General features: G+C 43.6%; 3 protein-coding genes across 11 annotated transcripts in view; 2 read left to right on the forward strand and 1 right to left on the reverse strand.

Annotated features, from left to right (window-relative positions):
• LOC118402882 (heparan sulfate glucosamine 3-O-sulfotransferase 3A1) overlaps positions 1 to 7,047 on the reverse strand; it is a 52,762-nt gene extending 45,715 nt beyond the window's left edge. The window contains exon 1 of the mRNA XM_035801241.2: positions 5,944 to 7,047. Within this exon, the coding sequence (XP_035657134.1) occupies positions 5,944 to 6,590 (647 nt within the window). The 5' untranslated portion in view covers positions 6,591 to 7,047. The remainder of the gene's footprint in view (positions 1 to 5,943) is intronic.
• A 77,743-nt stretch (positions 7,048 to 84,790) lies between these two features.
• Positions 84,791 to 163,526, forward strand: LOC118402883 (protoheme IX farnesyltransferase, mitochondrial). Its single transcript, XM_035801242.2, has 7 exons — positions 84,791 to 84,956; positions 94,935 to 95,074; positions 95,502 to 95,943; positions 96,888 to 97,012; positions 154,114 to 154,184; positions 159,610 to 159,842; positions 162,188 to 163,526. The coding sequence occupies exons 1-7, from the start codon at positions 84,797 to 84,799 to the stop codon at positions 162,628 to 162,630; spliced, it is 1,614 nt and encodes a 537-aa protein (XP_035657135.2). The 5' UTR covers positions 84,791 to 84,796; the 3' UTR covers positions 162,631 to 163,526.
• A 4,694-nt stretch (positions 163,527 to 168,220) lies between these two features.
• Positions 168,221 to 197,088, forward strand: hs3st3b1b (heparan sulfate (glucosamine) 3-O-sulfotransferase 3B1b). 9 transcript variants are annotated; one of them, XM_052478010.1, is made up of 3 exons: positions 168,221 to 169,111; positions 191,839 to 193,316; positions 193,666 to 197,088. In XM_052478010.1, the coding sequence occupies exons 1-2, from the start codon at positions 168,528 to 168,530 to the stop codon at positions 192,455 to 192,457; spliced, it is 1,203 nt and encodes a 400-aa protein (XP_052333970.1). In that variant the 5' UTR covers positions 168,221 to 168,527; the 3' UTR covers positions 192,458 to 193,316; positions 193,666 to 197,088. The 9 variants fall into 9 exon arrangements, with proteins under 9 accessions (XP_052333970.1, XP_052333971.1, XP_052333972.1 ...); XM_052478011.1 differs by having other exon boundaries at positions 193,730 to 197,088; XM_052478012.1 differs by having other exon boundaries at positions 193,794 to 197,088.
• Positions 197,089 to 242,500: the final 45,412 nt, after the last annotated feature.

The raw sequence follows: 242,500 nt of genomic DNA on the forward strand, positions 1-242,500 counted from the left end.
CTTGGCTTAACAAGACAATAACATGGGTTTCTGGAAATATACTATGTATAGGATGGATGATGTGTTGGCAGGCAGGGACCTCAGACTGCTAGTCTGGTACAGGTCACATGTGTTTTTATGAAGGGCAATTAACTCATTAGATGGTTTGGTCTGGCCTAATCCAGCCAGTCTGGAGATGTCAGACCCCCTCGAACCCCTGCAGACCCCGCTCAACCCCCACTCACCCGTCAAAATCCCCTGGCCTTGACAGGTGAAGGCTGGGTTAGAGGGTAGAAGGCTGAGCTAGAGGGTAACCCTAGTAGGTCCCGGACATAACGCTAAACTACCATCAACATGGACCTTTCATTACATCAGAGTGTTGTCGGTGACCTTGTTCACTTGGAGTACATCACATTTACACAACAATAGCTTGTCGGGTCAAGCATGATTGTCTCAGTACAAGGTAGAGAGATGGGTAGTGAAATGTAACACTGAGCCGCTGGTTTCCTGTTTAATGGCTAACAATGTAGACCTAGAACTACTTCCTGTTTAATGGCTAACAATGTAAACCTACTGTACAACTAATTACATTGTACACAGAGAGGCAGATACACACACACATGTAAATGCATAAAACCTACATTTTACCCAACGTACTACAAGACTAAAAGATAATAGTTTGTTGTACAAATTGCATTAGTACAACTTTGGTGTGGATCAGATTTCACTTTGTTAGGGAAAGGGAGATACACTGGGTATGCTGAATTCGACACTCCAAAAACTTGGTGAAAGTTATTTACAACTGTCCAGTGGCGACCCGTTAATCAGGGCAGGTGGGGCAGAGACAACAGTTTTCAGCTGTGCTAACATAATTGCAAAATGGTTTTCTAATGATCAATTAGCCTTTTAAAATGATCAACTTGGATTAGCTAACACATCGTGCCATTGAAACACAGGAGTGATGGTTGCTGATAATGGGCCTCTGTACGTATATGTAGATATTCCATTAAAAAATGTACCGTTTCCAGCTACAATAGTCATTTACAACATTAACAATGTCTACACTGTATTTCTGATCAATTTGATGTTATTTTAATGGACAAAAAATGTGCTTTTCTTTCAAAAACGATGACATTTTTAAGTGACCCCAAACTTTTGAACGGTAGTTTACATATCATTGAGTTAAACAATAAAGCTGCATACAAACATGGTCTCTTTATTGTTTTCTTGAGTAAGGCAGCTTCAAAATGCAGGTGTTTCAGCCTAGCTCAGTGCTTTCTTCTGGTGGTGGGGTGAGCCAGCCAAACATAGGAGCATTGCGTCGTGATTGGCTCAGTGTTCTGTCACTCATGGGGACACTACATCATCCCAAAGTTTATATCCTTAGTAAGGGTAGACTTCCAAAATTTCAGCCCTTTGGGTCCTGCCATAGAGTTATATTACAAGGCTCAAGGTCATTGACCACAGATAAAACCTTTGATTGGACTGATCATGTCAACATCTTATTATCAAAGTCTTTATTTATCCTACGGTTCTGACTTGGTGTACAGGGGAAAATACTGTATGAGCAGCCCATGCTCTGCATTCTGTCGCTGTACATTTCAAAAGTGCTGAACACATATATTGACTACTTCCGTCGTCGCTCGCTCATTAAAGTAATAAATAATAATAATAAATTACGTAATGCCTCTTATCCGCTCATCGTTCCCTTTATGCCATAGTTTGATCATCTCAATTGTCACATTTTTTAACCATATCAGCTTTGTTTTTTAAAAAGGCAGTAAACGAGGCTGAATTAATTGTTTCACTGCCAGACAAGGCTCCGCTGATAGCCAGGTGTAGTGGTGGTAAGGATTCAACCCATTGTGATGGAAAGAAAGCTCTGCTGTTGGGACAGCATTATGTAGGCCCTAACAATTTGTGGGCACTGCTTATCGCCGTTATACTGCAATTAATATATTGTTTAGTGTTGTGCAGTGTCTTTTTGAGATTGCCCCACCAAGATTTACATACTAAAATCGCCACTGCAACTGTTGGATATATTACATAGAAAATAATATGAAAAATATTATGCAAATAATGATGATATATCTTGGTAACTTCTACAAAAACAGTGATAATTTTCCATAGGGACTTTGGGGCAACAATATGTCTGTCTATGTTTCCACTGGGAAAGCAGGAAAACACAGACGGATGTTGTTGATGCCACGTCACATTAGGACTTAGAAGTGTTAAACTATGTCCCCCACACACACATTCCCATGGACACACACAAACACCCCGGAAACACACACACGTATGTACATACGTACGTACGTACGCTCACACACACACACACACACACACACACACACACACACACACACACACACACACACACACACACACACACACACACACACACACACACACACACACACACACACACACACACACACACACACACACACACACACACACACACACACACATTCCCACAGGGACAGACAGACAGGCCATAGTGATTCATGTTCAGTCCACATATCGGCCATTACTCTAAACAAAGACTAAGTCCCATGAGACGGATGCCTCTGCTCTCTCTGCCTTTAACTATTCACAGACACACACACACACACACACCACACACACACACACACACACACACACACACACACACACACACACACACACACACACACACACACACACACACACACACACACACACACACACACACACACACACTAATGAAAAGAATCACGTAATTCCAGGAAATTGGATGCAGTGATTAGCTATAGAAACCATGGCCTTGTTTCCCTCTACCACCGAGACCGCCTTTCTAGAACCAAAACCGTTTTCTAGAATTGTGAAACAATACACAAAAATGACAAGTAGCATGAATGAATAGCGCCGGACCGTTCTCTTGTTTGTTTTCTTAATGCTTAGCCATTTGCACAAATCCATCACATTGTCATGTGTGTTGTATAATCTGCAGATTTTTTTGACATTCCATGCAGCAGTACAAAAGACCAAAAAAGAGAATGAAAAAAAATGTCCAGAGCTTGACAGCTGAAGCCCAGATTTAGAGGGTTTTGACATCAAGTGAATGAACTCCGAGTGCACTGCAGTTCAGAAACACCATTTCGCTTCCATTAGCGTTTGACACTTCTTGAATAGAGGGAAAAAGAAACTTCACATACTTCAATCAAACTAAGGCCTAGATTCAATCAGATCAAGCATTTACTGACGACAGCAAACAGCCGCAGAGCAGTTCTGGAGGTTGAACTGCGTTGGAGCCGTCAAATTGGTGAGCAGCTGCTCTTGCGATCATTGTCATGAAGCCACACCCACCCTACTCGCATTAGAAGCTCAGAAGGAGAAAGCGTAGGCTATAAAGAAATGGCGGTCAACTTGAAAAATCATTCAACTAAATAATGAGGGTTTTTATCATCATAATGGAGGTGTAGATTACATCTCACATTCAACTGTTTTAACTTGTAAACAAGGCTGCATGGGATTTCTCTTAATGCAACTCCATGCAACCAATGGTAATGTCCGCTTTAGATATAATACCAGGAGCCGCTTGTGGATTTGACAGCGCTAACACAGTTCCACCTCTACCACCGCCAAAACAACCAACTAAGACACCTCCAAAACAACCGCTAGGCGGATGTCGGCTGATTGAATCAAGCCCTATGTCTAAATGAGAGGGCTACTTCCTATCAAAAGCATACACACACAGAGGTTATTAACGGTTCAGCAACAGCATTCCACTTCCGTTTGCGTGTTCGACACTTCTTGAGTAAAACAACAAAGTTTCACACACTTCAATCACGTTCAGGTCTAAGTGACTGCGTTAAAGTGTCCACACACAAAGACTATTAATAAAGGGAGTCTCTCTCAGACTTCCTGGAACAGAGTTGACAGGAGTGGACCTCTACACACAGATGCACTCCTTCAGACTGACTAGTCAGTCACGTTGTTGTAACCCTTCTTGATTTCTTCTGCTCCGGCCATTTTAATTTAAGGGCCCATTCCCCATTTTAATGGAAGGCATTAAGTGTAACAGGCCCTGAGGTTGAGTTTGTTCGGCTAGTCCTTGGAGCTCATGGACCAAATTCCACGTAGAAGAATCTTGGCAACTCCTCAGGATAGATGGAACCCTCATGGATATACACTCCCACAATGGATGAATAGGTAAACAGAAGGGTGTGAAAGAGAGAGTGTTCACGCTCACAGAGGCACAAAGAAGGAGGTGTCTGTGTGTGGGGAGAGGGTATGAGAGCTAGGGTATGAGAGGGGGCCGAGGCTGGATGGGGGCTTTGAGGGAGTTAGAAGGAGGGGGCCCGGGTGAGAGGAGCAGTTTCTCCAGGCTTTTAGAGTGAACTGCATAGTGTTAACTCAATCAAAAGGTGAATCAAACCTCCTGAGACACTCAGGTAACCCTTTGTTATAACCCTAATCCTTCTTAAAAACAGAGCTGCAGTGTCGGCAATGCCCCATTACACACAGACCCACTGAGAGGGAGAGACATGAACCCCCGAAGAGAGAACACACACACGCATGGCGTACGCACAACCACACACACACAAACACATGGGCATGCATACAACCACACACAGATATGGACGCACGCACAACCACACACACGCACATGGGCGTGTGCACAACCACACACACAAACGTATGCACACACAACAACGTGAACCTACTGATCACAAATTCATATGCTTGAACATAAAGAGAGAGAAAAGTGGGATAAAATATGGTAACTCCCAAAGAGGAGAGGGGATTGAGGGGGAGAGAGTGTATGTCTGTATTTATGTGTATTTAGAGTTTGTTGAGAATATTTATTTTAGGTCAGACATTGACCCGACTCCCGACGCATTTAAAGTGCTTTGCTTGGCGGGACTTTGCTTGTTATCTAAATCTGGGCCTTTTCCCTATAATACTTATTTGTATCTCCCCACTCAACTATTGGTGATGTTGAATAGGCCTATGAAGAACAATTCGATTTTGTATATATGTTTTATATTTGATCATTAATAATTACAAGACAGCAATTACGTTTATTTTTTACGTAAAAAGTACTCACTTTATTTTAAATGCAATGGAAAGTGTCATAAATAACGTTACTACACTAATATATTTCTTTAGGATTTTGGGGAGATACATTTTATAAGGTGACATTGTGGTCTGCCATGAAACCTAGAGAGAAGCCGATTTGCCAAGATACATTATGAGTAAATAAAATATGAACTTATTGATAAGGTTATTGAGAAGGTTGGCTACTTAATCATGTAAACTATCGTTACAAATGAATCCCCATCGTTGGTCTTTGAAAAAGACAATAGCCTATATAATTGGGTAGGGAAAACATGTCGTTAGTCTAATTAATAGGTCATAATTACGCAGTGTTAATTGTAGGCTAAAGAATTACCTTTTTTAATCTTAAATGCGTATTTTCTTAATATCAAAAATACTCTAAATATCCAATTAATCTGTAGTGAATTATAGGATATATTTAGGTGTTATGAGAGCTCTCCCACAACTTTGACACTGGTTAAACAGTTGAATAAAGTAGCCTATAGGGCACCAAGTTGTCCATGATTTACATGTAAATATCTTTGTTTATATCCTGTATATTGTAATGAAAAAATGACAATATTCTGTAATTAAAGCCCCTTCCAAGACAAAAATGCAACAAAGTAATAGAAAAGAAGTGTGCTATAAAACTTGGTCCGTTGAACAAGTGTTGCCAGTGAGAGGCACTGGCGGTGCACAACTTTGAAATCAACACAACAGCACAACTTTTAAAACGTGTCACCAAACAATATTTCACTCTGCACTGATGAATTTGGGAAAGTAGAGGCATAGGTTTATCATAATCTAATAATACTACTACTAACAATAAGCCCACTACTAATAAAAAATTACAATAATAATAACATCACTTATATTTAATGTATTTATTTAAACATTCACCTGTACCACTCCAGTCCATTCTCGTAGTTGCGGTCGAAGAAGTGCGGTTCGGCTCCCACAGCTCGGATGTCTGGATGCACGCGGAGGAACTCGAGCAGCGCGCGCGTCCCTCCTTTCTTTACACCGATGATCATCGCCTGGGGAAGCTTCTTGGTCCCGTCTCCAAGCGGACTGAGTTTACCTGTACTCCCCGTCTTCACCATAAACCGAGGTGCTAATCTCTTCGAATAAACTATATCACCCAAAGAAGGCTGCGTATAATGCGACAGTTCTCGGTTCTTTTCGTTATCACTGTCCACCTGATGTCCCGGTTCGTACAAAACCTCTCCGGTATCAGCATCGTTGAACCGGGAATACTCGGAGGCGCGTTTAGTGTCGTCGGCGCTCTCGTAGCTCAAACCCGGCTTGGATCCTGTGGTCCATTTCTGTAACAGTCTTTTCCTCCTCAGCGACCTCAAGTCGTGTAGTTCCGAGGCGAAGAAGCCCACGACTTGGTTGGATGCTTTCACCGGCGTGGGCATGCTGCTGCAGCGGTCCGTGAGGCAGTGGAGGAAGTACAGGGAGGTGAGGAGAGAACACAGCATGACCACGAATTTCTTGAAAATGCCTCGGGACAGGGGGTCCGAATAGACTCGGCTAAAAGCCATAACGGTCCTTGGGTCTCCGGTTCAGAAGCCACAGCCATGCTAGGCAGACATTGTCGGGTCTTGCCATTAAGAAATAGAGGGGACAGCTCGTAGGCTACCGGAGCTTGCTCCGCATCCACCAGTGGATTAGACCTTGCTCGCGGCTCACTCAAAAATAACGCTCACATGTGTCCCAGCGCTCGAGTCCTTATAATAAATAATATTGTAAGTCTACTTCAACGTCAGAAAACAGTTGAATACGCAGTGCAGTTCTAAATGTCAATGGATGGCTCTCCCGCATTAAACCAATAATTTATTGTCAGTATTGTCAGTACTCTAGCCACGATGACAATACAACATGTAGACTGTTTGTTGTTTAAAATGATGTTGCATAAATTCAGCACCTTTATTTCATTTTAAACACGTGGTAGTTGTATCAAACTTCTGTATGACTTCAGAGAGGAAGATGGGCATGTCTTCATCAAATTAGAGTGTGTAGACGTTTTGCAAAGGTATGTGAGAGGCATGTCAGGATCCAATGAAATGGCAGTAGGGAGGGAACTTAGTCCCAAACCTGCCTTGCCTGTTGATGGCTGTCACACACGCACGCACACACACACACACACACACACACACACACACACACACACACACACACACACACACACACACACACACACACACACACACACACACACGCACACGCACACGCACACACACACACACTCACCTGTTTGATTAACTCATTGTTCAAATGTTTCTTAGTAGGATTATATTAGTGTAGTTTACCCTTATTCTGAAGCTAAAATGCTTTTTCACTGAGTCAACCTCAGAGCCATCACTCTCCTTAGATATTCCGTTTCCCAACAGTCACACGTAAAGTCAACCCTCTCTCTGCCTCAGGCCACCTAAGAAGATGGCCTCCATTGTAAACATTCTTTCTCTCTGTTTTATAACACAGAGCGGAACAGCAGAAAGTAAAATAATGATAACGGGCACATTATTTCTTTACAAGTGAACAAGAACAGAACCAAATGTTTCACATCTGCTGTCATCCTTTCTGTGTATTAGCATGAGAATGTCAGGGCAGTGCTTCAATGCTGCACAGCTCACTGGTTGAGAAAGAGGACAGAGACCACAGAGGCTTTTATCACATGGCCGTATTGCTACTGCCAGATGTCCCCATGTTCGGGACACAATACAGGGGGCACCCCACATTTAACAAATCACACCCAATGCCTTTCTACCTCCCTAAAAGACTAGAGGCGATAGGAGGGTTCTCTCCAGCCCTCTGTGCTGCCCAGCAGACTCCCAAGGGTCAAATATTTCACATCGATGGAGGAATGCAACGAGAAAGAGAGTAGAAAGATATGGGTCTCTCAGCTGCATGTCTCTTAGTTGTTCCTTCCTTAGTCAGGAGTTGAGTCAAGAGTTAGACACACATATTTTGTAGTGATTCATCAGAACAAGCAATCTAGTAGCTTTTCTGAAGTATTAGCGTCTTAGTCTATGTGATCCGGGGTGTGTCTGTGTAACAGCCATTTGGAGAATGTTAAATGTTTGTGCAAGGAGTGCAGGGATACACATTTTCTTCAAACACAAAAAACAGCATTTAGAGTTTAATTATACACCCAGACTTTGGTGCTTTAGCAAAAATGTGCAAACAGTCTAGAAGGCATGTAAAAACGAACTCCCACTTTCATCTTCGCCATTTATCCAAATGACTGTACTATGGTTACATCGACGCAGCCTTGTTGGAATCTTGGATGCAGAGTTTAAAGGTAATGCAAAACACAAAGCCGTTTATTACCCTCAGAACAGAATTACACTTTACTTTGCATACTGAATCAATTCTAAGGGCACGGTGAGGCATAGTTAACACTGTCCACAGAGAAGACAAATACCAAAATCATAGAATAATCTGTCCTTGATTGTTGTTATAAAGTTATATTGAAATATTTTTTCTAGCGCTGTAGATTTGGACAATGTTCCACTCAAATGTACTACGTATTAACAATGAAACCTTGGTTGCTCCAACATTTCCTTGTTCGAATGATTGAATTGGTCAAGTTGTCTGGGTACATAAGGAGACTAGGCTTGTGTCCAAAATGGCACCCTATAGTGCACTACTTTTGGACAAGGGACCATAGGGCTCATGGTCAAAGGTGGTGCACTTAATGGGCCTTGGTCAACAGTAGTGCACTATATAGTGAATAGGGTGCCATTTCGGATGCAGTCTGGGCGTCTCAGTACTGCACTTCATTGTCAGACAGCTTTATGCTCTGAGGTTTAGGAACTGTTATTGCTGCAGTTTTCTGGACTTGGAATCTCAAGGCTGTAAAACAGAAATACTAATTTCATCAAAATGTTGGGACTCCCGGGTGAGATTCGGATGTGGTCAGAAGAAGTTTCCCACTATTAGAGGTTATGTTGTGAACTTGTGATACAATATTATTGACACACAGCATCATTTAGTCTGAGGCCAACACAGTACACACATTGTTATATGAATATACTACCATTCAAAACTATTACAAATGGACAAAGTTGAATTCTGATTTATAATATGTTCCCTGGGGTGAGTTATGATTAACATAAAAAAAACGTTCCCCGCCAGCTCCTTTTTCTCTCTCTCTGGCTGAAACAGAGCAACTCTTTAAAAAACAGAGCAAGCCCTAAAAATGTCACATTTTTATGTGAATTGAAATGGCATCAGCCACTTAAGAGCTCAATTAAGAGAGTAAGTAAGAGCGAAATAAAAGACAGAGTTAAATGCCACCCAGTGTGCAATGATGTCATACCCTCCTCAGCACCCAGTAAGGAACTACTTTAGATTCTCTGAGTGGTGGTTGAAGCAGACGTGGGTTAAAATACGAGTTGAAATCCAGAGCGATTTACAGTAGTGAGTGCATACAGCTTGTTTTGTACTGGTCCCCCATGGGAATCGAATACACAACTCTGGCATTGCAAGCGCCTTGTTCTACCAACTAAGCCACACGGGACGTCGCAAGCACTGTCAAGCCCAGCTAAAGTATTCAAAATGATTAATAAATAGTACTGGAACCCAGGTCTGAATTAAAATAATGTGCTTCAGGGAATAATGAAATCCATCATTCCTGATACACAACATATTTATGACGTGATATACTACCTGTGTGTCCTCGTGGGCAGGCCTGAAGCGTTGCATAGCTGAATATTGTAGGATTAATTCAATGCTTTTTCTGTAGAGACAGGGAGAAAACGTATTTGGTTGTATATACACAGCTGTGGGCCAGTCATTGAGGTGGTGTTTTTAATATCATCATCCTGGCCTGTAGAGGAGGAAGGGTTCCGTTTAAGTAACCACAGAAACACAAATAAATCCAACTCTTAATCAGATTAATGCTCAAGTGAAGTTGGTTGTTCTGCCGTGGATTTCTCTAATGTCTAAACAAACATTTGTATCCGTGAACATTTGAACAATACATCAAAAACAATATTATTAATCTTTAAGTGAGTTATCTTGAAAGTTTGTTAATGTTTGCTGTGTGTGTGTGTGTGTGTGGGCGGTCAGCACTAGGCAAGGGAGTATAGAGAGGCTACTTGATCAGGAACATTCATCTTTAGATTGGAAGGATATGATGGAGTTCCGTGTCACTACGGCTGTGTGTTTATATAATGGGATCCACCCCTTTTTTTTTATCACCTAAAATGACATACCTAAATCTAACTGCCTGCAGCTCAGGCCCCAAAGAAAGGGTATGCATATTCTTGATACCATTTGAAAGGAGACACTTTGACGTTTGTGGAAATGTGAAAGGAATGTATGAGAACATAACACATTAGATCTGGTAAAAGATAAAACAAAGAAAAAAACAACCGTTGTTTTGTATTTTTTTTGTACCATCATCTTTGAAATGCAAGAGAAAGTCCAAAATGTTGTGTCAAGGTTATTCCAGCCCAGGTGCAATTTAGATTTTGGCCACTAGATGGCAGCAGTGTGTGTGCAAAGTGTTAGACTGATCCAATGAACCATTGTATTTCTGTTCAAAATGTTGTGTCAAGGTTACCCAAATGTGCCTAATTGGTTTATTAATAACTTTTCAAGTTCAAAATGATGCACTCTCCTCAAACAATAGCATGGTATTCTTTCACTGTAATAGCTACTGTAAATTGGACAGTGCAGTTAGATTAACAAGAATTTAAGCTTTCTACCAATATTAGATATGTCTATGTCCTAAGAAGTTTTCTTGTTACTTACAACCTCATGCTAATCGCATTAGCCTACGTTAGTTCAACCGTCCCGTGGGTGGGACACCGATCTGTAGAGAGCCTTAAGAGGTTTTAAACAAGCAGCCAATTTCTGATATTTCACTAATTGGTCTTTTGACCAATCAGTTTAGCTCTAAGAAAGATCTGATGTAGAAAGATCTGATGTGGTAAGATCTGATGTGATTGATAAAAAGACCAATAGTGGTAAAACACATCAGAATTGGGCTGTCTGTGTAAACACAACCTACTTCCCATGGATACTAAAGGTCCATAGTTCATCAATATTAAGGAGACATTGATAAAGATCTAGAATGTGCAATTTACATGTGTTTGCATGACCTGTATCACAGTGTCACGAATGCCATGAGGAATGAAAATAAATATTTTATGAAGCAAAGTACCCAGCAAACTCAGATGAATAAGGTTCATTAATTATTCCCAGTGTTCTGATTGGACAATATCTGGATAATATCTAACTCACTCTTGCTTTTACAAAAACACGCTTTTTCAAATCTAACATTCAAATCTCAGTGTGTCTGGAGTGTGTGCGTGTGTGTCACATTCCTTCCTCTAAGAGGCAGCAGGATGCAGAGAGAGAGAGAGAGAGAGAGAGAGAGAGAGAGAGGAGGGTGCGGCTTAGGTAGTCTTTGCAGTACGGAGGGCCTCCATATTTCCAGGAAGCAGGACACGGTTGAAAGACAGGCTTGGTTTGAGTCGCAGAAGGTTAACAACACATATGCTATATTATATATCAACACAGGACAACAATCGTCAAAACCAATCTCCAAATGCACATCCAAACGTCACTGTGACTTTGACTTTTTACTGTCTCTCTCTGCAAAGTGCGAAACATAAACACATGAACTTCTAACGTTCTACGTGGGAGTTCCTAGAATACCACTGAAGCTGAATTACAATATTCTAAACAACTAGCCAATACTTAGAATGACAACCTATTACTTAGCCTAATAGCATTGCCCCCAAAACATTCGTGATCGAAATGGTATATGCACAAACCAGGGTGACCCGCCTACGTTTGGCCCCTTGTCAAAAGTAGTGTACTATATAGGGAATAGGGTGCCATTTGGGATGCATAATAGGTCGCTGCCCTGCTTGGCCCAACTCAGCAGGGCTAAAGATAGAGATGCAGAGATGACTTGTATCATTAGATAGATTGCACTCCTACTTAAACAAATACATCAATATAAAATGTCCACTCTAAGACCGCTAAATAGCTAATCTGCTGCTACTGGGTTTTATCTGTCCCGTTGCCTCGTCACTTTAACCCTACAGTATATGTACATAGCTACCTCAGTTACCTCGTACCCCTGCACAACAACCCGGTAATGGTACTCCCTTTATATTGCCATGTTTTTCTTTATTCGTCATTGTTATACGTTCACTGCATATTTATTCCTCCTGTCACTATTTCTTTATATATATGGTTTTAATCATGAGCTCTCTCATTGTTGAAAAGGACCCGTAAGTAAGCTTTTCACTGTTAGTCCCCGCCTGTTGTTTACGAAGCATATGACAAATAACATTTGATTTGATTTTGACCCCGCTACTTTATCTGGTAGAGAGAGCCAGAACAGAACATGGCGACACTGGAGGTGATGAGGTGTGGTGGTGGTGAGTGCTATCAGATGGATCCTGACGCCTAAATGGCGCTCATTTGATGGCGCTCTCTGATGATGCGTCACATGCTACAGTACTTCATTATAGTGAAGCTGGACAGCGCTCGTGGTTCATTAAAAAGCAATATGTGGAGGTGTGATTGGCCATTTCCTGCAGATAAGTATCTCCTCATACATTTAAAGAAGACAGCCGGGCTAGACTGGGTCGTGCATTCTCTTCAGCTGCAATGTTGGGGTAATAATCTAGTTGCTGCCAAACTGAATGTGAATTAAGAATGTTTTTATCGGAGACAGGATTTCTGTGGTATTTCAACAGCTAGGGACTGACTGAAAACTAGCATATTTTCACGCTGTTTTGTCTCATAGGTAATGAATGAAGCCCAAAAAGGATCAATTTAGGCAGCAATTTGTTGAATCAGGTGTTTGTCTTCCTAAATGAAATGACTGCATAGCGTCACAGTGGCTCAAGAGTAGTGTTGAATATCGCTGGTCCGGTGGATAACATACAGCTACACTATTCATGCTGGGTGAAGATCGTGATGTATGTAAGGTCATTTATGAAATATCATACAATATGTATGGAAATTGTATTCGTGTTAAGACAGCTGTCTTTCCCAACCAGAACAAAAGTCTAACCCACCGTGGACGACATCTTGTGATTAAGCCCCATTACAATAACATTACATTTTGATAAACATGATCTTTCCTTAGTTGGACATGGTCTTTTCTCTCTTAACTGTTTTCCTATGACCTGCAACAGTGGCCTGAGGTGTTCAGGTGAAGTGTAGCTTTCACTGGTAGGCCTAAACCGAGGTGATAGACCAGTCAATCCCAACCTCTCTGTTGATGACGGATACCTGAGAGTCCAGACAGGCGCCAAGACAAACACACTTCTCAGTCTGTGTGATTATTGGGCCACAGTAAGAATAATTCCCTGTGAAAACAAAGACGGGAGACTGAGGGAGAAGGGCCGGCCGCTGTCAAGCTGAAGGACTTGAACGTGTCAGATATGATATATGGGCAGAGGAGAGACCGGGGTCTGGTGCTGCTTTTTTTTTTGCAGGCTCACCCACCATCCCCATCCTCCCCCTCTCTCCTCCTTAATGAACTATGTGAGCAGCATGTTGCCTGTGATAGAGATCTGTTGCTGGACATGGAGGATATTGCCTTACCTCTGGTGAGTGGTCCATTCTGAATCAAATCAATCAAAATCTCCATTTCCAATATAAGAAAAAGGAAAGAAACAGTTATTGCTCTATAAGTGAGAGTATAGGATCAGAAGTCAGTCAGAGGTGTATGGGAAGAGTTTACTTCCCTATACTGTTGCTTTCTTGTATGTCTCCCCAACTTCTGTTAGTCAGAACTGTGTAGAAAGTCTATGAAAATACATTATACTCACTTATTTTTTCTACCAGACCTTTTTCCTTTTCCTGTCTCACACTCTGGAGTTGCCTGTGAAATGTAGTAGCTCCTCGGTCAGTCATTCATTCAAGGAGGGCAGGTCTCCAGTTTGAGGGAGAACCTGGAACGCTGGAACAGAAACCCCACTCTGCGAAAACACCTGAGCTCTCTCTGTCTCTGTGGACACACTGAGGTCATGAGAACAGGGTTGATTGGCAGTGTGTGTGTGTGTGTCTGGGGTGACGTCTGGTGGGATAGCGTTACAACTGGTGTCGTCAGGCATAAGTCAACTGCTGACTGCTGTAGAGTTCCCTTGTTGCATCCATTCCATATATCGCATGGGAATTTGCCTCCAAGTCCTGTCTAATTCAAACTTATAAAATTGTTTTGGTTTAAAGGACCTTAAACGGATAGACACATATCTAATGAAATAACGTGAGGTGTTTCTAAATATTTTCAAACGGCATGGTTGTATAACTGAAAAAAAACCTAGAACTCCATTACTTAATTACATTAGTGAATGATGTGGCCGTTGATATGTTAGAAGCTGATGTGAAAGAAATTATGTTCCCGGAGGTCATTTTTCATCATCGTCAATTGGGCAATAAACTCACTATCTCTTACTGGCTGATAAGGTTCCCCTCACCATCTTTCATGTTTAAGTGTGAAGCCCGCAAACCCCTTGCCTCTTGAATCCCACTCACAATATTTACACCCCGGAGGATCCGGCCTGGTCATTCGGAAACTATGTAATGAAGACTATTTGTTAACGTCATCATCTGTGGTCTGGACATAAGCTTAGCCTTCATTTATTTACGTACTGCTAGAGACACCAGAAGTCTAATGAAATCTCTGCCTTCAATGAATGACTTGTTAATATCATACGGAGTGTGAAAGATACCTTGTTAGCCACAGTGCATAATCAAAGGGCAGTGACAGATTATTCCAGCTATATGTCTGTGAGGCTGAATGGGGCTGCAAAGGGTAGAATATCTGTAGCCTTGTTGATTGTCTCTGTGGCCAAGATACTGTCCAATATACTGTCCAAGATACTGTCCAAGATGTCCCACTCCAACCAGGCTTTGAACAATGAACACATTATCACCTGTCAAAGACAAATCCCTAAGCAAATACTTACATTGTATGCTAGAAGGAAGTGTGTAAATTCATTTTTATAGCATCCACTCTACTGTACGTGTACATCTTACAGGTATATAAATCTCCTCTGTAATTGCTGCTCAGACACCAATAGGGGTAATTTCGACAAGTGCAACTGTCTCAACTAGTAATCCTGATTATATAACAAGTAGTTTGAGTTATACTGTAGACTAGATACTGTACCTCCAGTAGGCTGGGATAAGAAAGAGGCATAATTTACCCTGCCAGCCTCAACTTGCGTGTCATTACAGGAGATGAAAGCCACTTGACACTGCATTGTCATTTACAGTACATTCCCCAGTACAGTGCTGATGGGTCTCCTAGTGACTCATAGGCCACAAGGGGAAACTGTTTGGTAAATGCATAAACATTTAGACAGGGCTGTCTCCATTGAAATGTGGTGGTTGGCAGACTGATTTCAAATAATGTGTTCTTATTGTTCTTTTATGTAATTTCACATTCTGATCATACTGCATTAGTTTTGGAACTTTGTTTGTTTGCTGAATGTAAGATAAATGCTGTGGATGTGTATTTGATTGTTTTAATTGAATGTTAATCCCTTATTTGCTTTGAATTGATCATAAAGAAACAGTTTCTTGAAGTTCAAGAAAGCAAAAAAAGTATTAATGGCCGGCATCCAAACCACTAATAAATTAATCCAAATAAAACCAAGCTTTCAATCCAACTGCGAGGCCATTTGAATGGTTTCATTTGAGTGGTAAGACTACTGCTTCTCTTTGTGTCTGTAATAATTTTTTCCATAGAGAAGTAATCACAATACAAAGTAAATAATGACAGTCTTACTTGACACTTAAAAACTCAACATTGTAATTCTGCCCACCTTCTAAACTCCATGGAATTCTGCCCACCTTCTAAACTCCATGGAATTCTGCCCACCTTCTAAACTCCATGGAATTCTAACCACCTTCTAAACTCCATAGAATTCTGCCCACCTTCTAAACTCCATGGAATTCTGCCCACCTTCTAAACTCCATGCAATTCTGCCCACCTTCTAAACTCCATGGAATTCTGCCCACCTTCTAAACTCCATGGAATTCTACCCACCTTCTAAACTCCATGGAATTCTGCCCACCTTCTAAACTCAATGGAATTCTACCCACCTTCTAAACTCCATGGAATTCTGCCCACCTTCTAAACTCCATGGAATTCTAACCACCTTCTAAACTCCATGGAATTCTACCCACTTTCTAAACTCCATGGAATTCTGCCCACCTTCTAAACTCCATGGAATTCTGCCCACCTTCTAAACTCCATGGAAATCTAACCATCTTCTAAACTCCATGGAATTCTGAACACCTTCTAAACTCCATGGAATTCTGCCCACCTTCTAAACTCCATGGAATTCTGCCCACCTTCTAAACTCCATGGAATTCTAACCACCTTCTAAACCTTGGAATTCTGCCCACCTTCTAAACTCCATGGAATTCTGCCCACCTTCCTTCTGTTCAGGAGACCTTGCAGAGAGTCAGGTGGACCTCGTAGAGGGTCGGGGTGTGACTGCTAAACCTATTAACGGATGGTATTCCCTGTGTCTGCAGAGCATGAAGTGACGACACCAGGACATGGAAACACACACACACACTGTACACACACACAGACACACGCACTGCATTACTCAGGCCCTAGTCCACTAGACAGATGTTTCTCCCCTGACTGTAGAAACAGCCTCCACATCTGGACTAGCAGTTAGGTGTGTAGAGGTTTCCCAGGACCCCTCTATGCCCCAACCCTATCGTCCCCTCCACCTCCGCACGCATGCACGCACACACACACACACACACACACACACACACAACACCACACTCATGTGTGCCTGCCCTGCTTTTTCCATTCTCTGCCCGACGTGGCAAACATTATACAGTCCACACACACACCTCACCATAAAGCTCCTCACTGAAACAGATATCCCTTCTCTGTCTGATGAGCTGCCAGGAGTAGAGGCAAATGGGAATACAGCATGGAATCATAACCCACCACCTCACATCAGTGCTACCTCCCACGAGACAAGAGGGTGATACAATGTGAGTCTGGCCAAGGTGGTATAACTCTAACTCCCTTCTACATGTAATGAGAATAAGGAATGCAGATCTCCTCTGACGTGATACAGGGTTCCTCTCTCTTGGAGAGTGCTAATTACTGGAATTATTTCGTTTGAGTCCCATATGGCACCCTATTCCGTATATACTGTAGTGTACTAATTTTGTACCAAGACAGTTCCTTCTCTTAATTGGCTTCTCTCTTTGGAGATAACCACCTTGCTACATCAGTTCATGTGCAGGAGTAACCATACTCCTTACAGTCTACAGATGTGGCCCACAAATCTTTTTTTCTGCAGTTGTTAATTGCTACCCAGGAACCCAGGAGGAAGAGAGATTGCATCCCAAACGGCACCGTATCACATATATAGTGCACTACCTTTGACCAAGACCCCATAGGGCTCTGGTCAAAAGTAGTGCACTATAAAGGGAATAGGGTGCCATTTGGGATGCACATCTCTATTTTACATAGAGACCGAAAAGCTATCATTTAATGAGAAAATTTTTTCACTTTCCCTGAGCTGAACCCTATTGGTTCTGTCTGTGACTGTGTTAGTTGAACACCCCCCCACGCCCCCCACCACCCACCATCAACCCAGCACCCTGTCAATGCCACCTCGTTTTGATGTTCAGATAGGTCCTTGCACCTCGGCCGCTGCAATATGACACAACTAATGTAGACCAGGTCTTTAATGACACCCAGGAATATATTACCCAGCCAGGACATAATAATAATGGAGAAGCATCAATCAAAGAGGGCCTGTGCATACATTGTGTAATAAACCTTATCTCTGCCTGACACAGGCAGTCTGTGACTGCCTCAGCCTGCCATGGAAAGGGAGAAGGAGAAGGAGTTCGTCTGAATTCCAAAGGGCACCCTATTCCCTATGTAGTGCACTACTTTTGACCAGAGCCCTAGGAGCCCTATGGGTCCTGGTCAAAAGTAGTGCACTAAATAGAGAGTAGGGTGCCATTTGGGACAGTGGCTCTGTGTGCTGTGGAGGCTCTGCTGCCTGCCTGCCATTGCAGCCCCAGTTAGCAGTGTATAAATATGCTGTTTAAGAGTCAATGACATTTTAATAAGGTAAAGCTGACAGCTAGCTCAGACTAGGGCTCTCACAAACACCCAGGTTTCGGAAAGACCTTGGCTTCGAAAAATAGGCTAGGAATAATACATGTGTGTAGAATGGTGGATTTAAGAACAATGATATTGTTTCTCTTTGAATATCTATGCCCCCTCCAGTGTTCACACACTCAAACATACACATACCCTCCAAACTGTCAGCCATAGACTGTTTACCCCTCACCCCCCCCTACCCCCTCCTAAATATTTTCCAAACAGGCGTTAACTGGGTTCAGCTGCAAAGCTGTTCTGGCTCTCATCTCCACTTTCCATATTATTTAGAGAGAGGCCTTCTTGTTGCATGTTTCTTTTCTTGTTCTGCTGACTGTTCTCACCAGCCACCAGCCACCTCTCAAAGTCCTCATTGTGCTCTTGAATGGCAGGGTGATGTCATTGGCTCCGGAACACCTGGGAAATCCTTGAGCTTATGATGTCAGAGTCTGTTTGGACAAGGCTTTTCATAGACTGTCTCCCAAATGGCACTCCATTCCCTATATACTGCACTACTTTTAACCAGAGGTATATTCCCTATATACTGCACTATTTTTGACCAGAGCCCAATGGACCATATGTACTATACAGGGAATAGGGTGCCATTTGGGACACACATAGGCTGCTTGGCGGGGAGCCTGCGTCAGACAGACTGGTAGAGGACCTGTTTGTTAGCTGTGATTAATGGTGGCACCAGCTGGGCATAGCCTACTGTATGGGTACTAGTGTTAGATTACGTCCCAAATGTCACCCTATTCCCTACATAGTGCACTACTTTTGACCAAAGCTCATAGGGCTTTGGTCAAAAGTAGTGCACTACATAGGGTGTCATTTGGGATGTAAATTTAGGTTAGAGAGCCAGAGCCAGCAATGTTTAAAAGTACTGAAGTTGTTATCCACCCAATGGTTGAGTTAATGGAGCCCTATGTCACTACAGTAGCTGCCACTTTATGGTGTTGTAGACGTTCATCATCTGTATTCCGTGTTGGTTAACTCAATCAGTAACACACCAGTTATTATGACTCTACAATACAATTCAAGTGATCATTAGATTCCACTGTGGACCCCTGTAAATCATCCACACATGTCTGTGTTTCCATTCCATGATGTCAATCAAATGTAATGGCTACTGTCACTGGGTTGGAGGCAGCCAGACAAGGATTAAGTCTTATTTTTTTATTTAACTCGGCAAGCCAGTTAAGAACAAATTCTTATTTTCAATGACAGCCTAGGAACTCCTTGTTCAGGAGCAGAACAATAGATATTTACCTTGTCAGCTCGGGGATTTGATCTTGCAACCTTCCGGTCACAAGTTCAACGCTCTAACCAGTAGGCTACCTGCCACCCCTATGGCTCTGGTGGTGCTGGAAAAACTTGAGATCCATACACACACAAACCCAACCCAGACCATTCAACTTGCAAAGCCAGACAGAACAGCAATACCTCACCAACAACACTGACAGTCAGTTACAGCATCTCTATTTGAGCTCTCCAGAGCCATTGAATCAACCAGGATTTGAATGATTATTAGTAGTATGTTTGTCTGGGTCCCCTGTACCTTCGGAAAGAATGTAGTCCCCACGTCACAGACTGAGTATCAGAGGAAATAGAAATAATTTCTGATAGACTAGTCTCCGTTTTACTCATGGATATGAGTCCCAAATGGCATCCTATTGGGCTCTGGTTATTAGTTGTGCACTATATAGGGAATAGGGTGCCATTTGGGACAACGTATAAGATTTAGCACAGCCTTAGCACAATCAGCTCATGAGCCTGGCGTATTCAGAAATAAAGAGGAGTAAAGATCCCCCTGACTTTAACCTGTGGCTCACTGTCTCTCTGCTGTCTCTCTGCTCTGCTGCATTCTCTACATTAGAGAGATTAGCCCGTTGGCCTGTTGGTGTCATGGGTAGTGTCTCAAATGGCACCCTATTCCCCATAGGTCTCTGATCAAAAGGAGTGCACTGTATGGGGAATATGGGTGCCATTTGGGTCACAGACACGTTCAATTGGCTGTATAGTATTATGTCCTGACTTCATAGTGATGGAGATAGGCTTGGACTCAGACTTGACTTGAATGTCGACTGGAGAGATGTTACGTGAGCCATTGTTTTTGTAACAAAGTTCTTCAGCATGGCATTTCACAGCGCTATGGTGTCAGACAGCTTTGGCTAATACAAAACATTACACAGCTGTAGTGTCATAACTAAAGTACTGTAAGCTCACCTGTCTATACAAAAATAGAAAATCATTGGTTAGACGTATACTTGAAATCGCCCATGATGCTGCTCCTCCTTCGTGCCTGTAACAGTAACAGAAATTCTTCCTGATTTGTAAATGTGTAGTTGCCATATCTCATTGGTAGGTGACAGTCAGTCCCCTGATAAGCCTTGACTAGACAGGATGAATCCCTGCCTAACGCTTCAGACAGACACCACACCCAAACCAGGCACCCAGTCCACACATCCTCATACACAGCTGTCACCTTTCCTGTAATGAATGTACTGTTCTGTCTCTGGGTGTGTCAGCAGCTATAATATAACACATTCAGGAGGTGACCCTCGTGGCATAGAGGCCTTTGATCCACGAAGAGAGTACAATCCTATCTTTAGAAGATTCCGTATAGACAATTAGCACCATCTTTTTACAGGGATGTTGTGTGTTACTGTGAATAGCTGTGACTACCAGCCTATAACAGTAGTAGCATTAGACCAAAAAGGAAAACAAAAACACACTTCCTGTCATACTTGGCAACATATCGTACACATAATCTCAACATGTAAGTCTTTAATAAGTATTGCAATATAAGGTAAATCAAAACAAATCTGTGACGAAATTTCCGCAGAAGACGAGACATGATATGAAATGTCTAATGAGAGGTAATTTTACCAACAATATTGGTAGACAGCAACGGTTGCACGGATACACACTGCTCCATCACTGTTGCTGGTTGGTTGTGACCCATAACCTGGTTAAACCAGACTGAATGCTGTCCTCTGTGGTGAACACAACATTCAGTGTGGTTCAACCAGGCTACATGACCCAGGCAGCTTCACATTAAACGCACGTGACTGCCCGACTGCTGCTATATGCAAACCAAACCCAGCTCATTAAAGGGGACTGGGATAACAGGGACTAATGGAGGAGGGTGTGGTGTCAGATGTGCAACCCTGAATGACCCCAGTGCATTGTGGAGTAAACTCTGTCATTCTGAAGCCCTCAATGTCCATTAAAAGGCTTTTAAGTGTGGCTGTGTTCCGTAAATGCATGTGTATGTGAGCTAATGACAATGTATACACTGTATTTATGTGTGTGCTGTAAGGGCACCACAGTGATTTAGGAGAAGTTTCCATTGTGATCTCTGTCCAAATCTTTTATTGCTTTTCTGAACCACTTTCAACACTTATCGAGCCCTATTGAAAACAGGGATATAGTACAACAGCACACAGCCGGTCCAGCTCAAAGTGTAGTGATATGGCTGTCCTCTACACATGTCAGCTCTCCCTAAACAAACGTGAAAGCTTTCCATGAAGACTGCTGCTTCGTGTCACGTACAGCTCCCACTCATCACTGCCTATCGGCCTACGGTCTTCTGTTGGGTTCTCTACTCTCCTCTTCTCCTCTCCTCTTCTCCTCTCTCCTCTTCTCCTTCTCCTCTCCTCTTCTCCTCTCCTCTTCTCCTCTCTCCTCTTCTCCTTCTCCTCTCCTCTTCTCCTCCTCTCTCCTCTTCTCCTCCTCTCTCCTTCTCCTCTCCTCTTCTCCTCTCTCCTCTTCTCCTTCTCCTCTCCTTTTCTCCTCCTCTCTCCTTCCCCTCTCCTCTTCTCCTCTTCCCCTCTTCTCCTCTCCTTCTCCTCTCCTCTTCTCCTCTCCTCTTCTCCTCTCTCCTCTTCTCCTTCTCCTCTCCTCTTCTCCTCCTCTCTCCTTCCCCTCTCCTCTTCTCCTCTTCCCCTCTTCTCCTCTCCTTCTCCTCTCCTCTTCTCCTCTCCTCTTCTCCTCTCTCCTCTTCTCCTTCTCCTCTCCTCTTCTCCTCCTCTCTCCTTCCCCTCTCCTCTTCTCCTCTTCCCCTCTTCTCCTCTCCTTCTCCTCTCCTCTTCTCCTCCTCTCTCCTTCTCCTCTCCTCTTCTCCTCCTCTCTCCTTCTCCTCTCCTCTTCTCCTCTTCTCCTCTCCTTCTCCTCTCCTCTCTCCTCTTCTCCTCCTCTCTCCTTCTCCTCTCCTCTTCTCCTCCTCTCTCCTTCTCCTCTTTTCCTCCTCTCTCCTTCTCCTCTCCTCTTCTCCTCTTCTCCTCTCCTCTTCTCCTCCTCTCTCCTCTTCTCCTCCTCTCTCCTTCTCCTCTCCTCTTCTCCTCCTCTCTTCTCCTCTTCTCCTCTTCTCCTCTTCTCCTCTTCTCCTCTCCTCCTCCTCTCTCCTTCTCCTCTCCTCTTCTCCTCCTCTCTTCTCCTCTTCTCCTCTCCTCCTCTCTTCTCCTCTTCTCCTCTCCTCTTCTCCTCTCCTCCTCTTCCCCTCTTCTCCTCTCCTTTCAATGCCATACTGGAACCAAGGTAAGCTGGTCCACTCCTCCCATCTGTTAAAAGTAAGGACTCCAATATTAGTCAAGGGAACATCACAAATGGCCTCCTGTTCCCTATACATTGCGCTACTTTTGACCAAAGCCTTGGTCAGTAGTAGTGCACCATGAAGGGGATAAGGTGCAATTTGGGACGCAAACAAAATCTTTGATCAATACGCAGCATATTACATGCCAGCTTTGTGGGTTCAGAGCCAGCTAATCCCTGACATCCTAAATGAGTACCTGCTTTGTTAACCTTTGATCTGCGGCGTTAGGACACGCACCGGCCCAATTACACCCCTGGGTTTATGAGAGGGCAACAACGTGCTCATTGAGACACAGAGGGATTTGGGCTTATTTATTACAATGCAAGGGTTGTTTCGGGAGACTGTCAGCACAGCCGAAACATAAGGGGTTGAGGGATTAGAACGCTTAAGGACAAATAGGGTTGTGTTAATTCATGTATAAAAGCATGTATAGGGTTGAAGGGCCTTAAAAACACACCACCACCACTACCATCACCACCACCATCACCACTACCACCATCACCACTACCATCACCATCACCATCACTACCATCACCACTACTACCATCCCCACTACCATCACCACCACCATCACCACTACCATCACCACCACCACTACCATCACCACCACCACTACCATCACCACCACCATCACCACTACCATCACAACCACCACTACCATCACCACTACCATCACCACCACCATCACCACTACCATCACCACCACCATCACCACTACCACCACCACCACTACCATCACCATCACCACTACCATCACCACTACCATCACCACTACCATCACCACTACCATCACAACCACCACTACCATCACCACTACCATCACCACCATCACCACTACCATCACCACTCACCACCACCATCACCACCACCACTACCATCACCACCACTACCATCACCATCACCACGACCATCACCACTACCATCACCACTACCATCACCACCACCATCACCACCACCATCACCACTACCATCACCACCACTACAATCACCACTACCATCACCACCACCAATACTACCACCAGTACTATTGAGATTTCAGATACAATGTTTGAGGTTTTGGTTGCTGGCAATAGGCAACCGTATGGCCCCTGAAATGAGATGCCCTAGGATAGTACTTTGAGTACATAACAGCGCTTTTGATTGGAGTAAATTCAGATTTATGTAACAGATGGCTGTTAGTGGTCTGCTCTGCACTATGAGTTGGCTTTGTCTTGCGCTTCTTCCTGAGGAGTGGCTAAGTTTCCACCCTGACAGCTAGGCTGCTATGGTACTAGGACACCCAGGGGTACATTGAGGTGTAATGGGCAGAGAAGTGATGAACTCTCCCCTCCCTGACAGACAGCCAGCCAGCCCCAGTGTTGGGGTAGTGGATGTGGGGGAGGGGTAGAGGGTGGTTGGCATGGGGATAAATGTTCACTAGGGGCTCAGTCAGTCAGTTGGAAGGACAAGGCTGTAATAGGAAACCTCTCCAACCCACTGTTAAAAAATGTCAAACCCCCATTTATAACCAGCCACATTTGCGGGGAGATTAAAAAAGGCACAGAAGACCCAAAGCACCAATTTCGTTTCTAAAACTCAATCCACCAGCAGAGGGATTTGCATAGCTAATTAGAGACAGTGCCACTCCGTCTCTCTCCTCCTCTCATCGTCCTCCTCCGTCTCTTCCTTTTCTGATGGAGCTCGGCTTTGTAGTGACAGCAAAGATAGGTTGAGACTTGCATAAAGACCTTCTGAACTTGTTTTTATCTGGCTAAATAAAACACCATGTTTCCAATGTAAAGTATTGCTGTAACCGGTCTTCCTCTGTCAATGTCAGCTTATATGTTCCTGGTGTTATGTTATTGGATATGCAAATACATTTGTGCTGGCCTACATTTGTAGCAGTGCATGTTCATTTTCTATTGTCATGGATTGCTTGTTTGTGTTGTGTCGTAGAGACGTTTTAAATGTCACATTGTGTGGGTTGGAGCAGTGGGATTTGACAATGATGAGGACTGCCGCACCCTTATTGCCTATTAAGTGCATTAATTGTAACCTGGGCCAAAAAGTAGTGCACAATACAGGGAATGGGGTGTCATTTGGGACATGACTAAGGTCCTTCTGTCTTCTGGCCAACTACACATACTGCCTGATTAGCTGTCTTCTGAGATGAGCCTTATGAAGAAATACTGTATGAAAGTCTTTGACTGTTCCTCTATCTCCTACTCACTCACTCACTCACTCACTCACTCACTCACTCACTCACTCACTCACTCACTCACTCACTCACTCACTCACTCACTCACTCACTCACTCACTCACTCACTCACTCACTCTGTCTCTCTCTGTCTCTCTCTGTCTCTCTCTGTCTCTCTGTCTCTCGCTCTGTCTCTCGCTCTGTCTCTCTGTCCCTCTGTCTCTGTCTCTCTGTCTCTGTGTCTCTGTGTCTCTGTGTCTCTGTGTCTCTGTCTCTGTCTCTGTCTCTCTCTCTGTATCTGTCAGACAGACAGCCAGCCACATCCACCAATTGCAAGAGTGAGAAATCAAATGTATATCCCCCTATATATGGAGTTTTCTGCAGACCTTCACCTCCAATTAGACTTAACTGCCATAGAGAATGATGTGAGGTCAGGGTCTCACAATAATAATAATAATAGTAATAGAAACAAAAATAGTTTGAATGCATATGTACAGTAAATGATAAACAAGAAAAATGACATTTGGATAAAATGTGATTCTGGAGAATGGGATAATGTGGGTTCAGAAGTTCAGCCTAAGCATTACAAATAGAAAATGGTTAATACGGCTTCTAATATCAATGCCTATGAACAATATATTTGTTATGGAAATGATATACTGCACACTTATATAATGATTTAGTAACAATTCTTATGATTGGATTAAGATAAATATAATTATACTGATCTATTTCACCATGTTAATTGTGTTAAAGAACGAGAAGTAATTTCATGGACATTACTCCTTGGATTGCACAGAACTTCCTGTGCCTGTAAACTTTCTCTGTAGCCTATTAAGTCCCTTAAACGACCCGGAATGAAACCAACGGCTGCATCTAAGAACTGTTATAGCTCTTTAGGCTTAGTTTGTCGTCTGTTCTGTCAATTCAATTCCATTTCAATTTAAGGGGCTTTATTGGCATGGGAAACATATGTTTAAATTGTCAAGGCAAGTGAAGTAGATAATAAACTAAAGTGAAATAAACAGTAAAAAATTAACAGTAAACGTTACACTCACAAAAGTTCCAAAAGAATAAAAACATTTCAAATGTCATATTATGTCTTTATACCGTGTTGTAATGATCAATAAACATAAATATGGGTTGTATTTACAATGGTGTTTGTTCTTCACTGGTTGCCCTTTTCTTGTGGCAACAGGTCACAAATCGCGCTGCAGTGATGGCACACTGTGGAATTTCACCCAGTAGATATGGGAGTTTATCACAATTGGGATTGTTTTCTAATTCTTTGTGGATCTATGTAATCTGAGGGAAATATGTGTCTCTAATATGGTCATACATTTATCAGGAGGTTAGGAAATGTAGCTCAGTTTCCACCTCATTTTGTGGGCAGTGTGTACATAGCCTGTCTTGTCTTGAGAGCCAGGTCTGTCTTCGGGCGGCTTTTCTCAATAGCAAGGCTATGCTCAGTCTGTACATAGTCAAAGATGTTCTTAATTTTGTGTCAGTCACAGTGATCAGGTTATCTGCCACTGTGTACTCAGTGTTTAGGGACAAAAAGCATTCTTGTTTGCTCGGTTTTTTTGTCAGTTCTTTCCAATGTGTCAAGTAATTATCTTTTTGTATTCTCATGATTTGGTTGGGTCTAATTGTGTTGCTGTCCTGGGGCTCTGTGGGGTCTTTCTCTCGCTGTCTGTCTGTCTGTCTGTCTGTCTGTCTGTCTGTCTGTCTGTCTGTCTGTCTGTCTGTCTGTCTGTCTGTCTGTCTGTCTGTCTGTCTGTCTGTGTCTTCTATAGCCAACTCCAGTACCCTCTCTCTCGCTCTCTCTCTCGCCTCCTCTCAGAATATCTGTGGTGCTGAGAGACTTTGCACTGTGTGTTTTCATAATCATGTGGAAATTAGCCCCTCGTCGCCGATAAAATCCACAAATCCCTTCGCCTTCCCTCCGTCTGTCCAGACAGTAAGAATGAGGATTGTTCAAAAACTCTTGGAAACCACTGCCTCACCGTGTGTCATTTATTTTCATTGCCAGAGAGGAAAATATGCTGCCTTTATGCACTGTTTGTGTTTGTGTATGTTAAAGATCCTCAGTGTTTGGCTTGTAAAACCTAACTCTCTCTAGTCCATTATTTCCAGCAGGCCCAAAATTCATTCTCTGCCTTGAGTTAGTGATCTAGTGTGACTGACCGGGCATAGAACCCCGGTGTCTTGCATGGCACAATACTGTGGTATAGCCCACTGATCCTAAGCCAAGGCTGGGGGCTCTAACTTAGGCCCTTGCAAGGTCACTTATCATACAAGCGTGGTTCATCTCCAGTACACTAGGTTCTACATGGTGTGGCAAAAGTACAGTATTGGTTTCTGTGTGGGCCAGAGCCTCCTTCCTCATCCACTCCCTCTCCATCTGTCCTCTCAATCTCCCCATCCTCTCCATCTCCCTGTCGCTCACCCACTCTCTCTTCACCCTTTGTCTTTCACCACTCCCTCGCTCTCCCTCTCCCAAATCACATCAGAGCCATGCAGCAGCTCCCTCCAGGCAGGCGAGCAGATCCCCGATCCTGAGCCACGCTGAAATAAATCACAGGCTGTTTTAATCAGAGTGAAACAGAGCAGGCCTATAAACGATGGGCGAAACTTAGGTCAACTTCCCCTCCTTGCCCTCTTTTTCTCTCTCCCTCTATCCCTACCTCCGTCTCTCTCTCTCTCCCTATGAGTCTCGCTCTCTCTCTCTCTCGCTTTCCCTCCCTCGATTTGTCCCTCTCGCTCTCTAACTCTTTTCTTCTCTGTCTTTATCTCTTTTTCCGTGTCCTTGACTGTGGGATGGACTCCTACTGTAAACAAGCCAGGAATCACATTTTGGCATTCCTGAAACCACTCTGGATTTGATTTTACAACCCAATTAAAGCATGGCTGTAAATCATGGGTGCAGCGTTCCATTTAGTTTCTCTCTCTCTCTCCTCTCCTTTCGTCCTGTTTTCAGTGGGCACCTCGAGCAGAATTTAGTACTCCCCCGGGCCACAAACCAATATCTGAACAGGTCCCTTTAAAACCAATAAGGCAGAGAATGGGTGGTGCCTGACGAGGCTGTTTACGGGCCAGGGTAGACGCCACCCCGGGTGTCTCGTCTTCTCCCAGCTTGGTATGCCACATGCACACGCACATGCACACACTGTTGTGATAGCCTACCACAGATCCCCCCTCAGTAGATCTACCTGCCAACAAAAAGTAGGCTTTGGATTCATAAGTAAAATCAATAGAGGAATACTCTGCCAGGCCAGCCTCACATTAATCTGAGGGGAGATGAATATGTCACGCAGAGTAGCAGAGGCGGCGACCGCCCGGCAACGGGAGGATTGTTTTTCATACCCATCGTACGTTCCAGACAGTAATTGCATAAGCTAATCAATCAAAAGGGATGGCAACGGTTTTCATTTTTCATTAACGGGACAACATGTTACTGGGGCCTGTCAGATGAGAGAGAAATGTATGTTAATGACTTATCAATAACTGGAGGCTGTATCTATGACGCACGGTAACGTAACAATGAATGACTGAATGCTTGACTCTCAAATGGCACCCTATTCCATATATAGTGCACTACTTTAGTCCGGGGCTCAAAGAGCTCTGGTCTAATATAGTGCACTATATAGGGAGTAAGGTGCCATTTGGGATGCACACAGGGTCTGTCACTAAGCAGAGTTCCAGGCCTATTTTCCCTATAATTTTCCCTCTTTGAAATCAGAGCAAAGACTCCACTCATCTCTATAGGAAAGCTGACACAATGAAGTGACTGGAAATTAGATTTTCTTTTCCAAAGGTATTCAATAGGCCGTCATTGTAAATAAGAATTTGTTCTTAACTGACTTGCCTAGTTAAATAAAGGTTAAATAAAATAAATAAATAAAATGTTTATTGTAACGTTTAGGCAGAAGTCAGAAATGAGTTGAAGGAAGTTGGATAGCTTTTGAAGTGGCAGTAGAAACAGACTTCTGACTCGAAAACTAAGCAGAGATGCAACAACTATTACTAGACTGACAGTGAAATTATGTTTCTGTTTCTCCCTTTGTTGATGGGCAGCATAAACTGCAGTGGGTAGTTAAAGTTATAGCACACACACCCACACACACAGTTTTATATACATACAGTATCTGGGATTCTTTTATTAAGTGATTAATGTGGCAGGCACCTTACAAAGACTGGATGACAAAGTTAATTTGGCCCCGGTAGACGTGTCAGAGAAATGATGTTCCAAATTGTTGCAGTGGCCTCACAAAGGCTCCATTATGCAGAACTACGTCGTTCATCCTCCGGGCTGCTAAACTGAAGGCTCCCAGCTCTCTCTCTCTCTCTCTCTCTCTCTCTCTCTCTCTCTCTCTCTCTCTCTCTCTCTCTCTCTCTCTCTCTCTCTCTCTCTCTCTCTCTCTCTCTCTCTCTCTCTCTCTCTCTCTCTCTCTCTCTCTCTCTCTCTCTCTCTCTCTCTCTCTCTCTCTCTCTCTCTCTCTCTCTCTCTCTCTCTCTCTCTCTCTCTCTCACCACACACACTGTATTTCAAGAATTTCTGTCGTAATGTTGGAGGCGTCACCGACTGAGGCATGAGACTAATCAACCTTCAACTCAACTCTGAATGCCAAACAACTGCCAGGGCACTTTGACAAATAAAGGACACAGCCTTAAAAACCTATGGGTGAATTTGTGCTGTATCCATGTTATTGCTTTGTTTTGGTTTGAAGAGCGAGAGTTACATGGATGAAATTAGAAATGGCAATTAGCAAAACATAGAATGAGGAGGTCTGTAATGCATCAGAATTTCCGCACCCCACATAGCAAATGAGCGAATCACTTAAAATATGAATAGATGTATTTTTTCCCTCATTTTCTAGGGGTTGGAATGCCTTGCTTTAAGGTCAATTAGACCGTTCCAGGGACAAAGTTTTTCAAACAGCCATTATGAAAAGCTTCTCCACCCATCCATCTCCATGGTAGGTCTACCTATCCAGGTCAGAGGGCACGAGAAGATCAGAACACACAACGTACACACTCTGAGACAGACATCTCAACAATGTGCTGCTTTATCCTTTCTCCATCTCATCCATTGACTGATTCAGAATCCTAGGCCTACTCCTCTGAGTTAACATGGAGGGGCATTGTTGTTAACCTGCCCATGTATTGCTGACTCTACAATTCTACTGTTTTCAGTGGGGTGTGAAACACCAGATTGGTTCTGTTTGTGACAAGTTGTTTCAGCAACGTCCTCACCAGAATACAATGTTTCCGTAAAGCGGGGTTTGAGACAAGCAGCCTCATCTGTGCATATATGGAAAGCTCCCTGAATAGTGTTCGATACATACAGTAGTTTCACAATTGTTTCTAACACACTCTCTCATACATAGCAAGGTCAGCACTCTTGGCCTGAGTTGTCATCATTATTTGGCAAGTCTTGATGACCTTTTCAGTGAGTGAGTAATTAAGGTGAGAAGGTCCGTCAGAATGCCACTGGCAGTATGTTTAGCCATTGGTTTGTATTGGTCACATCAGTTCTGCGTGCACACACACACACACACACACACACACACACACACACACACACACACACACACACACACACACACACACACACACACACACACACACACACACACACACACACACACACACACACACACACACACACACACACACACACACACATCCTGCTGTTAACACTTCCTATAACTGCCCTTCGCCCCCCTGTCACACAGATGTCCTGTTAGAATCATCCCCACTCAACAGTCCCGGTGGTTTAGAGAGGAACAGTAAAAACAGATTGGGGGGGGAGACAGACAAAAAAGACAGAGGAGAGGAGAGAGGAGAAAGAAGTGTGTGAGCGAGAGAGAGAGGAGAAAGGAGGAGAGGGATCCCAATAGAAAGCCCTAAAATGAACAGTACACACACCAGACAGTGGGTTGCAGCATGGGCCCTGATTGGATACATATGGTGACTGTGAATTTGTCCTTAGGTCTCCCTGATGCCTTCCCCAGCTGGCTGTGTGGCTCTGCTCTGCCTCTCTACTGTACCTGCTGGGTGATGGGACACTCGCTGCCGGCCCTGCGGCAAGATGATTGGTGTAATGGCAATGGTAACTCATTGCTCAGATGGGCGGCCTGGCCCGTGTTGTCATTATCTATGGGTATTATGGGTAATGAGTCGGTAGTGGTTACAAGGATACGTCCATCGGTGGCACTATAGATCCCCATGTAAGAGACCAGAGCTGGGTTCACATACTCTTCCAAATCTTTCAAATGCTTTGAGGGTTTGGTCTTGCCTGTTTTCAGACTATATTATTGATCGATTAAGCCAGACAAGCTCAATCAATCACATGATTTTCGAATAGTATTTGAAACCAGGTCTGTAAGAGGGGTTGTCTGGTGAAACGTAATGGCCTCCTCTGGGGAAAGCAGCGTTAAACTGTGTGGTAGTATGAGACAAATTCAGTCAAACTGTGTGGTAGAAATACTGTACTGGATGGATGAGGTACAGCCCACAGAGGTAGACTCTGGGGCCTGGATGGGTTTGATGTGGTCTTTCCGGGGTTAAGGACCAGACAGGCTATTTTCGTCATAATGTATGCCCACCTAAACCCTCATCGGCCACGGTATGCGCGCACACACACACACACACACACACACACACACACACACACACACACACACACACACACACACACACACACACACACACACACACACACACACACACACACACACACACACACACACACACACACACACACACACACACACACACATTCCCTTGAACAGACAGACAATCTCTTTTACACTCAAAGATAGTGGAAGTATGGTTGGAGAGCTTTTTGAGGCTACTCTCTCTGCAAACGACCCCTCTGTTTCTCTATTGATTTGAATGTGGGTCCTTGTTTAACTTGTTACATGTTCTAGGGCAAGAGGAGAAGTAAAGGCCCTGTGGCCCTGTGGGGGTTGTTGTGGGTAGGACAGTGAAAGGACTTCTGCTGGACTGTGTTTTACAGTATGGCTAGCATCTGCGTCAGAGACCAGGTCAGTGGCAGACCACATTTTCTCTCTCATCTCATGCCATGTGTTGGTTTATTTACTTGTCAATGAAGCTAATTTGAATGGGATTGGACAGCAATGTAACAGAAGGGTAACTACAGTATATTACTTCTATAGCACCTAAATTGGGTAATTAACACTAGAAAAAAACAACTTTAAAGCCCTTAAGCCCTGTATTAACACGTCACAAATCCCTCTTCTCTCTTTCTATTCTCTAATCCGTTGCTTAGTTTGTGTACGAGACGCCAGTTTAGAAGAACGAGACCAATGGTTAGTTCAACATGGGATTAAAGTAGGTGTGAAGCTGTGCGGCTCTGGATTTGAGAGTTTTACTTGATTGCATTCTCAGTGATTTAAATAGGGGATAATGGGTTTGACTTGTGTAAAAAAAATCTGAGGGGCTAAATGCAAGAATGTATATAACATTAAAGAGAGTATACTGTTGTCCGAGAGAAGCCAACAACACTATAACTCCTCACGTTGTATAATTTGAACTGAATCCTCACTAAGCAATACGTCATGATGACTCTGCAGTCAGTGGATATCTGATCATGGAAATATGTTTTAAATATATACTGTATATTTGCACTCTTTATCTTAAGTAGTAGAACTATTTTGACCTGTCAAAAGGAAGACACAACCCATGTCCTTTTTACGGCAAGATGAAAACATGCAAAGTCTTGGATTCTGTTTTTCACTCCAGAAATAGTTCCATTCATTCATTCTTCAATTGTTTTAACAAACAGATGACATATCTCATACCAGGAATCCCAGTTCATGCCTGGACTGTCATGGAAGACCCCGACGAGGAATTAGGTCAACAATGGAAGATATCTTAAACTCACCATCAAAAGCGTTTGTGGTCTGTAATTATTATTTGGTCAAGCATTGTAGGACATTCTTTCTGTTTCAAGGTCTCACCGCAGAATACTGGCTGTCGCACGACACAGAGACACACGTCATTTTCTGCTGCAGAAATGAGAAGAATGCATGGGAATAGAAAGAAAGGCTGACCTGAGTACTTTCCACAAACAAAATGTGTTACAATGACAACAGAAAAACACGTTGCCTGCCACAGTAAAGAGATGGGGACAGCATTGTAAATATTATGCTATCTGCTAGCGACTCCTCTGTGACATTCTTTCGAAATAGCCGCTATATGGTGTTATGAAAACAATGGTCTCATGTGGGATTATGTTCACTACTAATCCATTATCCTTTACACTGACACGAGACAGTAATACTTGCACTAGTGAGGGGCATTCCACATCATAACCATCAGTTATTTTTAGTTGCCAATAAATATTGCTGCCATCAAATGGTAGGAGAGGTGTATTTTATATACTCTCTTGTTTGCTGTTTGACTTTCTGAACACTTCCATAATTGCCAGACATTATTATGGCTAAGCAGACGAGCATGTACCCAGGGGGGTATTCAAATGATCCTCTATCTACCCCCTACCCGGCCACACTCCAGGGCTGGGCACCATGCCAACCCCCTGGGGTGCCAGAGAGGCATAGTGCACCTTGACCAGGACAGACGCACTTAACACCTCCCCCTAGTAGTAGAAACATCCCCAAACAAAAGAGAAAAAAGGAGACCTCACAACCTCTCCTCCATCTCTAACTACTTCTATCTCCCTGTCTCCTCCTCCGATCTCTCTTTCTCTGTTCTGCTTTTCAAACAGAACAAATTATGATTCATGTTGCTTTAATTAATATACAGCCACTAGATTAGAAAACGGGTGGTACAATTTTGTCCCTGAGTAGAGGTTTGGAGAGGAGTGTGCGTGTGTGCGCGTTCATGTGTATGTGTGTGTGTATGTGTGTGTGTGTGTGTGTGTGTGTGTGTGTGTGTGTGTGTGTGTGTGTGTGTGTGTGTGTGTGTGTGTGTGTGTGCGCATGCGTGTACAGTGAGTGTGTGTCTAGACCGGAGCTGTGTGAGGCAGACAGGTGGTGCTGATGAAGGCTGTGTGATTCACTCTGGTCCTTATTTGCATACATATGACAACCATCTGTGCTAAAAGCCCCCTACGATGTCTCTATTAGGCTAAGCGCCACATGGCATCTCCCTCCCAGCCAGGGACATTACAACAGCGTTGTAGCCACGTAGTAACTGCTACCGTAGCCTACCGGCAGCTTTACGTTATGAGCCAGCTGATGCCATCACCATCTAGTGAGAGGAGCTGGGCCAGGCTAGGGTTTGCTGTGATGGGCTGGGCTGGGCTGGGCTGGGCTAGGCTAGAGTGTGCTGTGCTAGGCTAGGGTGTGCTAGGCCCTGCTAGACTAGGGTGTGCCGGCCTGTGCTAAGCTAGGGTGTGCTGGGCTCTGCTAGGCTAGGGTGTGCCGGCCTGTGCTAGGCTAGGGTGTGCCGGCCTGTGCTAGGCTAGGGTGTGATGGGCTGGGCTAGGATAGGGTGTGCTGGGCTGGGCTAGGCTAGGGTGTGCTGGGCTAGGCTACGGTCTGCTGTGCTGGGCTGTGCTAGGCTAGGGTGTGCTGGGCTGGGCTGTGCTAGGCTAGGGTGTGCTAGGCTAGGGCGTGCTGGGCTAGTCTAGGGTGTACTGAGCTAAGCTAGGCTGTGCTGAGCTAGGCTGTGCTGGGCTGTGCTAGGCTAGGGTGTGCTGGGCTGTGCTGTGCTAGGCTCGGCTGTGCTCGGCTAGGCTGGGCTGGGCTGTGCCAGGCTAGGCTGTGCTGGGCGGGGCTGTGCTAGGCTGTGCTGGGCTGGGCTGTGCTAGGCTAGGCTGTGCTGTGCTGGGCTGGGCTGTGCTAGGCTCGGCTGGGCTGGGCTGGGCTGGGCTGGGCTGTGCTAGGCTCGGCTGTGCTCGGCTAGGCTGGGCTGGGCTGTGCCAGGCTAGGCTGTGCTGGGCGGGGCTGTGCTAGGCTGTGCTGGGCTGGGCTGTGCTAGGCTAGGCTGTGCTGTGCTGGGCTGGGCTGTGCTAGGCTCGGCTGTGCTGGGCTGGGCTGTGCTAGGCTAGGGTGTGCTGGGCTGGGTTGGGCTCCTCTTATAGTTGTGATAGGGCAACACGGGGCTCCATACCAGTTCCGCTGATGTCATACACAGAAACAGAGGCTAATGCATGGTCAGGATTTACAAGGTGAAGGGATGATTTCAGGAAAAGTAGCACACACACACACTTGTATAGAACGTACTGTACTTCAACAGCACACTCAAACTGAAATAAAATCTGGTACTTGACACTGAAAAGCTCATGTACTGCATTTTCCACTACAGACCACCTTTGATAATATGGCACCTGTTAACTCAGTGGTAATCCACTAAGTGGCTGACTGTCAAGCCCCACTGGAGATCTTCTCAGGCACCTGAAAAATCACCCAATCGGCCCTTTTAGGTCCAATCACCAACCTGGTAAAATAGACGTCATAATAAATAAACAGCCAAAACAAAGATGAATTCCACTCAGGGGGAAATTGATGGGAAATGACCCATAATGGTGATTTAGAAAACTCTAGGTGGAATGCCTTAACTGCAATGACAGTTCAATGCATGGGGTTGCATAAAAATGACTGTTGTTTTAAAATGCTCTTTCCCAAAGCAAAATATTATTTTGTGCTTGACAGGGGCCTGGGAAAGGCACTGAGGGGGATGCCCTCAGTCAATAAGGAATAGATTGTTAGGCTCAGGGGGGCAGCAGGTGCTCATAGTCCAGTTTTACATAGGTTAAATCCCAAATAGCACCCCATTCTCTATGTAGGGAACTACTTTTGACCAGGGCCCTTGAGGCTATGGATGAAAGTGGTGCACTATGTAGGGAATAGGATCCCATTTGGGATGCAAACATTGTCCATTCTTACATAGTAAATGTTAGGGAAGAACAGGGCAAAATACCAGGCATTGTCAAAGAGGACTGAGTACTGGAGGTCCAAAACACAAGTATCTGCTGGTCCCCAGTAGTGAAGATAATGATGGCCATTAAGACCAGAGTTGATGTTTTCACCAGGAATTACCCACTCCACTAGCCGCTTGAATGTGCTGTTTTGTCATTGCCTTGTTATTTCATACATTGCACCAGAATCACTTTCAAGGTAGATGATATCTTCTTTGACATCAGTGCCGTCTTTCTCTTCAAGTTGTTGAAGTGTCTTTTGTTGTTGTATGACTTTGAAGTTGTTGTTCAACAGTTGGTGGTCGATTTCGCAAATCAATTGATTTCAAAACTATGGTGGTCGCCAGACCCCTGGTGATAACATCACAACGTCAGACTGTGAGGTTAAGGACAACACTCCACAGAAATATAGCAGTAAGGTGTTAGGCTGGATATGAGGGGGAAACCTACACCTATGGGGAAGGAGGGGTGAACTGATACTATTGAGACACGGAGCATAACCAGACCAGTGAGAGTATCAGACACAGAAAGTTAATGAATGCCTCCTTTAAGGGAAAACTGCCAACATCAGCACTCTCCCTTTACTGCAGAGACCTCACTATTATACTCAAATTTCCCTCAACTATGTATAAAGAAAACAATTTATAACTGTATGTCTTGGAGATACATTAAAGTCCCTAAAGTGATCGAGTCTGAACTGGGATGCGTCCCTAATGGTGATCTATTGCCTATGTACAGTAGTGCTTTTGACCAGGGCCGATAGAATTCTGTTCCAAAGTAGGGCCCTACATATGGAATAAGGTAACATTTGGGACACAACCCTGAACTATGCACCACTGTCTGCTACTAGCCTTATAGCTCTCATGTAACAGACTGGAGGGGCTGATAAAAACACTCTCTCTGTCCTTTATTTCCCTCAGGGATTCCCTTCATTCCCCTCATCACCCAGTCAAAGGGATACGCCAGATACTATGATTGTGTCTCAAATGGCATTCTATTCCTTAGTGCCCTACTGTTGACCAGAGTCTATAGGGCTCTGGTCAAAAGTAGTGGACTAAAGGGGAAATAGGCCAGGGTGACATTTGGGATGCACCTCACCCCTTTCCATTCCTTTGGCCCTCTATTGCGCTCTCACCATAGAACGCATCTGTAAGCCTCACTGTGCATCTTGCCCAAGGTTGTTTTAAATGATGGGCCACGAAGAGCACTTTGAGCCTGAGGAGGTCACTGTGAGTTGTTTTGGTTTGTTTTGGGACCGGGAGAGTGTTGAGGCAGATTAATTATTGGACGGCCATGCAGGTCTTCCCATTCTCCCTCACATCACCTTTACTTGCTAATATCCTGGTGGGGGGCAGGACCCCTTAATAAGCACTGAGCAGAAGAAAGGCTTTTATAGGAGATAGAGACGAGGAGAGAAGGGAGGGAGGGAGGGAACGTTCTGTTCTGTGGAGAGACAGAGAGAGAGAGAGTGATCGAGACAGAATAAAACACAGTTCCAGTGAATGTTCCCACCCTTAAACTTTGTAGATTACCTTTTATTTTCTGTATTAGAAACCTTCTCAGCCATAATGTAAGTATATATATGTTTTATTTTACTAGGCAAGTCAGTTAAGAACAAATTCTTATTTACAATGACGGCCTACCCCGGCCAAACCCGGACGATGCTGGGCCAATTGTGCGCCACCCTATGGGACTCCCAATCACGGCCGGATGTGATACAACCTAGATTCAAACCAGGGAATGTAGTTACGCCTCTTGCACTGAGATGCAGTGCCTCAGACCCCTGCACCACTCAGGAGTCCTAGTATAAAGCATAAAGTATAAAGTTGTGTATAGAACGTACCAAACATTAACTCAACACTACCGTAACATTTCAGTGATAGCCCTAGCCAGGTAGGTTGGTGGAGATTTAATTTAAGGTCTCCCCACCTATAGCACAGTCGCCCCCCAGGCCTCTTGTTGGCCCCCTCCCCAGGCCCGTCATTGGCCCTAATCCCGTTACGTAATGTTTTCTTGATGATGTGCCCAGCTGAAAATCAATTAACAAGTACTGTAATCACCAAGTGCAGGAAGACTTCTGGACGCCATCCAAGCCACTTAATTTGTTCCTGAATGGAGGAGAATTATACTCTCCTTACACTTTCACTCTCCTCTCTGTTGATTTTTCTTGTGAGTCCATTGAAAAGACATACTGTGCTGATACTGGTCAAACATTAAGCTGTTCCAAAAATGTTTTCAAAACCCCCTGACCCTCGTATGATCTAATCATTGATTTTCTCGGGTCTTGGATGTTTTGTCTGGGGTGTCTACGCAATGTGCTGCTAACTCTCAAAACGCCTTCGTACATTCTCCCCTTCCCTACTCCCCCTCGTCAAACTACTTCAAACTACTCCTCCTTTGTCTCTTTCTTTGGCCTACAGGTTTCCAAACGGGTTCTGTGGCTGTCCCCATAGGATAATCTTTTTTGTTCCAGATAGAACCCTTTTCCCTTCCAGGTAGAACTCTTTTGGATTTCATGTAGAACCCTCTGTGGGAAAAGGGTTCTACCCGGAACCAAAAGGGTTCTTTAAAGGGTTCTCCTATGGGGACAGCCAAAGAATCCTTTTTGGTTCTGGATAGCACCTTTCTTTCTAAGAGCATACAGGCAGCTAAAAGCTATTTTCTGTCCAAAATCTGTTCGTCACTTACAGTAAAAGGAAGGAAGGAAGGAAGGACAGACAGATGAGCAGTAGATAAATCACACACATTTAACAGACAGATCCCCCTCGGATTAATCAGCCTGTCTGAATGAAGGAGAGAACAAGCTGTAAGGACATACAGACGTTGTCCTTAAATTTCCTAACATTGGCATCTCAAGAGAGAATACTAATGGTATGTAAATATGACCAATTGAGGATGTGTTTTTTTGCTAATTAACAATTAAGGCAAAGATGAGCAGTAACTAACACATAATACGGAACAGTTAAACCAATCAATATCAAAAAGCCAGAGAAGCCCACACACACACATTAGACATACTGGACAGACACATACAGTACACACAGTGCTGCTGATGAGTTAAATGACCTCGCTGCCTCCAAGGTTGCTGTACTTGGAAGTGTCATTTTTATTGGCCAAGAGATACATTCATTAATAAAGGCTAGTGCCTTTACTCATTACACCGTTCACTCCCAGTGCCAACTACACAGAGTTACAGACAGACTGAGGGTTCACTATCAGTGCCAACTACACAGAGTTAGAGACAGGCTGAGGGTTCACTCCCAGTGCCAAGTACACAGAGTTACAGACAGACTGAGGGTTCACTATCAGTGCCAACTACACAGAGTTAGAGACAGACTGAGGGTTCACTCCCAGTGCCAACTACACAGAGTTAGACAGACTGAGGGTTCACTCCCAGTGCCAACTACACAGAGTTACAGACAGACTGAGGATTCACTATCAGTTCAACTACACAGAGTTACAGACAGACTGAGGGCTCACTCCCAGTGCCAACTACACAGAGTTACAGACAGAGTGAGGGTTCACTCCCAGTGCCAACTACACAGACTGAGTTACAGACAGACTGAGGGTTCGCTATCAGTGCCAACTACAGACTGACTACAGACATTACACCACTGGGGAGTAGGGGGGGGGGGGGGGGGGGGGCAGTCACCTGTGCTAAGCTATGCTTCATCTCTTCTCCGGCCTGGGTCTGGCCACGATACTTCGTCCACATCACAAGATACGTTTTCTCTTGCCAAACATGGAGGGAAGTATCTCCTAGCATGGCGTATCCAACCTTGGACAGAGGCAACCTCTATGTCCTCACATGCATCCTCCATTGCCTGGAGAAGCAGCATGCGGGCATAGGGTTGGCGATCATACACTTTCCAGCGCCAGGCTGAGAAGGATTCCTCTATGGGATTTAGAAAAGGTGAATATGGGTTCTAGGTACAAAACTATACAAAATTGTGGATGGGTGGCAAACCAGTTTTGGACCAGAACAGCCCGGTGAAAACTAACATTTGCCCATAAAACCACAAATCTAGCAGGCTCCTGATCTGGATCAGGGACAAGCATTGTGTAAATTGTATCCAGAAAAGTGAGCATATGGCCGGTGTTGTACAACCCAGTGTGGCATTGTGATGGAGGACCCCGTTTTGAGTGATGGCAGCACACATAGTTATATTACCCCCACGCTGTCCAGGGACATTGGTAATTGCCATCTTTCCTATTACATTTCTTCCGCGGCGCCTGGTTTTGGTGAGGTTGAAGCCAACCTCATCCACATAAATAAATTACATTTTTTTCCAACTGCCTACACAAGTTTTCAAAACTGTCTCCTTTTTTTCAAAACTCTACACACAATTCCCAAAACTGCACACACAAAATGCAAAATGCCTCACATCTCCTTCAAAATGTAACACTGCATTCAAAATGCCATAAACACATGTCAGAATGAAGCATTTGCATCAAATGGCAAACACTGCTTTCATAATAGTACATTTTTGGATATACCCTGTAAACACTGTTGTTCTAAATCTAAAGCTCTTTGGTCTTTCATAGGCTTATATCTACATATCAATACAATGTTCTACAGTGAAAGTAATCTGCTGAGAGGGGTAACAAGTACACTGTAAACACCAATGCAATGTAGAAACAGAAAATATTTATTAGGCCAAACATTACTGTTGTATACAGTAGCATACAACAAAACCATAAACATATGTAAACCAAAAGTATATTCTTTAGAATACACTAAAGAACACAATATGTGTGTGTGTGTGGTCCCGGGGGGGTCAGTCCAGGAATTGGTAGGGGGATGCAGTCATACGTATTTTACAGTACATTGCTGTAATGCTAAAATAGTCATTAGATAGTTCCATACCTGTTGTCAATTCTGAAGGTTGGATTTATGGACGCCGCTGTAAATCAACTCAAGTTGGGCTGGACTCTCAGTCCAGCCTCTCTCATGGTCAAACCGTTGTTGATCACATGATCAACAAGTTTTGCCCTAATCTCATCAGAGATGGCTCTCCTTCCTTCTCTTCTTTGCCCTCGTCCTCTTCCTCTCCCTCCTACTCCTCTTGCTCTCTGTCCATTGTTGTCATCCATTGTTCAAAACAGGTAATCTGACCTTTGACCTATTTATAGGCCTATACTACAGTAAAGCAGTGATTGGTTAGTGATCAGTTAAACTATTAGTGTTTGCACATGTGAGGAGTGTGTGTGTGACCTGGTGAATAAGTGTAGCATTTTGATTGGTTGTGTTTGGAAAAGGAAAGCAAGTCACTTCCTGTTCGATTTTTGTGTTTCAGGTAGATAATTGTGTGTAGTGTTTTTTGAAAAAAGTGTTTTATGCAATTGACAACGGAGTCAAAGGCAGAGAAATAGCTTATGGTTTTGGATATTTGGTGTGTAGTTTTGCACTTTGAGTGAGAGGTTTCAAAAATCGTGTGACATGAAAATATTTTGTATGTAAGCAGTTGGAAAAAGACTGTAATTACAACACATAAAACATTTTACTACAATGGACAAATAACGAATGAGTAATGTTGGTGGTAATTCAATTATTACATTTTTTGTCAAATGTCCCTCCCCAAAATGTTTTAATTCACTCGTTCTTGTATCAGGTAATAAAAAAAAAGAGTTCAAAAATGTAAAAATCTGCAAAACTGTCTACCCTACTTGCTCTGTCTACCTACCTGCCCTGTCTAACCTACCTGCTCTGTCTACCTACCTTCTCTGTCTACCTTACCTGCTCTGTCTACCAACCTGCTCTGTCTACCTACCTGCTCTGTCTACCTACCTTCTCTGTCTACCTTACCTGCTCTGTCTACCTACCTTCTCTGTCTACCTTACCTGCTCTGTCTACCTTACCTTCTCTGTCTACCTTACCTGCGCTGTCTACCCTACCTGCGCTGTCTACCCTACCTGCTCTGTCTACCTACCTGCTCTGTCTACCCTACCTGCTCTGTCTACCTACCTGCTCTGTCTACCTTACCTGCTCTGTCTACCTACCTGCTCTGTCTACCTACCTGCGCTGTCTACCCTACCTGCTCTGCCTACCCTACCTGCTCTGTCTACTCTACCTGTACTGTCTACCCTACTTTCTCTGTCTACCTAGCTGCTCTGTCTACCCTACCTGCTCTGTCTGCCCTATCTGCTCTGTCTACCTACCTGCTCTGTCTACCTTACCTGCGCTGTCTACCCTACCTGCTCTGCCTACCCTACCTGCTCTGTCTACTCTACCTGTACTGTCTACCCTACTTTCTCTGTCTACCTAGCTGCTCTGTCTACCCTACCTGCTCTGTCTGCCCTATCTGCTCGGTCTACCTACATGCTCTGTCTACCTTACCTGTGCTGTCTACCCTACCTGCTCTGTCTAACCTACCTGCTCTGTCTACTCTACCTGTACTGTCTACCCTACTTTCTCTGTCTACCTAGCTGCTCTGTCTACCCTACCTGCTCTGTCTACCTACCTGCTCTGTCTACCCTACCTGCTCTGTCTACCTTACCTGCTCTGTCTACCTACCTGCTCTGTCTACCCTACCTGCTCTGTCTACCCTACCTGCTCTGTCTACCTACCTTCTCTGTCTACCCTACCTGCTCTGTCTACCCTACCTGCTCTGTCTACCTTACCTGCTCTGTCTACCTACCTGCTCTGTCTACCTACCTGCGCTGTCTACCCTACCTGCTCTGTCTACCCTACCTGCTCTGTCTACTCTACCTGTACTGTCTACCCTACTTCCTCTGTCTACCTAGCTGCTCTGTCTACCCTACCTGCTCTGTCTGCCCTATCTGCTCTGTCTACCTACATGCTCTGTCTACCTTACCTGCGCTGTCTACCCTACCTGCTCTGTCTACTCTACCTGTACTGTCTACTCTACTTGTTATGTCTACCTAGCTGCTCTGTCTACCCTACCTGCTCTGTCTGCCCTACCTGCTCTGTCTACCTACCTGCTCTGTCTACCTTACCTAGCTGCTCTGTCTACCCTACCTGCTCTGTCTGCCCTACCTGCTCTGTCTACCTACCTGCTCTGTCTACCTTACCTGCTCTGTCTACCTACCTGCTCTGACTACCCTACCTGCTCTGTCTACCCTACCTGCTCTGTCTACCTACCTGCTCTGTCTACCCTACCTGCTCTGTCTGCTCACCAAAAATTAGCACCCATCAATATAAAGTTCTTTCTTCTCTTTCTTGTGATGTATAGTGCCATCAGAAAGTATTCAGACCAATTGTCTTTTTCCACATTTTGTGACGTTACAGCCTTATTCTAAAATGTATTCAATTGTTTTTTGCCTCATCAATCAACACTCAACACCCCATAATGACAAAGCAAAAACAGATTTCTAGAAATGTTGGCTAATTTATTTAAAAAATTACAACTGAAATATCACATTTACATAAGTATTCAGAACCTTTACTCCCTACTTTGTTGAAGCACCTTTGGCAGCGTTTACAGCTAAGTTTTCTTAGGTATGACGCTACAAGCTTGGCACACCTGTATTTGGGGAGTTTCTCCCATTCTTCTCTGCAAATGCTCTCAAGCTCTGTCAGGTTTGATGGGGAGTGTTGCTGCACAGCTATTTTCAGGTCTCTCCAGAGATGTTCGATTGGATTCAAGTCCGGGCTCTGGCTGGGCCACTCCATCACATTCAGAGACTTGTCCAGAAGCCATTCCTGTGTAGTCTTGGCTGTGTGCTTAGGGTCGTTGTCCTGTTGGAAGATGAACCTGAGGTCCTGAGCGCTCTGGAGCAGGTTTTCATCAAGGATCTCTCTGTGCATTTCTCTGTTAATCTTTGCCTCGATCCTGACTCTTCACCATAGGGATGGTGCCAGGTTTCCTCCAGACGTGACATTCAGGCCAAAGAGTTCAATCTTGGTTTCATCAGACTAGAGAATCTTGTTTCTCATGGTCTGAAAGTCTTTAGGTGTCTTTTGGCAAACTCCAAGCGGGCTGTCATGTGCCTTTTACTGAGAAGTGGCTTCCGTCTGGCAACTCTACCATAAAGGACTGATTGGTGGAGTGCTGCAGAGATGGTTGTCCTTCTGGAAGGTTCTCCTTCCTCTACAGAGGAACTCTAGAGCTCTGACAAAGTGACCATCAGGTTCTTGGTCACCTCCCTGACCAAGGCCCTTCTCCCCAATTGCTCAGTTTGACCGGGCGACCAACTCTAGGAAGAGTCTTGGTTGTTCCAAACATCTTATATTTAAGAAGGATGGAGGCCACTGTGTTCTTAGGGATCTTCAATGTTGCAGACATTTTTTGGTGCCCTTCCCCAGATCTGTGCCTTGACACAATACTTTCTCTGAACTCTACGGACAATTCCGTTGACCTCATGGCTTGGTTTTTGCTCTGACATGCACTATCAACTGTGGGACCTTATATAGACAGGTGTGTGCATTTCCAAATCATGTCCAATCAATTGAATTTACCACAGGTAGAATCCAATCAAGTTGTAGAAACATCTCAAGGATGATCAATGGAAACAGGATGCACCTGAGCTCAATTTCGATTCTCATAGCAAAGGGTCTGAATATTTATGTAAATAAGGTATTTCTGTTTTTTAATAGATTAGCAAAAATGTATAATTTAAGTGTTGAGATGGTGAGTTAAATCCCCTTAGAAGCTTTAGCATTCTTTCAACGGAAAGGCAATGTATTTCATTGAGCCCATTTCAGCCATTACCGGGATCCTTATAAACATTCCTGTGGTCGTAACTGTAACTGGGAAAAACTACAGGCAGAAGCAAGAGTATGAAAGAGTCCTAGGAGTAAAATAGAATCACTCCAGCAAGATTTAAGTGATAAGTGGAAGTTTTGCACCCCTAAAACACAGGCAATAGATGGCTGAAAAAGACCGATCCATAGATGGTCGGGGCATGCGTGTGTACTGTACATGTGGGATTCTCCAACCCAGCTTGCCAAGGCAAATCAAATCAAATGGTATTGGTCACATTCACATATTTAGCAGATGTTTTCGCGGGTGTAGCGAAATGCTTGTGTTCCTAGCTCCAACATTGCAGTAAGTTTTTGTGTTCATTAGGTTTCCTCATCCCCCAGTGTCCTCTAGGAGGAGGCTATCTCTCTTTATTACGTCAGCCCTGTCTGTTTACCAAAGCAGACTAAACCAATCAATGCATAAGAAAAATGCAAGGGATGAATGTTTATCATTCCAGTTTTTATTTTCCTCTCTCTCTCTCTTCTTGATTAAAAGTAATTAATTCATTGCGGAGAGTGAGAGGGGTAAAAATCCGTCTGGGGATTTCGACGGGAATCTCTACAGTAGCTTCAAATTAGTGGAGAGAAAATGGCCAACATGACAGAGGCTTAGACGTCTTACTGCAGAGTGGAGGGAAAGTGGAGGGAAGGCTCTGGGCTGACTACAGCGAAGTAAAAGACTGATAACACAAATAATGCAGTGAGTTTAATACTACTCTCTCACTGTGTGTGTGTGTGTGTGTGTGTGTGTGTGTGTGTGTGTGTGTGTGTGTGTGTGTGTGTGTGTGTGTGTGTGTGTGTGTGTGTGTGTGTGTGTGTGTGTGTGTGTGTGTGTGTGTGTGTGTGTGTGTGTGTGTGTGTGTGTGTGTGTGTGTGTGTGTGTGTGTGTGTGTGTGTGTGTGTGTGACTGACTGGAACAGGGCTGAGGGGAGATGGATGTGCATTAAAGGAGAGGAGAGGTGGAAGAAGAGAGAAAATGTAATTCATGTCTGTGTGATAGCAAAGCTGTGTCCGGAGCCTGTAATGTCTTCCAATTACGACAGGTAATAATGTATATTCCTTATGTTATGATGCCACAACCAGGCCCTTAGGGCTCCACTGTAATTAAACACATTGTGATGTCATATCATTGACTTCGACACATTCACCGCATGTGGCCTCATCATGACCTCATTGTTTCTTGAACATCATGACAGCAGAGCTCAGCAGCACTGATGAATGGCCACACAGATTCCACTACTGTTATATCTAGGAAATGAAACAAACTTCCTGCCACCACCAGTAAAAAAGTCAAATGTCCAATTTAAATGCTCCATATCTGTCAGTATCAAACATGATAGGACCTACCATGAATGTGGAGTCCCATGTAATGTTCATGTTAAACCCACGGTATTGATTCTCTATAGTTTTGCATTTATGGGTATGGAAGGAAGACATGAAAAAGTCCACAGTTTAAGAGCATCTCGTCCTTAATTTTATTACCATTATCCACAATCCACCTCATTTTGCAGTGAATTCAGGGGTCATATAGTAATACATAATCTCATTGACCTTATGGTGTGCACAAAATATCCCAATTTAGAGAAGGAGGGCGGGGGTGCAGTAACAATGGCCACTTTATTATAGCTGACCAATGGTAAATGGGCCTTTAAATGGGCCTCATAAGCCTCTGAGTAAAGCAATAAAAACAATCAGGAATCCCAGAAAGTGATAAAAATAGCCTAAGAAACAAGGTTCATGAAGTCGATAGTAGCCAAATACTGCCAAATACTGGCTATCTCTGAAACTCACTTAGATAATTCCTTTGATGATACAGTGGTAGCAATATATGGTTATAACATCTACATTGCTGTTTATATTCAGAGTAATACAAGTGACTCGTTTCAGGAAACTAGGTATATGTCGCATGTCATTACTTCACAGGAGAGGCATTTGAACATAAACATATGGCAGAAATGCCTTCTGGAACATGTGAACTTTCATGTACCTTAATAACCAACCTGTATGCTGTCTGTAAATACGAATAAAACGGTTAAATTACCAGACTAGTGGGTTTAGCCACTGAAAAAAGTCAGGAACCTTCCCATTAGCCATGATTGGCTGAGATCATGGATGGCCTGGACATCCTGAGAGAAGAGTTTGGATTGGTCTGCCATGTTGCATGCTTCTGTCTATAACATGAGTGGCTGAGGATGTGTTGGTAATCCTTTCTAACACAGCTTTTTTTTTTAAGATATCACAAAGAACTGCAAAATAGTTGCTAATGCTCTCCCCCTTCTGGAGGTGACGATCGTGCCATGCTGACTCTCTCTAACTCTGAAAATGAATCAGACGATGAGGAAATCCTTGATTTAAAAAAAAAAAATTATCATTGAATCAGACAATGGAGAATCTTCTGAAATGGTGCTCAACTGTGTTGTTGTCACGGAAGATATTGACAGAATTTTAAAATCAGTGGAATTCTCGGTGGAAGCAGAGTGTGATAGCTAAGGAGATGGAGAAAATTCTGCCGTTTGATTGCAAATATGAGAAGGGAGTCAAAAAGAGAATACAGAGAAGGCTGTTGTATAAAACACCTGTCTCCAGATTACATCTTCAAACTAAGGGCAACCATGGCATCTGTGACAGAGAGGGAGAAGCGTTCATCCATGTATATGGGTAAGATAGTCTAGCTAGCTACATTTTCAGATATCATACGTTTCTAATTTTGTCAGAAAGTCGTTTTCATTGAAAGTTAAAGCGTAGTAATTTAGCTAGCTAAATGTAGCTGGCTGGCTCGCTAGGCTAACGTTATGTGTATGATCTGTGTAGTAATATTATTTGTATCTCAGAAATCCATTTGCATTGCTAGTTATAGCTTAATTATTACATGATGGCGCTGATGGTTAGGGCTGCCGTCTTATCGGCCCTCAACCAATCATGCAATTTTGTTTGTTCGTAACTTGATTTTCTTCAATGAGTCGGATGCGAGGGATATACTGTTGACACCCGACCAGGCCCCGATCCCCATGATTGATGCCGTTGCCCTCAATTCTGCTAGCTAATGTTAAATTGCTAGAAAATAAATTAGATGAACTGAAAGCACATATATCCTACCAACGGGACATTAAAAACTGTAATATTTTATGCTTCAACGAGTCATGGATGAATGACGACATTAAGAACATAGAGCTGGCAGGTTACACACTCTCTCGGCAAGACAGAACAGCAGCCTCTGGTAAGACATGGGGTGGGGGCCTATGCATTTATGTAAACAACAGTTGGTGCACGATATCTAAGGAAGTCTCAAGGTTTTGCTCGCCTGAGGTGTAGTTTCTATTGATAAGCTGCAGACCTCACTATTTACCCAGAGAGTTTTCATATTTTTTTCGTAGCTGTCTATATACCACCACAGAGTGAGGTTGGAACTAAAACCTCACTAAATGAGCTGTATTCTGCAATAAGCAAACAGGAAAACGCTCATCCAGAGGCGACAATTGTTGGAAATGGCAGGGCTTGCAAACTATTACAGACCACAAAGAGAAGCACAGCCGAGAGCTGCCCAGTGACACGAGCCTACAGGACGAGCTAAATAACTTTGATGCTCGCTTTGAGGCAAGTAACACTGAAACATGCATGAGAGCACCATCTGTTCCGGATGACGGTGTGATCATTCTCTCTGCAGCTGATGTGTGTAAGACCTTCAAACAGGTCAATATTCACAAGGCCGCTGGGCCAGACGGATTACCAGGATGTGTACTCCGAGCATGCGCTGACCAACTGGGAAGTGTCTTCACTGATATTTTCAAGCTCTACCTGTCTGAGTCTGTAATACCAACATGTTACAAGCAGACCACCAGAGTCCCTGTGCCCAAGAACACTAAGGTTACCTGCCTAAATGACTACCGACTCTTAGCACTCACATCTGTAGCCATGGAATGCTTTGAAAGATTGGTCATGGCTCACATCAACACCATTATCCCAGGAAACCCTAGACCCACTCCAATTTGCATACCGCCCAAACAGATGCATAGATCATGCAATCTCTATTGCACTCCACACTGCCCTTTCCCACATTGACAAAAGGAACACCTATGTGAGAATGCTTTTCATTGACTAAAGCTCAGAGTTCAACACCATAGTGCCCTGGGACTACACAGCTCCCTCTGCAACTGGATCCTAGACTTCCTGACGGGCCACCTCCAGGTGGTAAGGGTAGGTAACAACACATCTGCCATGAAGATCCACAACATGGGAACCCCTCAAGGGTGCGTGCTCAGTCCCCTCCTGTGCTCCCTGATCATTCATGACTGCATGGCCAGGCACAACTCCAACACCATCATTAAGTTTGCTGATGACACAACAATGGTAGGCCTGATCACTGACAACGATGAGACAGCCAATAGGGAGGACCTGACCATGTGGTGCAAGGACAACAACTTCTCCCTCAATGTGATCAAGACAAAGGAGATGATTATGGACTGCAGGAAAAAGAGGACAGAGCAGGCCCCCATTCTCATCGACAGGGCTGTAGTGGAGCAGGTTGAAAACTTCAAGTTTATTGGCGTCCACATCAACAACAAACTAACGTGGTCCAAGCACACTAAGACAGTCGTGAAGAGGGCACGACAAAACCTATTCCCCTCAGGACACTGAAAATATTTGCCGTGGGGCCACAGATCCTCAAAATATTTTACAGCTGCACCATCAAGAGCATCCTGACGGGTTGCATCACTGCCTGGTATGGCAACTGCTCGGCCTCCGAATTCAAGGCAATACAGATGGTAGTTTGTACGGCCCATGTACGGTACATCACCGAGGCCAGGCTTCCTGCCATCCAGGACCTCTATACCAGGCGGTGTCAGGGGAAGGCCTTAAAAATCGTCAACGACTCCAGCCACCCTAGTCATAGACTGTTCTCTCTGCTACCGCATGGCAAGTGGTACTGGTGCTCCAAGTCTATGTTCAAGAGGCTTCTAAACTGTTTTTACCCCCAAGCCATAAGACTCCTGAACAGCTAATTAAATGGCTACCCAGACTATTTGCATCCCCCCACGCTGCTACTCTGTTATTATCTATGCATAGCCACTTTAACAACCCTACCTGCATGTACATAATTATCTCAATTACCTCGACACCGGTGCCCCTGCACATTGACACATTGACTCGATACCCGTACCCCCTGTATAGAGCCCCGCTATTGTTTTTCACTGCTGCTCTTTCATGATTTGTTTTTCTTACCTTACTTTTTTCTTGATTACATTTGTTTTTGTATTTTCTTAAAACTGCATCGTTGGTTAAGAGCTTGTAAGTAAGCATTTCACTGTAAGGTCTATCTATATCTGTTGGATTCGGCGAATGTGACAAATAAAATTAGATTTGATGTTCGCTAGCTGGCGAACATTACACCTAGTTGGTTGGCTTTAGATACCTGCAGATTCATGCATGGTAGTAACACTATGAGTTGGGATTATGGTTCATTATTTAGCTAGCTAGCAAATACCTTAACAAAAGACTCCACTATGCCAGTAACCATTTCACTGTAGCGTTTACACTTTGATTTGATTTGATATGGTAAGTTTTTACCAGAGACAATAATGTGAATAACAACATGACCTGCACCTAAGTCTACTTAAGATATACCGTTAGGCTGAGACAGTGTCCCAGTTTTAAAATTCTCTGGTAGAATGCCCTCCTTTCATTTAATCACAATAACAACCGTAAGCTGTTTTATGTAATTAGCTTACCATGAACTTGTAAATAATGATCTTGTTGTGAGTTTATTTTCCTGTAACAATGAATAAAGATGAGCTAAAGTTAAGACGTTGTCAGCTGTGAAATGGTCATTATTTAAACTGGCGAGCCAGCTAACTTAACGCTGCTTAGAAAATTGCTTTTGGTTGCCTGGCTTGCTAGATTGACATATTAAATTCATTTCTATTGTTGTTCAAATACACCAGCCTGTCATTTTTGTGTTTATACTTTTTCATAACGACAATGACAAGTTTGATGCTGGACAACAATAGAATGTTCATGATGTCACTGCAACAGCTGTCTACAGACATGTCGATAGACATAGTATAAACCAGCCTTTAGTCTTGAAATCTGTTGTTTAGTACACTCCTGTACTCACTCTGTATAGAACATGGCCTCACATGTGAAGAGATGGGTGGGGCTAAGGCTTAAGAGGGTGTGAGTGATGCTGAACGGGTGTAGACAAAGAAGTACTCTCTAGTAGGTGTACCAAAACATTCAAGGGCCAACTTTCAAAGCAGAATGACTTTCCACTTGTTCATGTGTGTGATATACTATTTTCTACTTTTATCCAATGTAAAAAAAACACCATTTCAAATGTTGCTACATAAGACCAAATCGAGCTGGTCGGTCACATATTCCTGTAAAGCTTAGAGAAGATCTCATGTCAAATGCTGTTGAAGTAATATGGCTACAGGTTCAACTGCCTCACCTAAAGCTTTTTCTTGTGGAATTTGCTACAGACCACCAAGTGCTAACAGTCAGTATAAGGATAATATGGTTGAAAGGCTTGATAATGTATGTGATATCAACAGAGAGTTATATTTTCTGGGTGACCTAAATATTGATTAGCTTTCATCAAGCTGCCCACTCAAAAAGAATCTTCAATCTGTAACCAGTGCCTGCAACCTGGTTCAGGTTATTAGTCAACCTACCAGGGTATTTTCAAACAGAACAGAACCTAAATCATCCACTTGTATTGACCACATCTTTACTGATGCTGCAGAGATCTGCTCCAATGCAGTATCCACACCCATCAGATGTAATGATCATAATATAATAGCCATATCTAGGAAAACCCAAGTTTTAAAGTCTGGACCTAAAATATTGCATAAGTGATCATACAAGAGGTTTTGCAATGATTCCCATTATTCCCATGCAATGATTCCCAATGATTCCCAAGATGTGAAACATATTTGTTAGTCTGGTGTGTGTAATGAAGAACATCCTGATGCTGCACATTCTTCCAGGTATTGACAGGCATGTGCCCATAAAGAAACTGACTGTTAAAACTGCCAAATCCCCACGGATAGATGAGGAATTAAAAAACTGTATTGCTGAGAGGAATGAAGCTAAGGGAATGGCAAATAAGTCTGGCAACACAGCAGATTGGCAAACATACAGTAAACTGAGAAATCACGTAACTAAACTTAACAAAAAGAAGAAACTATCAAATCACATTTTATTAGTCACATGCGCCAAATACAACAGGTGTAGTAGACTTTACAGTGAAATGCTTACTTACTAGCCCCTAACCAACAGTGCAGTTTAAAAAAATATGGATAAGAATAAGAGAAAAGTAATAAGTAATAAAAGAGCAGCAGTAAAACATAACAATATATACAGGGGGGTGCTGGTACAGAGTTAATGTGCGGGGGCACCGGTTAGTTGAGGTAGTATGTACATGTAGGTAGAGTTAATTATAGTGACTATACATAGATGACAACAGAGAGTGGCAGTGGTGTTGAGAGGGGAGGGGGGGCGGGGGGCAATGCAAGTAGTCTGAGTAGCCATTTGACTAGATGTTCAGGAGTCTTATGGCTTGGGGGTAGAAGCTGTTTATAAGCGTCTTGGAAACAATATACTATGGAACAAAGATAAATGATATAAAGAATGATAGCAAAAATGCTCTGAAGTACATTTAATTAAATTCTAGGCAGAAAATCTAAAAACTCCATCCTTCATTGAGACTGATGGCTCATTCATAACAAACCCTTTGATATTGCCAACCCCTTTAATAACTTTTCTGCTGGCAAGATTAGCAAAGTCAGGCATGACATGAAAACAACAAATGCTGAGCCTCTTATTGATGCCTAACATACCAAATAATGAAAGACAAGCACTGTAGCTTTGAATTCCGCAAAGTTAGTGTGGAAGAGGTGAAACAATAATTGCTATATATAAATAAGGACAACCCACCTGGAACCGACAAACTGGATGGTAAATGACTGAGGTTGGTAGCGGAATACATTGCGACTCCCTATTTGCTGCATCGTCAATCTAAGCCTAGAAGACAGAGACAGAGTGTGTCCTCAGGCCTGGAGGGAGGCACAGGTCATTCAGCTGCCAGAAATAGTCAAGCACACTTTAATGGTTCAAACAGCAGACCAATCAGCTGTTACCGGAGCATTGTAAACTTTTGGGAAAAACTGTGTTCGACCAAATACAATGTTATTTTACAGAAAACAAATTAACAACATATTTTCAGCTTGCTTATAGGGAAGGGCACTCAACATGCTCGGCACTGACACAAATGACTGATGATTGGCTGAAAGAAATTGATAATAAGAAGATTGAGAGCTGGTTTGTTAGACTTTAGTGCAGCCTTTGATATCATTGATCATAACATATTGCTGAAAAAACCTAGGTGTCACGACTCACACCGAAGTTGGCTCCCCTGCCTGTTCGGGGCGGTACTCGGCGGTCGTCGTCGCCGGTCTACTAGCCGCCACCGATCCCTTTTTCTTTTTCTGTTTGTTTAGTTCTATTAGTTGAACCTGTTCCTTTTGAGTTTCTTGATTTTTGGTCTATTTAAGCCTGTTAGGTCCGCCTAGGCATTGTGCAGGATTATTTTGTGTTCTCTGTCGACTGTGGATGTGTTCTTGTTCTCTGGATCGTTTGCCCTGTGTTTTGGGTTGGTCAGTGTGTATGCACCCTGTGTTTGGAATGACCGTTTTCTCTGGAGAAATGATTAATTACTAATCATTGAACCCTCTGCTCTCTGCGCCTGATTCCTACCTTCCACTCCTAGTAACCCGTGACACTAGATGTTATGGATTAACATCCTCTGCCTTATCATATCTGTAAAGTTACCTATCCAATAGAACACAGAGGGTTTTCTTTAATGAAAGCCTCTCTAATGCAAATTTGTTTGAGTGTGGTGTACCGCAGGGCAGCCAGCTTGGACCATTATTGTTTTCGGTGTTTACTAATGACCTTCAACTGACCTTGAATACAGCCTATGTGTCCATGTACTCTGACGACTCAACAGTACACATCGGCTGCAACAGTAAAATAACTGACACCCTTAACATAGAGCCCCAGTCAGTTTAAGAATAGTTAACGATCAATAGGCTGGTGCTAAACATTTCAAAAACTAAAAGCATAATTTTTAGGACAAATCACTCGCTCAACCCTAAACCTCATCTAGATCTACACTGAGTATATAAAATATTAGGAAGCCCTCCCACCTCTTTTGCCTTCAGAACAACCTCAATTTGTTGGGGCATGGACTCTACAAGGTGTCAAAAGCGTTCTACAGGGATGCTGGCCCATGTTGACTCCAATGCTTTCAACAGTTGTGTCAAGTTGGCCACCTAATACCATACCCTGTTAAAAAGGTGCTTAAATATTGTGTCTTGCCTATTCACATCTCTGAATGGCACACATACACAGTCCATGTCTCAATTGTCTCAAGGCTTAAAAAATATTGTTTAAGTTGTCTCCTCCCATTCATCTACATTGATTGAAGTGGATTTAACAAGTGACATCAATAAGAGATGATAGCTTTCACATGTATTCACCTGGTCAGTCCATGTCGTGGAAAGATGAGTTCCTAATGTTTTGTATACTCAAGTGTATTATAGAATAATGTGGCTATTGAGCAAGTTGAAGAACCTAAATTGTTGGGTGTCACCCTAGATAGCAAGCTGTCATGGTCAAAACATATAGACTCAATGCTTGCTTAAATGGGAAGAGGTCTGTCCATGATAAGGCATTGCTTTGCTTTCTTGATATCTCTGTCAACCAGACAGGTCCTACAGGCCAAAGTTTTGTCACGCCTGGACTACTGGCCAGTTGTCTGGTCAAGTGCGACAAAGAAGGACATAGGCAAATTGCAGTTGGTCCAAAACAGAGTAGCATGTATCGCACTTAGATGTACACCGAGGGCAAATGTCAATGACATGCATGTCAATCTATCCTGGCTCAAAGTTGAGGAGAAATGGACTGCATCACTATTGGTCTTTGTGCGAGGTATTGATGGTGTTCAAGCAGTTGGCACACAGTTCGGACACTCATCAGTATCACACAAGACATGCAATCAGACGTCTCTTCACAGTCCCCAGGTCCAGAACAGAGGCTGGGAAACACACAGTATTAAATAGAGCCATGACTACATGGAACTCTCTACCACCCCAGGCAACTCAAGCTAGCAATAAAACCAGATTATAAAAAGAGATAAAAGAGCACCTTTCGGCATGACAGGGACTGTGAAGAGACACACACATGTTTTAAAGCATTTGCATTGTATTTTGCATTGTATTATGTATTGTACTATGTATGTGATACGTGGTTGGGATACGACTGTGATATGTGGTTATCTCGCCTGGTTATCTCCAGATGAATGCACTAGCTGTGGGTCGCTCTGGATGGGAGCGTCTGCTGAATGGCTAAAGTGTAATGTAAATGTAGTGCTGTGTATATTTATGTATATTATGATTGTTATTTGTTATGTTGTTTCCTGTTTGGACCCCAGGAAGAGTATCCCTGCCTTGGCAGAAGATAATTGGGGATCCTAATACATACTAAATACTAAAAGGAACACAGCAATTGTCTAGGATGGCTTGTCTGTGTCTGGGTTCTCCCTGGGGACATATGGCACTCTTCCCTTTTCTTTCCTCCCTCATAATGATATAAGAAAGATATTAAACATGACACCTGTGTCAGGCAAATCCCCTCGCCACCTGAAACGTTTAACTAACGTTTAAACAATGATTTCTGTCCGCTGCAGAAATAATATCCTGAGGTCCCAGCCCACCCAGGCAGAACAATATCTTTACAGTAATTGTACCTCTCCTTGCTGCTGTGACACATTTACACACACACACACACACACACACACACACACACACACACACACACACACACACACACACACACACACACACACACACACACACACACACACACACACACACACACACACACACACACACACACACACACACACACACACACACACACACACACACACACACACACACACACACACACACACACACACACACACACACACACACACACACACACACACACACACACACACACACACACACACACACACACACACTCTTGGATCCAATTGATAATTGGATCCAAGAAGAGGCTACTATGAAAAAGAAGCGTCTAGAGAAGAAACATTAAAATAGTTTAAATGAAGAAGCATCTTCATGCTGACAGAGTTATTTTGTAATAGCTGTGTTGTACTGAAGCTTTATTCTCACTCAGAGAGACAATAAAAGAGTAATAAAAAGCAATGCCCATGGCATCTGGTCTGCTGGCTGGATCCCTGCTAATCGACTCGGTACTGGTACTCCCTGTATATAGCCCTGTTATTTTCTACTCCCTATATATAGCCAGGTTATTTTTACTCATTATTTTGATTTAATATTCACTGTGTATTTATTCCTTGTGTCAATTTTATGTAAAAAAAAAAAGTATGTTATCTTTAACTCTGCATTGTTGGAGAAGGACACGTAAGTAAGCATTTCACTGTTAGTCTACACCTGTTGTTTACGAAGCATGTGCAATTATTTTTTTATTTGGATGGTGTAGCATGTGAGACTCCATGGCTGCGTTTACACATGCAGCCCAATTCTGATCTTTTTTTATTTGGATGGTGTAGCATGAGAGACTCCATGGCTGCGTTTACACATGCAGCATAATTCTGATCTTTTTTTTTCCAGTAATTGGTCTTAGATCCATTGTTATATTACTTGTGAAGCACAGCTGAGTGAGCATACATTTAAATAATTTGCTTTTAATTTTAATGGGCTGATGGTGCCTGCATCTGACGGTCAGTCTCAGCAGAGGGAGAGAGCAGCAGACTGAGGGTCCGCCTCTCAACATCCCTTCACTCCCCCTTTTCTCTGATGACACGGACCAAAAAGGGACACTGTCTTCCAGCTGACGGTGAAACTCGAGTTGTACCGCATTATTTCTGCCTCATGCACAAATTCATGTTGTTACTACTATGACCAGAGAAAGTGAAATATTCCTTGATATTAAAAAAGATCCAACAACACAAGATTATCGATACACTTTCCTACTCACTCATTTTTTATGTTATTTTTTATTTAACTTTTATTTAACCAGGTAGGCTAGTTGAGATCAAGTTCTCATTTACAACTGCGACATGGCCAAGATAAAACAAAGCAGTTCGACACATACAACAACACTGTCAGATGTGTGCATACTGGTAGCGAAGTCAGGTGCAGGAGAGCAGAGATTTGTGAACAGGCGCACACTTTATTTAGGCAAAAGTGCAAAACGCTCAAAACAGTCACAATAATTATGTTTAACAATAAACATCTGCATGAAAAATAACATGGAAAAACCAAGCCTGTCTGGCGCGTCAACAATACACACGTAACACAAACAATCTTTAAAAAAAAAAGACATGATGGGGAACAGAGGAATAAAATACATGTAGATTGATTGGGGAATGAAAACCAGGTGTGCAGGGAACAAGACAAAACAAATGGATACATGAAAAATGAGCGGCGATGGCTAGAAAGCCGGTGATGTCGGCCGCTGAACGCCGTCCGATCAAGGAGAGGAGCCGACTTCGGCGGAAGTCGTGACAAACACAGAGTTACACAAGGAATAAACAAACATACAGTCAATAATACTGTAGAAAAAGTCTATATACAGTGTGTGCAAATGAGGTAGGATAAGGGAGGTAAGGCAATAAATAGGCCATTGGCGAAGTAATTACAATACAGCAATTAAACACTGGAATGGTAGATGTGCAGAAGATGAATGTGCAAGTAGAGAAACTGGGGTGCAAAGGAGCAAGATAAATAAATAAATACAGTATGGGGATGAGGTAGTTGGATGGACTATTTACAGATGGCCTATGTACAGCTGCAGTGTTTGTTGTAGCGCTGATCGGAAATAGGAAGAACGCGCATTTTATGGCTTATAAAAGTGTTGAATAAAAAGTGCTGTCAGTGCTTAAACATTAACTCACTCATAAAATCATCAGCTCTTTGCTGTAGTTGTTGAGTCTGTCTCTAGTCATGTTTTGAAAAGTTTTGAAACGTTTTGAAATCTCACAGTATCAACTTTGACGTAACTTTCTTTTACGCCTGCAACATTACTACAGACACAGTAATCTGAGCCATCCGATTGGCCAGCAGTTGGCAAATAGTGCACTGTATTTGCTCTCTGGGCCCGCCAGGAAGGCAGAGTTTGTACCTTGAGACACATGAAATTGTTCAAAATTGGAACACTTCGTCTACCCGCCTTGCAGAGCAGCTGAATCAGGTGCACCCACCGCCAACTGCATGAGACAAATACAATTAAAAGGAACGCACGGCTTTATCGTTGTTTTTCACAGAAATGTTTGGCGATCGACTTGTAATGCCTCACTGGTTGGTGACCACAGCGCTAGATGGATATAAAGGATATTGGTGGATTTATGATAAATGTGCTGCTCTAGTGAATATATACAGTAGTTCATATAAGAACTAAAATGATATGTAATGCATTTCCTCTACAGGGCAAACAGAGGATGGCTGTGGAGAGGACAACTGGGGATCTTTGTCCGGTACTGCATGAAGAAGGATGAGACACACACTTCCTGGTCATGTAGTCCAGTGAGGGAGAAGTGGAAAACAGAATGTCACGTGTAGAATCTTCAAGTAGCTTTGAAATCAGAGAGCGGTAGTGAGATGTCAAAGAAAGAGGGTAGACTGATCCAACGTGCCATTACATCAAGTGTTTGAGCAGACGCACAAGGCCATCATTGATCCTGTCAAGTTCTCATTTCTCTTGAATAGCTGTCCATTGAACGAAGGCTCTCAGCACTAGTTAGAATAAAACTCTCCAGTGTAGCCTCATAATAGCCCGTCTCCTCTTGAGAGGAGAGATGAAGAGACTTGATTGATGCTAAGAGCCCTAGTCTCAATCATATTGTTGACCTCCATCTCTTAACAGTCTCCCTTACACAGACTCACTCCTTTCTGAGACAAAGCTCTCTCTACCTCCCCAAACCCCAGCCAATTGATTGGCCCGCCAACTCCAGAAGGCCCCATTTGAACGGACTCCAACCCACTGGCACAGCCTCCTGTAATGCCTAATGATGGACTAATTCCGCAACCCCGTGGAATTCCAGAATCCCAATCATGCTCCAAAGAACCATATTGGCCAATTAAAATGTCTAAGCTTGTTCAGAGCCAAAGATAGCCATTCATGGTAAGGGAGAGAATGGCTGCGTTCGGTTGGACCTGTGTCTATGTTCTATTCATGCACCCCATCCATTACTGAGCTCCACCAAACAGATTTGCTTTTGGCACAAATGTCGGTGCTGGATGGATTGATTTTAATTATGTGGTCCTGGTAGTCAATGCTTATATGGGACTGTTTTTGTTTCACTGCGTTTGTGCTCTGTCTGTAGCCTACAACATGCAATCACTCTCAGCTCTGACCTCAGAATTGGAGGTGAGACATTGGGAGTCATTTTTCCATTTAAAGCTTGAAACACTGACAGTAAACATTGTATTTGTGTACAGATATATAAGAAAAAGTTTGACCAACCAGAGTGTCTTATTGAGCAGTTCAAACTGTTTAACATGATTAAGTTATTTTGTTAACAAAGATTAATATAATAATATTGTCATGCCTGGGAGCATCACAGTGAAAACTATGTATGTTTACACATTCACATTTTCAGGAACAAGCCTCACCTTGCCCTTCTGTGAAGGAGGAGGAAAAATGTCCCTAGGTTAAAAACACAATTAGTGATTTCTGATTCCTTTTAGACAGTTGAATAGGTTGAATTGTCCTGAAGAAGAGAGCTGATACTCTATGTGGGTGAGAGTGGTGAGCCACACTTAGACATGGGTGTCGTGAGAACACCATTCCTCCATGCTGATAAATCAATCAGAGAGACAGGCAGTTGATGGAGGCCCCTCACACGGTGGGTGAGCAGAGGTCGAAACGCTACGGTGGCAAAACATGAACAATCCTCTCCAATTCCCTCCTGTCTCCTGAGGCTCTGGCTCCTGGGATTGGTGCAGGCGGCAGAAGAGGGGGTCCATGGAAGGGGGTTTCCCCTACTCCCTGGTGATGTGTCCCAGTAGACCACACAAACAGAGAGCATCTGCGGAGGTCTTGTTCTACTTCTACTGTTGCTATTTCACGTCATCTCAAAAAAGAGCAAACAGTATGAAGAACAACTGAGCACATAACAGTATTATATGCCCAGGCACACACAACCTGTACGGAAAATTCTTCCAGTCAACATTCTTTCCATCTCATAACAAGCTAATAAATAATTAGATTAATTACACAAATGAATCATACAGTAGGAAAATAAAGGAAGGGAAAAATACCCATCTGAAAGCGCCATCTAAAACATTCTTTGTTCATTATAGAACAGAGAGCACTGAAGCAACATGGAGCTGAGGGGAACAGAACACAGGTGTTCCAAACCTGCTAACAATTTCTCCAAATCCAGACTGTAGCCTGATGAGCTGCAAGTGTAACAAAATGGCCAGACTATCAAAGAGCCCTGCTGTATCCTGCTAAAAGCAAAACAGCTGGACATGATGGACCACTGCAGTAAAAAAAACTACAGTGCTCAACCTGGCTACCAGGCCCAGCAAACAGCCGTTTGTAATTCACAGAGGTCACAACAAGTTTCCATTTCAGTTTAAATCAAATTAACCCTCCACTGTTTATAGGAGGCTTCTTGTTGTATGTGCTCACACATGGGCTTCCCTTACAGAAAAATCATATGAATTCACTTGATATTTCACGTGAAATCGTGTTTTTCAAACATTTGACATGTGAGCATGTTTTAAAACATGTGTAGTTTAATGTTACCACGTTGCTTTACATGTTGTCACATGTAATCACATTAACTTCACATAAGATCACGTGATCACATGAAAACATGTGTTTTTGGAACACTCCACAAGTAATCACATGAAATTCATATAGCAAAGTCTCCTCACTTTGCTAGTTTATTTGTGATCATTTAAGACTCTCTGAGTCCAAAGGCCTCCGGGCCTCCCCCTCACATCGATAATCAGCACCACCTTGATAGAAAAATCCAGGGGAGAACACCAGAGATATCCTAGGTCACCTCCTCCTATGACCCAGTGATATAGGTTACATACCAAATGGCACCCTATTCCCTACAGAGTGCACTACTTTTGATCAAGGCTCCGTGAAATATAGAGCATAGGGTACCATTTGTGACACAGACATCATTTGTGAGGCAGTAGTAAGGAACATTTGTGGACATCTTTACCTTCTCAGTTGGGTGTACCCGTGTAGAGAGCCTCCGACCCGATACAGGTATTGACAGATGTAGGGTGTTGCTGATGTTCCAGAGGGGATGGATGGTTAGGTTATAGGGACACTGTCACAGGAGAACCACAGCCCTATAAACTATCCCAGCATTCCTGAGTATATGGAATGTCCGGCGGTATCCCTCTCATTTTCCTCCCTTCCAAATATCTGTCTCGCCGGCTGAGCCTCCACATAATGACAAATCCACCTGGAACCTTTAGTTCTAAACAGAAACAGAATAAAGAACCTATAAAAACCTATAAAACCTATGAAAACAAAATGAATCCAATTTGTTCTGCTGATGTCAACATCCATCTATGCCTTATGAAATCTCCTCACGGGTCTCTCTAGTTCAGCTATGAGAAACTGTTCTTCAGTGAGGAAATTGCAACGCAGTCAGAGAGAGGGTCATTTAGGTAGGAAGGAGAAACACATGACACTGTGACTATTTTCTCTTGAAAGCCGTAGGTGTTTGAGTGACACCTTCATCTATACATACACTCGCACACTATAAATGTCTTCACCCAATACCTACTCACAGAGAGACTTGTTTCATTTTCTTAAGTAGTAGGTAAACACTTTGGCATAAGGAAGCACTTGATTCAGGCTGGACAAGTCAGGCAGGTGTCCCAAATGACAACCCTATTCCCTTTAAAGTGCACTACCTAATTACAATGGAATATGCCATTTAACTGATGCTTTTACTCAAAGCAGCTTACAGTCATATGTGCATACATTTTATGTATGGGCAACCCCGGGAAACAAACCCACTATCCTGGCATTGCAAGCATCATGCTCTATCAACTGAGCTACAGAGGACCCTAAGGGTCCTGGTCAAAAGTAGTGCACTCAATTTGGACAAAGTCTGGAAGGGTACAGGACATGAAAGAGTGCCTTCATAAGGATCTAATTGGCCCCTGCAGCATCACGTTTCAAACAACCACTTCTAACCTCCATCCACATACATGCACAAACACATGCACACACCATGTGTAAAACGAAGTGGACAGCCAGACCATGGTCAGTTTATTGTAATAAGCAGGGGAATTCAGCCTAATGAAACGTTTAAATGAGCTGTAAATGAGGTTAAAAAAACCCAGAGGTCTTCTGAAAGACACTTGGCAAGAGAGATATACACATACATACAGATACATCGGTCACTGGCTAAAATACATTTTGAAACCAGCTCATGAAGTAGGCATAAATAAGCAACTTTTGTGACCAAAAAAATCTTAATGAAATGTTGAACATCTGATGTCAGATCGCCAACCCTTTTTAAATAATTATTAGCTAGTTTGAAAAACAATATGTTGTATGTTGTTTGTCCTGCACTAATTTCTTAGGTGTGCATGTATGGGGATGTATGAAAAACTAGCAAACAAAAAAAACTGTTGGTGCTTCAATCTAACGCCACATTTCAGTTTCATTATAAAACTAATCCCGAACTGTTGGTCCCTGGTCCTCTTCAAAGCACAGAAGCAATGCTGGGCTCGAGCCCACAGCCTTCAATCCATGAATCTGGAGAAAGGACAGGAAACTAACTACAGTGCAGTGCCACTTTGCAATCCATTACCGCAGAAGAAAAGATCAACTAGGTGCAGAGGAAGAGAACACAACATAAAGCTGATTTCAACCACCTGTGCTGTGCTCCCTCCTGGGCAGAGACCTGCACATTCCATCTCAGTGACACGCATGGCACGCAGATAATTCCCTATATGAAAACATTTTCTGTTACAAATAAATGATAGACCATAGTTCAGAAAAAATTAGTGTCACATAGAAAAGAAAGGAAAGGGAGTGAGGAGGAGGGAGGGAAGGAGGCGGAAGACGGGAGGAGGATGGGGTAAAGAGAGAAGTTTAAATGAGAAAAAGTGCAATGAATGAATTATGCGAATTATGCGATACCATTACATATCTACGTTTTCCTCATTATCCCAAACCGTTGGAGGGGTAATTCAATTCGTGCACTGATAGGATCCTCTTGTTTTCTGCCCCTCTGGTGCACTCTGTCTTACTGTCACTTCCTCCTCTGAACGAAGAGGGGGTCGAGGCGACTGGAGGAACTGGAGGAACAAAAGGGGTAGTGGTTATGGAACAGGGTGATGAATGATGTAGCTACAGTACATTCAGTAGACCATCAGTGGATCAGGGGTGAGGGTCGGGGTCATGGTCGAGGTCGTGGTCAGGGTGCCATGTCTGCTCCAACTCTTCCCCCCTGGTGCTCGAGGGCGCCAAGCTGCCCTGCATTACGCACTCCTGCCACCCTCATCACGTGCATCAGCGATACTGGACTCACCTGGACTCAATCACCTGTTTATTACCCCCCTATATTTGTCAGTTCCCCAGCTCTATTCCCCGCTGCTGCATTGATTGTCGTCTGTCTTTATGTTTCCCAGTTCTGATGCTGTTCCTGTCCTGTTGCATTTCCGTTCCAAATGAAATGTCAACTCCCTGTACCTGCTTCTCTTCTGCATCGTCGTTCCTTACACATGGTTGGGTTGGTTACTTTCTAAATGTAATCCTTTACCGTTACTAGTTACCTGTCCAAAATTGTAATCAGTAATGTTACTTTTGGATTACTTACCCCTTAAGAGCCAATATCATTATAGTGGTCTCTGACTTGTGGTCAGACTCACTCAGACTCACTCAAACAAACTTAAACTTCAATGCTGAATTGAATTGAGAAAACAGAAATGTGTCATGATGAATTTTTCCACAAACATCCTTTCTGAATTTAAAAATGAATCCAAGAATAAATCATCTAGTTTTTCAAAATTATCTGTAATCTTATTGCGATATTATTGCTGGTAACATAACCATTTTTTTTTGTAATCAGTTACTCCCCAACCCTGGTATAGGTAAATTAAGTGATGTAGACTACAGTCAGTAGAACACCAGTGGATCAGGGATCAGGCTGGGTGGGGGTCGTGGTAATGTAGAGTACAGCCAGTACACCACCATTGAATCAGGGTGGAGTGGGGGTTGGTGGTACCTGATGTACAATACAGTCAGTCTTACACCATCAGTTCAGGGGGTGCTGTGCAGTCACTCTGAGGCAGAGAGGGAGTTCTGTAATGTAATGTGTGAAACAGCTTGGTCCCTGTTGAATGAGAGCAGAATCCAGGAATGCTCCCTAGCTGTCACACTCCGACAGACAGGACTCCATGGACCACAGCTGCTCAGACTAAACCTTCATAAGGCTAACCATGCACATTGACCTGGGGTCACAGTGGTGTTGACTCCCAAATGACACCCTATTCCCTATGTAGTGCACTACTTGTCTGCAAAATTGTGCACTATAAAGGGAATACGGTGCCATTTGGTACACAGCCACAATGGTGATCTATACAATACTCAAAACTCTTCATTGGAAACGTGCTGGTACAAGACCAGCACAAGGTGGATTGCATCAATACTGAAATCAAGCCCACATATTTGTCCAACTATCAAATAGAGCAGAATCTCACATATCTGTTGTACAAGGGAATGTTCTGCTAACAATATGCTTGATATTGATATTATACAGAAAAGCTTGGTTTCATGTAGCCTAAATCTAGCGTCCCCAAATGAATACATTTTATCATATAAAAGGGACATTTAGTTTACCCAGGGATGTAAAACTGGATTACGGAGACGTCCACAGCTGTTTCTGAAATTCAAACTAAAAACAGCATGGATTAGGTTATGGTTTTATTAATGGGAAATTATCTCACTCTTAAACCAATAAACATCAGACAAACTGGGGACAGATTTCTATAAAAATGACATTTTACTACAGGATCTGTTTTTGTTTTTCGTCGATTGTCCATGTCTGTGAATTCTGTTTGTTTGACCTAAGAAGCATAAAAAAGGGACAAGCAGTAAGACAGATATGTTTTCCATATGTGTGAATGAAAGCTTTAGTTGTTATTAAGTTTACTATTGTGGTAGAGACATTGGTCGAGTCCTATAATCAGAACTATTTAGCTGTGTTTATAGACTAAAACTCATTTCATTTAAAAAAAAGTAAGCTTGAAAATGAAATGTGCAGAATGCAGTAATTGAAAGCATGCATGTTGTTCTCGTGATTTTCTATTGTTGTGATTCCAGCGACAGTACAGGGCCCAAGCTTTGGAATCTGCATTAAATCGCACACCATCATCGCCTCAAAAATCCCATTTTATTTCAGCAGCTAGGAAGAGAATATAGTCATAGTCCATTTTGCTTATTGACTCTTTCTGGAGGAGACTGTGGTCTTGCAATATCCTTGCTTATTCCCGCATCCGTCGGGTCGTTCAGGGGAAATACACAGCAGAGAAAACAGATTCTGTTATAGATGGTTGTGGATTTATGACATGGAGGAGAGTACGAGTGAAGAGAGCTCATTCCCATCTGGGCCGGGAGCCACCGCTGGTCAGACGAGATTTATGACAAGGATGACACAGTTGATTACTCTCGGACAATGAGGAGAATTGGACATGGGACCAGTTTCAGCTTTCTCCTCTTTTTTAACAGGATGAATATACCAGGGGCGACATTGTTGCAGAGACTGCTCTCCACTCGTCCTCTCTATATCCTCACCTCATACTCCAGCGAGAGGTGGCTTCGCCCTTCCCACTCCCCCACCCAATTTCCACCTAATCCCCACCACGCCCCCTGAAGCAGCAAGGCTCCGTTGTTGGACAAATACAAGCCAATTTGAACTTGTTAGGGTAGATAAATAACATGTGTACAGACTGATGGGAAAGCCACATTGAAGCAAGCCAGGGGTTGCAGTGCGCATGCAGGCAATCTCTCTGGATGGATGTGGAGAAATATGGAGACATTGCTGTGACCCCAGCAGAAACCTCATGTGCTGTGGTACTTTTCCCCCTCTTCCTATTGACAAATTTGTGGGCCCTTCGTTGCAACGTTTTCCTGTGCGTGGCCTCAAACCCTGGACTGACAGTGAGAGTTCAGCCAAACCAAATAGACCACCAAAAGAATAGTGGCTCTGGGGTAACCCTTTTAGACCCACCCAGTATGGAGTATGGTTCTGGCTTATGGGCTGGACTCGTTGACCCTAGAGGTCCACAGGCTGTCACCTTCTCCAGCACCACATGGAACTGTCCTCAAGGCCCTCCACCCAGTTACAGCCACAGGTCCAGCTAGCATCCAAACCAAGATAATAAAGTGAAATGAAAGAAAACAGACTCGATCTCACCCAGTTTATAAAACAGAAGGGAAACAATTTCAAGTGAAAACAGCCAAATAAAGGACTAATAGATTGGAGACAGATGGACAATTAATTTTCCTCTGAATGACCATTTCAGGGGCATTACGAAGAGATTCAATCAAGAGATCCAAATCACAGGAGTATGCTAATACAGGAGTAATAGAGGCCTAGTTCCTTAATTTTTTGGGGGGGAATAAATAAAATAAAATATATATACAGTACCAGTCAAAAGTTTTGACACACCTACTCATTCAAGGGATTTTCTTAATTTTTCACTATTATCTACATTGTAGAATACTAGGGAAGACATCAACACTACTAAATAACACATATGTAGTATCCAAAATATTGTTAAACAAATCAAAATATATTTTATATTTGAGATTCTTCGAAGAAGCCAACCATCAGGGGATGACAGCTTTGACAGCTTTGCCCACTCTTGGTATTCTCCAAACCAGCTTTACCTGGAATGCTTTTCCAACAGTTTTGAAGGAGTTCCCGCATATGCTGAGCACTTGTTGGCTGCTTTTCCTTCACCATGCGGTACAACTCATCCAAACCATCCAAATGGGTTGAGGTCGGGTGATTGTGGAGGCCAAGTCGTCTGATGCAGCACTCCATCATCCTTCTTGGTCAAATAGCCCTTACACAATCTGGAGGTGATAGTCCCACTAAATGCAAACCAGATGGGATGGCGTATCGCTGCAGAATGCTGTGGTAGCCATGCTGGTGAAGTGTACCTTGAATTCTAAATAAATGACAGACAGTGTCACGAGCAAAACACCCCCACACCTCCTCCTCCATGATTCACGGTGGGTACCACACGTGGAAATCATCCTTTCACCTACTCTACGTCTCCCAAAGACACAGCGGTTGAAACCAAAAATCTCAAATTTGGACTGATCAGACTAAAGGACAGATTTCCATCCATTTCCAATGTCCATTGCTTGTGGTTCTTGGCCCAAGCAAGTCTCTTCTTATTATTGGTGTCCTTTAGTAGTGGTTTCTTTGCAGCAATTCGACCATGAAGGCCTGATCCACAGTCTCCTCTGAACAGTTGATGTTGAGATGTGTCTGTTATTTGAACTCTGTGAAGCATTTATTTGGGCTGCAATTTTTGAGGCTGGTAACTCAAATGAACTTTAAAAAAAAACTTTATTTAACTAGCCAAATCAGTCAAGAACAAATTCTTATTTATAATGACGGCCTACCCTGGCCAAACCCGGACGACGCTGGGCCAATTGTGCGCCGCCCTATGGGACTCCCAATCACAGCCGTTTGTGATGCAGCCTGGATTCAAACCAGGGTGTCTGTAGTGACACCTCAAGCACTGAGATGCAGTGCCTTAGACCGCTCGTGAACTGCAGCAACGGTAAATCTGGGTCTTCCTTTCCTGTGGCGGTCCTCATGAGAGCCAGTTTCATTATAGCTCTGACGCTTTTTGCAACTATTTTAAGTTCTTGAAATGTTACGGATTGACTGACCTTCATGTCTTTAAGTAATGATGGACTGTCGTTTCTCTTTGCTTATTTGAGCGGTTCTTTCCATAATATTGTCACGCCCTGATCTGTTCACCTGTCCTTGTGAGTGTCTCCACCCCCTCCTTATGTCGCTTATTTCCCTGGTGTATATATCCCTGTGTTTCCTGTCTCTCTGTGCCAGTTCATCTTGTATGTTCAAGTCAACCAGCATGTTTTTCCCATGCTCCTGCTTTTCTATTCTCTTTTACTAGTTTTGACCTTTGCCTGTTTATCTGGAGCTACTTCAGGACCTTCTGGAAGGGCTTCATTCCCTGACGGAATGCCACGACCAGGGGTTTAAGACTATTATGGAGAAAATCAGGGAGTTAGCATGGTACGGCTAAACGTTCATCTAGCGGAACATCTCGACAACATCCGGTGAAATTGCAGAGCGCGGAATTCAAATAAAATTATTAGAAATATTTAATTTTCATAAAATCCCAAGTGCAATACATCAAAATAAAGGTTAACTTATTTTTAATCCAGCCACAGTGTCAGATTTCTGATTATCTGAGGACAGCGCCCCATCATACAAATGCATGACAAACATATTTCAACTTGGGAGGTGCGACACGAAAGTCAGAAATAACAATGTAATTTATGCCTTACCTTTGAAGATCTTCTTCTGTTGACACTCCAAAATGTCCCAGAAACATCATAAATGGTGCTTTTGTTCGATAAATTCCTTCTTTATATCCCCAAAATGTCCATTCATTTGGCACATTTGATTCAGAAATACACAGGTTCCAACTCGCCCAACATGACTACCAGTTATCTAATAAGTTACCTGTAAACTTGGTCCGAACATTTCAAACAACTTTCCTAATCCAACCTTAGGTATCCTAAAACGTAAATAATCGATACAATTTAGGACGGAATATACTGTGTTCAATAGCAGACAAAATCAACATGGAGCGAGCTCTAGGTCGCGCGCAACAAACAATAGAGTCCACTTGGCTTGACACTCACAATGAACAGCCCTACTTCTTAATTTCTCAAAAGAAAAACATCAACCAAATTCTAAAGACTGTTGACATCTAGTGGAAGCCATGGGAACTGCAACCAGGTGCCTCATAGAAAACGAATTGAAAAAACAGTGACCTCAATCTTTTTTTACTGGATGGTTTGACCTCGGGGTTTCACCTGCCAAATAAGCTATGTTATACTCACAGACATTATTTTAACAGTTAGAGTGTTTTCTATCCAAATCTACCAATTATATGCATATCCTAGCTTCTGGGCCTGAGCTACAGGCAGTTTACTATGGGCACGCTTTTAATACGGACGTGAAAATAGTGCCCCCTAGCACAAAGAGGTTAGCCTGTTTGGGATAGGGGGCAGCATTTTCACGTTCGGATGAAAAGCTTGCCCAGAGTAAACTGCCTGCTACTCAGGCCCAGAAGCCAATATATGCATACAGTATTATTAGTATATTTGGATAGAAAACACTCTGAAGTTTCTAAAACTGTTTGAATGATGTCTGTGAGTATAACAAAACTCATATGGTAGGCAAAAACCTGAGAAAAATCCAACCAGGAAGTGGGAAATCTGTGGGAAATGATGGACTTGATCGAACAAAACAAACATTTATTATGGAACTGGGATTCCTGGGAGTGCATTCTGATGAAGATCATCAAAGCTAAGTGAATAATTATAACGCTATTTCTAACTTTTACTGACTCCACAACATGTCGGGTATCTGTATGGCTTGTTTTTGTGTCTGAGCGCCGTACTCAGATTATTGAATGGTTTTGCTTTTTCCGTAAAGCTTCTTTGAAATCTGGCACAGCGGTTGCATTAAGGAGAAGTACATATATAATTCTGTGCATAATACTTGTATCTTTTATCAAAGTTTATGCTGAGTAGTTCTGTAAATTGATGTGGCTCTCTGCAAATTCGCCGAATGTTTTCGAGGCACAACATTACTGAACATAACGCGCCAATTTAAACTAAGATTTTTGGATATAAATATGAACTTTATCAAACAAAACATACATGTATTGTGTAACATGAAGTCCTATGAGTGCCATCTGATGAAGATCATCAAAGGTTAGTGATTCATTTATCTCTATTTCTGCTTTTTGTGACTCCTCTCTTTGCCTGGAAAATGGCTTTATGTGTTTTTGTGACTAGGCTCTGACCAAACATAATCATATGGTGTCCTTTCGCTGTAAAGCCTTTTTGAAATCAGACACGATAGGTAGATAAACATGAAGTTAAGCTTTAATTTGGTGTATTGCACTTGTGAATGTATGACAGTTAAAAATGTCTAAAAAATATTTTACAATTTCGGGCTCTGCCTTTTCAGCGGATGTTGTCGCGGAACCCCTAACAAGTTTTAACCGTACTCCCTCCTTTGTTATACTGCTGTTGGGAGACCAGTCTAAATCTCTACGGGTGCTCATTGACTCTGGGGCAGATGAGAGTTTTATGGATGCTACTCTAGTTTCTGAATTAGGTATTCCCACTCAACTTCTGTTCCCATGGACGCTAGAGCACTGGATGGTCGCTCCATTGGTAGTCACTGTTCCTGTTAATCTACGGGTTTCAGGAAATCACAGTGAGGCTATACAGCTGCTTCTCATTGAGTCTCCACAGGTTCCAGTTGTTTTGGTATTTGTTTGGCTTTAAAAAAACACAATCCCGTTATTGATTGGACCACAAGTTCAATCATGGGTTGGAGTACGTTTTTCCATTCCCATTGCCTCAAAGCAGGTTAGCCTTCCCCGAGACAGCCTCCTCAGGGCTTAAGTCAAATCTCGGATTTCTCCACCATGACCTCCTGGAGGTTTTCAACAAGACATGGGCTACTTCTCTTCCCACGCATCGTCCTTATGATTGTGCCATTGATATCCTCCCAGGCACCACACCACTTTGTGGTAGGTTATATTCTCTACCTGGGCCAGAGACCAAGGCCATGGAGGAGTACATAGAGGAGTCTCTGGCTACTGGGGCTGTCAGTCTGTCTGCTTCTCCTGCCAGTGCAGGGCTTTTCTTTGTGGAGAAGAAGGACAAAACCAAAAACCTTCCGTGAATTGACTACCGGGGTCTTAATGATATTACGATTAAGAATCGTTACCCACTACCACTCCTCTCCTCGGCCTTTGAACCTCTCCAGGGGGCCACCATTTTTTCCAAGCTAGACCTTCGGAATGCCTACCATCTGGTTTGGATACGCGAAGTGAAGGAGATGAGTGTTAGACAACATTCAACACAGCCAGCGGACATTATGAGTACCAGGTCATGCCGTTTGGACTCACCAATGCCCCTGCTGTCTTCCAGGCCCTGGTAAACCATGTGCTCCGGGACATGCTAAACCAGTTTGTGTTTATATACCTTGATGACATCCTGTTTTTCTCCCGGTCTGCCCAAGAACATGCCATGCATGTCAGACAGGTCCTTCAGCGTCTCCTGGAGAACCAATTGTTTTTAAAAGCCGAGAAGTTTGAGTTCCACCGCTCTACCATATCCTTTCTGGGATATGTCATTGCTGAGGAAAATGTCCAGATGAATCCTGGAAAGGTGAAAGCAGTGGTGGATTGGCCTCAACCCACATCCAGGGTGCAGTTGCAACATTTCCCAGGTTTTACTAACTTCTACCGCCGTTTCTTTCGTGGTTACAGCACCCAGGCGGCCCCCCTCTCTGCACTCACATCTCCCAAAGTTCCGTTTACATGGTCTCCAGCTGTCAACAAAGCCTTTGTGGACCTGAAGCATCGGTTCACAACAGAACCCATCCCCATCCATCCAGACCCGTCCTGTCAATTTGTGGCTGAGGTGGATGCTTCTGATGTTGGAGTGGGGGCCATCCTGTCCCAGCTATCTGCCCAGGAACAACCATCTGCGCAGCTAACCATCTGTCTGTGCCCAATGCGGTCCAGTCTAAGGTCCTGGAATGGGCTCACTGCTCCAGGTTTACCGGTCATCCTGGTAATCGTCAGACCCTGGCTTTCCTCCGTCAATGCTTCTGGTGGCCTACCATGGTTCCTGACATCTCAGCCTTCATCGCCGCATGCATGGTGTGTGCACAAAGCAAGACTCCTTCAGCCACATCCTGTCCCTCATCACCCCTGGTCCCATATTTCTCTGGATTTATTATGACGGTGGTGGACAGATTCTCCAAGGCCGCCCATTTCATCCCTCTTCCGAAGTTACCTTCAGCCAAGGAGACGTCCCAGCTTATGGTGCAGCATGTCTTCCATATCCATTGACTCCCGATTGACGTTGTCTTGGATCGGGGTCCACAGATCTCGTCCCAATTCTGGAAGGCATTCTGCACTCTTTTGGGTTGTCAGCCAGCCTGTCCTCTGGGTTTACTGAACTAACCCCATGGAGCATTTGAAAGGGTAATCAGCCCCCGCTCTTCCCAGAGCAAGAAGTTATGGCCAACGTACCTTCAGCCCAGATGTTCGTCCGTCGCTGTCGGCGTCTCTGGAAAAGACCTCTTCTCAAGACCACCTCCAGATATTGTCGACAAGCGGACCGCCACTGGACTCTGGCTCCTCGCTATTGGGTTGCGCAGAGGGTATGGCTGTCCACTGGGCACCTACCCCTCTGGGTAGAATTCCATAAACTTTCCCCCCGTTTCATTTGTCCTTTCCCCATTTCCAGAGTCATTAGTCCCACTGCTGTCTGTCTGCTGTTGTCTGCTGTTGCCCCATACCCTCCGTGTTCACCCTTTTTTGTCCTCTGTCTCCTGCTTCTAGGCCCATCCCTCCCCCCGTGTCATCGATGGCCAGTCAGCATATACGGTGAGACGCCTCCTGAGGGTTCGGCCACGGGGCAGGGGTTTCCAGTATCTGTTTGACTGGGAGGGTTATGGCCCGGAGGAGAGGTGCTGGGTTCCGGCTAAAGACATCCTGGACCCGGCCCTCATCTCCGATTTTCACCACCATCACCCCGGTCAGCCAGTTATGTGCCCAGGTAGGATGGTGGCGTCCCTAGAGGGGGGGTGGGGGGGTCCTGTTACTCCCTGATCTGTTCACCTGTCCTTGTGATTGTCTCCACCCCCTCCAGGTGTCGCTTATTTTCCCTGGTTTATGTATCCCTGTGTATCCTGTCTCTCTGTGCCAGTTCATCTTGTATGTTCAAGTCAACCAGTATGTTTATCCTGTGCTCCTGCTTTTCTATTCTCTTAAACTAATCCTCCCGGTTTTCACCTTTGCCTGTTTTCTGGGCTCCATTCCTGCCTACCTGACCATTCTGCCTGCCTTCGAGCCTGCCTGCCATTCTGTACCTCTGGAACTCTGAACTGGTTTTGACCTTTTGCCTGTCCATGACCATTCTCCTTTCTACCCCTTTTGGAATGTTAATAAACATCTTGGACTCTAACCATCTTCCTCCTTTGTCTGCATCTGTGTATCGCCATGTACCCTTATAAATATGGACTTGGTATTTTACCAAATAGGGTTATCTTCTGTATACCAACCCTACCTTGTCACAACACAACTGATTGGCTCAAACGCATTAAAAAAATAATGATGGTTGGTTTTATCACGGGGTGCTGCAGCACTCTCAGCACCCCTACTTCCTGTTGGTTTTATCACGGGGTGCTGCAGCACTCTCAGCACCCCTACTTCCTGTTGGTTTTATTTGCAGCACTCTCAGCACCCCTACTTCCTGTTGGGGGTGCTGCAGCACTCTCAGCACCCCTACTTCCTGTTGGTTTTATCACGGGGTGCTGCAGCACTCTCAGCACCCCTACTTCCTGCGGATATGTGTTCTTCTGGGATATAAACAGAATTGAGAGACAAGACACACGAGGACACAGGCACACTTAATCACTATGTAAAACAACAGAAGCCCTGTTTGGGAGGTTTCAAATACTTCATTGCCTCAAAATACTTTGGACAAATGTTATCATGCCTCTCTTTTCCCTCCTCCATAAGATGAAACCAAGACAAGAGACAATCCCAGCCTCAGACTAATTCCATGGCTGATCCCGGTATTCCGGAACGGTGCCATCATCTCCAACAGAAGGGAAGGGGGGTGGAGGGTGGGATAGCCGTTCCATTTGACACCCTGTAGTTGACGAGCTCCAACGGCGCCAGCCGGGAGGCTTGTTAGACAAACTCTGACAACAAGACGCTGCCCTTGAAAATCAATTATAAACAGCGGAGCTTCCCTCCCTCCCTGGCCTGACCTGGCTGCATCTGTTTCTGCTTGGGACTTTAGTAGCAGCCAGTCACTGTCTGTCTGTCTCTGTCTTCTAACCCCTTTTTTAAAGATCGGACTCCACATAACAGCAGTTGAAATGGCCATCTCCAAGGGATTAGTGATGGCACTTAAGCCTGTGGGACAGTGCTTGTAAATCAGGCAGGATGAAATGGTGCGATGACAGGTCCAGGAGGCCAATGTTACTTCACTGGGCCATTTATTAGAGGATTTAACATGCACATAGACACGCGGGGGGGGTCCTCCTCATTATCTGTGCTCAGTGCTTTCTCTGCTGCATTGGACGTGTTAAACAAAAAACACCAAATAAGCTGGACTGTTGGGCGTTGTAGAATGCCGTATGGGGTGCTGCTCTGGACTGGAGTTAGACTTAGAGAGGCCCCTAAGTATTGAAGTCTATTAATGGTCCTTCAGCACTTTGCTTACACAACCTGGGGCCAAAGTTACCTTCAATTGATTCAACATGTCACCTTTCCACCGCAGAGCGCCAGGGATCTGTGTTTAAATTAACAAGCTGGGTAAATTCCTCTGCCATTTGAAATTCGCTATAGAGACCCCCTTTTCCCGTTGGCTGCTTGGCCACATCGATTTCACAGCAACCCAGACAACTGAAGAGACCCTAACATAGTCCTGGTCCATCAATCTTCCTAATGGCTGCTTTCCCATGTTTGTTCACCTTTAATCTCAATGGTGCTGCACATTTGGGCAAGGTTAGTCTCCTGCTAGGGAGAAATTAGTCCCCCCCACAAAATAACTCAAACCAAGATATTAGGCTATAGCTGTCTCAGCAAGAGTATAGGGCTACACAACCCTGCCCAGACATATTACTTTGTTTGTCATAAATTAATAGGAGTTCATCAGAGGTTATCCAATGACCAATAGAGGATTATTATTTTTCATTTTTTAAAGATTTTCCAAATGTGCTTATATTTCTTTTCCAACACACACTATCTTAGTGTTCCCATTTGTTTTCATAAGAGCTGAGCGCATAAATATTTCATTCTGAATCTTCTCTGAGAGCTGCAATGTTCCAGTCTTGTTTACCCCAAAGACGCCAACCTGGCAAATGTATCTTGCAAAGAAAATATGTACCGCCTGCACCAGATATATTTTCCGTTTTCAGTGACATAGCCTACAGCACATCTCCTCAGCAAACTGTTAGATTACAGTGGTCTAACACTGATCCTTCACCACTCCGAAATGTCAAAATTTTAATACATGCTGTAACGCTTTACGGACTACTCGTGTTTCATTGTCTTCAAAGAGGATGTTTACAGTCTTTTTCAAGATGCTAAAGTGGCGTGATAAAAGAGCTGCACATTGAGACCACTGTCAGCTGTGGATGAAATCATTGTATAGGCCTTTTGAGAGGTTCCTTGTGTTGAGCAGACCTTTCCAATTCAACCTATTGTTCTTGGGCCTTGTGGGCATTGTTTTTCCACACAGTGCCCATCTGTTCTTGAGGTCCTGGAACTGCCTCGCTGTTGACCAAACCGCTTGAAGAGAAGAGGAGGAGAAGAGGAGACCCCACATGACCCTACATCACAGAGAGGAGAAGAGGAAAAGGGAGGAGAGAGGAGGAGGCGAGGAGACCCTACATCACAGAGAGGAGGAAAGGGGAGGAGAGAGGAGGATGCGAGGAGACCCTACATCACAGAAAGGAGGAAAGGGGAGGAGAGAGGAAGAGGCGAAGAGACCCTACATCACAGAGAGGACGAAAGGGGAAGACAGAGGAGGAGGCGAGGAGACCCTACATCACGGAGAGGAGAGGAGGAAAATTGGAGGAGAGAGGAGGAGGTGAGGAGACCCTACATCAAGGAGAGGAAAGGAGGAAAAGGGAGGAGAGAGGAGGAGGCGTTGAGACCCTACATCACATAGAGGAGGAAAAGGGAGGAGAGAGGAGGAGGCGAGGAGACCCTACATCACGGAGAGGAGAGGAGGAAAATTGGAGGAGAGAGGAGGAGGTGAGGAGACCCTACATCAAGGAGAGGAGAGGAGGAAAAGGGAGGAGAGAGGAGGAGGTGAGGAGACCCTACATAAAGGAGAGGAGAGGAGGAAAAGGGAGGAGAGAGGAGGAGGTGAGGAGACCCTACATAAAGGAGAGGAGAGGAGGAAAAGGGAGGAGAGAGGAGGAGGTGAGGAGACCCTACATAAAGGAGAGGAGAGGAGGAAAAGGGAGGAGAGAGGAGGAGGTGAGGAGACCCTACATAAAGGAGAGGAGAGGAGGAAAAGGGAGGAGAGAGGAGGAGGTGAGGAGACCCTACATAAAGGAGAGGAGAGGAGGAAAAGGGAGGAGAGAGGAGGAGGTGAGGAGACCCTACATAAAGGAGAGGAGAGGAGGAAAAGGGAGGAGAGAGGAGGAGGTGAGGAGACCCTACATAAAGGAGAGGAAAGGAGGAAAAGGGAGGAGAGAGGAGGAGGTGAGGAGACCCTACATAAAGGAGAGGAGAGGAGGAAAAGGGAGGAGAGAGGAGGAGGTGAGGAGACCCTACATCAAGGAGAGGAGAGGAGGAAAAGGGAGGAGAGAGGAGGAGGTGAGGAGACCCTACATAAAGGAGAGGAGAGGAGGAAAAGGGAGGAGAGAGGAGGAGGTGAGGAGACCCTACATAAAGGAGAGGAGAGGAGGAAAAGGGAGGAGAGAGGAGGAGGTGAGGAGACCCTACATCACAGAGAGGAGGAATGGGGAGGAGAGAGGAGGAGTCGAGGAGACCCTATATCACAGAGAGGAGGAAAGGGGAGGAGAGAGGAGGAGGCAAGGAGACCCTACATTGTGGAGAGGAAGAGGAGACCCCACGTCACAGAGGAGAGGATGAGAGGAGGACGAGAGGGTAGGAGAATAGAGTACACGAGGAGGAGAGGAGACCCCACAACACAGATAGGAGAGAAGGAAGGAGGGAGAGGAGGAAGTGGAGGCATGTCTGGGTTTCTGACCTCTACAGAGCTTCTGTCTTCCCTCTGTTGAGCATCTCATGTAATTTTCCAATCTTTGTTGGACAATTGGAGCCATTACTCTTCAACTGTTGAGAAAATAAAGGGTTGCATCTTTATAATGCATAGCTATATAAATCGTCCCTGTGCTCCACATAAGTATGCCATGAAGCCTGACATTATAGCCATATTTGTCACCAAGGGAAGACATTATCACCTTAATACATTAGAATGAAATCTCCACAAAGTACCTTAAATCTAAACCATCCAGGTCAACAACATAGACCACAGTACTTACCTCTCCTTTTGCCCTCATGGCCAGCCAGGGAAATGGGGAGATCTGAATGCTGGAAATCATTTCCCTATGGCTCCTCTCCTCTATCCAAGCCTTCGTATTGCATTGGACCAGTATCAATTATTCCTAAATGATAGAAACAAATATTATTCCCATCATGGGCTGGGGGAGGCAGAACAGCCAGCTCTGCTCCTCGTGGTTATGAATGAGTCTGATTGTTAATGTTAATGTGAGAGGCCGTATAATGTTCTACTGGGGCTGTATGTCACTCATCACATCTGGGGGGGCTGCTATACTGAAACTCCAGGGTCTGAGGTAAGGTTACAGCTCAACACACATCCACAGCATGAAGATATGGTTTAAACTTTGGACCTACCACAACTTTACTCCAGACGTCATTAGAGAGGAAATATGAAACAAGAAAGGAGCCAATATGAATTCCACTGCAAAAAAAAAGATGTGGTGTATAACAACAAAATAAAAAAATTTATCACACATATCAAAATCACACAAAAGAGGTTGACTGGTTCAGAGCCAAATCAAATCTTGTAGTACAGCACACAATCATTATCTCCTGCAATAAAGGTTCTGTGAAGCTGGGTCTAGGATGGGATGTGTTCCAAATGGCACCCTATTCCCTAGGTAGTGCACTACTTTTGACCAGGCCCCATAGAGCTCTGGTCAAAAGTGCCTGGTCAAACGTGGGAATAGGGTGACATTTGGAATTCAACCCTAGTGTGTATTGTTGACATACATCAGTCCCCTGCATCTTGATGGAGCAACCAGATTACATGGTGTAATCTTGCCAGGGAAGAGGAGGGGAGGGGAGGGGCCATACAGCTGGAAGCTGTAATGAATTAGATGAATCAGGGAAAGGGATGGCTGGATTGGGATGGGATGCCCGGATCTGATTGGATTACAGCACAGTGCCTTTTGTGCTCAATGAAACCATCTACAATCATATAAAAGATCCACAGCATGATGATGTAAGATACAAGATGGTAGATACTGTACATTTCTGCAAAACAATTTGATAATGAAATAAACAAATAGGATCTATCATACCTAGGTACATGTATACAAAAAGTAGCCTTCTTACTGTAGGCTTAGCTATACATTGGCTGAAATAAATACATCATTTAGGATAGATTCCAATGGTAACAACTCTGTAGCAACGGTATGCTCAGTTGGAACATATTGATTATTACAACACTTTTCCTTAAAGACTACTTTCACTGAGTCTACTTTCTGTTATCATAATCATGTTGATAACCCAGCCAAATAGGCCATTTCTCATAACAACACATGGAAACATTGCAACGTCAGCAAAGACTGGCCTACACTTTATATACTAGCCTACACTTTATATACTAGCCTACACTTTATATACTAGCCTACACTTTATATACTAGCCTACACTTTATATACTAGCCTACACTTTTTTATACTAGCCTACACGTTATATACTAGCCTACACTTTATATACTAGCCTACACTTTTTATACTAGCCTACACTTTATATACTAGCCTACACTTTATATACTAGCCTACACTTTATATACTAGCCTACACTTTATATACTAGCCTACACGTTATATACTAGCCTACACGTTATATACTAGCCTACACTTTATATACTAGCCTACACTTTATATACTAGCCTACACTTTATATACTAGCCTACACTTTATATACTAGCCTGCACTTTATATACAGTGTCTATCATAAGTATTTACCCTCTTTGGATTTATTCACATTTTATTGCGTTACAAAGTGGGATTAAAATAGATGTAATAATTTACTGATATACCTTGATTATATAAGTATTCACCCCCGAGTCAATACATGTTAGCAACACCTTTGGCAGCCATTACAGCTGTCAGTCTTCTTGGGTAAATCTCTAAGAGCTTTGCAAACTTTGATTGTGAAATATTGGCCTATTATTATTTTCTAAGTTCTTCAAGATCAAGGATCTACTCTTGCCATAGATTCTCAAGATTTAAGTTTAAAGTGCAATTTAGCAACTCCAGTGTAGATTTGGCCTTGTGTTGTGGCTTAATGTCCTGCTGAAAGATGAATTTACCTCTAGGATTTTGCCTGTTCTTAGATCAATCTTGTTTCTTTTTATCTTGAAAAGCTCCCCAGTCTTTGTTGAGGTCAAGCATACCCATACCATGATGCAGCCACCACCATGCTTGAAAATAAGGATGTAGTTACTCAGTGATGTGTTGTGTTGGATTTGCCACAAACATAAGGCTTTGCATTTAGGCCAAAAGGTGTATTCCTTTGCCATTATTTTTTTGCAGTATTGCTTTAGTAATGCTATTTAACTTTATGATGCATGTTTTGGTATATTTTTTATTCTGTATATTTGTATTCGTCTTTTCACTTTCATGTAGGTCATTGTTATGGAGTCACTACAATATTGTTGATCCATCCTCAGTTTTCTCCCGTCAAAGCCATTGAACTCTGTAGCTCTTTTAAAATCCCCATTGGCCTCATGGTAACATCCCTGAGCCGTTTCCTTCCTGTCCTGCAGCTCAGGTCAGAAGGACGACTGTATATTTTATGTGTCTGCGTGGTTTAATACATCGTCCACAGGATAATTATTAACTTGACCATGCTTAAAGAGATATTCAATGTTTGATTTTTTCTTGTTGCCCATCCACCAATCATTGCCCTTCATTGTCTTCATGAGACAAGTTGGTGCCGAAGATGGACGCCCTATTGCTAGCTCCCAGTCAACTTTGCAGTCTTTTGTTTCTTTTAGTGTTATTGTGCACTATTTGAGTAGACAGTTTCTACATTCTTATAAAAAAATTGTGCTATCTAGAACCTAAAAGGGTTATTCGACTGTCCCCATAGGAGAACCCTTTGAAGAACCCTTTTTGGTTCCAGGTAAATCCTTTCCACAGAGAGTTCTACATGTAACCCAAAATAGTTCTACCTGGAACCGTCTTTTTCTAAGAGTGCAGTATTATTTCCTATGACCTACAAGCTTGTTTCTTTTGTATTTTTTGCTTCCATTTAGTTTATTTGTGTACTTTTTTGACGTTTAACTGCATTGTTAGGAGCTAGTAACATAAGAATTCACTGCACGCGCTATAACACCTGCTAAACTGTGTACACAACCAAAAAGAATTTGATGTGAAAAGTACCCTGGTCTTCGTAGTTGAATCTGTGCTTGAAATTCAATACATGAGTGAGGGACCTTACAGATGTATGGGGGACAGAGGAAGGGGCAGCCTTTCAGAAATCATGTCAACCCCTATTATTTCACACAGAGTGAGTCCATGTCATTTATTTTGTGATTTGTAAAGCCAAATTTGACTCCTGAACTAATTTAGGCTTGCCTAAACAAAGGGGGTGAATACTCATGGAACAACTTTATCTTAGTTCATTCATTTGTATTCATTTGATAAAATGTGGAGCAAATGTGGAGCATTCTCTTATAACTTTGACATTATTAAGTATTCTGTGAAAAAATTCCAAAGCGTTTTATGATACCCACTGTCAAGCACTGACCTTAGTTATCTTTGTTTTCTTTATTATTTTGGTTAGGTCAGGGTGTGACGAGGGTGGTATGTGTGTTTTTTATCTTGTCTAGGGTTTTTGTATATCTATGCGGTTTTGGTATGTCTAGGTAAATGTAGGTCTATGGTGGCCTGAATTGGTTCCCAATCAGAGGCAGCTGTTTATCCTTGTCTCTGATTGGGGATCCTATTTAGGTTGCCATTTTCCATTTTGGTTTTGTGGGTTATTGTCTATGTGTAGTTGCATGGCAGCCCTTGGTGTAATTAGCGTCAGGTTATTTTGTTTAGTGTTCTTTGTTTATTAAAGCAGAATGTATTCTTATCACACTGCGCCTATGACGACCGTGACACCCACTGTATTGGATACCCACTGTATGTTGAGGGAGCTCGCAAATATTTATTTATTTCACCTTTATTTAACCAGGTAGGCAAGTTGAGAACAAGTTCTCATTTACAATTGCGACCTGCCCAAGATAAAGCAAAGCAGTTCGACACACAACGACACAGAGTTACACATGGAGTAAAACAAACATACAGTCAATAATTCAGTATAAACAAGTTTATATACGATGTGAGCAAATGAGGTGAGATAAGGGAGGTAAAGGCAAAAAAAGGCCATGGTGGCAAAGTAAATACAATATAGCAAGTAAAACACTGGAATGGTAGATTTGCAATGGAAGAATGTGCAAAGTAGAAATAAAAATAATGGGGTGCAAAGGAGCAAAATAAATAAATAAATTAAATACAGTAGAGAAAGAGGTAGTTGTTTGGGGTAAATTATAGGTGGGCTATGTACAGGTGCAGTAATCTGTGAGCTGCTCTGACAGTTGGTGCTTAAAGCTTAAAATAAGCATTTCATTGCACCATTTTCACTGTATCTTGTGCATATGTCGAATAAACTTGATTTGATTTTCACCTACACAGTATGTTAGGCTTTATTGTTATGTTTTCTGCCCAAAACTTCTGTAGTAACACAGGGGTAACTGAGGCTGCAAAGTCAAGGCAGGAAAGGAGAGAGCTGAGGATATTAATCAGGCAGCCACCATTGGCAGCCCAGGCCATCAGGATGATCACACACATAAATAACAGGCCAAGCAGTGGGGCTACACAGAGGACACGCAAGGGCAGGGAGGCAAAAGGCCAGCCATTGAATTAGAAGGCAATTTAGAGTTAAACGAATCCCATCTGCAACTCAGATTTATTGGACAGTGACAGGGTTTGTCTGGTTGATAAACCACTAGTTCAGTTCCAACAAAATTAAAAACAAACTTATATATCTAAATAAACAGGTGAACTTGCTAAAACAAATATGTTGTTTGATCTGGAACAAACAGAGTATGACGGAAGTTAGAGGTAGTTTCCCAAGCCAATGCTAATTTGGAATTAGGGCAATGACTGGAAGTCTACAGGTACGCTTTTTTAGTTTCCTCTAGGACATCAGGCATCTACATTGGCATGTATTCATGGATGCCAAGGCAAGCCAGGCTTCCCCCAAATGTATATATTTTTTTAAATACATACAATAATTTATCTTTAATCTCTCTGTGTTTCATAATTGTCCTTCAATTCATCAGAGGTTGAATGTATCTCACAGGAGAAAGCATCCGAGCGAGCAAAACAGAGCCCACCTGTCTCTGTATGTACAGCCCATCTATCTGATGCTGTCTGGTCAAAAAGAGTATTACATTGTTCCCGCTGTAATATTGAATGCAAGGGAAGCCAGCGAGCATTTGGCCTCCCTTGATGAAAAATTATATAATAAAAAGTGTCAAGCAAAGCCAATTTGGATTTGGCTTCACATCAATCACATCACATCAAAAGCCAATTTCATTGCCAGAAAAAAATGTGCATTGTTGCATCTCCTTATGTTATTGTCCTCCGGTGGCTAGCTGGCTAAAATTGGCCCTTTCCTGAATTAGCCATTGAGAACCGGATTTAGACTGTGGTTTTACTTAATTATCCGTACTGGACAATGATTATAATGGCGATTCTAATCCAACCATAAATTCATACATTGTGCCTCTGGCCTGAGAGGATGTAAGTTCAATATGTAGCTAGATGTAGTAGACTAATGTTAGCTGGCTAATCGTTGCCCATGAATGGAAGTTAGGCAAGCAAGCATTTTAGCCAGGTAGCCTAGAACAACAAAAAGTTAAAGCATGTACTGTATAATAGAGTCATAGCCCATTTCGGCAACACAAGAGAGATTAGGATGGCATTGGCATTTCTCTACAAGCAGGGTGAGTCAACATGCTTTTTTCTGCCTATATGCTGACCACACTGCTCGCTTCACGTGTGCGAGTGTTGCAAAATAAATGTACACATGCATTTTATTCAATCATTGCACCCACACTGCTCGCGAGCGTCTGCGTAGCCATTCGGTAAAATAGAACTTGGTTCTATTTGTGATGCTTGACGCAATGCAAGTCCCGCCTCTCCCATCTCCTTATTGGTTTTTAGTATCATAGACCCAGGTGCCATCTCCTCATTGGTTTTTAGGAGCATATACCCACGTGGGTGATTGAAAGATGAACTGAGGTCCATACTCCAGTCGGTAGTGGTAATGCACCTTAAAGTTGGTCGCCAACCACCATATCAAGTCCAAAGAAGAAGAATTATCCTGAAGGAGGAGAGAGTACTAGAAACAAACTCGGTTTACCCTTTTATCTGTGAATTAATTGTCGGAGTAGAGGACCTTGCTGTTGCTAGCTAATTTGTCCTGAGATATAAACATTGGGTTGTTATTTTACCTAAAATCACAACCCAATGTTTATTTCCCAGGACAAATTAGCTAGAAACAGCAAGCTAGCTAGCTAAATTTCCATAAATGTTTAATGCATTTTGACCTGTCCCCAAATTAATATAGTAGGTTCAGAGTTGGTTTTGATATTATTCATGCATCCTTTTTAATATCCATCCAACCTTTTAATGAGAGTAAAGTACATGTCAAAATAAAAATGTCATGACAGGCCTGATGAAAGTTTCGTTACACTTTCCAAATGTCGACAAAACAAAATAAACTACACAAGGTGGCATATTTTTGTGTTGGTAAAATGAATTATGCTGGAAATGTCAGTGGAAACACTTATGCAGAAATATTGATATAATAATCATCCTATCTATGTAAACTTGGAGTCACACAATGTCAATGTTGTGTGGTCCTCCCACTACAACATATCAGGAAAGCATGCAGTTTATTAAGCTACAGATTGTATAAATTATGCTGAACTTTACAGGATGGTGAAAGTGCAAGGTGATGAGGTTGATGCTTGACAAATAAAATTAATATCCCTCTAGTGTCCACAATGATAACAGTAATAATAATAATAATAGTAAAGAACAAGAGGCCGCACACTGTTAAAGTTCTCAATTCACAGGTTTATTGACAATGTTACAATGAAGTGGTGAATTGGGAGCTTTAACAGTGTGTGGGCCTTCTCGTTCTTTACTAGTATTCTTTATTATGACCACATACTTTTCATAATAATTATAATAATCTCCTCATGTAGGCTATACATGCACTCTAGCGGACAGATAGCGCTGTTGGCTAGAGCACACGTGACAATACTAAAGTGGGCACACACTGTATTACGCATCACTTTTTGTGAGAAAACCATCAGTGAGTTGAAAATCCAATGGAAACCCATGGGGATTTAAGTGCAAAATGTATTTTTATGTGCACTTCGTCATGACACACAGCCTTTTATCAGCAAAAGGTCAATTTGATGGAAACATCTCTGGTGGGAAAATGTGCATAATGTTTTCATGCAGATTTTTGAATATTTGCATGAAAATCTGTCGCCAATTGGATGGAAACCTACTATGTCTCTTATTGTCTCGGCCGTAGGCCTATATCACAGTGGCAAGGCATATGAACTAACAGGATTTATAGTGCAAACAATGCAATAAGGCTTTTTTTCTGGCTCGGCTTCCCCAGTGATTTTACCCATGCACCGCTACCGGACGCCAGGACTTATAGTAAAAAAGATTTTAAAACTTAAAAAAAAATAAACTTTAGGTTTCCCCTTTTACTTGTGTTGGAATTCCTGTTGCTTGTTGTCAATGGTGTGCTCTTTTTCAGGCAACCATGTGACCTAGTGGGCACATAATTTCAACCTGACATAGGCTAAGGACTAGAAAAGGACTAGATGTGCTACATTAGTTCCATGTTTGTCTCTGTTGAACGTTATAACACCTACCAGTGTCACATACGTGTGCTGTGTGTGTTAAGGTGCACGTATGACTTTAAATGATTATGCGTCCAAATGAGGCGTCTGAAATGCGCTTGCGCAGTCTGTCTCACCGGAAGTGATTCCCACGCTCAGACGAGGTCAAAATGGCGACTTGCTACATGTGAAGAGGACATAAGGGAGCCGGCTTTATGCTACAAAAACATGTACAAATCGACATGTAGCAGACTCACAGGTGAACACATAGATAATGTGCTTATCTTTCTGATGCACCCGAATAAAATGTTTAATTACTGTGCTTGTGCTGGTCGAAAATACCAACGTTTGCTCGGTTAGGTAAGCTTGCTAACATAAAACTGTTAGCTATGTACCGGTATGTTATGTATATGTCTGTCAGTTAGCAATGCTGCATGACCTTCGATTTAATCCAGCCAATGTGTGCCAGTCTACTCTCGATTCATCTAGTCATTTGACATATCGCTATACACATCGTGTGGTGTTGCAGTGCCAGCACCAAATCCGTCAACTATACTTTGCGTTGAAGAGTTATCTAACTGCCTAGCTAGCTAATGCTAGCACTATAACAAGTTGCTGATGTTAGCTAGGCTGTCTGTAACTCGATACCCCATTAACGATAATATCTTCTGCCCATGGGTATTTGTTAAGCGCCCCGACGCTTGGTCTAAACATTAACACGCATCGTTTGCGGTACGGTTTGGGAAACATAAGGAGCGTATCAGCGAGAAAATAATAATTAAAAAAGCAACATTACACACCTTTTAATAATGTTACTGTTCCTACACGGCATATTTCCATTTGCCAGTTTTTGTTTAGGAAACAGTGGCATACAGTACCTGTGCTAACGTTAATTAGTGCCTTCGGAAAGTATTCAGACCCATGAGCTTAAAACATTTTGTTTAGTTACAGCCTTCTAATATAACCGATTAAATAAAGTAATCCTCATCAATCTGCACACAATACCCCATAATGACAAAGCGAAAACAGGTTTTTAGAAATGTTTACTGATTTTGTTAAATAAAAAAGCATACGTATTTTACACAAGAATTCAGACCCTTTGCTATGAGTCTCGAAATAGAGCTCAGGTGCATCCTGTTTTCATTGATCATCCTTGATGTTTCTACAACTTGACTGGATTCCACCTTTGGTAAATTCAATTGGTTGGACATGATTTGGAAAGGCACACACCTGTCCATATAAAAGTCCCACAGTTGACAGTGCATGTCAGAGCAACAACCAAGCCATGAGGTCAGGGAGGTGACCAAAAACCTGATGGTCACTCTGACAGAGCTCTAGAGTTTTTCTGTGGAGATGGGAGATTCTCCCAGAAGGACAACCATCTCTGCAGCACTCCACCAACCAGGCCTTTATGGTAGAGTGGCCAGATGGAAGCCACTCCTCACAATAAAAGAGACATGACCGCCTGCTTGGAGTTTGCCAAAAGTCACCGAAAGACACTGACCATGAAAAACAAGATTCTGTGGTCTGATGAAACCAAGATCGAACTCTTTGGCCTGAATGCAAAGTATCACGTCTGGAGGAAACCTGGCCCCATCTCTACGGTGACGCGTGGTGGCAGTATCATGCTGTGGGGATGTTTTTCAGCGGCAGGGATTGGGAGGCTAGTTGGGATCGAGGGAAAGATGAACGGAGCAAAGTACAGTGAGATCCTTGGTGAAAACCTGCTCAGGACCTCAGACTGGGGTGAAGGTTCACCTTCCAACAGGACAACAACCCTAAGCACACAGGCAAGAGAACGAGAGGCACCTTTTCATTATAATGTTGAAGAAAATGCGTTCCTAGCGTGTAAGGAATGTGTTTGCTGGCCGAATAAATTCTAGCCAGCTAGCTAATGTTTATAATTATAATTATTTTTGGCTACACTTATGCTAACCCGTTTGCGGTCCTTTTAGCGTTGCTTGCTGGTTAGCTGGCTAGTTAGCTACAGTATTTGGCTACTACCGTCAGTGTTTATCATATTTTGCCTATTCCACCATTTGTAGAATGCATACTGGCATTTGAATATAGCGCGGGAGAAGGGAATCTGGACACGGTCAACACATTTTATATGTCGGTGTAGAGGCATTACTCGTTCGGAATTCTATGATCAGAACTTTGTGATCAGAATACTAAAGCTGCATGAACTGTTAAGTCTAGACATGGCTTGAGGTGTGGCTAAGGTGTCTGTGGTTCAGGGCAGGGTTCTGGAATTATTTCAGCCTCCTGAGTTTGAAGAGGCGCTGTTGCGCCTTCATCACACTTTGTAAAGGGACCATTTCAGGTCGTCAGTGATGTGCACACCACGGAACTTTAATCTTCTGACCCACTCGTCTGCGGCCCCATCGATGTGGATGGGGCGTGCTCTGTCTGCTGTCTCCTGTAGTCCGTGATCAGCCACTTTGTTTTGGCACTCACATCCTCCCTGTCATCAGCAAACTTGATGGGGTTGGGGACGTGCTTGGTCATGGAGTCGTGGGCGAACATGGAGTGAAGGAGGGTGCTGAGCACGTACCCCAGGGGGCACCCGTTAGAGAATGACCGAGAATATATTGGGCCGATATTATACTTTTTCTAATCTATGGTCCCTTTATATAGCAAAACTGCTGCTATACCAGCCGCCACTCACCGCCTGTGCCATGTGTACCTCAATGCCTAGGAATGTCTAGCTGCGAAAATCAGCAGAAAGCGTTAAGCTAACTCATTCTCCAACAGAGATGTGATGTATTGAGAAGTGGATGAATTGGCACAGTGACCAAAATCAAATCAAACTCCTTTTGCAAATGATTGGCTTAGTTGATTCACGAATAATAAAGCTTGTGTCGAACAGGTTTGGATATGCATGCAATAAGAAAGCTAGCAAGCTAATGAAATGGCTATGTGACCTGTTAGCAAAGATTACGATAACTATCCCTTTCATCTGTGGCGTTAACTCGCTAGCGTTATTAGCTACTATGCTAGCTAGCTGGTTAGGTGATTGTGGTGCTAAGATATCAGATATGATCTAATAGCTAGGTAATGTTAGCTGGTTAGTATTTTGAACATGCACCATTTCCGGCAACGAGCCATCTGACTTGCAGTGTAACTTTAGCTATTTAATGGTGTACTGATCTGACCAGTAGCAATTGTATCCGTAAATTGACAGTTGATAGTCGGATTAGATTGTCGTAATAGGGACAGAAGTGTCTTTAAAATGCAGAAATAAATATTGATATTGATTTGGCCCCCCTTTGCTGCTATAACAGCCTCTACTCTTCTGGTAAGGCTTTCCGCTAGGTGTTGGAACATTGCTGCAGGGATTTGCTTACATTCAAATATGTGCATTAGTGAGGTCAAGCACTGATGTTGGGCGATTAAGCCTAGCCCGCAGTCAGCATTGCAATTCATCCCAAAGGTGTTAATTCTGTCTGGGTTCTGTGCAGGCCCGTCAAGTTCTTCCACACCGATCTCAACAAACCATTTCTGTATTGACCTTGCTTTGTACACAGAAGGGCAACTGAAACAGGAAAGGGCCTTCCCCAAACTGTTGCTACAATGTTGGAAGCGCCAAATCATCTAGAATGTCATTGTATGCTGTAGCGTTAAGATTTTCCTTCACCGAAACTAAGGGGCCTAGTCCGAACCATGGAAAACAGCCCCAGACTATTATTCATCCACCAAACTTTACAGTTGGCACTATGCATTGGGGCAGCTAGCATTCTCCTGGCATCCGCCAAAACCAGATCTATCTGTCAGACTGCCAGATGGTGAAGCGGGATTCATCACCCCAGAGAACGCGTTTCCACTGCTCCGGAGTCTAATGGCGGCGAGTTTTACATCACTCCAGCCAATGCTTGGCATTGCCCTTAGGCTTGTGTGTGGCTGCCTATTTCATGAAGTTCCTGCCAAAATAATGATTGTGCTGACGTTTCTTCCAGAGGCAGTTTGGATGTCTGTAGTGAGTGTTGCGACCATGGACAGACAATTTTTACATGCTGCTGCACTCGGCAACCCCGTTCTGTGAGTTTGTGTGGCCTATTAGGAATTTATACACTTGTCAAAAACGGGTTTGGTTCAAATAGCCAAATCCAGAAATATGAAGGGGTGTCCACATACTTTTGTATGTGTAGTACCTGTCAAAAGTTTGGACACTTACTCATTCCAGGGTTTTTCTTTTTACTATTTTCTACGTTGTAGAATAATAATGAAGACTTCAAAACTATGAAATAACACATGGAATCATGTAGTAACCAAAAAAGTGTTAAACAAATCAAAACATATTTGAGGTTCTTCAAAGTAGCCACCCTTTGCCTTGCCAGCTTTGCAAACTCGTGGCATTCTCTCAACCAGCTTCATGAGGTAGTCACCTGAAATGCATTTCAATTAACAGGTGTGCCTTGTTAATTTGTGGAATTTATTTAGTTCTTAATGTGTTATGAGCCAATCAGTTGTAAAGATAGCACTATTTGGTACAAGACCAAGTCCATATTATGGAAAGAACAGCTCAAATAACCAAAGAGAAACAACAGTCCATCATTACTTTTAGACATGAAGGTCAGTCAGTCTGGACAATTTCAAGAACTTTTCATTTTTCTTCAAGTGCAGTTGCAAAAACAATCAAGCACTATGATGAAACTGGCTCACATGACGACTGCCACTGAAAAGGAAGACCCAGAGTTAGCAGACACATCTCAACATCAACTTTTCAGAAGAGACTGCGTGAATTAGGCCTTCGTGATCGAATTGCTGCCAAGAAACCACTTCTAGGACACCAATAAGAAGAGACTTGATTGGGCCAAGAAACACGAGCAATGGACATTAGACCGGTGGAAATCTTTCCTTTGGTCTGATGAGTGCAAATTTGCAATTTTTGGTTCCAACTGCCGTGTCTTTGTGAGACGCAGAGTAGGTGAACGGATGATCTCCGCACGTGTGGTTCCCACCGTGAAGCATGGAGGTGGTGGTGTGGGGGTGCTTTGCTGGTGACACTGTCAGTGATTTATTTAGAATTCAAGGCACACTTCACCAGCATAGCTACCACAGCATTCTGCAGCGATCCGCCATCCCATCTAGTTTGGGCTTAGTGGGACTATAATTTGTTTTTCAACAGGACAATGACCCAAAACACACCTCCCAGGCTGTGTAAGGGATATTTGACCCAGGAGAGTGATGGAGTGCTGCATCAGATGACCTGGCCTCCACAATCCCCCGACCTCAACCCAATTGAAATGGTTTGGGATGAGTTGAACTGCAGAGTGAAGGAAAAGCAGCCAACAACTGCTCAGCATATGTGGGAACTCCTTCAAGACTGTTGGAAAAGCATTCCTTATAAATCTGGTTGAGAGGATGCCAAGAGTTTGCAAAGCTGTCAAGGCAAAGGGTGGCTACTTTGAATAATCTCAAATATATGTTGATTTTGACACTTTACCGTTACTACATTATTTCTTAGTTTTGATGTGTTCACTATTCTGCAATGTAAAATAAAGAAAAACTCTTGAATGGGTAGGTGTTTCCAAACATTTGCCGTGTGTGTGTGTGTGTGTGTGTATAGATAGATCTCTCTCACATGTAAAATGTTGGTTTCATGAGCTACACAAAAAGCTTGTTACACTAACATTTTGTGCACAAATTTGATCATCCCTATTAGTGAGCATTTCTCCTTTGCCAAGATAATCCATCCACTTGACAGGTGTGGAATATCAAGAAGCTGATTAAACAGCACGTGCAGTTTTGTCACACAATGCAACAGATGTCTCAGGTTTTGTGGGAGCGTGCATTTGGCATGCTGACTGCAGGAATGTCCACCAGCACTGTTACCAGAGAACTGAATGTTCATCTCTCTACCATAAGCCGCTATCAATGTCGCTTTAGAGAATTTGGCAGAGCGTCCAACCGGCCTCAACTGCATGCCGTTGGGTGTGCGAGTGTTTTGCTGATTTTCAACACTGTGAACAGAGTGCCCCATGGTAGCGTTGGGGTTTGGGATGGAATAAGCTATGGACAACGAACACAATTGCGTTTTAGCGATGGCAAATTGAATTAATAGAAATACCGCGACGAGATCCCGAGGCCCATTTCTTTTAAGGTGTCTGTGACCAACAGATACATATCTGTATTCCCAGTCATGTGAAATCCATAGATTAGGGCCTAATGAATTCATTTATATTGACTATGTTTCCTCATATGCGCTGTAAGTCTGTAAAAACTTTATTGGAGCAGGTTGTGTTTTTGTTCAGTTATTCTATATATTTTTTACTACATCTTTTGGGAAGGTTCAGTGTATTCGGCGCATGTGATAATTTAAACTATGGGCAGATTTGAGTCATTCAGACAATGTTCGTTTTCATTTTTTTCCCCTCCTACCCTCGCTCTTCATGTTTTAGATATTATGCACATTTATGGCTTGGTAGAAAATGTCATCGCCATTGAGCTAGTTCTCATAGTAGCAGGAAACTGCAGCAACTGATATGAGCGACGGCGAGAAATGTGATGAGATACCTCGCTCTATCCAATCGTAGCAGTTACAACCCGCCCATTTCTTGACAGATGGCTGAACTAGCCAATTGATTAGTTTCGAATTTCATTCTGGCAGCTGAGCTGTTTAGAAATGCGTCTTGACAGTGGGGGAATAAGAAAATAAAAATCCGCCATCCCGGAAAATGACCACACGTTATCACAGAGCAATGAGAACATCTTTGACATTATGTTGAACCCTTTTCCATTGAGTAGATATTTTATATTCACAAACTAAACTGAAAATGTTGAAGACAAACATTTCCTAGACAGCCATGTATGCATTAATGCATACATTTTGAAATCAAACAAGACATTAACTCATGGTTTTTTACCAAACTACATAATGGTTATAATTGTATTTGAATGCTAAATCTCTTGATAAACTAGGTCAATTTAGATGGCATAGGCCTACTCACAATACATGTGAAGGAATATTCAATAGGAGTATATATACAGTGCCTTGCGAAAGTATTCGCCCCCCTTGAACTTTACGACCTTTTGCCACATTTCAGGCTTCAAACATAAAGATATAAAACTGTATTTTTGTTGTGAAGAATCAACAACAAGTGGGACACAATCATGAAGTGGAACGACATTTATTGGATATTTCCCAAAAAAATTACTAATCAAAAACTGAAGAATTGGGCGTGCAAAATTATTCAGCCCCCTTAAGTTAATACTTTGTAGCGCCACCTTTTGCTGCGATTACAGCTGTAAGTCGCTTGGGGTATGTCTATCAGTTTTTCACATCGACAGACTGAATTTTTTTCCCATTCCTCCTTGCAAAACAGCTCGAGCTCAGTGAGGTTGGATGGAGAGCATTTGTGAACAGCAGTTTTCAGTTCTTTCCACAGATTCTCGATTGGATTCAGGTCTGGACTTTGACTTGGCCATTCTAACACCTGGATATGTTTATTTTTGAACCATTCCATTGTAGATTTTGCTTTATGTTTTGGATCATTGTCTTGTTGGAAGATAAATCTCCGTCCCAGTCTCAGGTCTTTTGCAGACTCCATCAGGTTTTCTTCCAGAATGGTCCTGTATTTGGCTCCATCCATCTTCCCATCAATTTTAACCATCTTCCCTGTTCCTGCTCAAGAAAAGCAGGCCCAAACCATGATGCTGCCACCACCATGTTTGACAGTGGGGATGGTGTGTTCAGGGTGATGAGCTGTGTTGCTTTTACGCCAAACATAACGTTTTGCATTGTTGCCAAAAAAATCAATTTTGATTTCATCTGACCAGAGCACCTTCTTCCACATGTTTGGTGAGTCTCCCAGGTGGCTTGTGGCAAACTTTAAACAACACTTTTTATGGATATCTTTAAGAAATGGCTTTCTTCTTGCCACTCTTCCATAAAGGCCAGATTTGTGCAATATACGACTGATTGTTGTCCTATGGACAGAGTCTCCCACCTCAGCTGTAGATCTCTGCAGTTCATCCAGAGTGATCATGGGCCTCTTGGCTGCATCTCTGATCAGTCTTCTCCTTGTATGAGCTGAAACTTTAGAGGGACGGCCAGGTCTTGGTAGATTTGCAGTGGTCTGATACTCCTTCCATTTCAATATTATCGCTTGCACAGTGCTCCTTGGGATGTTTAAAGCTTGGGAAATATTTTTGTATACAAATCTGGCTTTAAACTTATTCACAACAGTATCTCGGACCTGCCTGGTGTGTTCCTTGTTCTTCATGATGCTCTCTGCGCTTTTAACGGACCTCTGAGACTATCACAGTGCAGGTGCATTTATACGGAGACTTGATTACACACAGGTGTTGTATTTATCATCATTAGTCATTTAGGTCAACATTGGATCATTCAGAGATCCTCACTGAACTTCTGGAGAGTTTGCTGCACTGAAAGTAAAGGGGCTGAATAATTTTGCACGCCCAATTTTTCAGTTTTTGATTTGTTAAAAAAGTTTGAAATATCCAATAAATGTCGTTCCACTTCATGATTGTGTCCCACTTGTTGTTGATTCTTCACAAAAAAATACAGTTTTATATCTTTATGTTTGAAGCCTGAAATGTGGCAAAAGGTCGCAAAGTTCAAGGGGGCCGAATACTTTCGCAAGGCACTGTAAGTGAAACAACTCAGACCGCTGCACCACTTGGGAGCCCAAGGCACTGCCTCTCGGTGCAAGAGGCGTCACTGCAGTCCCTGGTTCGAATCCAGGCTGCATCACATCCAGCCGTGATTGGGAGTCCCATAAGGCGGGGCACAATTGGCACAGCATCGTCCGGGTTTGGCCGGGGTAGACCATCGTAAATAAGAATTTGTTCTTAACTGACTTGCCTAGTCAACCTTTAATTAATAAAAAAATAAACAAATAACAGCTGTGCATATGTCCTTCCCACAGAGGCGTGACATGCTGGAGTGACGCTTCTCTATGCAAATGTTGATCAGTAGGCTGTACAGAAGGCAAACAGTTTGGCTCTCGGACGGAAGGCAAGCGGTTTGGCTCTCGGACGGAAGGCAAGCGGTTTGGCTCTCGGACGGAAGGCAAGCGGTTTGGCTCTCGGACGGAAGGCAAGCGGTTTGGCTCTCGGACGGAAGGCAAGCGGTTTGGCTCTCGGACGGAAGGCAAGCGGTTTGGCTCTCGGGCGGAAGGCAAGCGGTTTGGCTCTCGGGCGGAAGGCAAGCGGTTTGGCTCTCGGGCGGAAGGCAAGCGGTTTGGCTCTCGGGCGGAAGGCAAGCGGTTTGGCTCTCGGGCGGAAGGCAAGCGGTTTGGCTCTCGGGCGGAAGGCAAGCGGTTTGGCTCTCGGACGGAAGGCAAGCGGTTTGTCATCTGTAGCACCATAGACTCCACTGATCAGCCAAAACAAGCTCAATAACTCAATGCATACACATACTCCTATTGAATATGCATTCGCATGTATTGGGAGTAAGACTATGCCATCTACATTTCCCTAGTTTATCAAGAGATTTACGATTCAAACAAAATTATTACCGTTATGTAATTTTGGTAAAAACAAAGGAAAATGGATTGTTTGATTTGAAAATGTATGCAATGCATACATGGCTGTCTGGGAAATGTTTGTCTTCAACATTGTCAAATGCATACTGCCCTAATTTCGTCCTACAATATTGTCCATCGGTTTCCTAGACCCCCGAGGATCAGCGTGGCGAGGGTGTTGTTGCCTACGTTCACCACATGGGCTTGGCCTGTCAGGAAGTCCAGGATCCAGTTGCACAGGGAGGGGTTTGGGCCCTGAGCTTAGTGATGGGCTTGGATGGCACTATGGTGTTGAAGGCTGAACTGCATTCTTACATGGTATTCCTCTTGTCCAGGTGGGTTAAGGCATTGTGTAGTGCAATGGCGGTTGCATTGTACGTGGACCTGTTGGGGCAGTATGCAAATTGTAGTGGATCTAGGGTGTCAGGTAAGATGATGGTGATATGGTCCTTAACTGGCCTCTCGTCTCGTGTTTGAGCTGTTGAATTGTGACTCCACTTTGTCTCTATACTGACCTTTTGCCTCTTTGATTGCCTCATAGTTCTTCCAGAGCCAATTCGCTTTTAAACAAAACCATGTAAAGTCCTTGGAGTATAAGGACTAATGTTAGGCTCTTTCAGTCCATTGTTGGGCTAGCCTCTGTTATAGCAGAGAAGCATAAATTACTTTTCTAGCAAGCCCAAAACAGTGGACATTTTGGGCAGATGATGCATATTCATGTCATGAACAGGGTTGTTTTGTGTTTTTAGGTCTGGTTGGTGTGAGTGTGAACCAGAAACTATTTGGTAGAAATGCCATTAGAAATCACAAGAGTGCTCGCAGCCTCATCCAGATGTCCAGGAGAGACCCATCACAATGGATTCACCACCTCAACTTCTTGAAGCGCCAGGTAAGTCGCATGCCGCCCATTTTATCAGGCAACAACAACACTGTTTTGTAAGTGATAGACAACATTATGTCCTTAGATTGTGCCCTATCATACCAATTGACTTCTCAGTCCATGCTCATGTAACCGAGTTGGCCTATATGTACCAGGTAATGTCAGGACATATACACAGGATTAGCTGTATTATACTTCTAGCTGTATAGGCTATGTCATGGGCAGCCGCCACTTATTGATAAAAAAAATAAGACAACAACTAGCTCGATGTGTTACATGTTTTTGTCAGCTGCATGTTATGCCAGTGCCACCTAACCGTGTTTTGTGCCAATGTACAAGTATGACTTTCACTGCTTGTACATTCAAAGGAGGAATATGTGCCAATAGAGCGCCTTTATCTTCACACCCACTATCTGCTCTACCCCCCTCTTCCCAGTATGTGATGAGGAGTAACAATGCCCTCTATCAGAGAGCTAAACCTAAGCAAACAGCCATCTTGACTGTCCTCGAGGACCATCGTGATGACGGCATGGACAGTCAGATGCGGCAAGTCCCAACCATCGACCATGTGCCTATGGTCACCGATGTCACACCACAGCCAGAGACCACAACCACAAATATGACTTCAAGTCCTGTCTCGACTGTGGCAGCGCTTGCTGTGTTGAAACCTCCCTCCAGCAAGACTGTGTCGTCACCACAGACAAAGGCTGTGTCCAGTGCAGCTGAGTCTGGGACTGAGATGTTAGAGGTGCCCCATGTGCAGGTGGAGTCTGATGAAGCCAGGGAGGCTCGGCTGGAGAGGCAGTGGAAGGAGCTCAAGGTGGACCTGGCTGAGCTTCCAGATGTGTATGCAAAACTATCCAAAATCAAACTCACAGGTATGTTAAGGACTAGGCTAAGCATGCCAGACTACTTGGTAACCAAAATCAAGTCTTAATTGCTTAGTGATCAAACTTTAGCAAGCATTGGCAGTGTTATGATTTTAGCCTTTTTTTTAATTGTCCGTAAAACCAAAGGAACATTTATGAAAGCATGTCTTATTTTTAATCAAGCATGTACACAATTTGGTCTGGGGTATTGCTTCACCTTTCACAAAGATGGGAACTTGTAGCATTCGCATATACTCGGGGATGCAAACTTGTCACTTTCCAGCGATATCCGCCATTTTGATTTCAAAATGGGTTGTCCACATGAATCGTGTAGATCCTAAGAAAAAAAGGGGGTATGTTTCTCGTATTGAAAATATTGACTGAGCACAGAATGAATTCTCACTCGTCCTTCAATGAGAATATCAGAGTTCAGAGCGGGATGTCCTATCAGAATGAGTGCTTTATCCAATATCTTCAAATTTAGGTGACAGTTGCCGACTCAATATAATTCAATTTTTCTGGTGTTCCTTAAATTCGGTTTGGTGCCTAACTTTTGGGAGCTGTGGGGAGGGGGTGTGAGTGTGTAAAGTTGTCTGAAGAGTAGGCTAGTAATGGAGGTGGGGGGTCTAAATAACAGTTACGTAACGGATATTATTTTTGACGGTGTATCGTTTTGACAACCATAATATAATTTTTTCGCTAGTTAGCTGTACCTGCACCAAAACTCCATTATTTTTCCTTCATAGATTGTTCTCCATCTTCTTTTTAAATAGGAGCCAATTTTTGTTTTCGGCACTTTTTTCCATTACTTTTTTTCTCATGATGCTTTCTTTTACCCAAAGCTGTAGTCATATAATTGACATGGAAATTATGGTGGGTATTCAAGTATGATAAGCATGCATGTTGCTTGTGTGTGTATGTATGATGTTGATATTATTGTCTGGTTGTTTCAGCGTTAGTAGTGTGGACGGCAGCAGCTGGTTTTGCCATGGCTCCAGTGCCCTTTGACCCTGCCACCTTCTTCCTGGCATCCCTCGGGACAGGGCTCGCCTCCTGCACTGCCAACTCCATCAACCAGGTCAGTTGCGTCACAGCTGTGTGCGCGTGTGTCAAAATGGTCATGCAGAGTAGCCTGCCTGGGCATTCTTGGTTTGGTTTCAGACATGGTCTTGTTATTGCAGTGAGATATGTCCATCGGTAAAGCACAATTAGCTGTGTATATAGGCCTGCTGTATTATTAATGCATGTATTATTGTGGACTATATCTCCCCTCCCCGTGATGAACTTTGTTTTACATGGAGAACAAAAGCCAAATCTTTTGTTTCTGGCACTGTATGGGGTGGTTAATAGCTCAAAACTTTAATGATTCTGCATTTAACATCTTCCCCTGGTCAACCCCAGACTTACAAAACATTAAAATCACTGTAATCGGTCCCGAGTGGTCAATTTTTTTTACTTTTATTTCTCCCTCTTAAGTTGTTTCTCTGAAAGATGGATGAGGTCTCATTTCAACGGCTGGCAAGATTACAGTTGGGTTCTGAAACGCGTAATAGATTTTCATTGCACTTTACACAAACATGAACTCACTGGCTGACAGACATGCACACACACAGTACTGTCCCCTCGTCGTGCACTTCATGTTGTTCTACAAAACATTGCGGGAGCCATTGACAGCACCTTTGAACTTTTAGTTAAATTCCTCTCTCGCTGCGTATCTAAAAAATGCATTAACAGGCGACTCAAACTGGAATGCTGTTATTATTTGTCTGCTGAAGGCTTTTTTTGTACCAAACAATAAAGGGATCGCTGCGCCTGGACATTTAAAATGGCTGGAATATTCAGACCTCGCTGAGTGTTGACGCTGTGCGCTGGAATGCGCTCCATGACTTAAGAATATTAGTTTAATGGACAACCTCTCCCTCAGCCCTGGGTTGAACCCCAATTAGCTGCAGCCTTCTGCCTGTAATTTGTCCAGGGCCCTGATTACACTGCAGGTTCCTGCCGTAGGGGCCAGACAGCAGGGTTATGTTCGCTCAGGTAGGCTCCAAACCGAAGAAAACCGACTAAAACTGGGAGGGACTAACCTGACCTAGTCCAATGAGAAATGCTTGTTTTTGTTGCAAAATGTGTTCGGTTGTAAAATCCTCCCTTAGCCCTAACACTAGCCCAGCCTTCAACAGCCAAGTTCCAGGCAGTGTCCTCACTCTTGTTTAGAGCTGGAATTAGGTTATTTTCTCAACCGGGTCACAATGAACGGAACTTATAATTTGTCCAAACAATCCAAAGCTCTTGGACCTGACCTTTCCGTGCAGGCATGTAGTATTTTCTCTAGTCTAGCGTGTCATTGTCAGTGTGACATCTGTATGAATAGCGTCAATCCATCAAACAAACAATAAATGGCATTGTCCCGTCAATGACTTCTTGGAACAAAACTCTGCCTGCCTTTCCCCTTCAATTTACCTCTCCACCCATCTACCTTACACTGGAGCAGGAGTGTAAAATATCCTATAGGTGTGACAATTATGTCTCCTTCTCTAAAAGCAGTGGCAGGTTGGTAGTCTCTAATCCCCAGCTGTAGGGCTCCAGGGCCCCAGCCCTGAGGAGTTTAGTTCTGAGAGATGGGAGAGGCGGTAGCCGCCACATGTCCGTCCCTGTGCGTCCGTCCCTGTGCGTCCGTCCCTGTGTGTATCAAGTCAGCCGCTGTCATTCTTAATTTTCTCTATAGATATTGTTTCCGGGCAAGGAAGGACATGATTCATCTTTCATTTAGAGTACTAGATCTTTCTCCTTTCATCATCTCTTCCCAGCATAGCAGTCACCAGCCAGGCCTAGTCAGAACAGAACCCTGGGGCTTGGGTGAAGGTGAAGTCCAGGGAGCCACCCACCAAGACTGGGTTCAGGTGACGGGTCTCGGGCCCTACAAAATCAGTTAAATTAGTCTGATTTGGTTTTATTTTCCAGGTTTCCGTTTTTCGCTCTAAAAATCATTAGACCGATGTTAGCAATGTTTCTGTAGTGCTCATCTGATTGCAGTGTTTGCACGACAAATGGCCACTGGATTGACGCAAATAATCATGAGCTCATTCTAGTGGTAGACCAACACGCACACAGACGCGGGCATTCCTGTGCCATTTCAGAAAGTTGAAGGAAAATACGAATCACTGATGTATTTTGTTTATGTCTTATGATAATCTTGGGCAAATTAATGCATTTTCTAAAGTTCAAAACATTTTAGTTGATTTCCTACTAAGTTCAATCCATTTTAGAATTTTGTTTTAATGTCTGGAATCTTTGATTCCGTCCACCTTCTACGCCAACTCAGTTTTTATTGGGTCCTAGAGGGGAGTGTGTGGCTGTAGTTTGGGTAGGCTTGAGGTGTGGGTTGGCTGCTGTTCTGAAGTGGGCAGTGTGGAACATGTGGACTTCCTTCAACCGGACATGAAGGGTAGTAGTCTAAGTTGTAGAGTTGGGAGGTAGTATTACAGTAGAGCAGGACAAATGGAATTCATGTTGATTTGTTTTGTTTGATGTGTCTCCGCTTTGAAGTCTTAATGGGCCCGCCAGCCAGGCCAGTGCATTATGGGTGGTGGCGGCGTGCACTTGGCCAACTGACAGTCATTCTTTCGCGCTGGCAAAGAGACATACAGGAAGAAAATTGTGGATGAGGTAAAAATGCCATTGTCATTGGATCGCAGTAAATTGTATTTGAAAGTAAATACAGAGCTCTTGTAGGACTGTCTTACCTCAACATGTTTTCCTCCCTTTTTTTATGTGGATGGCCTTGTTTTTTTCAGACCTTATGTAAGCAGAGCCCGCGTCTCCTCACGGTTCTGTCTGGAATCTGAGGGCATTAAATCTTTAGGCCAGGGCTTCTCTTTCTTGTGGCCAGCACCAGTTGTCAGACAGACCGGGGCTTCACTCCACACAAGGCAGCCCCTGTCTGCCTCCATGTTTCTTGTCTTTCTCAATGTCCCTCTGTGGTGACAGATCCCTGTGATGTCATCCGTTTTAATTGGCAAGATTGAGGGATTGAATTAAATGTAGTTTAAAGGGAAAAGAGCCACCTGGTTCAAGGAGGCCATTTCTTCCAGTTGGTGTCTCAAATGGGGCCTTTTTACCGTACATAATGCTCTACTTTTGACTATATAAGGAATGGGGTGCCATTTGGGATGCAGACCTAACCTTACCTATGCTGGTAGTATGCCTGCTCAATGATACTGGCTGGCCAGTGATACTTTCCTTGAAAAAGATATCCAATGAGCCCATAGAGAGATTAGGTTTTTACAGTATTTGTATTTGTTTCTCTAACAGGGTAACACAATTCTTAACAAAAAATCCAGTTAATTACAAGTTGGTAGTTGCTCCCCCTTTTAAAATATTTATACTGTACTTATGTCTATGCATGTGACTGCCAAGTAGTTGTTGTTTTTGCTTTGTTTGGAAAATAATATTATTTTGTGTAATTCCACACACACACAGGCCCAGGAGTTGTCGTGTGACACGTAACACTGCGGTGCGCTGCCCCACACACTTTGCTTCCGTGGTGACTCTCTGATCCTCCGCTGTGTCGGCTTGACACACCGGATCATCTGTCAAGGTTTTGTCTCGTAAAAGAAACACACCATCACCTGGGCGTAATTGATCTAAACACTTTGGTCGTCCATTTGGTTTTCATAATAAAACCAAAAGAAAGGGAGGGGTACGAAGAAAATTACACTTTTTTATACCTTTTTTTTTTTTTTTAGATGTGGTGCCAAGTGTTTCTTTTCTTCAAGTAGTGCAACAGTGTCAGTGCAGTGGTGGGGCTTGATCAAAGCACACACTTATTTTCTTGATTTGACAAATAAAACTACAGCTTCAAATCAAAGTAAGCCGAGGGTAGATCCCCCACTAAAGATCCACTTCCTATGAATTCCCCCGCCACCCTTTAATCCTTTAATGTGTTGGGCCCTGAAGACTGAATTGTCGGCAGCGGACGGAGTGTGTGTGTGTGTGTGTGTGTGTGTGTGTGTGTGTGTGTGTGTGTGTGAGAGAGAGACCACATAAAACAACTGTGGTTGAATTACCTTCAGGAAAGGGAGAAAAGAAAATGTCTTTGGGGAAGAAGAATGCCTGTCTTGGGTTTGTATCCCAAATAGCACCATATTCCCGGTATAGTACTACATTTGACCAGAGTTCTATGGGTCCTGGTCAAAAGTAGTGCACTATATAGGGAATAGGGTGTAATTTGGGATTGAACCTGTCTATGAAGCCAGCAAAGGGAAGCCAGACCTTCAGTAGTGCAGCTATCAAAGCCAAGGCTGCTGTTCTTCCCATGGGGGAAGTGCCCGAAGGCAGGCGCTCTCACAGACAGAAATGTTGTGGTTTCTTTTCTTAAACATCCCCATTTCGGGAAACTGACGCAAGGGTGTAAGCTCCTGGAGTCATGTAACAATGGCATGGCACCGCCTGGAGTTTCTCACTGCACTAAAAAGACACAATGACAGTCATGTGATTTGACCCCGAGTCAGCGAGCCAGAGAAGGATAGTGGGCTTTTGCAGGTTTTTTTTCTTCTCTCTTCCGCAAGAGTTCCCAACAAAACTTAAACAGCTGGCTTGGCAGTTGGATCACCAGCTTTGCTAAACCGGGTATCCAAGTTTGTTTGTCTGTGTGCTTTCCTTGCGGACACAATTTGACGTGGTTCACAACAAACTTTTCTGACTACCTCACCAGATGAAATGTGCCCAATTGATTTCACAGACAGGGTGGTAGTTAGGGTTGAATAGCGGGAACTTGGTTACCGAGATTTCCCGCCCAAACCCACTCCCTTTTCCTAGGATAAATAACTGCAAGAAACCGGAAAATTATAATAAATTATTTCTATAAGCAGCAGTACGTGAAATGGAACTGTTAAATTGTATGCAATGTCTGAATCTGTCTTCTCTACGGCTTTCTCTCTGTATGATCAGTCATTAACGCTCAGGGTGGGGACAGACTGCACACCTCGGTATGGACCGCAGTTCACAATGCATGTACCCTCATGGTAGCTTTTTTCTTGTGACGGGAAGGCCTACATTTGCTGCAGCTTAGCATATACTATAGCAATATAAGGACTGAATGCGTGTCTAATTTACACATCAGTCTGGCTTTCGGGGGAAACTTTCCCCCCATATTTTTGTGAAGATGATTTTATTTTAATTACAGCTGCAGAGTTCTAATACAGCTGCAGAGTTCTAAAACAGCCTATCACTCGAATATCGTTGCTTTAAATCAGTGAGCGGTCTTTCCATCTGTTACGTTCAAATGTCATCAGTAGATAATCCTGTTCAAGATAATACAGTGTACATATAGATGTCCTACCCTACCTCTTTCAGGTAATTCATTCTATGCAGTATTAGCCTTATATTTAGCTAATGAATGTGGGATTACACGTACACTTCTAACTTATAGCCTCTGTTTCTTGTGTAAAATGCACCGGCACTTCGCTGGTCCCTCTCATAAAAAAAGCTTAGCTCTTGGAGTCCCAGGAAAGGCTAGACGAGAATAGCTGGATGGACATATATTTATTTGGATTTCTTATACTAATAAACTATTGGATGATTTGACATTCATCTTGTTTGATGAATGTTAAATACAGCAGCCAATGGGAGTTTGAAAGAAGAGGACAGGCTATGGCGTTAGGCTATAGCAGTTATTTATTCAGACCATTCCATCTGCATCTTATTCTAGTCCAACTATTGTTCAAGCATGTCATGAAAATGAAGATAAGGACAATGACACTCCTTTCATTTAACTGTTGACAGCGAGGAAGGCATGAAGCAACACTAGAGAAAGTAATACACACAACATTAGGGTAAATATTATGATATCGAGGTATATCCGTCATCTTACTAAATGTCAAATGGGTCCTATTATAGTCAAACTTGCTAGCCCATATTTGTAACTTTGTAGGCCGCATGTCCTGCACCAGCATTGCATGTTTCCTCCTAGCTTCATGGTTGGAACGTGGTGTATAATTCCAGTATATAATACAGTTCACGCTCAAAGATTAGCCTACTGGAGCATGTTTAATTTATTTACCCAGGAGATATAGCTACATCTATTTGTTTCTGTAGTTGAATTGTGCTATCCATGTGCTGGATAACAGCACAATTATTTGTGCTTTTTTGTGCTTGGGGTCACATGTCTTTAGCTCTTACATTAAAGACATTTTATGCCTCATCAGGCTCATGTTGCATCGGGTTTCAATTTTCATGCCGATCAAAACTCTAATCCAATCATTTATATGCTTTTGAATGATACTTCTGTTTTTTGGTGGGAAATGCCGGGTTACCTGGGAAAAGTGTTTTATTCTCGGGATTAAACATTTTGTGAAAACCGGAGAATATTCAAACCTAGTGGTAGTGTTATGTAGTATTGGAACCTGCTTGTGGGATGAGGTGGTGATGGCCTCGTCTGAGGGCTGAGCTTGTGGTTTTCCCTCAGAGCTCCCTGTCTCCTTGCAAACCTGCCAGATGGTTGAACAGCTCTGTAATGGGTCTGGAGACAGGGCCTTGAGTGTTGGAGTGTCCTGGAGGTGGTCTGGCTTTCCAAGCCCCTGGGGGTTACAGCAGGGAAGGACTCCCCGGGTGATCCAGCCATCAGAAGGCCACTCGGGCCCATCTCCCCCCATCACTAACTCCCCACTCTCCGGCCCTAATTTCAGCTAATTGAGTAATTGGGACTGAAGACTGTTTCAAGCTGGGTCTAAAGACCCCGGGTGTAACCTGAGGTCCTCAGCTAAACAAACGGGACCTAGCCTGTACTGTCAAATCAGGAGGAAAAGTGCAGTCTAGTAGTGTTTGCTCTGTCCCAAATGGAACCCTCTTCCCTGTATAGTGCCCTACTACAGCTGGTGCACAATATCTAATATTAAGAAAGTCTTGAGGTTTTGCTCGCCTGAGGTAGAGTACCTTTCAAGCTGTAGACCACGCTATTTACCAAGCGTTGTCATCGATATGTTTTGTAGCGGTCTATTTACTACCACAAACCGACGCTGGCATTAAGGCTGCACTCAACAAGCTGTATAAGGCCAAAAGCAAACAGGAAAATGCTCATCCAGTAGGGGCGCTCCATGTGGCCGGGGACTTTAATGCAGGCAAACTTAAATCCATTTTACCTCATTTTTACCGGCATGTCATGTGCAAGCAGAGGGGGAAAAAACTCTAGACCACCTTTACTCCACACACAACCGTACAAAGCTCTCCCTCACTCTCCATTTGTCACATCTGACCATAATTCTATCCTCCTGATTCCTGCTTACAAGCAAAAATGAAAGCAGGAAGTAGGCAACATCTGCACTGAGCTAACGAATCCCGCTATGCCCTCAGACGAACGATCAAACAATGCAAAGCATCAATACAGGACTAAGAAGGAACCCTTCAAAACCGGCTCCTCCACTTGTCGGATGTGGCAGTGTTTGCAAACTATTACGGATTAGGAAGGGAAACCCATCCTAGTGAAGCGAGCCTACCAGATGGGCTAAATGCCTTCTTTATGCTTGATTCGAGGCAAGCAACATTGAAGCATGCACGAGAGCACCAGCTGTTCCGGACGGCTGTGTGATCATGGTCTCCGTAGCTGATGTGAGCAAGACCTTTTTAAACGGGTCAACATTCTCAACGCCGCGGGTTGAGAATTGATTACCAGGATGTGTACTCGGATCATGCACGGACCAACTGGCAAGTGTCTTCACTGACATTTTCAACCTCTCCCTGACCGAGTCTGTAATACCTACATGTTTCAAGCAGACCACCACAGTCCCTGTGCCGAAGAACGTCAAGCTATCCTGCCTTTATTACATCCGCCCCGTAGCACTCGTCTCTGTAGCCATGAAATGCTTTGAAAGGCTGGTCATGGCTCACATCAATACCATAATCCCGGAAACCCTAGACCCACTCCAATTCGCATACTGCCCCAACAGATCCACAGATGGCGCAATCTCAATTGCACTCCACACTGCCCGTTCCCACCTGGACAAAAGGAAGACCTACATGAGAATGCTGCTCAGCCTTCAACACCATAGTGCCAACAAAGCTCATCACTAAGCTAAGGACCCTGGGACTAAACACCGCCCTCTGCAACTGGATCCTGGACTTCCTAACGGGCCGCCCCCCCAGGTGGTAAGGGTAGGCAACATCACGTCTGCCACGCTGATCCTCAACACGGGGGCTCCTCAGGAGTGCGTGTTTAGTCCCCTCCTGTACTCATTGTTCACCCACGACTGCTTGGCCAAGCACATCTCCAACATCATTAAGTTTGCTGGTGACAACGGTGGTTGGTCTGATCACTGGCAGTGTGGTGCCAGGATAACAATCTCTCTCTCAACATTAGCAAGACAAAGGAGATGATTGTGGACTACAGGAAAAGGAGGACCGAGCATGCCTCCATTCACATCAACGACGCTGTAGTGGAGCGGGTCGAGAGCTTCAAGTTTGTTGGTGTCCACATTATCAACAAACTATCATTGTCCAAACACACCAAGACGGTCGTGAAGAGGGCACGACAACTCCTATTCACCCTCAGGAGACTGAAAATATTTGGCATGGGTCCCTAGATAAAGTTCTACAGCTGCACCATTGAGAACATCTTGACAAGTTGCATCACCACCTGGTATGGCAACTGCTCAGCATCCCGCAATAAGGCACTACAGAGGGTTGTGTGTATAGCCCAGAACATAACTGGGGCCAATTTTCTACCATCCAGGACCTCTATACTTGGTGGCGTAATGCCCAAAATATTGTCAGACTTCAGCCACCCAAGTCATAGACTGCTAAGTCTAGGTCCAAAAGGCTCCTTAACAAGCTTCTACCTCGAAGCCATAGGACTGCTGAACAATTAATAAAATGGCTACCTGGACTTTTTAAAGTTTATTATCTATGCGTAGTCCCTTTCCTCCTACCTACATGTACGCATTACCTCGACTAATCTCTACCCCTGCACGTTGACTCTGTACCGGTACCCCCTGTATATACCCTCATTATTATTATTATTATATTTTTTTGGGGGTGTATTTTGTAAATGTTTATTTAAACTGCATTGTTGGTTAAGGGCTTATAAGTAAGCATTTCACTGTAAGGTCTACCTACACCTGTTGTATTCGACACGTGTCAAACAATTTGATTTTGACCAGGGCCCATAGCTATCTGGTCAAAAGTGGTGCTCTACATAGGGAATGGGGTACCATTTGGGACTCAGCCTTCTAGCGTGTTAATGAAGTGTCTCAGTCTAGTGTTATACTTCACACACACACCAAGTGCTTTCGAGTGGCGCAGCAGTCTAAGGCACTGCATCTCAGTGCAAGAGGCGTCACTGCAGTCCCCGGTTCGAATCCAGGCTGCATCACATCCGACCGTGATTGGGAGTCCAATAGGGTGGCGCACAATTGTCCGGGTTTGGCTGGTGTAGGCCGTCATTGTAAATAAGAATTTGTTCTCAATAACTGACTTGCCGAGTTAAATAAAAATGTGAGTGTGACTGAGTCTTAAAGATTGTGTGATTTGAGTTTTTTGTTGTGGATAAAACGTGGTCTTTTGTGGCTGTCTGGCATGTAATTTTCCCTGTAGTGTTGAAGGGCGACTGAGTGCTCTTTTGTGCCTGCCTGTCTGTCTAGTTTGTGTCTTTGTCTCCTGCGAAGTGCTGTCTAAGGATGGTGGCACGCGAGCGACGAGCCCCCACAAGCCCCCCGGCCCGTCCGCTATTACCGCCACTGTGAGCGACGCCCTTCGCTCTTGTCTTGTGGAGACATGTATTATTAACCCTCCTACAGGATCTCTGGCCTCTAACTCCTCTTAGTGGGCTCCTTCAAGCTTTATTGTAATGGTGAGAGGTTAGCATGTCTTGGGGGTATGACATTTGTGTGTATGTAATGTTCTCACTCATCATTATTCATGATTCATACAGTAATATAATAATATATAATATATATAATATATATATGCCATTTAGCTGACGCTTTTATCCAAAGCGACTTACAGTCATGTGTGCATACATTCTACGTATGGGTGGTCCCGGGAATCGAACCCACTACCCTGGCGTTACAAGCGCCATGCTCTACCAACTGAGCCACAGAAGGGCTGTCTGTAATCATGGTAGCATCTACATTAATGTAGAAGTGTTTAGAAACATTCTATTCTTGTTTACCATATAAGTGACAAAAAAATTACCCGACTACATCATTCACCATTCATTTCTATTGGGCACAAAATCATTTGAAAACAACCAAATCAAACAGCAAATGCATCCAATGAGTTTGTATATTTACAAGCTTGATGTAAACTAAACTTTTGACTACTTTAATACACATGTAAGTGAATTTGTCCCAATACTTTTGTCCCCCCATTTTAAGGGACCATGTACAAAAAGTGCTGTAGTCTCAACGGTTCACCCTATATGGATGAAAATACCCTCAAGTTAAAGCTGACAGTCTGACTATGATGCAATGTAAACAAAAACATATTGTCACTGTCTCAATACTTTTGGAGGTGTGTGTGTGTGTGTGTGTGTGTGTGTGTGTGTGTGTGTGTGTGTGTGTGTGTGTGTGTGTGTGTGTGTGTGTGTGTGTGTGTGTGTGTGTGTGTGTGTGTGTGTGTGTTTGATGTACACTACCGTTAAAAAGTTTGGGGTCACTTAGAAATGTCTTTGAAAGAACCACATTTTGTTTTGTCCATTAAAATAACATCAAATTGATCAGAAATACGTTGTAAATGACTATTGTAGCTGGAAATAGCTTATTTTATTTTTTATGGAATGTCTACATAGGCTCATCAGTCTATTCATATTCTGAAGGCTATTCATGAAGGCTATTCCATGCGAGAAATTGCCTAGAAACTGAACATCTCATACAATGCTGTGTACTACTCCCTTCACAGAACAGAGCAAACTGGCTCTAATCAGAATATAAATTGTGGGAGGCCCTGGTGCACAACTGAGCAAGAGGTTAAGTACATTCGTGTCTAGTTTGAGAAACAGTCGTCTCACAAGACCTCAGCTGGCAGTTTCATTAAATGGTACCCGCAAAACACCAGTCGACATCAACAGTGAAGAGGCGACTCCGGGATGCTGGCCTTCTAGGCAGAGTTGCAAAGAAAAATCCATATCTCAGACTCGCTAATAAAATAAAAGATTAAGATGGGCAAAATAAGACACTGGACAGAGGAAGATTGGGAAAATTGTTATTAACAGCCGAAAATAAGTTTGAGGTGTTCGGATCACAAAGAATAACATTTATGAGACGGGAAAATGAGAAGATGCTGGAGGAGTGCTTGACGCCACCTGTCAAGTATAGTGGAGGCAATGTGATGGTCTGGGGATGCTTTGGTGGTAAAGTGGGACATTTGTACAGGGTTAAAGGGATCTTTAAGAAGGAAGTCTATCACTCCATTTTGCAACGCCAAACAACAGCACAATGACCCAAAGCACAGCCCTGAACTATTTAGGGAAGAAGCAGTCAGCTGGTATTATGTGTATAATGGAGTGGGCAGCACAGTCACCGGATCTCAACCCTATTGAGCTGTTGTGGGAGCAGCTTGACCGTATGGTACGTAAGAAGTGCCAATCCAACTTGTGGGAGGTGCTTCAGGAAGCATGGGGTGAAATCTCTTCAGATTAATTCAACAAATTGACAACTAAACTCAGCAAAAACAGAAATGCCCCTTTGTCTTTCAAAGATAATTTGTAAAAATCCAAATAAGTTTCCCATGCTTGTTCAATAAACCATAAACAATTAATGAACATGCACCTGTGGAATGGTCGTTAAGACACTAATAGCTTACAGACGGTAGACAATTAAGGTCACCGTTATGAAAACCTAGGACACTAAAGAGGCCTTTCTACTGACTCTGGAAAACACCAAAAGAAAGATGCCCAGTGTCCCTGCTCGTCTGCGTTAACGTGTCCTAGGCATGCTGCAAGGATGCATAAGGACTGCAGATGTGGCCAGGGCAATAAATTGCAATGTCTGTACTGTGAGACACCTACGACAGCGCTACAGGGAGCAGGACGGACAGCTGATTGTCCTTGCAGTGGCAGACTATGTATAACAACACCTGCGCAGGATCGGAACATCCGAACATCACACCTGCGGGACAGGTACAGGATGGCAACAAAAACACTGGGAACACACAATCCCTCCATCAGTGCTCAACGGGTCGAGGTTTTGTCTCACCAGGGGTGATGGTCGGATTCGCGTTTATCGCCGAAGGAATGAGCATTACACCGAGGCTTGGAGCGGGATCGAGGTGGAGGGTCCATCATGGTCTGGGGCGGTGTGTCACAGCATCATGGGACTGAGCTTGTTGTCATTGCAGGCAATCTCAATGCTGTGCGTTACAGGGAAGACATCCTCCTCCCTCATGTGGTACCCTTCCTGCAGTTTCAGCATGACAATGCCACCAGCCATACTGCTCGTTCTGCGCGTGATTTCCTGCAAGACAAGAATGTCAGTGTTCTGCCGTGGCCAGCGAAGAGCCCAGATCTCAATCCCACGTCTGGCACCTGTTGGATCAGAGGGCGAGGGCTAGGGCCATTCCCTCCAGAAATGTCTGGGAACTTGCAAGTGCCTTGATGGAAGAGTGGGGTAGCATCTCACAGCATATCTGGTGCAGTCCATGAGGAGGAGATGTACTGCCGTACTTAATGCAGCTGGTGGCCACACCAGATACTGACAGTTCCTTTTGATTTTGACCCCCCGCCCTGTTCAGGTACACATTATTCCATTTATGTTAGTCACGTTAGTCACGTGCCTGTATGACCTCCCTACAACGCCTGGGCATGCTCCTGATGAGGTGCCGGATGGTCTCCTGAGGGATCTCCTCCCAGACCTGGACTAAAGCATCCGCCAACTCCTGGACAGTCTGTGGTGCAACGTGGCGTTGGTGGATGGAGCGAGACATGATGTCCCAGATGTGCTCAATTGGATTCAGGTCTGGGGAACGGGCGGGCCAGTCCATAGCATCAGGGCTTTCCTCTTGCAGGAACTGCTGACACACTCCAGCCACATGAGGTCTAGCATTGTCTTGCATTAGGAGGAACCCAGGGCCAACCGCACCAGCATCACAAGGGGTCTGAGGATCTCATCTCGGTACCTAATGGCAGTCAGGCTACCTCTGGGGAGCACATGGAGGGCTGTGCGGCCCCCCAAAGAAATGCCACCCCACACCATGACTGACCCACCGCCAAACCGGTCATGCTGGAGGATGTTGCAGGCAGCAGAACGATCTCCAGACTCTGTCACGTGCTCAGTGTGAACCTGCTCTCATCTGTGAAGAGCACAGGGCGCCAGTGGCGAATTTGCCAATTTTGGTGTTCTCTGGCAAATGCCAAATGTCCTGCACGGTGTTGGGCTGTAAGCACAACCCCCACCTGTGGACGTCGGGCCCTCATACCACCCTCATGGAGTCTGTTTCTGACCGTTTGAGCAGACACATGCACATTTGTGGCCTGCTGGAGGTCATTTTGCAGCGCTCTGGCAGTGCTCCTCCTGCTCCTCCTTGCACAAAGGCAGGGAGATGGCGGTCCTGCTGCTGGGTTGTTGCCCTCCTACGGCCTCCTCCACGTCTCCTGATGTACTGGCCTGTCTCCTGGGAGCGCCTCCATGCTCTGGACACTACGCTGACAGACACAGCAAACCTTCTTGCCACAGCTCGCATTGATGTGCCATCCTGGATGAGCTGCACTACCTGAGCCACTTGTGTGTGTTGTAGACTCCGTCTCATGCTACCACTAGAGTGAAAGCACCGCCAGCATTCAAAAGTGACAAAAACATCAGCCAGGAAGCATAGGAACTGAATACTGGTATGTGGTCACCACCTGCAGAACCACTCCTTTATTGGGTGTGTCTTGCTAATTGCCTATAATTTCCACCTGTTGTCTATTCCATTTGCACAACAGCATGTGAAATTTATTGTCAATCAGTGTTGCTTCCTAAGTGGACAGTTTGATTTCACAGAAGTGTGATTGACTTGGAGTTACATTGTGTTGTTTAAGTGTTCCCTTTATTTTTTTGAGCAGTGTATATATGCACGCACGCCAGCCAGCTCTGGAAAAATTTGATACCCCTGAAAAACTCAGTTTCTCTGGATTTGCTATTTATAAGTCTGTGTTTGGGTGAAATGAAAATGTTTGTTTTATTCTATAAACTACTGACAATATTTATCCCAAATAAAAATATTGTTGTTTAGAACTGGTCAAAATAACCAAAAAGATGCAGTGTTGTCAGACCTCAAATAATGCAAAGAAAATAAGTTCATGTTCATTTTTAAACAACACAATACTAATGTTTTTACTTGGGAAGAGTTCAGAAATCAATATTTGGTGGAATAACCCTGATTTTCAGTCACAGCTATCATGCCTCTTGGCATGCTCTCCACCGGTCTTTCACATTGATGTTGGGTGACTTTATGCCACTCCTGGCACAAAACATTCAAGCAGCTCGGCTTTGTTTGACTTGTCACCTCCGATCCTCCACCAAATTTTTCAGTGGTGTGAGACCTGGAGAGACCTTCAAGGAACAGTGTCTCACACCCACTGAAATTTGGTGGAGGATTGGTGATGATCTGGGTGTGCTTCAGCAAGGCTGGAATTTGGCAGATTTGTCTTTGTGAAGGACACATGAATCAAGCCACGTAAAGGATGTCCTGGAAGAGAACTTGCTTCCTTCTGCTCTGACAATGTTCCCCAACTCTGAGGATTGTTTACTCCATGCCACACAGCCAGGTCAATCAAGGTGTGGATGGAGGACCACCAGATCAAGACTCTGTCATGGCCAGCCCAATCTCCAGACCTGACTCCCATTGAAAACCTCTGGAATGTGATCAAGAGGAAGATGGATGGTCACAAGCCATCAAACAAAGCCGAGCTGCTTGAATTTTTTGGGGAAAATATCAGATATTGGTATCGGCCAAAATTGCCATATTGGTCCATCCCGTGTGTGAGAATCACTGCACAGCTATTTTCAAGTCCGGACTCTGGCTGGGCCACTCAAGGACATTCAGGGATTACTCCTGCTTTGTCTTGGCTGTGTGCTTTGGGTTATTGTCCTGTTGGGAGGTGAACCTTCACCCCAGTCTGAGGTCCTGAGCACTGGGCAGGTTTTCATCAAGGATCTCTCTGTACTTTCCATCAATTCTGACTAGTCCATGAAAAAAATCCCCACAGCATGATTCTGCCACCACCGTGCTTCACCGTAGGGATGGTGCCAGGTTTCCACCAGACGTGACGCTTGGCATTCAGGCCAAATTGTTGAATCTTGGTTTCATCAGACCATATAATCTTGTTTCCCATGAGTCCTTTAGGTAGTTTTTGGAAAAGTCCAAGCAGGCTGTCATGTGCCTTTTTTACTGCGTGGCTTCTGTCTGGCCACTAAACCATAAAGACCTGATTTGGTGGAGTGCTGCAGAAATGGTTGTCCTTCTGGAAGGAACTCTACAGCTTTGTCAGAATGACCATCGACCCTTCTCCCCTGATTGCTCAGTTTAGCAGAGCGGCCAGCTCTAGGAAGAGTCGTGGTGGTTCCAAACTTCCTCTATTTAAGAATGATGGAGGCCACTGTGTGTTTGTGGACTTTCAATGCTGCATAAATGTTTCGGTACCCTTCCCCAAATCTGTGCCTCGACACAATCCTGTCTCGGAGCTCTATGGACAATTCCTTCCACCCCATGGCTTGGTTTTTGCTCTGATATGCACTGTCAACTGTGGGACCTTCATAAGACAGGTGTGCCTTTCCAAATCATGTCCAATCAATTAAATTGACCACAGGTAGAATCCAATCAAGTTGTAGAAACAGCTCAAGGATGATCAATGGAAGCAGAATGCATCTGACCTCAATTTCAAGTCTCATAGCAAAGGGTCTGAATACTTTTTGCAAAAATGTCAAGAAACTTGTTTTCAATTTGGTCGTTATGGGGTTTTGTTTGTAGATTTGATAAAATACATAATACAGCCTTATTCTAAAATGTCATGTAAATTGTGGTGGAAAAAGTGAAGGGGTCTGAATACTTTCCGAATGCTGTCTGTCTATTCCGGATTATGACATTGCTCGTTGTGATATTTCTTAATCTTTCTCTTTTGGATTGTGTTTTCTAAGTATTGTTGGAGCAATAAACACACATTTGACTACACCTGCGATAACATCTGTACACGCGATGAACACACTTTGATTTTAGAACGAGATTACACAAGCATCCGGAACAATGGGCTTTCACGCAAGACAGTGTTGTGTTCCTTGACGTTAGCATTTAGCTTGTTTGAGAGTGTATCTCATGGCTGAGTTTCCTTTGTAATCTGTTATCGTCTGCAAACCCTGCCACGTGCAACGAGCGTCGGAGCCGGTGTAACAGGATTCCACCTTGTCCTATGATGAGGATATACTTTACATGTAATTGGGGCTGAAAGTGACTGGTTGCAGGAATAGTAAATACGTATGTTAACATACTAGTGGTTATACATGTAATCATGAGTAATAGTGACCAGTAGCAGGATACATACTAATGGAAATCAATGGACAGTAGTGTATATGAATAATACATCAAATCGATAGTAATTTTAGCAGCAGCGTAGGTTGTGCGAGTGGGTTGAGACTTGTGGATTGGTATATAATCAATGTGGATACTCTGGGAGTGGGAGAGCAGTAGTTATTTGCCATTTTAAGTCTTATGGCCAATGGGATAGAAGCTGTTTAGGAGTCTGTTTGTCTTAGCCTTGATGCACTGTACCGCTTGCCGGGCGCCTGTTTTAATCATATTTACCCAAACGCTTGGAGGTCAAATTTAGGTGCTAGCTAGTTGGAATGACTGGGCCCTGAAATGAGTCAGAAAATTACCCACTGGGATACAATGTCTTGAACCCTCCTTTGGGCACCCCACCTCTAACTTGTGAGTCTGTAAGGGTATTTAAAGAGCTATACTGATGCAAATGTTAAATCTTGTCCGAAGGAAAGCCATTTCAAATCACACTTTAGTTATTTGCTGTAACCACAAAATAAAAATAAATCATTATAGGATAAATTATTGTGATAATTATTTTTTATTTGTCTGTTTATGTCCTACTTCAAAGTGCATTTTTGAAGAAATCCCTCTACGTGCAAGAGCCTACATTTTGTCTGGTTTTCTGGTTATATTCCCCTCGTTTGAACTGAGCAGATCATTGTTTAATTTAGAGTTGACTTGTCTGGCATAGGGGTCCTAATCATGCTATTGAGCTTGATGCAATAATGAAGCCTGCTAAGGCTTGCATTTTTTATGTGACCCATTACCTCCATTTCTCTCGTTCCAAAACCTTGAAAATCAGCATGTTGCTGATGCTGGTTCTAGAACACCTGTGGATCTGATAATGAGCTGATTGGTGATTAGACTAATTTACTTATGAGGTTTCCAATGGTAACATAGATGAGGATAGGCACCCTCTGTCTCCACAGGCAATTTCCCCACACCCACACACTTTGTGTCGCCTGTCATTTGGTTGGAGAATGAGTGGCTCATGCATGCATCCCCATAGCTTCCCATGCATTTTTAAAATCCACATTTGCATGCATAGGGAGCATCATCAGAGGCAATGTACTGTGACTCTGAGATATGGCAGTGTGTGAGAGATGACAGAAACAGCCTAGTTCTGTACGAGAAATTGAGATCTTATAAATAGATTAAGTCATTTATTTTGCTTTATTTTAATTACTATATTACATTTAGGTCATTTAGCATCATACACTCGTATCCAGAGCAACTTATACAGTCAGTAAATATTCATACTTTAATTTAAAAATGTACTTTTATCTCAGACATTTTCTAAATGCAGAGCCTAATGCATTATATATAATGGTGAGAATAACATCCACATAACATGCATAGAATAAGCCTGCTATCATTCATCTTTATAGGTGGTGGAACATTTGTTTATTCTCCATTGTAATATCCACCATCAATTTCCAATGACTTCCTGAGTGCTTTTCAATTGTTGCTGCTATTTGCTTTTCCTTTAGGCGTTGTATTGACACAATGGTAGATAAGGGCAGGCTATTGAAGGTCATATCAGGCACTGAATAGCCTACAGTTTGTGTTCACTGAAGTTGGATACCCTGCTGTCATATCTTCTGATATACAATCAGTTGGATGTCACCACAGATCTAAATCTGTCAAAACTAGGTGTCCTCTTCCAGGGTTGGTGCCAACCACATACGTGGCATTCTACCCTCCCTGTGGTAGGCCTACTCAACTACCCGGTGGGTTTCAACTGTCAAGTCCTCTCCCAGGGTTGGTGCCAGCCACATACGTGGCATTCTACCCTCCCTGTGGTAGGCCTACTCAACTACCCGGTGGGTTTCAACTGTCAAGTCCTCTCCCAGGGTTGGTGCCAGCCACATACGTGGCATTCTACCCTCCCTGTGGTAGGCCTACTCAACTACCCGGTGGGTTTCAACTGTCAAGTCCTCTCCCAGGGTTGGTGCCAGCCACATATGGGGCATTCTACCCTCCCTGTGGTAGGCCTACTCAACTACCCGGTGGGTTTCAACTGTCAAGTCCTCTCCCAGGGTTGGTGCCAGCCACATACGTGGCATTCTACCCTCCCTGTGGTAGGCCTACTCAACTACCCGGTGGGTTTCAACTGTCAAGTCCTCTCCCAGGGTTGGTGCCAGCCACATACGTGGCATTCTACCCTCCCTGTGGTAGGCCTACTCAACTACCCGGTGGGTTTCAACTGTCAAGTCCTCTCCCAGGGTTGGTGCCAGCCACATACGTGGCATTCTACCCTCCCTGTGGTAGGCCTACTCAACTACCCGGTGGGTTTCAACTGTCAAGTCCTCTCCCAGGGTTGGTGCCAGCCACATATGGGGCATTCTACCCTCCCTGGGGTAGGCCTACTCAACTACCCGGTGGGTTTCAACTGTCAAGTCCTCTCCCAGGGTTGGTGCCAGCCACATACGGGGCATTCTACCCTCCCTGGGGTAGGCCTACTCAACTACCCGGTGGGTTTCAACTGTCAAGTCCTCTCCCAGGGTTGCACAAACCCTCTAAGGTTTTAATGTCTTTTGGGGTACTCTTTGTGACATTCTACCTCCAGAAGAGGAACCATTAGCAGTAACAGAACCTCTCAACCTCTCCAACAAGAACACTCTTCAAAGACCATGAAAATGCTCTGCTCTAAGAGTTTTATCTGTCCCCTGGTGAGCAGTAGTGACAGAAGATACGCTTTCAAACAGAGCATGAATACCACTAGCATGACAACATCCCCACACACCAGGGTTTCTGTTAGGGAAAGTTGGTGGCGGACACTTGACCGGCAGCATTTTAATTTAACAGATTTTGATAAATTTACTGACCCATATGCATTGGGTGTGTAACCCCATTAGGGCGTTCACCCACGGTGCTCAGAATGACAGCATTACATTTAGATTATGGTTATTCCTAACAGAACATGCAACGACTAAAATAAGATTAAAATATCTATTTCACATTTAGAAAGAGAGGAAATCCTAAAGATGCAACAACTAGCAGGGGTTGCTAATATGACTAGGAATGTCTACTGGCTACTGGAAAATGAAAGTAAGTTGATTTGAAACCCAATAGAACATTATTTAAAAGGCTACAGGTTTCAAAGATTGCTTCCACGTTTCTATGGTTTTTACTTTGAAGCAAGGTAAGACATGCCTCATAATATGAAGTAAAATGTTCAGGTTTCAAACAATTAAGTGTGTGTGTTCAAAATGCGTACTGCCTCCAGCTAATTGCAAAGTCAGTGGTGTGTGACACGCTGAAGCCTGCCTAAAGTTGCCTATATTCACTTGAATGGCAAATGTGAAGCGATTTTGAATGACCAGTTGAGAAATAAAAGTAGTAGCTCTTTTTAATCTTAGCCATCAGAACTGCTTTTAACACACAATTTCATTTAGAATTGCTACTCAATGATTGGGCTTCTAAAAACACATTTCACTCCAGCAACGAATGGGCTGTTTGAGAAGCTGTAGCAGCAGATCTGGTGCTGTCTGCTGGATTTTCCACTCATAATCTGTATGCTGCCCGTGTTGATAAACATAACTATGAAAATACACGCACCAATTTAATTCCCCTTAATTATGCAAATGAACATAGACCGATAAGCATGACCGGTCAAATGTGTTTCCCCCAATGAAGAGACAAAAATAACATTTTTCTTATCCTGGACAATTGTCCGGCGGCAATTTTTTATTTTTCGGCCAAAAAATCTAGCGGCCAAAAGCCAACTATTACCATCTAACGGAAACCATGACATACACTCCCTCTAAACATTAAGCTACTTTGAGATGGAATAAAACATTTGAACACCCCATGCCTCCACTCTACCACTTGGAAGAATTGCAACAGACTGTTTCAAAATAACCTCTATGCTGAGGTCAAATTGTTTATGTTTAACTAATCGTTTGTGTGGTGGGCTTCAAAGAAAGCATGAGAAAGACCGATGGACTGCTAGCTCTAGTAATCAATCCATCATTTGGTCATCATATTAGTTCCGCTCTGACTGTGTGTAATGACTGAGTATTTTGTCTGCATCACATGTTTTTTGGGGGGTTATTTTTCTCATTTTGTTTTTTGATGGTAAAGGTCAGATACATCAGTAGGCTGCCTAAGGAGAGGTTTAACACTACCCTGATCCCTTTGCACAGACGCTGCTGCTGCTGTGTGTGTGTGAGAGCTCTTGTTTTCCACCAGCTTTGTTAAAACAATAGAGCTAACTAACCTTTGCCACTTTTTAAAAAGATTTTTGTATTCTCTCTCCTTTTCCACCAAGCTGTGAAGTGAATTCACTGGGGAGCCTTATTATGACGATGGAAAGTCCCTTGTTTAATCGCTTGGTCAGATCAGGAAGGCAGGAGAGCAGCCCCGATGGGTTTCATTCATTCTGCTTTGGATTAAAATGAATATTTAACTAGGCGGCACTGTTTAATAGTTAATTTCCTTATATTCTGTCTGTGTGAGCTGCGGGGTGCCAATCCATGTCAAACTGTACATGACTGGATCTTATGCAGCTTGAGAGAGAGAGACCGGAGGAGACCGACGCTTGCCTTTGATAATGCTGTAAAGGAGATCATAGATCTGTGTCCTTAAGAGAAACGCCTGGGGAAAAGAGGGGCCTTGGCTAGATATTGGGCTAGTTAAATTATTAGCTTTGTATTCACTGGTGTGGAGGGCTGCAAAATTATGAGATCCACTGATATTTTCTTTGTTTTTGTTTTTATGATGACATCCGAAATACATGGCTCTAGAATATGTAAATGGCCTATATAGGCCGACTGTATTGACCTCCCCACCTCACAGTTTAAATTAATGCACCTACATTCATGACTATTCTCGAACAAACACAGTAAGCCAGCCAATCCAATGACGCAAAATGTTCCAGGAATAACAGATTCTTTTTTCAAAACACGCACATTAATAACATATGATATGTGCAGAAACCGTTGAGTTGCTGGTGGCAGTGAACATGCACATTGGAGCAGTCATACAGTAATTACAGCATGCATCACATCTGGCCAATCTGTGTGAATGAACAGGAAGAAATCTGCAATGCAAGTGTGCCCACTGATTTCAAATCATTACAAAGTAGTTTAGGAGGCAGGTAGTTAGGAACATGACCTTAAACAAATGTGTGGTCAGACCACGGTCGTTTCTGGTATCCATTGACTTGCTCCTTTTAATGTAAGTCCATAGTCCAGGCCTTATTTGGGAGAAGCTGAACTGATGAAGCTTCATATCCTCACAAGTGGTGCAGCGGTCTAAGGCACCATCTCCGTGCTAGAGGTGTCATTACAGACACCCTGGTTCAAATCCAGGCTGTATCACAACCGGCCGTGATTGGGAGTCCCATAGGGCGGCACACAATTGGCCCAGCGTTGTCCATGTTTGGCCGGTATAGGCCGTCATTGTAAATAAGAAACTGTCCTTAACTGACTTGTCTAGTTAAATAAAGGTTAATTATTTTTTTTTAAACTGAATTACCCCTGATATTTTCACTCATGCCACTTGACTTCCTCCTTTTCATTCTTTGCCCTATTCACCTGAGTCTAGCCTATTGGTCTTTTTTCAGCTCTATGCTGCCTGCAACACTACAGCGCCAGAGTGGAGTTTTTGACAACTGTTTAAAAGTTTCGGATGTCAGCATTGGCTGGTTTTGTTGTGAAGACAAGTGGATGATTAGTGGTTTCAAGTATATCAGCTTTTCAGGCAGCCTAAAGCACTGTAACCTTAACATGGGTCAAGGGTTTTTGGTTTTCCCTCAATTGACCAATTGGACCATTTCAAGAGTTCTTGTTGCATTAGTCTGCCCTTTAACCTCATGAGCTCTTGTAGCCTAATCTATAACTACAATATTACAGTAGTCTAGCCTATACGACTACAATATTACAGTAGCCTAGCCTACATGACATGACCAAATGTATATGGACACCTGCTCGTCGAACATCTCATACCAAAATCATGGACATTAATATGGAGGTGGTCACCCCATTGCTGCTATAACAGCATCCACTCTTCCATTTAGCCACAAAAGCATTAGTGAGGTTGGGCAGTGATGTTGGGCGATTAGGTCTGGCTTACAGTCGGCGTTCCTATTAATCCCAAAGGTGTTCGATGGGGTTGTGGTCAGGGCTCTGTGCAGGCCGGTCAAGTTCTTCCATAGACCATGAAACAGGAAATGGCCTCCTCCAAACTGTTGCCGCAAAATTGGAAGCACAGAATTGTCTAGAATGTCATTGTACGCTGTAACGTTTAAGATTTCCCTTCACTGGAACTAAGGGGCCCGAACCATGAAAAAATGCCCCATACCATTTATTCCTTCTCCACCAAACTATACAGTTTGGTAAAGGTGACCCTATGCACACAGCCAAGACAAAGCAGGAGTGGTCTCTGAATGTCCTTGAGTGGCCCAGCCAGAGCCCGGACTTGAACATTTCTGGAGAAACCTGAAAATTAGCTTTGCAGCAATCCTCCCCATCCAATCTGACAGAGCTTGAGAGGATCTGCAGAGAAGAATGGGAGAATCTCCCCAAATATAGGTGTGCCAAGCTTGCATTGTCATACCCAAGAAGACTTACGGCTGTAATCACTGCCAAAGGTGCTTCAACAAAGTACTGAGTAAGGGGTCTGAATACTTATGTAAATTTGATATTTCAGTTTTTTACTGTATACATTTGATCAAATGTTTAAAAAAAAATGTGTGTAGATAAGGGGGGGACTATTTGAATCAGTTTTTGAGAAAGTCTGTAACGTAATAAAATGTGGAAAAAGTCCAGGGGTCTGAATGAAGGCACTGCATATGACTACAGTTGTACAACCTATTAGCCTAACCTATTTGACTGCAGTATTAAAGTATGGGCATCTTTGTGTTGCAAGTACCAGAATAAAAAGTGGCTCATTTTACAACTGTGAGTCAGACTGCTGAGAATACTTTCATGGGAATTGCCCCAGGAGGATCCACAACAAGTCATCAGCTTCTTTGATCAAAGGCGTGTGTTTGCAGCGACACACACTTCCCCCTCGCACGCAAGGTGTCTCTTCTCTCATCGCCCTGGTCTGTTTACTGTACACACACTTGTCTACAATAGAACCAGCCGTCACCCAGAGAGGAAGACTTCATGACTTACTCGCTGAATGACTGGGCAGGCAGCTCTCTGTCTCAACTCAGCCTTACAGGTTCTGACAAAGTGCTGTGATTCTGGGCTCCAGTGACCAGCGAGACATGCAGCAGGCCACCAGCCTGCTGCAGATTGAAACGGCTGTCAATATAATTACAAATGGTCGAACAGAGAAGGACAGCAATCAATGCTTCCTTCCTTATTTAAGTCTATGGTGACAAAATGACGAGACCAATCCCATACCTGTATGACAGTGCAGTTGCTTGAGTCATACAGTAAACAGATATGGATGGTTTCCCAGACCCAGATTGAAACAAACGATTGGACTAAAAAGCATGCTAAATGGACAATCCTAGAAGAGGCTAATGCTATTAATCTGGGTCCTGGAAACTGGCCCTGATAATGTCTTATACCATACCTCATGTCTGAGTTCTCTTACACATGGAAAAGGATATGACTGGTCAGCACCTTGGTGGTCCTCTCTAGAGGTGCCTGCTGGTGCAGCCAGTGTGGTGAAGTGGGCCCTTTCTAGTCTAAAGGACACACTGGCCCTACTGTCACTCAGCACCTGAGTGTGTGTGGATAATGGGCTACTGCTGAGTATGCACTCCTTTTAGAAGTGTTCCTCTGACTCTCCTCATTGCACTCAGTGCTGCGGACTGAGAGTGCATCTAACACGTTGAGGCCATAAGTTCACATCATGCATGTTTAAATGGGCAGCCCCTTCGCAGACCCCTTGTCTGTTATCGGAGGAGGTTCCTTTACTGCCCTTTGTTACATTTTACATTCTAGTCATTTAGCAGACGCTCTTATCCGGAGCGACTAACAGGAGTAATTAGGTTTAAGTGCCTTACTCAGGTAGCCTTGTACAAACCATCCTGATCTCTCAAGCTCACATTATGTTGCCCAGGGGCACATAGACAGATTTTTCACCTAATCAGCTCGCGGATTCGAAGCAGCGACCTTTCGGTTACTGACCCAACACTCTTAACCGCTAGGCTACCTGCTGCCTTGTTCAAGGTTGTGTTACTGAAGTACTGCTGTTAAACCTTTCCCCTCTGATGGAAAGATGCTTTTTACCATTGTATTCCCCATCAACATTTTCCACAAACTACAGCACAGAAAACTACAGTAATTTCATCCATGAGGGAGCCGTTTCTTGAACAATGCATGTGTTGCATATTTGATCTAGCAAGTCTGCATCCAAGGACGGCTCTTTGTTATTATTGAGTAGTCAGAAATTGCCGCGTTTTTACAATGAAATTACAAAATAATAACTTAAGCACTGGTGCAGAACGTTCAATTACCATGCTAGGGTGGTCAATATGAGTACATGCATATCTTCTGTGTGATACTATGTTACAAGGATCAGTGTAAGTAAAATAGGATAGGAAATGAATGATATCACTTGCTAGTTCTGTCATCGTTGAAGGATTACAATTAAGCCATTTTCCCCCTTGGTCTGCTTCTAAGGTTGGTTTACCTTATTGGATCAGATTAGATGAATATCTAGCCTTGTCAGGCGCATCAGGGTAGTTGTTGCTTGTCTGTTCTATTTAACAGCATTTGCGCATAGTGAAATGTGCACTAAATCTTGATTGCGGTAGCATCCTCTGTGCTTCTGTATTGATGAATCTCAAACCTTCCATTCAGCTCTGCCCTCTTGTTTTCCGCTTGAGAAATGTTTTATAAAGCATAGGCGTAATTGTTTACATGCTCTTATGTTTGGAAAGGATGTCGCAGACGATTGGTTCCATTGAAACTTATTTGATGTACCTTAGCCAAGGCATTGATGGTGAACTAGGCTACTAGTGACACAGTTTTAAGGAATGACCAGGTAGTGGTTGTCATAAAAACACAGAGACCCAATGTTCCCAAATCTAGGTCATTTATTAAGCAGCTACCACTTTAAGATCTGTTTTACTACTTCATTAGTCGTCTTCTACCCATGGTTGATTTTTACCCCATAGGGTCTAATGTAGTGCACTATATAGGGAATAGGGTACCATTTGGGGGATACCACTTGTTTGTTCTCAAACTCCCCTCTCAAAGGTAGCTAACACCGCCAACGGCAAACAGGACCCCTCCATTTAATGTTGAGATGCGTGGATAATTAACAAAAGCAGCACTGTTTTATGGTGTTGCCCGCCAGCCAACACTTCATGCTAATTTTAACTCAGTCAAGCAGCTTATGGGGCAAGGGCATCGCTGCTGCCTGGAAAACCAAGATGGCTGCCTGGCAGCATTGGCCATGAACTGTCCTCATGCCTTGGGCCTTGTTTGGGACTGTCCTCGTGCCTTGGGCCTTGTTTGGGACTGTCCTCGTGCCTTGGGCCTTGTTTGGGACTGTCCAGGTGCCTTGGGCCTTGTTTGGGACTGTCCTCGTGCCTTGGGCCTTGTTTGGGACTGTCCTCGTGCCTTGGGCCTTGTTTGGGACTGTCCTCGTGCCTTGGGCCTGGTTTGGGACTGTCCTCGTGCCTTGGGCCTGGTTTGGGACTGTCCTCGAGCTTTGGTTGCACCTGACGCTATATGAACCTTGGCTTTGTTTAGTCAGATGTGGCATCGTCAGGATTCTTTTGGCGGGAGGCTTAATGTATTAATGACCGAGTTGTTCTGATGTGCTAATGATGGAGCTGTAACACTTCTAGATTGCACAAAGGAGATTTACGGTAATTTTGCGGTACAGCAGATGGTGAGAGAGTGGTTTAGCGACAACATAAACACATGTAGGGTATTTTAGCATAAATATGTGCCTTGTCAAACTGTCCCAATGCTTCAAGGCATCTACTGACCTGTGAGGTATTAGGGCTTTGAGGTTTGGAAATATCATTGTCTGGGTGTTGCTAGCTATATTTCTGGACAGATTTGGACATCATGTAACCCATTTTTTGGAACACCCTCTACCTCTAAGAATTTCTTACAAAGCACAGTCGGAGCAGTAATGCAAGGCTCTGTTCTAGACAGGCCAGCATTATGTTGCACTTAGTCTGATCCAGTGTTAATTTAATCAACAATAACTATTATGAAAAATACTCGGGGAGAAAAATAATTATTACAAATTACTTTTAATTTTAGACTACAAAAATGTGACGAGTATTCCATGTAAAACGAATGGGCATTTGACTTGAAGCTCCTTTTCATCTGTTTTGTCCAATCATAAGCATGCATGTATGCAAAATCTTTCAGTTGGCTGTCTAATTGAGCAGATCTGCCCAGCTATCCCACGCAGCTACCTGGCGGTCACTTCAATCACTCATCTTTTGAACTGATGCGAAGCCAGGACACTTGACTTGTAATAATCTCTCTCACTTTCATGTAGGCTATTTTTCTTTGATCCCATCAGAAGCTCTATTTCCCCATGCGCTGTTATTCATTCATCTGTGTTGTCGCGGTCCGCAAAATGCGAGTTGCAGTTGCTTTTTTCCTATGGGGAGAAACAAATGCTATTTGTTGACTATTAGGAGTACAGTAATAATTCTTGCATTTTTGTATAGCTCAAATTCCCCCCTCTTCAAGGAAAGCACTAGTGATGGGGGAGAAATTGAAAGAGTTATATATTGGGATATTGTTTGTGACGATTATATTGTATAGTGTTGACGATATTGCAATATTTATTAATTTGAGCTAGTTGGCTGTACCGGCACCAAAACTCCAGTATTTTTCCTTCATAGCTTGTTCTCAATCTTCTTTTTGAAATAAGGAGCCAATTTTGTTTTCAGTGCTTTTATTTCCATGACTGATCAAAACTCGTTTTCTCCTGGCTCTCTCTCTCTTGTCCCTCTGCAGCAGACACATGGTGAGCAGTATGTTTGGAACATCGAATTGCAATAAAATCACAGGATCGAGTTGCAGTACATACACTGCCTTCAGAAAGTAGTCACACCCCTTTCCCCCAATTTTGTTATGTTACAGCCGGAGTTTAAAATTGTTTAAATTGCTATTTTTGGGTCACTGGGCAACACACAATACCTCCATAATGTCAAAGTGGAATTACGTATTTAGAAATGTTTATAAATTAAAGCTGAAATGTCTTAAGTCAATCCAGTATTCAACCCTGTTTGTTGAGCCTAAATAAATTCAGGAGTAAAAATGTGCTTAATTCACATAATAACTTGCATGGACTCACTCTGTGTGCAATAATATTGTTTAAACTGGTTCAGTCTTTCTACCAGACACTGGTAGAGGAAAACACCTTTCAGCAGGACAATAACTTAAAACACAAGGCCAAATCTACACTGGAGTTGCTTACCAAGAAGACGGTTAATGTTACTGAATGGCTGAGTTGGTTTTCACTTAACCATTTTCAGGTCTTGCAAAAGATTTGTCTATCAACAATAATTTGACAGAGCTTGAAGAATTTTGAAAAGAATAATGGGCAAATGTTGCACGATCTTGTGGAAAGCTCTTAGATACTGACCCAGAAAAACACATAGCTGTCATCGCTGCTAAAGGTTCTTCTACAAAGTATTGACTTCGGGGTATATAATTACAATATATAATATAATGCATATTTTTCTGTATTTCATTCTCAATTAATTTGCAAGCATTTCCCAAAACATGTTTTCACTGTCATTATGGTGTGTGTGTGTGTGTGTGTGTGTGTGTGTGTGTGTGTGTGTGTGTGTGTGTGTGTGTGTGTGTGTGTGTGTGTGTGTGTGTGTGTGTGTGTGTGTGTGTGTGTGTGTGTGTGTGTGTGTGTGTGTGTGTGTGTGTGTGTGTGTGTAGATGGCTGAGAAAAAAAATATATTCCATCAGTTTTCAGGCAGTAACACAACAAAATGTGGAATAAGTCAAGGGGTATGAATACTTTCTGAAGGCACTTTATAGAATCATGACAATCACAATATATCGTATCGGCACCGAAATATCATGATAATATGATATTGTGAGTTCCCAGCCCTAGAAACCACTGTTATGTACCCCCTTGACTATTATGATGGGGAGAAAATCCGAGCCGGAAATTGTTTAACCAAGGCTTTATCGTCTGTATATTATAGCCACAATACCAATGCTGCCGGCTAAGGTATACGAGGTGACCGTAGGCTTTCTGAACGTGCACATGATGGAAGGTAGACTAAATATGAATAATTTAATAGAAAATAAGTATGCAGACTGTGACTCAAACTAGACATTTTCCAGTGTTTTATTTGACTGACAACTGAAATTATACAGTGAAAAGCTACCTTTGACAACACAGATTGCAACATTTTTGAAGACATATGATCTGTGTGTGCAATGCATACCAAAAAATGTAGTAAAACGACTGGGATGGTGTCACACAAACTAGCTCCCACCTGCTTTCTAAACCAATGTGAGATGCTTGCATACATGTGACAATGCATGAGATGCTACTACAGTCTACCATTGATCTGTCTAGTCTTCTTGTTCTCTGATCCCAGCTGCTATCCTCTCCCAGTCAGCTGGCGCTCACCTGGGGCAGACTTACCTGCCAGGCTGGGGCCCTGGGGGCGGCGATGTAGGGCTGGGCAGTGTGGAGGCTCGAGAGGCCCTGTCTTTCTGTCTGTCCCAGGTGGGGTGTCTCTGGGTAGACTGCAGGTGGTCTGGAGGAATGTCCACATGACAGGTAGTAGTGTGTGTAGAAGTTCCCTCTTTAATCCTTCTACTCATTACAGCTCTCGACCAACCTGTGGCACACAGCGTCTGTAATACCACACTTTTGTTTTTGTAATGCAACTCTTTGTTTTTGCGTTACTTAATCTTTCCCCCTTCCAGCAGCGTGAAATGACATTAGTTCTCCATACACTGATGCTTAATAACCGTTTTCCGGATTCTCCATGGCTCACCTGCTAGCTCGCCTCCTCTTAGAAAACTCCCTGTCTCTGTCAACGAAGAACAAAAGAAACCTGAAAGCCTTTGGAGTGTGGCAGGCAGGCACCACTATTTGCTGTTTCTTTATCTAAAGGAGCTGCTGCCGTTATGTCTGTGGTGTTTTCTCTAGCTTCACTAAACCAATAGCTAAACACAGTTAGTTGGTGTCATCTTTTTCGTGATCCTTTGTTTTGTTGGCACGCGATGAAAGGGTATTTATATAATCAAACCAGGCCTGATCCAGTAGCGCCTTTCGTTGGATCCTCTTGTCTTCGAACTCGATCTGCCGACCTGTTCCTCGTCGCTCAATACAGACACGTGATTCTCCTGAACATAAACACACACCACCACCACATTTAGCTAGAGATGAAAGGTTCTGTAGCCAGTCATTCAGGTAGGGCACTGAGTCTCTCCGCCCATTCATTTCTTCCCCTCATATTGGTAGTTGAAGGCACTCTGTGATCAGCTGTATTTTCCCCTCCTAGTAGGTGTCTGTGTATATGAGAGAGATATGTTTTGTAATGGAGAGGATAGAACTTGAAACTGCCTTTGTTTCTCCTATCCAAATCCTGGGGATTAACTGTTTCCGCTATGTCTGTCTGAAAGTGTCTAATAAAGTGGGTCTCTATCTTCTTACTCTGGCTTTTTGATGCCTAGAGGCCTTTTATCTGATAGCCCACTTCCTCTTTCTAGTAAATGCTTCCTGACTGATAGAGGGTAGGTAGTAGAAAAGCAGCTCCAGTTTCATCAGCCAACACTATCCTCAGTATATTATAGCTGTAAAATCACACATGTCAGCAAGCCTGTCCTCAGCCATTTAGATGTGTCCCAGTCCTTAAGTCATGGACCCTGGCTACAGTCCTCTGGGGTCTCCTCTGACTGACTGCTCTCAGCTCACTGTCTACACGCACACACACACACACGCACACACGCACACACACACACACACACACACACACACACACACACACACACACACACACACACACACACACACACACACACACACACACACACACACACACACACACACACACACACACACACACACACACACACACACACACACACACACACACACACACACACACACACACACACACACACACACACACACACACACACACACACACACACACACACACACACACACACACACACACACACACACACACACACACACACACACACACACACACACACACACACACACACACACACACACACACACACACACACACACACACACACACACACACACACACACACACACACACACACACACACACACACACACACACACACACACACACACACACACACACACACACACACACACACACACACACACACACACACACACACACACACACACACACACACACACACACACACACACACACACACACACACACACACACACACACACACACACACACACACACACACACACACACACAGAGAGAGACCCAGACAGAGAGAGCCCGCTCTCTCCATGTCTGTCAAAACCCATGTTGTGGCTTTACAGGGACAGACTGTTGACAACTCCGTCTCAGGAGCTATCCAAGGAGCTAACTGGAGTAGATGATGGACAGAGAGAGAGCCTAGGTCTCTGGGGTGTCGCTCATGAAGTGGACACGGAGAGGCTATGACAGGGACTCACCATTCAGTTTGTCTATTCATGGAGGGACTTCCCATCTGCGTTTGCAAATATCATTGTACAATATTATGTATCCTCACTAGTTTTACCCCCTCAGTTCAAACTCCCGGTTCCTGTTTTACCAGCTAATATGCTGCCACCCCCATTGCCAGCATTAAATTAACCTTTAACTCATTCCATTTCCTGTCAAGCAAATGCATGTTGAAATAATAGCGGGTTTGTGGGGGGCATCGGATCAATGCAATCTTTCAACCCACTCATATAGAGAGTGGTGGGGGGGACCACAAATACATCCTGGTTCATAATTAGAGATTATAAAGATGGTGGGAGGACGTTTATTTTCTTCAACTCTCCAGCCCCAGTCTCCATGTGATGGTTGAAGGAATCTCTCCCTCCCACTCCCTCCCCATGTTGGCCATGTTCAGACACAGCCCTGATATTAACCATGTGCTCTCTGGCAGGCTGGCTCTATGCTACAACACTATATCCTCTTGTTTTCTCTCCCATCAGCATCAAAGTTGCTCTGCTATACTGGAGGATGTGACCTATAGTATGTTGAGGAGGACACATCCAAAAACCAGGGACGCGTCCCAAATGATGGATCCTTTTTGGGATGCATCCCAAAAAGACCTGGGGCTTCTATACTGTTCTGTACTGTGTTGGACTTGGGGCTTCTGTATTGTGTGTTATCAGCTGTTCAGTTTACAGAACATGCAGGCAGGGGGAAAGGGAGGGAGAAAGAGGACAAATAAAGGAAGAGCGGGAGGCAGAAGAAAGGCAGACCTGATTGAGGAATGTGATGGAAGGCAGCGTTAGCTGGCTCTCATTGTGTGAGCGGCAGGACTGTATGGCTGTTTTCAGAAGGAGCCCTGAGACTAGACAGAACACTGGAGGCCTGTGACCCATGTCTCAGCATGCCAGAGCGCTTACCACAATACCCTGATGGGGAAAAAAAGGAAAAAATAAACACAGAAGAATTGAATATGTTTTTTACGAGGGATGTAGGATGTGTGCGTGTGTGCCGATGTGTTTGTGTGTCAGAGACTAAGCCTAAGACTATAGGCTGTGTATTTCTATTGTCGATCACTCAAAAATATCCAATTAACTAAATACCCTAATATGTCTGTATGCCTGTCAGTTTGACATTTTCACCTAAGGCACCTAAGAATGATAGATTTGGTTTGTTTTCTCAATTGCCTCATTGGATTTGTGTCAATTTGTCCTTTTTCTTCGACCTGTATCCAACCAAACCAAATATAATTTCCAAAGTCTGATGTCTAAAACCTTAAATGGACAGGCATTTGTGCTGCCCCCCCACCCAGTTCAGCTGTGTTATAATAGAAATTGGGTAGTGCATCATCAGTTTTCCTTTCATGGAAGGGGACCCTGCGTGACAAAGATTAGGGAACAGTGTCAGTTCTCTCTGTGTTCTTCGCTGAGAGTTCCATGATGTTCCATCAGCTTGATGAATGACCCTGTCTAGGTGAATGAGTGGATATAACTGTGGGTCGCTGGTGTCCACGGCTTCAACACAAACCTGCCAGAGGTGCTGACGGGCCCCGTCATGTTTAGAGAGATCGGGCCAGGGAGGCCGTCGTTCAGATGTTTGACACTTGTCGCCTCAGACTGAATTGGTAGAACTCCCAAGAGGAGCGCCCCACCTCCCTAGACCACCAAGGGCCCACCATATCTGGGTTGTGTTCATTAGGGCACACCGTAGGAAAATGTTTTGTAACAGAAAACAAAATTGTTTTTCTAATTGGGAAAGTACAATTTGTTCCTAGTTTTCTTTTCTTCATCTGGTGCCGAATGAATACGACCGAGTGCAGGATTCAGGCTGAACCCTTCCTAGGAACCTCTTACTGTTCCACACAGCTGGAGGAGAAGGAGGTACTCTAAACACTCTCATTCTCTCCTCCTATACACAGTCATGCACATGCCTGTTCTCTAACCAAACTGTTGAGACGTACTATTACAAACTTGCGAAACACATGTCATCTCACTCACACACCTTCACAGTTATTGTCAAGTGATAGTAAAATCCCAGAAAGTGGTGTATATTTCCCTTCAAAACATGTGAAGTGTTTGGAACATTTGAACGTGCGAGTGTGCACGCATACATACACACCAAGTCTGGGTAAAGACTAATCTAGTGTGGAGAGTTAATGATTAACAGGAGCCTTAGTGGAATGCTCTAGTTAGTGTGTGTGTGTGTGTGTGTGTGTGTGTGTGTGTGTGTGTGTGTGTGTGTGTGTGTTATCAGTCTAAGATAGATATGGTCAGCCAGCCAGTGCTCCAGAGAAAGGGGTTTGTCCTATTAGCACAATTTATGTTTACAGTGGAGTGAGAATAATGGCAGCCCTATCACCTAGTTAATCCGGTTCTATACTGTGTTGTTAACTTTGCCAGGGTGTGTCTGATTGGGAGGGAACTGGGAAGGGATTCATTGTTTTCCTTGTAGGGACATCGTACCACATCAGGGCACTAGCCAAGATAGAAGTTTACACCTGTGACAATGCTTGAAATTGGAACTCTTATTGTGATCTTGGATTTGCTCATACAGTGCATTCAGAAAGTATTCAGACCCCTTGACTTTTACCACATTTTGTTACGTTGGTCTTATTCTAAAATGGATTAAATGCCTCATCAATCTACACACAATACCCCATTATGACAAAGCAAAAACAGTTGTTTTGTAATTTTTCTAAATGTATTTTAAAAATAAATCACATTTACAAGTATTCACACCCTTTACTCAGTACTTTTATGAAGCACCTTTGGCAGCGATTACAGCCTCGAGTCTTCTTGGGTATGACACTGCAAGCTTGGCAGCCTGTATTTGGGGAGTTTCTCTCATTCTTCTCTGCAGATCCTCTCAAGCTCTGTCAGGTTGACTGGGGAGCGTCGCTGCACAGCTATTTTCAGGTCTCCAGACATGTTCGATCGGGTTCCAGGCTCTAGCTGGGCCACTCAAGGACATTCAGAGACTTGTCCTAAAGCCATTCCTGCGTTGTCCTGGATGTGTGCTTAGGGTTGTTGTCTTGTTGGAAGGTGAACCTTTGCCCCAGTTTGAGGTCCTGAGTGCTCTGGAGCAGGTTTTCATTAAGGATCTCTCTGTACTTTGCTCTGTTCATCTTTCCCTTGATCCTGACTAGTCCCTGCCGCTGGAAAAACATCCCCACAGCATGATGCTGCCACCACGTGCTTCACCGTATGGATGGTACCAGGTTTCCTCCAGATGTGACGCTTGGCATTCATGTCTTGGTTTCATCAGACCAGAGAATCTTGTTGCTCATGGTCTGAGAGTCCTTTAAGTGCCTTTTGGCAAACTCCAAGTGGGCTGTCATGTATATTTTACTGAGGAGTGGCTTCTGTTTGGCCACTCTACCATAAAGGCCTGGTTGGTGGAGTGTTGCAAAGATGGTTGTCTTTCTGGAAGGTTCTCCCATCTCCACAGAGGAACCCTGGAGCTCTGTCAGAGTGACCATCCATTTCTTGGTCACCTCCCTGACCAAGGCCCTTCTCCAATTGCTCGGTTTGTCCGGGCGGCCAGCTCTAGGTAGAGTCTTGGTGGTTTCAAACTTCTTCCATTTAAGAATGAGGGCGCTGTTCCCAGGGACCTTCAATGCTGCAGAAATGTTTTGGTACTCCTCCACAGATCTGTGCCTCGATACAATGCTTATATAGACAAGTGTGTGCCTTTCTAAATCATGCCCAATCAATTGAATTTACCACAGGTGCACTTCAAATCATGTTGTAGAAACATCTCAACGATGATCAATGGAAACAGGATGCACCTGAGCTCAATTTCGAGACTCATAGCAAAGTGTCTAAATTCTAATAATGTAAATGCTTTGTCATTATGGGGTATTGTGTGTAGATTGAGAACAATGTTTTACTTAATCCATTTTAGAATAATAAAGGGAAGGGGTCTGAATATGCACTGTACATTCAGACCTGTTCTCTCTGATGCCACTCAGAGCCATGAATTGCCTCCCAAATGGCACCCTATTCCAGATTAGACCTGGTCAAAAGTAGTGCACTGTGTAGCACCCATGGTGGGTAGCACATTTGACTGTTTTGGGTAGTTTGTTTACAGATGGCTTAAAATATGTAGTGAGGTCAAAACAGGAAGGTATGTCTACCTGCTGCGTGAGACCCTATAAACATGCCCTGTAATAGAATACCTCCCTGTGGGTGTTCTATAGCCATAGCTAACCTAATCACCATCTCATCATCCCCACTGCTATCCACTGAGAGCTCAGTGGGTGAGACATGACACACACACACACACACTTACGTTCTCACACAATAGACATGGCACACGCACTCACACTGTAGACTGTAACCGGAACCCTTCCTCTCAGTAGGAGGCGCTCTAGCCGGGTCGTGGTGTTGCCCTAAACGCTGAGCGATATGACATCCTGTTGCTTGTATGGTGAACTAGGTCTCCATCACCTCAACACGGGACCCTCTTCTCCCCATCCTACCCCAGGACCCCTGCCAGAGAGGTTAAAGACCCTCTTCTCCCCATCCTACCCCAGGACCCCTGCCAGAGAGGTTAAAGACCCTCTTCTCCCCATCCTACCCCAGGACCCCTGCCAGAGAGGTTAAAGACCCTCTTCTCCCCATCCTACCCCAGGACGCCTGCCAGAGAGGTTAAAGACCCTCTTCTCCCCATCCTACCCCAGGACCCCTGCCAGAGAGGTTAAAGACCCTCTTCTCCCCATCCTACCCCAGGACCCCTGCCAGAGATGTTAAAGACCCTCTTCTCCCCATCCTACCCCAGGACCCCTGCCAGAGAGGTTAAAGACCCTCTTCTCCCCATCCTACCACAGGAACCCTGCCAGAGAGGTTAAAGACCCTCTTCTCCCCATCCTACCCCAGGACCCCTGCCAGAGAGGTTAAAGACCCTCTTCTCCCCATCCTACCACAGGAACCCTGCCAGAGAGGTTAAAGACCCTCTTCTCCCCATCCTACCCCAGGACCCCTGCCAGAGAGGTTCAAGACCCTCTTCTCCCCATCCTACCACAGGAACCCTGCCAGAGAGGTTAAAGACCCTCTTCTCCCCATCCTACCCAGGACCCCTGCCGTCTCCAACTGCCCCCAACATCCAACCAGAATAGGCAACACTCGTCCATCGTGAGACACCAATGATAGAGTTGAGAACTTAGGAAATGTCCTTTATGTTTTCTTAACAACGGGAGCGACAGCCATGAAAACAGTCTGTGATCGGGTCAGTGGGGCTGGATGAAAAACAGCAGTATGCCAGGGGAAAAAAGCAATTGCAATTGTAGTAGGAATTTGGGGACTTGTCCTGACCTCTGTTTTCCACATCCCAATGTTACCCCCTCGTCCTCCTCCTAGTCTGCATCTCTTCCTCCTCATCCCTGTCCCCTCCACATCTTTATCCTCATTAATCAACCAATTAATTGAGATGGGCCATGCCAACTCACAGCCAACTGAACCTCTGCCAACGCAGTGTTACACTACCGAGAGGGAGGAAGGGATAGAGAGAGAGCGCGCACACAAGTGACAGGATGTAGCCTAGCACTAGGAACCCCAAAATATGATTCGTACAGCTAATCTATACTTCCATGTTTGAGGGATTTAGTAGGCGGAGAGGTGTAACCCTTCCCAGCTCCATATGTCTGGTCTGAGTCCATCTCTACAGTGGCCTATGTCATGCACATGGTGCCATGCGGACCAGAGAGAGATCTGGTTCAAATGTTTCAGTGTGTTTCTAAACTCTGCGCCTTTTGTTAATGTCCGCCATAACCTCCACACACATGGGGCAGAGTGCAATACACACACACCCCCTTAGATTCCACTCTGGTGATCCCAGTCATGTCAGCACGCCTCAGGATCAGAGGACTATGGAAATGGCTAGCTGTAGAACCTGAGACGGGACGGCTGGCAGATGTTCCTGTCTTCCGTTTTATCTCTGACCCCACGGCCGCCACTAACAGCATTGCTATCAGCCGTTGAGGAAATGCGTCCTTTGAAATCAATGACAGCTGCTTCACTGCCGCGTTGCGTCACGTCCAATGAGAAAGGAAGTTGATTTTGATTGCATATGACCTCGACTAGCAACAATTTTAAGAGGCTACTTGCGAAAAACTGTACCAAAGCTATTGTGCTTACGCATAATCGATGAATATGCTACAGTACATGAGGCAAAATAGAATAGAGACACTTCCTCTCTGCTCTCTCAACAATCTGCTCTGTGTAGCAGGTAAATCATCACGTTGACGCCACGCTGATGGCAAGGCAACTTGACGAGTATAGTGGAGCTGAATAAATATTGTCCTTTGCACAGCCTCTCTCTCTCGTTCTCTCGCTCAATGCCAGACAGTCCTCTTGTTAACCCCCTGCTGTGTGTTCACAGTTTAATAAGCACTCTGGAAGACTGTAATCTGGTAAACAGGTTACTCAGGCCCTAGTGAGAAACCACAGCATCGCTCACATAGCATTGCTCCAACACTATACTGCCAACACTATACTGCATTGCTCCAACACTATACTGAGTATACAAAACATTAAGTACACCTGCTCTTTCCATGACAGACTGACAAGGTGAAAGCTAGGATCCCTTATTTTCTCTTGTTACATACACTTCAATCCATGTAGATGAAGGGGAGACAAAATACAAAGCATTTAAGTGCCTTTGAACAGGGAATAGTAGAAGGTGCCAGGCACACCAGTTTAAGTGTGTCAAGAACTGCAACGCTACTGGATTTTTCACCCTCAACGGTATCAAGAATGGTCCACGACCCAAAGAGGATATCCAGCCAACCTGACACAACTGTGGGAAGTGTTGGAGACGACATGGGCCAAGCATCCCTGTGGAACACCTTTGACACCTTATCGAGTCCGTGCCCTGATGAGTTGAGGCTGTTCTGAGGGCAAAAAGGGGTGCATCTTAATATTTGGAAGGTGTTCCTAATGTTTTGTATGCTTGGTATACACTACTGTCTCTGCCTTAAACAACTGGCTGCAGGGGAAGTATTGAGTAGCTTGGATGAAAGGTGCCCAGAGTAAATGGCCTGGTCCTCAGTTGCTAATATATGCATATTATTATTAGTATTGGATAGAAAACACTCTGAAGTTTCTAAAACTGTTTGAATGATGTCTGTGAGTATAACAGAACTCAATGGCAGACAAAAACCTGAGAAGAAATCCAAACAGGAAGTGGGAAATCTGAGGTTGGTCAATTTTCAACCCAGCCCCTATTGAATACACAGTGGTTATGTTGCACTTCCTAGGGCTTCCACAACCATCTTTAGAAACTTGTTTGACGATTCTACTGTGAATTGGAACCAAATGAGAAGGGAATGAGTAAGGTCTGCCATGAGCTGACCATGCTCTGACCATGCGCGTTCACATGAGGGAGCTCTGTTCCATCGCACTTCTGAAGACAATGGAATTCTCCGGTTGGAACATTATTGATGTTTTATGTTAAAAACATCCTAAAGATTGATTCTGTTTGACGTTTGACGTGTTTCTACGGACAGGAGCGGAACTTTTTGACATTTTGTCTGCAACTAGGGAACGCGCTTCATGACTTTGGATTTGTTTACCAAACGTGCTAACTAAAGTAGCTCTTTGGACATAAATGATGGAAATTATCAAACTAAATCAAACATTTAATGTGGAACTGGGATTCCTGGGAGTGCATTCTGATGAAGATCATCAAAGGTAAGTGAATATTTATAATGCTATTTCTGACTTCTGTTGACTACACAATATGGCGGATATCTTTTTGGCTGCTTTGTTGTCTGAAAGCTGTACTCAGATTATTGCATGGTTTGCTTTTTCCGTAAAGTATTTTTGAAATCTTACACAACAGTTGCATTAAGGAGAAGTGTATCTATATTTCCATGTCTAACAATTGTATTTTCATCGACATTTATAATCAGTATTTCTGTAAAATGATGTGGCTCTCTGCAATATCACCGGATGTTTTTGGAACTAGTGAATGTAACGCGCCAATGTATACTGAGACTTCTTTATATAAATATGCACTTTTTCGAACAAAACATATATGTATTGTGTAACATGAAATCCTATGAGTGTAATCTGATGAAGATCATCAAAGGTTAGTGATTCATTTTATCTCTTTGTGCATTTTGTGACTCAGCTAACCCTGATGTCCTTGCCGTGTCTGAATCCTGGCTCAGGAAGGCCACCAAAAATTCAGAGATTTCCATACCCAACTATAACATCTTCCGTCAAGATGGAACTGCCAAAGGGGGAGGAGTTGCAGTCTACTGCAGAGATAGCCTGCAAAGTAATGTCATACTTTCCAGGTCCATACCCAAACAGTTCGAACTACTAATTTTGAAAATTACTCTCTCCAGAAAGAAGTCTCTCACTGTTGCCGCCTGCTACCGACCCCCCTCAGCTCCCAGCGGTGCCCTGGACACCATTTGTGAATTGATCGCCCCCCATCTAGCTTCAGAGTTTGTTCTGTTAGGAGGCCTAAACTGGGATATGCTTAACACCCCGGCAGTCCTACAATCTAAGCTAGATGCCCTCAATCTCACACAAATCATCAAGGAACCCACCAGGTACAACCCTAACTCTGTAAACAAGGGCACCCTCATAGACGTCATCCTGACCAACTGGCCCTCCAAATACACCTCCGCTGTCTTCAACCAGGATCTCAGCGATCACTGCCTCATTGCCTGTATCCGCCACGCAGCCGCAGTCAAACGACCACCCCTCATCACTGTCAAACGCTCCCTAAAACACTTCTGTGAGCAGGCCTTTCTAATCGACCTGGCCCGGGTATCCTGGAAGGACATTGACCTCATCCCGTCAGTTGAGGATGCCTGGTCATTCTTTAAAAGTAATTTCCTCACCATTTTAGATAAGCATGCTCCGTTCAAAAAATGCAGAAGAACAGATACAGCCCTTGGTTCACTCCAGACCTGACTGCCCTCGACCAGCACAAAAACATCCTGTGGCGGACTGCAATAGCATCGAATAGTCCCCGTGATATGCAGCTGTTCAGGGAAGTCAGGAACCAATACTCGCTGTCAGTCAGGAAAGCTAAGGCCAGCTTCTTCAGGCAGAAGTTTGCATCCTGTAGCTCCAACTCCAAAAGTTCTGGGACACTGTGAAGTCCATTGAGAACAAGAGCACCTCCTCCCAGCTGCCCACTGCACTGAGGCTAGGTAACACGGTCTCTACCGATAAATCCATGATTATCGAAAACTTCAATAAGCATTTCTCAACGGCTGGCCATGCCTTCCGCCTGGCCTCAGCTCCGCCCCCCGCAGCTCCTTGCCCAAGCCTCTCCAGGTTCTCCTTTACCCAAATCCAGATAGCAGATGTTCTGAAAGAGCTGCAAAACCTAGACCCGTACAAATCAGCTGGGCTTGACAATCTGGACCCTCTATTTCTGAAACTATCCGCCGCCATTGTCGCAACCCCTATTACCAGCCTGTTCAACCTCTCTTTCATATCGTCTGAGATCCCCAAGGATTGGAAAGCTGCCGCAGTCATCCCCCTCTTCAAAGGGGGAGACACCCTGGACCCAAACTGTTATAGACCTATATCCATCCTGCCCTGCCTATCTAAGGTCTTCGAAAGCCAAGTCAACAAACAGGTCACTGACCATCTCGAATCCCACCCTACCTTCTCCGCTGTGCAATCTGGTTTCCGAGCCGGTCACGGGTGCACCTCAGCCACACTCAAGGTACTAAACGATATCATAACCGCCATCGATAAAATACAGTACTGTGCAGCCGTCTTCATCGACCTTGCCAAGGCTTTCGACTCTGTCAATCACCATATTCTTATCGGCAGACTCAGTAGCCTCGGTTTTTCGGATGACTGCCTTGCCTGGTTCACCAATTACTTTGCAGACAGAGTTCAGTGTGTCAAATCGGAGGGCATGCTGTCCGGTCCTCTGGCAGTCTCTATGGGGGTGCCACAGGGTTCAATTCTCGGGCCGACTCTTTTCTCTGTATATATCAATGATGTTGGTCTTGCTGCGGGCGATTCCCTGATCCACCTCTACGCAGACGACACCATTCTATATGCTTTCGGCCCGTCATTGGTTACTGTGCTATCTAACCTCCAAACGAGCTTCAATGCCATACAACACTCCTCCTGTGGCCTCCAACTGCTCTTAAACGCTAGTAAAACCAAATGCATGCTTTTCAACCGATCGCTGCCTGCACCCGCATGCCCGACTAGCCCCACCACCCTGGATGGTTCCGACCTTGAATATGTGGACACCTATAAGTACCTAGGTGTCTGGCTAGACTGCAAACTCTCCTTCCAGACTCATATCAAACATCTCCAATCGAAAATCAAATCAAGAGTCGGCTTTCTATTCCGCAACAAAGCCTCCTTCACTCACGCTGCCAAGCTTACCCTAGTAAAACTGACTATCCTACCGATCCTCGACTTTGGCGATGTCATCTACAAAATGGCTTCCAACACTCTACTCAGCAAACTGGATGCAGTCTATCACAGTGCCATCCGTTTTGTCACTAAAGCACCGTATACCACCCACCACTGCGACTTGTATGCTCTAGTCGGCTGGCCCTCGCTACATATTCGTCGCCAGACCCACTGGCTCCAGGTCATCTACAAGTCCATGCTAGGTAAAGTTCCGCCTTATCTCAGTTCACTGGTCACGATGGCAACACCCATCCGTAGCACGCGCTCCAGCAGGTGCATCTCACTGATCATCCCTAAACCCAACACCTCATTTGGCCGCCTTTCGTTCCAGTACTCTGCTGCCTGTGACTGGAACGAACTTCAAAAATCGCTGAAGTTGGAGACTTTTATCTCCCTCACCAACTGCAAACATCAGCTATCTGAGCAGCTAACCAATCGCTGCAGCTGTACATAGTCTATTGGTAAATAGCCCACCCATTTTCACCTACCTCATTCCCATACTGTTTTTATACTGTTTTATTTATTTACTTTTCTGCTCTTTTGCACACCAATATCTCTACCTGTACATGACCATCTGATCATTTATCACTCCAGTGTTAATCTGCAAAATTGTAATTATTCGCCTACCTCCTCATGCCTTTTGCACACATTGTATATAGACTCCCCCTTTTTTTTCTACTGTGTTATTGACTTGTTAATTGTTTACTCCATGTGTAAGTAACTCTGTTGTCTGTTCACACTGCTATGCTTTATCTTGGCCAGGTCGCAGTTGCAAATGAGAACTTGTTCTCAACTAGCCTACCTGGTTAAATAAAGGTGAAATAAAAAAATTAAAAATCTCTTTGGCTGGAAAAATGGCTGAATTTTTCTGTGACTTGGTGGTGACCTAACATAATCGTTTGTGGTGCTTTCGCTGTAAAGCCTATTTGAAATCGGACACTTTGGTGGGATTAACAAGATTACCTTTAAAATGGATAAGATGCATGTATGTTTGAGGAATTTAAATTGTGAGATTTCTGTTTGAATTTGGCGCTCTGCACTTTCATTGGCTGTTGTCATATCAATCCTGTTAACTGGATTGCAGCCCTAAGAAGTTTTTAAGCAACTTGGGATGGCAATGGCACCCTATTCCTTGTGTAGTGCACTAGTTTTGACTAGGGCCCATAGGTGTATGTATATATGTTAGCAAGTGTTGGCTCGTGCTAGGTATTCTAAATCATTGGGTGTCTGGGTTTGTCCAAACAGAGAGTTCACCCTACAGGTTTAGAGGGGTTTGTGGAGAGCAATCAGGTGCTGTTTCAAAGAGGGCTGGCGTATACAAGAAGCTAGAAACCCCCTCCCCCCACGGATGTTTGTAATTGGAACAGTCTCCATTTCCATTGAGCTCCAGTGTACACTACAGTACAAACAGGTGACAGCCCCAACACGTGATGACTTGGTGTTTTTGTTGAGTTTACCATATGTACACAGTGCACCTGGGTTTCCCTCAGTACAAAGATAAAAAAGAGAGGGGGGTTGATATTGTACAGCTGCGTGTGTGTGTGTAATGTTAGCAGATCTCTTTCCCCGACGTCGCACTCCTGTTGCTTTTGTGTGGCCTGGCTGGCGGGCTGTTTGTCGTGTGGGGGGTTGGTAGGGCAACCCCTCTCCCTGTGGGAGTGAGCAGTGCACAATGGGTGCGGGCTTCATAGACACAGGTATGCGGTTACTGTTTAAACACTGTAGCACCGTGGTTATGATTGACGCCTGAGGGAGGCAGCTGCTTTGAGGTGTGTGTTGTAATAGTGTCCATTCTGACAAGACTGAATGGTTAGAGTGGGGCCCACACAGTTCACATTCACAAACAGCTTCTCGCTCGTTGCCCTTGAGGGTGTATGTGTGTGGGACTGATAGCTTTGGCATCCACATGGTTTATCTCCTAAGTGACAGGTATGTTCCATCTAGCCTTTTATTAAGCCATTATATACTCCGGCCAAGCGGCGTCCTCCAGACTCACCCACTTCGACACAATGGCACTGCAAAGTCTGTTCATCTCGCCAGACATGAAAGTTCTCGAAGACCCGCTGTGTTTTTTTTAACCATCACTATAAATCAGTGTGAAAAAAAAGCATATCTTCTTCCTCTAAGTCGACCACAGGAAGAGGAATTGCCACACACACACATACTTCACAAGGCCTGTTGTCAATTGAGACTTGGTGGTGGTTGGAGGATCACGTTTTGTCTTTGATTCCCCCTGGATCTGGCAGCTGTAGTGTCTGTATGCTACCCCATCTCCCCCGCTCTCCATGGTATCGCCTCTGTTTTCCGCCCTCGTCATCTGGTGGATAATTGTCCCTGCAGCGGTGTCAGGGTGTGTGTAATCAAAAGCAGCACAACCCCTCCATAGCTTCCGGTGCAGCTCCCCTCTGGACCCCCTTTCAGTTTTACACCATGTCCATCAATCAAACCACGCTGAGTATCGCTGTGAGCTCTGTCTTCTTTCTGTGAAACCTCAGAGGATGTGAATACTACAGTCTAGAGACTGACTCTGTATCATATCACAATGACAGGCTAGACATAAAACTTACAGCTTTAGCTGTGAGCCTCTTAATGGCTGCGTCCCAAATGGAGCCCTATTACCTTTTACGCTACAATACTTTTGACACACACTCTATGGTATCTGACCAAAATTAGTGCACTATAAAGGGAATGGTGTAATTTGGGATGCAGACTTTTTACAGAGCTCTTTATGGAGTGGTCAAAAGCCACCCACGGACCCCCACCTCACGCCAATCCCACCCCAACCAGCATACAGTATCAGTTCTCTATGTTGACTAGTAGTATGAAGCTGTGGCCTGGAGTATTGCTTCTTCAGCATTTGTAATATATTCTCTGTGAATCTGGTTCTCTTTTTTCCCCCGTTTAGAGAAATGATCCATTTGAAGTCGTTTGCCATATTTACTGCACATTAGTTTGACGGTTTTGCCCACTAGATGACACTGTTACTGCAACCATACACCATTTTTCTTAGTTTATTAAATTAATCACAACATTTTCTTTGCAACTTTGGGTAGAAAACCAATAGCTTTTTCTCATTATCAAAATAAATGAAGTATGTGGTCAAGCCAGTCCTCCATGAGAGCAATTCAGTTTCATTCTCTTAGCAACCTAAATGCTTCAACCCAACTCTTTGAATAGTCCAACAAATGGCAACTCTCTGAGGGCTACCTTCATGGTGCAATTCTCATGTGAAGACTTTTCCTACAAGCCCAAAACTTTGATGGAGAAATGGTCTTGTGAATAAAATGTGACAATCCTAATAATAAAATAATACAATAATACATTTCATGGCAGTCAGGTTTTTCAATAAAATAATTTGAAAACATCTCTATATGTAGTGTGATTTTAGTGAAATGTACCATTAAATCCAATACCATTACCATTGCAAAACACTATGCTGTGTGTGTGTGTGTGTGTGTGTGTGTGTGTGTGTGTGTGTGTGTGTGTGTGTGTGTGTGTGTGTGTGTGTGTGTGTGTGTGTGTGTGTGTGTGTGTGTGTGTGTGTGTGTGTGTGTGTGTGTGTGTGTGTGTTTGGGGACTTTTAACATTAAAGACTATAAGCAGAGATGGGACCAAGTCTCAACTTTTTTTCCGTCTTGAGTCAAGTCCCAGGTTTCACAGCTCAGGTGGAGTCAAGTCATGAGTCCATCATTTTGGGTTTTGAGTCCTCAAGTCAATGGTAAAGTGTTTATTGCTAATTTCATTGCAATGCATCAGTGATTTTGGACTGTTTTACAAACTGCATCCCTTTTTCCCACACAGTCTTTGAATGCAACGATTTTTGTGACCAATGCAAATGTGGCATCACAGGTCCCAGATTGGTGGGGCAAATTGTTTTCCCTGGGACCCAGAGCTTTTCCTAATCTGGTAACAGACACAATGACTGCAATAGAACTCACAGGGCTGAGCTTGCTTTATGCAGGCTTGCATCATATAGGCCTATGCAACTGCAATTAAAAAGTAACTCACACAGTCTATTTCTGTAACTGAGTATTGTTTGATTAATTTCAGTTAATCATTTTGGATTGAAAAGGTCAAGGTAGCGTAGCCAACCAGCCCAAGTTTGAATGTAGCCCAAACCAAATTTGATCACATTCACATTTTCTCCAAACACAAATAAATGGGCTATAAATAGGCCACAACATTACCACTTTGTTTACTCTGTCCGCTGGCCGAGAGGGGACATGGCACATTGGCTGTAGCCTATGTAGCTGTAGGCTTCGGTTATAAGTAGCCTAGTGGATCAGACTGAGAAATTGTCTCCTTTTCTTCCCATACAGTTTAGGTGTAGGCTGCTGCAACATATCTGTCAAGAGTTTTTGCTTGTGTATGTCGGGAGTGATGTGTTATCAAGTTTGCTAAATAATACCGGAGGACCGTGTAGCGGCGACCACTTTGCTAGATGACGTGCTTTGTGCCCGGCCTGCACAACCTGCGATTTACTGTGAAAAGACACAACCGAATGTGCAGAACCTGAAGCACTCTGAAATAAAGGACAGATAGGCTTACACACTGTAGTGCGCGAGATGACAAGTCTCAAGTCATACGGCTCAAGTCCAAGTTAAGTCACGAGTCATAGATGCTCAAGTGGAAAGTGTTTTTTCTCTTTGCCTCGTCAGGTCTCAAGTCAAAGAATTTGCAACTCGAGTCCAAGTCACGTGACTCGAGTCCACATCTCTGACCAATAAAGACCATGGCTGCATTCCAAACACTTAAAAGACACACCCTATCCCCTCAGCCCTCAAATGAAGTGGACACGACTGATGACGTCTGATGAGTATACACTTGCAGGGCAAGGGGAGAGGGAGGAAGGAATGGTTTTTAAATGGAACACCCTTACCTGGAAAGTTGTCACTTGTTCATCGTGCAATGATTGTGTTTTCAGCCACCGGTAGCTTGTGGGTTCTTTATATGCGCTACAGTCAATTATGAGTTCATGTCTACTTATATGAACTATATCAATATTAATATACACCTACTGTGTGATAGCTAACTAACATTAGCTACTTCTGAAGAAGGAAAATGTTCCAAAAGTTGTTCCATGAACAAAAACAGAATTACTTTTACAAGACGTGTTTGTGCATTAGTAGCACAATTTCGAACTTATTTACATTTGTTCTTACTTACACTTGAATGTTGACTCCATATTGACGTTGAGGTTTTAAGTTTTGGCTGGCTTTTCTCAGCGGATGTACAATCATCGCGAATTGAATTCTGGGGCGTTTCAGGCCCCGAAGTGAACATAATTGTACACTCGCAAACTCCATTAAAAACTGGGGCTTTACGTTGCAAACTTCCCTTGCTTGGCTAATAATTTGGACAGATGACAAACATGGCCACGGGGATTCTGCTGAGGGTTTAGGGCCGAGGGCTGTCTACTTTGAGTTTGAAACGCAGCCTATAACATTGAAACCATTACAACTGCTGTTGCCATGTGGTTTGCTTGTTCACCAGGAGTGGTCTAACTAATTGTAAAAAATAAAATAAAAAAAAAGTAAAAATTTAAGGGGATAAATCATACACCTTTGTGACTGTTTCCTGGACACAAATTAAGCCTAAGAGAATGACAAACTAAATTGCTTTCATGGAGAGCTGGATTGAGTTGTGAGGATGGACCATACAATCTGTTTTCACCATGAGCAAAAGGTATTGGTTTTCTACCCAAAGTTGCAAAACAAATGATGTGATCCATTTTTAATGAACACAGGAAACTACAATATGTATAAAAGTAACAAGAAGAGCGACATCTAGTGGGCACATTCCACACTAATTTATGGTAAATATTGCAAGCGTTTTATCACTTCAATGGCTAATTTCTCTGAATAGGGAGGGAAAAAAACATAACCGGATTCACAGGGAATACATAAAAAAATATGAAGAAACAATACTCCAAGCAGCAGCGCCATAGTACTTGTCAACATGGAGAACCGATACTATATACTGGTTGCTGGGGTGGGCTTGGCGTGGGGGTCCATGAGTGGCTTTTGATAATTTTTTGGGATACCTTGTGTCTTATTGTTAGTGAGAATGAAGGTCCAAATCAGATGTTAGGTACTATATTTATTGTAGATTATATGAATCCTATAAATTAAAATGGCCAATTTGGCTACAATCAATTGGCTTAATTTCTAAGAAATCAAATTATATTTCACCAAATGTTTTCAGGAATGCTAATCTTATTTATTTTATGTACAACAATGTATTTGGAATAATCTGAGATGGTGGATGTTGAAATTCTCTTGTACTTTTTGAGGTGGAATGACTTGTTCATTATGATATCAGTTTGACATTTATGGCACTGGTGATGTGATTGTTTGTGATTTAGGCCAGTAGGACGGAGACTCTCCCTCCGAGCATTCTGTTTTACAGGAAGAGACAAGGAGAACAGGAAGTGATTAAGTTGTCAGGTGGTCATGTTTTTGTGCCAATCAGATTTAAAGAGCTGATTTGATACTCCATTACTTTAAACAGATTTGAACCGCTCCGGCTCTCTTTACCTGCACCTACACAAACGCGTGTGTTCACACACACAGTAGAATGGAATGGCATAATTGTTTAAAGCCGTGGACCCATGTTTGGAGCATATGGGACTGTGTGGTTGTAGGGAAGTAATGACAAGGGGCTGAGAGGAGAGGGCTGGTAGTGATGTGATCCAGATGATCCAACTTAAAAGGCAGAGAGGAGGAAGGCTAATAGAGGGGGGGTGCTGTGAAATGACGACACACACTGTCAGCACACAGTGGGCTCACTGAGTAGCTAGAATAGGACACCCACATCAAACCAGCGCTCCACGGAGGACTAGCACAAAGTCAAACCAGTCAGCTCATTCAGAAATCAATTGAGAATACCTCATCTATTTCAATTCTAGAATTAGAATTTAAGTAGTAAGCAGGTTACAGAATTGTAATTAGTTTTAATGAAAGGAAATATAGTTGCATTCAATAAAATTCAAATGTCTCTTCTAATCTATATTAGGTGTAGTCATACTTTTGGTCATGTAGTGTACAGTTGAAGTCGGAGGTTTACATACAAATTAGCCAAATACATTTAAAATCAGTTTTTCACAATTCCTGACATTTAAACCTAGTAAAAATTGTCTTAGGTCAGTTATGATTACCACTTCATTTTAAGAATAACTACGATTAAAATAATAGTAGTGATTTATTTTAGCTTTATTTCTTTCATCACATTCCCACTGGGTCAGAAGTTAACATACACTCAATTAGTATTTGGTAGCATTGCCTTTAAATTGTTTAACTTGGGTCAAACGTTTTGTGTAGCCTTCCACAAGCTTCCCACAATAAGTTGGGTGAATTTTGGCCCATTCCTCCTGACAGAGCTGAGGTTTGTAGGCCTCCTCACTCGCACACACTTTTCAGTTTTTCCCACAAATTTTCTATAGGATTGAGGTCAGTGCTTTGTGATGTCCACTCCAATACCACGACTTTGTTGTCCTTCTTATGAGCAGGTGGGACGGTATCGTCCCACCTGGCCAACATCCAGTGAAATTGCAGAGCGCGAAATTCAAACGACAGTATTATAAATATTTAACTTTCATACAATCACAAGTGTAATACTTCAAAATAAAGCTTAACTTGTTAATCCAGCCGCTGTGTCAGATTTCAAAAAGGCTTTACGGCGAAAGCAAACCATGCGATTATCTGTGGACAGCGCCCCGCGTACAAATACATGAAAAACATATTTGAACCAGGCAGGTGTAACACGAAAGTCAGAAATAGCGATATAAAAAATGCCTTGCCTTTGATCTTCTTCTGTTGGCTCTCCAAATGGTCCCAGTTACATCACAAATGGTCATTTTGTTCGATAATGTCCTTCTTTATATCCATAAGAACTCAGTTTAGCTGGCGCGCTTCAGTCAATAATCCATCCAGTTTCCCTCCGTCGAAATGCATACAAAATGAATCCCAAACGTTGCTAATAAACTTTTCCAAACAAGTCAAACAACGTTTATAATCAAACCTTGGGTACCCTAATACGTAAATAAACTATCAAATTTAAGATGGAGAATCGTTATTGTCTTTACCGGAGAAAAATACCAAAGAACGCACACTCTTTCACGCGCTTGGAAACACTACAGCCAAAATGGGAGCCACCTAGAAAAACTATCATTTCTGGTTTATTTTTTCCAAAAACCAGCCTGAAACGCTTTCTAAAACTGTTGACATCTAGTGGAAGCCATAGGAACTGAAATCTGGGAGGACTTGGCCTTATAATAAAAATGGTAGCCATTGAAAATTGTGGTAAGCTGAATTAAAAAAAAATATATATATATGTTTGTCCTCTGGGTTTCGCCTGCCATATCAGTACTGTTATACTCAGACAATTTTAACAGTTTTAGAAACTTCAGAGTGTTTTCTATCCAAATCTACACCAGTCCCTCCTGCATTAAAGCACCCCCACAACATGATGCTGCCACCCTCGTGCTTCACGGTTGGGATGGTGTTCTTTGGCTTGCAAGCCTCCCCCCTTTTCCTCCAAACATAACAATGGTCATTATGGCCAAACAGTTCTATTTTGTTTCATCAGACCAGAGGATATTTCTCCAAAAAGTACGATCTTTCTCCCCATGTGCAGTTACAAACCGTAGTCTGGTTTTTTTTTTGGTGGTTTTGGACCAGTGGCTACTTCCTTTCAGGGTATGTCAATATAGGACTCGTTTTACTGTGGATATTGATACTTTTGGCCATGTTTCTTCCAGCATCTTCAAGGTCCTTTGCTGTTCTGAGATTGATTCGCATTTTTCGCACCGATGTACATTAATTTCTAGGAGACAGAAAGCGTTTCCTTCCTGAGTGGTATGACCGCTGCGTGGTCCCATGGTGTTTATACTTGCATACTATTGTTTGTACAGATGAATGTGGTACCTTCAGACGTTTGGAAATTGCTCCCAAGGATGAACCAGACTTGTGGGAGGTCTATAAAAAAAAATTCTGAGGTCTTGGCTGATTTTTTTTCTTTTTTCTCCCATGATATCAAGCAAAGAGGCACTGAGTTTGAAGGTAGGCCTTGAAATATATCCACAGGTACACCGGCAATGGGCTCGAATGATGTCAATTGACCTATCAGAAGCTTCTGAAGCCATGACATCATTTTCTGGAATTTTCCTAGCTATTTAAAGGCACAGTCAATTTAGTGTATGTAAACTTCTGACCCACTGGAATTGGGATTATGTGAAATAATCTCTGTAAAAAATTGCTGGAAAAATTACTTGTCATGCACAAAGTAGATGTCCTAACCGACTTGCCAAGACCATAATTTGTTAACAAGAAATTTGTGGAGTGGTTGAAAAACAAGTTTTAATGACTCCAACCTGAGTGCATGTAAACTTCTGACTTCAACTGTATATTTGTATGTGGACACCTGCTCGTCGAACATCTAATTCCAAAATCATGGACGTTAATGTAGTTTTTTTTCCCCCATTTGCTGTTTTTACACCCTACATTCTTCTGGGAAGGCTTTCCACTAGATGTTGGAACATTGCTGCTGGGGCTTGGCTTGCATTCACCCACGAGCATTAGTGAGGTCTGGCACTGATGTTGGGAGATGAGGCCAGGCTCGCAGTCGGCGTTCCAATTAATCCCAAAGGTGTTTGATGGGGTTGAGGTCAGGGCTCTGTGCAGGCCAGTCAAGTTCTTCCACACCAATCTCGACAAACCATTTCTGTATGGACCTCGCTGTGTGCACAGGACATTGTCATGCTGAAACAGAAAAGGGTCTTCCCCAAGCTGTTGCCACAAAGATGAAAAAGCACAGAATCATCTAGAATGTCATTGTATGCTGTAGCGTTAAGATGTCCCTTCACTGGAACGAAGAGGTCTAGCCTTAGCCATGGAAAAACAGCCCCAGGCGATTATTCCACCTCCACCAAACGTTACAGTTGGCACTGCATTTGGGCAGGTAGCATTCTCCTGCTATGCGCCAAACTCAGATTCGTCCATCAGACTGCCAGATGGTGAAGCATGATTTATCATTCCAGACCATGCCTTTCCACTGCTCCAGTTTAATGGCGGCGAGCTTTCACCACTCCAGCTGACGCTTGGCATTGCATATGATGATCTTAGGCTTTTGTGTGGCTGCTCAGCCACGGAAACCCTTTTCATGAAGTCCTGTCTGGTCCAACGACGGTGGGTTTGTGCCCATAGGCAAAGTTGTTGCCGGGGATGTCTGGTGTTGGACCTGGTGCATTCCTGGTGTAACTCGGGCAGTTGTTGTTGCCATCCTGTACCTGTCCCCCAGTTATGATGTGCGGATGTACCGATCCTGTGCAGGTGTTACACGTGATCTGCTGCTGTGAGGACGATCAGATATCCGTCCTGTCTCCCTGTAGCACTGTCTTAGGCGTCTCACAGTACAGACATTGTAATTTTTTCCCTGGCCACATCTGCAGTCCTCTTGCCTCCTTGCAGCATGCCTAAGGCACGTTCACGCAGATGGGCAGGTACCCTGAGCATCTTTCTTTTGGTGTTTTTCAGAGTCAGTAGAAAGGCCTCTTTAGTGTCCTAAGTTTTCATAACTGACCTTAATTGCCTACCATCTGTAAGCTATCAGTGTCATGGAAACTGTGTTTACAGATCTTCATTGTAAAGAGGTTAAAGTTATGTGGAGTTTTATGAATTTTCTTTGAAAGACAGGGTCCTGAAAAAAATGTTGTTTTTTTTGCTGAGTTTATGTAGAGGTCCTGGGCTGGTGTGGGTACACGTCGTTTGCATTTCTGAGGCCGATTGGACGTACTGCTAAAATATCTAAAACAACGTTGGAGGCGGCTTATTGTAGAGAAATTAACATAAAATTATCTGGCAACAGCTCTGGTGGACCTTCCTGCAGTCAGCATGCCAATTGCACACTCCCTTGACACTTGAGACATCTTTGGCATTGTGTTGTTTGACAAAACTGCACATTTTAGTGGCCTTTTATTGTCCTCAGTACAAGGTGCACCTTTGTAATGACCAAGCTGTTTAATCAGCTTCTTGATATGCCACACCTGTAACGTGGATGGATGGCTTATCTTGGCAAAGGAGAAATGCAGAATTTGAGAGAAATAAGCTTTTTGTGCATATGGAAAATATATGGAATCTTTCAGCTCATGAAACATGGGACCAACACTTTACGTGTTGCGTTTATATTTTTGTTCAGTGTATATCCTCTATAAATACGACAGTAAATACAAAACTTGTTTACTTTGCCTTGGACACATATTTAAGTTGTACCTGTCTTTGGCAGTGGATAAGCTGTATGTAGAAGTGTTTGTACTAAACCACCACAAGGGGTGGCTGGTTGAAGGAATTTAACAAGTTCACAAATAAGTATTGAAATGCACTAACGTGTTTTTCATCATGTCACCACTAGATGTCAGTATCAGCATTTGTCTTGAGTAGATTTACTACAGTGTTTACAACAAAGGTCATGTAAACAAACACTTTATGGCAACCATTCAATTCAGTGGAAAATCTGTCTCCCTCAGCAGGTGGCGTTTTTTTGTTTCACCCACCACGAAAGGAGTTTTTGCATGGAGGTCAATGAGTGTTGAATTTGGTCAAAAAAATGAAAGCTTATTTGCTACGTATGGTTGATTTGATCAAATAGAAGTTTTGTTACGCTTAAGTTGTTACGAGTGTACTGATATAACTAGTGTACGTGACATCCCGGCAAAAAAATGATATTGTTGTCTCGATGGCTATGCTTGTTATTGGCATGAGGCTAGTAGCATACCATCTCTCTCCATTGAATACAGGCGTTTGACGTCAACAACCCTCATCAAATATTCCAAAAATAGTAACAATAATGAGACGTATCCACCAATCCAAAGAAAAAATAGGTGGGAGCTACCCCGCCCACCGTACCGCTTTGTGGACAGCAACACCCATTGTTAGGGCAGAGAGACAAATATCTTGTCAGTCTATCCATAATCTTTGGTTATAACAAGCAAAAGCTAGCTGGTCATTACGACAATTTTGTCTTACAGAAACCATATCTATTTTACACTGTTATTCAATACAAAAGGTATTGGCTATACATTTCAATTGCAAATGGAATGCGTTGATGGCAGAACATTTATGCAGGCAAATGCTTGCCGCACTGGTTTGTCACACATTCTGATATAGCTAGTGCGCATTGCCTGAAGGATAGATCTGTGCCAACTGTCTTGCTTTTTGATTATTTCATATTTCGGAAAACTAACAAAATAAGCTCACAGTTTTCACTTTGGCGCCTGTCCAGTTTTGGCACATAAGTAGCACAGATTGCTAACTAGCTAAGTTAACCTACTTGCCGGCTAGCTAGCCAGCTTATGTTAACCAAGTGAGAATGTGATGAGGACAGGGCTGCTTGCTTGGTGATGTGTACTTTTAATTATTTACTTATTCTAATATGTTGGCTGTGGCAAGCTACTCACCATCAAATCACCATGCCTACGCTCTCTCACGTTGTGACCTTGGGCTGAATGATGTTCAATGAACAGCTCGTAGAGTGCCCTCTTCAGGCTACCATTGAAAATGTCAAAAATTGACCGTCATTTGTTTATTCTATGTATATAATATAGGCGCTTTATCTGTGGAATAAAGGCCGATACAAGTGTGTCTGTGAAAAGATCAACCGATTTTTATCGGTCGGGCTCCAAGTGATTTATTCTTTGGTGACTGGAAGTCATAGAAACTCATGTTCTATGACTGAGTGGAATTAAATTATACTTCCTGTCACTCAAACACAAATTACAATTCTACATCCCGTGGGATTGTGGCCAATTTTGAACTTCAATTAATGAGTTGAATGGGAGTGAATAAAAAAAAACATCTGAATTAACCCCAACCCTGCTCCAAACAACAGGGCTGTATTCCGGGATACACTCCTCTTCTGCACTCCTGGTATTGTTGCACACAGGCCTGTAGGGAAGGGGAGCAAAGCAGAGGTACAGTTATGTGGGTGTCAGAGTTTTATGTGCAGGTCAGAATGACGTCGTTATTGGAAACTGAAACGATTGTGATTTTATGTGACCAAGGAGCAGTCCTGCATGTGAGCTCTCGGTCTGCACGAGGGACAGTCCTGCATGTGAGCTCTCGGTCTGCACGAGGGACAGTTCTGCATGTGAGCTCTCGGTCTGCACGAGGGACAGTCCTGCATGTGAGCTCTCAGTCTGCACGAGGGACAGTTCTGCATGTGAGCTCTCGGTCTGCACGAGGGACAGTCCTGCATGTGAGCTCTCGGTCTGCACGAGGGACAGTTCTGCATGTGAATTCTCGGTCTGCACGAGGGACAGTCCTGCATGTGAGCTCTCGGTCTGCACGAGAGACAGTCCTGCATGTGAATTCTCGGTCTGCACGAGGGACAGTTCTGCTCTCGCCCTGGCTGCCGCTCCAACTGCAGTACATACCTCTCTTCTCCCTCTCTCTCGCGGCCCCTGACCCCCTGACGCGTTTCCTGACCCAGGAAATAGAATTAACACCTCAGCCTGAGTCCTTGGTCCCATAGCCGCAGCCACAGCTGTTCCCAACCCAGGCCAGCCCGTCATCAGCCCCAGCACAGCAGACTTCAGCTCAAGAGGGAAGGGGAAGACTGACTTTATATGGAGCTTAGCTTATCCCACCACTAACTTTATCCCTTTGGGTGGCTGTGAGCTTATGTTACACAACCTGCCACTGAAACAAAATGAAATGCATCAATTATCAACCCCACACTCTGTATGAAGCCTAGGCCTGACCAGTTGCCCACCTGTTTCAAGCGTATATCGTAGTCCACAGACACTGAGACGTGATAGTCCAGCGTCCCATTGTGACATAGCTACGCGGCTCTGAGAACACCATCCGCGGGGGCTGAGGATACGAAGTCTGACCGTGCACCTCGCCATAATTCCCAGCCAACGCGGTTCCGGTACGCGTCCTCTATTTATTTGAATGTGTTAACAGTTAGAGAAATTGCTTAAGCTGCACGGAGAATTCAAAAAGTATGAAGGCCAACGGTCCAGTATGCTAGAACACTGCTATGCGTACGCTACAAGTTTTGTTGAGGGCCCCGTTACACCTACCTGCTAGACTGGTCATGAAGTAGTCAGGAATGTTTTAGTCATATCTGTAGTACTAGTGATTCTTTTGAGGAACAATTCAGTGTGCCTTCCCCTTTTATAACGCATTTCCTAGGCAGACACAGAACACGGGTGAATCCTGCAAGTTGCTATGCAACCTCTCATCTATCCAAAAAGGTTTTCCTTTCCTGAGAAAGCAGCATATCAGGTCAAGACGATCCATTCCTTTAGGTCTCCAGAGGGGACACACCGACAGGCCAAGCTGACAGACTTCCCTGTCATAGATAATGCAAAGAAGTCCTTTGCAACTAAAGTGGTATGACCCAACTCTCCGAAGGCCTCTAGCGAAATATAAATGTACTCTATATGAAACGTATTACCCACCACGGGTGTTTTTAAATATAGAGGCTTTTCGATGTCAAAAGGACCGTAAATTAAGGAAGGGGAGATGGAGGAGAGAAGTGTATTATCTGTTTATTTATTTTATTCCAGCCATATTTCAGAAGTAATGGATCTTAATATTCTCTGGTTGTCTGGACTCTGGTCTGAGTGCTCTGTCTGTTTTCATCATTAGGGTGCTGGCTCAGATTTATGTACACACACACACATAGGCCTACACACATGTACACACGTACACATACTTGCTGGTTCCTGCATTTAAGCGCCCCATGTGTTTGCATTTTAGTCACACATAGCTGATCTCTTGGGGCCACTTTGAAGCAGAGTAGATCATAAAACAGAAAAATGTTGTTTTTCACATAATCCTCCCCCTATGTACCCTAGACCCCAGCAACCTCCTCCTAACCACATCCCACCTCAGTCCCCGTTCTGCGACGTGAAGGGCCGCTGTTCTGCTCAGAGATTTGTCTTGAGCTGCTTCCCTCACGTTCTTTCACTGCAGATGTCCAACGAATACATTGCTGTGTATCTTCCCCTGTATGCTCAGTTGGTAGAGCATGGCGCTTGTAACGCCAGGGTAGTGGGTTCGATTCCCGGGACCACCCATACGTAGAATGTATGCACACATGACTGTAAGTCGCTTTGGATAAAAGCGTCTGCTAAATGGCATATATTATTATTATATTATTATTATTACCACAATTTAGCCTCATTTTGGTCATGAAAAATATCAGAAAAGCTATTCCCTAAAAGTTTTGTAGCAAAGCCTCTCATGCTCCCATAGAAGATGATTTTGGTTAAGACCAAAACTATGCCAGAGAGATAGGGTTATGAAAGTGCCACTGACCAGGTGTATGTGGTGATGGGTGACATAGCCAGGCAGTTTAGGGAATGGTGGGTTGACAGGATGAATGGTTACAAAGAAGAACTTGAAAGGCCTCTGAATATGAACTGTATGTTTGTCCTTCCTTTCCTTCCTTCCTTCCTTCCTTCCTTCCTTCCTTCCTTCCTTCCTTCCTTCCTTCCTTCCTTCCTTCCTTCCTTCCTTCCTTCCTTCCTTCCTTCCTTCCTTCCTTCCTTCCTTCCTTCCTTCCTTCCTTCCTTCCTTCCTTGACTCTTCCATTAACCCATACTCTGTTGACTCTTCCATTAACCCATACTCTGTTCTCTTTCTCTCTCCACAGTACTTTGAGGTGCCCTTTGACTCCAACATGAACCGCACAAAGAACCGGCCCCTGGTCAGGGGACAGATAAGGTAAACTTACAATTGTTATCTCTATCCCAAATGGCACCCTATTCCCTATATAGTGTCCTTATTTTGGCCAGAGTTCAATGGGCCATTGTCAAAATGTTGTGCACTACATATGGAATATGGTGCTATTTGGGAGATTGCCTCTGTTTTTGTGTCTACTTCTGTTTCTGTCTCACAACAAGTTTGCATAAAATATATTTTTCACAATCATTCAACCTTTTATTTCACACGGATAAAATCCCTTGACTTTGATACCTTGCTACCATCACCAAATACATTGCCACGTCCCTTATCATGCCGTCTCCATATTGAGTAGGTTATCTGATCTAGTGAAGTGTATTACCAGTGGAGAAACTGGATCCTGCCACTTGGCGTAATAACAGCTCTGTGTTATTGCATGTCTCGTGATAACGAGGGGAGGTAGGGAGCACACCTTCAATTAGACAATAGTGCTGCAGAGCACAGCAACACCACCCATATCACAGATCCATTTACACTCTTTTCCCAATTAGTTATGGTGCCAAGCCTGGGACAGGCTACAGGCTGTCTATACAGAGTTGCAGAGTATAGCCAGGAGCCAGGAAGGTTGCTGCCAATATCAGATCAGAAATAGTATGCCTGCAGCACCAACCAGTCCTCCCCTTCCACACCTGCCAGGTGTAACCTGATACTATTTATTGGCAGGCTGGGAGGAGGGTGTAGGCTACCTGTACCTGCTCTTTCTTTCTTTCTCTCTCTTTCTCTCTCCTCTCTTTCTCTCTCCTCTCTCTTCTCTCTCCTCTCTTTCTCACTCACTCTCGCTCTAGCCAGCAAAATAAATACAACTATTTTTTCTTTGTTGGACATAAGACTGTAAAAACACCAGCAAATCAGCTCCAGTTGATTTTAATTTTGGAAATCTGTTTTTAAATATTCCCACTCATAATAGAGATATGTGATCGTATACAAATCGAAGCAAGTTTTGAAATGAATATGCTTTAGTCAAATATATATGTTTAGGCTTCTTGCAGTCAATCTGTAGTATAAAATGATTTCTAATTATGTTCCGGCCCCATGACCATCCATTAAAGAAAAAAAGGTCCCGAGGCTGAATCTAGTTGATGATCCCTGGCATAGGAAACTCCAGGGTAAATGAGAAGACTCCTACCATAACAACTGTGAGATGCTGAAGTGCTGGTGTTGAACCCTGACCTGGCCCCATCTCCTCCTGTCCACAGTGGAATCCTCATGTGATGTGTTGTTTAAAGGGACACTCCTCTTGTTGAGTTGGAGATTTAGGATGTAAACTGTTCTCCAAACAGACCCAGGGTGCTGCCGCTGCCTGGCTTTGTCCGTACATCCTGGTGTTGACGTGACTGAGGACTGTGTGTGACACACACACAACCTGTGGCCCGATGTGGACCAGCTGGATGGCTACGGCAGCATCCCAAATGGCACCCCATTTCCTACGTAGGGAATATGACCATAGCCTACGTAGTGCACTATATAGGGAATGAGGTGCCATTTGTGACACAGACAACACTTACAGTTCCTGTCAAGCAAGCCCTCAGTATCTCACATTCTCACCCTCCATCCTCTCTCTCTCTCTCTCTCTCTCTCTCTCTCCATCCACTCTCTTTATCCTCTCTCTCTCTTGCTCCATCCTCGCTCCACCCTCTCAATGAGGCTCCCTGGACCCAGCTCAAGCCTAGATCAAAGTATGTCCAATGAAGAAAAGTTGATTGAAAGTGATTTTTAGTCTAGTTTAATCTGGGTCTTCTAGAAGACCGTCCCTAGACAGCTAGATGTATAGCAGAGCATACTGGTGGATGTCTTTTTGATAATCTGTTTGGACAACTTTGCAGAGCTCTCCCTCTAATCTCTTGTTGAAATCTCAATGAGATTAACTCATTCTCTATTGTGGTGTGAGGTTGAAGACATTGAGGTTGCAGCATGTGGCGATTTTGGACCTTCGGTAAGATGGATGAGAGAGAGAGAGAGAGAGAGAGAGGACTCTGCTCACCACCGTCTCCTCTAGCACATCACACTCTTGTGTGGATCTTATTTCAATTGAACACTGAGCCATTCCTTCGTGTAGCCCTCATTGATCTAAATGGAGAAGCCATGACACTATCTTACAGACACTTTCTTCTTGCCAGCCTGCCACCAACCACCCTCTCATCACACTGAAGACACCCCTTCAACCCTCCAACATGCTCTTGTCTAAGTCCTCATTCTCTCTTCATTCTCTCACTCGAGCTTGAAGAACTTTTAGAGCACGTGTCAAACTCATTCCACGGAGGGCAGAGTGTCTGTGGGTTTTCACTCCTCCCTTGTACTTGATTGATGAGTTAAGGTCACTAATTAGTAAAGAACTTCCCTCACCTGGTTGTTGTTTTAGGTTTTAATTGAAAGGAAAACCAAAAACCTCCTAGACACTAAGCCCTCTATGAAATTAGTTTAGTACCCCTGTTTTAGACCTGGGTGAAGAACTTGTAAACCTGGGTGAAGAACTTGTAAACCTGGGTGAAGAACTTGTAAACCTGGGTGAAGAACTTGTAAACCTGGGTGAAGAACTTGTAAACCTGGGTGAAGAACTTGTAAACCTGGGTGAAGAAATGTAAACCTGGGTGAAGAACTTGTAAACCTGGGTGAAGAACTTGTAAACCTGGGTGAAGAAATGTAAACCTGGGTGAAGAAATGTAAACCTGGGTGAAAAACTTGTAAACCTGGGTGAAGAACTTGTAAACCTGGGTGAAGAACTTGTAAACCTGGGTGAAGAACTTGTAAACCTGGGTGAAGAACTTGTCTTAGCCCCCAGTTGTGGAAGGTAAGTTCCCTCTTATAGCCAACCAGCCAGCTACATGGGCTAAGTGCTGACTACCCCCCCACCCCGGCTGACAGCGTTATGACTGGGACAGTGTCCAACTGTAAACTAAGGCCAGACAACCCCCTCCCCACAGGCCGGGAGACGCAGTCCTCAATTCGACCCCCACAGAGATTACCCAAACTCAGCGCGCACACACACACACAGACTTACACACATCGGTGCCACATAAAACAGACATAACACACTAATCACATTAATACCCCATCTCCCAAAATAAAAGCCCGTTTTCGCTTCAGAAGGCCTGCTGCGTTTGTTCAAGATTTTAATCTCCAAATCTCCTCCCTCTAATTTACAGCATATTTACTTGAACCAGCCCTGGAGTCAGTCGCTAGCTAGCTGCTTTCAATAAAAGACAGCGGGAGGAGGAGGAGGAGGTCTTCATCCGGTTAAAAGCGGGAGCCTCTGTGGTTAGGGCTGAGGATGGTTTGATCTCTGGGCGTGCGTAATGCGTACAGCCTCGTAGCCACATGCTCATTGTCTTGCTGGGACACTTTTATCCCTGACAAACACTGATCACATGAGCTCTCCTCTAAGCCCATGTTTTCAGACTGAGTGCCGGACCGCCACTAACTGTCTCCGAGTGTGTGGCCCGGCCGTGTGGCACTCGCTGTGTGTGTGTCTTTACATGGGACTATTGTCATCTTCTCCTATAATCTCCACAAGTCCACATATCTCAATCAGAGCATGATAACAATTGTTGTTATATTCTGTCTTTCTGTGTCTTTAAGCCAGGTGTTCAGTATTCTGTGTCTTTAAGCAAGGTGTTCAGTATTCTGTCTTTAAGCAAGGTGTTCAGTATTCTGTGTCTTTAAGCAAGGTGTTCAGTATTCTGTGTCTTTAAGCAAGGTGTTCAGTATTCTGTGTCTTTAAGCAAGGTGTTCAGTATTCTGTGTCTTTAAGCAAGGTGTTCAGTATTCTGTGTCTTTAAGCAAGGTGTTCAGTATTCTGTGTCTTTAAGCAAGGTGTTCAGTATTCTGTGTCTTTAAGCCAGGTGTTCAGTATTCTGTGTCTTTAAGCAAGGTGTTCAGTATTCTGTGTCTTTAAGCCAGGTGTTCAGTATTCTGTGTCTTTAAGCCAGGTGTTCAGTATTCTGTGTCTTTAAGCCAGGTGTTCAGTATTCTGTGTCTTTAAGCCAGGTGTTCAGTATTCTGTGTCTTTAAGCCAGGTGTTCAGTATTCTGTGTCTTTAAGCAAGGTGTTCAGTATTCTGTGTCTTTAAGCAAGGTGTTCAGTATTCTGTGTCTTTAAGCAAGGTGTTCAGTATTATGTGTCTTTAAGCGAGGTGTTCTGTGTCTTTAAGCAAGGTGTTCAGTATTCTGTGTCTTTAAGCAAGGTGTTCAGTATTCTGTGTATTTAAGCAAGGTGTTCAGTATTCTGTGTCTTGAAGTCAGGTGTTCAGTATTCTGTGTCTTTAAGCAAGGTGTTCAGTATTCTGTGTCTTTAAGCCAGGTGTTCAGTATTCTGTGTCTTTAAGCCAGGTGTTCAGTATTCTGTGTCTTTAAGCAAGGTGTTCAGTATTCTGTGTCTTTAAGCAAGGTGTTCAGTATTCTGTGTCTTTAAGCAAGGTGTTCAGTATTCTGTGTCTTTAAGCCAGGTGTTCAGTATTATGTGTCTTTAAGCAAGGTGTTCAGTATTCTGTGTCTTTAAGCAAGGTGTTCAGTATTCTGTGTCTTTAAGCAAGGTGTTCAGTATTCTGTGTCTTTAAGCAAGGTGTTCAGTATTCTGTGTCTTTAAGCAAGGTGTTCAGTATTCTGTGTCTTTAAGCAAGGTGTTCAGTATTCTGTGTCTTTAAGCAAGGTGTTCTGTGTCTTTAAGCAAGGTGTTCTGTGTCTTTAAGTAAGGTGTTCAGTATTCAGTGTCTTTAAGCCAGGTGTTCAGTATTCTGTGTCTTTAAGCAAGGTGTTCAGTATTCTGTGTCTTTAAGCAAGGTGTTCTGTGTCTTTAAGCAAGGTGTTCTGTGTCTTTAAGTAAGGTGTTCAGTATTCAGTGTCTTTAAGCCAGGTGTTCAGTATTCTGTGTCTTTAAGCAAGGTGTTCAGTATTCTGTGTCTTGAAGTCAGGTGTTCAGTATTCTGTGTCTTTAAGCCAGGTGTTCAGTATTCTGTGTCTTTAAGCCAGGTGTTCAGTATTCTGTGTCTTTAAGCAAGGTGTTCAGTATTCTGTGTCTTTAAGCAAGGTGTTCAGTATTCTGTGTCTTTAAGCCAGGTGTTCAGTATTCTGTGTCTTGAAGTCAGGTGTTCAGTATTCTGTGTCTTTAAGCCAGGTGTTCAGTATTCTGTGTCTTTAAGCCAGGTGTTCAGTATTCTGTGTCTTTAAGCCAGGTGTTCAGTATTCTGTGTCTTTAAGCAAGGTGTTCAGTATTCTGTGTCTTTAAGCAAGGTGTTCAGTATTCTGTGTCTTTAAGCCAGGTGTTCAGTATTTTGAAGGAAGCTTAGCTCTCTATTGTATGCTGAATTTGTTGTTGGTGAAATAGTGTGGGGAAGTTGTATTAAGAGATGTCTCTATCTCCCTCCTTATCCTCTCTCCCTCTCCTTCCCTCCCTTTCTTCCTCCGTCGCACAGTCCTCTCCATGCGGTGGGCTTTGCCCTAGTCTGTGGTGTCCCTGGTATCACTTTGTTGACCCTGGCTGTGAACCCTCTAACAGGGGCCTTGGGGGCCCTCAACATCTTCCTCTACACCTGCTGTTACACACCCCTGAAGAGGCTCAGCATCATCAACACCTGGGTGGGGGCGGTGGTGGGGGCCATTCCCCCCATCATGGGCTGGACAGCCGCTACAGGTGCTCTGGACCCAGGTACTGAACCGAAGGACACGCACTCACTGTACGCCTCTCTCTGCTGGGTCCTAGTGTCCTCTCCCACACACACAGTCACGATACTTGGTCCTATGGGTCTCCCTCACACACACACACAGTAATGATACACCCCATCTTATGTTTCACGAGGAAGCAGCCGGTGTATGACGAGCTGTTCAAACTGAATAGGTTGGTAAATGGGGCATTGAGGAGAGAAAAGGATACACCATACTTGTTCTTCCAACATTGGGTCAAAGAGCAGCTGTGGTGTGTTAAAGTTCATATGTCCATATTAGACTCAGTGTGGACTCATGATAATACATTGGTGTTCGTTCCTACAGTTACATATGTTAAACTCTGATAAAGTGGTTCAAATCTGACACTTCAGAGCGATTTATTATTTTCCAAACTAGATATCCAGGTAGTGGGAAATACACGGTTTATCACAGCCTAAATTAACCTACTGTGTGGTCACTCCAAGGAGACTTAGGAGCTAGGCTGTAGTGTAGACTAGAGGGAATGTCTGCATGTTGTATATCCATGTCTCCACTGAACTGCAGCTATTCTATACGTTCAATTCTATTTCTACAGTTTGTCTTGTCATTCCAACACAATTAGTCTCTGCTTGACTCCGTGAGGCCTCTTTCACAACTGACATTCAACACAACAGAGTTTGTATGTATTTCACTGGGTTGACGAGGACCTCTGTGACCAGGCCTGACCCCCCCCCATTACGACCAGCCTTTTATTTACATACTCCATAACCCAGAGTCCCACGTTGCTAACACACACACACAGTATTGTGTGTGTTTATGTTCGGCTAGCTGTGTGTGTGTGCGCGTGCGTGCACTTCTCTAGTGGATGAGGAAGGCAGAGCAGAGGGGGGTCTCCTCTCTCCTCTCCAGATTGTTTGGCAGACATGTTAAGTGTTCTGTTATGGCAACTGTGAACTGTGTTTCAGCTTGTCACCGGGGTCTCTCCGTAGGGTACACACACTAGTTTACACTCACCAAGCCAAGATCTTGGGACTTGCTCTCAACAAAATGTTAATCATGAATCTATGGGGCTTTTCACGTGGGAGTGAATGTGTTTTATTCCCATTGAACTTCCGCTGGGGGTTTTCTCTTCCCTTGGTGGCCCTCTTGATTCAATGACTGCTCTCATGCTATACAATGACATTCATGCCCTTTATGTCAGAAGGACCCCCTCAGTTTCAGCTATAAGTATGACTTGCACATTGGCATTTTAACCAGGTCAATTGGGGGTCATTTAAACGTTCAAATAATAAAGTAATAAAATAATAGAACAGAAGTAAGTCTAAAGTGACAATAGTTACCATCATCTGTCCTGTTAGCTGCTACTACTGGCTGCACTATAGTCCTGTTTGATCACTGTGTTTGGTGAGATCGGAGAGGTTTGCAGTAGAGGTGCCTTAAGGCCCTGTTTTCCTACAGGATTTAGGCTTCTTTTGTGTTTACAAAACGCAAGAACATCGGAGTGAAACAAAAGGAAACCCTGTATGTAACGCTCGGGTGCCTCTGCAGCGCTGCCGAGTGAGTCTTTGTGCCGGGGCGGGTCTCCTGTTTCTCTCTCTGCTGCTTCTTGCTCTCTGGTGGAACGTTTACAACGCCACACCGTACACGTGGCCCCAGGCTGTTTGTTGCCCCCACACACACACAGGATGTGCAAGGCGAGCTGATGAATGGGCCTCTTTCTCTCTGTTTAACCACAGGTCTGAGAGGAACAGAACAGACAGAATGACTGGGGGATTCCTCCTCTCTGACTAGTGTCTACAACATTCATGTTCTCGTATTCAGTTACCCATTCACTCTCTCACCTCACAACATCTCCTGTATCGTGTACGGAGGCTGTGTCATAGGGGTCAGGGCAGTGAAATGTCCAGGAAGGATAAGTTCATTGAAAAAAGACGTAGATTCAGTCAAAAAGGAAATCGGTCCCTCCGGGGTACATCGTTGGCAAAAAAACAAATGTGCAAAGTCGACAGTTTCCTGCATATTATGCAACGCACTATTTTACGTCAAATCATCCCAATTTTGTCGCATACAACAGACCCACATCACCGCACCAAAACAAGAGGCTAATATGGTTCAATCAAGCCACATGTCAATGAACTTTTTCCCTCAGTGCATTTTTGTGATACATTGGACAGAACCATTGCATATTGCTGTCCAAAATGTCAGAATTGCTGCAGCAAAATCAAGCATTTTTGCCCGCAAATCACTATAAATCCCTGCGAGAGGGACGGGGAAATTCAACACCAAGAGATTTGTGAATTCTCTATCTAGTCATTGTCAATATCTTCTCTTCTCCCTCCCCCTCTCTAGGTGCTCTGCTGCTGGGTGGCTTCCTGTACTGCTGGCAGTTTCCCCACTTCAACGCTTTGAGCTGGAACCTGCGTGAGGACTACTCCCGGGGAGGCTACCGTATGATGTCAGTCACCCACCCGGGCATGTGTAAGAGGGTGGCCCTGCGCCACAGCCTGGGTCTGATCGGTCTCTCGGCCCTGGGCCCTGTGCTGGACGTCACCACCTGGACCTTTCCTCTCGTCTCCCTGCCCATCAACCTCTACATCAGTTATCTGGCCTTCCGCTTCTACCAGAAGGGAGACCGCAGCTCCGCCCGCAAGCTCTTCTTCTGCAGTCTGTGGCACCTGCCTATGTTGTTGCTGCTGGCGCTCACCTGTAAGAAGTCCCGGACCGACAAAGAGGACGTGGCCAAGACCTCGAGCCTAGCCCCAGCACCCCTGCCCCTCGCCGTGCAGAACTAGGATAGCCCGTTAGACCCCACCACCACATCCAACCTCCAACACACTGGCCATTACTTCTCCACCCACCCTTCGTACAAATGGAGGTATTACCTTACCATGTCTTCCTCCCTCTGCCTCTGTACCCTGAGAGAGGGGAGTACTAGGGACTGTGTGTATGTATGTCTGTGGACTTGTGGTGCTCACCAACTGCACTCTCCATGCCCTCAAGACAAGGGGATGGGGTGGAAGCAACATGGCTGAAATGGTTGATCAATGAAAACCACACATTGTGAATTCCTGAAATAACTTCAGAGTGTAAGGAATCATTTCAGTGTGTGTGTATATATGTATTTATAAAGGAAGGCTGCCCTCTAGTCCCTGTCCATGTTGTATATGACTGTTGTTAATAAGAACGTTGTACAGTGTAAATTGCTCCTATGGATTCGCAATTGGGCCCCAATCTTGAAAGAAACCCATGCATTGTATCAACACAAGATGACGTCAAGAAAGAATCGAGAGTGAACTGTGATGGACATGAAGACTTGTAAGATAAATGAGACAACAGTACATTGAGTTATCTCAATATTTGTTCCATTTTGTTAAATAATCGATTAAGGAAATACGTTTTAAAGAAACCTAGCCACTGCACTGAAATGCAATGATAAGTTATTACTTGCCTATATGTTACTTGACTGTAACGATTGCCTATGCCTCTTGGTTTTAGCTGTTCAGCAATCTCAGTGGAGGGTGTTCTTCTGTCTGCAACACACTGCTTTAACTCTGCACGGTTCACCTTCACCAAAACAAAAGAGAAAAGTTAACTTGTAAACCATTTTTGTAAGACACAAAAATCATTACAAATGTTCTCTTATAATAAACGTCTTATGATTGAACAAAATTGTTTGATTTACTTTTGAGTCAGTTGATTGTCTAATTATTTCATTATACTGTGTCAAAAGTGTGTTATTGTTATCCATATTAAAGCAAATTTAAAGGGGGTTTCATTAGTGACACCAAGTGCTTCCCACAGGGGGCATCATTCCAATCAGTGCAGATGATGTCATTGTGCTATCTGACATAAAAGGGATGAGTCTTACACATTTGTGTAGATATTCATCACCCACACACACACCACCACCACATGCCAGCTAGATAATTGTGTTGGCATGGGCATAAACTCCAGTAATGTCAAGATTCAGGTTAATCGTAGCCTCAGTAGACACACATGTCCTGTTAGTCACATGAATATCAATATCACCAACACCTATTTAGCTAAACTCAACCCACTGCTGCACCTGTCACTTAGTCCCAACACATGCTCCCCTTCCACTCTTAGCCTGTTTACGTTAAACATCACCCATCTCCATTAAACAATCCTGATGTCCCAAATGGCACCCTATTCCCTATACAGTGCACTACTTTTGACCAGGACCCATAGGGCTTTGGTCAAAAGTAGTGCACTATTTAGGGAATGGTGTGCAATTTGAGACGCATTCTCTTTACCTCCCCTTCCTTAGTTAAAGGGGGCTGTGGGATTTGTCCCAAGCATGCTGCAGAGGAACAGAACTGTAATATCCTCCGAAAGGGCTCAGAATGGATAGTGTTCCATATCAGCACAGCTGTTACTGTATTGGCTTAAAAAACACCACCGCAACCTATGTGTGTCTGTGTGTTTCTCTGTGTCTCACTCTCTGTGTGTAGATGAAATGTCAGTTGCCAACCTTCTGAGGGCTCAGTCAGTGTGATTGCCTGCCTGTCACGTTTACAACATCCGCTCAGAGGAGGCTGCGAAAGCAGTGTGGTAGACTGGACCTCACTCGATTCCATCCACAGGGAGGCAAGGGGGTCTGCCTTGCCCCTGCCTCTCTTTCCCCTGCTGGGGTTTCCTCTCGCCCCTCGGTTCCTTCCGAATGGCACCCTATTCCTTAAATAGTGCACAACTGCTGACCAGTGCACTATGTAGGGAATATGGTGCCATTTTGGACGTAGACACAGGCCTCTACTTCGCTCTCCCTTCCTATCTCAGATGCTGTTCAAACTTCATAGGCATTTAATACAGCTCTCACCTGTTGCCTCTATGACAAGTGTATAGCGACTATGACTCGTATTACCAGGCCTCCACTCTGAGATTTCTACAGTCCTGGAGCTCCCTTCGCTGATGGACCTTGTCAACCAGAAGCCTTGATTCCTCACATGCTGTCTTGTTAACAGGTAACTGATATCATCCTATGAAGATGGCAATTGTTGCATCTTTAATAAAGTAGGCTAGTTTTATATTTGAGTAATAGTCTTAAACATAAAAGTTCTTATTTACATTTACATTTAACATTTAAGTCTCGTGCGTGTTTTATTTCATATAAATAGTTCAGCGCTATTTATTCCCTTTATTTGGAATGAGGCGGGGGAAATGTATCAAAATGTGGTTTTGGTTTGAGTTCATGAACTAGAAGTATTTAATCGTAAGAATAATTCCTATATTTTATCCCAAAGTTATGCATTCATAATCATTAATTTAAAGGAAGTATCTTCTAGTGGCGTCCCAAATGGCACCCTATTTAGTGCACTGCATTGGGAGTTGTGTGCCATTTGGAACTTAAAACTTCCATTCAGCGCATTGACATGCACCCTTTAAATCACCGTCAACTGAAGGCACCAGAGTGTCAGGCAGCAGGGCCTTTGCCAGAGTCAACAACAAAGAGTGAAATATTGATAAACACGCGGAAGGAACTTTCCATCCAGACATCCACTGTGAACGCATGCTGGCTTTTATGTCCATAGTGACCCGACATCTGGGCTCTGATCTCAGAGAATTAAACGAGAAAACGGATCACATTCCACGACAACCTAGTTGATGGATCATATAAAGACTTTGCCTAATAGTTGCCTTTTGTCTTCCACTTTACTATCGGAGGAGATCGAGGCTCTTCGTGTTCTGTAGATTTCTAACGTGGATGGGGTCGATCCCTCAATGTTATTTGGTCGATCAAGTTCACTAGCCTACTGTCGGTTGCTAGGCCTGTAGTAGCGTAGTCTAAACAGGATGTAGTGGTTCCGCATAATTCAGGGGCTCTGGAATTATTCGGCTTTTTAGAATTGTATAGCCTAAATAAAAATGTGCATGTGCAAAAATATTTCAAATATTTATTGATTTGAATATTGTCTAGTAGGGCTAGTCTATATGGCCCAATGTTAAACACATACGAAAGAATGAACCCGAGTCAATTTAGCGTCTACAGGCTCCCATTAACAGAAGATACAGCCCTACAGAGATGCACTCCCGACTCCTGAAGGAGGACCGAGTTGATTCTTGACCGTAACATCTGGCTGACTCCCCCCGCGCTGCCTTAGTGTGTCTGGTCGGTCATGTAAAGTGGCCTACCTCTGTTGTCGTGGATTTACCTCCAATGACCCGGTTATGTAGCATCATTTTGAAGTCACTTTTGGGCCTTTTAACAGATCCTGAGCACATTATTTGATCTTGTACGAAATGTTTTTGGGCTTGTGAGATAGTCTCAAGACACAAAAACACTAAGTGTTGAAAAGATTTCAGTGACTCGAAAGTATGGAATTGTATAGCTAGGCTTATGCCTATGTATGTTTATAGTGGCCTGTAAATTATCTAGCATACTCATCTCTGAAACCTTTGCAATGTGATGTGTCTTTGACAAAATTGTTCAGGCTAATGTAAGAGTTAGGTTTATCAGTTATTTTTCAGACTAAGAAATATAACTTATACAATAAGGTTTCCAGTACCTTCGGTGCTAGGACCTCTAAATAATGTGATTTTGGATCGAATGTAGATGTCCTTTGAAGTCCAATTGAATTTTACATTTTAGGGTTGTCATTGACTTGATATCTGCCGTGCAAAGTTGTTAAAATATTGCTGTAATTTAGACATGTTAAGATCTTTTTAAAATATATATTTTTAACAAAGATCATGATAAAAGCCTGATATAGAATAGCCTAAAGTAGTTTATTGTCCTCGGAGAATGGGTTTAGTTTTCATGTACCATGCATCACAGAGTTTGTAGGCTGTTGGGCGGTACGGCAGTCTGTGGGTTACTAGGCTACACCAGTTGCTCTTGCAATTAACGAAAAAAGACTTGATTGATTGACCAAATATTTGTCTAATTGACTTATTTATGAATATAATGTTCACAAGTTCATGAGGTAGCCATATGAATTCATATTCATTAAGAAATAACACATTATACACATAGCATTCATATCCATGTGAGAGTGAAAAAGTTCTCAAATGCGTTTATTTCCTCATGAATAGTCAGCCACCTTCAGCGCGAACAGACAGTTTGGGGACTTTTTGACAAACTGGTTCGAAAGTTCCAGCACACACTGTTTTCGTTTAAAGTCGTCATTTTTCTCCATATTTACATTGAATTTAGGACAACGTGGTCATTTCCGATGGCATACAAATAGTTTAATATTAACAAATAATAATATTAACAAATAATAAACTGATAGGCCAAAGTCCTCTTCAATTGAATTAAGACATATTTTTTCTTGCAAGAATTGCATAACTCAAAAATCGAATTGTTGTTGTTGTTTTCGATGATAATAATAATAATGATAGGCTAGTAATAATAATAATAATCATCTTGTCGTTTTTGTAATACAACTGCTAATAATTCATGTGTTATTATCAATAATAAAGGTATGGATCATTATTATTAATTGATGACTACTTATTGTTCACTGTAAAAAAAATAAGTGGCGAAGTCTACTATTCCTTTGATAACAACCGCTCATTTCTCCATCTAAAATGACTTGCAAGTTGATTTCACCCAACGGTTCAACTTCATTATTGTCAAGCATATAGCTAATATCTTCTCCAAGTTATCTGCCAAAACAATTAGGAAACGACATTGTTAAAACTGTTTTTTTGTTATGAATACTAATTTGTAGCCTATATCTCGAAATATGTTTCTTGAAAAAGCTAAATCATCGAAAAAAAAAATTATCCTTGAAAATATGAGAGAAAATGTTAAACTTCTAATGCAGCAGTGTTTGGCACAATCGATGGCCCCGCCCCATATGTTTGGCAAAGCAGAAGATCTCTAACAGCAAAAATTATATTTGGTCATAATGAGTTTGAGATGACCAGAAAGGTTATAAATAGGCCTATAACTTACTTCACAGATATGCGCTTCAGTGATATGCATAATAAATCATTCATTCTCGTAGGCCTATAGGCTATATGACACACAAGCAGAAAATAGTCCCCTACCCAATCCATTGTGTTAGTTAGTATACACATTAAATAATGCTCAAAGATAAAAAGGGAATAGCACAGCAGGTGGACTTCGCAGCTGCCTCACCAAAAATACAGTTTTAACTATAGAATTTCCCTAGTGATTATATAGAATACCGTTCGTCTCTTCATCCAATAAGAGCGTTTCATCTTTATGGCGAGAATCCCAACGCGAGCGCCCTCCCACACTCACCTGTGATAGGTCCGTTTCTACGAACAAACAACTGATTATTTAGCGTGCGTGAGTCAATTGGCCATGGTGATTGTCAATCAGATGTATCGGTACGCCCCCTCGTGCTGTAAAAGGTCTAGTCCTCGAGAGAAGGCTCAAAACTAGCAGTTGTTCGAAGGTTTTGCAACCGCGATGCGTGTGAAGAGAGACGGCTAGGGTGTGGAGTAAGCACCACTGAAGTGCACCAGTCGTTCGTATAATTTTCCGAATTCTTTACTGTGGCTATGGTGAATGACGATTATAGCATGCAATGACTTTGCACCAGTGGATACATCCGCTTTAGTTTATTTGCTTGCTTTATACATTTTTCCGCTTTAAATGAATGGCATGTGCATTTTGCGAGGCTACTTGATGTGCCATCGGGAGTGAGTGGTTTTGGCAATATGTGTCGCTGGAATATGGTATGCACTCTCAGGGTTTATGGAATATAGCCTGGTTTGTCACAATCTGTATGCGTTCTCATTCAGCCCGGTGAAAAATAAACTCTTTCTGCTCGGCATCATGTTTTTACTCTGGGTATATATGCTCTACTCCTGCGTGGGCTACTGTGCCACCATGCCAAGTTTGGTCGTGGACAATTACCGGGGAAAGGAGACAGGGTCTGTGGTCGGTAAAAGGATAGAGAATAACGGCAGAGTGGACCTCATGTCCAGACTGCTCCCTAGACCCCAACCCTGGGTGGATATAGAATCCGATTACGACGAACCCTCTGTCCGGACCTCCTCCAGAGACTTGCTCAATAACGATATAGACACGTACAGAGGAGCGGAGGACTGGGACGAGATTAGGGGCGAGGGGCAGAGAGCTCCTGAGCCGGGTGCGATGTCAAGTTTCTCCAACGGATCAGGGAGCAAGAAGCTTCCCCAGGCGATCATCATCGGTGTAAAGAAAGGAGGGACGCGCGCGCTGCTCGAGTTCCTCCGCGTGCATCCAGACATCCGAGCTGTGGGAGCCGAACCGCACTTCTTCGACCGCAACTACGAGAATGGACTGGAGTGGTACAGGTAAATTAATCGACATTATATGCTCTCACATTCAATGTGCATTAAAGATGATAGGTTATCATACATACATCAATGATTCCCATAGAACCAGCGCTATACAAGAAACGGTGAGAGAATATGTGACAGTCAAAGCTACTCATCCAGTTACTAGACGTTGACGTTCCAATAGTTGTCCATAGCAGCCTATTCCTTTCGTTTCGTTGCCTATATCTTCCACAAACATTATATTGGATTGCAAACGGTGGAGGGTTTCTTTTCATTATAACAGTCTAAAATGCACTTAGACTAGCATAGTTGATCATATTAAAATCACAGGGAAAGTTGTATCATCTAATATATCATAAAGCTATAACCAGTATATAATTAAACAATGTAGTGTATGGAAAATTATTCGATAGTATAATTCAGGATAATTATATCTCTACGTTTTTATAATACGATTTGTATTAATCATTTATCAAATAAAACGAAATATGTTCAAAAAGTCATTTTAGTTAGTTCCATAATGCATAATAATATGCCTAGATCATATCCTATTCGCTATTTGCAACATACGTTTATTCTGCATACATGTTTAGAGATAACGTCAGTGGCCATATTTACGGTAAGGTCAATAGAAAATATGATATCTATAATCTACAGTACAGACTATTACTCTAATAGATTTTTAGTTATGTATATTGGTATGGTGCTTTTCCAAACTCCAAGCAGTTTTGGCGTCAACGTGGACATATAATCGAGTATTCAAAAATGCTTAAAACTGTGGGGGTCATTGAATAGCATTAAGAGAAAACAAATGCATACGTTTGTATTTTTATTTCTTCAGTTTATGATCCGGTAGTAGGCTAGAATATGCACTGTCTTAGTATCGCCTGGGTTGAGCCGTTTCCACGTCGTACAGTGGTCTCTATTGGACACAGTGCAATACTGCAAGTTAACGGGTTACTTTTCATAAAGAATTAATTAAATAATTAGTTGATTATAAACTGAATATAAGTTACTAATATGTCTATTATACTACAGTCTGAAAAGGTCAGGTAATGTGCAAGTTGTGAATTCGAGATCGATTAATTATTATTAGCCTATTATTGGATGCCATATAGGCCCTAATATATTAGAAATAAGATGTGCTTGATTACTTTAATGATCAGTTACATTTTTTTGTATATTTCCAACTTTCAAATGTAAATAAATATGCAACATACTTACTATTATAGTTAGGCCTATTTGAGTTGGAAAAAATGATGTTAAGCTTAAATACATTCTAAGCTAAGCGGATTTGTCCTAGCACTCTCCTTCAAAATGTATACATAATAAATGCACTCGAAAGTAACAGTAATCTACAACACAATAGCGCTGGGCTACTCGGAGAACAACAGTAAAAAAAAACGATTCAAAAGTTTCTTAAGAGGTTATACTACCAACTAACCTTTATACCAGTCATTTACATTTTGAACGGATAATGAGTGGGAGGAGGACTAATACACTAGGCGAAGTAGGCTACTGTAGGATAATGAAAGAAAAACGTACCCCAGAATGAATTCAATAGTAAATTAAACAAAATCCCACCAACAGTATATGAGCTATTCCTTGATCAATATTTGGAAATACATGACAAACCCCTTCCTATATTAGTCATACATAAGTAAACGTTATAAACAACGTGCTCTACCTCACGTTGGATTCTCTTAACTTAGCCTAGAAAAGTAGTAGGGCCTATTAACATAATTTAGATGTCATATTCAGTATCATATTCAGCAACGACGACTGAGCAATGGCAACTCATATCGAATTAATATGAGTGGAACATTATGTAGCCTAATCCGTTTACCTGAATGAATTAGTCAAATGAAAACTTTAAAATAATGAAGTCAGTGCATTAAATGCAGCCAGCCTATGTGCGTTTTTAATTTCAGTTTAACATCGCAGTAAAATGCCGAAAATAGCGTAGCTGTTGAAGGTCTTTGCAGGAAAATCAGGGACCATGCATAGTGGTTGGTTTTCTCCTTGCTTAAACCCCGGGGACATTGCTTTAGTTTAAGGAGAGTTTCTCCATCTCTTTTCCCTGGACGGCGAGCAGAACTAATAGCTCATCTGACAAGTTGATAAAAACAATTGCATGCCCCTCTGAATAATCGGATTTGGTGCTGTGTGTAAAGAGCCGGGCTGTTAAATATGCGAGGCAGTTGAGGGCCCCCAACTAAAGTAGAGCAGTGAAATGAAAGAAAAGCGGAATGAGAAACCTGTGTGTATGGAGTGGGTGTCCGGCTATATGGATTTGATTCAAATAAAGACACTGTCTTTATGTCGAATTTATTATTCAGAGATCCAACTTGAGCTTTTGAATTGGCTTTGATAGCCTACAATTATTTATTAAACTTTGCACACTTTGAAATAAGTTATCCAAATGGTAAGCGCTAATTCTAGCTGATTTTATTTAGATTTCCCATGAACCCAATTTCCTCTTCATCATTGCATACTTTTAGAAAGAACAAACACGAGCAAAACGGAACATTGAGCAGTTAATGATAATGGAAATGAGGAAAATAGCTGCGGTGAATTCCTTTGGACCGATGATTCAACCCTCTCTCTGGCCGCTGTTTACAGAGAAAACACGACGCGAAGGTTGCCTGCTGGCGGGCACCGTGTGAGGAACGGATAGAATAAACACACATGACCCATTGTTTTATCTGCGGTTCTGGCTGTGTGGCCCATAAACCCGTATCTGTACCTAGAATGAGGCTGGTTCTTAATTTAGTATTCTCCAGGCTTTTCTCAGGCCTCCGGTTATCCCTCAAATCTGCTCAAGAAATCATACCCTCCAGCCAAGCCTCTCTTTTGGCTTATCACTTGATGGGACAAGAGTAACAATATTGGAACACAGTGTAGTTTGATCTGTGGACAAATGTATGTTTAATATATCGGCCAACACACACACACACACACACACACACACACACACACACACACACACACACACACACACACACACACACACACACACACACACACACACACACACACACACACACACACACACACACACACACACACACACACACACACACACACACACACACACACACACACACACACACACTGTTCAGCTGAGTTTTTCCATCTAACCCAGTTTGTCAGAAAGCATCTCATGTTTTAGTAAGCTGTACTGACTTCCCCTCTCATGCAGTCACACATGTTGTGTGTCAAACAGACACAAACGCCACGCAAACAAAGTGAAGAGTTGTTTTGATGCTTTTCCTCTGTCTGTCCTTCTCTTATATAACTTTATGATGTGAAACTCACACACGTGTGGATGCTTTAACAGTAAGATAAGCAGGGTCAATAAAACTGACCCAACCCCTACTGAAGTAAAGGAGAGTGTGTCAGAGCGAACCGGCTGACTGTAGTTCTGAATGTAGTTCTCCCTGCATGCTGCTCATGGAGCGTTTTGATAAGCTTTCTTGTTTGTCTTCAAGGAGAAGATCAACTAAATCAATGAAATCATACTTCATGATTACTGCTCCCAACTTCCCCATTAGTGTCACATACTGCACTTTCCATACGAGAGAGAGATCACACCGGATGTATTTTGAAAGTTATAGATCTTGAAAACTTGATTTGCTGACATATATCAACAATGGACTAATGAAACACATACCAAAAATTAGTTTTTGGGTGGAGTTTTCCGTTAAATGGTAGTTTATTGTTGCGTTATGTGTGGGCCATTTACAAAGTCTTTTGCAATAGTGTAAAGCGATCTTCTGACGCCACAATGTTTATTGACACAGTACTACTGTGCCATCCACTCTTCTTCTCTGGAGAGTTTGCACCATCGTTGTCTCTGCAGGCCAATGGTCACACAAACTTAGCCTTGGAATTCACCAACTAAATGCAGCCCGGGAGAGAATAGAAAAGGAAAGAGAGAGGGAAGGAGAGGCCGCTGCAGAAGTAAAAGAGAATAGAGCAGTGATAACAGGATTATTGTGATTCTCTGATGTACTTTGACAGTTTTTATTTGGTGTCAAAGACAAAACACAAGGCTTGTGCAAGGGGGGCGCTTTGTATCAGGAGGTACACATTTCCACTGTGAGGTCATGCATGAACAGCCCCTAAGGAGTGTGTGTGTGTGAGAGAGAGAGAGAGAGAGAGAGAGAGCAGGTCAGGGCAGTCTGTGCTGTGTGGACCAACCAGTTCAATTGAGAACGAAGATACTGTATTCCCTGTCAGTTGAAAGTATCGGTGTTATACTTTCTGGAATAGAACATGGATCACTCATCGTTGTTCTACCCATAGATATCCTTCATTCCTAATTCTATGGTTCTGCCTTATTAGTTCCAAAGGTACTGTTAGCACCTGCTACAGTGTGATCGGAATGCCGATGAGTTGGCCGGTCCTTTCAGTTGGACTGTTTTCATTAGCTACTCAATGAATTCTCCACACTTTTTCAGTCTATTTCTTGCCATTTTACTGCACTGAACTCCCTGTTGCCCACTGAACTCCCTGTTGCCCACTGAACTCCCTGTTGCCCACTGAACTCCCTGTTGCCCACTGAACTCCCTGTTGCCCACTGAACTCCCTGTTGCCCACTGAACTCCCTGTTGCCCACTGAACTCCCTGTTGCCCACTGAACTCCCTGTTGCCCACTGAACTCCCTGTTGCCCACTGAACTCCCTGTTGCCCACTGAACTCCCTGTTGCCCACTGAACTCCCTGTTGCCGCCGTCATGTCAACGATTTTACATATTTAGTTATTTACCTCCAGCCTTTTTGTCGAGTTGATTTTAAATCTCCGTCATTCTGACAGTTTGCGGTGGTGTTACCTCTCTTTCTGTGTTCATATTCCATATAGATGTATTGGTCATGATGGGGCTCTGATATGTCATTTATGGTTCTGTGGTTTGCTTTTGGGTGATGGGCTTTCGTCTCAGCTGCCTGTCAGATCCATGCAGTAATGTACTGTGCTCGTTCACTGCTCCTCCCTAAGAGTCTTTTTATGGTTTAAGGAATAGTTCTGAACACTTCTGGTCGCAAGGCTCCTAACTTTCACACTCTCTATTTGGAGTCTGTCACTCTTGTGTGAATAACTGAGGAATGATCGATCTGTGCTTGGGGAAAGTTCAACACTCCTTTGTTGACATGTACTATATTTGGTTAATGATTGTGCTTATGATACACTACATGGTCAAAAGTATGTGAACGCCCCTTCAAATTAGTGGATTCGGCTATTTCAGCCACACCCATTGCTGACAGGTGTATACATTTGAGCACACGCCCATGCAATCTCCATAGACAAACACTGGTTGTAGAATGGCCTGCAATGACGAGCTCAGTGACCTTTAATGTGGCACCATCATAGGATGCCACCTTTCCATCAAGTCAGTTCGTCAAATTTCTGCCCGGCTCGAGCTGCCCCGGTCAACTGTCGGTGCTGTTATTGTGATGTGGAAGTGACTAGGAGCAACAACGGCTCAGTCACAAAGGGGTGGGGTATACAAACTCACAAAATGGGAACAGAGTGCTGAAGCGTGTGGGGTGTGAAAATCATCTGTCCTTGGTTGCAACACTTACTACAGAGTTCCAAACTGCCTCTGGAAGCAATGTCAGCGCAAGAACAGTCAGTCGGGAGCTTCATGAAAGCAGCCACACACAAGCCTAAGATCGTCATACGCAATGCCAAGCGTCAGATGGAGTGGTGTAAAGCTCGCCGCCATTGGACTCTGGAGCAGTGGAAACATGTTCTCTGGAGTGGTGAATCAAGCTTCACCATCTGGCAGTCCGATGGACAAATCTGGGTTTGGCGGACGCCAGGAGAATGCTACCTGCCCCAATGCATAGTGCCAACTGTAAAGTTTGGTGGAGGAATAATGGTCTGGGGCTGTTTTTCATGGTTTGGGCTAGGCCCCTTAGTTCCAGTGAAGGGAAATCTTAATGACACAGCATGACATTCTACATGATTATGTGCTTCCATCTTTGTGGCAACAGTTTGGGGAAGGACCTTTCCTGTTTCAGTATTACAATGCCGCCGTGCACAAAACGATGTCCATACAGAAATGGTTTGTCGAGATCAGTGTGGAAGAATTTGACTGGCTTGAACAGAGCCTTGACCTCAACATCATTGAACACCTTTGGGATGAATTGGAATGCCGACTGCGAGCCAGGCCTAATCGTCTAACATCAGTGCACGACCTCACTAAGGCTCTTGTGGCTGAATGGAAGCAAGTCCCTGCACCAATGTTCCAACTAGTGGAAAGCCTTTCCAGAAGAGTGGAGGCTGTTATTGCAGCAAAGGGGGTACCAACTCCATATTAATGCCCATGGTTTTGGAATTAGCTGTTCAATGAGGTGTCCACATACTTTTGGCTATGTAGTGTGCTTGTAAAATGTCACTTTTATTATTGCACATTAGGGAATTAGGGATGTTTAATGTGATATATAAGCAGAAATAGTTGATCCTTGAGACCGCAAAAGATCACCAATGTGGATGGGCTTTCTCAGCCATGCCAAGTTAATCTGGCTGCTGTTTTGTTTGCAGTGGTTGATCAAAGGTTATGCTTCAGTCTTCTGTTAAAGGAGTAGTTGGACTGAAATGGCGCCATCCCTGAGTGGGGTGTCTTTGTGGGCCGGTGAACCTTTGTATCCCTCCACCCTGTGATAAAGAACCAAAGAAAAAAACGCACTTAATGGCAGCTAGTGTCGGTTAGCTAGCTAGGGCCTGCTTAGAAGCTCCACCACAACAAAGGGACAAGTGGAGCATTGTTCAAAAGGGGAGTTTCAGAGGGGGTAAAAAAATCCTGTTGCGCTATCAAACTGGAGATGGTTGCGAAAGGAAGTCAGTCAGTGTAAAGTTGTTATCTATGGGCCTGCCGGTCCCCCCCCAGCTCCCTGCTTCCAGAGACCAGACAGGGGCTTCTGTCCGTGTCAACGACAGTTCTGGTTGGATGCCTCTTCCTTTTAACTCCTCACCCCAGGAGCACCCCTGTTTCCATATAGGTGACGTGACCCTACACATCTGCTCTCCACTGACCTCTCCCTCCTTCCTCTCACTGGCAGGGAGAATTTCAGAAAGGCCACCTGGTTGTAGTGCCACACTGGCAAAGTTCAAACTAACATCATCCACAACAAAATGTCAATTGAATGTGTGCTGTCCAAAAAATAGAGACTAAATGGAGAATGAAGGAGTCAACCAGTTTCACAAAGTCTTCTCCTGTAATGACTTACAGTAGGGCTTTTATATTCAGCAGTATACTCTTCTTCTCAAGTCAAAAGAATGCTCAATACACACAGAGATGGACACCATACACACACACATGACACAGAGCCTTGTCCCTGGGTCCTTAGGGAGTGGTGTCTATTGATTAGTCAGGCCTGATTGGAGGTAAAGCGTGTGGAAGGGTTAGATGGGTTAAGGGCCTTTGACTGGGGTTTAGTGTGGCTGTGTGCTGACTGACAGGGTCTGTGTGCTGACCATCTGCAGAGCAGGAAAACGCTTCTGGACCCTACAGGGGTACTGGACCCTACAGGGCTACCGGACCCTACAGGGCTACAGGTCCACACAGGGAAATACAGTTAATTATGTTGATTTAGAGACTAACTTGCTGAGAGCATCCCCTGTCAACACAGGAAAACATTATTTGTTATGTCGATGTATAAACCAACATGCTGAATTAAGGAACCCGACTTTTCAACTGTCCAACTGTGAGATAGGAAATATATTCACTATAAGAGTTTTGTCTGATAAAGTCATTGACAGACAATATCTGAAATCTTCTCTGAAACCTCCCAACTGGAGATGGATGCTATTATGTCGTAGTTATAGCTAGAGAGGAATGTTGACTCTGTGGCGATCTGATACTTTGGCGCTGTGATGGCTTCCTGTATCCTTGCCCTGGCCTTCCCTACCTCCACATCTCCCCTCTTCAGGGGCCAACATGGCCGACCAGCCAACCGTACCGCTGACAGCAGGTTGACATCCCCTCCTCAAAGAGCGGGAGCCGCAAACATAAAAACAAGTCGCTCGAAACCATTCCTCTGTGTTGGGTAAGCTTCCCCAGCGGTCCCAAATGAGAGCGGATTATTTTCTTTATGGTCAGGCTTCAACCCTCAGCCCTGGCTGCCCACCCCCCCGTTCTTCCCCCCCACCACCCCAAAACAACCTCTTTTATGAACCTCCTTTCTCCATTCTTCAGCTGTGCGCTCCGCCTATTGGCAAATAAGAATAGTGTCACATGTCGTGCTCTGTTCGCCCGATCCTGGGCGGGTCTCCCTGCAGGCCTCAGTGACCACGAGTGGTCAGCACGGAAGGGGAGAAGAGGCCCTCGCTCCCCGCTGCCTAAGCTGGCATGGCCCTACCGAATGGAGGGGAGAATAGGGAGAGACTGGGGGTGGATGAGGTGGAGGTGGGGGCTGGATGCTGGAGAAAGGCAGCTTTGAGCATTCATCCCCAAATTACCACCAGCTAATTGTGAAAGGGGTGACCTGTGGAAAGGGGAGTGGCAGCTAGCTAGCGCTGCACTGTGGTGGCCTAGTGGCCCATGTGAGTGGCCCATTCAGCACTACCCACAAAAGTGGGGGGAAGATGGCCGCCGCAGCAGGAACCTACTGCTAGAACTATGGATACAGGAACTCAGTGTCACACACACACACACACACACACACACACACACACACACACACACACACACACACACACACACACACACACACACACACACACACACACACACACACACACACACACACACACACAGACAAAATTAAGTTCGAAAAACTCTGACTATTGTATACGCTCATTCATTCACTCTGGCGGAGGAGAGGAGACACTTGTGTGTCTGTCTGTTGATGCCATTTTTGTTCTCCCTTTTGAGAAATAATTTATGTATTCCCCCCAGAGCTGGAGTCAAAGCAAGACAAGGAAGGCAATGATGAAAAGAGTTGGGAGAAGAAGAAATAATCCAGAAAGAAGAAGAAAAGAAGCTATGGTCTTCTGAGATAGTGATGTTTTCCCCCTCTCTCTTTCTCTCTCCTATAGGCCCTTGTGTACTGACCCTCCTTCTGTGCCACTAGTGAATTGGGTCCTATTTAACGAGGTGATAATTTGGATGTGGGAACACATGTCAGAGCAATACCAGACCTCCCTCCTGAGTTAACGCTCATTCATTGCTGCTAAATAAACACTGTTTGGCACATTAAAAGAGCCCAGGGGCTTGGAATTAGAGAAAAACACACACACAAGCGTTCCTATGCGTTGTTAATCATTAGCCTCCTTCTTACTCAATTTTCCTTCCAACACCATGGTCAGTTAGTGTTCTGTTGGCATCGCTCCCCCAGATATTGAGAGATGAGAGAGTGGTAGGTGAGAAAGGGGTGGGCGTAAAGTGGAGGAGGGTGAGGAGAAGGAGAAAGCGATGACATTAGACCCGGACTCGTCCCAGGTATTAAATCTTGGAGGTCCCCATTAAGGTGTGGGTAGGTGTGGCAGTGGATGGGGCTGCGTCTGGTGCTCGACCCAGGGCTGGGGCTGTGAGATGGAAAGTAAGAGTTGGGTAGTGGAGACTAGGAGGCCCCCTGAGGTGTTCTATTAACCCTTGGCCATAAAAGAGCACAGCTCATTAGGAGCCCTGAGTGGTCTCCCTCTCTCTCACTCTCTCTCACTCTCACTCTCTCTGTATGTCAATGGGCCTCAGAGGAGAACAGTGAGAACAGCTCAGCTCCAAGGCAACCCAGCAAGCCAAACCCAGGGGACAAACTCCCTCTGGCTCTCTCTCATTCTTTTCCACTCTGTCTATTTTGTCTCTATCTTGTCTTTCCTACTGATCGAAAGTACTGGGTGTTTGGAGCTTGTACTCTTCGCTTGTGGAATTATAAAGCTATACAAAAGCAGTTGTCCAAACTGAACATTTAACGTAAAAAGTTCAGAGAAATCATTTCACGCTGGAGCAAGGTGTGCACCGTTTATCCGCAAATCTCCACCAAAACAATTTGATTATGTCAGGTATGTGTAAATAGTTGTAAAGGAGTCAGGTGCAGGAGAGCAGATGTGGTGTAGCCTTTTATTTAGGCGAACCAAAAACACACGGCAAAGTGAACACGAAATAACAATACGGGTTAACATAACCCAGCGCAACAGACTGACGTGCGCAATACATGAAACAGAATAAACAATAGCACACAAAGACATGAGGGAAACAGAGGGTTCAATACACAACACATAATGAGGGAAATGAGAACCAGGTGTGTGGGAAAACAAGACAAGACAATTGGAAAATGAAAAATTGATCGGCTATGGCTAGAAGACCGTCGACGTCGACCGCCGAGCGTTGCCCGAACAAGGAGGGCCATCGAGTTCGGTAGAAGTCGTTGCAGATTATGTGTTAAAGAAATACACAAATAAGATATGGCAGGGGTATAAAACCGGGGGTCCGCTTAGATATTGCAGGGGGTCCGCAATTTATATATATACAAAACCAGTTAAAAGTTTGGACACACATACTTATTCCAGGGTTTTTCTTTATTTTAACTTTTTAAAATTTTTACTAAATAACACAATGTTGTAACCAAAAAAGTGTAAAATAAAAATATATTTTATATCTGAGATTCTTCAAAGTAGCCACCCTTTGCCTTGATGACAGCTTTGCACACTCTTGGCATTTTCTCAACCAGCTTCACGAGGTAGTCACCTGGAATGCATTTCAATTAACAGGTGTGCCTTGTTAAAAGTAGATTTGTGGAATTTATAACTTTCTTAATGCGTTTGAGCCAATGAGTTGTGTTGCGACAAGGTAGGGTTGGTATACATAAGATAGCCCTATTTGGTAAAAGACCAAGTCCGTATTATGGCAAGAACAGCTCAAATAAGCAAAGGGAAATGACAATCCATCATTAGTTTAAGACATGAAGGTCAGTCAATCTGAGAAATTTCAAGAACTTTGAATGTTTCTTCAAGTGCAGTCAAGCGCTATGATACAACTGGCTCTCATGAGCACCGCCACAGGAAAGGAAGACCTACAGTTACCTCTGCTACAGAAGATAAGTTCATTAGAGTTCACCTCACCTCAGATTGCAGGCCAAATAAATGCTTCACAGAGTTCAAGTAACGGATGCATCTCAACATCAACTGTTCAGAGGAGACTGTGTGAATCAGGCCTTCGTGATCGAATTGCTGCAAAGAAACCACTACTACAGGACACCATAAGAAGAAGAGACGTGCTTGGGCCAAGAAATACGAGAAATGGACATTAGGCTGATGGAACTCAGTCCTTTGGTCTGATGAGTCCAAATTTGAGATTTTTGGTTCCAACCACTGTGTCTTTGGGAGATGTGGAGTAAGTGAACAGATGATCTCCACATGTATGGTTCCCACCGTGAAGCATGGAGGAGGAGTTGTGATGGTGTGGAGTTGCTTTGCTGGTGACACTGTCAGTCATTTATTTAGAATTCAAGGCGCACTTAACCAGTATGGCTACCACAGCATTAGGCAGCGATACGCTATCCCATCTGGTGTGCCCTTAGTGGGACTATCATTGTTTTTCAACAGGATAATGACCCAAAACACACCTCCAAGCTGTGTAATGGCTATTTGACCACTGAGAGTGATGGAGTACTGATGACCTGGCCTCCACAATCACCCGACCTCAACCCGTTTTGATGTCTTCAATTTTATTCTACAGTGTAGAAAATGAAAAAATAAAGAAAAGCCTTTGAATGAGTAGGTGTCTCCAAACTTTTGACTGGTACTGTATATGTATTTATTTAAATGTTTTAATGAATATAGCTAGCAACAACAGAATCAACACATTTGGATTTTCATATCTACAGTAGCAAAGAGGAGAATAACAAAGAAGTGTTCTGGCTAAGGCTGACATATTTCCCTGGCAGGGCCCATTTCTCAAATGTCTTTTTAAAATCTGCTTCTTTCTCTTTTTTCTCTCAAAGACTTGTCTTTCTGGCATGGAGAGCGAGTGGATAGAGTTTCTTTGCAAACCATGAGGCCCTCGCTAGAGACAGCAGAGGGCCAAAAGTGAATACATTTGTCATCTTGCTCCCAACGTTTCTCCGACATCCAAATGAAATAATGAAACCTTGAAATTGCACTCCACCTTGGACATCAATGCTGGGTGGTAACTTGAACTAGCAGCAGTAGAAAGGGTTAACAACGTGGGTCCCGGCTCGCTCACTGTACTTTCAGCAATTATCTTGTCTTCGAGATGCACTGAGATATCAAAGCAGACAATATCTAGGCTATCATCCAAGACAGAGCTTTAGAATTGCCTGAGGATGCAGGAGCACAACAACACTGCTGTCATTCTTCTCCTCACAAATGAACAGTTTAATTTCACTACTGGAACTATCGTTACACAATTTTGCTAATTATACGTTAGCCAGAAAGACGGCTTGTCTTAAGGATTTTGTAAACCATTAACCTACACCACAGCTGTACTGTCTGGGAATAAGGGAGGAGAGACATGTAATGGTACGCACACACGCACACACACATGCACGCACACATGCACACACACACACACAAACACACGCACACACACATGCACACACACATGCACACACACACACAAACACACACACAAACACGAATATAGATCCTTGTACACTGACTGACAGGAGGAAATCCCCTCTTTGTAGCTCACCTGCCTTCAAAAAGTCCTCAGGCAGTTACGGATGACAGGCAATTCAAACAAGATGCAAAGCAGCTTTGTATATATATATATATATATATATATAATATACTTTTGACTGTTACTATATATATATATATATAGTAACAGTCAAAAGTTTGGACACACCTTTTCATTCAAGGGTTTTTCTTTATTTATACAATTTTATACATTGTACAATGATAGTGAAGCCATTAAAACTATGAAATAACACAAATGGAATAATGTTGTAACCAAAAAAGTGTTAAATAAAAATATATTTTATATCTGAGAGTCTTCAAAGTAGCCACCCTTTGCCTTGATGACAGCTTTGCACACTCTTGGCATTTTCTCATCCAGCTTCATGAGGTAGTCACCTGGAATGCATTTCAATTAACAGGTGTGCCTTGTTAATATGTGGAATTTCTTTCCGTCGTAATGTGTTTAAGCCAATCAGTTTTAAGCAAAGAGAAACGACAATCCATCATTCCTTTAAGACATGAAGGTCAGTCAATGCGGAAAATAGATACAGTAATACAGTAATACAGTAATACAGTAATATCTGTATCTAGATCAGAGAGTCATATCTGTATCTAGATCAGAGAGTCATATATGTATCTAGATCAGAGAGTAATATCTGTATCTAGATCAGAGAGTCATATCTATATCTAGATCAGAGAGTCATATCTATATCTAGATCAGAGAGTCATATCTGTACTAGATCAGAGAGTCTTATCTGTATCTAGATCAGAGAGTAAAATGTTCTTTGGAGCATGTCAAATACCTTCAAATACTGCTTCTGGTGCGGCACGCACGCAAACACACATCTGAATGAGCTGTATCTGAACGACCCCATGATACTGATGAGGCCTGAGTCTACAAGGTGACTGGTGATGGCGATGCTGGAGTTTGTGGCTGCCTCAGGGGTCACCAGCGGTCTGCTAACACCTTTAACAAACACCCACAGCAAACACAACATAACACACTGATCACAGAGGATTACCAGCACTAAGCAAACTCGGGGTCGGGCTCCTGAGTGGCTGCAGCGGTATAAGGCACTGCATCTCAGTGCAAGAGACATCACTACAGTCCCTGGTTCGAATCCAGGCTGTATCACATCTGGCCGTGATTGGGAGTACATTAGGGCGGTGCACAAGTGGCCCAGCGTCTTCCGGGGTAACCCGTCATTGTAAATAAAAATGTGTTCTTAACTGACTTGCCTACTTAAATAAAGGTTAAATTAAAAATATATATAATACAGACCCAGCACTGGATTACAGCTAGTGTTTTTGTGTGTGTACCTGCAGTGGAACCCTGTGTGCCCAGAGTAGATGTACTTGTTGTCATGGCCCACTCCCGAAGTGTATACCTTGTGTTGTATCTCGTCAATCCGAGTGTTGAGGTGTCGCGTTGTCATTCTAAAAGGAATTGTGAAATACAATGACCCTTTTGGCATAGCTAGTCTTCATTCCTCCCTCTTCAGTGGAAAGTACTACTGAAAATGGCAGCAGTTCAGGGTAGGGACTAGGGTTGCATCCCAAGTGGCATCCTATTCCCTATGGCATCCTATTCCCTATGTAGTTCACTACTTATGACCAGGGTCTATAATATTCCCAATGTAGTGCACTACGTATTTGACTAGAGCCCTATGGCCCCTGGTCAAAAGAAGTGCTCTACATAGGGAATAGAATGCTATTTGGTACATAACCTCGGTGGGCAGAATGTGTAAAGCATGAGAGGAGGAAGTGAAGGCAGCACTTTCTACCCCTCACCCCCCCACCCCCCACCACCCTGTTCCCCCACCATCTTAACTGTTTTATTTATACCACATGGAGAGCTGCCTCTCCTTGCACCATGGTCTTGTTATTAACACTCAGTAATTCCGCTCAGCTTGCATGGCCACAGGCATGTACCTCGATGCGGGCCCTCCAAGCAGAAAGATGTCACATTCCCACTGTTATTTGTCTTTTCAGAGGTACTGAATAGCAACAAATAAACCCAAAACAGACCGTGTAGCAAATCGTGAGTTATAGAATTGAGTGATTTGTGTGTGTCATGCTGCAGGGATGGTAACCCATCACAAAGGAACCACTGTGGTTGTGAGAGAGGTTTCTGGAGCACTCTAACCTCATTTAAGTGTTTTCAGTTCAAAAACAGAGATTCCAAATAGCACACTATTCCCTTTATAGTGCACTGCTTCTGAGCAGTCCATGATCAAAAGAGGTGCATTATAAAGGGAATATGGTGCCATTTGGAATGCATCCAAGTATCTGAAGCTGGCGGTTACAGTAGTACAGTGTTGGCGTGTCGTTTTGACACTTTGCCTGACATACAATACCTAACTCTGTATGGGTCGTTTAGTTTCTGTTTATTTACTCTTCTCTGCTGGTGTCCGATGTTCCCTCCAAGAACCAGGCTGGTCCTTAGCCTAAACTAAAACCATGGAGTTGGACCAAACCAAACCGCATGGCCTGGGCCAAACTCACACAGACACTAGCAGTAAAACATTTTTTTATAAGATGGCATATTTCTCCCAGTGAGTACAGTGATGTATGGGGCCATTTAGGTTAACTGTTTGTTAACGTTGAAGCCAAAATAATATTATTTAAATGGGATGCTCTGAGAGTCTGACTCCTGAAAGACGATAGAGGGTTAAGAGAGGCTGGGCTCAGCCACCCAGGTCAGTGTGTCTGGGACGATTCGCCTATCTACATTATTCATCTCCCCTCTGCAGTAGACAGCTCAGACGGCCTCTTCCAGGGGCTTCCATGCTCCATCAGTGTGTGTGTCTGTGTGTTTGTGTGTGTGCATGTGTGTATCCAACCCGACATCTTACAGGGATCCAGTGGCTCCATTTATTCAGTGAGGTCTGTTAATGTGTAACTCCAGGCCTGGATGGAAAGCACCCTGACAATCTGAAGAGGGGCTTCTTCTCAAGGCTTAATGGTCCTTTAGTATCAAATAGGATTCATCCCACAGTCAGCATGAGTTATTTACTAACAGTCACATGCACACACACACAATCAAGAGAATGCACACATGCACATTAACTCCTGGCCCTTAGGTTAAGAGGAGATCCCTGGATATTTTCATACAGGAAATGAGCTGTCAGGAAACTCTTAAGTGGCCACATACCAGAACCTACCATCCACCCCTCTCCCCTACTCTCCACTCCTCTCCCCTACTCTCCACCCCTCTCCCCTACTCTCCACCCCTCTCCCCTACTCTCCACCCCTCTCCCCTACTCTCCACCCCTCTCCCCTACTCTCCACCCCTCTCACCTACTCTCCACCCCTCTCCCCTACTCTCCACCCCTCTCCCCTACTCTCCACCCCTCTCCCCTACTCTCCACCCCTCTCCCCTACTCTCCACCCCTCTCCCCTACTCTCCACCCCTCTCCCCTACTCTCCACTCCTCTCACTCTCTCAGTATGGATCTAGTGCCTCTGCCATAAACCGTCACTTTATTATTTTGAATTTATAGCCAAAGCCTTGCTCTGCGGTTAAATACTCTGGGCTCAGTGGGGTATATTTCATAATGTCTGGCTTCTGTGTGTGTGTCTCAACACTGCTTTGGGAATATGTATGTAGTGGGCCAGGAGTGTTGTGCATGCCTGCCTGTCTGCTCAGTCTGTGGCATCCACAGTATGGGTGTGTGTGTTTATATTTCAATCCCATTTCATAGACAGACTAGCTTCTCCTGCCGGACAATTACAAACAGAGTGTAGTACATTACTTTCAGCCCCCTATAGAGGCTTCATAATGTGCTTATTCACCAGTCAGAGATTCACAAGCTGTTGAATTTGTTTACATTTACATTTACATTTAAGTCATTTAGCAGACGCTCTTATCCAGAGCGACTTACAAATTGGTGCATTCACCTTATGACATCCAGTGGAACAGCCACTTTACAATAGTGCATCTAAATCTTTTAAGGGGGGTGAGAAGGATTACTTTATCCTATCCTAGGTATTCCTTAAAGAGGTGGGGTTTCAGGTGTCTCCGGAAGGTGGTGATTGACTCCGCTGTCCTGGCGTCGTGGGGGAGTTTGTTCCACCATTGGGGGGCCAGAGCAGCGAACAGTTTTGACTGGGCTGAGCGGGAACTGTACTTCCTCAGTGGTAGGGAGGCGAGCAGGCCAGAGGTGGATGAACGCAGTGCCCTTGTTTGGGTGTAGGGCCTGATCAAAGCCAAATTAGACTTTGAACAAAATATACTTTCCATTGTTGAATGGATCCTTCATCATCCTAGCATTGATAAATGGTGTTTTTGAAAACAACCAGTCTAACTATGCAGAATGAGTATCTCATACACATTCAGAACAGAGGGAGGGGCTCCAATAGAGTACTCAATAGACCACTTTAAGCGCAGACTTAATTGCTAGTCAGCCAGTTTTCGAGAACAGGGGTTAAACCTCCAAACTTTGTGGCCAGTCAAGGAACAAGTGGGCCTCAAGATGTCTATCTTACACCGCAGAAGAGTCTTTGTTTTTTAGCCGACGACTTTGTAGCCACATCTCTCCTCTACTCCCGTTCATCTGAAGACCTTGGGTGAGAGGTTGGAAGAAAAGAAAGAGAGTCTTTCAAGTGCTTCTTTCCTTCATTTCCTCCATCTCTCCCTGTATCCTCCTGTGAAGTGTCACTTAGCTTCTCTCAGATCTCCAGGCTGGTCTCTGAGCGGTTTGGGGACTGCTACTGATCAATAGCCTATAGAGTATTGGGAGAGGAGGTAAGTGTTTGTAGTGGCTATCCAGGAAGTAATTAATAAGTTCAGAAAGCATTACAAAGAAGTATTACCAAGTGGGACGACTCAGTGCTCTAAATGGGCAGAATTTTTTCACCTGATAAGCTGCAACAGTAGAATTCTGAGAATAATTATAATTATTTGATTATATATATTTTCAAAATGTTATTTTCTTTAACTAGGCAAGTCAGTTAAGAACAAATTCTTATTTACATTGACGGCCTACCCAGACCAAACCCGGACGATACTGGGCCAATTGTGTACCACCCTATGGGACTCCCAATCACGGCCGGATGTGATACAGCCTGGATAGGTGACTCAGCGTTGATGAGTCATCTTGAGGTGAATCACATGGAGAGTAGACTGTCTTAGCTATCACCTAGCTTTAGTACTCAAAGTCTGGAAATGATTGGGCGATTAGCTTTGATTTGTTTTGACTTCGGGTCTTCGGGTTAATTTAAACAGCTCTACAGCTACTTAGAGCCTAAGCTGTTTGTGTGTGTCTTGTGTTGGTGTTATCTCTATGGGGAGCAGGTTTAATCAACAACTTAAGGTGTGCATCAGTCTCTCCTGTCCCTAGTGGACGAGAACTATCTCACTTGATTTGCCTTCACACAAATGATCCTACAAGGGATAGACACCTTGAGTAACAAAGACTTTACACGCAGTGACATACAACCAATGCCACCTGTATCATATAGGGAACACCATAACAAGGCAACTTTTCTCTCCTCTGTCAATTAAACAGAACGGTGGTAATTTTGTTGCGGCTGTTACAGATGCACTCGTTCAATGGAAACAGAGGCAGCCTCTTATCGTCCAATCAAACGTGACAGAAGATAGAGAGACAGAAATAACCCCTGTCTTGTCTGCATTTATCTCGATGTGTGTGTGTGTTTGTGTGTGTGTGCGTGCGTGTGTGTGTGCGTGCGTGCGTGCGTGTGTGTGTGTGTGTGTGTGTGTGTGTGTGTGTGTGTGTGTGTGTGTGTGTGTGTGTGTGTGTGTGTGTGTGTGTGTGTGTGTGTGTGTGTGTGTGTGTGTGTGTGTGTGTGTGTGTGTGTGTGTGTGCGCGCGTGCGTGCGAGCGAGTGTGTTTACTGTATCTATGATGGGATGTGGGCCGTTAAACGCAGGCCACAGGGCCACTCCAGTCCCTCGTTTGAAGTTGGCATGCAAAGAGGGCTTCTGCTTTGTGTCTTATCGCTGTTTGGCGTCCCTTTCAACTTGGAAAGAAAACCCTTCGACGGAGGACAGAGAGAGAGAGAAAGGGGAGAGATAGAGAGAGGGGAGAGATAGAGAGAGGGGAGAGATAGAGAAAGGGGAGAAAAAGAGAGGGGGAGAGAGAAGGAAAGAGAAAGAGAAAAGAGTAGAACCAGCAGCTGAACCGCTTTGTAAAGTCCTGCTTTTTGAACATCCTCAGTTCTGGAAAGGAAAACCCATACAAACCTGGAATTTTATTGTGTGTTCCGATGTGAAGAGCAAGGGCAGTTCACCCTAATGGTAAATGTCTGTCATGCAATTTTAAGATATCTAATATTTTTGGAATATCGTAATGCACTCTCAAACGTTTGCATAATTTCAGCCAGTAGTTTTGAAAGTGGTGCTCACGAGCCAAAAGTGTCCCTGTTTTTTGAGTACTACGTCATCAAATTGAGTACTATGTCATCAAATTGTGTACTACGTCGTTAATTTCGTATGATGTGTTTATTTTTATTTGTATGGTATGTTACGAATCAAATTCGTACTGTATGTTACGAATTTGTTGTGCTTAAGATCCTGGAGTGCATCTTTAAGTCGTTATGTATTGTAAGGAACCAACAACGTAGATGGATGTTGGTTTCTTAGAGTGAAGACATTTGTCCCATGTGTCATTGAGCAGAGAGGAGTGGAGGCAGTGGAAGGCCCCTAGAGCTTGTGGAACTTCTGGAGTCTTTAGGGGGGGCAGCTGAGTGTTCCAGGGGACAATCTCTAGGCACACGTTCCACTCTAGAGCTCTCCAAAAGCTCCTCTCACTCAAAGCTGAGAGTGATCGAGAAGTGCTTCCAATCAGTCCTCAATAGGCACCTAGCCCCCCACCTCACCCCTCCACCCTTACCCCAGTCCTTACCCCCGCCCCGATGGCCCGGCCACTGCCTCGTTCACCCCGCCGCCAAAGGACAATGCTCTCGATTTGAAAGGAAAGCAGGGAAAAAGAGGGTCTCGTTGTCACAGAATTGCCTGTTTGCTGACAGAACCTTTAAAAGCACTACCTCATAAATCAAAACAGAGCATAATAGGCATTGTTCCTCCCAAGACCTACTCTTCCCACTGAACTGAGCCCCCTCCTCCTCTTCTCTTTTATTCTACTCCCCCTTCTCAGAGAGAAGTGGGTAAAGTCAGAGGGGGAGGTTTTTATTGAAGGCCTTCTCTTCTTCTCTTGTGGTGGATTTGGCAGGTCTGTTTAGAGGGTCTCGTCTTCCCGCTCCCTCTCTCTCTGTCCAGCTCTACCCTCCTTTCACCCTCTCCCTCCCTCCATCCCAACCCCCTACACTTGATTCACAAGAGGGATTCCCTGAGCTAGGATCACCATAATCTATCAGCATGCACATTCTACCTCGATCTCCCTCCCTATCCCTCCCTATCGCCAGGCCCCATTGTCACTTAGAAATCGGATTAGAAGGAGAGCTGTGTGCTGGTTCTGTGTTGGTTTGCTTCTAGGGACTTTATGCAGCATGTTAGCACTACATAATACAAAAAGGTTGCCTGCAGTATCACCATTATTTCTAGAGAGAATTAGTGACTAATGCTTTGTATTTTAAGGCTGACATGTTTGGTTTATATTCCTTGAAGACATTCGAGAAGCCTGTGTAAACACTTTAAGTGGGATCAACGCTCTTGAAGAAACAGTAGTATGTATGTGAGCATGCGTGTGTTTGTGTGCAAATGTTTGTGCATGTGTGTGTGTGCATGTGTTTGCTTGCACTGCTTTCTTCCTGCATGCGTGCCTCCGTGTGTATGTGTGTGTGCTTGTGTGTGTGTGTGTGTGTATAATCAGTCTGTTTGGCTTACACTCCTTTCTTCTCTATCTAATAATGGTTTTGCTTAAGGAGAGATCTGTCATGCTCTTGCAGAGAGATTCGGTGCATCTCCCTGTTTTGATTTCAATAGGCAGTTAATGAGCTTTTGGAAGAAGCCTTGGTTCTCTTTCCCCTGCTCCCTTCTCCTCTTCTGTGTCAGCAATCAAGCTGATATGATCCTAATTAGATCACTGGCTGGCTCTTGAAAGACTCTGTTGCTACTACACATACATATCTGTCAAGAAATGTCCATGAACCATTTCATTAGTTACCTCACATCACCCTGGGCTTTCTCTCCTTCATTTCCCCTCTCTCTCTCTCTCTCTCTCTCTCTCTCTCTCTCTCTCTCTCTCTCTCTCTCTCTCTCTCTCTCTCACTCTCTCAGAAAGCAATTTTTTACTCACAATTTCCACTATAAAACGTGACCACTAGTGCATTAAAGGAGAGCCAGCCAGTAGTACATGTCAATGAATTAACCATGAGGTGTAGTAGTTTTACATGAACTAGATTCTAGAGCAGAACTGAGGAGGACATAGAACTGAAGGAACTGTAGGACAAAGAATGGTAAGCCTAGGTCTATATGGCAGCCCCAGTGCCTCTTACAGCAGACATGGTGTGTAAACACTCACGGTGGGATTACACAGTGCAGGGACAGGTTTTTTTTAACAATGGTTGTGTAACTCTGGCCCTGCACAACAACACAGCCTGCTACATAGGGGACAATAGGCTAACGGGAACCCTTATCTCCGTGTGCACCCTGATAGCCTGTCTGCCTGGGTTATCTCTCTCTCTCTCTCTCTCTCTCTCTCTCTCTCTCTCCTTCCTCTATCTGTCTTTCTTTCTCTCTCTCTCTTACTATCTTCCTCCTCCTTGCTTTCTCACTAACTGTCTGCCTTGTTTGCACTGGGGTTCAAGCAAGATAGTATCAGTATTCTAGTGTGTATTTCTACATATGTGTCCTGCAGGGTTGTATGTATCAAGACTGTGTGTGCATGTGTGTGTTAAGGAGTGTGCCTAAGCACAGACGAGTGCAAGTTCCTGTAATCTTCGGTTTATAATAGTACCCCTCACCTCCAGCTAGCGAGTATCAGAACCAGAATCACATGAAGACATCAGAGACGTACAGGGTTTCCTGCCAGAGGCTCCAGGGGCTCTCCGCCAGGGAGGGAAAGGGGATCCGTGTCCCGGTGTCCGTCAAAGCCCCTCTTATTGCCTCGCCATAATCCACTCTCTATGATTGTCCGCCATTTCTGAAACCTGAAACCGTCTTGGCAGCGGAGAACATGTTCACTTTTCATTCAAATGCCTCTTGATCATAGGTTCAGTATGTAACTGATACGTCTCACTCCCTCTACCACAGCCGTACTGGCTGGCCCTGGTCCTGTTAGAAACATTGGGTAAAGTGAAACATGTTGAGTCTCCTTTCAGACAGCTCGAGGGCTTATTGTTGAAGCACTCCGCCATGGGCACGCCACAGAGAGCTCTAGCTAAATCAGTGAAAGGCAAATTAGGCTGTGCTTTGCTGCCTAAGCGGTTAATGGTGTAAAGAGGCAGGGTGGATTAAGATTTAAGCCCAGCCTCACTGGACCATTAGGGTGGTTGGCAGAGCCAGAAGAGACAGACAGGAGGGATGAGACAGTGCACTTCTCTGTGCTGTTGATCAGATGATGAAATAGCCCAGGTTTAATAGAAAAAATGGTTCTCCATAGAATTTGATTGTAAATTATACGCTTCACAGAATTTTCTTGTAGGTGGATATTTACTGAGGAACATAGCTGTATGACTACAAGCGATGTGAGGGCCTCTAGCCTGTGTGTATGTTTTTAGTGAGTGGTGTTTATGTTGGAAGGCTGCCTATAGTAATAGGTTGGGAGCCCTGTAATAAGGCCAAGCGGCCTACACTAACTGACTCACTGACTCATTGATTGTAGAACACAATGCTCTCCATCTGGTTGATTACATTATGCAAGATAGATTACATTATGCAAGATTCTCCTCCTAACCACTCTCTCCCTCCCCTCTCTCTTTCTCTCTCTCTCTCTCTCTCTCTCTCTCTCTCTCTCTCTCTCTCTCTCTCTCCTCCCCCTCTCTCCCTCCCTCCCACTCTCTCTTTTCCTTTCTCTCTCCTACCCCCCCTCTCTCTCTCTTTCTCTCTCTCTCCTAGCCCCCACCCTCTCTCAAGCAAAGTGTATTTCTGGCTGCTTTAAAAATGTAATAGTTCCTAGTTCTAAGAGTCATGAGTGATAGATTTTCTTCTAACACGGTCCTCTTTTCTTCTCTTCAGGGAGCTGATGCCCAAGACCCTGGAGGGCCAGATCACCATGGAGAAGACCCCCAGCTACTTTGTGACCAGAGAGGCCCCGGCCCGGATCTCCGCCATGTCCCGGGACACCAAGCTTATTGTGGTGGTGCGGGACCCCGTCACCAGGGCCATCTCTGACTACACACAGACACTGTCTAAGAACCCCGATATTCCCACCTTTGAGAGCCTGACCTTCAAAAATAGGACTACGGGGCTCATCGACACATCCTGGAGCGCCATCCAGATCGGCATCTATGCCAAGCACCTGGACAACTGGCTGCAGTACTTTCCCATGGGTCAGATCCTGTTTGTGAGCGGAGAGCGTCTGATCAGCGACCCGGCCGGAGAGCTGGGCCGGGTGCAGGACTTCCTGGGACTCAAGAGGATCATCACTGACAAACACTTCTACTTCAACCAGACCAAGGGCTTCCCCTGCCTCAAGAAGGCTGAGGGCAGCAGCAAGCCCCACTGCCTGGGCAAAACCAAAGGGCGGACCCACCCCAACATCCACCCAGAGGTGGTGCAGAGGCTACGGGACTTCTACAGACCTTTCAACATGAAGTTCTACCAGATGACAGGACATAACTTTGGTTGGGATTGATGGATGTGAATTTGGGAAGACACCTTGTTTTTTTTCTCTCTCTGTAATTCAATGAATGGCAAAAAAAGACATGCGAGATATTGCTATATATATATGTAAAATGTACAGAAATCTATTTTATAATAATTTATTTTTATTTCTAAGCAATTAATTCACTAAGCTGCCTAACCATATTGTACATACATAGCATCTGGCCCACATTTATTTCCTAGTTTTTTTTTTTTACATTCCACATTTTATTTTGTTTCTTTATTCTTCCCTCATGTCAACTCAATAGAGTTAAAATGGTCCCTCATGTCAACTCAATAGAGTTAACATGTCAACTCAGCACAGTTAAAATGGTCCCTCATGTCAACTCAATAGAGTTAACATGTCAACTCAGCACAGTTAAAATGGTCCCTCATGTCAACTCAATAGAGTTAACATGTCAACTCAGCACAGTTAAAATGGTCCCTCATGTCAACTCAATAGAGTTAAAATGGTCCCTCATGTCAACTCAATAGAGTTAAAATGGTCCCTCATGTCAACTCAATAGAGTTAAAATGGTCCCTCATGTCAACTCAATAGAGTTAACATGTCAACTCAGCACAGTTAAAATGGTCCCTCATGTCAACTCAATAGAGTTAACATGTCAACTCAGCACAGTTAAAATGGTCCCTCATGTCAACTCAATAGAGTTAACATGTCAACTCAGCACAGTTAAAATGGTCCCTCATGTCAACTCAGTAGAGTTAAAATGGTCCCTCATGTCAACTCAGTAGAGTTAAAATGGTCCCTCATGTCAACTCAGCACAGTTAAAATGGTCCCTCATGTCAACTCAATAGAGTTAAAATGGTCCCTCATCTCAACTCAATAGAGGTCCCTCATGTCAACTCAACTCAATAGAGTTAAAATGGTCCCTCATGTCAACTCATGTAGAGTTAAAATGGTCCCTCATGTCAACTCAATAGAGTTAAAATGGTCCCTCATGTCAACTCAATAGAGTTAAAATGGTCCCTCATGTCAACTCAATAGAGTTAAAATGGTCCCTCATGTCAACTCAATAGAGTTAAAATGGTCCCTCATGTCAACTCAGCACAGTTAGAGTTAAAATGGTCCCTCATGTCAACTCTAGAGTTAAAATGGTCCCTCATGTCAACTCAGCACAGTTAAAATGGTCATGTCAACTCATAGAGTTAAAATGGTCCCTCATGTCAACTCAGTACAGTTAAAATGGTCCCTCATGTCAACTCAGCACAGTTAAAATGGTCCCTCATGTCAACTCAGCAGAGTTAAAATGGTCCCTCATGTCAACTCAGTAGAGTTAAAATGGTCCCTCATGTCAACTCAGCACAGTTAAAATGGTCCCTCATGTCAACTCAATAGAGTTAAAATGGTCCCTCATGTCAACTCAATAGAGTTAAAATGGTCCCTCATGTCAACTCAATAGAGTTAAAATGGTCCCTCATGTCAACTCAATAGAGTTAAAATTGTCCCTCATGTCAACTCAGTAGAGTTAAAATGGTCCCTCATGTCAACTCAGCACAGTTAAAATGGTCCCTCATGTCAACTCAGCAGAGTTAAAATGGTCCCTCATGTCAACTCAGCACAGTTAAAATGGTCCCTCATGTCAACTCAGCACAGTTAAAATGGTCCCTCATGTCAACTCAGCACAGTTAAAATGGTCCCTCATGTCAACTCAGCACAGTTAAAATGGTCCCTCATGTCAACTCAGCAGAGTTAAAATGGTCCCTCATGTCAACTCAGTAGAGTTAAAATGGTCCCTCATGTCAACTCAGCAGAGTTAAAATGGTCCCTCATGTCAACTCAGCACAGTTAAAATGGTCCCTCATGTCAACTCAGCAGAGTTAAAATGGTCCCTCATGTCAACTCAGCAGAGTTAAAATGGTCCCTCATGTCAACTCAGCAGAGTTAAAATGGTCCCTCATGTCAACTCAGCAGAGTTAAAATGGTCCCTCATGTCAACTCAGCAGAGTTAAAATGGTCCCTCATGTCAACTCAGCAGAGTTAAAATGGTCCCTCATGTCAACTCAGCAGAGTTAAAATGGTCCCTCATGTCAACTCAGTAGAGTTAAAATGGTCCCTCATGTCAACTCAGTATAATTAAAAAGCAGATAAGTAATAATTGGTAACTGAAATAAGAATATAAGGATATTGATAAAGGCACCATTTCACAGGTATAGTGTTCACAGAACAGTGATGAAAAACCCATTCATGTGCATTCTGATTTAAACATTCATAATCACTTTCACGTTCAATAGCCATAATTAACCCCCCCACACACACATTGTTCCTTGTCTAGTTACCCCTATGAGTTTCTGTTCCATCCATTCAAAATATTGTGCTTCATATTGTGAGTTACCCCCATCCACATCCCATTATTCTACCGTCCCATTGGTCAAACCAGCTGATCTCCTGCCCTGTCATTGGCCTAACCAGCTGATCTGATGTCCCTTTCATTCAATAGGTGGATCAATTGGCCTAATTGCTCCTCATTGTGTCAGACATGGTTAAAGGGTACTGGCCTCCCTCTTGTAGGGCTCCTACAGCCTGTTCTAATGAATCCACCAAAGGCCTAAATCCTATTTCTGACAGCATCACTTTGATAGGGCTCCATGTTGACATGATGCTAATGGAATAACGTTACTGAGGTCCATCGATTCAGGTCTCCTCTACACTATACTCTTGCTCTCATTACAAGACACTGTTGGCTCAGAGCCAAAGGTCATACAAAGTCCCAATTAAATTAGCTCTGAGAGACGTTTGATTTGTCGAAGAGACAGAGAGGGGAGGACACTCTGGGTCAGGGGAGGACTGTAGTATTGTCCTTGAATGCATCCCAATTGGCACACTCATTCCCTATAAAGTGCACTGCTTTTGACCAGAGCCCAGTGACCTTGCTCAAAAGTAACGCAATATACAGGAAATAGGGTGCCATCTGGGACACAGTGCAAGCGCTTGGCCTGAGTTGAGGTAGGAGCTAGCAGTGGCCTATACATCGGTCTGATACAGAGCATAACGATAGAGATGATAGAAAAACCACTGAGCGCTCTGCTTCACTGGAACACATCATCCTCAAACAGGATCGTCAGGCCTCAGATCAGATCTTGAAGTGCGTCCTAAATGGCACCCTATTCCCTATATGGTGCACTGCTTTTTACCAGATGTCAAATGACAATACTTTTGGGCCTTGGTCTAAAGTAGTGGACTATGTAGGGAGTAGGGTGCCATTTGGAGAGCCTACACAGATCAAAGGGAGAGTTTCTGAAGTACTCTGCGGGAACGGCCTCGGGCGAAGATACAGAACATCACTGTTGTCATGGTAAGACTTCATTATGGTATGTCTATGGTCTATATAGTTTGCCTTATTCAACCCGTCATCCTAACATTGTTTCTTTCATAGTTTCATATTGGATCTCAATTCGCTCCTACTTGTTGCCAAAAAAATACTTTTTCAGAGTATGGAGCTCAGATAACAAGTTACCTAGGCTACACTCTAGCTTGAGTCACTATCTTTATCTTTTGAGCTTTTCTGTTTTTTGTTCTTTGTTTTTCTCAATGCTTCTTTGTTATTGTTTGTCTTTCTGTCTGAATTCTTGATATGCAAGAGACAGTCTGGCGTTATCATTCAGCGATGTACATGCTGGCCCATACCCTCGCAGGTAGTGTCTACTTCAAAGTCATACTCTACTCTTTAGAGGATAAGAGGGCTAATTCTGCTTCTCAAATGGTACCCTTCACCCCAGAGTGTATTACTTGTGACCAGGGCCCATGGTTTTTATCTCAAACTAGTGGATGGTAGCATACAATGGTAGGTGGATGGTAGGGCTTGTCCTAACATTGTACTGTCCCTTATTCACATATAGTGGCTTTTTTACACCAAGGAATTGACACTTATTTTCAATTATCATGCCTATATGGATAACGCCTCAATCTCTCCTTCTCTCCTTATAGTGCAATGGTTGTGGAAAGCATTTAAAATGGTCTTTATATAGAGCAGGGAAACCATGTGAATACAAGCTATCACATTCTGAATTGGAATAATGTTGATCTTTCTCCCTGTAATGGCTGGATTAGGGGAGGCTGGGGCAGTTACCCCCTGTTACATTTGCCTCCAGTCTCCCCTAATGCACTTGAATTCTGATCTTGGTCATGTTACTAAGAGAAAAGGGTTACGTCCCAAATGGCACTCTATTCCTTATTTACTGCACTACTTTTGACCAGGGCCTTTAGGGATCTGGTCAAAAGTAGTGCACTTTTATTGGGAATAGGGTTCCATTTGGGACGCATTCTATCTTAAAAATGTGCACTCATGGTCATGGTCCACGCGGCTGCATCCATTCTGGTTGACTTTTATTCAACCCTTTTAGAGCTCTACAAATGTTAGTGATGTTTGTCTTATTCCCATCCGCATATAATATGGTTAAAACTTAGACGTTTAGCAGATTGTGTATGTATAAAAAATGAAAAAGAACATGTAAATCAAGTATTTTGTGGTATCATGTACATCAAATGAATTAATTTTACACAGTGAAAGAGCAAAATGGAACAGATGTTTCTAGATAATTCAATACTGAACATTCATACTATTTCTTTGTATGAAGAAATAAATAAAAAAGTATATATTTGACCACGTTCTAAGTTCCATCTTTTGAATTTCAATGTGAAAACATGTCAATGTCAGAGTATGAAAATGTAACATGTAAAACATTTGCAATATGGAATCTTTGCACATCAAAAGAACACACAAGAAAGTAATGATCTGTATTTCTCACCACACGAAATGCAAAAAGTGCTCGTCTAGCTGTCTAGCAATTAGAGTAAATATGCTAGTAAATACTTGTTAGTAGTGCACTCAGACAGTAAATAGTTGTTCCTAGAGCACTCAGACATTGCACAATTGGATCAATGGTACTTTTCCTGTGGTGTACCTTTTCTCTAAAATGGAGGCTTTCTGGGAAATGTCTCATTACTGGTAGTCAGAGGAGGTCTGAAGCAGACCAAGGGCATGCTGTGTCATCCACAATGGTTGGGAGGTGTGTGTGTGTATGTGTATGTGTACGTGCATCAGCGTGTGGGGTGTGTGTACATGAGAATGTGTGTTTTTGTGTGGGTGTGAATTTGTGTGTGTATGTTATTCTGTTTTGTGGTTGTGGGTTGACACAGAGCAGCGTGGGAGGTTTGGGTATAGTGGTGGGTCTTATTCCTGATGTCGGAAATGCCCCCCTCTTCCACACCCCCACCCCCTGTGAAAGAGACACACTGTGTCCTAGTTCCTAGTGTGGACTAATGAGATACACCTCTACCTCCCTGACTGTTTATTTACGCGTGTGTGTGCGTGTGTATGGAACACCTCCATGTTTTAACAGGGCCCTATTTACCCCTTTCAGAGGTGCTGTGTTTACCTGGCTGTGTTCTGACGGGGATGCTGACATGCTGGAACTATGTTCCAAACCAGGAGTGTTCTTTACGCTCTGTCACACTTTCCCATGAAATCCCACATAGAAACATACTGCAGTTTACTATAGAATACTACTATACTTACTATAGAATTATGCAGTAAACTGTAATATACTGTACAATACTGTACTAAACACTGTAGTATCCCTCTAACATGTGTATAACTTACTATACAATGGTGTAATATACTGTAGAATACTATGGTAAATACTACAGTATTGTCTACTAAATAATCTGGGGAAGCTACTCTGAAAAGTTCTCCAAGCTACTAATTACTTCACACTGAAAGAAGTTAAGCTACACTAAAACTATCCTTAAGAAAAATATAGTTCACTCAGTGGTGGAAAAAGTGCCCAATTGTCATACTTGAGTAAAAGTAAAGATACCTTCGTAAAAGTGAAAGTCACCCAATAAAATACTACTTGAGTAAAAGTATAAACGTATTTGGTTTTAAATATACTTATGTATGAAAAGTAAATACTATAAATCATTTAAAATTCCTTATATTAAGCAAACCAGACAGCATGATTTTCTTGTTTTTTAAATTACGGATAGCCAACATTCAGACATAATTTACAAACCACGTGTTAAGTGTGTCAGTTGGACCATTTTCCTATCCTGCTAGGCATTTGAAATATAACAAGTACTTTTGGGTGTCAGGGAAAATGTATGGGAGTACAAAGTACATATTTTCTTCAGGAATGTAGTGAAGTAAAAGTAAAAGTTGTCAAAAATGTAAATAGTAAAGTACAGATACCCAAAATACTACTTAAGTAGTACTTCTATCAGGTTTGAGGTATGAGCCAGATGCAGACAGTGTCGAAGAAACAAAAATTATTTTCTAAAACAGGGGCAGGCAAACGACAGGTCAAAGGCAGGCAGAGGTCAGTAATTCAGAGAGGGTGCAAAAGGTCCAAAACGGCAGGTAGTCTCAGGGTCAGGGCAGGCAGGGGTCAATCATCCAGTGAGGTGGGGCAAGATATAGAACAGGCAGGGAAGGACCGGGAAGGACTAGAAAACAGGAGCAATACACAGACAGGAGCAGAGGAACAAATGCTGGTAGGTTTCATGACACAAAACTAATTGGCAACAAACAGACAACATAGGTATAAATACACAGGGGATAATGGGGAAGGTGGGCGACGCCTGGAAGGGGGTGAAGACAAGCACAAAGACAGGTGAAACCGATCAGGGTGTGATAACTGCAAAAGTATTTTTATTTGTTACTTTGCAGCGCTGAGTTTACTTATCTAAAGTTACATTGAAAAATGAGTTCACTACATACATCCAAACTACTTAATGAAAAAGTGGTATACTGTATGTAAATCTGAAATGTCAAGGAATACAAATTGCAAGACAGATCACTTTGGGCTCATATGTTAACAGAATGTGTCATTTAGCCCATTAAACACAAAAACAATGTTTCAAGTGAAAATTAGGTAGGTCTGATGCCGAAAAATAATTAACATTATTGCCTACTTCACCAGTGTAGTTCCAGTAGTTAGCTACACTGGTACTTAGCAAAAAAAAAGTAATTCACTACTGAAAACACTGTAAATAATACAGTTATGTCTGCAGAAATACTACAGTCCGCAAAATTCACTGCACTTTTTTTTTAGCTATTACAGTACTTCATTTGCATAGACACTGCCCATTACCCTACCCCCATATCCCAATTTGTGACACCCATAAGTGAGAAACTACATGCCAAGTATAGACCATACATATATTGTGTACCGTACAGGATATAGAAATGAGCAGAAGCTCTAAACTATCTGTTCAGATCCCAGTCCTACCTACCAACAGGTTATGAAAAATTGGCTCTTTTATATTTCTCCAGTAAGTTTCCTCAAGGAGAAAGCCACCACTTCTATATCAAATTTAATAAAACTACGGTAAATACTACAGTATACTGCAATCTGCAAAAACACTACAATAATTACTATAGTATATAGTACAGTTTTCTTTTACTACAGTATTTACAGTATTCACTGTAGTGTTTTTCTGACTTTATTCCGCAAAAACACTACAGTGAATACTACACTGAAGTATACTATAGTATACTATACTATTTTTTCATATGGGCACCTAGAATATGTACTGTACAGGTCTAGCCCAGGGATGTGTGGATGAGTCAACCTTGCCCAAGACCTTACAGGTAGACAATGGGTCAGGGGTCAGGTGGAATATGGATGCTGTGGTAAGGAGGCCAATTCTGCATCCCAAATGGCACCATATTCCATATTTAGTGCACTTCTTTTGACCAGCGCCCATAAGGAATAAGGTGCCATTTGGGACACAGACCACCTGCTGAAGAGCAGGTGGCAACAATCACCGCTCCTCTTTGCTCAGGAGAGTTGCATCGCTTCAGGCTATTGTTCCACATGGAAAGCTAAAACCATATTACCCACCATGGTGGAACAAAACTGTACTTTCCTCTGCACTGTTCCACTGAAGCACTTAGTCTCACTGGAAAACATATTCAGATGAGTAGCATATAAACCAACAGTAGGTGACACAATGTAAACCAATCTTGGAGCAAAGCAGCAGCACTGCTTTCCCAACCCATTATCCTCCCCCTACTCATTTCCTCCTCCCCTACTCATCTCCTCCTCCCAATCCCCCCTCCTCCTCCTCTCCTCCACTCCTCATCTCCTCCTCCTTCTCCTCCTTTTCCTCCTCCTCTCCTCCTCCTCCTCCCCCTCCTCCTCCCCTCCTCATCTCCTCCTCCTCCTCCTCCTCCTCCTCCTCCTCCTCCTCCTCCTCCTCCTCCTCCTCCTCCTCCTCCTCCTCCTCTCATCCTCTCCTCTCCTCCCCTCTTCCTCTCCTCTCCTCCTCTTCTCCTCCCCTCCTCCCCTCCTCTTCTCCCCCAGTCCCCAACTAGTGACATGTCACAAGCAGAGCTAGACCTCTCATCAACACCATCATAAACACTAACAAGTCTGGATCTGGATAATTGCTCGGGCTGACAAGGGGAGCAGTGAAAGACTTGAGAGAGAGAGAGGTAAGAAAGAGAAACAGGATGTGGGGGGTGTTGGAGTGGAGCAGCAATAGAGCTCTGTCTGTTTGTTGGCACGCAACCAGTATCCTCCAGCTGAATCACAGCCGTCAGTATGATTAAACAAATGGTTACTAACCTGATTAACCTGTTGTTCACAGGTGACAGAGAGAGTGAGAACTTTGGACAGGGACTTATTCCCTATATTCCCTATAGAGTCCCATCTTGGACAAAAGTAGTGGACTATAAAAGCAATACAATACCAAAAGTAGTGGACTATAAAGTGGATATTTATTTCAGACTTGGCCTGGGAATGTCAGACATCATCAGGGCAGGGCAGGCTGCCAGGTCATCATCTTTGTAGAGGAAACGGTTTGACTGGTGTAATTAACGTTGGCGCTGGAGCAGCAGAAAGGCAGTGTGTGTAATTGCTGTGTTCCCCTGGCGGCTGATGGCTGATACCAGCTTGCTGTTGTCACCGCTGCCCTCTGGGCTGTATCCCTCCAGGGTTCTGCTGATAGGCTGCTGCTGCTGCTGCTGCTGCTGCTGTTGTTGTGAGGTTTGGAGGTTTGGATCTTAAGCGCTCAGCTAGACAAGCCAAGCCCCCATTGTCTCTCTACCTCTCTCCACTGTCTTTTTTGTCCATTTTTCTCACTTCTCTCTCAAACCCCTCCTCCCCCTTTCCCAATCCCCTCACTCCCGCCTTCCCCCCTCCCTGTCCCCCTCCCTCAATCTCTTATCCCCTCCACACCACCCCATCTCGTCTCCAGAGCGGGTTACTATATGCTCTGTGTTTGATCTTATTAACTTCAAGCTGCAAAGCAATTGCACAATATCCAAACAGTCTTGTCACAATGGATGGAACACGGCCATGGGGCTACAGGGGGGCCATCAATAATTTAGCCCACTGGCCCCGCTATCCTTTTAGAGCTCAACATGGAGCCACTATCCATACGAAGGGAAATGGGGGCTGGAAGGGGGATGGTTTTCCTCACACACATGCAAGGCAAGCCCACCTCAACTGCTTGCTTGGAAGCATTTGCGCCTCCTTTGGTAAAGAAAGAGTGAATTGGTATTGTCTACCATTACATTTTTAAATCGTTTTTCAGATATGTTATACACGTTATGATTATAAATGAATGCATTTTCATTTCAATTGCAGGAGAGTGAATGAGAGAGAGAAAAGTAATAGAGAGGCTGTTAAAGAGTGAATGGGTGAAGAGAAAGAAAGGGATATCCAATGAGACAGAAACATCTGTATGATGTTGGGTTCAGCCTCTTCCTGGAAGAACAAGCTTCTTGCTCTCTAGGAACAAACAGGCTGAATGATACCTGCTCACTGCTAATCTACCCACCAGCCATGCAGGCACCCATACAGACAGTGTCCTCACCATTTACTAAAACACCCTTTATATCTGGAGGCCTCATTGGCACACTGAGCCCCCTCTACTCCTCCACCTTCCCAGTGGCCCCTTTTCAGGCTGACAGATGTCAAACATGCTGGGACCGGCTGGTCCACAGCTGTCAGAGAAACAGGTAGACGAACAGGAAAAGAGGACACGGAGGGAGCAGGAGGAGAGGAAGTCTATTTTATCATCTTATCACTGCAGGTATTGGAGGAGATTAGCTGGCACACCTGCCATGCAGGGTTAATGAACAACGCCGTATCCAGTTTGGCATCTACAAGATCATTCAATTACACTTTGCCTCCGCTGGCCTCAAGCCCCAGCTAACCCCTGGTCCTGTCCCTCTTCCAGTTATTCTCCTTCCCCCTCTGTCCGTCTGTCTGTTTGTCAGTCAGTCAGTCAGTCTGACACGTGTACTGAAAGATGTAGTGTACTATACTGTTACTGTACCCACTGGTGCAGCCTGCTGATATGAAAGGATGTGTCTCTGTTACACTCAGACTCAGGAAGTGGCAAGCCCCATCACGCAGCTGCCTTTCACATGGTGGCAAAGTGAAGCCGTCCCATCATCCTTTAGAGGGGGACATTAGAGGAAACATTAATATACATTTGTGCCAGGTGGGCACTGCTGAACAAAGAGAAGGCTTTAGGAGAAAAAAGGGTTTGAAGAAAAGATAGGTCAAAGTGGACACTTACATTAACAAGACAGGACGTCAAACTTAGCTGTTGATACACCTGCCAGTCCTGTCTTCAGCTGCTTGTGTCATCAGAACATCAGTGTTCTTTTCATGTGTGTCTGTGTTAGTGTGTGTTTGTGTGAGTAAGTAAGTGTGTACTGCATGTGCGTGTCTATATAATACTTTCCCATGTTTCCTCCAGTGAACCGTAAGTGTATGTCTCAGTGGTGATGGTTGGCTGAATAGCTGAATAGATGAAGGCTCCACAAAGCTTTGAGCCATCACAGGTTACTGAGATAGAAGACAGAACAAGGCTTTGAGCCATCACAGGTTACTGAGATAGAAGACCGAACAAGGCATTGAGCCATCACAGGTTACTGAGATAGAAGACAGAACAAGGCTTTGAGCCATCACAGGTTACTGAGATAGAAGACAGAACAAGGCTTTGAGCCATCACAGGTTACTGAGATAGAAGACAGAACAAGGCTTTGAGCCATCACAGGTTACTGAGATAGAAGACAGAACAAGGCTTTGAGCCATCACAGGTTACTGAGATAGAAGACAGAACAAGGCTTTGAGCCATCACAGGTTACTGAGATAGAAGACAGAACAAACACAGACAATAAACACGTAGTACATACTGGAAAGAAGATAAACAGTAGGAGTCGTTGAGCCACAACCTGCCTGTGGTGTCTGTGTGTGTGTTTGATCAGAGTCAGCGTGGGTGAAGAGTGTGGATAAGTATGTGTATGTGTTGTGATTCCTGTGAGACCCCCCGTGGAGACACTTAACTGTGGTCAGAGACACACTGACTGACGTCCATCAATAATGTAGAATGCACAAGGATCTAGCCGCACACACACACACACACACACACACACACACACACACACACACACACACACACACACACACACACACACACACACACACACACACACACACACACACACACACACACACACACACACACACACACACACACACACACACACACACACACACACACACACACACACACACACAATCACCAGGGATAGACAATCTACTGTCTCTCCCTGTTGGATGCCACATCTTCCACAGATGGATGGATGGCTTCAATCTTCAATCTGATGAGAAACCCTCCCTGAGAACAGTTGATTGTAGCCTAGTCTGGCACATGAGCGAGTATCATCTAATATAATGTGTGATTATTAGCATTAGACCCCTGCATGAGTCTGTATGTGTATTTGAGGGAGAAACAGAGGGTATCTAGCCTAATGGTTAAAACATTCACATACAGATGAGGCAATATCTCATGCTTCGTCAATGGGGGTTCAGTCCAGCTGTTACTAGTATGTGTGTGAGAGACAGTCAGAGAAAAAAACATCTCTCTCCCTCTATTTCAATTTCATCAGTTCATTTCAGCTCCAACAGTGTTTTTTGTCCAATGGTTATTATTCTGTCACCAGGCATTAGAGTATCATCAAATTTGGAAGAAGATAGACAAAAGAACATTTTGAAGTAAGGTTCCCGAAATCTCTGGGAGTGTTTAGGCTGTACCTTCTTTCTCAATTAATTTATCGTCTCAAGCTCTCTACTCCGCTCCTGTGTGTCTGTCTGTGTGTGTCTGTGTGTGTTTGTGTGTCTGTTTGTGTCCATGTGGGTGTCTATGTATGTCTATGTGTGTATGTGAGTGCGTGTTCCATGATAATGTTCTGTATCGAATCCCTGGGGGAAATAGACCATCTTTCCTTCCATGTTTGGGTGATGTCAGAGTGAGATGATCCTCCAGTCCTCTTCTACTACAGACCTCTTCACTGAACAGTGAACAGACACTATCCTCTCCTCAAGTCTGGAAATCATCACCCTGCCTTCCCACTTCCTCTAGCCCATCCAGGACCCACACTGAGTCCAATCCAGCTTGATGAGAGCAGCCCTGCATGGCTCATAGGGCCTGCCTCCCTCTGCCCCTTCCCCTGTCCCTGGGGCGAAGCTTGGGTCTGGGTCTGTTTGAGGTGGTTTTGTGGTGTAAACTCCCAAGCCCTCCTTCTAACGGCCCTGGCATGGACATCAGGTCTGTTCTGGGGTTTTCTCTGAGTCAGGATGAAGATGGAGACAGACATGGCTTAGGTCCCAAATGGCCCCCCATTCTCTATATAGTGCACTGCTTTTGACGAGAGCCCCATGGCCCCAGTAGTGCACAATTACGGTGCATTCGGAAAGTATTCAGACCCCTTGACTTTTTAAAAATGTTGTTACCGTTACAGCCTTATTCTAAAATTGATAAAATTATAATCTACACACAATATCCCATAATGACAAAGCAAAAACAGGTTTTTAGAAATGTTTGTAAATGTATTAAAAATAGAATTCTGAAATATCACATTTATTACATAAATATTCAGACCCTTTATTCAGTACTTTGTTGAAGCACCTTTGGCAGCGATTACAGCCTCGATTCTTCTTAGGTATGATAATACAAACTTGGCAAAACTGTATTTGGGGAGATTCTCACATTATTCTCTGCAGATCCTCTCAAGCTCTGTCAGGTTGGATGTGGAGCGTAGATGCAAAGCTATTTTCAGGACCCTCCAGAGATGTTCGATCGGGTTCAAGTCCGGACTCTGGCTGGGCCACTCAAGGACATTCAGAGACTTGTCCCGAAGCCACTCCTGCATTGTCTTGGCTGTGTGCTTAGGCTCGTTGTCCCCAGTCTGAGGTCCTGAGCTTGTTCTCATCGAGTATCTCTCTGTACCTTGCTCTGTTCATCTTTCCCTCGATCCTGACTAGTCTCACAGTCCCTGCCGCTGAAAAAATCCCCACAGCATGACACTGCTACCACCATGCTTCACTGTAGGGATGGTACCAGGTTTCCTCCAGACATGATGCTTGGCATTCAGGCCAAAGAGTTCAATCTTGGTTCCATCAGACCAGAAAATCTTGTTTCACATGGTCTGAGAGTCTTTAGGCGCCTTTTGGCAAACTCCAAGTGGGTTGTCATGTGCCTTTTACTGAGGAGTGGCTTCCGTCTGGCCTGATTGGTGGAGTGCTGCAGATATGGTTGTCCTTCTGGAAGGTTCTCCCATCTCCACAGAGGAACTCTGGAGCTCTGTCAGACTGACCATTGGGTTCTTGGGCACCTCCCCCGATCACTAATTTTGGCCGGGTGGCCAGCTCTAGGAAGAGTCTTGGTGGTTCCAAACTTATTCCAATTAAGAATGATGGAGGCCACTGTGTTCTTGGGGACCATCAATGCTGCAGACATTTTTTGGTACCCTTCCCCAGATCTGTGCCTCGACATAATCCTGTCTCGGAGCTCTACGGACAATTCCTTTGACAACATGGCTTGGATTTTGCTCTGACATACACTGTCAACTGTGGGACCTTATATAGACAGGTGTGTGCCTTTGCAAATCATTAAATTTACCACATGTGGATTATAATTAAGTTGTAGAAACATCTCAAGGATCATCAATGGAAACAGGATGCACCTGAGTCTCATAGCGAATGGTCTGAATTGTTATTTAAATAATTTATTTCTGTTTATTATTTTTAATAAAATTGGCATAAATTTGACAACAAAAAGTTTTCTCTTTGTCATTATGGGTTATTGTGTGTGTATTGATGAGGAGAAAAATGATTTAATACATTTTAGAATAAGGCTGTAATGTAACAAAATGTGGAACAAGTCAAGGGGTCTGAATATTTTCCGAATGCCCTGTATGTCGGGGGTAGGGTGTAATTTGAGAGACAACTACGTCCGTGGTGGTGGCTAGTGGCTGGGTGGGTGATTCTGAATGGGGGGAGGGATGGATTTTTAAGACTGAGGCATGTTCTCCAGTATTTCTTTACATTTATTTTTTAAAATCCATTGCCTGCTTCAGTGCAATGTTTGAACTGTTCAGCATCACTTACAGTTGTAAGGTCAGTGCATTAGTGCAATAATTTTATTCATAGCCTTTCTATAGCCCTGGGGGTTGCTGGCTGTCATCAGTAATAAGCTGCTGACATCTGTCTAGCGTATATTGCCCATCGAGACTCATCTCCCACAAATGGAGGGCAGAGACCCTGTGTGTGTGTGTGCGTGTGTGTGTCCCACACCTCACATACTGCATATGTATGTGTTTGCATGTGAGTGACATGCTATGAACACAACGTAAACATGGGAGAGAAATGAGCACTTTAGCTCGAGTCATTGGGCAGCCTCAAGCCCATTCCTAGTCCTACCTGTCTGAAGCCATAACAATAATGTGACTGCCAATTCAGTATGATGTGCTAAAATGTGCCTTATGTGATTATCGTAGAGGGTCAATAATGCTTCATGAGTGAAAATTAGTCCAGTGTTTCCAAACCTGGTTCAAACGTTCATCTCAATCTTTAAGCTTGTTCTGGCTTTGTCATGCTCGTTGGAAGAACACATTCAAATCAAATCAAACGTTTTTGTCACATGCGCCAAAATACAACAGACCTTACAGTGAAATACTTGCTTACAAGCCCTTAACCAACTATGCAGTTTCAAGAAAATACCTTTAAAAAATTAAGAGATAAGAATAACAAATATTTAAAGAGAATTATTTAATTCAGCTTTTATTTCTTTCATCACATTCCCAGTGGGACAGAAGTGTACATACACTCAATTAGTATTTGGTAGCATTGCATTTAAATGTTTTAACTTGGGTCAAATGTTTCGGGTAGCCTTCCACAAGCTTCCCACAATAAGTTGGGTGAATTTTGGCCCATTCCCCCTGACAGAGCTGGTGTAACTGAAATAGGTTTGTAGGCCTCCTTTCTCACACATACTTTTTCAGTTCTGCCCACACATTTTCTATAGGACTGATGTCAGGGCTTTGTGATGGCCACTCCAATACCTTGACTTTGTTGGCCTTAATAAGCCATTTTGCAACAACTTTGGAAGTATGCTTGGGGTAATTTTTCATTTGGAAGACCCATTTGTGACCAAGCTTTAACTTCCTGATTGATGTCTTGAGGTGTTGCTTTAATATATCCACATAATTTTCCTGCCTCATGATGCCATCTATTTTGTGAAGTGCACCAGTCCCTCGTGTTGCAAAACACCCACAAAACATGATGCTGCCACCCCCGTGCTTCATGGTTGGGATGGTGTTCTTCGGTTTGCAAGCCTCCCCCTTTTTCCTCCAAACATAACGATGGTAATTATGGCCAAACAGTTGTATTTTTGTTTCATCAGACCAGAGCACATTTCTCCTAAAAGTATGATCTTTGTCCCCATGTGTAGTTGCAAATTACATTTACATTTACATTTAAGTCATTTAGCAGACGCTCTTATCCAGAGCGACTTACAAATTGGTGCATTCACCTTATGCAAATCGTAGTCTGTCTTTTTTTATGGCGGTTTTAGAGCAGTGGCTTCTTCCTTGCTGAGCGGCCTTTAAGGTTATGTCGATATAGGACTCATTTAACTGTTGATATAGATACTTTTGTAACTGTTTCCTCCAGCATCTTCACAATGTCCTTTTTTGTTGTTCTAGGATTGATTTGCACTTTTCGCACCAAAGTACGTTTAATCTCCAGGAGACACGAAGGCCTCTCCTTCCTGAGTGCTATGACACCTGTGTGGTCCCATGGTGCTTATACTTGCGTACAATTGCTTGTACAAATTAACGTGATACCTTCAGGGGTTTGGAAATTTGCTAAAAAGGATGAACCAGACTTGTGGACGTCTACAATGTTTTTTCTGAGGTCTTGGCTGATTTCTTTTGATTTTCCCATGATGTCAATCAAAGAGGCACTGAGTTACATTTACATACATTTACATTTAAGTCATTTAGCAGACGCTCTTATCCAGAGCGACTTACAAATTGGTGCATTCACCTTATGACATCCAGTGGAACAGTCACTTTACAATAGTGCATCTAAATCTTAAAAGGTGGGGGGGGGTGAGAAGGATTACTTATCCTATCCTAGGTATTCCTTAAAGAGGTGGGGTTTCAGGTGTCTCTGGAAGGTGGTGATTGACTCCGCTGTCCTGGCGTCGTGAGGGAGTTTGTTCCACCATTGGGGGGCCAGAGCAGCGAACAGTTTTGACTGGGCTGAGCGGGAACTGTACTTCCTCAGTGGTAGGGAGGCGAGCAGGCCAGAGGTGGATGAACGCAGTGCCCTTGTTTGGGTGTAGGGCCTGATCAGAGCCTGGAGGTACTGAGGTGCCGTTCCCCTCACAGCTCCGTAGGCAAGCACCATGGTCTTGTAGCGGATGCGAGCTTCAACTGGAAGCCAGTGGAGAGAGCGGAGGAGCGGGGTGATGTGAGAGAACTTGGGAAGGTTGAACACCAGACGGGCTGCGGCGTTCTGGATGAGTTGTAGGGGTTTAATGGCACAGGCAGGGAGCCCAGCCAACAGCGAGTTGCAGTAGTCCAGACGGGAGATGTCAAGTGCCTGGTTTAGGACCTGCGCCGCTTCCTGTGTGAGGCAGGGTCGTACTCTGCGGATGTTGTAGAGCATGAACCTACAGGAACGGGCCACCGCCTTGATGTTAGTTGAGAACGACAGGGTGTTGTCCAGGATCACGCCAAGGTAGGCATTGAAAAACATCCAATTGCCGCAAATTATGACGTTGTTCAGCCACGACGCGGTGAAACACAAGATAATACAGTTTTTAACTTCTTCGAGATAGGGGGCGCTCTTTTAATTTTTAGATAAAAAACGTTCCCGTTTTAAACAAGATATTTTGTCACGAAAAGATGCTTGACTATGCATGTAATTGACAGCTTTGGAAAGAAAAAACTCTGACGTTTCCAAAACTGCAAAGATATTATCTGTGAGTGTCCCAGAACTAATGCTACAGGCGAAACCAAGATTAAGTTTCATACAGGAAATGCCCCAGATTCTGAAGGTGCTGTGTTCCAATGTCTCCTTATATGGCTGTGAATGCGCCAGGAATGAGCCTGCCCTTTCTGTCGTTTCTCCAAGGTGTCTGCAGCATTGTGACGTATTAGTAGGCATATCATTGGAAGATTGACCATAAGAGACTACATTTACCAGGTGTCCGCCCGGTGTCCTGTGTCAAAATTACTGCGTAATCTCTAGGTCCATGCGCGTTCCATTTCTTCAGAAGACAAAGGCAACTGCCACCAAGGATTTATCATCGATGGATATGTGAAAAACACCTTGAGGATTGATTCTAAACATCGTTTGCCATGTTTCTGTCGATATTATGGAGTTAATTTGGAGAAAAAAAATTGCGTTTTAATGACTTAATTTTCGTTTTTTTTCTACCCAAACGTGATGAAGAAAACGGAGCGATTTGTCAACACAAATAATATTTTTGTAAAAACTGAACATTTGCTATCTAACTGAGAGTCTCCTCATTGAAAACATCTGAAGTTCTTCAAAGGTAAATTATTTTATTTGAATGCTTTTCTGGTTTTTGTGAAAATGTTGCATGCTGAATGCCAGGCATAATCCTAATACTGTTACACAAATGCTTGTTTTGCTATGGTTGAGAAGCATATTTTGAAAATCTGAGATGACAGTGTTGTTAATTAATGTCCTGTTGGTAGGATATACGTGCTTTCAGCTCGTCCAATTATTTTCCAGCGATTGAACGTTAGCTAGCAGGACGGAAGACAAGGGGCAGATTAGACACTCGTCACCGGATCCTCACAAGGCACACTGATCTTTTTCCTTCTCCATAATAATATAATAATAATCAATCATTTTGCTCTTTATTTAGTCATCTTACATATAAAACCATATTTGTTTATAAAACATTGTGAATAACTCATCATAGGTTAATGGGAAGCGTGTGCTTGAAAGGATGCACATAACATGCAATGTTTGGTTGTGTTGGAGAGAGTCTCTGTCTTAAATCATGTCCCGCACACAGTCTGTGCCTGTATTTAGTTTTCATGCTATTGAGGGCCGAGAATCCACTGTTACACAGGTGCGTGGTTGTAAAGGTGTTTTAACAGCGCGATTTGCCAAGGCAAGAAACTCTGAGCGCAGCCCTATGCAGAAATCTGGTAGTGGCTTCTGATTAAATGACATTTTCACAGAACCGCTTGTTGTAATTCCGATGAGACTCTCTTGTTCAGATATCGGTAAGTGGACTGGAGGCAGGGCATGAAAGGGATAACGAATCCAGTTGTTTGTGTCGTCCGTTTCGTGAAAGTACCTGGGTAATTGCGTACCAAGCTCACTCAGGTGCTTTGCTATATCACATTTGACATGGTCCGTAAGCTTGAGTTTATTTCCACACAAAACATCTTACAATGATGGAAAGACCTGTGTGTTGTCCTTGTTAATGCAGGCAGAGAAGAGCTCCAACTCCTTAATCATAGCCTCAATTTTGTTCAAACACATTGAATATAGTTGCGGAGAGTCCCTGTAATCCTAGATTCAGATCATTCAGGAGAGACAAAACATAACCCAGATAGGCCAGTTGTGTGAGAAACTCATCATAATGCAAGAAGTCAGACAAGTTAAAATTATGGTCAGTAAAGAAAACGTTAAGCTCATCTCTCAATTAAAAAATATGTGTCAATACTTTGCCCCAACCAGCACACCTCTGTATGTTGTAAAAGTGTTACATGGTCGCTGCCCATATAATTGCATAATGCAGAAAATACACAAGAGTTCAGGGGCCTTGCTTTAACAAAACATTTTCACTGTAGTGTCTAAAATGTCTTTCAAGCTGTCAGGCATTCCCTTGGCCTCTCGGTGGACGCTGCAGTGTACCCAAGTGGCGTCCAGAGCAGCAGCTTGCACGCGCGTTACCACTCCATTATGACTCACTGTCATGGCTTTTGCGCCATCAGTACAGATACCAACACATCTTGACCAACAAAGTTAATTTAATGTTACAAAGCTGTCCAGTACTTTAAAAATACAATTTCATGTTGTCCTGGTATCCAGTGGTTTGCAGAAGAGAATGTCTTCCTTATTTGACCACCCATAAACGTAATGGAGATATACCAGGAGCTGTGGCTGTTCGTTACGTCTGTTGACTCATCCAGCTGTAACGCATATAATTCGATGGCTTGTATGCGAAGCAGTAATTGATTCAAAACATCTTTGTGTGTTATTAGTCTAAGCACACTATGTTTGTCTGTTGTTGTGACTTAGATGAAGATCAGATCAAATTTGATGACCAATTTATGCAGAAATCCTGGTAAATCCAAAGGGTTCACATACTTTTTCTTGCGTTGTGAAACTGTTGGGTTTTTTAGTTGTTGAAAACTGTTTATTAAGTTTTACACACACAAGACAACACAAAGCAATATAAATAATATACTCAACTAGAAAAAATACAAATAATACATAAATAATAGCTTTAAAGATACCATACTTTAGACAAGTTAAACACACCAGGCAGAAGGCTACAGAGGTTAAAGGGCAATCTATAGTACAGGGACAGAGCAAACACCTCACTATTGTTCCTGTAAACAGTCAAGGGATAGAGGTGGAGAAATGCAACCACTCACAGACAGTCATGGCCACAGACCGACCATCCACTGGACCAAAAATAAAAAGTTTACAATGCTTTAAAATAAAATAAAATGAATAATAATCATTTTATGTAAGCGTGAACGAAATTTTAAAATAAACAACTGGGAACAACAAGCTCACATTTTAGTCTATGACCGGGCAAGATGAACAAGGGTCACAATCAATAAGCACATCAACCTTAATTCCCCCCCCATAAAAAACACAAAGAAATGCTCATCCAACCCTTACGTCACAGGGGGGTCAAATACAGACTTATTTTAGTTTTAATATGAATGCCATCAGAGGATGGACTGTTTAAAGTAAGACCGGAATGGAGCCCAAGCCTCATTAAACAGTTTATGTTCCCATGTGAATTGAATGAATTTTTTTTCTAGTTTCAGAGAGCACAACACATCTCTCACCCAATATTTATAAGATGCCATCTTCCAGTTCTGTAGTATTAGCCGTCTAGCTAAAAGAGTTGAATAAGCAACAGTGTCTGACTGGATTCTTGACAGGGGGGTACCTATGGGCAGTACTCCAAAAAGGGCTGTAAGGGGAGACGGATCTATAACAGTGTCATATATATCAGAGAAACATTTAAATATTAATTCCCAGAAACCTGACAGTTTATGACAGCCCCAAAACATATGCAACAGTGTGGCTGGTTCCACTTTACATCTGACACAGGTAGGATCAAAATCAGAGAATATTATTTTGGCCCCGGACCAGTGGATATGGTGAACCACCTTGAATTGAATGAGGCTGTTGTCTAGTGCTAAAGGAGGACGAATGCACCCAGTGCAGCACAGATTCCCAGGTGTCTTCCCCAAATCCTTTCCCCGTTGAGTCTTTAAAGGCACCAAAGAAGGGTTCTGTAAGTCATGAATGATTGCAGATGCATCTGATATTGCGCCCCTAGGAAGCTTGTTCAGCTCAAAGATGCTCTCTATAGCTGTATTCGCAGGCCCATGGGGAAATTCAGGTGTGTTAGCTCTGACAAAGTTCCTAGTCTGGAGATAACAGAAAAAGTGGGATTGGTGGAGGTTGACCTTTTCCTGTAGCTGAGCAAAAGAGGCAAATGTATCATCAAATAATAATTGGGCTAGTGAGGAGAGGCTTAGTGAGTGCCAGATGGCAAATGCCCAATCATTCAAAGATGGAGGAAATAAAATGTTCTGATTGATTGGGCCTGATAGAGAAAAGCCTCGGAGGCTAAAGGCCAAACGGAACTGATTCCAAACTTTAAGAGACTGCTTTACAATTAGGTTGATACACCTTTTGCCTAGGGACACTGGGAGAGACGAGCACAACACAGAAGAAAGTGCAGCAGGTTGACACAATTCAGACTCCATCTGGACCCAGAGTGGTCTAGGGCCAGTAGGATTAGTCTGCAGCCAGTACAGAAGGGCTCTGAAATCTGCAGCCCAATAGTAAGTCTGAAAATGTGGTAGTGCTAAACCCCCCAATGCCTTAGGCTTCTGTAAATGTTTTCTACCAATCCGTGGTACCTTGCCATCCCAAATAAAATACATGAATGTTTGATCCAGTGAATTAAAAAAAGATTTTGGAATAAAAATGGGTAAACATTGAAATAAATATAAAAATGTGGGCAACACATTCATTTTAATGACATTAATCCTTCCGATAAGAGAAAGAGGTAGCGAATTCCAAAAAGTAAAAGATTGTTTCAAACTGTCTGCTGGAGCAACAAAGTTTTCCTGAAACAAATGTGAATATTTCCTTCTCACTATAACTCCCAAGTAGGTAGAACAATCCTAAACTGAAAACTTGTAAAAGAGCACTTTAAAGCAGCCTTATTTACAGGACAAAGTCTTGCCTAGGTGTAGCTTGTACCCTGAGATTGATCCAAACGTTTTAAGAACAGATGAGGCAATTGGCAATGAGGTATCAACAACTCAAACATATTTTGAGTCACTGAGACACTATGTAAACAAACGGAATAGGTGAACGAGACAGCCTGGAAACACAGGAGTTAAGTGAAACCTTAATACAATGACATTAAAATGACTGAATGCTTGTAAGGGAAGCACACAAGATGATCAAAACATTAGATCACATCAAATAAGCCTGAATGGGTTCGCCAACTACCCAACTATACAAGACTAGTATGTTATAACTAAACATAATTGTACCACAGGTGGGTTACTTACTATCCACAGTTCGCAAGCAACAGTTGCTGATCTATGAGCAAGTTCAAGACTTCTTGATGTGACGTTGAATGTGAGCCATAGCCTCATCCGGAGACTCAAATGTGTAGTCTTTACCATCATGAGATAGCCATAAATGGGCCGGGAATCGCAGTCCATACTTCACACCTGGATGGTCCCGTAGTAATCGTTTGGCCTGTCCGAAAGCTGCGCGCTGCCCTGGAAACAGTGGGGGAGTAGTCCTGGTAGATGGAGAAGCTCTGTCCTTGAAAGCTCAGAGTGGTATTGCGGGCTCGTCGGAGAATCTCCATCTTCTCATGGTAAAAGTGCACTCGAAGAATTATGTCACAGGGCCTCTCCCCATCCCGGGGCTTTGGGCGCAGCGACCGGTGGGCACGATCAATCAGGGGCTTATCATCTAATGCAAGAACATCCTTCAGCAGCCCAGAAACAAAATCTGTGGCGCGAGGCAGTTCCGCTGACTCTGGAACCGATACAAGTCTCAGGTTATTGCGGCGAGAGAATCCCTCTAAACTCACACAGCTCTCCTTCACCTTTTTCAAATCCTCAGCCAGGCGTTTCACGTCAGCCTCCAGGGATGTAGTCATGTCGGAGACATTGGTAGCGGAGGTCTCCAGTGCTGCGATCGTTGTAGTGTGCGATGCTGTTTTGAGGGATGTGATTGCTGGCATCGTCTGCTTTTAAAGTATCAGAAAAATCCTGTATTCGGGCCTCAATCATAGCAACTACCTCCATTTTCATTTCAACTATCTCAGATCGTAGTAGTTTGATGGCCTCGAGAATGTTCATTTCGGCGCCGCCAGGCCAAGTCGCACCCACGGGTAAAGTGTGAGTCCCCGGGCCCTCAGACTCAGGAGAGGGCGGTGATGAGAGTGGGTCTTGTAGGCTGGGTTTTCTCAATGTCATGTTTTTGACCTCATGTTTCGTCGACATTCTGACATTCGAAAGCAAAGTAGTCTTGGTTTTTACGGAAAGGGATCACCAAACTAATATTTGAAAATAAATACGGTTCTGCTGCAAAATTCACATAACCTTTAAGAATACCGCGGGAGCAAACGGAAAACACGTCAGTCGAACATGGCGTCCCTCCAACCCCCTGTGAAACTGTTGTTTGATGAAGGTATTGTCTATAGTTTTTTTGGCCTTTCCCCCCACCATTGTACCAGCCATATCTGTGGCAGCAGGAAGAATTAAGTCATCCACAATAGTATGGGGCTTGCCTGTCCTAGCCACTCGGTAGCTCACCATATAAGACGCTTCTAGCCCCTTCTTATTAATGATATCTGTTGCTTTAATTACATGTCTTACTACTCTAAAGTCGTCTTTATTCTCGCTCAAAAACTCCCATGGCTTATTTTTCAATTTGTCATGTTTCGTTTCTAAATGTCTCCGCAAGAGTGAAGGTTTCCCGTGAGAGAGTAACGGTTAATGTGATTGGATGTTCATTTTTTGACATTGTGTTGTTAACACTAGATGGTTTAATTCGATTTTTGGCAGTGAAATGAGGCTACTCAGGTGAGAGAAAAAAATTCAGCCAAATGTATAGCCCCGTTGGAAAATATAAATGTACTGTTTGAAAATGTGAAAAAAAGAAAAAAAAGAACATTTTATTTTAAATGTGAATCACATTTTTATTTGGCATACCCCCGATGTTATTGTACCCACAATACTACAACATATACTGTATGCATGGAGAAACAGTAGTGATGTGTCTAACATTATAAAATGGCTTTTAGATCTGGTAGTGTTATGGATTGGTATGATGTAGCATTGCAAGCAACTGTCTGCACTGAGTCGACCCCTAATGTAACATGAGCTTGACAGGGACAAACACAGACACACTGAGAGCGTAGTGTGAACATACATGTACTCTGCATACTGAGCCATAAAAGCACAGTCTGGTGTTACAGCATTCATCGTCCAGTCATGAATCTTGCTCTGGAGGAAGAACTGAACCATTTCCACTAGATGGGCCAGCGACAAAAGTCAAAATTGTCTATATCGTAAAAATATTATTTAAGTTTAGGGTTAGGCATTAGGGTTAGCAGTACGGTTAGGTTTAAAATAGATGTTATAACTTCAAATCAAATCAAATTTTATTTGTCACATACTCATGGTTAGCAGATAATTAATGCGAGTGTAGCGAAATTGTTGTGATTCTAGTTCCGACAATGGAGTAATAACCAGCGAGTAATCTAACCTAACAAATTACAACTACTACCTTATACATACATGTGTAAAGGGATAAAGAATATGTACAGAAAGATATATGAATGAGTGATGGTACAGAACGACATAGGCAAGATGCAGTAGATGGTATCGAGTACAGTATATAGATATGCGATGAGTAATGTAGGGTATGTAAACATTATATTAAGTGGCATTGTTTAAAGTGGCTAGTGATACATTTTTTTACATACATTTTTCCAATATTAAAGTGGCTGGAGTTGAGTCAGTGTGTTGGCAGCAGCCACTCAATGTTTGTGATGGCTGTTTAACAGTCTGATGGCCTTGAGATAGAAGCTGTTTTTCAGTCTCTCGTTCCCTGCTTTGATGCACCTGTACTGACCTCGCCTTCTGGATGATAACGGGGTGAACAGGCAGTGGCTCGGGTGGTTGTTGTCCTTGATAATCTTTTTGGCCTTCCTGTGACATTGGGTGGTGTAGGTGTCCTGGAGGGCAGGTAGTTTGCCCCCGGTGATGCGTTGTGCAGACCTCACTACCCTCTGGAGAGCCTTACGGTTGTGGGCCAGGCAGTTTCCATACCAGGCGGTGATACAGCCTGACAGGATGCTCTCGATTGTGCATCTGTAAAAGTTTGTGAGTGCTTTTGGTGACAAGCCAAATTTCTTCAGCCTCCTGAGGCTGTCTGTGTGGGTGGACCAATTCAGTTTGTCCATGATGTGTACGCCAAGGAACTTAAAACTTACTACCCTCTCCACTACTGTCCCGTTGATGTGGATAAGGGGGTGCTCCCTCTGCTTTTTCCTGAAGTCCACAATCATCTCCTTTGTTTTGTTGACGTTGAGTGTGAGGTTATTTTCCTGACACCACACTCCGAGGGCCCTCACCTCCTCCCTGTAGGCCGTCTTGTTGTTGATGGTAATCAAGCCTACCACTGTTGTGTCATCCGCAAACGTGATGACGGATTTGGAGGCGTGCTGGCCACGCAGTCGTGGGTGAACAGGGAGTACAGGAGAGGGCTCAGAACGCACCCTTGTGGGGCCCCAGTGTTGAGGATCAGCGGGGTGGAGATGTTGTTACCTGCCCTCACCACCTGGGGGCGGCCCGTCAGGAAGTCCAGTACCCAGTTGCACAGGCTGGGGTCGAGCTTGATGACGAGTTTGGAGGGTACTATGGTGTTAAATGCTGAGCTGTAGTCGATGAACAGCATTCTCACATAGGTATTCCTCTTGTCCAGATGGGTTAGGGCAGTGTGCAGTGTGGTTGCGAATGCGTCGTCTGTGGACCTATTGGGGCAGTAAGCAATTTGGAGTTGGTCTAGGGTGTCGGGTAGGGTGGAGGTGATATGGTCCTTGACTAGTCTCTCAAAACACTTCATGATGACTGACGTGAGTGCTAGTAATTTAGCTCAGTTACCTTAGCTTTCTTGGGAACAGGAACAATGGTGGCCCTCTTGAAGCATGTGGGAACAGCAGACTGGAGATAAGGATTGATTGAATATGTCCGTGAACACATCAGACAGCTGGTCTGTGCATGCTCTGAGGACGCGGTTGGGATGCCGTCTGGGCCTGCAGCCTTGCGAGGGTTAACACGTTTAAATGTTTTACTCACGACGGCTGCAGTGAAGGAGAGTACGCAGGTTTTGCTAGCGGGCCGTGTCAGTGGCACTGTATTGTCCTCAAATCGAGCAAAGAAGTTGTTTAGTCTGTCTGGAAGCAAGACATCGAGGTCCGCGACGGGGCTGGGTTTCTTTTTGTAATCCGTGATTGACTGTAGACCCTGCCACATACCTCTTGTGTCTGAGCCCTTTTATTACAACTCTACTTTGTCTCTATACTGACGCTTAGCTTGTTTGATTGCCTTGCAGGGGGAATAGCTATACTGTTTGTATTCGGTCATGTTTCCGGTCACCTTGCCCTGGATAAAAGCAGTGGTTCGTGCTTTCAGTTTCACGCGAATGCTGCCATCAATCCACGGTTTCTGCTTTGGGAATATTTTAATCGTTGTTGTGGGTATGACATCGCCGATGCACTTGCTAATAAACTCGCTCACCGAATCAGCATATTCGTCATTGTTGTTGTTTGACGCAATGCGGAACATATCCCAATCCATGTGATCGAAGCAATCTTGAAGCGTGGAATCAGATTGGTCGGACCAGCGCTGAACAGACCTGTTTAATTCTCTGTCTATAGGTAGGGAGAAACAAAATGGAGTCGTGGTCAGCTTTTCCGAAAGGAGGGTGGTCACAGCCTCAACTCCCTGTGCCAACTAGTGAACACTGCATATCTGCCTCCAGTACATGAGTCATCTCAATAAATGCCAAACTGCCCTTTAAGCAGGGCTAACAAGTGTGGAGGAGAGATAGGAGGCAAGGTTGAGGCTATTCATGGGTGTCAAAGGGTTGGTTGGTTAGTAACCTGTATAAAAGGATCACTGTGAGAGAAAAAAAGCCACACATCAATGACTGAAGATGTGCTGCTATGCATATTTTACAGGTTAAGAAGAAAGAAGTTTACAAGAGTGTAAGTGGATGTTAGGGGGAGGACAGGAAGGTGGGGGATGGGGAGGCAGGGGAGGACAGGGAGGTGAGGGATGGGAGAGGCAAGGGAGGACAGGGAGGTGAGGGATGGAAGAGGCAGGGGAGGAGAGGGAGGTGAGGGATAGGGGAGGTAGTGGAGGACAGGGAGGTGTGGGTTCCACATAGAGCTGGAGCAGCCGAGGATGGGCCAAGGAGGGAGGAGAGACAGAGAGAAGCAGAAAGAAAGAGAGAGAGAACACAAGATATGGAGGGTGTAACGAGAGATTTACTGTAGATGGAGGGAGCAAGAGAGAGATAGAGGGAAAAGGTGGAACAAGAAAAAGAGAGCAAAAAATTGAGAGATAAGAAAAGAGGAAGAAGCCTTAAAAACATCTCCCGTCTATCCATTAGTGTAAGTACTGTTCTACTTCCTGTGGTTCAGGCCCTCTTCATGTTGACTTCTCCCTGGTGAAGCACACTAGAGTGGGGAAGGAGGAGGCAGAGGAAGAGAGGCAGGTGAAGAAGGATTAGGTGAATGAGGAATGGGAGGAAAAGGTGTAGGAATAACAGAAGGTAATATAGATGATGGGTTTCTCTTGTAAACAGAGTTATCAGCTAGTCTGTGACTCCCGGCTTGCCTGACCGCCCGCCCGCCCGCCTCCCTCCCTCCCTCCCTCCCTCCCTCCCTCCCTCCCTCCCTCCCTCCCTCCCTCCCTGTCTGCCTCCCTGTCTGTCTGCCTCCCTCTCTGTCTGCCTCCCTCTCTGTCTGCCTCCCTCTCTGTCTGCCTCCCTCCCTCCCTCCCTCCCTCCCTCCCTCCCTCCCTCCCTCCCTCCCTCCCTCCCTCCCCCTGTCTGCCTCCCTGTCTGCCACCCTGTCTGCCTCCCTCTCTGTCCGCCTCCCTCCCCCTCCCTCCCTCCCTCCCTCCCTCCCTCCCTCCCTCCCTCCTCCCTCCCTCCCTCCCTCCCCCTCCCTCCCTCCCCCCTGTCTGCCTCCCTCCCTGTCTGCCTCCCTCCCTGTCTGCCTCCCTGTCTGCCTCCCTCTCTGTCCGCCTCCCTCCCTCCCTGCCTCCCTCCCTGCCTCCCTCCCTCCCTGTTCGCCTCCCTCCCTGTCCGCCTCCCTCCCTGCCTCTCTCCCTCCCTGTCCGCCTCCCTCCCTGTCCGCCTCCCTCCCTCTCTGTCCGCCTCCCTCTCTGTCTGCCTCCCTCCCGCCTTCCTTGATACTACTGGAGCTTCACAGAGAAATCACCCTGACAGCCAATTAAAGAGCCTTTCTCTCTCTCTCCCTGATAAGGAGGTTGTTTATACAGCCTGTTAATACTGCTACAGTGGCTGGCACTTAACGCGTGATGAATCTACGTCGATGAGCATTGAAAGTTGATCAACCCCCTCTCCCCTCTGCCCCTGCTCCTTTCTCATCAAGCCAGAGAGAATGAACAGATACGGAGACCGGAGCCATGCCAAAAGCGCCTTATCGCCAGATTACTCACTAGAATGGTTCAGTGGGTTTTTAATTGAACTAGAAGGATTGTTTTCTGTGTCGTCGCTTAAATTTGAAAGAAAAATGCCGTAGGGAAAGAAGAATACCAGCACTGTCATAAAATAAATGAGCACATTGCAAAGTCATAATCTGGTTCTTCCTCCATATAAATGGCTGGTTTGAGGGAGTAGGAGTGAGTGACGAGTGTACTGCATGAAGTGTTTTTGTCTCCCTCAAATTATTTTTAAAATTTTTCCCTCAGTCTCTCTCTCTCTCTCTCTCTCTCCCTCCCTCCCCACAGGCCATGATGATTATTTTCCATTATGGCTTTCCTCTCTGTGCTGGTCGGTCCTGGCCGTGGGCAAGGCAGCTTCTTGTGTGGTATATTCTCCGGCAGGATGTGGTAGCCAGTCCTAGCTTAATGTCGCTAAATGTTAATAGCATAATCATCAAACAAGAATGAGGATGTCAGGGGGAACCTGCGTGAATGAATAGGACATATTGTACAATAAGACTGATTTGATCAGAATGGACAAGGAAACAAGGAAACAAATGGTTGTCCTTTAGGCTCACTAAAATCAAGTCTGACAGTGTAATCCAGGGCCCAGACATACTAAAATCTTACATATCTTGTTCATTATTTTGTCATTTTGTTTTGTATTTTTTTTCATGTTTAAATTGATATAAATGTGAGTACCAGCCTGGAGACAGTGAAACAGACAGTCATCTCCTTGACATGTGGTGGTTAGTGCTATCCTGGTTCATTGGGACGTCCCTACCCTAACCCTAACCTTTACCATGTACCCTTCCCCTAACCCTAACATTAACAATAGCCATAACCCTTACCTAACCCTAATCGTAACCCTTACCATAACCCTTACCTTAACCATTTTAACTTCAATGGGGTAGGGATGTCCCAAGGATCCCAGATAGCACGGACCCAAGTGTGGCCCACAGGATTCCGAGGAAGAGAGAGGATAAAACAGTTCCAGGGTGAAATGTCTTGTTCGTGAGTGTGGCCAGCAGCTGATGTGTGTTCAACTGGTGACTTCTCCCCCACCTTCCTCCTCAACTACTGTATCCATTGACCTGTCGGCCTGAGCGGCACTTCCGCCTAGCCAGCGTAGAGCACAGAGTCTAGAGGTGTCTCAGTAAACACACCCATCAGCCCAGATGGCAGGAGGATGTACACCATTTCACCAACTGTGTACGTGTGAGGGGTGTGAGGGAATGGAGCTAGCAGAATCCTGATGGAATGTGCTGAGAGAGAGCTGGAGACTGAGCGAGAGAAAGAAAACGAAAGTGAGAGTGAGAAGGCGAGAGAGTTCTACTGTACATTTAATGATGAAAGTTTCATGACGCTAAATCTACACAGACTTTTAGTGTCAGTCAGGATTACTGCTGTAGCCTGAGCAGACATGAATAATAGAATAGAGAGAGAGAGATCCCTGAACACTGTGAAACCAGGAGAGGAGAGCACGGAGAGAAGAGAAAACAGGAGTGAGTGTGCGTCCCAAACGGCGCCCAATTCTCTACATAGTTCACTACTCTCTGGTCTAAAGTAGTGCACTATTTATTATAATAATAGGGAATAGGGTGTCATTTTGGATGCAAACATAGAGTACGGAGAGATGAGAGAAGAAATCATCAGGCCCAGATAGATAAATAAATAAGACAATAAATAAGTGAAGAGTAAAACGCCAAGGCTGCAGCTCACACCTGAGAGGGAGGTGACAGAAGTCGTAGTGTAAGGTAAGCCAAGGGTGAGCGACGGAGCAGGTGTCAATGTCTGTGTGTGTTGTGTTAGTGTCTCAGACTGAGATGATGTTGAGGGGCATGGGAGGATACATCTCCTTGTGTGAGTAACTTTTGTAAACCTGGCTCATCTTTAAAAAAAAAATAACGCTAAGCTACCTGCCTCCCTAACACTGTAACAGACAACACTGCGGCTGAATGAACTGTATACTAGAGGTCATTTTGGACCTGTTCCGAAATGGATCCAAGGCTTTCCCACCCGACCCGACATGGATAAATTATTTAATAGAGACCCGTTCCGAATGGACCCAAGGCTTTCCCACCCGACCCGACATGGATAAATGATTTAATAGAGACCCGTTCCGAATGGACCCAAGGCTTTCCCACCCGACCCGACATGGATAAATGATTTAATAGAGACCCGTTCCGAATGGACCCAAGGCTTTCCCACCCGACCCGACATGGATAAATTATTTAATAGAGACCCGTTCCGAATGGACCCAAGGATAGTCAGACCTGTTTCCGGAAAGGACTGTGGAAAACTGACCCAAACAGACCCGTGCTGGTTCGGATCGGAGAGACCCATTCAGTTTAGAGAGTAGAAAGAAACCTCCAACTGGGCGCTGCCAGCTCCATCAATAAGCAAGTGACATTGGCCAAATGATCCACAGTTACGTGTCCTGCCTGTAACAAATGACAAAAAAACATTTCATTTCAATGTGTAGCATCTTCAAAACTTGACTCTACTGTTTTATTGGTTTTTACCTTCCTGAAACATGAATTGTCTTTCCTCACAGCTTAGCTGTTGGAGATTTGAGAGATAAATGCCTCAGGGCATTGCATACATGTAGACCTATAGTCTTAGGTGCCCACTGTATGATATTACTATTGAAAAAATGAATATTAAGGGAGACGAGCTTAGGCCTAGCCCTAGACAGACCGAGGGGAAGATAGAGATATGCCGGCGCCATGTTCCCAACATCGACTTCTTCATACATGTCAGATAAGCTACTACTGCTATACAGATATTTTTTCACATACGTTTATTTCGTAAATATTTTCTTAACTCTATTTTCTCAAAACAGCATTGTTTGTTACGGGCTTGTAAGTAAGCTTTTCACGGTAAGGTTGTTGTATTCGGTGCATGTGAAAAATTAACTTTGTTTTGATATTGTAACTGTTTTCTAGGTGTGGTGAAGGAGAGTCGGACCAAACTGCAGCGTGTAGATTGCGATCCATGTTTAATGAAAAAAACTAACGTAAATACAAATAAACGTAATGAAAACCAAAACAGCCTATACTTGTCAATTAAATAAAGCAACAGGAACAAAGACACTAAGGACAATCACCCACGACAAACTCAAAGAATATGGCTGCCTAAATATGGTTCCCAATCAGAGACAACGATAAGCACCTGCCTCTGATTGAGAACCACTCCAGACAGCCATAGACTTTGCTAGATAACCCCACTAGCTACAATCCTAAATACATACACACCAAAACCCCAAGACAAAACACACCACAATACAAAAACTCCATGCCACACCCTGGCCTGACCCAATACATGAAGAAAAACACAAAATACTTAGACCAGGGCGTGACAGATATCATCCTACAAGGCAAAAGTTTTAGAACACCTACTCATTCCAAGAGTTTCTTTATTTTTACTCTGTTCTACATTGTACAATAATAGTGAAGACATTAAACTATGAATCATGTAGTAACCAAAAAAGTGTTAAACAAATCAAATATATTTTATATTCTTCAAATATCCACCCTTTGCAATGATGACAGCATTTGGACACCCTTGGCATTCTCTCAACCAGTTTCACGAGGCAGTGTCATGAGGAGCGCAGCAGGTGAACCCAAGATCAGACGAGGAGACTGGGATGAAGAAACCAAGGTATTTATTGAAACACAGGGGGAAGATGGGGTGGGTTGCAGGAAACCAGGTGCGGAGGCTGATTCTGGAGCGAGGGGAGTTGGGACTGGGTAAGCAGGTCCGGAGAGGAATCCAAGGAAGCAGTAGAGCGGGGGGGTCCAGGACAGAGTAGGAGGACTGATGATATGTGTGATTGGAAATGGGGACCAGAGTCAGAGCGGGAACAACTGTGGCGGAGAGTTAAACAGCGTAAGGCAAGGGAAAACTGGCATAACACGAAAACAGGATCTAAGCTGGAACAAACGGCTAAAACAATGCACTCTGACTGAGCAGAGATTATGATCTGGCAGCGTGGAAGTGGCAGGGCTCAGTATTTGTAAAGGTCTTGATTATGGAACAGGTTACAGCTAGTGGGGATCTGCTCTGCCTCCAGCACACCTGTCTCCGTCCACACAATCACACACACACACACACAAAGAGAAAAAAGGAAAAGAGAGCACTGGGTGAGTGGCGGCAGGTTAGGGAGACACGGGATGAGCAGTAGAGGGCGTGGCAGGTGCAGATGTAACCTGGAATGCATTTCAATTAACAGGTGTGCCTTCTTAAAAGTTCATTTGTAAATCAGTTGTGTTATGACAAGGTAAGGGGGGTATACAGAATATAGCCCTATTTGGTAAAAGACCAAGTCCATATTATGGCAAGAAAATCTCAAATAAGCAAAGAGAAATGACAGTCCATCATTACTTTAAGACATGGTCAGTCCATATGGAAAACGTCAAGAACTTTGAACATTTCTTGAAGTGCAGTCACAAAAACCATCAAGCGCTATATTGAAAGTGGCTCTCATGAGGACCGTCACAGGAATGGAATACCCAGAGTTACATCTGCTGCAGAGGATAAGTTCAGTGGAGATACCAACCTCAGAAATTGCAGCCCAAATAAATGCTTCACAGAGTTCAAGTAACAGACACATCACAATGTCCATTTTTCAGAGGAGACTGTGAATCAGGCCTTCATGGTCAAATTACTGCAAAGAAACCACTACTAAAGGACACCAATAATAATAAGAGATTTGCTTGGGAGAAGAAACACGAGCAATGGACATTAGACTGGTGGAAATGTGTCCTTTGGTCTGGAGTCCAAATGTAAGAGTTTTGGTTCCATCCTCCATGTCTTTCTGAGACCCGGTGTGGGTGAACGGATGATCACTGCATGCAGAATGAAGGAAAAGCAGCCAACAATTGCTCAGCATATGTGGGAACCCCTTCAAGACTGTTGGAAAAGCATTCCAGGTGAAGCTGGTTGAGAGAATGCCAAGAATGTGCAAAGCTGTCATCAAGGCAAAAGCTGGCTATTTGAAGAATCTCAAATATATTTTTGATTTGTTTTACACTTTTTTGGTTACTACATTATTCCATATGTGTTATTTCATAGTTTTGATGTATTCACTATTATTCTACACTGTAGAAAATAGAACAAATAAAGAAAACCCTTGAATGAGTAGGTGTTAGAAAACTTTTGACCGGTAGTGTAGGTGTACAGAAGGAGGATAATTCATAGGTGTTCTATCAGAATATTTTATATAAAGAGAAGTATTGCATTGTCAGATTAAAGGAGTAACTCTGGTAGGCCTAAAACATTCTTCCTTGCCTCAAGTTCAACTGTTGAAGTCAGGTGGAGTGGCGGTGCACACTGCCTTCATAGGCCTGCAGTTGCCTAGTTAAGCTTAAAAATAGCCACACAACACCTAACCTCAAAAAGTTGCTTAAAACTGGGTAATATCAAAAGTAAGTTAAGTTACTGTTTATTGGGAAAATACGAACAGGTTATTATATTGCAGCATTAAATGAAGCTTAGCATTTTGCCCTCTTTGGTTTTTTCTATTCATGGTTTGAGTGTGAGTAGCATAGTACGACTAACTTAAATTCTATTATATTGTGGCAAAGGCAACATTACAATTTTGAACAACCTTATATTGCAGCTATTACCAACAAAGATGACTGCCTACCATAGCCCTACCCAGCAGATGACAGCAACAGGCGAATGCTATTTCTATTACAACAAGCCTACTTTTAACCTTAAACTAAATACGGAGCACAAAATGTAAAAGACAGTTCAATCTTAATTTAACCAACGAAGATTTCTCAACAAAATGAAACAAAACACTTTTTGCATTTGCTATTTAAAGAACTGGTTTAGATTATTAAATAGGCCTACAGTAATAATAATAATAATAATAATAATAATGATGATTTACAATAATAATGACTAAGCAATTCATAATAAATACATAAATAAACAAATTAAAGGGAGAAATAATTTCATCAAAGATGAATAACGAGTTGCACACAGTCCATTTGGCCACGCCAAAGTTCTTCTCATCTTTGTCTACTACTATATTAAAACCTGTCCTCGAGGACATTCCCTTTGTCGGCTTCTTTTCACTCTACTCTTTCTCCATTAACTTTCATTTTTACCTCTCTCTCACTCTCTTTCTCCTCAGCAGCAGGCGGACATGAGGTGAGCAGCCGGGACCAATTTCTGCTGGACTTAAGTTGTACGTTTTATGAAATTGCAATTTGCTGACACCGATAACAAGCTTGCGCAGTTCTCATCACACAAACACTAGATTAACAGAGGACTGATCCGATCGTCTCCAGGTGGTAAATACATTTTAATTACACATACCAGAGACCCAAGGCAAAAATATAAGACCCAACCCAGATCCAAGACAAAAGTCAAAATTTAGGACCTGAACCCCCTCTGTTCCAGGTTCGGATCTCGGAATTTTGGATCTGTTGAAACCATGAAGACCTCTCTTGTATACCACCAAACCCCCAGCTAGGTCCTGGTAGCACCTGTCCCCCCATATCTCTGGGCTCCTATAGCCACGGGGGGAGCAGCTGTCGAAGAGCAGAGGACGTAAAGATATGGACAGAAGACCCAGGACTTCCAGACCTTCTTCCCCTTGAATGACAGCCCAGTCTGGGTCAACATTGTGATTGTACCCCCTAACATTCCTGGGGAGAGAGACGGTGGAGGGGGTGTTCTCTCTCACCTGGCTCTGCTGGCTGGCTAGCTTGGTTGGGCCAAGGGGACCTAAGCACTGTAAACTTTAGTTTAGTTTCTCTGGTCGTCAGTCAGTGGTGTCATAATTTACTCCTGTGTTGACAGAGACAAGGCTGCATGGGGACTCAACTCCAACCAAAACAACACTCCTAAAAAAACAACACTCCTTGGATGTATGTAGCAGATACACTACATTACCAAAGGTATGTGGACACTTGCATATTGAACATCTCATTCCAATATCATGGACATTCATATGGAGTTGGTCCCTCAATTTGCTGCTATAACAGCCTCCACTCTTTTGGCAAGGCTTTCCTCTAGATGCAAGGCTTTCCGCACTGACGTTGGGAGATTAGGCCTGGCTCACATTCAGCGTTCCAATTCATTCCAAAGGTGTGCATTGGGGTCGAGGTCAGGGCTCTGTGGAGGTCAGTCAAGTTCTTCCACTAAGATCTCAACAATCCATTTCTGTATGGACCTTGCTTTGTGGACAGGGGAATTGTCATGCTGAAACAGGAAATGGCCTTCCCAAAACAGTTACCACTAAGTTGGAAGCACAGAATCGTCCAGCATGTCATTGTATGCTGTAGCATTAAGTTTTCACTTCACAGGAACTAAGGGGTCTAGACCGAACCATGAAAAACATCCCCAGACCACTATTCCTCCTCCATCAAACCTTACAGTTGGCACTATGCATTGGGGCAGGTAGCGTTTCTCCTGGCATCCTGGCATCGTCCCTCGGACTCATCACTCCAGGAAACGCGTTTCCACTGCTCCAGAGTCCGATCGCGGTGAGCTTTACACCACTCCAGCGGACACTTGGCATTGTGCATGGTGATCTTAGGCTTGTGTGCGGCTGCTAGGCCACAGAAACCCATTTCATGAAGCTCCCAACGAACAGTTATTGTGTTGATGTTGCTTTTAGAGGCAGTTCGGAACTCGGTAGTGAGTGTTGCCGAGGACAGATTATTTTCCTACTACTTCGCAGCTGAGCCGTTGTTGCCTCTAGACGTTTCCACTTCACAATAACAGCACTTACAGATGACCGGGGAAGCTTTAGCAGGGCAGAAATTAGACTAACTGACTTGTTGGAAAGGTGACATCCTATGACAGAGCCACGTTGAAAGTCACGGAGCTCTTCAGTAAGGCCATTCTACTGCCAATGTTTGTCTTTGGAGAGTTTATGGCTGTGTGCTCAATTATATACACATGTCAGCCGAATCAACTCATTTGAAGACATGTCCACATACTTTTGGATATCTAGCATATCATCTAAATTTAAACACATTTGTTATCGAACATTTTATTTAACTTCAATTTAGTTTGACATTTTTTTCTAGATACACCTTTCCATACTTACAGTACATTTTTCCAATGAGGGCCTAATACCTGAGTATCAGTGGAGGCTCCTCAGTGGAGGAAGGTGAGGACCATCCTACTAAGTTGATTAATTATTTTTTTAACACTGGAACATTAAAAAAGTTATCCTTTTTAGATAGAACTATATTAAATATTTTAATGTCACAAAATAATTTATTAAAACACTGTTTTGAAATGAAGGTCTACAGTAGCCTCAACAGCACTGTAGGGTAGCATCACGGTGTAGCCAGAGGATCCTTCCATCCTCCTCTGGGTACATTGACTTCAATACAAAACCTAGGAGGCTCATGGTTCTCACCCCCTTCCATAGACTTACACAGTAATTCTGACATCTTTCAGAGGACATGCTCCAACATATCAGAACTCTTGCAGCATGAACTGACATGTTGTCCACCCAATCAAAGGATCAGAGAACTAATCTAGTACTGAAAGCATAAGCTACAGCTAGCTAGCACTGCAGTGCATAAAATGTAGTGAGTCGTTGACTCAAAGAGAATAGTAAACCATTTTTCAAAAAATATCTTTCTTTAAAAATGACCTCTAGGTTACAAAGAGATGGAAGTCCCATCCACCAAACGACCAGGTGTGAAAAAGGGAAGGGACTAAGGGGGTGTGCTAATTTGGTATAGAGCAGACCTAACTCACTACGTTAAATGAATCAAAACAGGAACACTATACATTTGGCTAGAAATTCAAAAGGAAATGTGCTCCTCCTGTGTGCTTCCAATATCCTGCTACTAGAATCCTCATACTTTAATGAAGACAGCTTCCCCATCCAGGAGGGGGAATTCAATCATTTCCAGGCCCAGGGACATGTACCAGTCTATGGCGACCTAAATGCCAGAACCGGACAAGAACTTGACACCCTCGGCACTCAGGGGGACAAACACCTGTCTGGATGTGACAGCATTCCCTCCCCCATACGCCCCCCTAGGAACAACTATGATAACATAACCAACAAAAACGGATCAGAACTCCTGCAGCTCTGTCGCATGCTGGGTATGTACATAGTCAATGGTAGGCTTCTAGAGGACTCCTATGGTAGATACTGTCACGGCTTCTAGGAGTAGTGGGTGGAGGAGTCAGGTGCAGAGAGCAGAGTTAGTTCAAACGTGGGTTTTTATTCCAGGAACAGAGTAACGGTCACGCCAAACACAAGGGCGCATAAATAACCAAGTCCACAAAACAGGACAAAACCGTCCGGAAAAAGGAATCCACATAAATCCACACACATGAACAGAAAAACAAGCCCCCACAAAAGCAGGTGGGCGTACCGGTTTTAAATAGCCCAAAACAAAACCCAAACAAGAAACAGGTGAAACTAATCAGACAAAACTAACTGAAAGAGAAAGGGAGATCGTTGGCAGCTAGTAGGCCGGCGACGACGACGACCGAGTGCCGCCCGAACAGGAAGAGGAACCATCTTCGGCGGGATTTGTGACAGGTACACCTATAGCTCATCTCTTGGCAGTAACATTGTAGACTACTTTATCACTGACCTCAACTCAGAGTCTCTCAGAGTGTTCACAGACAGCCCACTGACACCCCTATCAGACCACAGCAAAATCACAGTCTACTTGAACAGAGCAAAACTCAATCATGAGGTATCAAAGCCAAAGGAACTGAGAAATATTAAGAAATGCTATAGATGGAAGGAATGTTGTGTAAACCTACCAAAAAACTATTAGGCAACAACAAATTCAACCCCTTTTAGACAACTTCCTGGACAAAACGTTCCACTGTAATAGTGAAGGTATAAACTTGGCAGTAGAAAACCTAAACAGTATATTTGACATCTCAGCTTCCCTATCAGATCTAAAAATCTCAAATAGAAAACTGAAGAAAATGAACAACAATGACAAATGTTTTGATGAAGAATGCAAAAATCTAAGAAAGAAATTGAGAAACCTGTCCAACCAAAAACATAGAGACCCGGAAACCCTGAGTCTATGCCTTCACTATGGGGAATCACTAAAATAATACAGAAATACACTACGGAAAAAGATGGAAAAAGATGGAACAGCACGTCAGAAATCAGCTCAATATAAATGAAGAATCCATAGACTCTAACCACTTCTGGGAAAAAATTGGAAAACACTAAAACAACAACATGAGTTATCTATCCAAAATGGAGATGTATGGATCAACCACTTCTCCAATCTTTTTGGCCCTATACCAAAGAACTAAAAGCAAAAACATACTCACAATCAAATACAAATCTTAGAATCAACTATTAAAGACCACCAGAACCCACTGGATTCTTCAAATACATTGAATGAACTACAGGACAAAATACAAATAACAAAAAGGCCTGTGGTGTTGATGGTATATCCTCAATGATATTACAAAATATACAGACAACAAATTCCAATTGGCTTTATTTAAACTCTTTAACATCATCCTTAGCTCTGGCATCTTCCCCAATATTTGTAACTAAGGACTGATCACCCCAATCCACAGAAGTGGAGACAAATTCGACCCCAATAATTACTGTGGGATATGTAATCTTGTGAAAATCCTCTGAATTATCATTAACAGCAGACACATACATGTCCTCAGTGAAAACAATGTACTGAGCAAATGTCAAATTAGCTTTTTACCAAATTACTGTTTGACAGACCACGTATTCACCCTGCATACCCTAATCGACAAACAAACAAACCAATACAAAGGAGTGGTGTTGAGGGAAAAACATACAGCATTATAAAATCCTTCTACACAAACAACAAGTGTGTGGTTAAAATTGGCAAAAAACTCACAAATGTCTTTCCACAGGGCCATGGAGTGAGACAGGGATGCAGCTTAAGCCCCACCCTCTTTAAGATATATATCAACGAATTGGCGAGTGCACTAGAAAGGTCTGCATCACCCGGCCTCACCCTTCTAGAATCTGAAGTCAAATGTCTACTGTTTGCTCATGATCTGGTGCTTCTGTCACTAACCAAGGAGAGCCTACAGCAGCCCCTAGATCTTCTGCACAGATTCTGCCAGACCTGGGCCCTGACAGTAAATCTCAGTAAGACCAAAATAATGTTGTTCCAAAAAAAGTCCAGTCGCCAGGACCACAAATACAAATTCCATCTTGACACTGTTGCCCTAGAGCACATAAAAAACTATACAAACCTTGCCCTGAACATCAGTGCCACAGGTAATTTCCACAAAGCTGTGAACAATCTGAGAGACAAGGCAAGAAGGGCATTCTATGCCATCAAAAGGAACATCAATTTGACATACCAATTAGGATCGGGCAAAAAATACTTGAATCAGTTATAGAACCCATTGCCCTTTATGGTTGTGAAGTCTGGGGTCCGCTCACCAACCAATAATTCACAAAATGGTACAAACACCAAATTGAGACTGCATGCAGAATTCTGCAAAAATATCCTCAGTGTACAATGTAGAACACCAAATACTGCATGCAGAGATGAATTAGGCCGATACCCGCTAATTATCCAAATCCAGAAAAGAGCCGTTAAATTCTACAACCACCTAAAATGAAGCGATTCCCCAACCTTCCATAACAAAGTCATCACCTACAGAGAGATGAACCTTGAGAAGAGCCCCCTAAGCAAGCTGGTCCTGGGACTTTGTTTACAAACACAAACACACCCCACAGAGCCCCAGGATCATGAGACCCAACCAAATCATGAAATAACAAAACGATAAATACTTGACATATTGGAAAGAATTAATAAAAAAACTGAGCAAACTAGAATGTTATTTGCCTCCAAACAGAGAGTACACAGTGGCAGAATACCTGACCACTGTGACTGACCCAAACTTAAGGAAAGCTTTGACAATGTACAGACTCAGTGAGCATAGCCTTGCTATTGAGAAAAGCCTCCGTTTGCAGACCTGGCTCTCAAGGTAAGACAGCCTATGTGCTCACTGCCCACAAAATGAGGTGGAAACTGAGCTGCAATTCCTAACCGCCTGCCAAATGTATGACCATATTAGAGATACATGTTTCCCTCAGATTACACAGATCCGCAAAGAATTCGAAAACAATCCCAATTTTAATAAACTCCCATATCTACGGGGCAGTGTGCCATCACAGCAGCAAGATTTGTGACCTGTTGCCACAAGAAAAGGTCAACCAGTGAAGAACAAACACAATTGTAAATACAACCCATATTTATGTTTATTTATTGTCCCTTTTGTACTTTAACCATCTGTACACCGTTACAACACTGTATATATACATAATATGACATTTGTAAGGTCTTTGTAAGGTCTTTATTCTTTTGGAACTTCTGTGAGTGTAATGTTTACTGTTCATTTTACTGTTTATTTCACTTTTGTATATTATCTACTTCACTTGCTTTGGCTAATAAAGCCCCTTGAATTTAATTGAGAGAGATGTACTTTGTTGTATTTTTTTTCACTTTCACTTTCACTTTCACTTTCACTTTCACTTAGCCAGCAAATACAGCGAGCTATTTTAGCCTACTCAAATACCCGACTCAAACAGAGAGGGATGCTATGACTATCCAACACTGGAACTCTTCCAGGTCAAGGTAAGATTTTGATTTGATTAATTATTGCCATCGGGCTTGCCGGTGTAACTAATGAACTGCTTTTTAACTGTAAACTGTACTGCATGATTGTAGCGGGTTTTCATATGCGTTAGTTCTAGTAGCTACATTGACTATGACTTAGCTAATATGATGACAATACAACAATGGAGGCTGTGTGTTAGTGGTTATGATATGAAGGTTTGGCATGGAATGTTTTTTTTCGCCTGGTCACAGACAGCTAATGTGTTGTGCACTTAAAGTCCACAATTGAAGGGAAAATGTAAGAGGATTAGAGTGCATAGATAAGAGAAGGAATAAGACAAGAAAAATGATAATGCTGTTTGCGTATGATCAGGGGTTTATTCATTCCACCACTTCTGTTGAAAAACGTTTCTTAAATGGACGCAAACGGAATGAAAGTTACCTAAATTTGTCCAATAAAAACACTAATTTGCAACTGTTGGACTAATGATTACATGCTAGATCAGCTAGATGCAGGCAAGAGTGTGCATGGCGCTATTTAATGTGTCACTGTCTGTCACCTTAATTACTCAAATGTTTCTCTCGAACTGTGCACCTACGTTGTAAACTTTCATTCATAGGCTAGGTTGTAGCAACCTCATGATGTGTATAGGGAGAATTCAAGTATTATGTAGTAGCCTAAACCTATCAATGATACATTGAGCTGGGTGAATGCTGTAATATAAATAAGGCCATAATCATAAAAAAAATGTATCGTCCTCCCTCATCTTAAACGTCACCAACCACCACTGCTGAGTATTAAGCACAAACAAACATTCAAACAAACAACAAATAAACAGCAAACTAATGCATCATTGACAGAGTAAGGCAGGCTTGGGATGCGCTGGGAACATATGTGTCTGTATCTCTGCCATCTGCCGCTCTGATCATTGGAAAACATTTCACACTGAGCAGCTCCCCAGCACTGGGACCTGTGTGTGAGTGTGTGTGTGCGCCTCCTTGCGTGCATCTCCTCACCCCCCACCCCCCCTCTCTCTCTCTCTCCCTCTGTCTCTCTCGCTCTCTGTCTCTCTCTCTGTCCCTCTCTCTCCCTCTCCCTCTCTCTCTTTCTCTTTCTCTTTCTCTTTCTCTTTCTCTTTCTCTTTCTCTTTCTCTTTCTCTTTCTCTTTCTCTTTCTCTTTCTCTTTCTCTTTCATTTACTGATCAATATTCCTCACCTGGTCTCCTGCTATTCAACAGGCACAGGCTGTGTGTGTGTGTGTGTGTGTTTCCGTATATGTCTGTGTGTGGCATGTGGCACGAGTGTGTCTGTGTGTGCATCTTCACTGATTTCATCTCTGTGTTCTTCAACAGACAGAGATCCAATCAATGACCTGTGGGATGGGGGGCCTCTCTCCTATCTCCCTCCAATTCTTGCCCCTCTGGTACACGTGCGCCCCAGCAGACCTTTCAGAGTGTCTCCAGACCCCCAACAGGACCTCAACAGCTTGGAAGACAAATGTCTAATCAATATACGATTGCATTTACATATAAAACAAAACCAGAAGAAAGACAATAAATCTGGTCCCCCTGCCTAGGAGAAGCTTTGAGTTGAATAGTCTTCCTTGTTAGGGATTCTGACAAAGAAGACTCCGATTCAGGCTTATCAGCACTGCAAAGTGCAATGTGTAATTTTCTTACATTTCAGGCATGCCATGGATTGCTTAATTCCAACCAAGCACGCTATTCAGACTCACTGACTGTATAAGGGATGGAGAGGAAAGTGAGAAACTGTCTGTGTCAGATTAGGAGTTGCTGAGCGGTATGAGTCCTCACTGAACATGGTGAGAAGAGAAGAGAAGAGAAGAGAAGAGAGAAGAGAATAGATAAAAATGAGAGAAGAGTTTAAGGTGAATAATAGCTGTGGGCAGTGATAAATAAGAAGACCAACTGTTGAAATGAGGGTGAAGTCCAGTCCAGCTAGTGCGGGACCACAGGACCAGCTCAATAAATGAATCCCTATCACCACTATCACTACTACCATCCCCCTGCCCCGAGGACAAGCCTGTGTATCAATACCCTACTGCTGACCACAGCTCCCTAATAACAGACACAGATGGAATCTCAGACCAGGAAAAGGAAATTGAACCTCAAGACAAAAGAACATTAAAATCCCACTGGACATGAATGGACCTTTTCATGACTATAGCTGGGATTTTAGTACCTGCTGAAAACAACTATACTGGTGGCTATTTGATCAATGTCAGTTCTATGTCGACAAAACTCATCAGTGTTATTATTTGATTTGATGATAAAGCAAAGACGAAGAAAATCTATCATTAATGATGTGTGATCTGTGTTCCCTGCTGGTAAAGTAACATGTGTGATCTGTGTTCGCTGCTGGTAAAGTAACATGTGTGATCTGTGTTCCCTGCTGGTAAAGTGACATGTGTGATCTGTGTTCCCTGCTGGTATAGTAACATGTGTGATCTGTGTTCTCTACTGGTATAGTAACATGTGTGATCTGTGTTCTCTACTGGTATAGTAACATGTGTGATCTGTGTTCTCTACTGGTATAGTAACATGTGTGATCTGTGTTCTCTACTGGTATAGTAACATGTGTGATCTGTGTTCTCTACTGGTATAGTAACATGTGTGATCTGTGTTCTCTACTGGTATAGTAACATGTGTGATCTGTGTTCTCTACTGGTATAGTAACATGTGTGATCTGTGTTCTCTACTGGTATAGTAACATGTGTGATCTGTGTTCTCTACTGGTATAGTAACATGTGTGATCTGTGTTCTCTACTGGTATAGTAACATGTGTGATCTGTGTTCTCTACTGGTATAGTAACATGTGTGATCTGTGTTCTCTACTGGTATAGTAACATGTGTGATGGCCATCAATCATGAACTGGAGGCAAGCAATGTGTCAGCACAGTCCCCACTCCTACTTCCTACTCCTCAACAAAGCAACATGAAGACTTGTAGAGGTAGAGCCTCCTCCACCTCTAATTCCTTAACCCAAACCAAGTAATACACAATATATACTTGTAAGTGGGTCATTACACTAATTTGTTGCCTTTTGAACTATGTATTTGATTTCACCCAAATGTGCTATTCTGTTATAAAGAGCACATGTTCAACTTCAGTTTTCCCATCTCAAGAGGTTAACAAGAAATATGACTATAGGAAGTGCCTATTAAGTGTCAAATAAAGTAATGTCGTTTATGAAGGTTCCATCAGGAAGGCTGGTCAGAATGGCTTGTCACTTTAAATTAATCTAGTAAGCACAATATAATTGACATCACTTCCTATCTCACAGGCATAGCAGATATCCATACCAGTCTTCCAATAACCTTCCACCTCCCCACCACCAACAACTGAAGGCCTGTCATTGGAACCTGCCCAGCATAGGGCAACCTGTCATCAGCATCTGATTCCTCTGAGATGAGGCCATACCCCAAACTATTCAATAAAATTCCATATTGTATTCTGTCTTTGTTGTCATTCAATTAGATTCAAACAGAATAGACTGTAACAGGCTTGACAATTGCATCTTAAATCAGCCATAAATCCCCCTGTGACAGGGGGAATGGAAGCTTGTTGTGTGCAACAGGAAGGGGCAATTGAATGCAAGCAACAACCCCAAAAATGTAATTGTTAAAACATTTCTAGCCTGTCTATCTATGTTATGATCGACCCACTCAGTTCTCCACCACAAAACACCAGAAAATGGCCAAAAAGAGTAGAAGCAGCTCAATTGCTTTTATACTATGATTTGACTATTAGATGGTCAATGTTTCCTTTGAATAATAATAATAATAAAAAGGAATAGTTTCACCATATTAAAACAAGAGTTCAGTTCATGTAACAGAGTCAACTGTCAACTGTCACCTGATCTGTTTCACCTGTCCATGTGATTGTCTCCACCCCCCTCCAGGTGTCGCCCATCTTCCCCATTATCCCCTGTGTATTTATACCTGTGTTCTCTATTTGTCTGTTGCCAGTTTGTCTTGTTTGTCAAGTCAACCAGCGGTTTTGTGTCAGCGCCTGCTTTTCCCCAGTCTCTCTTTTCTCGTCCTCCTTGTTTTTGACCCTTGCCTATCCTGACCCTCTACCCACCCACTGACCACTCTGCCTGACCCTGAGCCTGCCGTCCTGTACCTTTGCCCCACCTCTGGATTACCGACCTCTGCCTGACCTGAACCTGCCTGCTGTCCTGTTCCTCTGCCCCTGTTGCTGTAATAAACATTGTTACTTCGACGCGGTCTGCATCTGGGTCTTACCTTGATTCCTGATAGTTGACCTTAAAAGGAGGGACAGTTTTATTTCTTCTTAACCCTCCTGTAGTTTCATGTGAATTAATTCTGTGTTCCCAGTCCAAAATGACTGGCCCATTATAACTGATTATAAATCCATAATAATTTGTGATAGATTTTCTTATCAACTTATCAACTTAAGTTCTTGTGAACATTACAAGTTTGGTGTTGGAGGAAGGTGTTGGCACCTTTGAATGAGGGGTGCCACCACGGCTTTTCTCAACTCTTCTAGGAATAGTCTCCTCTTGAAGAATTTCCCCTGCTTCCAGCCTGGATTCACCTCCATCCACACCACAAACTTGTTGTAGGCCGACACAATTAGGAAGTTGAAGAACACCCCGTTGTGCCAACGTGCCGTCATCCTCTTACAAGAGTATGTGCCAGTAACCTGCAAAAGTACAACAATCAGTGAATAAAATAATGAGTACATACAAGTGATACTTTGTATAGTAACATGTGAAAAATTACATCAAAGTGTTGTTTAATTTATCACATCTAAAACATATTTACATATTCAAATGAATAGAATTGACTCCATATTGTTCACAAATTCAATGAGCATTTCACCAAACAACAACATGTCTTATTTTTATGATGCAGATAAAACAATCTGGTAACAGAAAATAAGTACATGAAACTTCTCAAGATTGTCAGCTCCTCTTTGTTCCTGTTGTAATCCAGGACAGCGTTGGGCTTCCTGTCCTCCCTGGTACTCACAGCGGCATCCCTGTGCAGAGTTGTCATCATGAGCACATTCTTCTTTTTCTTCGGGCAGTAGGACACAAGAGTGGGTATATCGGTGAAGGCAAATTTAGAGGAAAAATGATCCCTGTCCTTGGTAGTGAGTAAGACAGGAGGCACCTCAGGCTTGTTCCTTCTGACCGTCCCCTCCATGGTCATTTTCTTTGGAGCAGGTTCTGACCGTCCCCACCAAGGTCATTTTCTTTGGAGCAGTTTCTGACCGTCCCCACCATGGTCATTTTCTTTGGAGCAGCTTCTGACCGTTCCCACCATGGTCATTTTCTTTGGAGCAGCTTCTGACCGTTCCCACCATGGTAATTTTCTTTGGAGCAGCTTCTGACCGTCCCCACCAAGGTCATTTTCTTTGGAGCAGCTTCTGACCATCCCCACCAAGGTCATTTTCTTTGGAGCAGCTTCTGACCATCCCCACCAAGGTCATTTTCTTTGGAGCAGCTTCTGACCGTTCCCACCATGGTCATTTTCTTTGGAGCAGCTTCTGACCGTTCCCACCATGGTCATTTTCTTTGGAGCAGCTTCTGACCGTCCCCACCAAGGTCATTTTCTTTGGAGCAGCTTCTGACCATCCCCACCAAGGTCATTTTCTTTGGAGCAGCTTCTGACCGTCCCCACCATGGTCATTTTCTTTGGAGCAGCTTCTGACCGTTCCCACCATGGTCATTTTCTTTGGAGCAGCTTCTGACCGTCCCCACCATGGTCATTTTCTTTGGAGCAGCTTCTGACCGTCCCCACCATGGTCATTTTCTTTGGAGCAGCTTCTGACCGTTCTCACCATGGTAATTTTCTTTGGAGCACCTTCTGACTGTCCCTACCATGGTAATTTTCTTTGGAGCAGCTTCTGACCGTCCCTACCATGGTAATTTTCTTTGGAGCAGCTTCTGACTGTCCCTACCATGGTAATTTTCTTTGGAGCAGCTTCTGACCGTTCCCACCATGGTCATTTTCTTTGGAGCAGCTTCTGACCATCCCCACCAAGGTCATTTTCTTTGGAGCAGCTTCTGACCGTCCCCACCATGGTCATTTTCTTTGGAGCAGCTTCTGACCGTTCCCACCATGGTCATTTTCTTTGGAGCAGCTTCTGACCGTTCCCACCATGGTAATTTTCTTTGGCTTCTGAGTCCCCAGGTCATTTTCTTTGGAGCAGCTTCTGACCATCCCCACCAAGGTCATTTTCTTTAGAGCAGCTTCTGACCATCCCCACCAAGGTCATTTTCTTTGGAGCAGCTTCTGACCGTTCCCACCATGGTCATTTTCTTTGGAGCAGCTTCTGACCGTTCCCACCATGGTCATTTTCTTTGGAGCAGCTTCTGACCGTCCCCACCAAGGTCATTTTCTTTGGAGCAGCTTCTGACCATCCCCACCAAGGTCATTTTCTTTGGAGCAGCTTCTGACCGTCCCCACCATGGTCATTTTCTTTGGAGCAGCTTCTGACCGTTCCCACCATGGTCATTTTCTTTGGAGCAGCTTCTGACCGTCCCCACCATGGTCATTTTCTTTGGAGCAGCGTCTGACCGTCCCCACCATGGTCATTTTCTTTGGAGCAGCTTCTGACCGTTCTCACCATGGTAATTTTCTTTGGAGCACCTTCTGACTGTCCCTACCATGGTAATTTTCTTTGGAGCAGCTTCTGACCGTCCCTACCATGGTCATTTTCTTTGGAGCAGCTTCTGACTGTCCCTACCATGGTAATTTTCTTTGGAGCAGCTTCTGACCGTTCCCACCATGGTCATTTTCTTTGGAGCAGCTTCTGACCATCCCCACCAAGGTCATTTTCTTTGGAGCAGCTTCTGACCGTCCCCACCATGGTCATTTTCTTTGGAGCAGCTTCTGACCGTTCCCACCATGGTCATTTTCTTTGGAGCAGCTTCTGACCGTCCCCACCATGGTCATTTTCTTTGGAGCAGCTCCTGACCAAAAGCATATGAGGTGAAGAAATTGCCACGTTATGTTGTGTCCCTGGAGACCTGCAGTCATTTCCAGGACCACCCGCGTCCCCTGGTTCCTTTCGGGAACACCGTCAGCAGGTTTCCCTGGTTCCTTTCAGGAACACCGTCAGCAGGTTTCCCTGGTTCCTTTCAGGAACACCGTCAGCAGGTTTCCCTGGATCCTTTCGGGAACACCGTCAGCAGGTTTCCCTGGTTCCTTTCGGGAACACCGTCAGCAGGTTTCCCTGGTTCCTTTCAGGAACACCGTCAGCAGGTTTCCCTGGTTCCTTTCGGGAACACAGTCAGAAGGTTTCCCTGGATCCTTTCGGGAACACCGTCAGCAGGTTTCCCTGGTTCCTTTCGGGAACACCGTCAGCAGGTTTCCCTGGTTCCTTTCGGGAACACCGTCAGCAGGTTTCCCTGGTTCCTTTCGGGAACACCGTCAGCAGGTTTCCCTGGTTCCTTTCGGGAACACCGTCAGCAGGTTTCCCTGGTTCCTTTCGGGAACACCGTCAGCAGGTTTCCCTGGTTCCTTTCGGGAACACCGTCAGCAGGTTTCCCTGGTTCCTTTCGGGAACACCGTCAGCAGGTTTCCCTGGATCCTTTCGGGAACACCGTCAGCAGGTTTCCCTGGTTCCTTTCAAGAACACCGTCAGCAGGTTTCCCTGGTTCCTTTCGGGAACACCGTCAGCAGGTTTCCCTGGTTCCTTTCGGGAACACAGTCAGAAGGTTTCCCTGGATCCTTTCGGGAACACCGTCAGCAGGTTTCCCTGGTTCCTTTCGGGAACACCGTCAGCAGGTTTCCCTGGTTCCTTTCGGGAACCAGGCATAACTTGTCCTGGCATCACATTGTCGTGTCTTTGGCTATGCCGGATTAAGTGATATGACATGCTATTCTATAAAATAATTTATCCGTAATTAATATTACCTGATTGAGCTAATCATGTAAATGTAATTAACTAGAGAGTTGGGGCACCACAAAATAATATTTATAGAGTTGTTAACTTCCGAATAAACTCTTAAAGACCTAGTAATATTTTACACCAATAGCAGTCAATATTAATCATCATCTTAATTCAGTCTCATCTGAAAGTTGTAAATACTTGGTTATCTGCACCAACCCTGGCTAACAAGTTGAATCAGCAATACAAAATTGGGTTGAATTATTTATTTACTAAATACCTAACTAATCACACAGAATTACACATACACAAAATTAAATCATAACTTGATTACAAATGACGTCATAAAGGAAAACATCCCCAGCGGGCGGAACAAATATGACAGCTTGTTACACAAAAGAAAAGGGGCTGGGTTTGAGTGAAAGAGAGGGAAGACTGAGGAACAAAGGGTGAAGCTGTGCTATCGTAAATACAGTATCTTATGCATTCTAAATTACCGCCCAATTGGAAAAGGAAAATGCAATAAATATTTACTCTGAGCTGCTCTTCAGTAGGTTGGTGGTGGATGGAAGGCCGTGTTGCCCAACCAAGTCCTTTGTCCTTTGTCTCTGCTGGTAAATTGGATACGTTGTAGTAACGTCGTTGTGTGGTAGACGGATACTCTGTCTTTTCCTTCCTAACCTGCGTTTGCAGCTGCTGTTGCTAACTCAACGGCTGGGAGGTATCACTTCTGTAGTGAATAAGTGTTCAAAGTTCATACCATTTGCAACCAAAGCTCACGCTGATGTTGGCATCGTTCTGTAGTTATTATCTGAACCATTCTGACATCGGACCGTCGTCCTCACATCCTCGGAACAGGAGGTTATATTGTCGTCAAGGCTTTATATAGGAAGGGAGAGGAGGGCGTGTTTGAAAAGTTTTATAGCCCATGTCCCTTCACAGGAGCGGGCCACTGATTAAGCAGAGCCCTACCTTATGAAAACCCAAATCTCACAGAAGCTAAAATCACATTTCATCCCATCACGAATAATTTCATATTCAAACATTTAAATTGAACAACAATTCCATGTGAATCCGATAACTCTGATGTGTAGACTTTCCACTGTAGAGTTTATGTCATCTTATTATTGATGAGAATGTCTCAGATGACAACCGAACTGACATCATATTCATTAAGTACCACCTCATATGTTCAATTGGTCGGATTACCA

Source organism: Oncorhynchus keta, chromosome 24 (genome assembly GCF_023373465.1).
Source record: "Oncorhynchus keta strain PuntledgeMale-10-30-2019 chromosome 24, Oket_V2, whole genome shotgun sequence".
Classification (NCBI taxonomy): domain Eukaryota; kingdom Metazoa; phylum Chordata; class Actinopteri; order Salmoniformes; family Salmonidae; genus Oncorhynchus; species Oncorhynchus keta.

Coding starts and splice junctions, on each gene's coding strand:
- LOC118402883 (XM_035801242.2), top strand. CDS start 84,797: ATGAGGCGTCTGAAATGCGCTTGCGCAGTCTGTCTCACCGGAAGTGAT. Junction 95,075..95,501: donor TCAACTTCTTGAAGCGCCAG/GTAAGTCGCATG, acceptor CCCTCTTCCCAG/TATGTGATGAGGAGTAACAA. Junction 154,185..159,609: donor CTGGTCAGGGGACAGATAAG/GTAAACTTACAA, acceptor TCCGTCGCACAG/TCCTCTCCATGCGGTGGGCT.
- hs3st3b1b (XM_052478010.1), top strand. CDS start 168,528: ATGGAATATAGCCTGGTTTGTCACAATCTGTATGCGTTCTCATTCAGC. Junction 169,112..191,838: donor AATGGACTGGAGTGGTACAG/GTAAATTAATCG, acceptor TCTTCTCTTCAG/GGAGCTGATGCCCAAGACCC.